We start from the raw sequence: 207,653 nt of genomic DNA, 5'->3' as shown, positions 1-207,653 counted from the left end.
TGACAGAGGTGCCATGACATAGTGCTTGTGTGCTGGCCATACTTGGGTGTCCGGCTGCAGGTAAGTCATGCCCAAAGTGGACCACCCGTTGCCAATGGGATGGGGGAATGTACACCCTATCTGCTGGGCAGGACGGTGGTGGAGCCTCTGTGGTATTGATTTTGGACAACTCAGTCATTACGTCCAACTGTAGAGGTGCCAGGATCAGCAAAGAGGGCATGACAGGTTCTGGTGAGACTGGTCCTTCCGCAGAGGTGCTGTATAGACGTGACAGTGCATCAACGGAAAGGTCGATGCACTGTCACATCTATACAGCACCTCTGCGGAAGGACCAGTCTCACCAGGGCGATATGTGATTTGAAACCGAAAACGTGAAAAGAACGGAGACCAACGTGCCTGTCGTGGGTTCAACCGTTTAGTGGATATGATATACTCAAGGTTCTTGTGGTCGGTTAGGACCAGGAACGGTTGAGCCGACCCTTCAAGCCAATGCCTCCATTCAGTGAAGCTGTTCCTGTCGCCTACGTCATAATTCCATTCCTGGAGAAGTAGGTGCATGGGAAATCTTGGTTGGCTGACCATGGCGATGATGTGTACAGCTTCAACCCCTGTGGGAGAGGTGTTCACATCCAGTATAAATTTCGATGGCTGGATCCCCGTGCTCGAGGATGGGCACCAGGGTAAAGCGCTGGTTCAACGCCCGTAATGCCTCTGTGGCTGCCAGAGTCCATAGAACGTGGCCAGGCTGGCCTCAGTAGAGGCAGAGGTTCTCCTGAAAATGCCTCGCTCTCTCCCCTGGAGAGCAGCTGTTTGACATAAAGCAGCTGCTTTATGGCAACGCGGCAAGACAGGCGGATGTGGTGAACAGAATCTGGTGGTTTTCCAAAATTAAACTTCCTTCTAATTCAGAAAAAAAAAGTGGAAAGATTCAAAGTTAGCGTGTGCATTTTTTCCGGTCTCTAGCCCAGTACCAAGTGGCCGCGGACAGGGGGTTGGGGACTCCTGATTTAATGGGAACAGGCACCACTTCAAAAAACGACGAGTTGGGGACACTCAAAATGTTTGCAGAGAGCCTTAAACATACGTCTTTATATGACGAGTTGAAAGTGAGAAAGTGTTGGTTGCAACTACAACAAGAGCTGTACTATTTAAAATAGAGGCGACGATCGTTTTACTTTTGCATCAAGTTCGGATCTGGGTCCGGGTCTGGGTCTGTATAACTCATCATCTGGCAGGAAGTAGCAGATATTATTAAGGAGGAAGACATTGAAAGTGGAAAACTAGTTGGTCGTGACAACAAAGCGGTGGAGGTATGTAACTGTTTTGGAGAGGTGGACAAGAGTTTTTGACTGGACTGTTCTTGAAGAATGAGAGGATCTCTGAGAAATGAAGTGATCTGGCTCACATTTTTAATAAGAAATGAGACATGCAGAGTTGGGGAAACCACATAGGAATGTAAAGATGAATCATATCGTGAAGTAATGGGAAAAAATAGTGAAAGTCCGGGTGAAGTCAGATCTGAGGATTTGTGAGGAACTGCAGGGTCTATGCCAAAGAACAGAACAATAAATGCAATATTTCCTTTAAGGAGGCTTCTGGAGAACAACAGAGAATGTCAGATGGAGCTGCATTGTGTCTTTGCAGAGCTAGAGAAAATCTATGGCAGTATACAAAGAGAGGAGCTGTGGTTTGTATGAGATAGCCTAGAGTGGTAGAAAGGTATGTTGGAATCGTGCAGTAAATGTATTGGAGTTGTGAGACAGTGGTGAGATTATTGCGCAGTCTATTAGGTACACCTTGCTAGTACCGCGTTGGACCACATTTATGCATAAACATGAATGAACACATTGGGTTGCTTCGATGTGATTTGCTGATTTGAAATTTGTGTTAACGAGCAGTTGGACAGATGTGCCCAATAAAGTGGTCTATGAGTGTATGTCGTAGATGTAACAGAGGAGTTCAAAGTGGAGATGACAAGGATCAGCTTTGAGTTCCCCCTTCCTAGACTGACAGATGAGGTTAGGAAGGAATCTTTGTGGACCATGATGTTTGCATGTGGCAGGAGCAGGTGGAGGAATATCTAAAGAGATGAAAGTTTAATCTAGAAAGGAGAGGAATGAAGGTTAGCTGCAGCAAGACAGAGGATCTGTTTTTAAATGAGAGGAACTTCAGAAGAATTTTTATTTTATTCTATTTCTTGTACTTAAGAAGAATGGTGAGGTTACAGGAAGAAGAGGTGAAAAGGGTCAACAGTCCAGAGGGACAGAGAGTGGGGGAAAGAGGTAAAGAGATGTGTGCAAAGAGAGTTGTAACGGGTGGGGGAAGGTTTTGGGTATCATGTGATTATTTGCTGATGACACAAATATATTCTGTACTACAGGCAATCACAGGGAACTCGACAATGTGATGAACATAGAGTCATAGAATCATGGATGGATTACAACAAATTATCTTTGAACCTAGATAAAACCAAAGTGATGTTTTTGTGGTAACTACAACGCCAGTACTGAGCTCTCAATTAAAATAAATAATGTCTCAATTGAAAGTGTTGCAGAAATCAAATTCTTAGGGCTTGTTATCGATGACAAACTAAGTTGAAAGCTACACATCAGACACAAATAAACTAAAGTTTCAAAAAGTATTTCAGTTATAAATAAATCTAAATATATATTACAATAAAGATATTTATTGTACTGCGCCTTAATATTGCCATTATACAGTACAAGCTCGCTTCTTCCCATTCCTTTTCAGCAATAAATCAAGCTCTACTTGACTTTAGTTAATGATCACTATATTTAATTAAGCATGTTTAATTTACCTATGCATTTCACAATTTTCTGTAATGAGTTTGATAAATCTGTGAGATTTTTTTTATTTTATTGACTACAATCAATGCTTGAAACAAATAGATCAAATCAAATGTGTAAAACGGTCAGCAAGAATGAAAGAAAAGGTGTAGAAGACTGTGATTAGATCAGCTATGTTGCTGGCTTAAAGATAGTGACTCTGAGAAACACAGGAGGCAGAGCTGAAGGTAGCAGAGAGGAAGATGTTACGGTTCTCTTTGGGAATGATGAGGATGGATATCATGAAATCATAAGAGGAACAGCTTATGTTAGATGTTTTGGTAATCAATGCAGGGAAGCAGACTGAGATGGTTTCGATGTGTTCATACAAGGGGCAGTGATTATGTTGGTAAAAGGGTTCTGCAGAAAGAAAGCTACGAGGAAGACCAAACACAAGGTGTAGTATTCTGTTGTGACATTAGTCATGATTTGATTGGAAAATAGAGACACCGACACATATTCATGTGAGTACATTAAACAAAAGGCTAATAATCTGTATATAGTCTATGGTGTCAAATTAAGAGCCTTACTTTTGGTTTACCAGATTTTTTAAAGTTCTCTGTCATGGTCTGGTCAGTCTCCTCCCCCTCCATCTCAGTTCCACTCCGAACCACCTCCAGCTGTTGCCACTCAACCTCATCAGCCCTGCTGTTTAAAAGGAGACTCAACCCCATCATTCAACGCCAGATCGTTGTCCTCTATGGAAAACATCATCACGAGTGACATCAGGTGAACCCTCCACCACCAAACCCCTTGGAATACGGCAGACGTCTCGGTCATCGCTGATCCGCTAACTCCTCTACCCTCGCCACACGCCACAGCCATCTCTGAACCATCGCCATCTCAAGCAGAAACTTCTCGGAGAGGAATCCAATTAAACTCTTCTTACCTGCTACTCGCCGGTCTTGTTTCTGGGTTTCAGCACCTGGGTCCGCCACGTTCCGAGAATCATGACATTCTCTCTGCTTTAATATGACCAGACAGTGGTTATCAGGACCAATTTCTTTCTTCAACTGTTATCAGTGTAGCTGAGTAAGTTGAGGTCAAGTTGTCTGCAGGTCAGAACTCTGTTGCAAATCATGGTCACAGTTGACAATTGAAGAAAGTGATGATCTCAGCTGTCTAAGCAATTTGTTTCAATTAAATTGTACCCTATCACATGACTATATTTCTTTTACTCAGGCTTTTGTGAGAAAGGACTTCTCAAAGTCTTCAATGTTGTTGATTACTATAACCTTGGTCATCTTCGGCAGTGGCGGACTTAGCAGTTTGGAGGCCCCAGGCGAACAATAACATGGGCCATCTGCATCGGTTTCTAAAAATCCTTACCTATAGGGTAAAACGTGAGTTAACTTCTTTACTGGTCAGATTTTAACATTTAAATTTCAAAGAAATGGGTTTCGAATTACGTTTATTTGGAAAAACATTACATTTATTAAATGCACTAATTTGTTAATCCCTCACTTCCTGACAAAAGATGGAGGACATAGATAATCAAGCCTACATGTTCATTTCTGAGTATTTTTTTAATTCAACTTGTTGTGACTTAGGAACAGACGGAAAAAAAAGCGTTTGGAAAAAGCTTGTTGTTGTGATGTAGAAGCTCCAACTTCAAGCCACAAGTTCCCTGCTCCGCTCCATCCACTTGTAGACAAATACATTCAGGTACGTCTTTGTTTTTCCTCTCTGAGCTGGCATCTGGCACCAGACTGTACGGCTATGAGCCGATACAGATAATGCTCGCCATTTTTGATGCACCGGTAATGTTAGGTTGTGTGAGAGGCTGTAAACTACTAGGAAAAAGTGTAAACGGAGAGATCTCAGCAACGGAAAGGCCATCAATCCCGCTCACAACTTAAAGAAAAATTTCCAATAAACTCCTGCTGCTCTGCAGAAATTATATCCTAGAAAACAGCACAGCTTTTTCTGATTTTGGCTATAAACAGCATCATCAGAAATAAAAGAGCATTGGGAATGCTTTCACAGTAGATCAAAAGATGATCAGATTGGGACTTTAAAGAACCTTAACATTTGACCAGCTTTATTTTTGTTTTGAAATGCCTAACTGTTTCTGTCATAGCAAGGAAATAGAACAAGTAAAACATACATTTCATTTTTGACTACGTTTGCTGTTTTGTGGCTTGCTCTGATTTAAGGTGCTTCTAGGTCGGTGTTTGAAATAAAGGGACAGTAAAAGGATCAAATGTTAATGTGTGTGTGTGGATTGATGCTTCAGTGAACACAGTGGTCAGAGATGGAGGCTAAAGACTAACCAGTCTGTGCTCAGGGGGAGCAGAGTTTGACACTACCAAATTTATAGACTGCAACTATGCAAGTTTTCAAAGGAAAACCTTTTTAAGCTTTGTGAAATATTGTTTTAATCTATTGTCTAACTGTCTCCAACAGTCCTCTCGTGAAAGCCTCTATGACTGCATCTGCTGTGGGTGTGACCTAAAGTGAGCTCACAAGGGTTACGTTCAGTCTTGTTTGTGTGGCTTTCTCCTAGACCATCCTCCCACCCTCAAAGGTCACAACATATGGGACAAAGAAAGCACACTGTGGTCACTTTTCCCAAATTTTTTAAACCTGTTTTGCCTTTTACACATCTGAAAAACATGTGAAGGCAAATTATTGCCACATATTATTTGTGTTTCTTTGAACAGTTTGTGGTAATTTAGGGCTTTTAGTAGTGTTATAATGAGCTGGGTGAAAAGATCAGAAAAAGGAATGCAGGGGTCTTGGTGTTAGCCCCACCCACAAGAGCAGAGAGAAAGCCAACACTGCAAATACACCTAGATAAAAGATTACACACGAGTGTTAAAAAAGTTAATATTCCAGTTAAACTAAGCTCATTTTCTAAGCTCATTCTTTTTTAAAGTTTGGCTTAAATTTTTTTTCTCTATCTACTAATTGAACACAACATACAGATATTAAGGGTTTATGGAGGAATTTTGTGATTAGATAACTCACTTGAGACGATGATTAACTAAGCAGTCAAAGTCCCTTCTAAAAGACTATGGGTGTGCCCCAATTCGAGGGCTGCATCCTTCAATAGCCGCAGCCTTCCTAGGCGACGTTGGCAGGGACCTTTGTCGAGCGGGTAGGCCGGATGTTAACGGCTGGGAATTTAGCCGAGCCTTTAGATTATTCCAGCCATTACATCGGTGACTGTCCTGTCGCCTAGCAACTGTGAGTCCCGTACAGAGAGGAGTAGTGAACTAGGTATGGAGCTCAAAATCTTCCTGGCTTATTTGATCCAACTTTTAATCTTGGAAGCGTAATTATAAAAAGGTATAATTATCTCCAACTCTGGGTCTCGCTTCACAGTCTGCTATCGTTGTCAGAAAATCTCCAGGTTTGGCCGCAATGCATCTTGGTATATGGACATCATAAAAGGATATACCAGACCAATCCTTGACATCGAGAAAAAAATGTCCGTATTCGCTGGTCACATTTGAAGAAGTCGTTGAATTTGGACAGCACTTGTCGCGGCGCTATGACGTAAGCAGCCTACAAACGCAGCCCAGGAAGAACGCAGCCCTTAAATTTGGACACAGCCTATAAATAGTGCAGTGGTTCTCAAACTTTTTCTCTTGTACCCCATTTGGAGGAGGAAAAAATGCCACCCGAATAAACTGTGACAAAATAAGGCAAATATGTTCAGCTTTAACACCATATTAAAATCTTAAACAATCCTGCTGCTAGAGACTAGAAAAAATAAAACAAAGGATCATTCACATTGTGAGAACAATAACATTGAACCTATGTGCAAAAAGAAAAGTTGTGTTAACGGCTGCAATGTGACTGCTTTGTGCTGCACATCTTTTCAGAACGAGGTTGTAGGTTTGTTGCTGCAACTCTCAAGTCATGCTCAATATAGAGCCTAACTCTGTTCTCTGTTTTTAAAGTGGCAACAGCAGAAAAGCCTATTTTACAAAGATAGGATGTAGAATGGAAGCAGAATGACCACAGCCTTCTGCCCCGTGAGTGGATGGTCCCTCTCCACACCCAGCCAGAATTCAGTGAGTGTCTATGCTGTAAACCTCATGCTCAGAGTGGAGTCTGGCATGATTTCAATGAACTGATCCTCCTCAGCAGAGCTCAAATCAGCAGGTGCTGCTGCGTTAAATGGATCTCTCAGCCAGTTATATTGAGCGCTGTTGTGTGGGAAATATTTGAGAAAGAATCCATACAAGAAGGACATATACAAAGTGAATGATCCTTTTACAAAGTATATATATGTCGATTGCATAATATTTGACTGCTTTTCTCTGCTGCAGAATATGTCAAAATCATGTATATTGTATAAACGGTTGAGGAGTTATGGCTGTTGAAAGAATGTAAACACTGGAGCTAAAGCTCACCAAAATGTGTTTAAGCATATTTCTCTCCAACTGAATTGCTGACAGATCCTCATTCATTAAAACAGATGAACATTAATATTGCAAGAAAAAGAAAGACGCACAGAAGTGATTCACTTCAGAATCTGTTGAATTAAGCATTTGTAGGGTTTGAAAGTTCTTTGGCACTCCGGATTTAACAGGATGGTAAGCAGGAGCAACAAAGTGATTTCCCAACTAGGGACGTCTGGAAAAGGGAAGAAAACAAAGCCAAAGGTCATCTAGATCACTTAGGGGGATGTGGCTCAGGGGACAGGGCCTGACAGGTGCAATCAGATGTGTCACAGAGCCGTGGCAAAGCGAATGTCAGTGCAGCTGCAGGGGGGCCGTTATAAGCATGTCACAGCCAATCAGGAAGCTTGACACGGAGCTGCGGAGGATGTGAGCAGCGTGAAGGGTTTGTGTCTCTCCACAGTCAGTCCATTACAGCTGACGAGGTCTTGTTGTATTGGCACAGGTGGAGCTGACAGACCTAAAGCAAGCCAGCGGACGTTGTCGATTAGCTGCACACAAAACAGGTTTTTTTTTGAGTCTTCAGCTCAAGAGTAAAAATTTGTTTTGCTGAAGACTGCAGTTGACTTTCTAAAAACTAGTTTATGACTCCAATCCAAGACTCCTATTAATGTAGCGAGCAGACGTTGTGTCACAGATAGCGCTTTGGTCATAAGCAGTGGTTGGTTCAGCGGAGACAGACATGCTGTCTGCCTTTGTGTGGCAGGCAGACGTTTCCTCTGGCCCCCTCTCAGCCTCTCAGCCTGTACAGGATTCCTCTGGAGCTCCTGCTGGTGGTGCTGGTGGGGGGTGGGGGGTATCAACAGACTTCCAGCATCTGCAAAACAATCCTGGAAAAGGGGTTTAAGTCGTGCAAACCACTGCAAACTCTCATGCTACGTTCACACCGGGCTCCAAAACGCACGTTTGAGCAACCACTTTTAATGAAAGCCAGTGTAAATGCAGGTATTATGTTTATTATTACGTTTTAGGCTTCTGAACTCTCACACAACACTGTGCAATTTTTAAAGTCTGTTTTTGGGCCTGAAAACCTGCGGCGTTCTTGAGCGCACCACACAAGCCTGTGGTGTACGTAGCTTTACACTCAAATTTGTTTTTAGGATTTTCTGTTTTTATGTCTGTTGATGGCTCTTTGACAGGTCTCCCTCGATTATCTCAAGGGACTTCTAGGTAAAATAAAGATTAGATAAAGTAAACTAAAGTAATGAAGAAGTAAGTAAATAGATCAATAAATAATTGACTCCTAATTATTTGTTTTTTTATGACGGTTGTATGAAAAGTCATATTTTCTGTTGAAGATGGCACATAAAATAAAAATAATCAAATTTTCAAGTTTCTGAACTTTGTGTGTTGTCACTTGGTTATTTTATGAAGTTTTGATCTTTCATAGTATGAAAAAAACACGTTAAATTTTTTTTATAAACCAAACACAAGTAGTGATATGAACTGATCTGTGTCCCAGATTTTGTATATTTTGAATTATGTAAATTATCTATTTTGACGTGTGTACGTTCCATATATTCCAGTCTGGATGCATACACAGTATGACTACCAAACTTAGTAGATTTTTTGTTAATTTTGGATAATTTTTGAATTTGTGATTTTTTGGTTTTTGTATTTTTACTGAATAAAAGCCTTTGCAGAAATTGTTTAAAAATGTTTAATTTATCAGTGACGCACATTGTGTATTTTCATCAGGAGTTTCAGAGAGTATTACTTTTAGAAAAAAGAAACCTATGAAAAGTTCCCACATTAGTATGTAGCAGTTATGATGAAGGTGCAACCAACCAAGACATTTAGTCTCAGTTTTCATACATTTGTGAAACCTAACTTGAGGTTGTAGTAACTGTAAAACTTCAGTTCAGGAAGCTGCATTGAAACTCTTTTAACCACAGATCCTTTCTGGAAAGGAGCTCTTAACATTGACCAGCAGAGACACTTTAGTAAAGTTATATAAATCAATCCACGATTAATTCATTGATTCTACTAACAAAGGTGAAGGAAAAGGCATAATTCCTCCTGACCCAACATGCATTCCTGAAAGGATTTATCCACTCAAAAACACATTTTGTGGAAAAACTCAAAGTAAACAATCATTTGGAGACACATTTATGAACTCTGATGAAATAATTTGCAGGAGAAAAGCCAAACAAAACAACTGTTAGCTTAGTGGCTTACAGATCGGAGGTTGTTTGATTATGGTTAAGCCCATTTGCTTAGAGATCTTTGCATCTCCCCCCTGTGGTTTATTCCCACCTTCCAAAGTGATCCATGTCAGATGTCTTCTTTTTGAAAACTGAGTACAGGACTGGGGTTGGAATGTGCAGGCCTGAGAGAGTCTGTAACCTTCGCCGCCCTCACCTGTCGACCTTTTCAAGGCTGAACTTCTTTTGTGTTTGAACCCACAGAAGGACAACCTATTGTGGTTTTGATTAAGCATGAGTCTGCAGGTTTCTGTTGGTACTTTTACCATTCAGAGTTGTAGATGTTCTAAGGAGACGTGACAAAAGCTGATCCTCTTTTTCTTGGTCCAGCATGTGAGTATCATTTCTTTGAAGATCCTGGTTTTTAATGTTCTTGGGTGTCTCCGGCAGCCTCAACTATTCCAAAGAATGCCACAAAAATAGTTTGCGTGACTAGAACAGACCCTATTTCCTATTGACCACTAGTTTCTTCTTTAGACAAAATTATCCATTCTTTGAGTTAATAATTTATTTTGGCTGCAGTCCAGGTTTATGTTTTCTTTTTAAATTGTTTTTTTTTTTTTTTTTTTTTTTTAGAAAATGCTTTACAACAAGTTTCAAGAAGAAGATGTAACAAAATCTGTAACAAAGACACAGTAAATACTTTGTTGTTGACCTTTTGTCATATTCCTTCAGGAGTAGCCACAGCGAATCAGCTTGCAATGATTGGTGCTTTGGCATAGATTTTCACACCGGATGCTCTTCCTGATACAACCACGTACTTTATGCGGGCAGGGGACCAGCACAGGGAGACCCACATTTGGACCCTCTTGAGACACAGTACATAAGTAATAAAACAAATTGATTTTTAGGACCTTAAAACATATCATTGAATTAATATTCATGCAGCAAAACAGAAACTGAGGCAAGTAAATGCAGAAAAAAAAAAAAAAAAAAAAATCTAGACAAGACTACCTTACCTGCAAGAAATAAAAATGTGTCCATATGTTAAGATACATGAGTGAAGCTTTAGATGAATTAAAAAAAGGAATACCTCACTTTCAGGTGTGCTGGGTTGTTGGGTCATTTTCACACCATTGTTCATAAGGCCTTCACGTTGAACTAATGGCTAAATTGCCAAATTTTCTTCTCAGCCAATCACACTCATAATTTTGCCTTCAAATTCATGCATGGTTGTCTCTCTGCCTTCTAGACAGCCCTCCTCCACCTAGTTCTCCACCAGGAGTAATGTTTTGGTGTGGTCTGCTACTAATCCAGCATCTGCGTTTAGGCTCTGGGGTTTATTCATCTATGGTCTGAGATTACCTCATGAACGCAAAACATCATCAACCTAGAATCTGATCGCCAAAGATATGATATATTGACACATGTCACACACACATGCACGGACGCACATACACACAAAACCAGTCAATTTGTAGTTTTGTTCCTGTAAGGTGGCAACTCTTTTAAGTTCTAGTTTCTGTATGCAAATTTTGGAAATCCATTATATTGGACTCTTTCTATACTTGGGTTGTTTTTCTTTCCTCCAAGTCTGTCTGGTTGTCTGCGTGTACCTGCTGTAGTGTCAGTTTCTGTTCTGCAGAGTTCTGTGTTTGGATTGTCCAGTCTATCACCTGGCTGTTTATTTTATTTTTTCAGGTGCTTGTGGAAGATGTGTTCGCATTTTAAAATATATCCTTTACTTTTCCTACACATGATTCTCTTTGTTCATTAGTGAGTGAATTTGTCATCTGGTTGCTTCCTACAGCCTCCTGGTTTCAAGGCGCAGTTTCTTCAGCACATAGATCTGCAGCCAATAGATTGGTCTTATTTATCTGTAAGGACAAGGACTGACAAACTAACAAAACCATAGATGAGGAAGTAGTTTTTTTCTCATTCCTCTTAAATTCCCACTCTAATCATCTTTTGATTGATTTTAAAATCATTCCCTGATGTCTTTGATTATAATTATGCATTTTTTAACCAAAATTCAAAAACCTGTGTGGTTTTCTAGGACTAAGCTTCAGCAGAGTGGCAGAAGTTCATTAGAAATTTGCCTCTGAGTTGTGGACAGGACGGTTGGTGCAGAGTAAGCTGCCAAGGCATCTAATTATCTCTTTGTTTACACCAGGGGTGTCAAACTCATTTTGGTTCGGGGGCCACATTCAACCCGTCTGATCTCAAGTGGGCCGGACCAGTAGCGTAAAGGCAAAATAAAGCTTTATTCTTGTTTTTTTACCCAATTGGAAAACATGCCTCAACCAACTTGGTAGCCTAATCATTTTCTTATTACACATTCATTCACAGAGGCCAATGGATCTAAAATATAATTAATTTCACTTTAAAATATGTTGGTTTGTTCAATTTTATACAGACTGAATATTTTAAATCTGACACTGAAGCAATCCTGATAATAAATTCAAGAGGGGCTACAGAAAAAATCGAAACATCTTCCTAAAATGTAAACGTCCAAACGATGACAAAATTACACTAAATTAAACTTGCAAACATTTGTGAACATAAGAGTTTGGAGTTAACCACCTTTCTCTCCTGAGACTTCACCAGACCGTTAATATCAGGATTCAAATCCTGTGCAGAAACACATTTACTGTCATTCAAGTGTGCAAAACACAATGAAATGTCCATTATTATTATTATTCATTATAAGAATCTTTTCCTGGTTTCTGCCTGAATTTTGTGGCAACACCTGCCTTCTTCCTGACCTTTGATGGGGCGCCATCAGTGACCAAAATTACTTAATGTGACCAGTTCACTCCAACATTGTCCAGCACAGTAACTAGAGAGCTGACTATGTCATCAGTTATTGTTCTGTCCATCAACTCCAGAAACTCCACTGTGACATCTCTTCAACACCTCTAATAAATATGCACAGCTGTACATATCTGTGATGTTGGTGCTTTCATCAATAGTGACTGAAAATACAATAAATTACTGGATTCCTTCATATGGCTGCCCATGTTTCCTCAGAGATCTTGTGTCTGGAGTCGTAATTCTTGACAGACTCATGTTTAAGGTTGACTGCTTTTTGGGAACAAGACTTCTGCAGCCTTCAGCATTTTTCAATAAGTTCACCATCAGAAAATGGTTTGGATGTTTGCTCCAACTTGTTTGCAATAAGGTAGCTAGCTTTCACTGCTCCATCACTGACATCACGGCTGCAGTAAATCCAGATGGTTATTTATCGGTCCAGCTAATAGTTGCTAAATCTTTTTTTTTCTTAACTGCAAATGGTGAAACTTTTTTTGTGGAGAGTCTCATAGTGGTGCTGAATGTTATATTTTTGGAGAACCCGTTGATGACATACCAAGCATGCAGGTTTGCATTCAGCTCCGTGAACAAATAAAACACTTTCCATTTTCCTGGAGAGCTCAGGACTTCACTTCAACCTTTTTTTTTTCTTTTTGACAACATTTTGGTCATTAGAGTGAAACTGCTGATCATCCTTCAGTGATGAAGCTCACAGGGAACCAAACCTCTGCCTACCCAGAGACAGAGCTGTTAGGTTTCGTTTTTGGCACAAGCAGAGTTATGTTGTTTCACCTGTTAAGCTTTTCCTTTGCTCCCCCTAGTGGCGGAATTGCGCATTTCGGTTATTTCTTTAAAAAATCATAACTCGCCACAGGAATGGACTAGAAACTTGCTTTCTTTTTTAAACATCCTTATGATTTTTACTCTTCATGTGTGGGCCGGACTAAACCACCTGGCGGGCCAGATACGGCCCGCGGGCCGTATGTTTGACACCCCTGGTTTACACTCTCTCCCTCTACAGCCCTTCACAACCCCAAGCTAACATTAGTGGTGTACTAAAAATGGCAAGCAATATTGGAAGTTTCCAGCCATGCAGTTTTAAGCCAGATGTTAACTCAGACCAGGAAAACAAAGACGTTCATGGATCTACTTGTCTGCAAGTGGGTGCATTGGAATGGAGCGAAGCAGGGAGACTTTGGCCACCCGATTGTTCACGTCTACAAGCTTTTTCCAATGTTTTTTTTTTGTTTGCTCCTGATTTGCAACAATTTGAATAAAGAAATACTAAGATGTCACAATGTGATGTGACTAGAGTGGCCTGGTTTACATAGGAGGCAGATGACTTTTAAGTTCAGCAACAGGTTTTTATTCTCTGATCTCACTCCTTGGCTGCACAGCTCACACATGCTCTCCCTACACACTAAGCTCCTTCTGTTTTATGGGCTCCAGATAATTGGCTGGCCACGCGCAAGAAGGAAATCACTTTAACCAAACCAAATAAAGAAAATATACAACAAAAGATAGAAATGTCTTGTAAATCATACAGTTAAAGTCCTGCAAACAAAGACACACATAAATAAACAAACAACTCAAATCATTTCAACAAAATGTAAACAAAGAAATCTAAATTCTTTCCACTTCCTGTGCCCAACTACTAAACAAGAAGTGAAGGCCTTGGCCACCATTTTGTTCTTTGGGCACCAGGAAGAGAAGGTGAGAAACATGACAATAATCAAACCAGTCTTAAACATTTGGTGGTTGTGCATGATGTGTCTAAAAGTGATGAGCTATGACAGACAGGTGACAAGTAGATACAGCTACTTTGTCACATTAAATTAAATATTAAGATTATTTCTCTATATATGTCCTCAATCAACAGAAAAATCCCACAAGAACATGATAAAAACAGCAAAACATGATATACATTGGAATGGCCTTTAACTGCCTCATGTGTTTCAGGGCGTCTCACTCATGTTCACTTGTGTGGATCTGTATCACATAGATTTGCATGATAGAAAAAAAAGGCTTTTTGAAACGCTTTTGTTTTTGATAGAAAGTGTTGTTAAAAAGAGGCTTTAAATAAAAAGAATCAGTGACGTAGATTGGATATGGGGGGGGGGGGGGTGTCCATCAACCTGTATCTGTCACGTTGATCTTTAAACTGTGTTAATTTCAGTATGTGATCAGTATGGCTTCTGTCCCTCCCTTTGTTCTCCTTTGCTAACTTCCCCATCCATCAAATTTGCAACGTAAATCTCCTGGATGGCAGAGGAGCGTGTCAGTCCCACGCACGTGAGGGGGAGCAGTGTCCGTGATCCGGGACCGCGGCCTCCCCTCTCCCCGTCCCTTTGTCTCTCCCTCCTCTCTCTTCTGTTAACCAGACTCTATCATTTCCTGTTACTTAGTTACCAGTTGCCATGATTTGCTTGGGCCGCATGTGTTTCCATGGCGACCGTGCCCATTCTGTCGTCCCCCCCTGCCTCGCCTCGCCTCGCCTCTCACTGCAGCTCCGTCCCGATGGCTCGCGGCCACCTCGGGGCTTCGACCCCCCGCTCCCTGCCTCCCTTCCCGGCTGTCAGAGCGCGTTCATGTCCGGCTGCAGCTCCCAAACCCTGCCAGGCTGGAGACGCAACTTCAGGCCGTCCTGCGCCACGCAACACAGAGAGGAAGAGGAGGGTGCAGGAAGCTCTCTGTAACAGCCCCACACCACAGTGGGATTTCTATTCTAATATCATTTTTAAGTCTTCAAAAACATAGAAACACACGTTCATTTCCCCCCTTTTTGTGGGATTGTTAATGTTACAAAATGATTAAATATGCTATGTAAAATTACATAAACGAACGCTCAGGAATGATGACTTAAAATAATGTTAAGACTATTTTATTCATATTATGAATATAGACATGTAAATATAATAAAATTGGCTCCGACTTGAGAATAAACATGCAAATATTGTCTTGCATAACACCACTGACATCATTTCCTTAAAACATGACAGAAATAAAAGATGCATTCAAATTAAAATATAGATATTTTTATAATCCGACACAGTGAACAACCTAAATGTTGACTTCTAAGTAAAAATTTCATTTCTGAGGTGTTTTGAGCAATAATAATGACATAATAGATTTTATTGCTTTAAAATATAATGTTTTTGGTAATGCTGAACCCCACAAAAATAGCTAAAATTGTTTTCAAAGCAGGGTTTACAGTTGAACTGGGAACAGGACAGGTCCTGTTCAGGACTACTGCTGTTTCAGACTCTGCCACTAGGGGGCAGCAGGCATCAAATTGTCAATCGGATTTCATTCAGATGAAATACCGGCTAGGCAGGGGTAAACTTGTCACCCTAACAGAGGCTGATTCACCATCACCCCTCTTTAGACTTCCTGCCTCTCATCATACATCCTTCGCAGCACCCCCCCCCCCCCACATACACACACACTGCCTGCATCCCGCTGTCTTCATAGAGGACAAAAATAGTTCATAGCAAATTGAGATTTGTTGGGACCCCCTCAAAGACCTGTTTACATTTATATAGCAGACATGTTGCTATAGGAGATGTAGGAAAAGATAGAGTCAGAGCTTTCCTGCTTATTTCCATCCATCAAGCTTCTTCTGCTCATCCGGAGACGGGCTGCAGGACCAGCAGCCACACCAAAGAAGCTCAGATTTTCCTCTATAGAAACTGTCTCTGGTTCTGCTTGTGGGACTCCAATGAATTTACAGGCCATTAAAAATAACGTGTCACGAGTCGTCTTCTGGGCCTCCCCTTAGTGGGGCTGTTTTTCAGGAAGATGACCTGGAGGCTATTTGAAAGAGATGGCAGCGCCACTTCAACTGGTCTCTTTCAATGTGCAGGGTGACTCCTGCACATTGAAAGAGACCAGTTGAAGGAGTCAACAGGTGAAGATAGAAACATAGATTGACCAGAAATTAGGGAGCATTACTTCTGCTGCTGTACCTAACCATCTGTCAATCTTGTGCTCCATTCTTCCCTTACTGTTAAAAAAAGACTCCAAGACACCAAAAATTCCTCTATGGTGCAGCAGCTCTCCAACTACCCCCCAAAAATGGGAGAATAATCTTTTTCCTGTCAAGAACCATGGTCTCTGACTTGGAGGTGCTGATTCTCACTTCAGTCTCCTCCCACTGCTTTGCATGTTGGACCATCAAAAAATGCTGATCCTGGATCCTGATCCTGGCGAACAGAACAACATAATCTGCAAAAAAGCTGGGATAAAATACCCAAACCAGAGCCCCTCCTGCCTCAAAATTCTGCTCAAAAATGATGAACAGAACCGGAACAAAGAGCATCCCTGCTGGAGTTCAACACTGGAAAGAGATTTAACTTTCTACTAGCAACATAAACCAAACTCCTGCTCTGGTTGAAGGTAAACTTTATGAAGGGCTCCAGACTCTACATTCCTAAAGGGATCAAATCAAACACTTTCTTTCTTCAAATCACCACATTGCTATGTTCGTTTGCAGTAAAAACATCTCCTCAACTCTTCTGAAATGAAATATTGACCTCAGCACCATAAGGAGGCTTAGTTCTGATCATGTCAAGCTATCTACTGGTTCAGGCTCCTGCCCTCTCTTGGTTTTGCTGTTTCTACCTGCATTAGATTCAAAAGCAATGGGGTGGGTTTTGGCCTTAATGCCCAGGGAGTATTTCTTTATTTAAATACATGTGAATATAAAAAGTGTAATTTGAAAAAGTTTGTATTTGTTAAATAGAAAATACGTTGTTCGGGCCACAAACTAGACAAATAGATCCATGTATGTCTTTGTTTTCCTCATCTGAGCTGGCATCTGGCTCCAAACTTTGCGGCTGGATAGCTCCGGTATTGCTCGCCATTTTTGTTGCACTGTAAATGTTAGGTTGGGTGTGTGAGGGGTTGGAGAGACTGCAAACAGAGAGCTCTCAGTTATGGGTGACTTAGAACATGAGTTTATGTTTCTTTAGAATACATCATATTGGCTGGAATTGGACCTGAAGACATGGGTGTATGAACAAATGCCCAAAAATCTTGGAGATCTGAAGCAATGTGAAGAAATATGGAGAAAAATACATTGCCACATTGACATAAGATCATAACTAATTCCTTTAAATCTTCCCTGCCTTTTAAATCTGTTTTTATCTTATATTCAGAAAGTCAACCAGAAGTTCAGCAGAGAAGAAACTACATATCCGCTCACTCCTTTCCTTTTAGACTTGTTTTGATTAAAGTCTTTCTACACTCACCAATTTTTGTTTTCTTTTTAGTTTGATGTATTGTTAAAGTAATGTGAAACTGCATGAAAAACTCACCAAATGTTTCCGATCAGTCTAACCACAATGCAGGAGCAGAAACAGCTTTATTGCTCAACAAAAATGAAAAGCCCTGAGCTCAGCAAAACAGAAGTCTGACAGAGGACAAAAAGCACACATTCCTAAATGAAGAAGAAATCCCTCATGGCATTTGTGTGAGCCAACATATTCTTAATCTAAAATGATTTGAAAATAATGACAGATCAATTTTATTTAAAGACTCAAAAGAATCTTACCTTTTTGTAAACTACCAGAATCAACCAATAATGTGGAAAAGGTAAAAAAACAAACAAATAATTAAAAAAGTAAAGAAAGAAACAATTGAAAAAACAAGGCAACAGACCTGATCCACAAAAGAAACCACCAAGCCACTAAAAGCTTGTTGAAATGAAGAAAAAAAAGCAAATTAAATGATTAAAGTATTGAAAATATCCTGAACTGAAGCAGCAGGAGAATCTGAAGAGCAACCAAACATTTTTGTCGAGTAGGTCGTCCTACTCAAACATTTAATAAAGAAAATCCTCCAATCTTGTATCAACTGGTAGAAATCACACAAAGCAACCGTTTTCCATTTATCAACCATTTTGCAAGAAATGAGGGCTATAAATACATCTGTTCGCTGCTCCTGCCTGTTTCTATGGAAAAGGAACCTGAAGAGGTCGAAACGACGAAATCAAGAACATTTTCTTTCTTCTCCTTTTTTTGTTTTTGAGCACCACTTATCAGCTGGTGGCCTTCTGTCAGAATCACAAAAATACACACTGAATATAAACACAAATCAATTCATAAAACATGAAGGCTTCTAGTGGCAGTCCAAAGGGTTTGTTTCCCCACAGGAGGCCTCAATGACCTGACTGGGAATTGGTAGGTGAGCGGAGTGGTTCCACATCTGCTGACTGAAAAACAGTGGCAGGCTGACAGGAAGCAGATGTGGGACAACCGGCGATAAAAAAGAAAAGAAGACTACTAGTAGGGAAGAAGAAAAAATTGTGGCGCTCTTAAGACTGTGACATTTCTGCTGTCAAACAGGAACTAGTGATCTGTCTGGCTTTCGTCCAGCGATGAAGACTTAAATCCTGTTCGATTCCTTCAGGTACTGCTGGCCCGCTGACACAGATTGGACTTAGCAACAACTGAAAACTGAACATCCGTCATCAATGCAGATGGAAAGGAAAGCAGTGGGACACTTGACATTTATCACAGAGAAAGTTTATTTTTAACCACCACATGAATGATAACACACACTAAATCAAAAGAGCTACAACAATAAGTAAGAATCTTTTTTTCCTTATCTGAAGGACTATCTCTGGCAGAAGGTCAGGGCATATGGCCCGTGGTTCGGGGATGTGATGGTGATCAGCAAAGCTTTGATTACACTCAACTGACTGCAGCGAGGCACATCAAACATCCCCTCACACCTCGTTGCAGAGACACAAATTGGCTTGGACTGAGGTCACCGTGATGTCGCCCCCCTGAACTCGGAAAAGATGGTGTTTGGTGACCCGATGAGCTTTCGAAAAGGGACAGTAGTGCTGCTCAGGAAGTGAGGTGGTGGAGTTCAGCCCCTCAGTCTGTGGGTAATTTTTTCAGTTTGTCCTGACGTTTTTTGGTTTAAAAGTTATAAAAAAGGGTTAATAGTTGTTGGAAGATGAACAGGAGTCGCTGATTGGAGACAGCATCAGATAAGACACGTCTTTTATTTATGTTTGGGAAAGGGGAGGATTTGGAAAGCTTCAGGAGGTAGTTTAACAAAATTAGAAAGACAATAATGTCATCAAAAGCTGATAAAGTGATAAATAATTCCATTCACTGTCTTCAAGTGGGTGGCTGGGGGCTGACAGGTCACAAGTGGGTCCAACTGGACCCAGTTGCTACTTACACAGCATCCCTGTGCAAAGTTACAATCACACCGCTGTCAGCAATGTACATTCAATCGACCGCTTCCGATGAAAAGTCTATGTTGCACGCATAGGAATGTTTCAGGCTAAAGCGTTCAAATCTCACTTTCACCAAAAGCTACGCGAGTTTGCACAATCGTTTTTAGGCTTTAGGTACGAAACGCTCTCAATGAACGTTATTAAAGTTAAACCAGTTGAACTTTGGCAAATCAGGAACTCAGATTTGGTAATTACCTATTGGATGGCATCCCTTTTAATTTACGAAAATTAAAAAACTGTAACGAAAATAGTGGTTTGTGTGCGGACGGAATTACTGTGGGGCAAAAAAGTATTTAGTCCGCCACCAATTGTGCAAGTGCTCCCATTCAAAAAGATGAGAGAGGCTAGTAATTTTTATCATAGGTATACCTCAACTATGAGAGACAAAATGAGAACAAAAAATCCAGAAAAACACATTGTCTGATTTTTAAAGAATTTATTTGTAAATTGTGGTGTAAAAAAGGTATTTGGTCAATAACAAATTAGCAAGATTTCTTGCTTTCACTTGTATTGGACAGATTTTACTGTTACAATGAGTGTTGGAGACCGGCAAAGTGTATATTTGTATAAAAGCTCCAGTTTTGTCTCATCTGTCCAAAGGATATTTTCCCAGAAGCTTCGTGGCTTGTCAACATGCATTTTTGCAAATTCCAGTCTGGCTTTTCTATGATTTCCTTTCAACAGTGGTGTCCTCCTTGGTCATCTCCCATGAAGTCCACTCTGTCTAAAACAACGACGAATGGTGTGATCTGACACTGATGTACCTTGATCTAGGAGTTCACCTTTAATGTCTTTGGAGGTTGTTCTGGGCTCTTTGGATACAGTTCAAACTATCCATCGCCTCCACTTGTCATCAATTTTCCTCTTCCGGCCACATCCAGGGAGGTTGGCTACTGTCCCGTGGGTCTTAAACTTCTGAATAATATGTGCCACTGTTGTCACACGAACTTCAAGCTGCTTAGAGATGGTTTTATAGCCTTTACCTTTACAATGTTTGTCTATAATTTTTTTTGTCTATAATTTTGTTTCAGTTCATGCTCAGTGTGGTAAACACCTTTTCACCAAACAGCAACGTGACTATTTGTCTCCCCTTTAAATAGTCAGACTGACTGATTGTGGATTTGAAAACAGCTGTGATGTCAATTAAAGGACATACCTGAGTTCATCATGACCCCCTGGGCATTTAGTTCTCTGTCTTTTATGGAGGTACCATCATTTTTGTCCAGCCCTATTTCATCAGTTTGTTTTTATAAATAATTCTGTTAATCAACAACTCAAAAGTAATGGCTGATTTAGATTATTTAAATTTTAATACATTTTAATTTATTGTTACTCTTGAGCGTTTCAAGTCATTTCAGTGAGCATTGTGGACTTTCTTTCTTTAACTGAAGGGTACCAACAATTTTGTCCACCACTGGAATAATGTTTGTATGCATTCCTTGTTGGACCGAAACGAAAAAAAAAATAAGAAAGATGGAGAGAGTGGGATGTTAGAAGTGGAGGATGTGGGGTTAAGATGGGGGAGATAGAGAGCGTGGGGGGTGCAGTTGACAGAGTTAAAACAGAAGTGTGTCAAAAGTGTATTGCATGAATTAGTTCTTACATACACACACCAACAAATAGCATGCACACAACCTTTAAGTATATTCATACATAGGGCGCTGTGACAAAGTAGTTTACCTACTTGTCACCGGTCTGTCATAGCTCATAACCTTTAGACACATAAGGCATAATCACCAAATGTTTAAGACTTGTTTGATTTTTGTAATGTTTCTCACCTTCTCTTCCTGTTGCCCAAGGAACAAAATGGTGGCAAAGGCCTTTACTTCCTGTTTAATAGTTGGGCACAGGAAGTGGAAAGAATTTGGATTTCTTTGTATATACTTTTTGTTGTAATGATTTGAATTGTTTGTTTATTTATGTATGTCTTTGTTTGCAGGACTTAAACTTTATTATTTACAAGACATTTCTATCTTTTGTTGTAATTATTTGAAATGTTTGTTTAAATGTGGCTTCCTTCCTGTGCGTGGCCAGCCAATTAACTGGAGCCTATAAAAGAGAAGGAGCTTCAGTGTGAAGGGAGAGCATGCGTGAGCTGTGCAGACAAAGTGTGAGACCAGCAAATAAAAACCTGGACCTGGGCTTAAAAGTCATCTGCCTCCTTTGTAAATCAGGCCACTCTTGTCACATCACATTGTGACAGGCGCACTGACTGAAATTAATTAACGCACACAGATAGGCACACTCAAGATTTACACAACCAATGTTCTTAAGGAGGGGTGTAAAAACAATACCCATGCCCATATTTGTGAAAACGTGATTAAGCAGATGGGTTGAACAAATGTGTGGTTTTTACAGTCTACCTTGATCACACTGAATGCTCCAGCAAAGGCAGGAGGCCCGGCACCCCCCACCCCAGAACCAGCGGCAGACAGCGCAGCAGCCCGGCCAATTCAGGCACCTGAGAGCCCCACCGTCAGACAAAGACCTAGTAACAACCACCCCCACGTGCACCAGACACCCACCACAGAGATGGAACCAGCGACTAGAACCGGCAGCCCCCCTGGCCGAGGAGTAGGAGGAACAACGAGTGCAGAGCCGGGACTCTGCAATTAGATTAACGAGTAAACATAGTCCATAGTCCATATGACCATGTGTAACGCTTTTGACTGTAAAACCAACCTGAATGCATCAATGGAATTCATCAACAAACTTTAAAATGTCAAACTTGCTTGTGATATTTGCTAAGCAGGTGGTGTGTGGTTGTTTTTTCTTCAATTTAAGAACATTAAAGCTTATCTGAACCAATATGACAAATCAACTATTGGAAAGAATACTAAATACGAGGAGGTTCCCTTTTATTTAGCTCATTTTGCATTTTACTTTGGCATCTCCAAATACATTTTAGACGAAAAACCTGAGGTGAGTGTTTGAATATCTAAGTCACCAGTTACTAATTTGTTGCCCCAAATTTTTTTTATGGCTACTTTTTACTTATACTACCACCTAACTATGTAGCCACAAAGGGGCCCAAGTCTGGGTCCCCCTGTGCCGGACTCCAGCCCAGATAAAATACAAGGTTGTGTCGGGAAGGGAATCCGGCATAAAAATCTCTGGTGATTTGCTGTGACGACCCCTAATGGGATATGCAGAAAGGTGAACAACCTCTGTTTATCAGACTGTCTAACGCAGAACAGAGACGTATCAATCCAGGGAACACGTTTTTACTCCTGCACAGTCTGAGGGTAGTGTGCTGAAGAGGTCCAATGTCATTGCTTGGTCTGACCCATGGCACTGGGCCTCTTCACTCTCAGAATTAGCAAGGAGCTGGCAGTTCAGACTATAATCATAATCACTCATTAATCCCCTGTGTGTCTTTAAGTGGTCTCCTATTTCATTGTTAACTTTTTCTTGTTCCTAGAGGCCATCACTTTCCTCGTGATAGTTGCAGTTGATCCCAGAACATCTAGAATTAATACACTTTTAAAAAAATCATCTTATTATAAAGGGTTGATTCATTTTACTGCCTCCTCACACAGTTTTCTAAATGAAAACTGTGTGGTTTGGTGCATATATTTGTCAGGTTTATTTCAGCTGATGAATCACTGTAAATAAAAGATTTACAGGAATTTAAAGAATAATAATTCTTGCTCTGATACCCGTTATTCTTACTAATTCTATTCTCTTTACATAATACTTCATTGTTATTCAAGTTATAAACTGTCCAATGAGATATCTCAATAAAAGCGCACAGTCTCACGTTGAACAATTGAAACGCTTCATTCACGGTTTCAAGTAGAAGGGGTGTGGCCTTCCAACAAGCTCACTTCTGATTGGCGAGAGTGGTCGTCATAGAAACGTTGACTCAGACCGACTCAGACCTATTGCTGCTCACTGACGACATCTGGCTCCAACATTGCAGTGTCCAAAAAGCAAAAAAATGGCAAATTATTTGACTTCATTTGGTTTGGAGCCAGGAGTAAACCATTTTTTATGTGTGATGTCACAATGACTCGCCCCAGTTCTCATAGTCAGTGTTCTAAAAGCTGTTGAAATACCAAAATTAGCAACAAGACATAACATGATGCTAACATTCAAATGAGCAAATTGAACTAGGATGATGCAAACATTAGCAAAATGAGCTAAATTTGTAAGTTCAGTTTCAGTAGTCAGATTGCGAAATGGCTCAGAAATGGTGTTGCTGACAGAATGAGCTTAATTGACTTGCATGACTAACAAATGGATGCTGATAATAAAGATCCAAGAACAATAGCATTTACGTTATTCATCTGAATAGTTTAATTTATTGATTACCATGTTTTCAAAGATTTCTTGGCCTTGGTATGCACAAAAAACTCCCTATATAATTTTCCAGACTATTTTTTCTGAAATAGGATATAGCCTTGTATAGAATGAATCATTTAAGTTTCACTGATGAGCTTGTGTTTTTTTTTTGTTTTTTTTAGCATCATCTCTACTTTAGTTTTAAAACCTCCACAAATCTGTGGAGGAAACAGAGAGCAGAGTTTTAAACAGACATTTGCTCTATGTTATCAGACTTCAACATCCGACCTGCTGAAAAATATGACAAGTCATGCATAAGTATGACTAACAATGAGAGGGCAGACACCTGAGGCCTGGTACTCCTGGAACTTGTTGAAAATAATGTCTGGGCCTTTTTATTTTAAAAAAGCGGATTGGGTTTAAATTTACCTACAGTATTTTTCTAACTATAAGTCGCTCCAGAGTATAAGTTGGGGCAGGAAAAAATAAGTGATTAAATAAAAAGCATAATAAAAAAGAAAAACAATCATATGTAAATACAATGGATTATAAGTTGCACTTTTGGAAAAAATATATTTAACAAAATGAGACCAAGAACAAACATTTTATCCTGAAAGGGAAACAAAATAGCAGAAAAGATAACAACAGACCCAATATCTGCATTACAGCCTATTCGCCATTAAAAAAAACAAACAAAACAAGTAATTAACATGGAGTCCGAATTGCTTTTAGAATGCAGGGTACTACATAATCCTGGAATATATCGTTTTCTAGTAGTTAGGGATTGGGGTGGGAATTCGAGCACAGCTCCTGTGTAAGACTGAGCAGGGCTTCTTCTTCTGCATTAATGTCAGTAGCAAAAAACACAGTTATTTGTTATTTGTTGTTTAAAAAAAAATCACGATTAAGTTGCTCCTGAGCATAAGTCCCAGCCCCGGCCACATTATGCAAAAACGACAGACTTATACTCTGAAAAATATGGAATGTGAAAAATAGGATGAGAAGTTTTCCTAAAGATCTTACACATAAATGATTAAAAACTGCATTAAGATTTTGTCATAAAGGACAGGGTGCAACATATTTCATAGCCCTGTCCAGAAAGAGAAACATTGAAATTAAGGTTTTCCTGTGCAAAATTATTGTTGTGACCCTTTTTTGGGGTGTGTGTGTGTGTAGACAATTTCATTTTTTTTGTCTTTTTTTTCTTTACCATGCAGAACATGTTCAGGGCATTTGATTAATTTAATAGAGATGACACTGTGTGTTGACAGGGGGGTTATTACACGATCCAGTTGATCCAGCACTTATGGAGGTTCAAAGCAGGGTGTAAATAAATGGGTGGGCATTTCTGTCATCCTGCCTGTGTGTTTGAAATGAAGCACGGGGCTTTATTTTTGCGGGTGGGGGTATCTCATTGAAGGATGGTCCCTGCTGTGGTCCTGCAGGACAGGAGCAGGCCACCTCATGTGGAACAGAGAGCACTCAGTGGGAGATTGGGAGCATAATTACAGCAGTTTTGGCTCATTAGGAGTGAGGAGGCATGACCCTGCCTGCTCACAGGTCTGACAGCTGAAGTGCATGGATGGTGGAGCTGAGAGATGATCTCTGCTCAGAGAGAAGCTGCGAGTGCAAGCCGATTCCTGTCTTCTGAAGAGTCTTTGGGAATTTTGCAGTGGCGGAATTACATCTTTTCATATAACTTTAGTAATGCGCAAGCCGCTAAAATATATTAAGGCTGCTGATATGAGCTGTGCATACAAAGTGCAGCTTAAGTATGGATTTAACATCAGGAAACTCAACTTAAAGGAAGGGAACCAGATCTTTTGTTAGAAGTAAATTAGTTCATTGTATAAAAGCACCACTGTCTGAATCCTTATTTAAATTTGTAAATTAGTGTTTTAACTAATGTTTGTTCGAAAAGTAATCTGATGCTGCATTCTTATTATTGCAACCTATATGTTTTAGTAAAAAAACAAAATAATTCTCAAACTTCTCTTAAATTTGTCACTTGTTCAGCGAGACATCACCCACAGGCAGGGAATTTTAAATCACCGTATTTTTCTATACTTTCACCATTTATTTTAAATGTTGAAACATTAAAAGGATAAAGGATGAAGAATAACTGGACATTACAGAACAGAAAATGAAAACAGGAAGTTCATTTGCTGAGAAGGAATGTTGGTGCAGCAAATTGATTTCTACTGAATGATGACAAATGTTTGAAACTCAAATAATTTTTTTTTGTAGTTAAGGCAAAACCTTGTTTCCTACATTACAAGCTCTTTTTGTGATTTCTGCTGAAGGCTTTTTTTCACATATTTCTTCAAATTACAAAAAAAAAATCCACATAAATCCTTCATTGTTCTACAGTGATGCACCGATTAATCAACTAAATCGATTAATCGATTCACATTCCAACAATCTAACCAGATCGATCTGTTTGAGAAGAGTTGTTTATCGAATCAATCTATACCGTTTTAAAATGTTTTAAAAAGGAAATAAATTTTATTATATCAATATTACAAAAATCCCATTTAGATTGAGGCACGGTAGGTTTATTCTACAATATTGTAAAAACAACCAAGTGCATCACAGTGGACAACAGACATGTGATGCAGCAAAAAAGGAATCAAACCATCATTAGAGTGCACTGTGTGGAAACGTGTGACCATACAGTGTGGTAGAATGTTTTTACATAATTCTGTTCTTATTTTTTATTATGTAGAAAAACAATAGTGGACGGAACTTTATGAAACTAAAATGTGAATGGATATGTCATGAAATTCTTGTTTACTTGTTTGTTCACATGTTTAATTTACACTTGATTATCTTGCAAGAAATACAAGGAATCTGGAAAAAGTCGCCTGCACTGTTCAGGATCCAGGTATTTATCTCTGAGTCACACTGTTTGAAGTTTTGGCTATAATATCCTAGATCAATTTCAGGTCAGTGAATTGGATCGTTCAAAATGAACCAATATTGACTGGGAATCGGATCGGCATCCACAAATTATGATCTGAATCGATCTGCTAAAATGAATCGTCACAGCTTTACTGTACTAAGTTTTATCAATGTCAACTTAATGCCACTAAAGAATTATCTTAAATGTAGCTTATTTTAGCCAAGTAAATGTGTGCTAAAGTGTGTTTTAGCAGACGTGAATCAGTTTCCTACTTATTTCTATTTATTGTAAATAAAAAGCAGAGATGATATATTGATAAATGAAAAATATCGCTTTTTATGGTTGACCCTGCATTAAAAAAGACTAAATGGATCTTCAATAAGCAGCTGGTGGTGACCTTGAAGAAAAATAACCGTTCAGAGTCAGACAAAGAATTTTAACATCCGCCTTACAACAGAACCTGCATCAGATCATTTAAAAAGATTAAAACATTTTTCACTATAAAGACAAAAAGAACAGATGAATCACATACATTCCTTTTTATTAGCTGAGTATCTCTAGCTGTTTATCACACAAAAAAGCATGAAATGAATTCTGTCATTTTCCAACGAGCTGGTGTTATTATAGGAGCCATATGCAGAATACTGGAGGTGGGCCCACAGAAAACAAGCAGAAAGGAAGAACCACAAAGCTCAAAAGAGGCAAAACAGAGACTAAAATATACAAGAGAAAAGATTTTCTGTCAAAGAAAAACTCAAACCACGGACTTATATACCGACAGGAATAATCAACAAACAGGACACAGCTGTGGTGATTGCAAACTAAAAATAGGCGTGTACATGACAGGGCAGAGGAGCACAGCATCAACACAGGAGGAACCAAGACTTCAAACAACCACATACAAAACCAAGAAAAAACAAAGCACAACTACAATTCTGGAACCATATGATCAACATAGAAATGAAAAAGAAATGACATGTGATTAAGAGACGACATTAAAACAGCTAAGGATAAAAAGAGCGAAGATAATCGGACAGTAATACATCTGCAGGAATGGATATTTTCAGAATAAAGGGCACAATATCTGCACCTTCAAGGAAAAAAATGTAGAAGATCGTCTCATGTTTTGAATTTTTATAAAAAGGTCTCCTAAAAAAAACATTACTTTGCACTTTGGTAAAACTTTGCCTTCTAAGTACATGACCAATATTTACATATGTGAGCTGAGATGTGAGCTTGATTGAAATATTGACAGCTATTACTGATAACTAGTTAGATTCTGTTTTTGTTAATAAATTAAATGGTTAATGGAATATATTTATATAGCAATTTTCAACCTTACTTTAAGGCCTAAGATGCTTTACAGTCACAGTCCTATTCACACAATCACTCACACACTGATGCCTTAGGCAACATGATGCCAACCTGTAACCACCAGGAGCAATGTGGGGTTCAGTGTCTTGCCCAAGGACACCCTGATACTTATACAGGTAAGGCAGGAACAGAACCTGTGACCTTCTGATCAGAGGTTGACTGTTCTATATTTGCACCACAGCTGATAGCCCACTGATCTGCCCAGCCACCCTACAACTGAACTGCTGCTTGCCAGCATGTAAATAATCAGGATCTTGAGAGAGTTTTTTTGTTACTCTTGTGGCACAAAAACTGCAACAGTTTTTCTAAAAAGTTGTGATAAAAGTTGCTGATATCTTTCTATAATAATTTCCTAGTCAAAGTTATGAAAGTTAAACATTTTTAAAGCATTTGTTGTTTTTTAATGTTTGCGCTGCATTGATAATACTCCACATTAGAATGTTTATTTTTTAAATAAAGCCTTTTTTCTCACTTTTGCAACCAATTGTAAAACTTGAACAGTTACAAAATAGCAGCACACGTAGAAAATGTCACACAAAAATGATCAACATTATATTCATGCTGAAAAGTTAAATTTCAACTACATAAACAAAGTTGGCTTGCCAAGGTTTTCTTAGATTTTCTAATGTTGGAATCCAAAGTGTAACTTTGAATTCATCCATCTTCAGAACTCACTGAATCCCTTTCAGGGATCACGGGGTTGCTGGAGCCTATCCTAGCCACTGTTGGGTGAAGGCGAGGTACACCCTGAACAGGTTGCCAGTCTGTCGCAGGGCCCTCATTCATGTTCATTCTAAAATAACTGCTTTCAGTGGTCCTCAGTGCATTTCAGTCTGTGGTTTTAAGTGTCAGTCTTGTCACCTTTTTAGTTCCTCATATCAAGCTGTGTCATGTGTTAGTGTGTTAGTGTTGATGCCTTTCGGTTTAGGTTTTTCATCAGTTTTTTTAAATACCTTGATGTAGGCTTCTATCACAACGTCTTAGTTTCTTTGGGTTCCTCTTTCTAACTTCTTGGATCAGACCTTGGATCCAGCAGCAGAGTTTTTCTGCTGTGGTTCACCTTCAAGAACCACTGCGGTCCAAATGACTTCATGCTCTGGTCGCCTCACAGAACTCCTCTGTCTGCTCTTAGGGGGGCCCTTCTTTTTTGACCCCACTTGTGCTGATGTTGTCACTGAGACATTCCTCCTTCTTCAGGAGTCTCTGGAATTTGTTCTGGTTCTTCCAAAAGGTTCAGCAGGACACTTCTGCTGGTTTTAAGCAGGTCTGGATGCTTTTTCTTCTATTTTTTAGTATGTTTTCCTGGTGCTCCTTTGTCCCCTCACTTTTTTTAAGGAGATCCGCAGGACACTTCTCTATCCCGCGTGGTGTTGTCTGAAGTAATAATGGATGTGCAAAGACACTTCCACTCTGTTTTCTGAATGGGTCACATTTCCATCACCATGTCTTAGGTTCTCCTGCATTTTGGTCCTCCAACAACCCATTTGTTAGACTCTGTCAGCGTAGGAGCAATGGTGAAGATGCTCTCCTCAGGTGCAGCAGAGTGAAGCTGATCCAGCATGCAGGCCAGTCCTGAGTGAAGACAACATGATGCTGAATGATGAAATGTAATGAAATAGCAGTAAAGGGCCTGGGCCATTTAGCAGGCGGTGCATTCGTGCCCCTGCACTCTCAAAGTCTCATGCACCCACGTTTGAGTTTTCTGCATCTGATGCTGGTGCTGAGGTGCTCACTCATTAGAGGTGGGGCTTTTTCTTCTAACACTTCTACGTTTTTTTTGTTTTGCCCGGCTCATCTGCGTTTGAGTCAGGATGGAGAGATGAGGATGGGGCATCCCACTCACCCTCTGCACGGCCGGAGACACTCTGCTGCTCTGCTGTCATGGCAACAGCAGCAGTCACCGTCGCCAGCATGGGCCCATAACGCACAGGCCAGGAGGAGTCAGACTCACACACGCACGCGCAATGAGAGCACGACACTCACGAAACTAACATGGTTCTCTCCTTGGTCCTCATACATCTGCAGAGAACTCAATCTAACCTGGGACATTTTCAACACTCCATCAAAAATACACTTTAGAATTGTTCATACGAGCTCCATTGGTTTTATGAAGCAAAAGCCTTTAAAAAATACACCATTTAAATATATTTTGTTTTTAAAAAGTGTTGGGATTAAGGTTTTGTTTTAATGGAATTGGTATAACGTCTCAAGGAGAACTTCCATTTTTTTTAATTTATTACTTCAAACCGGACTCTTGAGCTTTATATTCAGCCAAAAATGAGTCAAAGTTGTGCTTATTTCCTGATTTCATCTTTAGTTTGTGTGTTTATGAGGAGATTCAAACAGGTGTGAGGAGCTGAGAGGTCCCAGGTGGCGCATGTTGGTCGGTCGTGGCCATTGCCGATAGGAGTATCTTTTTTTTTTTCAGGGTGAAGCAACGCTCATCCGAAAATAGTGTTGGCTGTTAGAAAGTAGGTCGATAGGAAACGAAAGGCACGCTTGTTTCCCCGCTTTTGTCTGTGTGTTCTTTGTTGTTTTAGGCGAATGTGTGCGTTTTTTTTTTCAGAGCCCACCCTTGTGCGGAGCGTTTTGCGCACAGGTGGGAGAAAGGCGCTCAGCATAGGACAGCCCCCCACCTCCTGATGATGATGTGAGGAAGTGACATTTTTTCCCCCGCCGCGACTCGGGACAGCACGGCTCATCTGCAAACAGGTGTTCCGCTCTCCGGCCCATTCGGAGGCGTGCGCTCCAGAACCCCCCGAACCGAGCCTCGGACGCTTGACAGTAGGGGAGCAGGGAGAAGAGGAGGAGGAGGAGGAGGAAGTCTGCTCTTTATTAGCCTGGGCCGTTTGAACGGGATCAGACGGAGGGAGAGGGAGAGGGGGAGCAATGGCAACGAAAAAGGCGTGCGTGGTGGATGCGGGCAGAAGGAGCCGGAGTCCAGTCGTGCTGGAGGCTGAGATGTTCCGAGAATTTCAGGACTGGTGCCTCCGAACTTACGGAGACTCCGGCAAAACAAAGACGGTCACCCGGAGAAAATACAACAAAATCATGCAGACACTGTTGCAGAACGACGAGTCGGACGGCGTGTACGTCGACAACAGCCACATCAACGCCAAATTCAAATTCTGGGTGAAGTCCAAAGGGTTCCAGGTCGGGACCAACGTCCTGGGGGAGCACAACAAGAAAGGAGCGCCGGGAAAACCCGTTCTCTACGTCCCGGTTAAGTCAACGGTAAAGTGTGTGTTTGTGTGTGTGTACGTGTCACACAGTGAGCGTGCGTGCACACGCGCACGAGGTGTCCCGTTTCCGTCTTTAACTTGTCACCGTTAAATTCTTCACCCACACGCGGACAAATGTCATCCTTTCATGTTCCGTGGTCCGGACGAAGCCCCACTTTTGTCCGGATCCCAGCCAGAGCAAGCCCCGTGTACTCTCATCCCTGCTGCCATAGCAACGCCGGTGCCTCCCGGCGATGGCAATTGTATATAGAAGGTGGGCTGGATCGCGCGCACGCGACCATCTCTCCGCTGAGCCCTAAGTCCTGTCATGGCCATGAGGTTGCGGGGCACGAGTGGATTTGTGTCGGCTCTGTTCTTGGACATACTGAGGCGCATTTGTTTTTTTTTCTGTGTTGGTGTGCGCGCGCACGTGGATGCAGAGGCATGTTGGCGCGCGGGGGGTCGGGTTCTGTTAGGATGATCCCAGTGAGGAACCACGGACTGTCAAAGCCAACTTAAAAGAAAAAAAAATGTCCATCTGTCCATGGAAACGCTTTTTATTTGGCGATCAGTTGTGCGAGCGCGCGCACTGTCCCATCTGAACCAGACCAGCGCATCCTCGGATGATGCCTCAGAAAAAAGCCAAAGATGCTTTAGAAAAGCACCACATTATTCTGTCAGCCGTCTAAGCGTCAGATATCTTGACGTAGCAGACTTTTCATTGTGCTGGGCAGGATGCGTGTCGGCTCGCAGGAAGTCGTTGCTCTGGCAACACCTGTGTAGCCCAGGATAGCCTGCATCTGCCGCATTTATTGTACAGGCTGCACTTGCCCCCCCACACACACACAACAGACAAAAATACGAGTTTCAGAAAAACAGAAACACAACATTTAAAAAAAGCACCAAAAAAAAGACCATGTTCGTGAAAAGGAAAGCGTGGACCACGTGAGGGGCTGTGGCGGAAACAAAAGGGTCTCTGCTCGGGACTGATAGCGACGCACGCCCACAGCTGGTGCTCAGACTTCACTTCTCGGTGCCTCTGGATGGGAGGTGGTGATGCTTCCTCAGTGAAATGGACGTCAGGGCGCATCTGTCTGGCTGGAGTCTAAAGGGTTAAACCACAGACTCTTCAAAAAAAAAAAAAAAAAAAAAAAAGAGGAACTAAAAAGATAAACATGTTCATGATGAACTGTCAGCCCCAAAGCTCAGTCTTTGTCTGGTGTTTTGGCCTACAGAACCACCAAGGAGACTACCACCATTTTAAATGGAGGCCCCTATAATCTCCACCCCTCCACCCTCTCTGCTGGGACAGAGTCTCTTAGGACCCCAAAGAGCAGAGGCACATTTTCTATTAGCAATTTAGTGGAGATATTGGCCTGGATTAGAGCCTGAACCCCCCTCCCCGGTCTGAAACGAATGCTGATCCCTCTACAGGTGTTTTACCTGTGTGAATGAGCAATTTAGATTTGGGCCAGCCGCCGTCACAAAACTCCTCTAATCTCTGCTCAATATTATGTTTCTCTCTGGGGCGGGAAGGCAGGTGTTATGGGTCTCTGCAGGTGCAGATGTCGCCTGAACTGTGCAGCTGATTAGCTCCTCTCTTCTGACATTTCTTGTTCTTCAGTGGCCTCTTGTCCCGGATTCAACGCCACTCTGTCTCTCACATCTAGGCTTGGTGGATTTTTTTTGAGACCATGTGAGACAGACCGGGTCCTGTCAAAATAAAGAGGGGAGGCCCCCTCTGACTCAGCCTTGTTTGGGGGATTTTTTTTAAAACAACAAAACTAATGTCAGCCAACACAAGCCACTTCTGATGAGTCACACTTAAACCAGTTCAGCGATTGAATTAGAAAGCCCGCTGGCCTTGGAAATAGACTGCAAGAGGAATAGTGACACACACGTGCAAAGATGCACACACAATGGCCAGTGGCTGCTCGCAGGGCTGCACGGTTGGGGGCGTGTCTCTGGTGCTCAAGCACTGGAAGGCCCACTGCAGCTGCTCCCAGGGTGTGCCAAGTTTCTGTATGTGGGCAGGCACGGGGCTAAGTGACAGGAGCCTGGGTGGGGGTAGGGATAGATGGAGGCTGATGTGCAGACAGAGAGGGTCTCTTCTGTGCGTCAGTGAAGCATACAAGGCGGCTTCAGTGTGCGGCGGCGGGACACAGCAGCAGCACAGGCTCCAGTGTGGGCGCCTCCTTTCAAGCCGGACACAGAATTATTTTTCTGTGTTTTTCTGTCCGTCTCTGTCCTCCCACTCACGCTGCCTCGCCCCGCCAGTGCTCGGAGAATCCAGTAGCCTTCAGTGAGGAGATGCAACCTCGTTTAGCTCTCATTATGTCCTGATTAGAGGATGCTACAGAGGAGGAGGGGACCAGAGACAGACACAGAGGTGTATCACAGAGCAGAACACAGTGTAAGCACAAGGCTCTTTCCAAGTGCAGCCAATTTCAAAAGAAACACTCTAATGCTTCTGCGCATTTTCCACCGACTTGTTATGAAAACTCTGAAATATGGCGGGCTGTTGCTTTTAGTTGCTATGCCAACTGAGTTCTGAAAATATGGGTTCCTTTCACTTGCAACTGGGCGAACATGCATGTGTTTCAAAGTGCTGCTGTCTTGCTCACAGGACGTGCAGCCCTAGATGATCTGGTTATCACCACGCCAAAACAAAAAGGCCTGTCAGCTGGTGACGAAGGCCTGGAGGAGTCAGTGAAAATGTTCATTTCCTGGTGGTACTTTGTTCACATGTGTTGCTTTGTTCAGGTGAAAGGCTGAGGAGCCTGTCTGCAGAATTTTTGTTTTATCTATATGGAGAATTATCAGTAGGGCTCCACTGAATTGAATAAATCTTCAGTTATGAAAGATATTGATTTCCCTCTTAAAGGCTGACAGTTTTTGCATGTATGTCATCTTTGTTCAGTTTAATACAGTAAATCACATATCTGTTTTTAATATGAAGCAAAACAATTTATTTTAATGGAAATGTTTAAAAAAACATAACCATTAAATAATCATGAATAACAATGATTGTGTGAATCAGAATCAAATCAGTTCTGAATTGTTACACCGATAACCAGCTCCAATGCTTTTTTATGTCTTATTTCATGTTTTATTTTGTATTTTTAAACTAGAAGTAAAACATAACCTTTTGCTTTATTCTCTAATAAGTTAACATCTCTCATTTCTCATTTTAACATCTTTCCATTTTTTGGTTGGAGAAGGACTTTGAAGACACCATCTTGCCCGTTCTGGCTAAATATTCTAGTTTTTAAATTTGGCGTTCCAGTCCAACATCACCCTCAGCTATAACCCGGAAAGATTTCCTATTTCTAATGAAGTTTGTTTCCTGGTAGAAATGAGAAACCGGGATCTCTGGCCTTTGTCTTGAAAAGGGGGCCTTCAGTGTTTGTGTCTCACATCAGATGGGACGAAGAACATCATCATTATCTGATTAATTAGTCTGCATTTCCCCCAAGAGTTCAGTGTTTCAGAAAGGCCCTCAGAGTCAATAGAAACCCGTCTCCATTGTTCGGCATTGTCTGCATTAAAGCTAGTTTTATGGAGCATCTCTTTGTCCAGTTTTCTCTGTGGTAGGGAAGGAGCTCACACTCAGTCGGCTGTTGGTCATTTGGGTCTTCCGTGGTCTGCAGACCACCTCCCTGTGTGGAGATGGAGTCCTCTCTGGAGCACTGAAAGGTGGAGGTGCTGAGGAGGCGGGCCTTCGGGAATCAGCATCCATGCTGGAAGTTTAATTCAGTCTCATTAGGTCCTTTCACGTGTTGCTAAGCTCCTGCGACTTACTGTAAGTGACTGACTGGATCCATAGTGTCCGTATGTGGTGGTTCGTGCATGTATATGTGCTCGTACAAAGAGGGGGTCGCTGATCGCATGCTCTGTGTTTCCTCCCTTCAGCACTGGCTCTGTTGCCATGGAGAGACCGTTCTTTGCTTTCCCATAGGAGGAGAAATTAACACCATTTTTAACTGGCCCGGGGGCCTCCCCCCTGTGTGGGTGATTGTCTGAGTTGTGCTCCACATGCACGCGCTCACCCACTCCTCCAGCTGACAATAATCTTCCAAGCACGCCACCACTATCAATTTCCATACCTTGGCGTGGCTGACGTTGAGCAAAGTGGGACAGCGCCCAGACGACGTGCTCAGAAATGGCGAGGTGGACTCTGGGATGCGGTGATGTACGTGGGTAGTTGCCTCCATCCCACTTTGAATCAGTGACTGGAACGTCAACAGTGGCAGGCTGCAGGGCCGGTGGGACCGTCTGCGTCTGCGGCTCGGTGGGACACGGGGCACGTCACACACTCCATCAAATAATGTTCATCACAGGAGCCGCCGAGGAAGGCGCACACGCAGATGTTCACACGCTGAAGTCGGACAGAGGGCTCGTGCTCGGAGCACCTAATGTGGATTTAATGATGGGGCTTTATGAAGTGGAGAGGAGTGCAGGCAATGAGGGTGGAAAGGGAAGAAAGGAAAGGAGGAAAGAGGGGCAGAGACTTTCAGAAATGAACTGTGGAGGCGATGGTGTCTTTTTATCCCAGGTTTCTGTCATATAAACCTTTATATTGCACTGTGTCCCCATGGCGCACACACACACACACACTCACACACATGGGAGCAGCAGGGCTTGTTGCATTTATGTGTTCATTAGCTACTTGACAGATTTACAGGGGAAGATGGGACTTTAAAAGACGACCTGTTGTCACATCTGCAGTGAGATAATCTGAGTCACGAGTATTGTTGACACAGCCATCTTTACTCTCCTCTCTCTGTGCGCGCACACACCTAAACACACAGCTTCCTCCACTTAAGCTACTTACCGAGCGGCCAACTTAAGGGAATAAAATCTCCATTTATTTTCTGCTTGGCTTTAAAAGTTAGGTTCAAAGCCGCATTTCTGATTTGGGCTTGTCGCACTCGTCCGTTCAGCCACAGAGCTAATTTTGCTTCCCTTATCTTTTGCACTGGCCCATCTTTGTGACCCAGCTGCTTCCCATGAACCTCCCCCCACCACCTCCTCTTCCTCCTCATCCTGACCTGCGTGTGCGCAGGACCGCTCCACTCTGCTACAGCGTGTGTGTGAGACTGCCAGCGGGGGTGGGGGCAGCCGACTCAACCCCTCCAGTCTCCTAGCAACAGAGCGGTTTGGTGTGGGACAGGGGGAGGCGCAGGGGATGGGGGCTGGTTGTACAGTGACTGGGGAGAGCAAAATCCTGCGGGATTAGAAAGCTGGAGAGAAGGAGGAGAGGAGAAGGAGGGCAAGAGTTTTGATGTGTTGTTGGCGATTAGGGATGCTGCCATGTCTCCTTTGCTCTCTAACACGGAACGGTGCTGAGGAGGCCAAACATCCAACAACAGCCCTCAACAGATGTTTTTTCCTCTGCAGGCTCTTCCTTCTACACGTTTAGTCCTTTAAAACACACCCATGCTGCGTTTATGGATGGATGCTAAACTCCCCGTTGACTCATGGGTGCAGGACGGGCCATGGAGAGCCACAGGAAGCTTCCTGTTAAGTCCTCAAAAGTTGAGATGATAGTATTTTCATGACTCTTAGACATAATCCCTTGGCTCTTGAATGCCAAGTTTGTTTTTTTCAGATTTAAAGACCCATTCCATTGAAATTTTTGTTTTTGGTGTTTTTTACATGTTCTTGTGGCATTTTTCTGATAATGGAGGATATTTATAAAGAAAACTAAGCTTAAAATTGAATTTCTGAGTGTTTATTTATTCAAATTGCTGCAAATCAGGAGCAGATGAAAAAATGCTGGGTGAAAAATCTCGTAGCAGTCTAGGAGATGCTACAATCTGCAGGCCACAAGCTTCTTGCTGTGCTCCATTGTGATACATCCACTTGCAGACAAATAGATTTCATGTACGTCTTTGTTTTCCTCGTCTGAGCTGACTTCTGGCTCCAAACTATATGGCTGGATAGCTCCAGTATTGCTCGTCATTTTTGTTGCACCGCTAATGTTAGGTTGGGGTTGCAAAGGGCTGTATGATAGCCTAAGAGTGTGTCAACCAATGGGTGATGGGAAGTGGGGGCAGGCTTACTCCGCACCATCATTCCCACCCACAACTCAGAGACAAATTTCTAATCAATCACTGTGTAGAAACTATGCACTAGAAAAAAAGACAGTTTTTTTTGATTTTGCCCCAAAAAATAATAATAAAAAGGGAAAACTTTTACGATCAAAAGATGATCAAAGTGGTACTTTGACGGACGCATCTCGGGGTCTTGAGGTAGCATCTCAAACTCTCGCAAAATATTTGATGCTGCCCATCTAGCATCCCCTCTGGCCTGAGACTTCTGCAGCGGCGGTAGGAATTTTTTGTATTGATTTAGGTCACAGCAAATGCTCCCAGCTGAATTTCCTGTGTTTATGGCAGATATTTTATTGAGGGATTCAGTGGGTGCAACTGCACACCCCACAGTGGTAGGAGATAATCCAAATCCAGCGTGAATGGACCTGACACCATTGTCCCAAGCTGCAGTCGCAGCAGCAGCAGCAGCAGCTTCAGTGGTGGCAGCGGTGGTGATGTCACCAAGGGGGAAAGGATGCGATACCTCTAAGCACGATAGATTACAGCTGTGATGATGAGGCGGAGGGTCGCCATTATTTCATTTATTATCATCACATGTGGCCCGGGCCGACAGGAGCGGAGAGGCAGAGGGCCGGATTAAAACAAACCCGCTCTGTGAGCTGGTTTTAGTTGCCATGGTAACGATCATTACCTCGCACTTGGGAGAGAAGGAGCAAGGAGCGAGTACAAGAGGGAGGGGAGAGAAAAAGATGGGACAGAGGTGCGGGACTAAAACAGGAGGAGGGATGAAAAGAAAGAAAAATAACCTGGAAGTGTTGTGGGATGTCAGGGAAGGGAGATTCCTTTAGGGCAGGGGGGATAACTTTTTCAACTCTGGATGTTTCCTTAACTCCTACAAGAACAACAATCCCCAAATTGAGACCTAATGTTTGGACAGTGTCAGACTTCCATGTTTGCCTGAAGGGTGGTGGTGGTGCGGTGTACAAAAAGTTGTTTTGTAGGAAAACACCCAAGAAGAAAGGAGCAGAGAACCCCATGTGGTGCAGCGGCTGGAGCCTGTTGTCCTGGCGATCCTACTTTCATGGTGTGTCACATGACCCTTTGCCCAGCACACCTGCTCGAGAGAAATCAGTGGCAGTTTCTATGGCGACTAGGTCAGCAGTACGGGTGGTAGGATGGCTGCCTGAGGTGGTGGTGGTAGGGTTGGGGGGTGGGGGGTGCTGCTGGTCTTGTACAGTGTCAGTGGTGTTATTTTTAAACATGGCAGAGATGAGGTGAGGGTTGCAGGCCCAACCAGGGCTGTAAAATTGCAGGAGCGAAGGCACCTCATGGAGCGCGTTTAACTGTCTGCTACCACACGACCCATGACTCATGTGCCTGAAAGACCGCCTCTTGCATTTTCATCCACATGCACACACGTCCTCTCTGCCAGGCTGACCGTGCGCTGACAGCCTGTTTCTGTTCCAGTGTTCCGACGGGAACTCAGCCCAGGAGAACTGCTCCCTGAAGCGCGTGGCTGTTGTCGAGGACTTCTTTGACATCATCTATGCCATGCATGTGGAGATGGGTGCCGACCCAGGAAGAGCACCCAAGCACGCCGGCCAGAAGAAAACCTACAAAGCAGTGAGTGTGCTAAACAAGCATCTGGAGAACATTTTTACTATCCAGCAAACTATCATCAATCTGAGCTGAACAGCCTGCAGGTATATGGACCATCTCTGCTGTTCCAAAGGTCACAAAACATATTTACTCAAATTTAAAAGCTTTCAAACAATGACTGGAGCGGAATATGGAGTCTTGGTTAAGATGTTTATTGACCAAGCACAGATAACCTCCACAAAATTCGTGCATAGTTTTTATTTTTTTCAATTTGAGCACATTTGATCTTTTTCTCCATTTGTTGCTAAAGTCTCCCTCTGGAGTTTGTTTATTCAGTGGGGTCTCAGTGCTCATCCAACATTGGGTCACAGATTTAAGGTTCAACTGTTTCCCCAAGCGAGCAAAATTCCTGACAATTACATCATGAAATAGCTTGTGGTCATTTCTGCCCAAATGTTTGTTTTGGTTCTCTATGTATTAGAAGTTAGAGGTCTTCAAAGAATATCAAAAAAATCAAATAAAATTAATAAAACCTGTGTTTGCAGAGAAGCACTATCTAGAAAATTCAATTTGAGTTCAATCAAAACGAAGAAATATTGATCCCTGGAGCAAAATTAAGCAATTATTTATGAACAAAAACGTAAATCGTTTGGAGGATGGAGGGATTAATTCTACACACAAAAAGAAAATGCATGCTTCTAAAGGAAAGATAGATGTGTTGTGTACTTTTCCTAAATTGACATGATTTTCTGTCTTTGATGGAAAGTCAAAGCTCCACAAATCCACATTTTCCCTCTCATGTCTCCTCACCTTTACATCATAGAAGGTGGAGTGAGCCACTCAGCTCCAATTCACCCTCTCTGCAGGGTGTGCCTCTTTTCACATCCAAACAGCCTCCCCATTTCCACTTCTATGCAAACAGAAATTTAGACACAAATAACTCCTAATAAGCCTCGAAGAATCTCATTTCCATGTGAAGACGTGTAGCAGGACACCCCAGCGCAGCAGTTACCACTAACCAGATTAATACAAACAAGACTGATACACATCAAATGCACTTGTTAGGGACACCTTTTTTTGTTTATACTTTCACCTGCATTGATAACCACATCAATATAAAGTCACATAACTTTTGTCCGGTGTAAACTCTTTTTGTGAAGAAACAGCTGAAGTGCGACTCTTAGAATTCCTATTTAAAAACAGAAGCACCTAGAATTCCCTTTATAGGATGAAAAAATCCTATTTATCTAATACAATACTCATTTGTAATGTGTCCAAATGTTTCTTTACCTCTGTGGTTAGAAACTATGTCAATGACAACTATACTTAATTATATATTGTGTTTATCTATCTATCTATCTATCTATCTATCTATCTATCTATCTATCTATCTATCTATCTATCTATCTATCTATCTATCTATCTATCTATCTATCTATCTATCTATCTATCTATCTATCTATCTATCTATCTATCTATCTATCTATCTATCTATCTATCTATCTATCTATCTATCTATCTATCTATCTATCTATCTATCTATCTATCTATCTATCTATCTATCTATCTATCTATCTATCTATCTATCTATCTATCTATCTATCTATCTATCTATCTATCTATCTATCTATCTATCTATCTATCTATCTATCTATCTATCTATCTATCTATCTATCTATCTATCTATCTATCTATCTATCTATCTATATACATATAATATAATATAATAATAATAATAATAACAATAATGATAATAATAATAATTATTATTATTATTATTATTATATTATACTTTAATTAACCTGAATGTTTAATTTCAAATTGAGATTATGCTCAAATGAAGATGTGATCTTTTATATATTGATATGTCACAGGCAAAAATGAATTACTGACTTGGTTAAACCCCATTTGTTGACAACATTTCAAACATCTTAATTGTTCTGCCTATTTGGCCACTTTTAGAAAGATTGGGGCGTAGTGAGACTAGGACAGGGACATCCATCCATTTTTAATCCATTTTGGGGTGACAGGGTTGCTGGAGCCTATCCCTGCCATGTGTTGGGCAGCGGCGGGGTACACCCAGTAAGGGTCGCCAGTCCATTACAGGACCAAAAGTGACATCTAAACTTAAAAAACCTCTATAAATCCTCTTAGTGGATTAAAGTTTTTTCATTTGATGCAGTTAACGAGAAGCAGAGAAGATGATTGGGAAATAAAAATTTGAAATGTGTTCATATCTATGTTTCTTGTTAGGAGAATGTTAGTGTTTGATTCTATGATGCATTTAGGAACAAACTTAAAAAAATCGAATGTTCAACTATCCACTGTAAACACACACAGAACTGTTTGATTGCTGATGTCTGCAAAACAAACTGAAATTTTTAAAAGTTGTATTTCAGACTTAAACTAAAGCAGTAATGTTAAAACATGTAGGTTGAATTCACAGATGGGCACAAAGTTTTGAGAATTTTTTTCCTGGTAACATGGCCTTAAACTGTTTTATATTAAATGTTAGCAGGATCTTATGATTTCTTTTTATAGCATTAAAAACATGATTGGCATATTGGACATTGATCACATTTACAGCCAATTTCGTAGTGTTGCTGCTTACAGAGTTTATTAAATACGGCATTAAATTAAATCGACAGGTTCCTTGATTTGCAAAATAAAATGAAATGTTCAGGACAACAGGAGTTGAAGAAAGCATAAAATATCCTTTAAATGGGCAGAAATATTCAATCCTCAGGCTGCCATCACTACCTGGTCAATATATTAAAATATTTTTCTGAAGGTACACTGTAAATGTCGCCATTATTTTGACATTGTTCTTCTTTTAAGTGAAGCTGGAGACGTTGAAGACGATCCTTGGAGAAGTGTTGTTGTGAATGAAGTCAGTGATCTCTCAGGTGTTTCAAAGCTCTTCATGGATAAAGCAGAAACATCCAAGAACAGATCAGCAGAATGTCAGCTTTTTTAGCATCAGGAGTTACCAGGGAAACAACCACATGTTTATAGGAGAAGCAAAGCTCTCGTGGTGCCAGCATCCTGTCATTTAGTGTGCGTACCACATTAACTGCTGATGAGAGCTTTAGGTGTGATCTGCATAGAACAAGGGTCTTTGTTTGCAGGTTAAGGAGTATGGACAGATTGTTTTTTTTTTGGGTTTGCTTTTGAAGCAGGAGTTTTGGGACCCCTCCTTTCCTACCACTCCACCAGGATTTGAAAATCATGGAGCCGAGTCCTCCTGCCCTGTAGAGAGGTCCTGTCACGTCTCATACAGTGTACCCTTTTGAGGAGGCTCCCTCACTAGGGCAGGGCATAATATGGAACTGTCACTGTGGCCTTCTGGGAGGTGCTCGCTCCTCTGGGTGGCCTTTCCCTCTCTGTTGCCCCAAGGGGGCCATGAAGGGCGTGCGTATGTGTGCGTGGTGAGGGGGCATGGCGAACAAACAGGATGTTTGGGTAACCCCACCCCACCGTCTCTCCATGGTCACGTGAAGGTCGCATTTTACAGGGAAACGCCAGAGGAGGTGAAGAAGGGAGGGTGGCATGGCAGTGCAGACAGGCTGAAGAGGAAGGCCGAGCATTAGAGGGGGTGGGCAGTGTGGATGTTAGCCGGCTGCACCTGAGGAGGCAGGAGGGGCACCAATCAGAAAACCCCTCGCAGTGTTTCAGACTCCAAAAACCAGGAGGACTGCAGCTGGAATTAGGCCATCCAGCAGCATTTATCAAGAGAGGACTGTGTCACATCAAGATAACACAAAACTGTAACCCCCCCGACTATAACACATTTAAGATTTAGCTCTGCGCTCAGTGTGAGTTCATCCACAGCCTGAGCCCCGTGTCCTGTGCTTTCTCTCAGATCGCAGAGACCTACGCCTTCCTGCCTAGAGAGGCGGTCACTCGGTTCCTAATGAGCTGTGGAGAGTGTCAGAAGAGGATGCACATTAACCCCAGCGCCGCAGAGTTCAAAGGTAAAGGCACAGATTCACACATCCAACCCCCTCCCTGCAGAAACCATCACCTGATCAGTGTTTTACCTCAACGTTCAGACTCGTTTAACTTTTCACATCCTGACATAGAAAACCGTCATACTCCCATGTTTTTGTAAAATCAATCATCTTTCACAAGTGCTATATTCTTCTGATTCTTATTGCAGTAAAAGGAATTCCTTTAAATATTAGAAACAATTGGAACAAAAAAACCCAGTTAGATCTATCCTATTAAACCGGCTGAATGAAACCATATTTAAAAAAGCACGTGCATTTCCATCACTGACAAGATGTAACAAAGACTCCAGAGGATTGGCTCCCTGAGAGTGTCACATCTCTTAGGTGATTGCAGAGTCCCCCTAGTGGCCATAGAGGGAAACTACAAGCTTGGCTGCCATTGTTTGATTCCAGGTTTTATCTGAATATAGAAAAGGTTTAGATTTCAGTGTCTCACATGCAGATTTAAATTAAAGTAGTTTAGATCTAAAACAAAATAATATAGATAGAATAATAATAGATAGAAGTTTAATTATGATCTATGCCAGCTGTTTTTCTGTTCATGTTGATCTTTTTTGTTGGTTGGTACTCAGAAAAAGTAAATGCAAGGAGTGATTTGTGTTTTTGTGACAGATTTATCTGTTTTGCACGTGTGTCTTTAAGTATCATGCCATTTTTAGTCAATTAAAACTTTTTTATGCTTTTTTTTTACCTTTTTATTTGAAATAGTGCACTGTTAATGTGTTGAATTTTATCTTTTTTACTAGATTGAAGAGGCAAAACATGAAGTTATAAAAGTGAAAAAATGTCAGCTCAGGGTTACCTTTGTTTATTACATTTTTACATTATGATTTTTTTTATAATATTTTAAAAATGTATACATTTATATTTTAAGTTGGTTCAGAACAACCCGCCGCTTTTATGACATATAGTTGTGCTGCTGCAGTGAGTGCATGCTATGTTGTCATCCAGCCAAAGTAAGGCATTAGTCACACCTTCACAGATGTGCGTTCTCTGCGTGCAGTGTGCACTGATGTGCACATGTTCCAGTAAGGTTGCTGACCTGGGACTTTTACAGCAGATTCATAGTCTCTCTTCCATTTTTTTCTAGAACAGTGAATTTTCAATTCTCCCCAAAAACTCCTCTTCTGATGGACAAGGAAGTTTTCCGACCCCTATTATTAAATCAATTTACTCTCAGAAAAGGCAAACTCATGTTTCTAGAGCAGGGGTCTGCAACTCCAGGCTCTGAAGCCACATGCTGATCCCACATTCTCCCACGGAGGCTCTTAGGCTTTAAAGAAAAATGCTGACAATTTAAACAAATAATGGATTTTTTAGTTTTTTGGTTAATTTTTTTCAGGTAATTAAGTTTAATCATTTTTTGCTTAGATTTCTAACATGCCAGATCACTGAACAAAATTATGGTAAAAGTTTTAACCTATGGTGTCAGTAGTTTGTTATTAGAATAAGCTTAAAGCACATATTTTTATCTTCTGCCACACAGTAGTGTCTAGCTGCTGTTCAGAGGTATGCAACCAACGAACTTTTAAAGAAATGCCGATTCTACACAAATGTTTTCATGTTTATATTTGATAATAAAAGACAGAAAAGGACGATGGTGCATCATAATGCCAGAAAAAGCCATGTTTGAGTTTCCTTTCTTGAATTTTTAATTCAAGTATATCTGCTGCAGCAGGAGGATCTTATTTGGGACAGAATGTGTTTTATTTTTTTTAAAGGAACTTGCAAGTGCTGCTGTCAAAATAATGTAATGAAAACACAACACTATGTAAATAAATTATTGCAAATGTTTAAAAGCTACATTTTATAAATAAATGTTTTGATGACCACAAAAACTTAAATAACGTTTTCATTTATTTAATTTGATTTAATTTATTTATTTGAATTAGGGCAGTGCATATTAATCAATGTTTCAGCAGCTGCTTCAATATCAAAATATCAAAGTTAGCACAGCAGCTAAATTTAATCCGTTTTAAATGGTTAACTAGGACTTTGCAGGTCTCACTGGGTTTTGATCAGTTAGTAAAGGTTGGAGACCCCTGTTCTAGATGTTTATTAAAGTGGATAAGATGAGAATTTAGTGTTCACTCATGCAATGAATGTTAAATGTTTTAATTTACAACAATTTATGATATGTATTTTTGATACTTTTTTTTATTAATTTGCATTTGAAACTGCAAATTCTGTTCTGAATTGAAAGAATTACTTTAAAATATACTTGGTGCCATGTCTGAAACATGTATGTAATAAATGCACATTATTTGTCCTGAAATGGTTAAAATAGTTTCCCCTCTTGCATGCAGTGGTGTGATTTTGCTGCTTTTCTTTGTTAGAAAATGACAGACCATCATCTCTGGTCCCGGACCTCATTGATTACAACATGCCTCTCACTGCCACCTACCTGAAGCAAATGAAGCTACAGTGCATGACCACGGCGGAGAGGGTGAGTGTGACTGTGTGTGGTCTCTGCTGAAACCGCCAGTACTAAAAGGAAACACGTCTCCACGTTAGACCGAGGAGAGGTCCTGTGTGCGTTGAGAGGAGGAGGGAGTCCTTCCTTCCAACTTTGAATTCATTATTGAAGAAGCAGAGTTCCTGGTGGGAGGAGGAGGAGCTCAGTATGAAGGAAGGATTAGGAAAGCCTCTGTTGCAGCGACGTCATGCGTGAGACCCCTCCCACGTGTCGCTGTGACAGAGGCGCTCAAGAACTGCAGCCTCCAAAGTGCAGGCAGCAGGACTTGATCATGTAGACCTCACTCACGCATAACTGGGATAATCCGGGACAAAAGCTCCGGCTGGGATCTGCGGGTGAGTACGACCGGGCAAACGCTGGCTTTATGTGGAGACGGATGGCGAGCAGTTTGACAGGTCACCTCTGAGACTTCTGATCTACACTTTAAAGCTGTGTCAAACTTTTAGCAGTGGGGATCAAAGCTCAAAGCTTCTCAGTTATTATGAGCAAACCCTGTTCCTGTGATTGAATTTTGAGTTTAAAGGAGCAAACTTGAAGAGCAGACTACAGAACAACACAAGCGGGACATCCTTTAGCTGACTAAAGTGCATCCTCTTTTGACCATGTCTGTTTTCATTTTATGTTGAGTTCTATATCACAGTTTTTCCATTCAGCAGTTTAATCAGTAACATATTTCCCCAAAGCCTGAACATTAATGTTTCTACATTCTTGAATGGCTGTGATTAGAGGTTTTCTTTAATCCTGCATGGCTCACTTAGTACCTAATAGAGCCTTCACTGAGCATTCTGGTCCTCCATAAAGCTCTCGCAGAAGGACGGATGCATATTCCCAGGAGTTTAGGCCTATTTGTGTGCTCGTGTGAGGGGGAATGAGATGACAACATTCATTTCTACTCCACTCCCGTCACACAGGGGTGGCTCTGCTGTCACACGGCGTTGTGAACGGCAGTTGTTTCTGTCTGAACGCAGCAACAACAACAAAACAACGTTACAGTTATTGTTTTAGGACCAAGATGGGGTCAGCATTGGTGTAGATTGTCACATGATTCAGCTTTGCTTTGCTCATTCCTACCCCAGTGATGCACTGGCGTTTTTGTTACGCTACAACAAGCTCCATCTTCAGGGCCTCCATGCAACAGTTATAAATAGCAGTGCTCCAAGAAATGTATTAGTGACTCCTGCCGCCCCGATTTTTGCTCTGCTCTTTGGCATCAAAATCATATTTAGCATTTTGTTATTTTGCAAAATGGTCAATAAAATGTTATGCATTCAGTTTTAAATTGTATTTTAGGTGATGTTTACATCTGGAAGTGCTGCATGAGTGAGGCTGAGGTGTGTTGTTTACCTTTGGTGCATGTTTTCTGCCATGTCTGAGGGGGAAAAAAAAAGTATTTCAGCTGGTAATAAAAAATAAAATCTGCTCTGAAGGAGTATATATTGTAGCCTCCGGATCGGGATTATCACGAGAGGCGGTGGAGATGCTGTTCCTCTCCAGTCTGAGCCTCTTTTTGTGTCGTTTCCCTTCAGGATGACAGTTCGGTGAGCAGCGAGGACATGAACAACGCTGAGCCCACATGGGTCGCAGCTGATCAGCCCGCAGCGCCAGACCCGAGTCCACCTAACCGGGAGAGGATCAGCAACCCGGCAGCCACCATCAAGGAGGAGAATGGTGAGGCCCCTCCCACTCTCCCTGGACTTACTTGCTTTTTCAGATTGACTTTGTTTACATTTAAGCATTGACAGGGTCCGCCCGCCACAGGCAGAAATGTGCAGATTGCTGTCTGCGCAGGGAAACAGCTTGCATTGCTCTTAGAGCACTAATCCAAATAAATCCACTCTTACAGGGGGTGGGATCACGGCGCACCCCCAATCCAGCCGGCACCCCTCTCTGTCAGGGTGCAGAGCTGACAGTAGGACAAAGGCCGATGTAGACCTTTGCAGAGTAGAAAAGGTTCAGAGCGGGACATTGGGGAGGTTCAGAATGGATGGGGTTGATGGCACAGAGGTGTAAGACATGCGGGAATGGAAGCAGGGAAGACGAGTTTGTGTAACTCAGGGAAAAGCTGGACTTTTCACACAGCAGGAAGATGCTCCTCCCCCATCAGCCCCCATTGACCTCAATCCTCCCTCTATGCTGTGAAGACGCCCCCCCCATTTTGCCTTAACTTTCATTTGTCCTGACAGCTGACCCCGATGCACACTTCCATCCCAATTACATAACAGGGGACATACCCCCCCTCACAAGATTCCTGCTTTTTGTAGTAAACAAAGTTGACTTAATCTTAATTGATTCCATCTTCCTCCTTTTTCCTGACAGACGACGACTTCTCTGAGAGCGGCAGCGCCAACGGGCTGCCAGCTCTGACCTCCCCCGAGGCCCTGGGTGTTGGTAGCACCCCCCAAGATGGTGGCGCCCCCTACGTGGAGGTGGCAGAGAATGGCTTAAGCGCTCCCCTGGACTTCAGCACCACCTCGTCCTCGTCTTCATCCGAAGATCAGCAGCCCATCAACCTGAGCGACAGAGTTTTGCCAGCAGGGAGCTCGCCCCCAAACCCGTACCCTCCGGATCTGAGCAGGAAGCTGCCCCTCAAAACAGAGTTCACCAACAAGGTAAGGAGGAGGCATTGACTCCTGATGGGAAGTGTTTACCTCCCCCCTCGCCTCTGTGCAGCACAATAACGTGTGAATGTCTCCAGTCGCCTCCTTACAGCTCGGGGAGCTACGACTCAGTGAAAACTGACCTGAGCGTGAGCGCCGAGGACCTGACCTCTGCGAGGGCACAGATGATGGATGATGACGACGACGACCACGACGACCACGACGACAGCGACAAAATCAATGATGCCGAGGGCATGGACCCAGAGAGGCTGAAAGCCTTCAATGTCAGTAACAATGACGCTCTCAGAGAATCTGGACTCATGTTGAACAAATAAATTGCTTTTTTTTTTTTAGCAGACATCATTGTTAAAGATGGGAGAAGTTATGAAACCTATTTGTGTTTGTTTAATTGTTTTGTACTGCGACAAAACAAACTGTGAGGTTAGAAAATAAGGGAATTAAAATCCTGGATTACCAGAATCAATAGTAATTATAGTTTTTCTTCTTCCTCTTTAACTCCATCATCTTCCTCTGTCATCCCTTTTTTCTTTTGTTTCACACCCTCACACCCCTCTTTGCCGGCATGCCCCCCCCACTCTTTTTTTTGCTCTACATCCCCCCCGCTCCCCTCCCCCATGCCTATCAGATGTTCGTGCGTCTCTTTGTGGATGAGAATCTGGACCGCATGGTCCCCATCTCCAAACAGCCCAAGGAGAAGATCCAGGCCATCATCGAGTCCTGCAGCCGCCAGTTCCCAGAGTTCCAAGAGCGCTCCCGCAAGCGCATCCGCACCTACCTCAAATCCTGCCGTCGCATGAAGAAAGGCGGCTTTGAGGTACTCCCTCCAGCTCAGATGTACAACATTCAAAAAGAAATACCAAAAAGTTTCGGTTCAAAACTAACAAAAAATGGCCTCCCCTGACAGATTCGACCCACACCTCCCCACCTCACCTCTGCCATGGCCGAGAACATCCTCGCTGCTGCCTGCGAGAGTGAAACCCGGAATGCTGCCAAGAGGATGCGACTGGACATCTACCCAGTGACGGTAAGACCTCAAGATTTTATGGAGCTAGATAAGCACAAACCACAACCTCCTGCTGAGACTTGAGAACCTTTAACTTCTGCAGGAGGAGCCCATTACTGTTGACAAATCCGTCTCAAGGGATGCGGCCCCTGTGGCGCCATCAGGGTTCTCCATCGCCAGCGCAGCTTTTGCCCAAGACCAGCTCTACACCAACGGAGGCCTCAACTACAACCTGCGGGGATACAGCAGCATCAGCAGCAACCAGCAGAACTCTGGTCCTGCACAAACAAACGGTAAGTCCAGCTTTAAGTTAAATGTTCTGAAGAGGAGAAGGTCTGTGATGAGCTATGGTATGTTACAGGCTTTTTTTCTCCTACTTTTGAGTTTACTGCAGAAATGTGTCCTTATTACAATAAAATGATGAAGAATATTACATAAAGGTCAAATGTTGGGGAATTCACAGAGTGAAATCCTTCAAATTATGACTCTCACAGAGTTTTAAAACTTTGTTTAAAGTCCCACTCTGATCATCTGTTGTTCTATTTTTAAAGCGTTTCCAGTGATCTTTTACTTATGATTATGTTGTTTCTAGCCTAATTCAATAAACCCGGTGTCCTTTTCTGGAACATAGTTTCTGCAGAGCGTCATTAGTTCAATAGAAATTTACCAGTGACTTGTGGGCAGGACTGTTGGCGCGGAGCAACCCCGTCCCCTGTTCCCATCACTGAGAGCTCTTCGTTTACACTCTCTCCCACTAGCTTACAGCCCCTCATACCCCCAACCTAACATAATTGGTGTAACAAATTGGCGAGCTACATCAGAGCTATCCAGCCGTATAGTTGTGATCCAGATGTCAGCTCAGACCAGGAAAACAAAGACGTACATGGTTCTATTTGTCTACAAGTGGATGCATCGGAATGGAGCAGAGCAAGGAGCGTGTGGCCCAGTCAACATATTTTCTATAGAACAAATTAGATTTTTTTCAAACAGCATTTTTTCCATCTGCTCTTGATTCACATCACAAAAAATCAGAAAGGACATTTTTAAACATCATGAGAAAAATGCCACAAGAACATGTTAAAAACACCCAAAACATTATTTTTATTGGAGTGGGTCTTTATTTCACAGAATATTCAGAAGTTTGGGAATTTGTTGGTATTTCATGTTTAAGTGAAAATAGATGCAATTTTAGTTTTTTTGTGTGTCAGACTCAATTTTTCTTCTCCTAATTTGATTTCCAAATGAGATGGTGTCACTCCAGTACTTGATTTCCCCCCCACAGGCCCCACAGATTTAAGTATGAAGTCGGTGGGACTGAACTCCTCCTCCAGCTCCAACAGTCACGGTCAGGGAGGCGGAGGCGGTGGAGCGTCGGCCCAGCTCAGCCCTCCGGAGGTGACGGCAGTGAGGCAGCTCATTGCAGGCTACCGGGAGTCCGCGGCCTTCCTGCTCCGCTCCGCAGATGAGCTGGAAAACCTGATTCTGCAGCAGAACTGAGCCAAACTGTGCCAACAACTCCCCCCGCCCCCACTTCCGCCCAGTCAGCCTGTCTGTCTCTGTGCACCACACACATTTGGCAGACTCTCATACGCAAAGACACAGTTGTTGAAGAATGATCCTTCAGCGCACTGGGGGGCCTGTAGGTGTGGTACCCCTACTGGTTCCCACAGGTGTACTGGGTCGGATTGACAGGCTGAAAACCGTTTCTTTATGCATTTGGCTCACTTTGACCTTAGTGCCCTGTTTTGTGTAGCCATTATTCACTTCATTTTTTGCCACCAGAACCTCCATTTGTCTCAGGAAAGCGACTTAGGTGAAAAAAGTGCATTAGTTCACAGTCTAAGATACTGAATTAGCTGAACTAATTTCACCAAACCGTCGTTTGTGCAGACCTGTGGACTAAACGCTTAGTAAGAAAAAAGAAAAAAAAGAAAAAGCGCAGTGGATGAGCACCATTATTTCTTTCTATTTTTACACTCCTGTAAAATATGCTGTACAGTGGCATGATTTGATTGGGTTGACCGAATCAAGTCATTTCTAAATTGCTGCTAAAAGATGTGGCAGCCTGCCACTGACCTGTTAACCTCAATGGCTCCTGCCTGATGTGCTGACTTACTCATGCACAGAGAAAAATGACTCTAAAAAAACTAAATCAAATTAAACATCAAGAGAAAAGCAAAACAGAACAGCATTATTTATCTTTTTATTCTCAGACTTCAACAGGAAGAACAGATCTGTCGAAATTGAAATTGTGCATGGTTGCCGTGGTTTCCAAACACTTCTTTTGTTTACTTTACTCTGATTCTCTCCGCGCTTAGTCATTTCCTAAAAAGGTGGAAGGCCTTTTTATGGGTATGCAAGTGAAGGCACCTGTCAGGGAAACTATGAGTACAATGCTGGAGTTTAGAACCAGTCCTACTGGAGGAAGGGGAAAAAAGGTGCAATATTGATGATAATCAGAAAAGGTTCAGACGAAGGCATCTTCAGAGGGTGATGCTTCACCACAATCCTCCACTGCTGAGACAGTCGAGTTGTAAAAAGAAATATCCCATGCAGCATTGTAGCCAATTTCAATGTTGTTCGTTGTGAATACTAACCTCGTAACTGAGGCACTTTCCTGTATTGGGATTTGTGGTGACAAAAAAAAAGGGACCTGATAGAAGAGTGAGACTCGGTGTTGCACGTCTTTATTCATTTATTCATCGTTTTTATTTTTTAATTTAAGGTGTTAAGTATGTTATTATTGTTATTTTTTTTTTTTTTAAAAAGGCACATGCAGAGGCATGCAGACGGTGAGGGTAGGAGGGAGGCGGCCGTCTGCCTGTCATCTCCCTCAGAGCTCAGCGGCGTACAGCCCCTCAATCCCATCTCCACTTTCCTCTCAAAGTCTGAGCACACTGTTTCCGAAAAATGCAACAGACAATCTTAGAAAACTCGCATCACAGTTTACTCCCCCCAGCTTTCTGCTATGGTGTTTGCATGGGTGTGTGTGTGTGTGTTTGAGGACACACAAAGTGATCTAGAGCACAGTCTCACAACTTTCACGGGTGAGCACAAAACTGTTTGCTTCATGGCTTCGTTGGTGTGCTGGTGTTGTGTTTGTGTGGAACTGGAGTTTGTACGTCAGCGGTTCGTGAGGATTTTAATTCAATGTAACAAACAACGGCTCCTCAAGCGCCTGAACGCACCACATTAAGTTCAGAAAGATGGATCTTTGACTTTTTTAGTTTTTCATTCCTTTAATCCAGATTATTATTACTGTGTGCAGTTTTTTCCATTTCATAATTGAGTATTTTCATCAGTCACATTACACCTCTCCTGTTTATTACAAGTTGGGAGGTACTTTATGGCTCAGGATCAAGGCACAAAAATATTCATCACTTAAACAAAATTATTTAAAAAAAAAGAAGAAAAAGACAAGTTCATCTTTAAAATTACAACAACAAAAAACAACGTTTTAAATTTATCTTAGTTAATCTGAGAGGTGTTTACATGACAGAAGCTCAAAGGAAAGTCTGAACCGGATCACCTGAAAGGTACACAAAATTCATCTGAGGTAGATCTAAGACAAAAGAAAGTCAAACTAGATAAAAAAACAAGAGTTACAGCTCCGACTGTGGAAGTGTTGGTTTTATAAAGGAAATGCACCAGATGGGTTTGAGAAAAGACACAAACTTCTGCCTTCAGGATTGTGTGTTTGATAAAGATTTAACCTCTACGATCCCTTTCTTTCTAGGCAGCATAACTTCTAATCATACATCTAGAAATAATTGCAAAGAAACAGTAAAATAGACATATTTTGTTAACACATCCAAGCGTTTTTCATCTCATTTATTAGGATTCTCCATTACTTTCCCTTCATTTCCTTTTTTCTTAACCAGATTTGAAAGTTTCTAGTAAATAAAAATACTTTCTGAATCTGCCAGTAAGGGTTAATATAGGGTTTTCTGTTGCAAAACATCAAATACTTATGACTTGTTCAGTCAGGGAATACATTTCAAGTTTAATGCTTTTTCAAACGACAATATTCCATTTTTAGAAAATCTGCCCTCGTTAGCTAAGAATGCAGGTTTTACCAAATCAAAATCAATGTTACAAAGACTCTTTCTGCATTTTTTGATCAGCATCTGGTGAAGACCAAAAAAGGTTCTGAAACAGGGTCAGATTTTACTTTCTGGATTAATTTCTGTTTCTTTAAAGTCCACACCAAAGAGATTAATTCACCTTTACAGATTATTGAGGCTCTAAACGTTTTAGTACTTCCTGGTTTTCCATTTTACTCCCCAATCTGTGAAAAGCTATTCGTTAACATGTAGAGCATCAGCCTCCATGTTTTCTGAAGGGGTGCCTTAAGGAGACAGCGACTGAAAGTAGATCCTATCAGATGGTCAGGATGTGCTGCAGCACTGACCACTGGGTTTATCCTTTACAAGAGCCAAACGCTGTCGCTGAAGTAAAGTCATGAGCCCAAAAAGGTTATTCGTGGTTCCCCGAAGTAGAATCTGCCTGAATGAATCCCCCCTGTGGGCTCCAACAGAACAAGTGTGGTGGCGTCCTCCTGTCTTCCTCCAGTCTGGTTGTTTGTTTCTGTAGCCATGGCAGAACCTCTCTGAACCCTCCTCAACATCCACCCCCTCACAACGCTTGCTGATCGATGTTCCGTGTTCGCTGAGCTTACATTGGAGCCGTGTGCTGGAGTTACTGTGACAAATGACAACTTCTGGTTGTCATGAGGTTGTTTTGGGGATTTTTTTTTTCTGTTTTCTAATGACTCCCAATGAATTCTTTCTCTTTCTCTCTCGTTTTTGAGTGGACAGTGTAATCTATTGTTGTTGAAAATGCCCTGGTAGCTTGTGGATTGCTAAAGTGGTCAGATAAATGTACTGTATAGCTGTACAAAGAGTGATAAACCTGTTTTTCTTTTCTCGTTTTTTTTTTTAATGTGGGTACAGCACTGTTAAAAAAAATCAAAGTGGTTCTAGCCCTTTGCCTGTTTTAACTTATCATTTTGTGATGGTCTGTATTACTTCTATTGTTATTTAAATGATTTGACTGGTTGCCTCTCCTGCACCGGTGAGAGACTGTGGCTCTGTGCAGGGGTTCGTACTGTAAACCTGTGTGAAACTTTGTATTTTCCCCTTTGGTTTTGGACTCAGTGAAAGTGTGATGTTTACATGTACAGTTTTTCAGAATACTTTGTGTTGTTTTGTTTTTTTGGCATTATATTCAAAGGATCCCGCCCCCCTGATCTGTGTACATTTACCTAGATATTTTTTGTCGTCGTTTCATCGCATCAGATGCAGATGTGACCTCTTTGACTCCTGCCTCGCATGGTCGGACTGTGCCGTTACAGCTGTCTGTGGTCGGCTCAGGCGTTGTAGTGGCTTTGAGCATTTACAAAAGAAAAAAGGAAAAAAAAGGTAACATTAAGTAAAAAGGGGGCGTCACAACTTCTCAAAGTGGACCAGCGAATACTTACCAAGGTTGAAGATGACGCCAGTCGTCGGATTCAGAATCCTTTAGTGGCCTAAATGGAGAACGACGGCGTGCAGATGCATTTATTAAGCTTTTAAGTGCTAATTATCTCCTGGCGGCGATGTCAGGGGCAGCTCCCATTGACTCAACCGGTACCCCAAAAGGTACACTTTGACCTGTTGTTCCATCTCCTCGGTAACACAAAAGCCATTCCCCTCTCCTGGCCTTTTAAGGGGAACCCATAAACCTCAGGAAATAGTGAATCTCCAAGTTTAGTTTTATCCACTAATTTCTTCTGAAATTAGAATTAAGTCTCTAACAAAAAAACCATTAACATTTATATGAGATGTCTATTGTTTTGTACATTTATCATTGTGACTAAAGTGGAGCTTTTTCCAGTACCTGTGACTTAATATTTTTCCTTTTTTATTTCCTCCTTTTTTTTTTTCTTTTTTTTTTGGAGTGTTTATAAGTATGGATATGTATTATTATATGTGAAACAACAAAAAGACAAAAGAAAAGGTTTGACCTGTTTCATTTGTATGTTTCATGCAAAACTGTCCAGGTGAGATTTTCTCTGCCTCTTACATATCACTATTGAGGGACCTGTGTTTGTTTGGAAATGGCGCTTTTTCAGTGTTGCATCAACGCTATGACAAAAAAGACAAAAAACAGAAAAAATAAATAAAAAGTGGTTTACCAACAGCAGAGTTAAAAAGCTCTCCTCTTCTCCTGAGATGTCAGTAATTGAATAAAATAGTGCGATGAGCTATCAAACTCAGACCAGACGTCTTTGTTTCTTTTCTTTCTCTGTTTTCTTTGTCACATCACAGCAACATTTGAGCTGTTGAAAGTGAAAAAACAGACCTGCAGACGATGCTTTTGAAGGAAACACTTATTCACTCAAAATAATCTTTTATTTTTGCTTTTTACTTCAATCAGCACCACCGATTTGAAGTTTCTAAAATTTCTGGTTGAAATCAGAAAAGAAAAAACAATCATTTGTTGTTGACCTAAATGTTCAAATGTTTTTTGTCCTGTTCAGGACAGAGATGGGGACCAAAAATTTGGGGTTAGGGGACCTGTGATAGTTTTCTTTTTTTTTTGTTTTGGATTTATAGCTCCAAGACGTTGCTGCAAGTCTAAAAATTAAAAATCTCTATATACAGAGCTTTTATGTTTAAAATGTAGAAAAACCAACTTCCTGTTTTTGTTCAGTTTAAAAGTAATTTTTTGAGACTTGACTTGAACTTAAATTCGAAGGCTTTGGGTTTAACTTGGACTTGTAAAAAAGGGATTTTAGAGCATTTCCGTTTCAGAGTCATAAGGATGCTGGAGCTTATCCCAGCTGCTTTAGGATGGAGGCAGGGCCCACCCTGACCCGTTACAGGTCAACACAGATACACGCTCTCACCAACCTTTGATAAAACGACGAATGTAAAATAAATATTTAATAAAACCTATTCACAAAAATCAACATGTCCGCAGACATGCACGGAGCTATAAAAGATACAAAAAAGGTCTAAGGCAAATAATAAAATGAGATTTTTTTATTACAATAATCTTTTTAACCACACGATGGCGCTAGATGAAAACATTTAAATTGATCAGTTTGGCTCAAACAGAGAAAACTGCAAACAATCAACAGCTTTGTAAAATTTTATCAGTAAAAGTGTGATGTAAATAAGCTTTCTGGGGTTTAAAATATTATTTTATCTTATACAATTGTTGCAGTCCTAATAGTAAATTAAATGTGGATTTCAAATTAATTCAAACTAACTTTTTTGTTTAAATTTAATTTTTTGCTTTATTTTTGACAAGAAAGTATATTAGCGTTGAAAAGTCTGAGTCTGTTGTACACAAATTTGGGCTTTTCTGTCAAGTATGACCTGTCCTGCTTAGCTTAGAACCGCACTCTAATAGAAGAGAATTGCTGTTATTATTAGAGTATTTCCACACCCGAGTTTGACTTATTTACTGGAAGTCTGGCACCATTCACGGCTGACTTTACAAACACAGTCTTGTGTGAGAACAGACACGATGTTCCCTCAGACTAGAGTCAACATTGCAGAAAAAAACCGCAAAACAACACTTCCATAGAAATCCACAGCTTTCCAACGGCTTTAGACTTTAGTCAGTTTTAGTCATAGAAAACATTTCTATCCCAAACATGTTTATAAGGAGGTTTTAAAGTCTGCAAAATGTGCCAAATTCAAAAGAAAAAAAAATTGCTGCAGATAATTAAAAATTGGGTTACTTTAAACTAAGTAAGCCATGTTAAATTTTGCAGTAAAATTACATTCTGCCCATATAATACCAGACGTATTATAAGACTTCAAAAGGTCTTCAAAAGGTTATGAATAGGACCTCAGAGTGGACTTTTCCCCTGTTGCCACGCTGTGCATGCTTTTTTTGGGAAACACTGCTTTTTGTGTATTTAGTCACATTTAGAGGAAAGTTAATGAATGACTAAATGGAAACATTGTAGTTGTTTTATGAAAGGCCCTAAATTGATCCGTCCAGGGTGTACTTACCTTTGCCCAACACTGGGGAGGATAGGCTCCAGCAACCCAGTGACCCCAGAAGGGATTAAGAAATTGGATAGATGTTTAAAAGCAGTATATATATATATATATATATATATATATATATATATATATATATATATATATATATATATATATATATATATATATATATATATATATATATATATATATCATCTGCTTTAAGGATGCTGAAATGCCCCGTATTTATCTCTTAAATACGTGTGTACTCTGTGCAGATCTCCAGAGGGGTCACTGGAAACTTCCTGACATGTGCATGGACCAGTTCAGGGGGGTCCACGCACTCAGCTCATGCTGCTGATCAAACACAAGCCTAAAAAAAGGATGACACCACGACTCCTGGACACAGCAAGGGCTGTCTCACCCCTTGAAAGACAAATATCGGAAGTTACCCAATGATCTTTCTGCATTACTGTTGTGTGTGGCATGTTCCCTTTTCTTTTATCTTATCCACACTGAAAAAATTGTGTTTGTTTGGTGTGCATGGAGGGCTGGAAGTTGTTTGGCAGCTCTGCAGCCACAAGTGAAAGGCCTTTGCCCCAGATTCCCTGTTTATACTTGAGGCAGCTGATGTGGAGGAATGCCTTGTGGAGCTGGGATGGCATTTTCCACTGACGGCTCACAAGAGAATTACCTCCACTCCACGCTGATTCATCCAGCAGCACCGGATATCACCAACACACTTTTAATTCAGGAATCTGTCCGGCCTCTTACAGACGACAACACAGAGACACTTTACATTTTAGTAAACGGTTCTGCAATTGCATGGACATTCTGCAAGTGTTTATCTTCTTATATGTGTAAGAAAATATTAAATAGATAGAAAAGATGAATAATTTGGTGAAACTATTTGTATATATTCCGTTTGTTAGCACTCCAAAAAAAGTCGACTGCTTCTTCAGTGACAGTAAATTGGTAAATGACAACTTTAACGAAAGAAAATTAGCTCATTTAAAAGCTTTAGGTTCAAAATACACATTTCTCACATAGATCAAGGAAAAAAGAAAAGAGGTTTGAATATGTTTTGTGGATCAAAACACAGAAGCTGAATGCAAACAACATCCAAATATAAAACATATTAAGTACAGTAAAAAGAAGACATGAAGAAGAAGAAATGGACTAATCATGCACTCTGGTTGTATAGATTCTGACATATTTGGAATAATGCTAGTGGGTTATAGCATATACTTTTTATGTATTGCATGTTAAATATGAATAGATTATTATTTTTGTGTATATATGTGCATAACTATTGCACACATTTTGTTTATTGCAGTATGTTTTAGAATATTGATTACATTCAGTTTTTTCTTTGTATTTAAACAGCAGGGGGCCCTACTGTGATTCTGTTCATTTATTCCTTTAATGAAAAACACCACATTTCATTAATATAGTCATTACACAACACAACTCCATACAGCTTCATAACTGAAAAAGAGCAGTGAAAAGAATGAAACTCTTATTCTATGTCTGCCCTGAGATCATATCTTCAAGGGAAAAAAAGAGCCTGCTACCACACTCAACTCTAACCACCCATGCTCTTCAGGTTTGCTGTTTACAAATTCATTCAATCATCTTCTAATTCGTTTTGTTGCTTTGGGGGTCACGGGGCTGCCGGAGCCCACCCCGGCCACTTTCGGGCGAAGGCAGGGGACATTCTGGACAGGTCGCTGGTCTGTTGCAGGGCCACAATCACACACCCATGCACACTCACATACACACTTGTAGACAATTTAGAGTGACCAATTTACCTATGAAGCATGTTTTTGGATGGTGGGAGGAATGTCACGCCCCTTTTTTGGTCCAGGGGTAGTTTGGTCTAGTTATTGGTTTTGTCACCAAATTTAAATAAACAAAAACACCAAAATAATTTATTTACAAAGGAATAAATAACAACCAACAAGAACTAAAAGTGAAGTAAAGGGACTTCAGGGTGAACCAAGGCCAAAATGACAAACAAAACCCCACCTGACTGAAATCTGTTTTCTTACCTGTACTAAAAGAAAAAAGGAAAACAAAGACAAACACTAACCTCCCTAGACTAAAATAAATGGGAGAAAACAAGTACTAAAGAAAATGGTAGTTCACACCTAGACCTCCCCTTTAATTATGAGTTACCCTAAACAAAACTACACAGAGTGGGCAACAACACGAAACCAGAGAAAACCCACGCATGCACGTGGAGAACATGCAAACTCCACACAGAAAGGTCCCCCTTTAGTATTCTGTTTCAGGACCCCCAGCTGGGACTGGAACCAAGGACCTTCTTGCAAAAGCCTAAACACTGCTCCACCGTTACAATTATTTTCGTAAATAGATGTTTACTTGAACAATTCTACTTTAATTATTTTAAATTTTCTATTTGTTATTTGTGTTTCTTCTTCTGGTGATAACTTTCTTTTTTTGGAGCAACTTTATTATTTTATTTTTATTACAAACATTTGAAACAAATGCTTTTTCTATTTTAACTTTATGTGTTTCAGCAGAATTACAGGATCTCTAACTTTTCGTGTTCTTCTATGAGTTTTTGACATCTGTCAAATGTCATTTTGATGTTGACCTTTGGTCTACTCTGTCAACTTTACCCTAAAATCTCAGAATGCCCTTTGGAATGACAGAAGACATCTACAAACCACAGACACGGAAGTTACAGGTTTTTAGATCACAATTGTGAAGCTTTACAGACCTATAGGAAATTTTATATTTATTTCAAACAAAAAGAATTCTGACTTTAATCTTTCAGATGCAAGAATCCACGCTGGGTTCATGTCTCCATTCAGAAGCGCTATTGTTTGACTTTCCTGTTTGAACAGAGGGACTATCTCAAAACAGCTTGATGTCTGAACTTTGTTCATTCTATTCTTAACTGAACACTTAGTAAAACGTTAACTGCATAACGATTCACAGAAAAGTCCATTCAGAGAATCAGTGCATCTATTGATTTCTTCAAGAAAGTCAAGCTCCAACGTGGTCCGTTACACAATGCAAGATCAGGCAAAGAACAAGACAAAAGCCACCAGAGCGGCAGCATATGGACTGATGCTCTACGTCGGAGGTAAACCTGGCCTCAATAAACTCTGGACTTCTTCCTCCTCAAGCAGCTTTGCGATCCAGCAGTCTAAACTCCTGCTGTTCAGTGTGTCCAGGTGGATCCAAGCCATGTTTGTCATTTAAGCTGCTCCGCTCTGTACTTTGGAGGGTTCCTGTGTTGTGCTTCCCATTATACTGTCACAATATTTCATCTTTTCAAGTGAAAGCACAGCAAATATTCAAAACAAATACCAAAAACACTAAACACTAAATGTAGGGGCTTCTGCTTAAGCTAACATCATTTTAAGTAAAGTGTGTTGGAGTGAAACTCAAATTTTTTGTTTTTCTACTTAAAAATATTGTAAATCAACTGTATTGAAAGCATCAGATGATATTTTGAATTTGCAATATCTTCACTTGCAGTTTCTATTTTATAACGCTACGGTTTTCATGCCGAATCAGTTGAATGATCATTTCTTCCTCAATTATAAAAAAAGTCCAAAAGACCGACCACAAGAGATCTGTGTTTGCTCCATTTAAGATGTTAAAACTAAAAAAAAAGCGTCTCTGTGAGAACTGAAACCTGTTGCATGAGAGAATCCAGTATCAGAGGAGTTTATAAAAAATAGTGAGTTCTTAACAATATTGCATGGACATTTAAATATAAAGAGCATATTATTTGTGTATGTGTATTTGCACAGGAATAATAAGCGTTCATCTGCATATGTATCTGAGTGTGAGCTGTATTTGTGATCTGCATGTGTTGATATGTATGTGTGTGAAGGTTTTCCTTCACAACAGGTATGTTGGTCATATTTTAGTGTTTCAGTCTCTTGATTAACATCTACATTAGACAGTAATAATGATAAAACACTAGCAACTTGTTGCCTCCTCTTATAGTTCTACCCCCTCCGACTCTTTATCTTCATTTTTTATCCTCCAACTTCTTGAACACCCCCCCCCCCTCTTTTTTGTACCCTTTACCGTCCCACTCTGTCCCTCTCTCTTTTTTCCATCTGGTCCCTAAAAAGAAATGTATGCAAATGTAGCTTAGATAAATAAAGTTTAGCCTCAAACACAAAATGTTAAAATAAAGTTAAAATAGAAAATAAAATAAAAAGAGGGATGTAAAAAGAGAAATAAACTTTCAGAAGCTACAATGGTGAAGTCACAGGACCCAAATTATTTTGCTTTGGAGTCCACAAATCTGTACATTATTTGATTATACTTATATATAACTATGTATGTATGTATATTTATGTAAATGTCACTTCCTGCTACATATGTCGCCCCCCAGATCCATTTATAGTTACATTCTGTAAGTGATTGGATGGTCAGGGCCACTTTCTAACCGATGTGCGTTTCGGCAGATGACTCAGATTCCATTCATGTCTGTTAGTGATCATCTGACAAACTCCATCCGGTCCAAGCTGGAACTTTTTCTGTTCAGAACCTAATCGCTCTAACCTCTCGCCCTGCGGGGTCTTCCAGAAGCTGGTGACCCACATTTGTGTGGCGTCATTACATAAACTGTATTAGCACCTGCAGTAATCGTTTCTAATCATATCTAAGGTAAATGGATTAAGTATTAAGCTGCATGTTGTTCTCCTCGGGGTTATAAAACAGCTGCTCTACTGTGACAGTCTAAAAAAAATGCTGCAAAGTCTCCTGTTACAGTCTATCTGTTTTGGCAATTTTTAGATAAAAGTGATCCAGAAATGTGTGGACACAGAAACAAGTCGTGACTAGACACTATTTATTGTTATTTTAAGTAGTAAGAAGTTCATGAAAAAAATACTTTTTACATTTTTTAAAACTTTTGGTCATAATATACAGATAACACACGAAACAAAAATGACATGCGAACTATTCACTATAAGTAACAAAACACCCTCATCATCGCCATCGTCATCTTCATCTCCACTGCTGGACTATGTGATGAATGGCAAGCTGAAAGTGGGGGAAGAAGGTGCAGGAGGGTGGGGGCGATGGAGCCGGGTCTAGGAGGACACGGGTGGTGGAGTAGTTGGTTCAACTTTTCCGCTTTCGCTGCTTTCGCTCAACTGTCTGTTCAAAACCATTTCCTTGGCGATGCAGGACACCTGACCGTTGGCCACGGTGTAGGATCTGGTCCTGCAATACATAGGAGCTTTGGTCAACCACCCCACCAAACCAGAAAATCCAGAAAGAATCCAAGTGACGGCTCCAACTCACTTTTGATTGTCTGATCCATTTGCCGGGTTTTGTTTTGTAAAGAAAAAGGAAGTCCACCAGTGCCCTGAGTCTTGCCGTGGAAGTGCTGAAAGATACAAAAAATATTGTAGAATAAGACGATGCACAAGTATTCTTTTTTTTAAACATAAAAAATAATCAATTTCCAAACCTGGATGGTGTGGAATAACCTCCCCGGTGTACTCAGAACTGCCACAGGAGCTGCTGCTGGAACTGGACCCGAGTCGTCCTGAAGGAAAGACAATTTTGGTTGTGACATATGCCATCAAAAATTAAATTCTGTTAAAAAAAAGCACATTATTCATTCCAGTGGGTTCGACTTACTTCTGTAGTAGTCATGGGTGGCAATGAGTGAGCCACTTGATGGAATTGCAGCCATTTTCTCCGACTTTAGGTGGAAAAACCGCTCAAAGATGGAAGACGGTAGCCTAGAGAAGAACATGGATCTTTTAAGGTTGGACAAAAAAAACAAGCTTCAACTTCATTTTTACTTTATTTTGTGCAGCACTATGCACTGCAGGCATGCTCTGCACAAATATTAATTCATGCTTCCTTGGCAATGCTGCAGCCCTTCATGCCTTTGCTGCAGAATGATAAACTACAAGCAGCTGCATCTGGGAGTCAGGTTTCTCATGATTCAAATAAGCACAATGTGGAACAGTGTCTGCCAGAGTGTCACCTTGCAGTGTGCACGAGCAGACTGCATGTTTGGAAGGGGTTTGCCCCAGATCCCATATTACATCACCAGTAAGACACATACAAATATTAAACTTAAAAGAAAAATGTTTTTTAAAATTTGAAGCTAGTGATTATCAATCTTTTCTTTTCCAATTGAACTCCTCACATGATAGGCTTTGAAGTTTTTCCAGCCTGAACTGTGTCATTATCTGGAAGAAGCAGCAAAAGGCTTTAGAGCTTAAGGCTGGAAACAGCAGATGGCTTTGAGGATTTCAAGAAGACAAATGTGCGTCAGCACTTCATAGCCTAGATAAACAGACCAGATGACATACAAAAACTCAAAACACTAAGTGTATCATTAAAAAAAAAAAGCTCATAGATGGTGCTCAACTTTAATTAAAATTCCATTTTTTTTAAATCAACAATTTTCCATCTTTACGTTTTTATTTGGATTTAAATTTGCAATTTAATTTGAAAGTAAAGATTAAAAAAATGATGTTAAGCTTGATTCATTATTTGGGGTTGAACCATGCAGAAAATAAGAAAACTGAAACTTCTACAATGCAGATTTTTGTACCTTTTATTAAATGATTGGAAAACAAACTAGTCCAGAGGCACAGTATCTAAAAACAGGAGAAATTATGAACTGTGGAATCTTAGAAATTACATTAAAAAAAAACGATATTTCAAGATAAAAGCTTGGTAATTGGTTTACCTTTCACAGATGGAGGGCGACAGGCACCAGATGCGGTTGGCTGGATGCTGATGAAGGGCTAGATGTAACTACTACCCATTGGTGGACAAACTAGCTGTGTGGACCTTTCTTGTTCACTAAGAGTCTGTGGTCGCTGCACAGAGATTACGGCTGGCTTTTATAGCGGCTCTGCTCTCCTCCTCGCGTGCTGCTCTGACACGTGGGCGGGGGCTGCGTGGCAGCTAGAGGACACGGAACGTGCGTCTCGTTCCTGGGTAGGTGACACCGGACTAGGAAGCTGGAAGTCTTAATTTAACCCGCTGGCACAGACCCATTTCATGGACTTTGAATAACTCTGCTGCTCAGGGCAGATGAATGTTACCATAGATAGTGGAGCAGAGTCTGGCCTAGACATTGAGATAATGGGTATATTTGGACCGATGTACAATTTCAGTGGCCCATACAACCGTGATGGATTTTAACTTTATTTGACCATAGTATAGTAGACTTCCCTGGTGGTCTAGTGGTTAGGATTCGGCGCTCTCACCGCCGCGGCCCGGGTTCGATTCCCGGTCAGGGAACGATGTTTTTATCTCTATTTGCACGTTTTTAAAATGTCTAAACGTGTGCAACAGCAAACTTTTCACTTTTTCGTATAGTATTTGTAATTTTTAGACGTCACCCTAATGCATTGTTGGACAATTTTGAGTTAGCTCGTCTTAGTCTTTGAATTCAAAGGTTTTTGCGCCACCTACAGGACAAGAGCTGATCGTGATCTCTGGAAACTGGAACAGAGATCAACTTTTCTCAACAAGAAACAAGTTCCTTCTAAAATATTTAACAATAATCAAGTAGAAGTAAAAGACAAGGCATAAAAAAGTAACAGATTAAGGAATTGTGCTGTATTAAGAAACAGTTTCATCGACATATTTTATTTATTTCCCCAAACCTATAGAATATGACAAAAAATTTATTTGTTTACATTTTTTTCAAACATTTAAATAATAATTTTTAACATATTTTTGTTTACAACCTGATTCATTGAATGTGTTTAATAACAGTAAATATAGTTGTAATTTCCTGGGCAAAAATATATCTTACATTAATGTCAGGAATAAATAGTAGAAAAGTGTAACTAAGTAATCAAGGTCAGGGGTTACTCTAGTAAAAGAAAAAGTGCAGTTTAATTACTTTTAGAGGAAGACCTTTTTTTGGAGTCACTAAAGTAAATGTAATGGAGTTTCTGTTAGTTTACCCCCAACCATTTCTGCATAGAACATCCAACATTTGTTGAATTTATAATAATTCTGTAACCACAAAAGAAAACAGACTAGCTGTTCTATTGTTTTTAATTGAAAAACGTCACATTAAAAAAAATACTTTTCCTTTTTTAGCTGATATCAGAAGATTGAGTTTTAGCATGGATACTCCAAAAAAACAAACAAGCACGACAGGAAACACTGATCTTAAATATGATACAAATTAAAAACATTCTATCCTTGATTTTACATTGAGAATCAGAATAAACAGTGTGCACAATCACACAGAAAAGACATTAAATAATCATTCCATAGCCGCTCAATAGTATAGTGCCAGTTGGGATTTTTTCATCTTATGGGTTGCGTGCGAATCTTCTGTCATACCCAGACGTGTCTCCATTGTTGGACAGACTTCCGGTCATTTTGTCCTATGGATTCAGAAGCAGGTAATCAGTACCCCCAGTAATCAGAGTGACACACTATGTTCATACACTTGCTTTGTTTACGATGCCCACCTTCACATTCACAACAATTTCTTCCAGAGATTTGAATGTAGAGGAATGTCTGTGGAGAGACGTGGAGAAACAACAAAAATCCCTCAAGTGTTTACAGAAATGAGAAATATACTTCAGTATTTTTGAGAGGACGCATGTGCTTTACCTCATAGCTGGGACACTCATGGAGTGATTCAGTGTGCTGGATGACACACAACAACAACAAAAGGTGACAGCTAAACATTACATTAGACAAAAACAACAGAACATCACACCTTACTAAACTATAAAAGTTACTTTGGATAAGAATCTAAAAAATACCAAAATTGTCCAATTTCATGTATAATTGCTCAACACCAAAATCCATGCATACAAAAGGAAAACCAGTCTTCATTTGAAGAAAAATGCACAAAAACTTAGACAATCCAATATAATGTATTATTTGTTTTCTGTGATTTTGAGACAATTCATGAAATAAGAAATCCAATTCAAAAAAGCAAAAGAAAAGACAATTATTTTTTTATGTCTTTATCAAATCAAAAACTGAAGCCTAACAACATGATCCTTGAATTTTGGTGTTGTTGGTCATTAAGGAGCTCTAATCTTACCGTGGTGGGCTTGGAAGAGGCAGGGCTCTGATGGATTTTAGCATAAAACAAAGACAGAAATGCAAATTTAAAAACTGTCACAATTCCTACACAACAAAATAATTTGCTACTGATTATAATGAGGATATCCCCTGTGATCTGATTGGATGAGAGTTGTTTGCTTCAGAAAGAAATAGGTGGTATTGCCGCACAAGCCTTAAACATTAACTCATATTTAAATTAGTTTCAGAGGATGAAAACAGTTTTTAGAAAAACACAATAAGGAGTGAATTTGTCCAACTATCAAAACTTTCTTTATATGCAAGAAACCTAAATAGACATTTATCACCAAAAGTGTTTAATAATACATTTTTAATCAATATCATCATTTACCAGAGTTATAGAAAAAAAGTTATGGTTTTTATCTGAATTTAGATTAAAGTTCAACTCCAATCATCCTTTGATCTGATTTAAATGCATTCCCAGTGGTCTTTTAATTATGACTATGCAGTTTTTAGCCTACATAAAAAAAACCTGTGTCATTTTCTAGGACATAGTTTCTGCAGAGCAGCAGGAGTTCATTAAAAATTCACATCTGAGTTTTGGGCGGGACCGTCAGTGTAGAGTAAGACTGCTCCCACATCCCCTCATCCATCTGTTTACACTCTTTTCCGCTAGCTTACAACCCCTTACAACCCCAACATAAAGGTAACTTTGGAGAAAATGTTTTGTAGTCTGATGAGACGAAACTAAATTCTTTTTGAAGAACAGGGTCCTTTTACAACTCTACGTTCACACCAGGCATGTGTTTCGCATTCAAGAACATGCTATTTGCGGGTTCAAAAGAGTGCTGCTTTTTCTTTTCTTTTTCCATTGTTTACAAGCACCTGTCCATCACCAACAATTAGAAGTGGCTTGGTGCGAAATTTAGAGGCAGTCCAAATCAAATTGGTTTCATAATTTCAGCTGGGCACAAATCGTAATACTTAATTTCTTTTCCATGATCACTTTCAATCGGTCGGGACTTCGGTGTTTTGAAAAGGACACGACTCATACATTGCTACCAAATCTGAGTCCCTGATAAGTCCAAGTTCAGTTGTTTGGCAGTCAAGTAGTCGAAAGTTCAACTGGTAGTAGCCTAATGTTCAGAAGCAACTTTAACCCAGAAACTGGATGATATGCTGTAATAATGAAAGAATAATTTCAACTGTCTAGCGTAAGCATCAAAGAGGAAATGTGACACTTAATGGTTGATAGTTTGAAAATAAAACCCATTTAGGGTTTGCAGCTAAAGACTGAAAACAAACCAGCAGGTCAACCTCTGAGGGCTTGAAAAAATTCAGGTTTTGAAAAGACCTGAGTCCCAGTTTGAGTCTGATCAGCAGCATGACCCCAAAAATTCAGCTCATGCAGGAAACTCATGCCTGGTTCAGGTAAGACAAATATGCAAAGAAAAAAAGAAACAGAACACAATTCCTGTGGACTTATTCCTCATTGGAACATGTCTGCAAACATTTAAATCACATTTGAATCACAAAGGAAAATGTATGGAGAGGTTTTTTGTTTGTTTGTTTGTTTGTATAAACTAAATCATCACTTAAAAGGTGGACCGTCTCCATTAGGTTCTTCAATCCTATTTTTTTCATACAAACATCATATCTTAAGTGAAAAGTTAAAATCTTGATGAAACTTTCATTCTGTCCACCTCTAAACTTAAATTCACTAAAAACCCCTGAAGAAGTTAATTTGTGTTTCATATAATGACAGATTTTGTCATGTTAGTCCTTAAAAACCCAGAAGTTTGTTTTTTATGTTGTATGCAGCTCAAGCTAAGCTCTTCAGCTAAGACAAACAGATGTTTGTGCACTCGGTCATTAAAGTAATTATGGTAATTATTTAGTCATTGGTTAAACATTTCCTTAAACCTTGTTTTGCTACTTATTAAAAATTCAGTTGTGTGCACCTCATCTGAGCCAGCCTCCTGGTGATGACGACACCCACAGAGGACAGAGCGGCAGACGTCACCTGACCGGCATGAGACAGACTGTCCTTTGTCTTCACATACCTGCAGTCAAAAATGAGTCAAAGTACTTCGACAACCAAAAGTAGTAGAACATTTGCCATAAATGAAAAAACAAAACAAAAAATACGTCAGGACTGCTGTATATTACATAACAGATGGGTGTGTATGAAAAACAAGCCGTACTTAACAATAAGCTTGTTGACGTCATGCCTGCTGCCTATCTGGCTGTATGAGGAGCCTCACTTGAGGCAAACACTTTAGTCGGGTAAAGCCATTGCTTCTTGTACTAAGTCAGGCTCCACTGCTATTAACAGAACAGCAATCCTATTTGAAGTGGACAATCCCATCACTCGCTTCTCAGAAATGAAACCCACTTTAACCAAACCTAAGTTAACTTTATTTATAAAGAACTTTTCCAACAAAAGTGCAAGATAAAGACAGCTTCAAAACTCCAGTTCATGAAGAAAACATGATGGACAAAGACTCACACACTGGAGTGGCTGATGTCCTCCAGGGTAGCCGAGGCTGTGAGGTATCTGAAAGCCAGAACTTGCAAAGGTCAACCGTTTATTGTGCTGAGTAAAGAAGACACATTTATGACAGCAGTCCTTTGTGTGGTTATGTAACTGAGCTGCCACAGAGGCATTCTATGCTAAACATCAAGCAACACCTCTGAATGTGCTTCTTTTTTGCATGTGAGGGTCTGGATTTTTCTTACGGGGAAGATGTCTGGACTTCTTGCCAGCCTTTGGACAGGTTCTGCTTCACGTTGCTGAGAGGACCCATTCCCAGCTGGCTCCTGATATCTGCTGCATACTTTTCTTTGGCCAAAAGCACCTGCCTTAAGGTCTGAATCTCATCCTCTGTCTGAGTGAAAGTAAGGGAAAAATACTGTACAAAGTCAGCTGGTGCAGCACTCACGCCTCATCCCTGACTGTTAGGAATTACCTTAGCAAGTTCAAAACGTAGATTGTCCAGGTCATTCTCTCTCAGCTCTGTGTGTGGACATTCATTCCCTGTTAGTCTTGCAGAGAAGTTCAGAGATGAAGAAGCCCCACCGAAACCTTTGGACGAAATAATAGATAAAGTTAATTTTAAATGTAAACAAACATGAAACATAAGAAGAAGATGTGATCAAATTGCAGTAAGCTTTCATATATATAGAATATAATCAAGACCTGAATCAGATTTTCTTTTATTGAATCTTAATCTATTTTATTTTATCATAAATATTAATATTTTGCCAATAATAATAGTGCTTTTAAAAAAAAAAGATATTAAACTAGAGAAGTAATTTAATATATGCACAGGTAACATTCTGAAACCGGAAGTGAGCTGTTTTTTTTTAGAAAGTAAGAGACCGAAAACTTGATTGAAAGCTAAATTAAAAGTTCTTCAAACATCATCACTAGGTTGCACATAACTTCCGGTTCTGTGCAAACACTGAAGTTTTCTCATAAAAATAACAGAATGATTGCAATAATAATAATAAACATGGGTTAAACAACGTGTTACATAAGAAAAAAGCGGATCCATCTGTTTAAAAACATTGTTGACAAACGCACTTTTAAAGGTAATAGGCTGCTAACAGGAGAACTGCTTAGAAGACGTGAAATAGATATCAGAGCGTTCGTGACTGTGAGGGAGCTTTCTGCGGAAGTTGGTAACAGATATTAAATAGGAGCTGTCCGTGGTGCTGAATTCTCGCCTGGAGGCTAACGGGCTAACAGCTAACCTGTTGATGCTAACTACCGTCAGTGGACTGAAAACTACCAACTTTTTCCCCTGTCTGTAGCAGGATACCAGGAGCTGCTCTTACCTTGTCGGTTCATCGCTGCCTCTTCTACTTTAAAAGGTTTTCCCAAACTATTTGCAGCCGTCTGCGTCCATCCGGTCAGCTCAGCTCAGACTAGGAAGAGCGGGGGGCAGTGAGGAGGATCACCGAGGCTATTCTGGGTTCACTATGACTCCCACATACACGGAAACGACTCCAGGAAATACCCTAGACCCTCTATGCCGCTAGAAACGTCTTGGAAAACGCATTTTTGTATAGCACACATTTTATTTTATTCATATATATTTTGGAATTTAATTGGATACGTGTTGGGAATTTTCAAGCATGTTTTGTAATAGTGTATTGTACAATACTTCAATAGGGGTTGAAATGGAATCATGTAAAGTTTGCAAATCAAGTTATAGTCTTCCCCACAGAAGTGGTGTTGCTTGGTAAAGTTTGCTGTTTTCTTGGTTTAAATTTGTTTTTGCCATCAATCAACTCACGTTCCTCCGATTATTGTCTTCGAGGTTCTGTGGAGATAAATAGTGAGAAAGCAGAAATAATTTCTGATAAGTACTTGTGCACTACAAAGTTTACACAACAGTTGGTATGTCATGATTCAGTAAATCTTTATTTATTTATTTTTACTTTTATTTTAATTTAATGTTTTACTTTCTTCAATCAGGAAGAAAATATGAGTTACATATATAATTAAACCAGATTTAAGCTGCTTTTTCATTGCAGAAATGCTGATTTCTCAATGGTGGGAACCAGCGGCAGACAGTGCATTACACACCTGGGCCTTCTGCCCTGGGCTGCTTCTGAACCACTGAAGCAGCACTACTGAAATCTTTTATCAGTACTAAGAAACATTTACCGATCTCCTGCTAAAAGCAGTGAAATAAACTTTACTCTGTCCTTTATCCTCTATACCTTGTTCCCACAACAAAAACTCCAGGACTCATGCTCTACCTCATTACAACTCACCTTTGATCTTCACAAAGACCATGGAAAAGGTGAGCCATTTTAACCAAACAGGTTGTTACATCAGAAAACATGTCAATGAGGTGAAAATAAGTGAATAAAAATGGCTCCTTTAGTTTACGTGTCTGCTGTTCTCTCATGCAGGTGCACACCTACAAGATGTCTTTTCCAAGTGTTTTTTTTTAATAGTAGAAATATTTATTTTTGTTGTGGTATTGTGGTTATTTTTTCAAACGCAAAAAACAAAAACAATGTAAATAACAAAATGTAAAATTAGAGCTTTGAGTGTGTGTGAAATTATACGATATCATAATAGTTTTTATTTAATCAAGCAGTCTTCTTTGTTTTTAGTTTACTTTAGTTGCCTATGTAAACTTAATTAAAAGAATGTTGTTTACGAAGAAACTGAAATAGTAGGATTGTGCTCTTTGGTTTGGTTTGTTTTTGCTCTTGTCATGTTTAATTCTTTAGTAGCCCCCCCCCCCCCCCCCCCCCGAGTTTAAATAACTTATTTTATTTATTAAAAAGGCCCCCCGGATCAGAATTGGTTTTAGAGGTGAAAACAAAGTCGGCCACGTAAACTTAGGATAAACATGGACTGTGTCTGAGTTCCTGAAAAAAACCCACTCATGCTCGCAGAGAAGATAAAATCTCCACACAGAAAGGATTTGTACCAGGACCTACTTGCTATGAGGAGCCCTGACTTCTAACAATGTTCAAAAGATAAAGAAAAAACAACATTATTCTAACTGTACTTTTAGGCATCAACAATATTGCACAGAGCTTTGATGCATAAAAATGATTGTTGGAGTCCTTCCCTTTATACTGAGACTGAGATGTTAAATCTGTGTTTGGCTGTCTGTATTTCCGTGTGTTTTTGTCGGAGAAATGAATCTGCATTGTGAAAGTGAAAGGTCAGTTCCAGCTTTAAATAATCTGTATCCATTTTTTTTCATTTGAACTTGCATCCCCTGGAAATAAGCTAGCATCAAGATGAAGGATGGATCATAATCTTGTGTGCAATAATCAAAGTAAAGGCCTTTAGATGAAAAGGCAGCTCAGATTTGAAAAAAAAAAGAAGAAGAAAAAAGATGATGCACTAAACGTATACATGTATACCAGGGAGGAAAAGCAATGATACAAAAATGCAAAAAAGTAATAATAAAATAGAAAATCTGCTTATCCTTAACCAGTCCACCACACCAAAATATTACCTTTGAGTTTGTATTTGCAGTGGAGGAGATAATGCAAGAAAAAGATGCCAATGAGGCTCTGTACACATGAGAGATGTAAAGACTTTTTCATATTTTTAATAATTAAACAACACAACATGACAAGTACCGGTAATCATGGGTGAACTAGAACATTTTATTTGGGGGAGCAGGAGGGGGGCATAAAACTTTGGAAGGGTAGCAAAACACCAGAGTGAAAGGACCAAAAATACACACTTTTATTGTTGTTATTGCTTTTATATCATTTAAAAAACATTTATTTTGTTCTTTTTGCAATGCTAAAAGAAGCTGGAATTTATGATTTCCTAATCTTTGTCAATATTGATACTAATATTGACTCTAAAATGGGAGGGGAAAGGTACCAGCATGTTCCACCCCTGCAAGTGATACAAAAAAAAAGGAAAACTGTCATAAAAAAAGTGCTCCACAGCTACTGGAGAAGGCTGCATGTGGGAAATTTTTCCTGTTTTCCTGAAACTTCTGTCCAATCAGAAGGTTTGAATACCGTGACATGGCTGAAGCCTGTTAGAAGGCCCTGCTGACACCAACTCAAATTCTGATCGGTTGAAAGAAATGAATGATGACATTGATTTTGCACTACAGGGCCTTCAGAATGGATAGTGAAGGGCTATTTAGCTCTGACCCTGCCTAGCAACAAAGGACAACTAAAATGCAGTTGGTTAAATGCCCCAATATGAAAATACGTCTGTCTGCAAGCAGCATAACCATCATAAACGCAATAAAAGGGAATGGACAGACTATTTGGAATGATTTAATGTGTATGCATGGGGAAAATATAATTAACACATGATTCAGATATTTTTAGGCCTTCAGAGAAAGCCTTGAAGGCCCTGATGGCTCACCACTGGGAAGATGTCTGCAAATACTGAGTTATTACCACCTCTTTAGGTTAGCAAGTATTTATTTTTTTGTTTCACACACCAACAATTCTACATATAAGGATTCTGATACAGTGATTTTTATTAAATTTAAATATGTTTCTCGGGATACATATCATTTAGTTTCCCTGTGTATTTTCCATCTTCTTCACTAACATCACTTAACAAAGGTTAACAAAGGCGGGGTTGATAGTAACGCAACTTTAAATGATTACAACTATTTGCTTTAATTCTTCCCGTTTAAAGAAAAATAACATTTTTGTTTTCAATTTTTTTGTTGCCATAACTTTACTGTACAAGTGTGAGCGAATAGAAAACAATAATTAAAACAACAAATGTCAGTGTCTTACAGTTGTTTAAGCAAACACTATTAAGGAAGAACTAAAAAGAAAGTGGACCAGTTTTTCTGGATGGTTCTGTGATTTTTTATTTGCTGGTTTCTCCTATTTTTATTTTTGGTTTGCTGTTACAAAAAAAGGTATTTCTGTTAGAACTCTCTTTTTTGCTGTCAGTGCTTTAAATTAATAGATTTCTAGAGGGAAACAATAAAGTAACCACTATGTTTATTTAAAACCCCCACTTTTTAACGTCGGTGTTTTATTGCGTTCATCTAGCCACAGGGGTTGCAAGTCAGTAACTTCTGTGCCGGTCCCAAGCCCGGATAAATAGAGAGGGTTGCGTCAGGAAGGGCATCCGGCGTAAAAATTGCCAAAATAACCATGCGAATCATCCACAACACTTTAGACATGAGTTGGATGAGGTCATAGAGAGTTTTCCCAGAGGAGAGAGAGTTGTTATTGGAGCAGACTTCAATGGGCATGTTGGTGAGGGCAACAGAGGTGATGAGGAGGTGATGGGCAGGTTTGGTGTGAAGGAAAGGAATCTGGAGGGACAGATGGTGGTGGACTTTGCGAAGAGGATGGAAATAGCTGTAGTCAACACTTACTTCCAGAAGAGAGAGGAACATAGAGTGACATACAGAAGTGGAGGTAGGAGTACTCAGGTGGACTACATCCTATGTAGACGAGGCCATTTGAGAGAGGTTAATGACTGCAAAGTGGTGGTAGGAGAGAGTGTAGCCAGACAGCACCGCATGGTGGTGTGTAAGATGACTCTGGAGGTCAGGAAGAAGAAGATAGGGAAAACAGAAAAGAAAACCAAGTGGTGGAAGCTACAGAATGAATAAACTTGTGAGGAATTTAGGCAGAAGTTGAGGCAGGTCCTGGGTGGTCAGGATGAGCTTCCAGAGGACTGGGAAACTACAGCAGAGATTATCAGGGAAACAGGTAGGAAGGTGCTAGGTGTGTCATCTGGAAAGAGGAAAGACGGTAAAGAGACTTGGTGGTGGAATGAGGAAGTACAGGAATGCGTCCAGAGGAAGAGGTTGGCTAAAAGGAAGTGGGATGTAGAAAGGACTGAGGAAGGTAGACAGGAGTACAAGGAAGCGCAGCGTAGAGTGAAGAGAGAGGTGGCAAAGGCCAAACAGAAAGCTTACGATGACCTTTATGACAGGTTAGACACAAAGGAAGGAGAGAAGGACTTGTACAGGCTAGCCAGACAGAGAGACAGAGATGGGAAGGACGTGCAACAGATAAGGGTGATTAAGGACAGAGATGGAAAGGTGCTAACAACCCAAGAGAGTGTACAGAAAAGATGGAAGGAGTATTTTGAGGAGCTGATGAACGAGGAAAATGACAGGGAAAGAAGGGAGGAAGATGTGGTTGTTGTGGAGCAGGAAGTAGTAGAGATTGGAAAGGATGAGGTTAGGAAGGCTCTGAAAAGGATGAAGAGCGGAAAGGCCGTTGGTCCTGATGACGTACCTGTGGAGGTATGGAAGTGCCTAGGAGAGACAGCAGTGGAATTTCTAACGAGGTTGTTCAATAGGATTTTAGAGAGTGAGAAGATGCCTGAGGAATGGAGGAGAAGCGTTCTGGTCCCGATCTTTAAAAACAAGGGTGACATGCAGAACTGCAGCAACTATAGAGGAATAAAGTTGATGAGCCACACAATGAAGCTGTGGGAAAGAGTAGTGGAAGCCAGGCTTAGGAAGAAGGTGGAGATTTGTGAGCAGCAGTATGGTTTCATGCCCCGTAAGAGCACCACTGATGCCATTTTTGCTTTGAGAATGTTGATGGAAAAGTACAGAGAAGGTCAGAAGGAGCTGCATTGTGTGTTCGTAGATTTAGAGAAGGCGTATGACAGGGTGCCGAGGGAGGAGCTGTGGTACTGTATGAGGTCGTCTGGAGTGGCAGAGAAGTATGTCAGAGTAGTTCAGGACATGTATGAGAGAAGTATGACGGTGGTGAGATGTGCTGTAGGTCAGACAGAGGAGTTCAAGGTGGAGGTGGGACTACACCAAGGATCAGCTTTGAGTCCTTTTTTGTTTGCTATGCTGATGGACAGGCTGACAGACGAGGTAAGACAGGAATCTCCCTGGACAATGATGTTTGCGGATGACATTGTAATTTGCAGTGAGAGTAGAGAGCAGGTGGAGGAACAGCTAGAGAGGTGGAGGTTTGCTCTGGAAAGAAGAGGTATGAAGGTCAGTCGTAGTAAGACAGAATACATGTGTCTGAACGAGAGGGATCAAGGTAGAAGCGTTAGGTTACAGGGGACTGAGGTGAAGAAGGTGCAGGAGTTTAAGTACTTGGGGTCAACAGTTCAGTGTGATGGGGATTGTGGAAAAGAGGTGAAGAGGCGAGTGCAGGCAGGTTGGAGCGGTTGGAGGAAAGTGTCAGGAGTGTTGTGTGACAGAAGAGTGCCAGCAAGACTCAAAGGAAAGGTGTACAAGACAGTGGTGAGACCAGCTCTGCTCTATGGGTTAGAGACGGTAGCAGTGAGACAGAGACAAGAGGCTGAGATGGAGGTAGCAGAGATGAAGATGTTGAGGTTCTCCTTAGGAGTGACCAGGTTAGACAGGATAAGGAACGAGTACATCAGAGGGACGGCTCATGTTGCCTGTGTTAGCGACAAAGTCAGAGAAGCCAGACTGAGATGGTTTGGACATGTTCAGAGGAGGGATAGTGGATATATTGGTAGAAGGATGTTGGAGATGGAGCTGCCTGGCCGGAGGGCAAGAGGACGGCCAAAGAGGAGATATATGGATGTCTTAACAGAGGACATGAAGTTGGCTAATGTTAGGGTAGAAGATGTTCATGATAGAGTGAGGTGGAAAAGGATGATTCGCTGTGGCGACCCCTGATGGGAAAAGCCGAAAGAGAAAGAAGTTTTATTGCGTTCAAAGAACTAGATATAAAATCCGTCACACATTAACTTCTGATGACAGAAAGATATGCCGCCATCTGCTGGTAAAGATGGTAACTGCATCTTCTCTCAAGAAGACTTGAATACACTATTCTTAGATTACGAAGTAAAGTTTTTGCGTTTAGATTTTTTAAATCTGTGCAGACACAGTTCTCCCAGGAGACACGGTTCTCCTGAGTCCGCGAGCTCGCTCATGCTGGCTCCTCCGGAGCGCACACCGTAACAAAGTAACTTTCTGTAAAAACAAAAATGCTATCCCCTCATTTGAATGAATGAACAGTGTTGAAGAAGACAAAGAAAAATGCAGTTTGGCTGATTGATTTTTCATTTCATTTTTGCGTCAACAAACGCAGCTTCATTTTAAAAATGAAAAAGCAGTTCTGTTATTGATGTTAATTTTTAATTATGAGACACAAATGCTTCCATAATCGGCAAGTCAATTTGAATGTTAGCTAAATATTCAGTTTGGATTTAAACATTTAGCTCAGAAATAAATATTCAGTTTAACAGCTAATTATTTAATTTGGACTTAAACATTTATTTAACATAAAATAATTAGTTGCAAAGTTTAAATGTTTATTTTGGAAAATAAATATTTAAGTACAATATTTAAGAAAGATATTCTCAACTCCTGAAGGCCAAAACCAGTTAGAAACCTATCCCCCGCCTGAGGGCGAAGGGACTCAACATTTTGTAATTTTTGTACAACAGCAAATCATGGAACAAATTACAGAGTCCTGAAACACAACAACAAAAGTGGAGACACTGCTTCTAACAGAAAGGGGCGTAAAATAAAACCCATCGTGTATGATTTTTTTAAAAGTAATTTATTCGTTTTTTCTTTATGTGGACATTATAAATACATGAAACAGTCCAAAAGCATTTTTTAAAATGTTATTACTACAATAAAGATTACAACAAGGTAAAGTTTTTGTGTCACTTCCAGTAGTAACCATTGTGCTATCAGCACTTTAACATTGGGAGTTGGGTCATCTAGACCCACTAGACAGTGCTCTGAACCTTTTTCCTTCAATGATTTGTGATCTTCACTGGTGTCCATGAATTACATGAAATCTTTCCACCTTTATCCACCTTTGTCATGGTAGGGAGAACATTTCAATGGAAGGGTGGGGTCATCTAAGATAGCACAAGGGTTAAGGGTATTTCCTTTCCGTTAAACAGCCGGCCGGCACGAACAAAACATGACAGCAGAAGATGAAGAAAAAATTAACGAAACTTCATGTATATAATGTCCACATAAAGAAAACGGTAATAAATAACTTTAAAAAAAATCATACACGATTGGTTTTCTATTACGTCCCTTTCTGCTAGAAGCCGGGTCTCCACTTTTGTTGTTGTGTTCCTGGATTTGGTCATTTTTAACGGTTTTGCTTTGTGTGATTCGGTATTTGGTAATTTGCACCCGGATTTGTTTTTGTGTTTCCAGGACTCTGTAGTTTGTTCCGTGATTTCCTGTTGTGTTTCAGTATTTGTTCAATTGTACTGGGATTTGTAGTTGTACCTCAAATGTAAGCGTGTCTTGCACCTCTCTGCCACTGTACAAAAGTCCAGAGCAAAAAAGAGCGATGAAAAGAGACTGCTACAAGTAAAAGGTGTCAGGTGTGATGTGTGACAAGAGTGCCAGCAAGTATAACAGGAAAAATGTGGAAGACTGAGCAGACCCCAGCTGAGTTTAGAGACTGTGGCAGGGAGAGAAAATCAGGAAGAAGAGCTAAAAGAAGCAAAGGTGTTGGGATGTTTCAGACGGTGAAGGAGAAAATCTTAAAATGACAAGAATGGACAGTCCATGCTGCATGTTTGGAAGTTGATGATATGGGAGGTGCAAAGGCAGAGGAAGAACCAAAAATGAGCCATATGGAAGTAGTTACATGGCCCATGAAGACAGCTGTAAGGGAAGAAGATGCAGAGATCAGGGAGAATAACTGCAGGAGAATAACTGTGGGGACTCCGTCAAGAACCAATAGAAAGACACAGAAAATGAAACAACACCAAAGTAAACGGGTCATTTACCTCTGCTAGACTGAACTTGATTAAAACTAATTTTAAATGCAATGTTTTTGACAAAATGATTAAAAAGTGCCATTTTATTTACTTTACATTCGTATAGTAAATAAATAAAATCAACTAAATATGTCTTGATAGATTAAGGTTTAATTAATACTGTCGCAGATTTTCAACAAATCTCATCAAAGCTGAAATGTTTGCACAAGAAGTTTAATTTATTTTAATCCTTTTAAAAAAATTTCAATGTAAAATGCCCTTATATGATAAACAACAATTTGTGTTTGTAAAAAGCAAGGCCAAATATGCTTTCATAAAACTTTTTGCACATTATTTGTGATGGTTTATTGGAAAAAGTACCAAGGCTGTTTGGTTAATTATTTTAAAAGTCTTGGAAATATATTTGGAAAAGATATCCTGTTTAGTTGCTCAGGTGATTTTTTTCTTGTTTTTCTTTGTGTTTTTTAAAATAATAAAGTTTACTTTAATAGTACGTTGTTTTATACAGCTGACCCTAAAGAATTTGAATTGAGATTTTTTTGTTAATTTTGGTTTTCCTTTTTAGAGATAACCAATATTCTATTCAATTTAGCCTGGCAAGATTAAAGGCAAACATTAAAGCAAACATGCAAATCAAAAACTAAATTTCCAATATATATATGTAAATATTAGGGAGTGTTTTTTTATTAACAACCTGATGCCTGAATTTATTTCCAGCTATATAAAAATCACTTGTTTGTTGCTTTTTCTTTAAAGTAGATCCTAAATTAAGGTCATTTTAGAGCTGAAATGGTTTGATGGATATTTGCATCGATTAAACTCTAAAATCAGCACTTTTGCTTAAGATCCAGAATTACTCATTTCAAGAGCAAAGAAGGTAAAAAAAAAGATGCTCTTTGACCCAAAATGTTGAGGAACATTTATTCAACAACAGCAAATCAGATCAATGATCCACTTATTTCTTCCAGACACACGGTTACCATGCTACAACAGAAACTGTAGGTTTTTATACTTTATGTGGGCCAAGTGTATGTACAAGCAACCAGAACCATTGAGACATTTCTTTGCAAAATGCCATGGTTATATTACAACACCATACCAGCTAAAATGAAAGGAAATCATCATTTGAGGTATGAAATAAAGTAAAATACAAAAAATGCATCATATAACCATTTCACTGTAGATACGCTATATACTATGTAGTCTTTTTTTATATGGAAACATTTCCTGATCTTAAATCCTTTGTAATTTTTTAAACACACAGTGCATTCAGATTAGAACATTTACAGTAGCATTTCTTCAATATTTCAATGAAAAAAGCCATGACAGGAACATCTATGTTTCATCAGGAGGAGGGTTTACAGAAAACGCCATACAAGGGTCACAGAGGTCAACATCCATACAATTAAGAGGGTGGGCTACAGGGGCTCACCAATTGTAAACCATTAAAATGAGTTATGGGCCGCTACAAAACTGACAAATATGTTCATGGCAATTTATGGCAAAAATCAGCCTATAGCGCTGGCAAACAGATGAGGAATGCCAGGCAAGCTTTTTCTTCAACGTGAAAAAAAGTCATTTCAGAATTTGACAAAACAAAAGATACTAGAAACGAGTAAAACATTTTTCTTTAAGTTAACTTCTGGAAAAAAAAAGTTACCCTCTGCTGCTGCAGCTAAAAGAGATCATGTGGGTCTGTTCTGAGCTCCTTGGCTTTATTTAGCTCTGAAAACAACAGCAACAGAGGCAGCTGTTTCATCTTTGGGTTTGAACACTTTGATTTTCCCGTCATGAGTGAAGAATGTATTTACCATAAATAAAATGTGCAGCGTTGAATTGTGATTTTTGGAAAAGATTGACAAACTGCTCCTAAATCAGATTTTAAATTCAAGATCACATGGATTCCTTTGGAGGTTCCATTAAGAGAACAAAAAAATGACAACTTGCTGCAGCAAAAACACTGGAAGGAGTACAGCAAGTCCTGCAACTGCAAAGCTTCTTCAGGGGGAAATAGTCCAAAATCACGTCTCAACAGCTAAAGAGGAAACATCACATCAGCGGGTGCTTACAGAAAAAATGCCTGCAAATAAAGCTTTGCATCGGAACGACCACATGCTTCTGATCCTTTGAAAAATAAACACTCAGGGGGCCTCATGAAAGACAAACATGTGCAATGCCAAAGACTTCCTCCATGTCTGATGTTTGAGGGTGGCATAGTGATTGTAAATCAGGGGAGGGGGGAGGAGCTAAAATCAATAGTCGACAGTTAAAGGATGGCACTGACATTCTGACCTAACAAATTCATGTCTCCACTCTCCTGATCCACAGTCCTTAGTTCTCTCAGTATCTCAAAAACTTGAAGATATGACTTTATAAATTGAAATCTCTCCAAAAAGTAAAGATCATTTAAGAACAGTGTGCCCTGCATGGTGCATGCAAGAGCATGAAGATGAAGGACTGATCTGTTAACAAAAAGATTATATAAAAAAAGAGAAGTAAAATAAGGACAACTTTTTCATTTCTCTTACCAGGGGAAATACAGGTAGGGTGCGGAGATGTAATTTTTTCATAGGTCATGCTAACTGGTCCCTCTCCTGTACATGGCTCTCTTTCGGGAGTGAAAAGATGGACTGCTTCTTTCTTTCGTTTTGCTGAGGTGGAGCGGGAAAGCGGGCAGGATCCTGAGTCGGGATCACTGGGAGTTAGTTGAAGCCGGTATCGGTGTGGTAGGAGTAGTGCCCATCTGATGTCAACTGGGTGGTCTCTGTTGCTGATGGCTGCAGCACTATGGGTTCGCCCCCGGCTTCTGCTTGGAAAACAACAAAACCCATCTTTCAAAGACTCATCCTTCCATCTAATCTCTGACAGAGCGAGTTTGTCAGCTCACCTCTTTCATCAGATTGCAGTTGAGCTTCTAGGTCCTCCGGAGACACATAGAAGTCTTGCTCCTGGCCCTCCCGAGGCCGGGGTTTACATCGTCCACAGCAACAGTTACAGCAGCAGCACAGGCAGCAACAGAAGTAGCATCCAGTGGCCAAGCCACAGAATATAAACAGAGCCTGCAGGGAGACACGCTCATGTCAGGAAAAGAGAAACGACCATGCCTGAGCAGACGGCACAAGATTTTCTTACCTTTGCCCACCAGCTCGAAAGGACAAAGTAAGTGTTTACATTTTCCTCTCCAAACTGCTCAGCCACATAGAGTCCAAGAGAACCGTATTTATCGTAAATATTGCGCTTTGTTGGGTCATTCAGAATGGCATGAGCGTTGTTTATCTCCTTAAACTTATCTGCAGCCTCAGGATTTTCAGGGTTCTTGTCAGGGTGAAACTTCAGTGCCAGTTTCCTGTACAAAAACACATTTTAAATAAAAGTTTTAAAAAATATGCTAAAAAAGGTATATAAAAACAGCTTCTGAGGTTAGGAACAATTCCCTCACCTGTAAGATCTCTTGATGTCGTCATTTGTAGCCAGCTTGTCCACTCCTAACACCAGGTAGAGGGATTCCCCTGCAGTGGACAGAGAGCGCTGCCTCTGCTGCTCAGTCATGGTGCCTCACGTCCACAGGCTGAGTACAGAAATGAAACAGCTGAAAAGCATGGCTTGCATGTGCACCTCCACCAACCAGGACATGAATGTGTTTTTATGAAAACACCGGAGTGCAGGAAGCAGCTATACCGTAAGCTGTAGGTGTCTCTATGAAAAAAAAAGTAGTTACATGACAGATTTTTAAAACCATTTTCTGTCTCTTCAATCATGAATTTCATGGAGATCACCCTTGTGACTTGAACTGCTTCCGTTAATTGCTGTGATTTTGTGGCCTCTTGGCAGGAGCTCTTTGGTGATGGAGCAAATCAAAGGCTGACATCCCTGCAGGCACTCACCAGGTTTAGCTGGGCAGGGTTGATTAACAGTGAAAACCATAGAATCCCCACTGCTTCCAAACCAGACTCATCTCTGCAGCAAATGAATGGACTCTTTTGGATATTTGAAGCCTCACTCAGCTCAACCGCACATTTATACCAAAAACGTTCAGAGGTTGCATGATTAATATCCTCTCCTTTTTGCCTTTATTTATAAAAAAATGATTAGACATAATGAGCGCGATGCTGGCAGCATAATCTCCGAGCAAGCATCATCATCAGCTGCGCTGCTACAGCGCAGCATCCATGTTGGTTTGCTTCCCGGCCTGCTGCTGATGCAAGGCGGGGATGGGTCATCAGCGGCCGTTTCCCAGCCGCAGACCGCAGGAAAAGAGGTAGATTGGCGCGACGGGCTCGCGGCTGGCTTACCTTTCCGTCGGTGTGTGCGCGCGCTGCAAGGCTAACTATCCTGGCACGTTGTGGTCTTGGACGCTGGAGCGTGACTATGGCTGCATCTCGCACGTATTCTGACTCTTTTCTGGCGCTACTACAGGACCATGGACAGCCGCAGAAGCCCGCTAGCTCCGCCCCTTCAAGCCCAAAGGAGGCCCGACTTGGACTGACGTAGTAGCGGATAAATATCTATGAAGAGTATAAAACGACCAAACTCTGTAGTTTTGGTTGTAATTCCCCTGAAACAGTTATCCATCTTTTTTGGCATTGTCCCAAAGTGAAGGTATTTTGGCAGAAGATATGTGATTTTATTAATGATAAAATTCATTCTTGTTTTGTCTTATCTTGGAAAGATGTTTTGTTGGGTCTAATATCAAACAATATGCAAAAGGACTCTGCTTTTCTTTTAAATCTTTTACTAATTTTGGCTAAATTCCATGTTCATAAATGTAAATTTTCTGGTAGAAAACCTTGTTTCACTGTATTCCTTTCTGAATTAAATCAGTATATCAACAGTATTCGAAATTCAGAGAAGCAAAAAGCAATCAGAACATTGTCTGTATGTGATAGTTTCAGTATTTTCTCGTAGAGTTTAACCCCCTGGCTTATTTCTCTCTATTCTTGTTCTTCTGTTTGTTACAGTTGTGTATTTGATATTTGCAGTTGTGTTTTTATTGCATACCTAAAAGTACATCTTTGTAAATTGACATAATGTGCAATAAAGTTTATTAAAAAAAAAAAAAAAAAAGTATAAAACGACCAAATACAATGAGTTTTTAAGAAAAGTAATTGTTTTTATATTAAACGTATTTTCCCCATATAGGACCAAAAAGGTCTTTTATGTCCCTTTTTTAATATTTTTTTTATACATTTATGAAATGTTTGTGTATCCAGTAGTAAGTTATGTGTGATATGTTGGATGTTTACGTATTCATGTTTTATTTTTTATGAACTCGGTTCCTTTTGGACCTTCAGATTAAAGAATTAATAATAATAATGAAAAATGCCATATCACTACAATAAATTCAATGTAAAAAGGTCTCCATCTTCTCATAGAATGAAACACAATTAATTTAAACAGTTTTAGTATTTTTTATTAAACTTAAATTAAAAACAAGTCTGTGACAGGAGTTTAATGCTTTTATGTCCATTTCTAGAAAAAAAAAAAAAAAAAACTATGTCTTGCAGCCAAAGATTCATTAATGAAAAACTGTCTTCATATCAGTAAATTGGCTGACATTAAGTCACACTTTGTTTGTATTTTTTATAGTGACTTCGCTGTATTAGACGAAAAAAAGTCATTTTTCACTACCCTAAGGCTTTATTCATTTGAATGATTGTATTTTCAAAGTTGTTGTTCAGCTTTCAGCATGTCCCGACAGGGATCGCCACAATGAATTAGCTTTCACCGAGTCACACATTTGGTTTGGGCAGATATTTTTATGCCGGATGCCCTTCCTGACACTACCATGTATTTGTATCCATGCTGGGGACCGGCACAGGGGAACCAAGACTTATTAAATGAATTGATTTAAATTTCTATGATCCAACCAAATCAATCTGTCTGAGGGAAGTTGGTAATACAATGTCAGAAAAATGCATCTAGACAATAAAGAGAAACACAATAAGAAACCACAAACCACAACAGCAAGTAAGTTTCTTGTGCACAAGGGAGAAGAAGCCAGTGTGATGCAGGTCTTCCAGCACCCTTCTCTTTCTCCTCGAAGGACTGCTTCACCCGTGCTCCTTTTATTTAGAATTCAAGTAAGGGGTTACTATTTCCAAACAAAGAAACAAACTGAAAAGTTCATTAGGGGGTGTCGTATAATGAACCATTTGGGAGGGTTTTCAGTTCAAACAGCGTTCCTTATCAGCTAAGGACAGTGTGTCGTAAAACCCCGTCATCCTAGCTGGGGAAGAGAAGCAGATGAAAAAACAAAGAACTGTTTCTGTAAAGGTAAAAAGGTCATTTAAAAATGCTGTACATTCAAATAATGATATTAATAAAAATATGATTTTTTTTCCTTTCATGCAATCAACCTATAGCATTATAAAATCGTTTATAAATAAACCAATAATAATTCATATCAGAAAATACAATTTGAATAGAGGAACAGTAGGTTTATTTTACTATAACATAAAAACAACAAAGAGCATCACAGCAGACAAACACATGTGATATCAGCAAAAAACGATCAAACCATCATAACAGTCTAATGTGTGGAAAAATTTTACATTTAGCAAAGACGTGACCATACAGTGTGCTAGAATGTTCTAAGAATGTTCGCTTTGTATTATTTTGATGTGGAAAAACAACAGCGGGCTGAACTTTAGGGAAAAAAATGTGAATGAATTTGCCATTAATTCTTGTTTACTTGTTTGTTTGTACTCATATTTAATTTAGGATTGATTATCTTACAAAAAAATGCAGGGAATCTGGAAAACTTCAGCTTTGGTCACCAGCACATACTATTATACTTTGTGCATATTTTAGACTTTATGAATTGATTTATTTATTTTTATGTTTGTATTGTATATTAAAATTTTATTTTTATGTCAAATCTCGACTTTTATACTATTTTAAATAATCTGGGATTATTATGTATAATGTAATGTAAGAAATTCCGGTTGAGCTGTTTTTTATGATCAAAATTACTTTTTTTTTTGTTAATTTTATCTTTTTCTGTTTTAGATTTTCATATTATATCAGCCAACTTACATTTTTGTATTTAAGGGGTTAATACTTGGTACTTTTATTGTGTTACCAGCTTTTTTCCTATCAAAGAAAAATAATATAATTTAACAAGTATACATGTGTAGAGCATACACAGCCTCCATGTTTATGTACGGTGAAATGTTAATTTACATGTAAAATCACTCATCCGGTCAACTGACTCTCCCTCGGCAACCGTGACGTCACCCCAAGACCAATCAGTCTACGCGCGTGACGGACGTGCCTATCGCGAGGTGTTCTCGTTAGCCTGGATAGTTAGCTAGCTGCGAAAAGCTTGACGGCGTGCTTACGCTTTTCAGGCTGCTTTTAAATGAAGCTTTAACAACAGGGAGGCTTATTTATACGAATTTGCTATCCACCTATCCACTTGAGAGAAAGGATAACCGGCCGACAAAGGGTTTGCACGGTAAATAGCGAAAACGCTAACTAGCCACAACATCTGCCCGGGTTTGTTTTGGTTGGTAGCTTCGGTGGATTTTCCAATTATTTTCAGAGACGCGTCCAAACGCTTAAATGATTTAAAAGTTGCTGTTAAATATTGTTACCGCTGTTGTATTTTTAAATACACTGTCGCACGTGTAGTTGTTCATATATGTCTTAATATTGGGTTATTATAGTTTTCTGTTCGTGCAGGAACAGACTATAACCGAGCAGTGTCAGTCTTGCTCACACTTTATTCTTAACATTCCAGGATCCCAATGATGAGTTATGCTGAAAAGCCTGAGGACATCACGAAAGAGGAGTGGATGGAGAAACTAAATAATGTTCACATACAGAGAGCGGACATGAACCGTCTTATTATGAATTACCTGGTGACAGGTGAGACCTCCACTTTCACTTTATTCAGTGTGAGTTTCAGGAAATTTTTGTCATTTTCTGTTGCTTGTTTACATAACTTTTTTTTAGAGGGCTTTAAAGAAGCAGCAGAGAAGTTTCGGATGGAGTCCGGGATCGAGCCCAGTGTGGACCTGGACTCATTAGATGAAAGGATAAAAATAAGGGAGATGATCCTCAAGGGCCAGATACAGGAAGCTATCGCACTCATCAACAGTCTGCACCCAGAGTTGCTGGACACCAACCGTTACTTGTACTTTCACCTACAGGTAGGTCGGCTCAGAGGTTTTGCCAGAACCAATACATGATCAGATCTTGCTTTGCCTTATTCTGAAAATAATAGAAAGCAGTGTTTATATAATTAAAACCGTTGACTACTTTCAACATCAGCATTAGCTCTTCTTTTTTTCCTCTCGCAGCAGCAGCATTTGATTGAGTTAATCAGGCTAAGAGAGACTGAGTCAGCGCTGGAGTTCGCTCAAACACAGCTGGCGGAGCAGGGGGAGGAGAGCCGGGAGTGTCTGACAGAGATGGAGAGAACGCTAGCCCTTCTAGCCTTCGACAACCCAGAGGAGTCACCCTTTGGAGATCTGCTCAACATGATGCAGCGACAGAAGGTAAGCCAGCGTGACCTTCTCACTCTGTTTTAAATTACTTCATTTACTGTGTTTTTTTTATTTTTTTATCTCACTTTAAGTGGAAAGAAAGGACACAATTTGAAATGTCAGAAATACTAAATTGTTTTACTTCACAGTTCTAGTTATGTTTTTTTGGATTTGTAAATATCAGAATTACTTTATTGATCCCACACGTGGGAAATTTGTTTGTTACCATAGCAGCTGACAGCAGAGAAATAAGAATAATATAAAAAAACAAGAACAAAAAACTTTAGCATAAATGCAAGCAACAAGTTGGTATAATTTAAAAAGCTATTTACAGAACAGTGCAGGTAAAAAGATGTGCAAAAGAAATGTGCAAAAAAAAGAAAAAATGTGCAAAGGTTATCTGTTGCATTGTGAGTTTTTGTACAGGGTTATTGTATTTGGTATGAAGGATTTCCGGTACCGGGTAGTTTTGGAGCGGAGCTGTCTGAGCCTCTTAGAGAAGGAGCTCCGCTGAACAGGGTGGAGAGGATGGTCTGGGTTGTCCATGATTGAAAGGAGTTTGTTCCATCACTGCTTCAAATGTTTCCTGTTTGCAGCCAATGACAGAACCCGCCTTCCTGATCAGCTTGTTCAGTCTGTTGGTGTCTGTCAGGGTTCTGACTTTTTCCTTAATAAAGAGAAAAACCACACAGGAGATGAGAACTTTTGCTAGACTTCTGCAGAAGGAGAATCGGTCTGTGACAGTGCGAACTGTCACAGAGGAGTTCTGCCTTCCCAGTGTATCCAGTCTGTTTTTATTGGTGGCCAGGTTTGATAACATAAAAGTAGGTCATTCAATCAAGCAGTACAGGAGCATCATATTTATGTATAATCAGAACTTTTCAGGTCATTATTTTCTTACTAAAAGATAGAACTGACACGAACATATCATGGTGATAATAGCGTGTAAGCAAATGATAATGACATAACCCTAACAGTGTCACTCACAGCAATGCTGCTTCCCCAGCAGACCACATAGGAGAACAATAGAGCAACCACAGACCTTTGATTTCAGAGGTTGTGGAGAACCCTTGATGGAAACACAGTCCAGTTCAGTTTAAAAAAAATCTATTTTATTATTTCAATTTTTCAAAAAAAAGAATGTTTGCAAACCATTTGATTTAAACATAGGTTAATTAGAATCAGTTATCTTGTCATAGCTTCACTGTAGTTAGAAGTTTAGCTACTACTGGATTTGCATCTTAAATGACAGGCAGCGTGCATTCGCCCGAATCTCTTCTACATGGTGTGCAAAAAAAGAGAACTACTCAAAGTAATCCAGTGAAATGATATGCATTTCATTTTTTTATGTTTAGCTTCTCCAAATTATACACTTGTGGTCAAAAGTATGGGAACATTCCAGTGTTTTTTTTTTTTTTTTTAATTGAAATATGCTTAGTTTAATGTCTACCCGGTTCTGGAAATCCTTCATACCCTGTACAAATGAAAGGGTGGTACAGAAAAAATAGGGGCTGCAAAAAGACGTCTCAGAATCTATGTACTCTAAACTTTAAAATCATCTGTGTAGCAACTTTTAATACATAGTTTTATCTTGTTTTACTCAACAAATAAATTGACTATTCCGTAGAAAATTATTTTTCAAATTTCCTGCAGACGTTTCCATAAATATTTGGTAGTAGTAGTTTGCTTTGTTTACACTCTTCTGCCTAGTCCATCCCAAACAACTCAGTGAGGTTCAGGTCTGGACACTGCGTAGGCTTTTTCATGCTTTTAAGTGGTGTTATTAATGAGTTCCTACAGAGCTTTAGCTAATGTTTTGGGTCATTATTTTCCTGTAAGATGAGCGCTAAGGAATCACATGGTGCTTCGTGTTGATGTGGAACCTTTTGTCCTAATAGCTGCCACTCATGCATATGGTTACTCTCAGAAAATTCTCCTTTGAGTTGTGACTTTAGGTCTTTCAGACCTCTTCCCATCCGAGTTCTGTTTACATATGTTAATGTGCAGGTATGGAGCGAAGTCAACCAAGCCGTACTGGACTATGAAAACAGGGAGTCAACACCCAAACTGGCTAAACTCCTGAAGTTACTGCTGTGGGCTCAAAATGAGCTGGACCAGAAGAAGGTGAAATACCCCAAAATGACAGATCTCAGCACAGGCACCATCGAGGACCCCAAGTGAACATGACAAACGGCCCCCCTCCACATCTCCCTTATTTATAATCAGTCAGTGACTGTGTGACAGCCAGGTAAATACATGTATAAAAATGTTTTTTTTTTCATACATGAAAACTATTTAAACTTGTTCAAAATGTACATTGCTGTATTTGCAAAGTATCAGGAGTTATTCCGTTTAATTACAGATCCTTAAATTTTAGGTAGATTTCAGTGAATACACAAATTGCTGATTATATTAAGTATTTTCAAAGCCTACACCGTGTATGTTATTTATTGTGGATGTCTTTTTTTTTCCCACAAAGCTTGGTTTTGCCAATGCAGGAATAAGTTGTGTAAATGAACGGTGTTGACGCTCTCTGTACGACAGAAATGGTTTCAAACACGCCGGTGTGCTGAAGACGTGTTTTCTCCTGAGTGGGTGGACGCTTCCAAATCGCAATGTTGGTTATGACCGAATTTACTAACAAAGTATTGCTATTTTTTAGGGTAATGTATAAGTACCTTCACTGTTATAATACAGTTTCATTGTGTTATGATTTTATTCCCCATGCTGTTTGAAAATTTGCTATAAAACCTGCTGCATTCTTTTCCAAGTGTGAGCTTGGTGAATCTTCACGTGTTTAAAGGGAGCTGAATCAAGACGCACAGTTTTACCTGTGAGATGTGTGTCATACGGGATGAGCTTGTTGTTGTTGGGTGGTGTTTCTGACATGCCTGTGACCGTACATGGCTTTATCTAACTTGAATCTTCCTCAAATCCAGGATGTTTGCTCTTGTGTTTAGTATAAACATCTCAACGCTCTTGACATTTTGTATCAGAGGGCTTTCTGTTTCTCCCCTTTTATATTAGTTTATCTATCATCCTTATTTTTTTAGCACAGAAAAAAAGCTGCTAAACAAGAAAAAGACCCCAACCTACTAAAAGTTCATAAATAATTCTCAGTTTAAACACCGTCCAAATAGTTCAGATTTTCTCCGCACATTTTAAACAAACGACTCTTTATTCTATGTAAATAAACCAGACTTTTCTCATTTACAAAATTGAATAATTCTATTTTATTTATAAGTTTGCATTGGTGTAAGTAAATGATGGGGCAGAATTTCAGAGGTATTCCGTCTATGAAACCTGAAACACACTTCTGTCCTTTCAAAAGATGACATGCAAATTGGAAAACCCAATGAAGCCACCAGGAAACTTTAATGCCAGTAATAAAAAACTCCAGATGACGGCTGACTGGCTGCAGTGTTGTTCCAACAAGTTTGAACAGTTTGGCAGGTTTTCCTCATGAAAGCCCTCTGAATGCGGAAGAGCAGCACAGACGGAGACAGGCGCTGGTGTTCTCTGGATGGCTGAATCCCACACAACAGGAGACCAGAAGCAGGATTTGCATGTTTCCTTGTTGGATCTCAGTATCTATGGACTCCAGGAATCAGAGAAAGAAGAACCCAAGAACCAAAACTTGTGGCCAAGGTGAGACTGGGGTTAATAAACCAAAGAGGTGATCATTTTTCTGCATTTTTGCATTTGTGCCAGCCAGAAAAGTCTTCAAAAGAAAGTTCCCTGTTGAGGTGTATTGATCTTTAATGTTTACAATCTATGTCTTTTCAAAATAAATGTCTTAAAATCAAAAGTAATAATAACGTAGATAAAAAAGTACTACAGATCTGTGAAGAAACAGTTCTAATTCAGCTACCACTGCCATGCAGGTGACGCTGTAAATGGTGACCCGCCTTATTTGTGAACGGACTCGAAGCATCTCTGACTCAAAACGACCGCTGTAGCTAAATGCATGTTTAAAAAAAAAACGATGTCACTGTATCGAACGCGCTCATTTAGAATCCGAGAACCTGACAAAACAAAACCAAACATCTCATGACGTCACGTCGCGGGCGGGCTTTTTTGTTTTCTCGCTTCATTTGTCTCTGGGTTTACGCTGCGAACGTTTGTTCCGCTTAAGGACAGCCGACTTTCTACTCCTCTCATTTCTACAGGTATTAAAGGCTGGGTTTCTTTTGTCTGAGCTCTGCTGTTGAGGTTCGCTTATTTATAGCAGGAGTTTGCAACCTAAATAAGCCATTTGATCCAGTTTGTAAGTTATTGACCAAAACCACCAAGTCGCAGAGTTCCAATTCATTGTTTAAAAAATACATTTGACTTACGTTTTGTGGCCATTAAGTCATTTATTTATAAAACGTAGAATGAAATATTTAAAATAAAAGACTGAAAAATGTAGTGTATTTTTCTATCAATACTGTTTTAAACTTTTTTTTAACTGAACACCTTTTTCCTTTCAAAATAAAATACACCCTGTGTCAAATAAGATCCTGCTCTTAAAACAAATGTACTGTTATTAAATATGCAAGAAAGTCAAACATGACATAGTCTGTCATTATGGCTTTGGTGTTCCCTTATATTCTTTTTCCACGTATCAAATATGAAAATGACAAAATTGGTGTAGAATTTTGTTTAGCATATCACTTCACTTTCACTGATTCACACAGGTGGTTTGGCAGATATTTTTACGCCAGATGCCCTTCCTGCACAACCCTGTATTCTGTCCGGGCTGGGGACCAGCACAGGGAGACCTAGACTTGGGCCCATTGTGGTCGGGCAGTAGCTAGGATGAAGTTCATCCATTAGCCTCCAAGCTGCCTGCCAGTGTCATATACAGTACAGACCAAAAGTTTGGACACACCTTCTCATTCAAATGAATGGAAAGGTGTGTCCAAACGTTTAGTCTGTACTGTAGTCAAGGCAAAACATTTCAGTCATAAAGTACAACACTCCTCTCAGAAACTTGTTCCAACTGCAAATGTTGGTTTTTATGCGTTTATGGTTTCTGCTTCCTAGAAAGTAAGAAAAAAGTAAAATAAAAAGGAAGCAAAATCAAAGAGGCCAAAAACTCTTACAGAGTCAAGAAATTTGACTAAATTATTGGAAACACAAAACAAATTGTTTTTTGTATGTGATGGTCCTGTAATTTTTATTGAGACGTCCATGTAGCAGATAGCAGGAATGGGCTGTTTATTTATCATACCTACAACCAGATAAAATTAAGAGAAAGAGAACTCAAACTTTGATGTTGGGTGTCACATAAAGAAAGGAGTAAAGACAGATGAATAAAGACCTGTCTCCAAATTTGAGTAAAAGATGTGGAAAAAACATGGACAATCTTAAGGCCACCAGCCGGTCTCTAGAGATCTTAATGTTGCTGTTTCCACTGAGCACAAAGTCATCAGGAGAAGTTCACAGACCATATCTCTGTAGCTATCCTCCACGGATGGAAGAACAAACAAAAATGATATCAAAGGGTTGTTGGGATGGTGGATAAGGAACCTTATTTAATTGCCAAACAAACTGAAGCTGGTCTGAAAACAAGGTACAATGGTGTCATCTTGCACTGTCACCATCTGAATGAAAAGGGATGCCATGGTAGACAACTCAGGAGGACACAAAGGACACCGTGAAAGTAGTTAAAAAACCCTGACTGACAGACAGACTTATCTCTGACTCTTTTGTCTTGCTTTAATGCACCTTATAGTTCAGTGTGCCTTTTTTATGACACAAGTCCAAAAAACAGACTACCGGTATTCAGTGACGGTGTGCCTGATAATCCGGCATGCCGAACAGTGCAGAAAATATGAAGTCCAGTTTTTGAGTTATGTGTGAATAATTGTCAACCACGACTTTGATCCTCTGTTTTATTGGTTGTTTTTCTTGTCAACCAGAAAAAAAAATAAAAATTAAACATTAAAACATTTGCAATTAGAGCAATTTTTGAGCAAAGTGATGAATTAACTCAGGGGTGTTGATATTTTTGGCCATCACTGTCAGTGACAAGTTACTGTGATGCTCAATATTTCAATTTTTCATGAGTACAATGGTCATTAAATTAAATATATATCTTAATGCAAACAGAGCTCAAACAATAAATAAAATGCAATAATTAAAAAAAGCTGTTATTGATATTGGAGCACCTTGAGGTTTTCTGTCATAAATCTGTGTGTTTGAGAGCCATTTCTAAGGGATCCCTGTTTTACCAACTGCAGGAAACTGAGTCTAGAGAGTAACTGAATAAGAGTTACTGAATAGGTGAATGTGATTCTTTTTCATGCATTTAATACACATGTTTTTTTTCTGCACAGCCCTTTGTCCAACTCAAGTTTTAATCCGAAATTTATATACTAAAACAGGACAAAAGAAAAGAAAGTGAACAGAAAGATGTCAAACAAAATCTTCACTTTGGGGGTGTAAAGTTCCCTGGAGGATCCAGATGATCCCTGGTTTGATCCCCTATGACACAGTCGCTTTCACAACATGAAAGACCTTAAGTTCAAACAAAAACACACTTTAAGACTTTTGGGGTGGGAGTAATCCCAGTTGAGCGTTGACGGCATAAAACAGACAAAAAATGCTCACACAGCCTGTTCATGAGGTGTAACAAACACTTAATGTGCGGTTAATCTGAAGCTGTATATTTGTAGACCCGTTGCTCGAAAATGGCTTGTGGTGCTGTTCATGGGCACATGCCTCCTTTATTGCACGCGGATGACGATGCCGGTGTGTGCGGTCTTCATGGCCGCCAGATTCCACTGGAGCAAAATCGAATCAGGTCTGGTCCTGGGCGGATTCTTCTGGGGTTATTGCTTCACGCAGATCCTGGGAGGACACCTCAGTGACATGTGAGCAAAACACACACACACACACATATGGCTTTACTTCATAGAGGACTGCTGAGAACGGTTTTAGGATTTTCCATTTCTTCTTATTTGTTGTTCTGCAGTGTGGGGGGAGAGCGGGTCCTGCTCATGTCTGCAGCCTCGTGGGCTCTCATCTCAGCAGGTACTCCTCTGCTGGCTCATTTTGGCTCCCACCAGCTTTTTTTCATGACTCTGGCCAGAATCCTGATGGGATTATTGCAAGGTGAGTGTTTTGTTTCATTTTCTCTAAAGAAAAAAAAACTTACAGAAATATTTCTACATCTCTGCTTAAAACCTCTGAAGAGCTTAATGGTTAATGGATCTGACAGAGCGTTTTCAAATTTATTACCTTTGATTTTTAATGCTTGATGGGTAGTTTCACGGATGGTCTGAAGTTTTGTCCATTTTCCACCCCTGTTCCTGTTGTGTACGGCAGTCAGAAATGTAATATTTTTGTTTAATCTACATTATAGCCCAAACGTTTGGACACGCCTTCTCATTCAAATGAATGGGAAGGTGTGTCCAAACTTTTGGTCTGTACTGCATATCCAGTAACTCAAAAGAAGTTGACAGCATCTGTTTATACTTATGAATTTAACAGAGACGTTTGATAAGAATGCTTCAGATTTTCCAGATATTCATACTTTTGCTCTTTTCTGACCCTGATCTGATGTTGCATGAACCTTGTGTGGTTTTCCAGGTGTTTTTTTCCCATCCTTAGCTAGCCTGTGCTCCCAGCGAGTGGTAGAAGGAGAAAGAGGGTTTTTAATGAGCACCATGAACAGTGGCAGTCATCTCGGGTGAGTTGTGCACAATGTGGACATAAATTTGTGGATTCACATACATTGTCAATCAATCAAACTTTATTTATAAAGCACTTTTCATATAAAAGCATAGCACAAAGTGCCTTAAATTAAAACAAAATAATACAAAAACAAGCATGAAAATTTAAATAAACAAGCTCAAAAATAAAAAACAAAAAATAGATCCCCACACCCCGTACCTACACACAGCCCCCTACTCCTTTTTGTGGATTATGATTGAGAAAGTTATTTTTAAAAAAAAAAACATGTTTCAAATATTTTTTTTTCATTTTCTCCTAGAACTTTGCTTGCTGGTGGGATGGCGTCTGTTATGCTTGAGCAGTATGGATGGGAGAGCATATTCTATTGTTCAGGTTTGCTGTCGGGATTCTGGGCTCTCACCGTTTGGCAGTATTTATTAAAAGGTACGGCCGTCGATCATTTTTACCTAAATTAAGATTTGATTTCCCTATGTTTTATTTTGAAACAGAAAGGATGACCATAAAACACAGAAGTAGTTCATTCAATAAGAACAATAACAAAGCAATGTGGGAAAGCTGACAATGTTTAAGGACCATTTCTACTTTTGTTTTAAAGTGTACTTCTTCAAAAAACCCACAGATCCAAAACCCTACAATAATATGTAACACATAATATAAATATAATTATTAATATAAAAATAATTATTATATTTATATTATGTATAAAAAGAAAGAAAAAAATGAAGCAAAAAATATTATTTTGCAAAATATTTATCCAGTAACCCATTCATGCCTGACTTTATTCTCAATTTATTAAAAATATTCCTTCATATTCTTTTTAAATCAAGGTGATGGTAAATTAAGTGGAATCCTGGATTTTATGATACATTGCGAATTAGCAACATTTGGCAAGAAAGAATTGATCTACATAATTTACTTTGTTTTGTTGCGTTAACATGATGAGCCCAAAGTACGTAAATGATAGTTTCCTGCTTTTTAAAAAAAAAATATTGTCATATCTTTGTGCTGACCTGTTTGATCTTGTCTTGATGGTGTGGTACAGGTGAGGTCAGCCTGGTCCAGGTAAAAACACAGAATCGCTTACAGCCAGGACTGTCCAGAAAACATTGGCTGAACCTTTTTAAAAAGCCTCCAGTCTGGTATACTTTTGCATTCTCTCTTTGGATAAGTGATGAGTCACTATGTAGCGGTTTTAACCTCTTCATCTTCTCTCCAGGGCGATGGTGTTTGCCCACATGTGCATATGCAGCACATCTTACACGTTCCTGTCCTGGCTACCAACATACTTCAAAGAATCCTTCCCTGATGCTCAGGTACCTCTATGGGAAACAGGGATGGCAGGCATCAGGACTTGAACCTGCAGCTTCTGCTGAGCCTTTCCGGCCTAGACCACCACCAACTGATCTTCTTAACCCATCATTATATCTCTGTCACTGCAGGCAGGGGTTTATAATGTGGTTCCATGGCTGACTGCGATTCCGTCAGCGCTTAGTGGAGGATTTGTTTCAGACTTGCTCATCATCCGAGGTACAGAAAGAGCATCATCGCTGCCTTCAATCTCTTCATTACATTACAAACTTTAAACCATTTCTTTATTCATTTGTAGGTTATGGTGTCCTGACAGTAAGGAGAATAATGCAGGTAAGTTCAGGGAAACCGTATTGTGATTTCAGATGTGTGCTCACAATTTGTTTGGTTTTGTTGATGGCAGTCAGTTTCTATTCCAAGATGTCTTTTTAAAACATGTTACAACAAAATCAGCCTTTTAAAACCAGACCCATACAGCAGATATAAAATCTAGTTTTTTAATTCTATTGTTAATTCACAAACTTTTATTAGAATGTAAGTAAAACTAAGGATAAATATCTTGAGTATTATTTCTGTTTTCAGACTTAGTTGAGCAGTTATCTGTGCAAACGCAGGAAAGGGGCAGAAGACTCTTCTGAGATCGTCTGTGACAGTTTCTATGCAACTTGCCCTAGAAATGTCTTTTAAATGTAAATACATGCAACATTATAGACACCAACAACATAGGTAATGTAATAAGACACCAACAAATAACAATGTTATTATGCTTTTATTAATTACTAAACCATACATGCAACTGGATAAACACAATTTTAGACTTTTGGTGAAGCAGAATGCACAGATATGTTTCATTTAAGTATCAGCAGAATGAACTTTAGAAGTGTAAACAGGAACACTAAAGCCAAATACTTACAAAAATGGACAGGAAAAAAAGACATTATTCGTGGCAATGTTCTCATTCAGGTCAGTAATGGTTTCACAAAAATGTCTAGCTGTTCTAAAGAAGCATTGGCGAGAAAATCTTTTCCAATAATTCAGAGAATGTTGAGGTCGGTTTTTTTATCAGCTTCAGGAAACAGACAGCAGTGGTAACACTAGATTTACTGATGGCTAAGAAACATCAAACCAAGTCTTTCATTTCTACAGAATCCCCAAAACTGGACTGAGTTTGTGTAACATTCAGACTGCAGTGTCAAAAATTAATGTAAACACCACAAAGGAAAAGATCCATTCTACCTTTTAATAAGAAAAATACCAATTTTAACTCATGGGAATCACTGTTCTTTCTTCATTCCATCCATTCCTTTTCTAAACCCACTTAATTCCTTTTGGGATCATGGGGTTGCTGGGACCTATCCCAGCCACTTTCGGGTGAAGGTGGGATAAACCCTGGACAGGCCACAAATTCATCCCAGAGCTTCCTTTGTTGCAGTTTTGGATTCAAACTTCAGGATAAAATGACCATTCCTTCAGTCTCAAAGTTAGAGTAATCTTTGTATGGAAAAACAACATTTTTATCCTCATGTCCTCATGGTTCAGCAAACTGAGGAATTTCCCTCTTTTTGATTAACTTTTGTCTTTCAGACAAAACTTTGAAAATCTTCAGATCACATCAAATAACTCCTAATAGTTAAGACAGAAATTCTACTGGCAGAGTTATTTTGGAATACATTAAGATATAGGGAAATCCATAATTTGTCTAAATAAATAAATAATACTTTGGCTGTTGCCTGAAAGTATGAGAAGATTCAGAGACACACGCAACTCAATAGATATCAGTGATTTGAGGCCTTGAAAAAAACACTTTTATTTTCAAACTCAGAAAAGGTGCAAAGCTTTTGTAAAATTATTCCATTTTTAAAATGTGACTATTTAGTTACTGCTTAATTAAAAAATAAATATGGGATCTAAACATTTTTCTCATATTGACTAAAACAATCTCAATTGTTAATGTGTTAATACTGTATGTGAAAAACTGTGTTGTTCTAAAAATGAAACAACAACAATGTGATGTGAGTGTTAGAATATGCCATCTGTCCTTCTACCCACATTTCTTCAGTTCTGTGCCATGGGTGCGTCCAGCTTGTTCATCCTGCCGCTGGCTGGAGAGGTCAATTTCCCCTCAGCTATCATCTTCATTTCTGCTTCTGTGGGTTTTTCCACCTTCAGTAGTGGGTAAGATGGATTAGTTGAACTAAATATCTTTACAAATATTCTAGAACTTATGGTTTGTGTATAAAACATCCCTTGTGATAAAATCAGCATCAAATATGATGTAAGGATTTTTGTACTGGTTCCAGAATGATGAAATTATTAACATCGCTGGTGGAAATATATTGTTTAACTTGGTGTTTCCATGATAACACCCATCCTTATAAATCTCCTATAGGTTGTAAGGTTTTTTTTTTTTAAAGTAAAACAAATGCAGTATATAGAATAACAGAGTGAAGGCTTCTCATTTTTGAAACAACTAGTCTGCACGTTTTAAGCAATGCAGATGATTGGGACACATTAAAATGTGAAATCTGTGGGACATCATAAATAAAAGCTTTTTGGAATCTGTAGTTTTTGTTTTTTAACCATAAATGTTCAATCAGAGCACATTGGCATGCATGTGCAGGCTAGTGAAGTTCATGCTAAGTATTCTTGTCATTAACATAATCTTTCATCATCCATCATCTCCTCACATCTCACAAATTGGGAAAGGATTGTTTTGGCCATTGTTGCGATAAAAATGTTTTTTTTTTTTCATTTAAAAATAATGTAGATTCAGTGACAATTCTTATAATAATTTCTAACATGTTTGCATGCAAGAAAATGTTTTTATTCCCAAAAGTGGTCTACAGCTCACCTTTTCTGTTCCTGCAATATTAAAATGTACTCATATTTTGACTACACGGACACATCTGTTCCACTCATTCTTTTTTTTCACGAGTCACCACAACATTCAAAAGAAATGGGGACAGTGAGTAAGACAGAAATATAGGGAAATTGAATGATGACAATTGCATTGGTTTTTCTTGTGTTTCAGTGGTGCATCTGTGAATGTGCAGGACCTCACACCATCATGTGCCGGAGCTCTTTATGGTACATATAAGCCCCCACCCCCCCACTCCCCCATATTGTTATTATTTAGAGTCTTTTTCAAACATCCTGTTTTTTTCACACAGGTTTTATGAATATGATGGGGGCCTTTATGGGTATGTAACCTAAACCTGATCTGAATGTCAGGGATGTGTGAAATACCAGCTCTAACTGCTCGCCTCATGCTCCACAGGTCTGCTGCTGGTGTCCTTTTCAGGCTATCTGATAAAGATCACCCTGTCGTGGGCCACAGTGTTCTCCCTCATCATTTTAGTAAATGCCACAGGTCTTGGGATCTTTCTCATCTTTGGAGATGCTCAGCGCCTTGATCAGACAGCTCACTGCCAGCTCGTTGTGGTTTAAAATACTGTCTTTAAGTTAGACAGAGATCTATGGCTGCTCAACCATTCGATTATTCAGTATCAAATTCAAGACTTCTGGAGACTTGTTTTTCTTAATTTATTTTTTTAATTGTACAAGAAAAGGAGAGTTTATTCAAAAAAAGTAATGAAATTGTTCTGGGAAATTGTGAATATGTCTATATATCTGCATTAATATGAACGGTATGTACATTTATTGGTGCTTTCAAACTGTGTTGCCACTCTTTGCAAGAAAAACCACATCATTTAATTGTATTATTTATTTGCAATGAAAGTCTCAGGAAATCAATGTGCACTATTAGAGATAAATATAAAAGCAGAAAAACTCTAGCGAAGTAAATAAGACTTAAGGAAGTACATCATCTTGGACCTCAGAAGTTTGCATAAAACCAGTAGCTTACAAATGTTCCAGTGCAGTAGTAGGATATTCTCATACATGAACTGCAGTGTCTCATAAAATGATCAGGGAAGATGGGATTATATTTTCTCAATGAAAGCCAAAGCCACAGTTATGTTCTGTATTTCCGTATTATGAAATTTCCCCATTGTGGGATTAATAAAGTCATCATCTACCTATCTATTTGCATTTACCATGTAAGCTGTCCTTTGTTGTTCGGTTTCTTTTAGCTTTTTGCCACTTCAGCAGAATTTATTAAGTCATTTTAGTGGGAACTTAATTTATTTTGTTTTTGTATTTTTTTTTACAAGTTTGGATAATGACATGTGACTATTTGTTTAAACCTTTTTTAAAGAGTTGTATAATATCTATGATTTTATTTAAGTTTGAATGTTTGTGTAATTGCATTGCAGGTATTTTAAATAAAAACAAAAAAAAAACGCAAGAATTTCACTAGTTTTTCTCTTTAATTAGTCTCAATATGTTGTGCCACATATTGTGTTTGATAAAGCTTCAAAATTATTTAGATTTCGTAGCGAATAGAAAGGAACTTCAAACTACAAAGCAAAATCCCCCCCCCCCCAGTGGTCAGGAGCATGCGCATTAAGGTGGACTGCTTTGTTTTGTTTTCATTCACATGAAATGCCAGACTTAAACAGATTTTTAAATATCAATTTACAAGTTAGTGTTCTTTAATAAAAGCATAGCAAACGGCAAAGAATTTCATTGTGTTTACAACTTTTTTCTTTGACTGAGGTGAATATAGTTCCAGGTGTGTAAATATGCAACATTTATTTATTTGTTTGCTTGTTTATTATTCCCACAAGACAATTCACCGGAAGTAGCCTGAAACAAGAGTCTTCAGAGAGCCGCACTCCGGTTTCAGCACTATGGTCAGCGCCCTGCCTGCCCTTCCTCCTTCAGAGGCGGGAACGTTTCCGGTTTATTGATTTATCCCGGTGGAAGTCTGCAGAGAAGGAGAAGCGTCAGAGAGATCTGGATATGTCCCCGCAGTCTGAGCTGAGATGAACGCAGGAGGAGCGGACCGGAACCGGACCGGTACCCTCTATTGGGGGTTTGTCTCCTGGACAGTGACGGAGGACTGAAGCAGGATTGGGACGGATCAGCCTAGAGGCCCGGTCGCTTCCATAAACGGGAGAATCAGCGGGATCTTGGCCGGTTTGCGTCCTTCTCAAAAGGGGGAAAATGGGATTTCTTTCCTACAGGAAAAGCAGCCTCAGTCGTCAGAGAATACAGCAGAGAGAGGAGGACGGTGAGGTTCCGGCTGTTTATGAGCGGCAGATTTCCGCTGTGCGGATGTAAATACAGGCCTGGTTTACAGGAACGCTCTTCGTCCCACTTCCACGACGACAGACTGGATTTCCACTCCTCGTGTTCACAGCGGACTTTAATTGATTAAGCGCACAATTAAGGCACGCGGTGAATGCCAAGAGAGGAATCTGCAGCCGCATTCACCTGTGCGGACTCGTGCACGCGCTCACACACCGACCGACACATACATCCTTAGCGGACACTCATTCAAGCAGCAGGCGGTATAGCTGTGCTTTATGTTTAATATTAGAGTTGATCTGGTTGTGAAATTAGATAATTCATTTGAAATGTGGACATTTTTTCTGTTTTAAAGCATGTTGTGCTGCAGGAAGTCAAAATCCTTAACCGCATTTTAACATCAATTCTGATTTCTTCAAGCATCAATGTGACTGTTCTCTGGTGTCCACCTTTGTCATCATTATGCACACTGAATTTTATATTGGAGTAGGCGACACAAACTGCTTTCATATCTTTTCACGACTTCTGTCTCACAATGGAATTTTTGTAAAATTATAGTAAAAGCAAAACACATTCCATATTTCCTAGATGGTAAAGTGAGAAAAAAGGGCAGGTATATACATTGATTGTGTTACTTTGACTTATTTAAAAAAAATGTTTTAATAATCCAAGCTATAGGTTACCCAATATTAGAAACTTTTCCAGGAAGCTTCAAAAAGAAATTTCATTTTTCAAACTGTCAATATGTTTTCAAGTTGATAAACGGATACACATGAGTTCACACAGTTTCTTTCTTTCTTCATTTTTTTTTTTTTTGACAAACTGTAAATCTTTTCTGGGAAATTATTTTTGTAAATCCAGAACAACTGCTTTATAAAAAAAACGAATCAGTTAATTAATTTAATACTTACACCTTGAATATGCATATTTTAACCAAAATCATTTTTTATATTAGTCCTGTTACATTATATCCTGTTATATTTAGTAAATAACAAAAAATACTTTGTTGCAAACGTATTTTGGTGTTCAATCAAAATGTCAAAGAAAAAGAAGAGCTCAAAAAGAGGCCATACAACATGTGTCTAATAATATGAAGAAAAACTATCAGAAATAAACCTAGATCCACTTTATATATATTTCTACAGAGTATTTCTTGGTTCCTGTTGAACCAGACATCAGATGAATGAGCACTGAAGGGGATCATATTTCCCTCTTACTAACAGCACAAAAAGCTGATGTTCCAGTTTTCCAGAATGGTTTCACATGTTTGACGCACAAAGGCTTTAAAATTAACTCCATGGTCAGCAGTCTCTGTCCAATTCTTCTAAAATTAATTTTTAATCTAAAAAAGAATGTGAACTGCGATAGAAATAAAAATATTAGTTGAAATAAGGACAGGTGTGGTCACCAACTTGATTAAAACAGCAGCAACATGATCTGCATCTGTAAATTCATTCAGTAAAGAATTTAGTGGATTTAACTGAAAGTATCAAATTCAAAGCCTGTAAAGAAGATCCTCTGGACTTTGAGCACATTTGCAGGTGAGAAACAGACGGGTGATAATTTTATTTTTGTGAGACGGTTGTTTTGTCTTCGAGAACTGCACATATTGGTAAAGAGTCTTCAGAAGGAGACTGATTAAGACCTCAAATGATAAATTCACACAGGATTTGAAATGAAGGGACGATTTTTTTAAAATAAAACCACGTTTTAATTTTCAAAAGAAATACATGTTTTTGAGATTTTTCATTGAGTTGTTGAAATGTCTTGAAATGACTAATCAGCTGTTTATTCGGGAATTCTCTCTCAGCAATTTTTACCTCATAAATGAAGTTAGTTTGATGTAATGAATCTGTGTTTTTTAACTAAAATCCCCTTGTCAATGAGATTAACAAATATGCAAAAGCCTTATAAGGTTCATGTTTTATGTACAGTAACCCTTTCTATGACAATTGTTTTTATTTTTAATGTTTTGATATTTTGCAACAACAATGATGTGGCTTAAGAAGAGCAAGACTAAACCAGGAAGGTTTTTTTTTATAACTTTTTATTTAATAGTAATAAGCATCTCTTATAGGACTGACACAAACAATAAACATTGCAAACTTTAATTTTGGAATAATGAACAATAAAGAGATGGAAATAAGGTAAACTCCTGTTTGTTTCTTCTTTCTGTCTCTTTTTCTGTTTTTCCATCTTCAGCATTTTTTCGCCCTTTTCCACATGAGGTGCTAAACATCCATCTCGCTCTGGATCTGTAGAATGTACCTATCAAAGTAAAAGGCTGCAGGAGGAGGAGCTTTAGAAAAATAGCATTTTCCTTTGTAACAATTCACGTGAGTTTTAGCATGAGATTATTACTTGAATTTCCTATTTATATTTTTCCTAATAGGCCACATAATATCAGCGTACTGGAAATTTAAAGAAAACTGTCGACTCCACTGGTGAACGTCAGTGTTTTTGTGGGTAACATCAAACATGGATTTCTGATTGTGTATTATGCTTAATTGTAATTTCTTTTATTTAATCATCAAAACTGTAACTTTAACTTTATAGAAATCACCTTTTGTGAAAAAAATGTCTTACTCTCAGACAATATGCAGATGTGATGTGAAATATCCCGTGATGGATTCTAGCATTCTAATAAATCTTTAATCATTGGATGACTGCGAGAATAAAAAAAAAAAAGCTTAAGACCTGTCGAAGTACAACCTAATGAAGCCAAAGCTGCAGATTTACTGCAGTGGCTGTAAAAAGAGACATATTTATAAAAACTATTTCTCTTCTCAGTCTTCTGAGCTTGGTATGATCTAAGCATGCGTTTCTGCAACAAAGAAATCTGAAATTGTCCATTTCATGGTCTTGTCAGAGCTGTGGTGAGTAACAATGAAATGTTTCAATGACATTAAAAATAAAAGGATCAATTGCAGGGGCGGCTGTAGGATTTTTTTCTCTGCAGTAGCTCAGGGGTTGGTAAGACTGTAAGGAGTTGCTTATCCATTGTGCTATCCTATGGGGTCCAGATGACCCGATCCTTTCATTTACGTGTTATTCCTACCATGACACAGGTGGATAAAGGTGAAGAGGATTTCATGTAATCCATGGACACCAGTAATGATCACAAATCATTGAAGAAAAAAGGTTTAGCGCACTGACTTGTGGGGTCTAGATGACCCCACTCCCAATGTTAAAGTGCCTAGAATAGCACAAGGGTAATTCATTTCCTCTTAAAATTACATTTCCAAGAACAAAAGTAACAGGAACGCATATTGATACGATGATAATTAATACCAGATTTACATTTATAGTCTTGCCCATAGATTGCACTTTCAAAATGTGTCACCTGTCAAAGTCCTAATAAAGAGAAGGAGATGTTGAAGTGTGGTAGGAAAACAAATTTATTGAAGAGGACCTATTGAGAGTCTATGGGGTCCCGGGGTCAACCGCCTCTTCTTTGCCGTGTGGCAAATTTGCTGCTTGTGCATAAAAACTGGGATTATTGATGGCCAAACTGCCATTCTTTATGCCACATTTCCTGGCGATTTATGACCCTTCCCGCTTACCATAGATTGACACCTGTCCAAAAATGTGTTCATAAGCTGGACGCCCCAGCTGCTTGTGGGAGGAGCTACCACCAAATTTTTTCAGCCTGATCGCTACATGGAGTGGTTTCTGTGTGTATCTCATTACAATGCATGGAAGACATGGAGGATGCTTGGAGCAGTGGTGTGCGGCGAAGGTTGGGGCTGGTAAGGCACTGACTCTTTCAGAGCCACGTTTACAAACAAATGAGAGCCTATTCATTTTAGAATTGGAGGACATTTTATTTACAACCCATCCTATTTCAAATTATCCACAAACAAAATACTAAAACTTGGTTCTGAATAAACTGACATGTCTTGAGACGAAATCTAGAGAAACTAAGAAAAAGAATGCTTGAAGATAGTTTTGAAAATGACAAATCAGTCTGGATTGCCCCCTAAAATGCAATTTTCCCTTGTCCCCTCCTAATGTCCAAATCGAATTTTAAATAAAAGTTGAAGTTAAACTTAATTTTTTTTGTCTTGTTTTATTGAAGCTACGGAGCCCGTGTCCTGACATTAAGATATAAAAATATATCTTGTTCCCACAGATTAATATCTTGTTCCCACAGGTTATTATGTCGTTCGCACGAAATACTATTCCGTTCCCACAAGATACTATTGCGTTCCCTCAAAATACTATTCCGTTCCCTCGAAATGATTAACTCGTGCGAACGCAATAATTATGTCGTTCGAACGCAATAATGAATCCGTTCGAACGCAATAATTATTCACGTCATAAGTCATTCACGCGGATATGCTCTCTGTACGCCGGCAAAAGCCGCTTTCAGCGGTAACTTCCGTGTCTCTGTGACCCATATTCGTTCAAAAAAGGAACATGAAAAACAAAAATGATCACTTTATTACCGTCTCAATGAATATAAGAAAAATATCAAAAGATTTATGATAACTAGGCTGCTTTGTCATACGATAGCTCCTGCTAGGCTACTACTAGCTCCGCCGCAGAGCTCTCTGATCATATATGCCGGCATTTGGGCAACTGGCTGGTCTTGTCAGACAGCTGATATTGTAGTTTAGGGTCGAATAGGAATAATAATATTCAGGACTTGTCTTTTATTAACTTTAGCAGTCAGTATCTTTACATTCGAAGGCTATTAGGCTACATGCTAACTGACTAGCCGATCATTTCCTGTTATTAATTTACGTCATAGATTTACAGCAGATACCTTCACATTCCTGTCTGTGTGTGTCTCATTACATTGCATTGAAGACACGGAGGATGTTTAGAGAACAGATTTATTTATTTTAAAAAGCACAGAAGCATCCATCGTATTCACGTTCACATCATCTGGTACGCCCTCAGTCATCTTGCTGCAAAAGCCGCTTCCTGCCGCTACTTCCGTGTCTCTGTGAGCATTCAATAGGGGTAAAAATAAAAGCAAGAATGGTCGATCTGTTATTTTCTCGATGAAAATCTGAAAAATATCATATTAAGCTGGATGCTTCGCCTAAAGCACTTACCTTTAGCTTGTAGCATAACAACAATAGCAGTACGTCCCGTTTCCCAGAGTGCTTTGCTGCCAATCACTAGCCAATCACCGTGTCCCTGTGACCAAGGTCTAACAACAAGACCAATAATTGGCCAGTGATTGGCAGCAAAGCACTCTGGGAAACGGGACGTACTGCTATTGTTGTTATGCTACAAGCTAAAGGTAAGTGCTTTAGGCGAAGCATCCAGCTTAATATGATATTTTTCAGATTTTCATCGAGAAAATAACAGATCGACTATTCTTGCTTTTATTTTTACCCCTATTGAATGCTCACAGAGACACGGAAGTAGCGGCAGGAAGCGGTTTTTGCAGCAAGATGACTGAGGGCGTACCAGATGATCATGTGAACGTGAATACGATGGATGCTTCTGTGCTTTTTAAAATAAATAAATCTGTTCTCTAAACATCCTCCGTGTCTTCAATGCAATGTAATGAGACACACACAGACAGAAATGTGAAGGTATCTGCTGTAAATCTATGACGTAAATTAATAACAGGAAATGATCGGCTAGTCAGTTAGCATGTAGCCTAATAGCCTTCGAATGTAAAGATACTGACTGCTAAAGTTAATAAAAGACAAGTCCTGAATATTATTATTCCTATTCGACCCTAAACTACAAAATCAGCTGTCTGACAACAGACCAGCCAGTTGCCCAAATGCCGGCATATATGATCAGAGAGCTCTGCGGCGGAGCTAGTAGTAGCCTAGCAGGAGCTATCGTATGACAAAGCAGCCTAGTTATCATAAATCTTTTGATATTTTTCTTATATTCATTGAGACTGTAATAAAGTGATCATTTTTGTTTTTCATGTTCCTTTTTTGAACGAATATGGGTCACAGAGACACGGAAGTTACCGCTGAAAGCGGCTTTTGCCGGCGTACAGAGAGCATATCTGCCTGAATGACTTATGACGTGAATAATTATTGCGTTCGAACGGATTAATTATTGCGTTCGAACGACATAATTATTGCGTTCGCACGAGTTAATCATTTCGAGGGAACGGAATAGTATTTTGAGGGAACGCAATAGTATCTTGTGGGAACGGAATAGTATCTTGTGGGAACGGAATAGTATTTCGTGCGAACGACATAATAACCTGTGGGAACAAGATATTAATCTGTGGGAACTAGATATATTTTTATATCTTAATGTCAGGACACGGGCTCCGTATGAAGCCCCTAACTGTGGGAACATTTGTTTTAGTACATACAAGTTTCCAGAATAATTATCCATGGAACATGTGTCCCACAACATGAACCTGGCCCTGTCTTTTAGCGGGACATTAATCCTATTAATGATGAATATGTAGAAGAAAATATGAAAAGTGAAAGTTTACTTTTAATGAATTTTTAAGACCATAAAAACACGACAAGGTGAATTCTACAACAGATAATGATGTGGAGGATGCTCTGGCACACACACATGCACACACACACTGGTCAAACCTTTACCTGTATTTGAAGTCCATTCATCTCTCCGTCTAGAGAAAAATTCAATGACTTTAATGTTAAAAAGTCCCCCATATCTTTTTTTAGTTATAGAAAGTAACAATAAAGACATGTTGTTCAGCTTTGGTAATCTGTTCATTTTTACTTCATGTTTTGAATCAAAAACCACCTTTGAATCATTTTTTCATGATATTACATTTGCTATTTTTGTAGTCAGTCAAAGAAAATCAGAATCTCTTATTAAATTAACTTTTTAGTAACTAATGACGACCAAACGCGAGCGCCTTCTCTGTTGAGACGGTGCTACTGCGTACCTCACTAGCTAAATGTGGGGTTGCTTTACCTTGCAGTTTCTCCAGCAACCACTAGCCACCACTGATACAGTGTTAAGAAATTGGAACTACGTGATTATGACAAAAGACAGACAGCAGGCTGGAATCTCTTTACACGTGGCAATCAGATGTGTGTTGATCAGAGATTAAACCATCAGCACACTGAAGACAACAAAACCACATTTAAATGCCTTTGAGAGTCCTATCAGAAACATGTTGTGCAGTCGACATTTTAATAAATCCTCCAAAAATTACAATTCCCAGCTCTTCACACTTAGCATTGAAAAACCCAAAAAATCTTTGGTAGATACCATCCAGCCATCTTCTGAACCCGCTCAATGCCTTTTAGGGTTACAGGGCTGCTGGAGCCAACCCAGCTATGTTGTGTGAAGGCAGGGTTTCTGTCAGTTGCAGCACTACACACTCACACCTGCAGGGACAACTTAGAATCATCAACTAATCTATATTTTTGGATTTTGGGAGGAAGCCAGGGTACCTGGAAACAACCCACACATGAACAGGGAGAACATGTAAACTTCACACAGAAAGGACTCAGTCAGGATTTGAACTAGGGACTTTTCACTGTAAGAGCACAAAGTAAGCACTGCCATGGGAGTCCTCTGTAGATACCCAGAAGTTTACAAATGTCCTTTACAGAACACAAAATTGCATTGAGGAGATCCTATCAGTGCTGTTGAAAAATGGCCTAATTAAAATTTACTATTAAGAAAACTGCCATGAATATTTAACTTTTGTCACACAAACACTCAAAGCAGCCGAGTTGCTTTTAAATTTATTGCTGGTCTCGTTTCTTGACGGGATCACAGCCAGTGTGAAAACTGCAACTTTTACAAATAATGCAACAATAAAAGCATGATTTAAGAACTTGTGCATAGTTCCCCATATATTCTAATTTAAAATCTTCCTATTGAGCAACAGTCTGAAATACAATGCCCTTGAGCAGTGGTTTGACTATAATCTAGATGCAGTCAAAAACACTTATAGCTAATATACACTAAAATCAAACTGAAGACCTTTTCAGAAGAAGTGAGACGGGAAACAGATGAGTATATCTTTAATAATGGACATGATCAAATCTAAGAATGTGATAGTGACCTCTGATACAATAGATATTTAATTCAAGGGTGACTTAAAACTTTTTTTTTCATCTTTTTTTTTTGCATAAATTTTATAAACTCCAATAACTGTAGTACAACTCTGATTGCGCCACAGTCGCACTCCCTCCTCTGTCACTCCTGTATACACACACAATACAGCAAGCAGTTAAAAAAAAAGTCACAAACATACAGTTTACCATATAGTCTATTCTCTGGGTTTTCATATGCTTGACAATCAGTTTAGTATTATGCTACAGTTTAACATTTTGAGGCGATCTCAGTTAGAAATGTGGTTACATTAAAGCTTACAATTTTACGATGAAGTGGACTTGTTATAGCAATGAAAACTATGAATTCACCAAGATTATGATAGAATAAAAGCAACAAAAAAGGCAAGAAAAGAAAATATGTGGCAAGCCTGGCTTCATTTTTTTAAGCAGCACATGCTACATAGTCTTCAGACTCTGCAGGAAACAGCAAATGACAAATTAAAACCTTAAATCATACAGCAGATTTGAACTTTTTTTTTTCTCCTATAGATAAGAAAGGAACCACTTTAAAGAGTGTTTTGATTTATGGACACTATTCCCTGAATTTCTTACAGATCTTGTGAGGTACAGTACTGCCAAAAAAAAAAATTCTTATACAACCCTGCTGCTAATATTAGGGTTATCCCAAAAAATAAAATATTCAACATGTTTCTTGTTGTTGTTCGACTGATTAGCCAAGTTTTCTACATACCTTTGAACATTTATAGACCCTAAAGCCACAACCTGCACAGAAACGTCTGTGCACACAGAAACTTTCAGACCTTCAAAATAAAATTCCCCTAAACGCAAAAAGAAAACGTTTTTCTTTTTTCTTATGAAAATGATAGGAAAACACTTGCCAACGCACATGTAGCAGACAGTTCTCAGTACAGTGTTGTTCACTCATTACAATGCACCATTACAAGCACTTGACATTCTTTCAACACACAAACCACAGAGTGATCAGTCACTTCAAATCAGCAGCATGAGCGTGCAGATATTTATACCGAACTGAAAATGTAGGGCAGCAGGTAACACAAGGCGTAAAAACTGAAGAGGAGAAAAGAAAGAAAGAAAGAGAGAAAAAAAATGATGTCACTGAAGCTATTCAACAGGTAGAACTAGCTCCATCCCTGCACGTACGTTAAAATCTGGGACACCCGGATGTGACTTAGCAGTTGCACATGGGGGGGGGAATTCAACTTAAATAGAAAATAATATCAGTTATTTATTTATTTTCTTAAATGTCTGTGTTTTCAGTTTTTATCTAAATATTGGTATGTCCATCCAAAGACAATAACAGATCTTTCAGGGTTCCTCTGCAACAGATTACTTCTGACGATCCTGAAATAGACGAGAGGAAGAACAAGATTAGACAGTTCAGCAAATACCAGTGACTTTTAGCAAATATTTTCAATTTCATAGATAATTATAATAAAAAGATGAAGAAAAAAAACTACAAAAAATTTAAACGAAAACAAGAACACAAAAGAAGCAGAAACGAACATCTATGGAAAATCTAGTAGCGACTCAGGTTAAAAAATAAATGTTTGATTATCTGTTGAACCACATTTTATGTTTTTTTATTGTTCTTAAATACTTCAATCCAAGACTAATTGTTCTTCTCAAAGACATGCTGTAAGGATAAAAGGTTTTACCTGATCAATTCTGGGTCGACTCTGCAGTGGAGCGGGCTCATAGCTCTGATAGGAAAACACAATATGTCAGAACACGTGGAAAAATCTCATCAAAAGTCATATCTTTACAGTAAATATCACTAACACTGAGTAGATGCTACTGGAAGAGTAAATAAGAAATGCTAAATACTATTTGGAGAAAAAAGAAAAAGAAAATGTTGGATTGGAGAAACCCTGACCCAAACCCTCTGAGGAGCGCCTAGCTCCAGATACAGCCGTACTCCACCATTTGGTGATTTCACCAATTGACTGTTAAAACAATGGACGACTCAACCCCTCTGTTCTCCTGTTCCCAAATCGAAAGTACCATTGGTGATACGAGCGCAGCCATGTTGAGGCCAGTTGACAGTGATTGGTCCGAGTATTTCTGAGTCATTGTATGTATGGCAACTACAGTGGGCCATTGCCATAGATGCGACGACTCAGAGCGACTCGGACTGATCAATGTTGACTGGTTTCAACATGGTGGTACCTGTATGAGAAAACAAAGGTGATGGATTTTGGCTCATTTTGCGAGAGCTGCAGATAAGGCATTTTCTATGGGTGACGTCACAGCACGATTCGTCCATTGTACTTCCAGCTTATGGTTTGACCACCCCAATGCAACCCCTTAATGCTAAATGTCAGACAGAGAGGGATTGGATCCCATTTTTAGAGTCTTTGGTATGACTAGGCCCTGGATTTGAACTCACAACCTTCCAGTCTCAGGGTGGACACTCTACCACAAGGCCAGAGAGTTGGTACTCATACATGTTTTTGATTTTAGCGATTGTCTTTGAATGTCAACAGAAGCACGATGCAGGCAAAAATAAAAAGGGTGCATCCAGTTGGGACATCAACTGTCAAACACAGAGGAGGGAGTATGGTGGTTTGAGGATGTTTTGCTGCAACCAGGGTCCTGACTTGTTAATGAGGCAGCCTGAAGAAACACAAACATGACAACACAAAACTTCTCCTGGTGTACACCTTATGGGCTCATCTTCGAGCCAGATAATGACCCCTAACATAGATCTACGCTCTGCCAGAACTACCTGAAGACGCAAGATATTCAACGTAAAAAAAAAAAAAAAAACAATAGCCAGCACAGCCCCCAGACCTACTCCTAATGAGCTGTTTGGGAGAATTTTGACAGCAACGCAAACTACTAGTGTCAAATATTTATGGAGCCTACCGAAGGAGATTTGGAATAAACTTTCCGAGAAATAATTCATTTCTTTGTAGAAAGAACAAAGACATAAATGTGACCAGCTGTTATATTCGTAAAAAAAAGTATCTAAACCTTATATTCATAAAGTGTAGAGTACATTTAGATGATTACACTTCTTTCTAGAGTATTTTTGGCTTGCAGTACTTTAAAAATTCCTCAGCCTGTGTGTAGATTGATTAGAAAAGAAACTAAACTGGACTACTCTGAATTGATGGATGGATGGATGTTGTTGTGAAATTTGGCTCATTGAAACTTTGTAGAATGGTGTAAACAAGTTGCACTAACGATTCCAAAGCAAAATTAAATAATCACCAAATAATACATAGAAAATACGGTCATGCAGACACAAACACCTGTTAAAGCTAAGATGAAGAAGGCTCAAGAGGATAACAACCTCCACTGAAACATGAAACTATGAAATGAAGGTAGGGGGAGGAAAAAAAGGGCTTTTTGAACCTTTATATTATTTGTTACTTAAATTTCAATTGAAATAAAAAATATAATAACCTGCATTTTGGTAATATTAAATGTTTCCTTATTTGTCACAATATTTTTATAAACCTCTCCAATGAAATCATGACATACAATGAAATAACACTTTGTCTCCATATATTATTTGTAAAACAAAAGAATAAATGATTTTTTTTCAAAAGTTTCTCAAACATCAGCCTGTCAAATAGATCCCAGCTGAACTATTCAAAGGTGTTCTACCTGCAATGAGGATCTTTGATCAAACATTTTGTTCCACCAGCTGTTTTTTTAAAGCCCACCACAAATCCTGAAACATTAGCTTAACTTTTATTCTGAATTTCCTTTTGAATGTCCGTTTTAATGTGAATAATGCATAATTCAAGCATGTGTCTAAAGTTGTCCAACAGTATGGACAAGTATGGATTAAAATTTTTCATTAGAACTTCAAAACCAACCAAAAAATATTTACATATGAACCTTGTGAATGTCGTGATTTGCAAATCTTCTGTCCAAAAGAACTCAAAGTAGTAGAATAAATGATCCGTAAATGGTTTTACATACAACCCCTTAGCGCTGAATAGAAAAACTCCTCTGTCTCTCAGCCTGTGGTGGTCTACAGGTGGACAGTTTGAATTAAAGAGTATCTGAATTATAGAAATTAAAAGGGAAAAAAAATGGATGGAATTATTCTGTATTTTACTGATATGTCAAAATGTTGCAAACCACAAATACAAATGTGACATGTCTACAGTAAAGTCATTAGATCCTGAGGGGGGAACTAATGTGATGAAAATTAATATCAACCAACAATCACATTGTGGCTGAGACGTTTTTTTCCTTAAGAGAGAAAAAAAAACAATTCTAACACCGGAATCTAATAAGGGAAAAGTTTCCCTGTTTCCTGCTTAAATTATTGAGTTTCAGCTGAAAACCAGTTATCCAACCCAACTGATGCAATGAGCAGATTCTCCATCTTGGAAAAAGCTCTTCAGTAGTGTAGGAAAAGACAAATTACAAACACAAGGTTCCTAAAAGATCTGAAATCCTAATGCTAAAATGACAATAATGGCTGTACATTTTTTATTAAAACTGGAACGATTAGGAAGTAAAAAGGTCAGGAAAAAAATCTTAAGTGATTGGGACTGACAGAATTTTAAAAGAAATCATACCAATAAGAAATAGCTATAAATGAATGGATATGAAAAAAAATCTCAAGGGATTGTAACCTTTCAAAAGTTAAACATGTTTTACAAAAAATGCAAAAATGAGATGAGGACATGAGGTCACGGACACACTTCCGTATTTTTTAAGAGTACAGGTCTAATCTTTTCTACATAGTTTGGCCAGGGGAGGGACTTACATGTAAATTAAAAAAAATCTAAACAGTCAAAACCACTAGAGGGCAGTGAAGGTGTGTTTATTAGTATTTCTACTGACAGCATTGCTGCAGAAGCAGTGCTGCTCAGACTTCAGCCGGACGACGAAGTTGTTCCGAAGCGACACAGAGGATGAAGAATTCAATGGATTTAGTGATTTGAAGTGATATAAAGAGTTGAGTTAACTTGTGTGTTTTTTTATGCTATGGTCTTCTGAATAATTGTTCATATGTTGTGCTATTATACTACCTTCCGCTCATGTTTCATGAAGCTAAATAAGCATCAGTGTGTTACGGTAGTGAAGAGTGCAGATATTCAGTCTGTAATTGTTATCGATTCCATTATTATGATTTGCCTTTCAGGATGAAATGTCCGTCCCAGGTCCTATTTTTTGTTCATTTTTTCAGAAGAGAGACTTATATATGATTTTTTCTTCTTCATTATGCTTAGTCTTTGCTGCTGCGACTTACACTCCAGAGTTGTGCTGTCATGAAAGTAACAAAAGTGTCTATTCAGAAGTGTCTATATACTTTTTCCCTGGGTTAAGGTTGGGATTACGGTTAGGGTTGAAACACCAAACAGTTCCTCAGCGCGGCTGTTTCTGCAGCTCACCGCTGGATCAAATGTGGAGAACACTTTTCACACACCTAGTTATGTGACAGATAATGGGACTTTAACTTTAAGTTTAACTCTAAATACGTGCGACCAACAGCACCACCCCCTAAAAATACTTGTGGCCAAATTAATCTCTATCACTTTTTGTGCTGGTAACAGCCAAAACTAAAACAAGTTTCTTTTATTGCCAGGATTTTAGGAAATACGTACTTTTTTCACCACCTCCTCCTCCTCCTGCTTCTTCTCATAGTGGGAGAAGTCATCAAAGATGGAGGTGGTGTGTTTGTACTGGGCGATGATCTTCAGCACCTGCTTGGCCTTTTCCAGGGGAACCTCTTGAGTGTCCCGTGAGTTGGTGACTGGCTTGTTGTCGTTGTTCTCCAGGCGGATGTGGCGCAGTTGGCTGTTGGGAACATCTTTAACAAATAACCAGTTCACATCAAACTTGCCCTTCCACTTGTCCTGCGCCCACACCCCGGCGCTGGTGCTGTAGTCCACGGGCGAGCGCATCTCAGCCACGCCGCAGAAATGCCCGCTGCCGTTGACACTGAACAACAAGTAGACAGGACCTTTGGAGTTCATGGCTCTGAAGGCTGTGTCCAAACGCTTATTGCCGTGCTCCGTGCTGCACCAGATGGAGTACTTGATGGAGCGGTGGATGTCGTCCTCAGAGTAGCTCTTGATGATGAACACGCGGCCATTTTTCAGGTTCCAGTCAAAGTCCTTGGGGTTGTAGCTGTGGGCCGCTCGCAGCTTCTCCAGCACGGGGTGAGACTCCAATCCCACCTCTGGGGGCCCGCCTCCGACCCCTGCACCCCCGTTCCCCAAGCCGCCACAGTTGGAGGAGCCGCTGCTGTCCAAGCTGCCACCACCGTAGCACATATTGCGATTGCGTGGTGCTACCCAGCGGGTTTGAATGGATGGGACAGAGTTCTGATAGGATTGCGGATGAGGTGGAGGAGCTTGCATGGTCATCTGTTGCACGAGGGACTGAGCGGACTGCAAGGACTGCTGAAGGGGGGGTATGAGACTGGGAGCGTGAGAGTGTAGCTGCGGCGGATGCTGCTGATGGTGGGGCAAAGGGGGCCCTATCTTGGTGATAGTCCCCTTATTCTCCCATGTATCAATGTCTATGCTGTGTTTAATGGGAGGAGGGGGCAAGGCTCCTCCAATTATCTGAGTCCCAGGCTTGTTCTTGGTCTTCTGTTGCTGCATCTTGGCAGGTTTGCTGGCGATGGCAGCCCACGATGCAGGTTTCTGGGGGGGCAATCCGACTGGTGTACCACCATTGCCCGTGGCAACGGGTGCCGCCACACCAGCACCGCCTATCACTGAGCCTGCACTCTTCACACCTGAGCCACTTCCTGTCACATCCCCACCTATTTTTAAGCCAAGCATACCCTGCTCCAGGCTGTTCATGCCTGGAGCCTTACTTAGGGTGTCACTGTGGAAACCTGTCTGTCCGTCAGGGACCAGTGTGCCTCCTAAAGAGCTTGGCGGGTAGCTGTAGCTGCTCCCGTAGGCTGAATTCTGAGTCTGCTGGCCCTGGGAGCCACTAGTGCCCCAAGCTGAAAAGGCCGGATTCTCTGGGAAAAAGTTAAACCTGTGGGGGTAGATGCTGCTGCTGAGTCCGCCCGGCTGCCCGAATACCGTGTCGGGTATGAAGTGATGGTCGCCATTACTGAGCGGGGCATAGGGTGTCAGATATGGAATAGGTGGGTCACCCCCCGTAGACCAGGGAGCATCATTGAGAGGATAAGGAAATCCTATAGAGGGTGCATAGTAGCTGGACAGGTAAGGGTCTGTCATGGACTGATAGCTGTTGTTCTACAAAAAAAAAAAAAAAAAAAAAAAACACAATTTACATCAGATATCAAGCCAAAAAGTCTAAGTGATTATTCTGAAGGAAGAGATGCAATTAATTGAAGTTTTTTTTTTTTATGTTTTCACCTGATTAGACGGGCTGGTCAGATACGGTTCAAAGTCATTGTCATGCACTGTATCCTTCTGGTGGAGCGAGCCGTTCTGCACAGACACCGGAAAACCTGCAAAAAATATATATACATGTGCAACTCTTGTTAAAGCTGCATTTTAAAATCTCTCTTTGAATTCTTTCTTTTAACCTAGAAAATAAAGCAACAATCAGTAAAAGAAAAGAAAAAAAATCAAGGTTTCATCTATTTTAGAATTCAGTTCAAGGGTTCAGTTCAGTGTCAATTAGGGGGAAAGAAAACATCATAAATGTTCACTGACCAAAAGAAAAACAAGCTCCCTGCTCCGCTCCATTATGATGCATTCATTTGTAGACAAATAGATCTATGTTCGTCTTTTTTCTGCGCCTAACTGTTTTTTTTCTTTTAATAATTGAACGTTTTATTTGGATTTACAATACAGTGTTCCCTCGCTAGATCACAGTTCACCTTTGTCAGTCTCGTTTATTTCACTTGAATTTTGCATGTTTTTTTGTGTGTGGAGACCTTGTCAATCAATCTTTGTGTAGTGTCTCTTCAACAGAATGCTTCACTTTATTCAAGTCCCATAAATCTCAGATCCTGAGCAGATTTTATTGTTCATTCTATAAGACTGAACTTATTTTTCTATGAAGGTTTGACTTTTTTGGTATTTGAATGAGACAAAAGTGTGAAGATTTTAATGACTGTCTGATAAGTGTATCCAGTGCCTAGTGAAAGATTTTACCACCTTAAATCATCTGTAATCCTACTTTGCTGATTTCCCCTATGCAAGTTATTTTTAGAACAGAACAAGGGAACACTTGTACCTGAAAATGACATGCAAGACGGTGGCGATTTAAATATAATGTTCCACATACTACTGTTCTGATCAGCTGGGAGCAGGATAACAATATTGACCAGGCTTGAATCCATCCTGATTAAAGCCTGAGGCTCTACTGAGCCAGAGGAGTCCTTTGTACATTTAAAATGATCAAAGGCTCAAAGAGGGGGTCACATTATCTAAAATGACTTCTAAAGTCAGTGGTTTATTTCAGCAAAGGCCATTCACCTGCTTTGATCAACTTGTGCGCTGTAAATATGTTTGTTTTCACGTGTGCAGGTGAAATGAGTTCTAGTTTTTTCCTTCCATGTCATTTTTGGGGCTCCAAACAGTGGTTGCTTAGCTTCAGTTAAACAAAAAAAAAATACACACGCATACAAAAAAAGAAAGAAAAAAAAAAGAAAAAGTACAACTTCCATTTTGGAGAACACCAACTTCCACGTCCAGCATGAGACGGAGCACCATCCAACGTGCTGTCTGCAGCTATGTACTTTTGGGTTACGTGTGTGAGGGGCTGTAAACTAGCAAAAGAGCTTGTAGAAAGATGGGTTACGGGAAGTTGGGGCAGGCTTACTCCATGCCAACAGTCCCGCCCACAACTCGGAGGAGAATTTCTAATGAACTCCTGTTGCTCTGTCAAAACTGTGACCTAGAAAATTACAGATTTTTTTATTTTGGATTTAAAAAAAGCAATCATAATTAAAAGACAACTGGGAGCACTTTTAGAATGGATCAAAAGATGACCGGAATGGGTGTTTAAAAGTCCATTTACATGTTTTTACAACCCTTTTTTATGTGGGTCCTTAATCCATGTTTATGCTAAAAAATAATAGTTCCTAAATCAGTACTAATGTTAAAAAGGCCCAAAATCCACAAAGTTCATAGAAACAGCATAATTTATATTAAACATTTTAAACGTATACATACGAAAAAGGTCTGTTTGAGTATGAAATGTTGCAAAAATATGTTACAAATGCATTGATCCATGAAGAGGCTAAATCAAAGCAGGATTTAGGGTTTTAACACAGGATTTTTTTTAGATGCATGGTTTTAGAAAGCACTAAATGACATGTGGATGTCAAAATGACTCTTTTCAGTCATCTCTGGTGAGAGGAAGTTGTACATTTGATATGGCTCCAAATTGGTTCTAGCACCCTTAATAGACACAAGGCCGTCATAAAAGGTAAATATGGAACAATTGGAGGGAGTATAAAATGTCTCTGTACAATCCTAATACAGCTATGAATGAAGAACTACACAAGGATTGTGTAAAAAATTAAAATAAACTGTTGTATGTGTTCTTATTAGATATTCGGATGGCTTCCAAAATGCACAAAGATACAGATTAAGTGTCTCACTCGCACACGCACACCCACACATACATAAAACACAAACAAAGCCAAACGTGTTAAAATACTAGGTTATTTTCCAGGTGTGCATGTCAGGTGACTTTATCTGACCTTTTTTATGCAGGATGCTAAACAGGTTTGTGTGTGACATCTAGACACATGTAGCAGGAATGTCTTACCTTTGCTTGCATCTTGTCCTTTATTCGAGGTCTTCACAGTCCCAATAAAGACAGAAAACAAAGACAGCTTGTTTGGGTCATGGGGGATCACAGCATCACACAAATTATGTGTTCCAATCTGGGATAAATACGCAACTGTTTGATAGACAAACCCCACATTCTGTTCAATTGCCACTGAAAGTAGTGGTGCAGGCCTAACTCTCTAGCTAACCTCTCTTCCCTTTTGGCTAACTAGCTGGCTGGCATCGCTGTCACAGTTTTGCTTTCGCACCTGTATGCTAACGTCAGTGAACCCCCGTCGCTGCTTACCTGAGGGTCAATACTGGCGGCAGACATCATTCATCCACCGGGTGTTGTATCGGACGGGACCGGACAAGACGTGCACCGACCGAGCGAGCTACAAACTCCGCTGTGTGTGGAGAGGCTAGCAGGCTCTGCTCTGCTACAAATTACCCACAGTTCGCAGCAGCTGCCTCTGTTTGGCGTGTTCGGCGCGGCCCCGCTGGCACTGCTGGGAGTCCTGTCCACATGAATCCAGCTGGGCTTCAATCCGCTCCGACCCCTCAACGCCAAATAAAAACCCAAACAGCTTCAGTCGCCCCGCTGCTTCCTTACCCCCAAAGGCAGATTCATCCGGGTCCTGCAAAGCGGAACTGACGTTGGTGACGTATTCCGCGTTTCCATGGCTACCCGTAAGCAGCAGTTAGGTATTTTATTTTATTTTTATTTTTTACAGTATTTAAATGTAGAAAACAATACAAAAACGAAGCATATCATTTTTGGTTTTATTAATAAGACGAAATAAGAACAAAAAAGTATACAACTATTTTCCCTCAAAGGAGAAACCTTCTAACGAGACTAAAACAAGCAGGATATATTCATTTAAACATAAATACAATAGCAATTAAAATGGTAAAATCATTCAAATTGCAGATATTTTAAAACATGCTCCAAATATCTAATCAAAATGCAAACATAATAATAGTAATATATTGTTATAATAATAATAATTATATTATTATAATATTATTATTATTGTTGTTGTTGTTGTCTGAAACACATTAATGATGAAAATCCAGCAAATAAATAATAACAAAAACAAGAAAAGAATAATAACGTGCATATATTTAAATAGATTTAACTAAATTGGATCAGCATTTTTTCGACCAACACTAAGTAGATATAGTTTGTTCCAAAAATGATGTCACTCCAAAGCTGTTGGCATGGCACTTTTTTGTGGGATGAGGCATGTCTATTGTACTGTAAGTACACTCTGCAAAGCAAAGCAAAAAAAGCTGCAGCTGATTAACATATATAAAAAGATACAGGTGCTTCATAAACAGTCATTCATTCAAATATAGATCCATATTCAGGTTTTTTACTAAAGCCATAAAATACTGTAAGTCTTTTCATATACTATTATTTAGAGATGGTGACTTAAAGGCGATTTCTAAAAAGGGATGTTTCAAATCGACAAAAATCCCTTTCCAGCTTCCCAGCTCCTCTTGAAAATCTTCTTTTTGTGTCTATTTATAATCTAAGAAAAAAACAAGAATACATCAGTAAGTCAGGACATAGGATTCCTTTGTGACTCAGATGGAAAAAATGAAAATAAATGTTTTAATAAAACATGGTTATAGTTTTTAATTAACCAAAGAAATCCACAGACAAAAAAAACAAAACCCTTTTTTTTTTAATTCATATTAAAAAAAATTAGATTTTATCAAAGGATTTCAGTGATTGAGAATAAACTTACAACTCTCCTCCTCACTGGCAAATGAGCTGGCAACAAAAAAGGCATAAATTACTCCAAGGAGCTAAAAAGAATAGAAAAAAGAAAATAAATGTTAATTTTATAACCAATTTACTTTTATTGACACTTTATTTAATAAGTAGACAAGTTAAAGTCTCATTTTCTGTCACACTATGTGAAATTTGTTCTCCGCATTTGACCCATCCCCAGGGAGATGGGGATGGGTCATTTGGTGGTTTAATCCTCCAATCAACCCCTTGATGCTGAGTGTCAAGCAGGGAGGCATTGGGTCCCATTTTTAGAGTCTTTGCTATGACTTGGTATGACTCACGACCATCTAGTCACAGGGCGGCATAAAAGCAATTGACTTGAAGAGTTTCAATGATTTGTGTTTAATGTAGAATTGTGCTATCACTCATTCATCTTCTAAACCCATTTTTGTCCCTTTTGGGGTCACGGGGCTGCTGGAGCCAATCATTGGCTAAAGCAGGGAACATCCTGGACAGGTCGCCAGTCTGTCGCAGGGCCACAATCACACACCCATTCACACTTGCATTCGCACTTAGGGACAATTTAGAGTAACAAATTAACCTATGAAGCATGTTTTTGGACAGTGGGAGGAAGCCGGAGTCCTCGTAAAAACCGATGCATGCACGGGGGGAACATGTAAAGAAAGACGATTTTGCTTCAGGCTCCCCAGCCGGGACTTGAACTGCCTTCTTACTGTGAGGCAACCACTGTGCCACTGTGCAACCCCAGAGAATTGTGCTTATTGCATGTAAATTATACAACAAATAAAATACTTTTTACTTTCCATTTTTATTTCCTGAATTAAAAACTAAATCTACATTAAGTTTAAACTATAAACAAAAGTTTTGACAATAAAACAGCCTCTGCACATGATGCAGGAAATTATGCCATAAACTGAGGACTTACTGATATGAGGAGCTGCACACCACAGTGCAGTATTTCTATGTACTGATATTCCAGCCAGCAGCTCTGCACTGTGGTGAGCTCTGGGTTTTGTTGGTTCTGCCAGGCGGGAGATGGAAGGTTCTCGCTCCGACACCCAGGCCCATTGTCTTTCCACCAGGAGTGATGTGAAGACAGTCCCAGGGAGAGAACATCGCTGTCCTACATGTCAAAAAAAGGGACGTTCAAAGGAAACTTTTTAGGACAATCTTTAGTCAATGAAACAAACAAAAAATAACTTAAACATAAACAAGAGTTAGCGCAAACAAATATTCTAAAAGTTTTAAGAAAAAAATGTTAGCTAACCTGAATCTTTGACCCTACTGATGCCAATGTGCTTGGAGCCAGCGTGGCTCCAAAATTACCTTAATGCAGCATCAACTTGAAAGCAAAAACCTGAGTGATCTTTTATTCATAGCTGAAATATTACTTTAGTATGACTGAAGTATGGCTTTACACAATATTAGCAAAAGGGATTTTTAACTGTAAAGTTAGAATTGTTATCCTAGTCTGGGGTGCAAAGGTCTGCCTCCTTTAAGAATAGCTCACACATGTTTTAGATAATGGGATGCCATCTTTGGAGTTATTAGGTGAGTTGATTTGACACAAATGTTGTTTTAGTAAAAAAGAGAAGATTGATCTAAAACTATGCATACAATTAGTTTTATCACATTTGTTTTAACAAAAGAGAATAAAGTGGTTGAAGTGACAGATCTTCTGTGTAGGACTGGATGTTATCATCCCTAAGTAAATACTAAGGCAACGATGAGACACGGTGGCAGGCAAATGAATGATGACATCTTTTGGGTTCAACTTGGCGCCCTCCTTTTTCATGTTTCGCTGATAGGCCCAAGACACCTCCAGAGGGTTCAGCAGTGAATGTCAGCTTCCCAGGTTCAGCTCCATCAGCCACCAGACATTTGGAGGCCCAGGTCAGGTCCTTCCTCTTGATCCACAGCCACTGAATACCCTTGCCTGCCTTTGAACCTTCCCTCACACTCCCATCTCCCTGAGTAGTCTGGGGGTTGAGGTGGCCACAAACCCCCTGCAGCCTACTTCCACTGGGCATACCTTCACACTCCAGCCTTGATCTATGGCATCTGCTGCAAGTTCGGCGTACCTCAGCATCTTCCTTTCATAGGCCTCCTCTACCTCACCCTCCCTAGGTACCATGAGCTCTATGATGTATGCAAGCTTGTGCAAGGATGACCACAGTACAAGGTCTGGTCACAGATTGGTGGATGCAATCTCCTGTGGAAAGCAACGTTTTTTTGTCTAGGTCCGCCTGCGTTTTCCAGTCCCGTGCTCTAACCAGCTGTCCAATGTCAGCTACACGGGTGGTGTTGAAGGTGGCTTGGCCCTCACGGACAAAAGGTGTTAGGTGCTGATGAGATGATGAATGAGGAAGGGCGTTCATGCTTGTTCTCTTTCTTTCCAGCACTGTTGCAGGACACCTTAGCACCAGGTTGTGTCGCCAGATGTAACGGCCTTGACTGAGGCTGATCTTGCAACCCACCAAGATGTGCTTTAATGTTGCTGGGCTTTGACATGGAGAGCATGAGGGTCTTCCCCACACCAATGGCTTAAGTTTGCAGGAGAATGTAAGACATCATAGATAGCCCTGATTATAAAGCTTGCCCTGAACGCCTCCATCTCCCACAGGTCTTTCCAGGAGAGCTTCCTCTTCTCCACTCGTTCGCACACAATTCGAAACTTCATTTTACGTTTTCAAATTGGACAGTAAATTTGCACAATGTAAACAAATTCCTATAGAAATGTGGAAAACTTCTTACAGTTGTGCTCTTTGTTTAAATAGTACAGTTAAAAGCTGGAACCCACAGTCTTTTTCTGTTTTTTTTAGAGGGAATTTTGTTGCAGGGAATAGGTAAAAAGGGGCAGACTTTAGAGAAAAACTTTTTAAATATTGCTTCAGATTTAAGTTTATTCAGAATGTGCTGAGGCAGCGAACATAAGTGTAGAGAGAAAACAGGTTTGACTGAATTTTTTTAAGATTAAAAAAACTGAGGATTGAAAGAAACATTACATCAAAAGTTACATCTCTTTAGACTCATCAACTTTGATCTGTTGATGAATTTTCTTTTTCTGAAAAGTTCAAGCACTGATTTCAACATAAAAAAAACATTTTGTTAAAAAAAACAATAATTGGAAATAATTTATAAAAAAATTCTAAGTCAGCATGCAACAACCAAAAATTAAACACAAATATATGGCTTTTAGAAATGGTCTAAATTATGTTTTGAAAACTGTACCTGTTAAAGGGATACAAACTTAAAAATATGGGCATTTCTAATTCAAGAAACAGCTTCAAAATGCAAAAACAGTGAAAAATAAACTTATTTTATCATTACTTTGTGCATGTTTTTGGTTACAAACAGGAAATATAACCACCTTCAACATCCTGCTGCCTTACAGACAGACAAACTTTAAAGGTTTACTAGCGTGTTTGTAATTGTTGGTGGGTCCAGAGGGAAGCTGTGCATCACTTCCGACAGCACTATATTTAGGGGTGTGTGGCAGCACCACTCTCTAATTATCTGATGCTCCTGAGATCACAAGTCTTACCTTTGAAAGACCGCCCAAATCCAGGTAAAGACAGCTCACAAAGACGTTCCAGCCAATCCACAACAAAGTCCACAGTAGGTACTGAGAAAACAAAAGACAATTCTTCTGACATCCCTGTGAGAATGTGTTCATGGGAATATAAAAGACATCTGTTTAGTTCTGGAGAGAACTGTTTCCATCAAAGAACGCTCCGATGAAAATGGTGTTTTGGGTGTTTTTAACATGTTCCTTAAGAATTGTTCTCATAATAGGGGACATGTATAAAAAAATTAAGCTTAAAATTGCATTTCTGCGTTCTTCTTTATTCGTGTTGAATCAGGAACAGACAAAAAAGACTCCGTTTGAACAAGCGTTTTTAGATCTAAGTACGTCTTCGTTTTCTTCATCTGAGCTGGAATCTGGCTCAAAACTGTACAGCTGGATAGCTCCAACATTGCTCAACATTTTTTTTTTGTATTAGTATTATTAGGTTGGGGGGGTGTGAGGGGCTGTAATCTAGTGGGAGAGAGTGAAAATAGAGAGCTCTCAGTAAGCGGGAGGGGAAGGGTGGGCGAGGTTTCTCCACATCAACGATCCCGCTCACAACTCAGAGGGGAATTTTCAGTAAACTCCTGCTGCTGCGCAGAAGAAACTATGTCCTAGTAAACAACACGGGTTTTTAGACTTTGGCTAAAAATGGCATGTGTAATTAAAAGACCACTGGGAACGCTTTAAAATAAATGAAAAGATTATCTGAGTGAGACTATAATAACTTTTCTTTTTGTTTTAAAACAATAGAACATGCTGCATTGTAAAGTCTGAAACATCACAGTCCAATGCCTTGTTCATCATTCATTTACTCAAACTTTACATTCAGGTATTTGGTTTCATTTCTGCTTGCCATGATAACATTGTGCGAAATACGGGTTCAATAGAATCCCAATCTACAAGTATGAATCATGCAATAATCTATTCTGTATCTATAAATATGGCTCTGTCCAGGAAGTTATGCAGCCGCTGAACGGTAATCCAGGTTTGGAGAAATGTCATTCCTGGAAATATGAGCAAACTGGATCTTTAAAGAAAGTCCAGTGAGAATGAATTTCTTTACCATGATGACGTAGCGTGATCTGTACTGGATCGCACCAAACAAACCCAAGATGACCACGATGATGTGAAAGAAGTTGATCATGATGGGAGCCCACTGGAAGCCCAGGAAGTCAAAAGCCTGCCGCTCCACTGCAGATATCTGAAACACCAGCAGAAGTACACAGACCAACAAGTCAGTGTCAGCTGTGTGAGTGTGTGCATGCTTCTTTTTAACAAGTTGTCAAGGCAACTGAGTCGTGAAAACAAAGTGTGCTTGGGTGATGGCGTTGTGTCCTCAGGGGTTAGTCATGAAAGGGATTGGCTGGAAGGAGGACAAAGCCAGCACAGCCCCTCGTTGTCGTGGCAGTCACTCCTTTTCATTAGCACTTCTAATTAAAGCCTTTTGGCATGTGTCACAAAAACTGCAGTGATCGCCTGTTCATTACTCCTTCTGCAAACTCACAGTGTGATGAAAAATGAGTCTTGAGATAAACACAGTGCCTTTAAACAGCGTAAAAAAAGAGACAACAAAAAACTGCAGATGTTTTTCTTTTTTCTTTTTAAATTATTTGAGCATTTAACCCCTTAATGAAACCAAAAGTAAGTGTTTTTTATTTTAATAAAGTCAATTATTTGCCATACAAGGGGGTAATTATTACTAATGAATCCATAATAAACTTCTTTAAATGTTTAAATCAGTGCAAAATTAATACTGATTTAAATGGTTAAGAGGGTGAGAAAATAATAAAAACTTGTGAAGTATCATTCATTAAAACAGTTAATTCATCTGGCGTAACTTTTTTTTCTGGTCGGGTGCTACAAAGAGAGGGGCTAACATGTAAGCAGAAGAGTTCATACAGAAAAAAACATCTTACCAGCTGCACACAGCAAAGGAAGATCAGCACACAGCGTCCAGAGCAGCAGCCCATCTTCCTCTCTTCTGTGATTTATTTTTTTTTTTATAATAGACTCTGAGGCTTTTAAAATGTAAAGCTTTCCTCAAAATCAAAGACTGAATCTCTGCTGCTTTGCATCCATGGCCAGAGGTGTGAGCAGAGCCTTCTGCACTTTACCTCTGGAGGAAAATACTGTGTATGCATGATGACTACAAAGCAAGGGGGAGGGGAGGCTGGGTATGAGGGGTGATTCATGCCACAAGCAAAAATCTGAAATCAAAAGCATAAATCAGAAGAGTTTTTTCTTCATCAGTGTAACATCCTGCCTATAAGGTGTGTATTTTTTATTTATTTCTTTAATTTTTTTCTCTATGTTTGGACTACATTTAGTTCTATTCTGTGAAAACATCAGCATTTCAGAGAGAATCACCAAAAACCTACTTTGAAGTCGGATGGTATACACGAAATCTCTATTGAAGGAAAGTAAAACATTTTAATCTATTTAACTGTAAAAATTGAATTATTTAAACAAAACGTAAAATTAACAATCCCAGCTAAAGGATGGACACAAAAAAAAACCAGACAGGGACAACATATGTGATGACTGAGAAAATACAAACCAAAGAATAAGTCAAATAATTTAAAAAAGGACAGAACTCTTTCAAGTCCCAAACAACAACACACACCCAAATCAAAGTCTGTCCATGACAATGTTGAGGTAGAATTCAGGACAGACAGCATCAAAGCAGAGCAAAACAGCCTCAGAAGCCGCATATATTTATGGGGTTCATGGAATATGTGGATGTCGTCAGAGAGGTTTCTCGAGGAGCTGTCAGGCCAGAATTTGTTTTCTCTAATAAGTTGCATTTTAGCAAGTGTATTTGTTTACATGCTGTGACCAAACCACTGAACCCCAGCCTGGCAGCGGTTCTGGAGCCCTGGTAACAAGGCTGAGTATCGCCTCTGAGGAGAGGAAGGAGCGCTGTCATTGTTTTGCACTTTAAGGGGGAGGTTGCCTTTCTAGGATGTTAGAGCAGTCGATAGCTGGGACAGATATAACTCATTGTGCTTCCACCTCAAAGTGATTCTCCTAGCTTCCAGGTCAGTGAAGCTTCAGTGGACTTCCCATAAAGAACTTTGCTGAGTACAGTAAGATTTCTCAGCCAGGACGGACCTTCTGGCTTATCAAAAAAGCTCACACCCAGACCATAGAGAAGAGGCCCTGTGGTGTATTATATACATTTTAAAATATACATAATATAATAGTATTTTGTAGGTACCCCTCAAGTTTAAAGACTGCATTTTGTGCATGAACAGCCCATATTTTTGAGACTGGGGCAAACAGACATAAAATATTTCCTGAAAGGTCATGAGACTTTCCTGTATTTAGGGTTAGGTTAAGATCCGAGGGTCAATAAACTCATGAATGATGGGGTGGATACACAAGCTAAGCAGGTGATGAGACAGTGTCAACTGTTGTCTAGAGATGAACAGACACCCCATGGCCATGATAATGTGATGCTCCAGGATGGTGATGCCTTTGCTTCCCTAATAGCTTCAATTATGCTGCAGCTATGCCTCAAATAGTCTCCAGTGGTGGTGTGAAGGATCAAAGAGAGGCAAAGAGAGAAGGTAAACCAAAAAAATGAGGTAAACACTATGAAGAATACAAATAAACTCCAAAAAAACAAAGAAAAAATCATCCACACATCATAAACAAGGAAAAACAAACAGAGAGACAGTTTGAAAATGTCATAGAGCGCCCTGGTGCCCCTGCATAAATACCAATAAAAACGGCCTGGTTAGGTTAGCAACTGAAATGATGGATTCCTGATACGCCCTTTATTAATCTGTCAACATTTTTTTGTGCATTGCAGGAGAATAGCCATAGTAATGATCTTTACTTAAAAAATTGATTTTCTTTCCAGTAGCAGTGAATGGTTTACATTACTTTTGGTGATTACGTTTCATGGCTGCCACAATTTCCAAGCTTTGAAGGAGCTTTGCTAATAAAAATTGCATTTTTTTTTTGCTTAAGATAACTCTTACTGAGTCTTCACCCAACCACGTTTTCCCATTTACTGGTTCAATATAATCTTTCTCCATAATTTATTCAACTTTTTTCAACAATGTGAAAGCATCTGAAGTGACTCATGGCTGAAACCAAAACGTATATGTTGTTAAAACCATTATATTTGTAGTATTTCAGTTGTTCTTAATGGGTGTACTCTTCCAGTTGGTGGTATTCTGACTGTGGCATGGATTGGCCCTCATACAGCAACACCGTCCTTTGCAATGATAGGTGGGTGTTCTTCTAGTGCTGTGAAAGATCCAGTAGGTGGCAGTAGTGGTAGAGGTAAATATTCTAAAGGTGTGTGAAGGTAGACGAAACAAAAACAATCAGAAGAAATACATATTTAGGAAAAATGTTTCACATTATTTTACCAGGTGAAAATGTATGTTTTTTTTGTATCAAGAGTCAGTCTTTTTGTTTTTGTTGCCCTCACATACCACTTGGACATTTTGTGCAGATTTTATCTCTCACAGTTTGCAGAGTTTATTGCCTCCCTCTCCGAAAAAGGATCATTCAATTTGTCTGATAGTGTTCGTCAAAAAGCAGAAGTTGGTCTATTCACCAGCCTCCTGCGTGCACTTCCTCGTACCACCGAGCCATGGCGCCATAATCAAAAAGACGGGTTCACATTTGGGGGGGTTCCACCTCTGCCTGTGTCACATGGAAGCGCAGTCGCTGAGCCGAGGGGATGCAAGGAGAGATGGAGGGGGCTTGAGGGACCGTGGAGGAGAAATCTGGCACTCGGAGGTAACACTGGAGAAAGCTCGGCGGCAGCGGGGAAGCAGACGGACTGCGTAAAGGCTCTCCCCCTCCTGGCTGGGGAGCGCGCGGACAGGGGGCGACGACAGGGGTCAGCTGGCATTTAGAGAGCACCACATGCAATATGCAGCATCCCTGTTTTGTGAAGCCCACGAGAGACAAGTTTTTTGCCTTTGGTTGATTATGTTTGCGTGGAGCGCCGGATCCGCAGGGAAGAGAAAACTGACAGAAGCGGATGCTGCGCCTCATATCTGTGAGCTGAGTGAGTACAGGGAAGCTATAGCGCAATGCCTGTATGACAGGCATAAGAGGGACGGGGGGGGGGGGGGGGGTGTTAAGGGGGGGTCATTCGTATGTGTCTTATAGATTCCACTCGATACGCGCATCCTTTACCGCACAAGCAAAGGCGCCTTGTTGTTCCTCTCTGCCTTGCTTCATTTTCTCATTATCATACACACACGTGCGCACAAACCTCCCTGCATCGCTCCCCCCCCTCCCCATACACTCATGTATGTTGGATTTAAGCTCCATAGAAACCATCTGAGAACCTTCCTCTAATTTGCGGGCAGAAACGCGCAGGAAGCGTCAAATCCTCCTGCTGCGGCCAGAAAAGATCATCAGCGTCGGACTTTCCTTTTAAAAGGTGCAGTCCCCACCAACAGCCATCCTCCTCTCCCTCCTCCTTTGCTCGCACATAAATACGGAGTGTTATTGGTTGGGCGGGTGGAGGGTGGAGGGGGGGGGGGGTCGCGCGTAATAAGTTGCCAGCTGACCTCGGGGACGCAGCATCCTTCCACATCCCCACTTTGATTCGGAAACGCTTTGATGATGGGAGATGAACACGGAGAGAGACATCTCTGACGCTGAGGGCAGCCAGACAAAACCCTGATAAAAAGCCTTCCCCCTGCATGTTAGTCCTTCTTTCTGTCAGGGCCTACAGCCAGCTTCTTTTATGATTATTATTTTCTGTCTGTATGCTTTAACCCTTACTCAACCTTTAAATCCTTGCCCGGTCAGATCGTCCGCCTCATCCCCTGAGCGGCAGTTTAACCTGTTGTCAGATGCATTACAGCACTTGGAGGTGTCAGAGCCCAGAGGCAGCCAGCAGCAGCCGAACCGTCAGCCCATGTGTGATTGATGCCTGCTGAGTGGGTGCCATCATGAGCCACACAAATCCACTACAGACACACCAACCCTCATCAAAACGTACACACTGGATGCTGATTTCGGCATCTCTTCTCAAGACCTTCCCTTTGCTCTGTTTTTTTTTTTTCTGGATGGGTGTCACACATGCATGAGTCAGCTCGGCACAGACAAACACGGAGCCTCTTCCACACCGCTGTCTTCCTCACAGTGCCGTGCTTAATCGTTGTTGCAAGCAAACATTTGACCTAATTCACATTCACAATAGCAGCCTCTCTCCCTCCCCACCCCGACTCACACGTTGCTGTTATTTGTGTCACAGAGGGTGAGGATTTTGCTCGACATCAAGTCCCAGGTGGTTCTCTTTGAACCTGAGCAGATTGGTGGAGAGTTGGCCATGGATGGACCGGCCGCATGGGCCGTCTCAAAAGAGATCCGGTGTTAATAATTATGAAAACTCATGTTAATGTGGCGCATGTTCCCAGAAAATGAAATGCTTCCTTGTATAAAGTTTACAGTGTTCCTCAAAACCCATTTTTTGTTAGAAACAGTCCCTTCATGGTTCAATGTACTATTGTGTGAATAAATCATGAATGGTCCTTAAAAGCAGCCTTTGAATATAATCTCACATGTTCAAATGTTGTCATTGCAAGACTCATTCATATGATGAAACTATGTTGAACTCAACAAATGATCTGGAAGAAGCAGCTGATGTGAACAGAACAAGCTTTTTTCCAGTTTGGTGGCAAAAAAATCAAATGAGCGTAAAGTTGAAATGATGTCAAACAAGCTGGATAGCTTCAGACTTTTGCCTTGAAAGGATTAAATGACAGTTATGGCCGTGCAGTTGCACACTTGCTAGTTGGTTGAACATATCGGATTCAAAGGTAGATATTTTCCTATGTTTCTGGGCATTTAGAGCTTGTTTGGCACGTTAGTTTCCCCATCACACACAAATGGAGATTAGATATCACAGAAGCCAAGACAGAGCTCCTGAAGATGGGATTCTTCATCTTAGCCATATGATGCCCGTTTGGTGGAGTTGGTTATTAACATAATTGCGCATTTTGTGGTACAAGCACCAAATTTGGCATGGATGTACTGTACCTTAGGATTCACTCTTTCAGAAAAGCATATTAACCATGAGAATATCCAAGATTTTAAAATATACATTATATAATAGTATTCCGTAGGTACCCCTCGAGTTTAAAGACTGCATTTTGTGCATGGACAGCCAATATTTTTGAGACTGGGGCAAATAGACATTAAATATTTTTGTAACAATCGAATGCTCGCCAACTGTACAAATTGCCATCATTTTGGACTTTTCCTGTGGCTAATGGGCTTTTCTGAAAGACGGGATCCAAATTTGCCACATTCTGTACCTGTCCCACAAAATGCACGATTTGTCTGAAATATCAATGTAACCGGCTACACTAATTGATAGAAATATGAACCAAATCAGTTCAGCTCCAATGGTACCTTAATTTATCTACTTGAAAGCAGAAAAAGGGTTAAACCTTTCTTTTTTATACTTGAAAATAACCTCAGGCAACAAGGGGTTAACAAAACCTATAAAAATGGATTCCAATTGATAATTTAAACAATAGAAGTGTCAAATCTATAGATGGATTTTCCTTTTCTGGTTTTTATTTTATCTAAAAAACAGATTTAATATTTTTTTTTAATTCCCTCTTAAATTCTAACTTTGCTTACTCGAACCTACTTTTAAAAAAATGTTTTTTTAATAGACATTCAAACATCTTTTGGATGTAAATTTGAAGCAAATTGAACTGAAATTGAATTCAAGCAGAAATCAAATCCTGAACTTGTGAATCAAAATGGCATTCATTCAATAATGTCGTCCAGGCAAGTCTTCAGTAAAACACCTGCAATGGTGAACCTGCATGCATGCAGGGGGGAATGGTAGTCTGCCAAGCACGCTGAAGAGGGGGTTCTCAGTGATAGGGGGAGCAAAGGCTTTGTTTGCCAGAGAGGATGTCGGTGGAAGGCAGTTTCTTCCCTTTTGCTCAGAGTGCTCGGTCCGATTGGTCGGCTCAGACGAAGCAGCTCGAGGGCCAGAAATTACACTGCAGTGCTGAAGCGTCACTCTGGCTTAACACTGCAGGCAGAGGCATAGGGGGACAGGAGGAGGGAGAAACGCCCGAGGAGGTGTGGACATGTAAGGGGAAAAAAGGAGAAAGGCCGGGGATTTCTTTGGGAAATGTGACAAGCCCTTCTCATCATCTTCTTCAAACACCTGCCACAAGACTCCTACGCATGTCCTCCCTCCTCCTCTTTCCTTTCCTGTTCTCCACACCTACTCTTTCCCTCCTTTTCTTCTGTCTCATTACCCTTTCTGTCGCCACTGCTGAGCTCTGCCATCAAAACCAGCACAAACACGGTTATCCTGACAATGCTGGAGCTTTGGATGAAATGATCGTAACCTGGGAGATTCACATTGTGCTTCAAATCCAACCCGATATTCCAGACTTCTCCCTCAGGAAGTGCTTTTGTTCAGATGTTTCAGCAGCATTGAAAGCAGGTCACAGATGGAAACTGCTGTAGAAACAGTTTTAAAAAGCCCTACTAGCTAAAATACGCTGCAGCCACTTTTCTGAGGCGTCTTCAAAGAAGGAACTGTATTAAACCGCATGCAGAAAATGTGAGTTATTCGCGGATCAGGCCAATAATAATGACATGGATTTAAATGTGTAAACAAAGCAGCTGTTCTCTTGCAGGGTACCACATCCTGAACTTAAAAGACGAATGTGAAATCAGTGTGCAAAGAATCACTAACAGGCTCGTGTTTGGAATTTGGCACAAATTGGATTTCATGCTGAGAACAGTCGGGTTCATCTACGCTGGATGTCTACAGAGAGAAATGCAAATTACCAACAAGTCTGGGAGACTGCTGATCAGAGCTATCTTGCTCACTCATGAACAGAGATTAACATTGTTTTTAGTTTTTGATGTTGGCTGCTGTTTGGGAGCCTCTAACTCAGCGTCATTTTTTCTCTTGTTGTCAGGCATCAAATCAGTCAACAACATCATGGAGGAGAAATTCATTCTTGTACTTCCTGGTCTTGTATACTTTTCTGTTGAAAGACACGTCAAGCTCATAAATCAAAATTTGTCCATTTTATTTTCACTTCAAGCTATTTAGGAAATAGTTTTTTTTTAAATCTTGATGCTTTTATCTGTCTTAAACTAGGCATGTCCAAAGTCCGGCCATGGACCAAAAACAGCCCACATTCAAACTTCTAACGGCCTTCAGGCCAGTAGAAGATTTCTTGGTTGTGATTGGCCAAATGACGTTATAAGCCGTTGTAAAGCTGAGGCTGCTAAACCTTCAGGGCCTCAAGGGTCAAACGAAACGAACTGATCTAATTGTTTTTCTGATCAAAACCACAGTGGTTTGTATTTTTAGAAAAGATAACGATTTGTTTTATTTTTTCCTGTTCACATGATTAAAATATCTAAGTTTACGGCGAGTATTTTATATGAACCCAGATTTAATGTTGACAAAAGGTTTTTTTCCAGGCAAACTTATTATTCTTAAAAAAATCTGAAATGAACAGTAATTTTGGTAAAATTGAAGTACGAATTCATTTCTGTTCTATGTGAAGAAATTAAAAGTCTTGCACCCCCCTCCAAAATTGTTATATACTTCATGTAATGTTATTATGAGGGTTCCAAGAATGCAGGCTGAATGGTTGGCCCTCAAACACTTTCACCTCACCAATTCTGTCCTCTTTTTAATAAGTTTGGAAAACCCTGTCTCGGACATTTTTGGGGGATCCTATTTCTCTTTATTTTTACTATTTTTTACCTGCTTATATCTCTTATTTTATGTAAATCTTTGGATTTTTTTACATTTTAAATGAGATTATATTAGATTTTAGCTAAAGCTTCTCTTTTTCATGATATGTGCTTTTACATTTCCTTATTATGGCAACTTTTAAACTTTTTAAACTGTTGAAGCATACTTAACAGTCAATTCAGAGCAGATCTGGGTCAGCTGCAGAGCATTTACATAAATAAGCATATTAAGCCATCAGTTTCTTCTTTCAGCATTCATACTTACAATATTTTAGGTGTTACAATTTTCCTAATTTGGTTTCAATTCCTTTATTGCCAATAAAAAATAACCCCCCTGGGTAGTTTGAATTAGCTTTGTAGATAATTCCCATCAGGTGGAGTCAGTGGTATTGTCGCGTAAATCCTTGTGTCCACCAGGGACATCAAACCAAAAAGTAAAATAAGCAAATATTTTGTAAGTTTTTGCTGAAATTATATCTTCTACCCAGAGTTGGCTGAGAAGTGACAGATGCTTATGTCAGCTGAAGCTGAAAAATGCCATTTAGGTTTCTATTATCATTTGTTCATAAAGTTCATGGCTGTAGTAAACCGGTCTATTTCACTGCTGTCGGGTCTCTCTCTTTGTAGCAGTTTTGGGTGTCGCCCGACCCACATTGACCCAAGCAGTCAACTCTGTATAAATTACAAAAGGATACAACTTTGCTCTGGTTTTCTTTGAATTTGATGCCTGTTTTTAGTCTCTCTTGTTTTACAGACGAACCAAATGTTGCACTTCCTCAAATGATCACTGAAGACTGTTTTTGATCTAATGGCCTTTTAATTCTGTGTTAAAAACTCTAATTTATTATCAAAAACAACATTTTGTTGAACCTCGTTCCAAATATTGCGAGATTTTTTGTCATTTTTCTCTCTTAATGCCAATTAAGTGTGTGGTAATGAGATGAGATTACATGATTATTAAGAATCCTGATAAATACAGGAAGTAATGGTGGAACTCTAAGCAGCACAGAATACACACTTAATAATTCTATCTGGCAAGAACCAGTCATGCAGCATGCGCTACAACCCCTCTGTTGCTTGTGTTTGAGATTTCCTTTGACTGAAATTTTTGAAGAAAGACCTCAGAAATTCTTGTGATTGGTTCGCTCTTTTTCTCTTAATAATGATAAACTAAACCTGTTGAAGTTTGTCAGAATATTTCAACCTTTTTTTTGTCGAGTTGCAGTTTGTACATATTAGATTAGGATTCTCTAAGCTCAGTTTGTGAATTTTTTACATTGTCGTACTGATAAATTAGATAATTTTTCTTGTGCAATGAAGACAATATCCCTAAAATGCAACTGGACCCATAAATGGGTCACAGCAACTATAATTAATGTCCACTTGCATCTCTTTCTGACTTTAGGCTCATTTATTATCCATTTAGGTGACAGCAGGCAAGAAAAACAGGTAACATTTGAACAACTCTGTCTATGAGTAAGTTGCTCAGTAATTAGATTGAATGGAATATGTGTGCAAAAAACAGACAGCTCTTTAAAAGCCTGTCTGCTGTTGATGTATTTTGTTTAAATTAACTTTCAATCATGTTTGAGTTATTTCTATGATAATGCAAAAGTCAAAAATGGATAAAGTGGCCTCAAATAAAGACGTTTGCCCCAAAAGAACATCAGAAAAGTTAACAGCTCTGAAGGGTGCAAAGCTTTTAAAGAGAAGAACAAATTTATGGACATTTTAAGAATTAAAACGAACACATTCCTATTTTAACGCAGATATGCTGAAAGAAAAGATCAAAATTCAATATACTATGTGGTTTGGGAACAAAAAATAAACAAGCAGCTAGAATTGGAACAAAACAGTTTGGCAGAACACAGGTTTGTTGATGCTGACGGACAAGTGACAAGCGCACATCGACACACATGAAAAACACTGTCACAGCTGACAGATGGCATGATTTGACAGAGATTAGGCTTGTTTGTTTGGTCTTCTGGTGTAGCTCGTTGTTTTTATTGTTTGTTTGAAACATACTGCCAAATAAGAAACAGTCTGGCAATCATAGGACTTGAAGAAGAAGAAGAAAAAAATAACAAGATGAAGACGAGATGTTTCTGTCTGTTGTGACTGCGGACGTGTTGATCTGTGCTCTGACTCATCGAGTGTTGCCCATAGTTGCCTGTTCTTGTGCACAGTTGGCTTTGTTTGTATTTAGACGTACAAAGGAATATTTATGTCAAAGCGAATGAGGTTTTTAGCAAAATTTGAGATGTGTTTTGTGTTTTATTGAACAAGAATACTAAAGAGAATGAATGTAGAATCAAACCAGAGAGACCTGGAATTCTGGGCTGTTGGGCAAGTGGGCTTTGGAGGCTTGCTGTGACACACATGTCTGAATAATTCCTCAACATCCCGAATCATCTTTTTCTAGGGATGTGCGGTCCCTTCACTTGCCCCTGTGTTGGGTGGGAATTAAAAGCCACTGCTTTAGGTTTTTTTCAAATAACACCAACTCAATGTAAAAACTTGTTATAGATCACAACGACAATTAGGAAAGCAAAACAAATAATAATAAACATCAACGTTTAGAAATAACAATAAAATTCCAGGAACCAAAAAAAAAAGATTGGATGACGACATTTGTCCATCATTTCAACAAAGGTTGTTTGACATGAAGCCATACTAAATATGCTCCGCAATAATCATGAAACTTTCATTCAGACATTGAAAACCCATTTGAAAAAATTCCAAACCTCAAAACTCAATCACCACTTTAAATTCAGTGATGTTCCATGGTAACTACCTTTTCTGGTTTCTTATTGCTAAAATTAAACGTTTTTATCATTTGTTTTGCTTTTTGAATAGTTGTGATTTTTATTATGTGTTTAACGATAAGTGTGTAACGATAAGTCCATAAATTGATTTATCCAACCAGATCAATCTGTCTGAGGCAAGCTGTTAAATTAATTCAAAATGAATCGACCTACACAATTAAAAAAATTTTGAAAAATGAAATAAATCCATTGTAATCAATCTTGGAAAATACTATTATTACAGTCCAATGTGTGGAAACACTTTAAATTTTGCAAAGAGATTTAACCATAAAGTTTGGTAGAATGTTCTAATAATGTTCCCTTTGTGTTATTTTGAGGTGGAAAAACAACAGTGGGTGGAACCTGGTGAAGCTAAAATGTAAATGGATTTGCCATTACTTTATGTTTACTTGTTTGTTTGTACACATATTTAATTCATACTTGATTGTCTGGAAAGAAATACAAGGAATCTGGAAAACTTTACCCGAACCTTTCAGTATCCAGGTATTTCTCTCTGAGTCACACTGGCTGAATTTTTGGCTAAAGATGTATTGCATCGATCTTAGGTCAGTAAATAAGAGTGAATTGTATTGTTCAAAAAGAACCAATGAATCGTATCTTCCACCAGAAATGATGATATGAATTGAATTGTTGTTAAAATCAATTGTTACACCCCAGTTGTAAAGTTTTGTCAATGTATAACTGAAGCAACCCTCTGTGTCCACAGAACACAGTGAGACCGTGACACCTCTCTGCGTGCATGAGCGTGAGGGTGTGAGTGTGTGTGCGTGCGTGAGAGCGAGCGAGCGTTAGCGCTCCCACATGGCCTCCATGCAGGACGGGCTGAACTTCACGGCTCCTCCCTACGGCAAGGTCCTGCTGCTGGGCGCTATCGCTGCTGCTTCGGCCTTCGTTGTTACCATTCTCATTGTGGTGCTCTGCGTGGGCTGCCAGAGGTGAGAGCAACACCATGCACGCATGTTTTTGCATTTCACACCAACACCTCACTGCAGCTGAATTCATCACAGGTTGAAACCCTGGAACAGTTTCAAGAATACAAGACTAATAAAGGGATTAAAATTGGGTTGCTGGAACATATAGAGAAAATAAAGAAATTACACATTTTATGTGTAAGATAGCCATCAGAAAAACATTTAACTATCAGGTATATGAATAGCAAATGTAGAAATTTTGGCCTTTAGGTAAGCTGAAGGTGTAAAAATCTGTACAGTTTCTTCTTTTATGCTGTTTCATTTGAACAATCAATTGTACTGAAAATTAATCTCCGTACAATTAATCTTCTTCCGTTTTGTCCCTTTTGGGGCCACGGGGCTGCCGGAGCCTATCAGGGGACATCAGGGGACATCCTGGACAGGTCGCCAGTCTGTCGCAGGGTCACATATCACACACTCATAGGGACAATTTAGAGTTTCCAATGAACCTATGAAGCATGTTTTTGGACGGTGGGAGGAAGCTGGAGTCCCTGGAGAAAACCCACGCATGCACGGGGAGAACATGCAAACTCCATACAGAAATCCATACATTTGGGTGTCTGTTATCGCCGTGATTTTTAGTTTTAAGTTTAAATTTAGTTTGTGCATACATTGTATTTTTTCTTGTATTTTGTAAGGTATTGATATTGGCGCACACACAGTTACCCATGGAATGTATTGTATGAATTACAAATCAAGAATTACACAAACACAAATCAAGTAAGTCTATTTTCTCTCCATAATTTAGCATTTACTGTCATGCAGGTCATGCAGCCTTTTCCCCTGCATTGACGCATAAAACAACTTAAACCACTGAATCTCTGGCAAAGATTTTCATACATTTTTCTTTAATCGTGAACATTGTTATCTCCTTCTGGGGGATGTATTTAGGGCTGTTTGGTCTGTTTGGTCCAGATGAGATTAGTCTTCTCAGATAGTCCCCCTTTTTTGGCCAGGTTTGAAGGTTCATCTGAATTCTGACTAATCAATTAAGTAAATTGTTGTCCACCCGAAAATGAAAGTTGGGATTTGCTTCCAAGTAAACCATGACAAGCTATCAAAGTGAATTATATAGGTGCAGCGGTTGGGCAGTTGAGTTCTGATTGGAAGATTGCAGGTTCAATTCTGGCATTGTCTGCCCATGTGTCGAAGTGTCCTTGGGCAAGACACTGAACCCCATGTTGCCTCTGTCTAGCTTGCTTGGAAAGTATGAACAAAGAGGACATTTCAGCAAACCCTGGTCTCAGCCCATTTGTAAACAGAGCGTGATGCAGTTCACTTTAGAGTGAATGCATACAGACTTTTAGTGAGCCATAGAGTGGAAGCAAACAAAAAAGGTGTAAATGACATAAGTGCTGTGCATTACAAAAAGCAGAGAGAACAGCCCAAACTGGGTATCTGCATAAGTGTGAATCATGGAAAAGTTTTAAATATCTGGGGGGTGAAGTGTGTTGTTCTGAAGAGGTGCAGGCACCTCTTTATACATGAAAAAAGAGGACTATAAACTAGCTGGTTTTCTCATCCTGGGTTCCTAATTACAGGTCAAAATGTGTTTTATTGGCTCCATGTGCCGCTAGATTTTTTTTAGCCTTTGTTCCTTAGTTTAGGACATGCAAAGAAACCCAAATTACATTAGTGCTGTGCATTTCCACAAGAAAAAAGAGGAATAGGGTTTCATAGTACTTTTACATTGGGAATTGGGTCATCTAGACCCACTAGACAGTGCGCTGAACTTTTTTCTTCAATGATTTGTGATCTTCACTGGTTTCCATTGAGTACATGAAATCCTCTCCACCTTTATCCATCTTTGTCATGGTAAGGAGAACACGTCAATGGTCATCTTGACCCCATAGGATAGCACAAGGGTTAAAGGGAAGTAATTAAGTGCAATAAGTCATTTGGATTTTATTAGAATTCAAATTTCACAGCTATTAGAGATTCAATTTTCAATTGGTAGGTGGGTGGAGCCATGATTTGGGTGAAAAAAAGCTCTGCCTTTACTCTTTTCTGCCTGTTTGCTTAGTTTTGACATAAGTTTGGTGGAGCAAACTCAACGTGCTCGCCACACTTCTGGCTCCATTTTGCTGTCCTGAATCCAATGGGCAAAGTCAGGGATTATCCCTCCAGTGGATTTATGTCAATGGTTCCACCAAGTTATCTGGGTCTCTGGGTCTACATGTTCTTCTCCTAAATATGGTTATTTCATAAACTGCATTAGTTTTTGCCATCACTGTAGTTCCATTCAGCATTGATTAAAGTACTACAGCTTGTAAGTTTTTTCTTCTTCCTACTGCTGCTGAGTACTTGCCAAAAGGAAAAGGTAAGGCCTTCCAACAGTCGGTTCGGGGTGTACTTTGCCGTCACCCGACAGTAGCCGGGACAGGCTCTGGCAGCCCCATGACCCCAAAAGGAATACAGCGGGTTAACAAAATAGATGGATACTTTTTTAAATCTGAGTAAAAATATCCAGATAGTCTTGACCTTTCCTGTTTTTTGTGTTTTTCAAAGGAAGGGGAAGGCACACAATGTTCCTGGTGAAAGTGGAAAACACCGTCTCATGGACATGGTAAGCATCTTTACAGATCACCTTTGTAATAAAACAATATCAAACAACAGAACACCAGTTTAGTCCCAACCAACACTTCAATGGTCCGGTGTATGTCTTTTGTCTTAGCAGGGTATACTCAAGCAGTCCAAACTGCGGTCAATCAGTAAATCAGACACTGAGATGAACAAGATGAACTGCAATGGCAAAAGTGAGTCCATGTTTCACATTCCAACCCTGACCTGTGCTCTGTTAACTGTACCTCTGTGTCACCCAAATGTCAACTTTTCAGGAGTGTTGTTTTCGTTGCATGCCAAGATTGAGTATGCCATCGTTCAAGAGGATTTTTGCAATCTGAGATGGAGAGGTTGAAAACTATTCTCAAAAGCATCGGGCACAAGTATTCAGACATTTCACTTGAAAGCATGAAAATCGGCAGAGCTGGAGACTGAAGGTTTTCACTCTACACCTTTCACATTCCCTGCACACTTCAGTATCTGATCTGGCCTTAAATTGACTCAAAAGTAAGTCATTTATTGCAGGACGAACTGATAAAAATCATAAAACTGAACTCACATCATGTCAACCATGTCCTACTTCTATGTGCAGTCTTCATCTGTGAATGTGAATCTATCTAAAAACACAAGTTCAGAGTGCCAAATCCAATCATGGAGCTCCGTTCCTGGCAGTCACCAGGGATCTGCGTTTGTGGGCGCAGTGACAGTGGCCTAAGAGGTTTTCAAGAGATCTAAACATATGCTCTGCTTCACACTTGCTTCCACTGCAGTGCTCTGAAGCCAATTTGGATGCAAATTCTTAAGCATCAATGTCAGTTCTCACCTTCCTGTCAATCTCAGACGTTTTTGACTTTTTGCAGTGAGAGATTCATTCATGTTCACAAATGTTGGAACCATTGTTTACCACAAAAGAAGCAGGAGGATGTGAATTCTGTTTTATGAAGGGTGTCGGCTGTTGAGGCCGTAGGACAGCGGGCTGTATGCTCCTCGCAGTGGAATCTAAAAAGGAACGTCCAGCCAGCATGGACCTTCTGCTGCTGCCCAGCTGCCGGTCTAACTCTGACCTTCGTTCTCAAGGCAGGCAGCTTCCCCAGATCCCCTCTGGGACTGGAGAGGACGGCGAGCACACTTACTCTGAAGTGGGCCAACGCTCCTCCACTACACGTACTGACGATACCCTGTACGCCATGGTAGGCAGGGCCGGGCAGACGGACACTCCAGCCCCTCCAGCGGTGCCTGCCAACACCCCAGCACCTCCAGACCCAGACGGGGACGTGGAAGAAGGACTGCCTGAAGCCGAGGCCCCGGTCATGACACCCCCTCAACCTCCAGAGACTGCAGAGTACGCCTGCGTCAGGAAGCTGAGGAAGGCAGAAAAGGCGCCACAGAAGAGGGACAGCGGGACGGATATGGGCGATCCGCCGGCGCCTCCTCCACGACACGCTCCACCTTCACATCCAGCACCTCCTCCACCACACCCCCACAGCACAAAGTTGCCCCGACGAAACATTGAGGCCTTTAATGTCCCATCATTCCCAAAGGTTGGTAAAGTCAAACAATCTGCAACCCTTTGCTGCCACTCATATATAACACTGTTAATTATCATTCAGGTGTGTCTTAATTTTGACAGAGAAATGTCATAAACCTCCAGTATTGGCATTCAATTACTGATTAATTTTAGTGCAAGCCTAAAACAGCAAAAAGCCAGAAGTAATGGAAGCATGCAATCATATTAAATGACATGGCTCTTCTAGGAAAAGAGTCTGATTTATTAAGATCACTTGCAAAGATTCCAAAATTGGCTATGGAAACTACTGTGCAGTTAATAATAGGCTCAAAAAACAGTTGTCAAATGACGATTTGAGTGAAAAGAACATCTGATGGATCATAGTAGTAGGTTTAGGGGCTGTCATCTGGACTTAGGTTTTAAAGTTAGAAGACGTTTCACCTCTTATCCAAAAGGCTTTGTCAATTCTAAAATAGCTGGTAAAAAGCTGGTATATATGCGCTCATGGGGGAGGAGTCAGACCTGAAACTGGATGGTGTTGTCAACTTAGCCTACATGGTTTCGGGTCATTAAGAGTCCTTTGTCCTCAGCTGGGGGTTGGGGAGCCAGTGACTCCCTCCCCAAACTGGTCATTTCTTTCAGCTGTTAACGACCCAGGTGGAACTGGTTGGTTTGTTTGGGTTTCAGAACACCACCGTAGATGGATGGAAGAATAAACCTGAGACCACCATTCTTATTAAGAGAAGGTTTATCCTTCTTGACAAAGATGGCATCTTTCACTCCTCGCTCAAACCAGGTCTGACTCCTCCCCCATGAGCGCATATATACCAACACTTATACCAGCTAATTCAGAATTGACTAAGCCTTTTGGATAAGAGGTGAAACGTCTTCTAACTTTAAAAACTAAGTCCATGTGACAGACCCTAAACCTACTACTATGATGGAATCAACATGGATGCATGAGAGTCTTCATCGAAACACCTGATGGTAAATATAGATATAAAAACAGTCATTGTAATCTGATTCATCGCTGATAAACAACATTGTTGATCTATCTACTCTTCTTGTTCTACCAGAAACACATATCATATCTGATTATCCAATGAAAAAAAAAGCCAAATGGAGTAAATGTGTGGTTTATTTTGCTTGTTTAATCAAAGCGAAATGTTTTTCTATGTGCCATCAAGTTTGCATACACTTCAGCTCAGACAAACCCATTGTAAATTAGGTGTAAGGGTTCAATTTCTGTGATCTGTGAAGAATGAAAGTTCTTTGGGGTTGTGTCCAGAGTGTTGTCATGTTCCCCTATATTTTGATAGTGAGAAAAACAGCCGATGAACTTGTACAAATAGTGAAAGATACATGGCTGAAATCTTAGAACACCAAGCTGTTCTGAGGTTTAAACACAATTTTCCTCTTGGTTCCTCAACCCTTGTAAAACAAGTTGTGATAATGGTAGGTTTTAGCTCACAGTAACTGGATGTTACACTGAAAACTTGACTTAGTCTGCTTTTTTTTAGTTTTATATTGAAAAAACTTTACTTGTTGAAGGTTTATGATGTGCCCAAAATTTGCAATCAGACTATTGTCGTCCTTTTATAGATGCGTTTGGAAGAACACATGCAGTTGAGAGTAGTGCTGGTTTTTGCAGTTTCTTGCTTTTTGCACCTGGTTTGTAATTTCTGCTTTGTGAAATTTGTGAGGATGTTCATGTTTAAAGTCGACTCACTGCAGAATATTGATACATAACTCATGTATAAACAAACACAGAACACATGGAGGCCTGCCAATCCCATGCATTGTGTTTAAAAAAAACCTGTATCCATTGATGTGATATCCTTTAAGAAAGAGAAAATTTACTGCCAGAGGCATTTCTGATTGGTAGATTTATAGACATGAATAAACTGCTTCCCAACAGCCACACTTGTGAATTTCACCTGGTGACCACAGAGACAATCACCCATGCTGTCTGCTGTACTGCTTCCTGAGGCGTAGTCGACCTATTACAGCCTGAGATTTTCTGATATTGGGGGTTCAGCATGCCCTCTAAAAGAGAAGGAAACAATTCAAATAAGGAAAGAAAATGTTGCAAAGTTACTTTCAGGAATCTAGGAATGTGATCTATTGACCAAGTTTACTGTCGATAAATAACATTTTAACAAACGTAATCGCTCTAAACATGCAAACATCGTGTCCCCTTTGAGTGAGTAGCTTCTCTCTGAAGTATAAGCAGGGATGATCTAGTTGGTGAACAGTGATGTTCTTGTTGTTTGAAACCTGTTGTGCTTTAGAATTAAAGACCTTCATTTTGTCCTTCCTCGGATCAGTGTTTTGATTAGATTTATCAACTGTAGCTTCATACTGTGTAAGAATCAAAATCTTGGAAATGAATGACTGAAGAAAACTTAAAAACTCATTTGTTAGTGTTCCAGTTAATGCTAAGGACACAAATGCAACTGCCACCACGTGACGGAAAAGCATAAGCAAAATCTTCAAGATTAGCTGCTGGCATCCCATTTTTACCAAAACATCGTTGGTTTGGTAATGATTGTAAACAGCAGCAGTCAGGCAGCCGTCAATCAGGCGGGGATGACGTCATTAATAAATCAGACAGCTACAGGGGGTTGGCATCCAGATCACCGGCAGGCAGCAGCCCTGAATGGACGATGTGTACATGTGTCCGGGCAGCAGCCATCCATGTCAAGTGCAGCTGCCCAACACTCTGTGCTGCAACCACGGCCTCGCACAATAACTTCTCCTTTTTCACCCTTCTTGTTAGTGTTGCTCTTCTTCTTTGAGTACTGCAGCAAGCACAGTGTTCTGTCTTCTTCATATTCTTCTTAGCATCTACCACAATTTGTCAAAAGGCAGTTCTCTGACTCGCTGTGGTGTTATTAACACCACGATGAGCTTTGTGCAGCATTAATGTGGTCTCCCAATTTATATATAAGAAGACATAATAATGGATTGGATTTTTCTGGGCTTTTGCAGACGCTCACAGCGTTAACAATGTGTAGTCATTATTCGTTTACTCCTCATTTATACTTGGTGATGGTAACTACTGACGTTGCCACCGCTGCACTGGGGCAGCGGTGGCACATGAGTTATGTATCAATATTCTGCAGTGAGTCGAGCAAACATGTATTCTGGATGCTGTCACACTTTGAAATGTTGTATCTAAAGTGGACCATTGGGAGCAAACAGCAATGTTAGCAAAACAATTAGCGGTGCACGCTGAGGAGCGTTCACTCACCGCAGCAGCAGACGTTTGCTGCCAGTACGCGCCTACAACCCCTCTGACCCTCACCGGGACATTCATGAGAATTTTTTAACAGCCCTCATTGAGTGCCTGGGCTGCCGCCGTCCGATTTCTAATTAAACGGTGGGACGGCAGCATGGGGACAGGGGGGTAGCAGTCTGAAATTGGCCGGTCATCAGACAATTTTGGGGACCTTGAAGACCCTCCCATCAGTTAATTATCACGCTGCTGCCTTCCTACATCCCACCTGTCACTGGACTACCAACCCACAACCTTGAAATGTGTCTGGGAGAACACTGGCCGATGTCATAAAATCGTCTGGTCGTTGTTTAATTTTCATGTTTTCTCAAAACCTCCTCGACCACACCGGGGTGTGTAAAATGGCGACTGCTGCCTCTTGATTACCAATGCCAACACGTGGCCACCTGCCGATTTTGCTGAAAAACCTGCATTTAGGTCGCTGCGCTGTTGCATTTGGGGATATATGACCTAGGTTCAAGGGTTGAACACATATCTAAATATTATTATAATTCACTTTATTTCAGACTTGCATGCGGCCCATAAAAGAAGACAGATACAACATACATATTGATTTGGTTCGATTGTTTTGCTTTGCATTTTTGGACTATTTCAATCCAAGCTTAAGAGAGAAATGTGGCAAGAAAACTTTTTTTAAGACAAAACAAGAAAAAGCTGCATTTCATTTCTGCTCAGTCACTTTTTTTTTCTTGCAACAGGACAGCCTGACTTTGATATTGTTTTGTGAATTTGTGGAAGTCGTAAACGTTGAGGGAGAACTTACAGCTTCTGGATTGTTAGTGGTCCTCCAGAGGTCTGAGTGCAACAATAGACCAATTCATCCAGAACAGAGCAGGAGTGATGAGTTGTGCACTAGACTAAGTAACAGCCATGAGGAATACCAGTTTCAGGTTGAATCCATACAGATTTCTGACTGATAAATAATTGATTTTGTTTTTTGTCATGGCGGCGTTACAGGTTTGAAAGACATGCTTTTAGTGGTGTGAGTGCAGGGATCAGGATCAGGAGAGTATTCCTGTGGTTCTGTGTTGACACTGCAGCGGATCTGCATGGCTATAAGTGTGCCAGTGTTGCATTTTCTTCTGCTCTCTGCTTCCTTAGGCGTTGTGAGATGCTGGCACTCCTGCAGAAATCCCTTTGAAGTCTGGGGAGTGAGCTGTTTGTTTTGTGGAAGTGTTATTGGTGATTATAGGGAGTTTGAGCTCTCTGCAGTCTGTCCCTCCTCCATGTGTTCACAGCAGCAGACATGCAAGCCGGCTGTTCGTGGCTCCCAGCTCCCCTCCAGGTGTCAGTGGGAGACTATTTGCTGCCCTGCATGAGGTCAGCAAGGTCGCTCCATCAGCTGTGACCTGGGTTCAGGAACATGCACAGTTCACAGGTGTACACGTGTAAGCGGTCTGCTCGCACATTTGTTTACCATCCCTTTCCGAGTGGCTGATGCAACACATTGAAACCGAGTCATTGAAAAGGCTACATCTTTTAGAGGAAGCTGCTTCACACAGAACAAATCCGTTTTGCATGTTTGCAACAATACAGCTCTTCTCGAAGAGGTTCATCTATTGTCCATTTCCGGTCTATTCTCTCAGATGTCGCTCTGTTTTTATGATTCAGTCTGCACAAACATTTGATTAGTTGTGATTTGTTGTTCTGTTGACAGGAAGTGATGTTTATGGGCAATGGAGAGCAGTACATCTGGAAGCCTCCAGAGGATGAAGACGTGTTCGTGCTCCAGAATAAAGCTGCGGGCCCGCTGGGCGCGCACACCGTGGAGAATATTCAACCGTCTGCTGCTGCTGTGAGTGAACGCTCCTCAGCGTGCGCCGCTAATTGTTTTGCTAACGTTGCTGTTTGCTCCCAATGGTCCCCTTTAGATACAATATTTCAGAGTGGGACAGCATCCAGAATACATGTTTGCTCGACACAGTTCTTCTCTGAAGTTTCAACAAAGTTGCATCAATTTTCTTGAAACACAGGCTCTAAACGTTTTGCATTCATTTTTAAATGTCAATGTTAAAAATAGAGGATATTTTTGGCTAAATGACCCTTGACTGCTTCTTTGCCTTGTCCAAAACCAATAAAACATGGTTCTTATTTAGCTTCATATTAATCGTTGAATATTTGTTCATCTTCACCTTTTTTTTGCAGGATTGAAGCAAATGAAATTGGAAAATTCTGCAAACTTACAGATGCAAATAACAAACTGAAGTATGCTGTTAGACATATCAGAAAAAATTAGCACGATTCACCAAATACTTTACAAAAATATAGGTGTAAGTCTTTATTTTATTTTTAAATCAAGCGTACTACTAAAAGCACTAGAATTGGAAGGTCTTTTTCTGCCTCTTTTTAAAAGATAAAACTTCTCTCTAGAATCCAGGAAAATCTTAGAACGCTGAGTAATCTTTCAGCAAAAAGCTCTGGTTACATTTTTATATTTGGAGTTGTACAAAATGGACCGTTGCAATTAAAAGCTTTTCAGATCTGGAGTTATCAAAAAAAAGGAAACATGGCAAAGGTGGTTAGTTGTTTGTATTTGACATTTAAATTCACTAAAAGATTAGTAGTAACTTGTTTGGACAATCAGTTAAAGTCACACTGATCCTCTTTTGATCTTTTTTTAAAACGTTCCCAGTGGTCGTTTAATTATGAGTGTGCCGGTTTTAGCTCAAATCAAAAAACGTGTCGTTTTCTAAGACAGTTTTTTGGCGAGCAGCAGGAATTCATTAGAAAGTTGCCTCTAAGTTGTTCATTTAGTGATGTAAGGTTTGTGTGTCTACAGTTCTCTGCTCTCTCTCACATGGTGGGAGACAATGATTTTCAAAAAATTGTGCAGCGGCATGAAATCCTAAAGTTTCTGCGGTTGCCTCCCCATCGTAGGGTGGCAGTTTGTATTTTTGATCGTAGCATAAGAGGCATCTTGCAAGCTTTTCATGTTGACATTAAAGTAGTTTTATACAGAATGACAAAACTGCTTGAGTTTGTGTTCACAATGGCCTGACACTTATGCCCAACCTAAGTCTGCATGGTACCAATAAACTCAAACACACATGAAAATAAATTCAGGTTGAGCACCAAGAGGTCAGCCCCCAGGACTTCCTTTGGATTTCTCTATATTCTGCTTTTACCCTTTCTCTCAAGTGGCCACGGTAAACTTCTTACTGTGAGGTCATAACAACCACACCTCCATGAGGGTCTCACACAAAAGTTATTACTGCTAATTAGTTCATTTAGGAAAATTTATTTTTAAGACATCTCGGAATGAAGGCTAAGATATAAGTATCTCACTGAAAACACATGAAGGCAGGACTTTATGGGCAATGGTTTAGTGACAGTTGAATGTCTGTGGTACTTAGCCAGTGATCAGATCTAGTACTAAAATGTCAATGCAGAGGTAGAAGATACCTGTCTGTAAAGTTGGGCTGGAGTCAAACACACGTTGATGTTTAAGAAGCTTTGGTGTCAGAAACTCAGATCAAAGCTTGGAAAAAGAGCTTAAAGAGCTTTGTAAGTCCTATTTTAGATTAAAGCCATAACATTAACTATAAGTATTTCTTTTGCGGCAATGGAATGTGAAAGATATTTTTTTTTATTTCCACCAACAAACAGTAGCAACAGAAAGCTTTGGTTTTGCCTGTTTATTTTTTCTTTTTAATTTTTTAGAAGTAAGTGGTGTGCAGGTTGATCAATCAGTTTCATTCATCATTCATTTTCTAAACTGTTTTATCCCTTTTGGGGTCACGGGGCTGCCGGAGCCTATCCCAGCCACTTGTGGGCAAAGGCAGGGGACATTCTGGACAGGTTGCCAGTTTGTCACTACAATCACACACCCACACTCATTCACACCTAGGGAAAATTCACAGTTTGAAGCATGAAGCATATGTATATAAAGCATGTTTTTGGTGGGAGGAAGCCGGAGTCCCCGGGGAAAACCCACACATGCACGGGAGAACATGCAAACTCCACAAAGGTGTTCTGTTTCAGCTCCCTCAGCTGGGACTTGAACCGGGGGGGCCTTCTTGTTGTGCGCTACCGTGCAGCCATCCACATCATATAAGCGTTTTCAAACTTCATGTTTTGTCTGCTCCTGAATCATAATGATTTGAAGAAAAGAAATACCGTAGTCAGAAATGCTATTTAAAGCTTAATTTTCTTAATATATGTCCTTCATCATGAGAACAATGCCACAAGAAAATGTAAAAAAAACCCACAAAAAGTACCTTTTTCATTTAAGTGGGTCTTTTAACATTGAATACACTTAGATAAATGATACTGTCGGCTGTTTCTTTGTCTTACTCAAAACAAAAAATCATGGTTCTTATCCTGCTCTATGTTAACCTGTGTTCATCTTCAATTTTTTGTTTTTTTGCAAAAATGAAGCAAACAAACTCAGAAATTTTCTAAAAACTTACAGATGCAAATAACAAACATATATATGCCAATACATTAGTAAAATAAATAAATAGCATCATTTGCATTAAAGAAATGTCACAAAAACATGTAATAAACACAAAAAACACAATTTTGAGCGGGTCTTTAAAGAGTCAGGCGATTCCTAAATCAATCAAATTTGGCACATTGCATAACTTTTAATATTTGAAGCTTCTTATATATAATGACATTTATTATTTATTTATTTATAATTTATAACCCTCCAAAATGCTGCTTTAAAGATATTACATCTGTCATCTATTTGTGACACTTCCAAATTCTTGTAGACACACCCATTGGTTTGTATTTAAAGTTGCACAATAAAAGGGAAACTTATTAGCAGAAATCTTTAGATTGACTTTTGAAGTTATTTGTCAATAATTTGTTTTCAGTGTTTTCAACTAAAATCAGTATGATACTCCTTTGTTACTGAGTAAAGTCCTGGTTGTTCATCTCAACCAGCTTTTCTAGAAAACCTCATAATTTAAAATCCTTCCAATGTTTCTATTGGACTTCAGGTGGCTGAGATGTACTCTAAAGTCTGCAAACCTGGAAAGAAGAAGAGAGCAGTGCCGGGCTCTCCCCCAGCCAACCTTGGCTTCCGGACCTTAGGTCGAGGTGAGCGGGACCGAGACCGAGACGGTGGCTTTAGTGTTGTGGTCAAACCCCAGACATGGGCCCCTCAGGAGGGAAAAGCGGTCGGAGGGCCGCTGGACGACCATTGCTACGAGTCCATAGGAGCAGAGGAGTGTGACCTGGCCTATGAAAACGTAGAGGTCGGCGGTGTTTGGAAGCGAGAGAGGCCCCCCAACACCTGTGCCACCTTGCGGCCGAGGAGGAAGAAAGCCCAGCAGCCCTTGCAGCAGCAGCATCCCCCTCCACCGCCGCCCACACAGCAGACCCCCAAGTTACAACACCTGCCCGCAAAAGCGCTCCTGCTGCCAGGGGAAAATCTGTACGAGAGCATAGGCGACCTAAAGCAGGGCTCGGCCACTTCCAGCACGACCACCATCTTCACCTTCAATGATGGCATGGAGATGTACGTAACAGGGCTCTGAGACAGCGGCTGCACTGTGAACCCCTTTTCCTTCCAACACAGCCGAGCCACAGAGAGTGACGGCTGGGCCCCTGTCATGCTCATCCACACATACTGTTTACATTCAAGTCATAACATCAAGCTTTTCACGGCTCCAGAGGCCTTGGGGTAGTAAAGTTGATCTGTTATGACCTGGGCTGAATACAAAGTCCTGAAAAAACGTCCAAAGGTAGTGAAAAAAAAATGAGCACAAGACTATTGCAGAGTAAAATCTGTAGGTAAAAGTAGCACTTCCGTCGTACTGATATGTGCAAAGCACAATAACGTTAAAAAAAACCTAAATTCCTCAATTCTGGTGGGTTAAAAATGGGTGTATGTGGTCCAAGGTGGACCTCTTTGTGTAAAACATTACGGTAGCAAAGCTTGTGAACAGGCCTTCCCGGTTTTTGATGAGATGTGAACCCGGATGTAGTTAAATGATTAAAAAAATATATATATCAAAATACTTGAAAGCTCAGGGACCAAGAAAAGTGACAAGAGTAGTATTAAAGAAAAAAGAAAAAAAACTTTGCACACATTTCGCATTCCTCCTAAAAGATTCAGATCATGTTCATACTCAGAGAGCCGATCAGATACTTCCCTCCATCTTTCACTCCTCATGGACTGAACACTGTCTCCCCTGCCTGTAAATGATGTTTTTACTTTGTTAATCCTGTTTCTGCACTTTGCCTGCTACAAGTTGCATGCCTATAAAAGCAAGAAAAAAGAAAAAAAAAAGTCAAGCACTGTCATGTGGTACTTCTATATGAATGTTTTTTTTTTCTTTTTTTTGTTTTTGTCGTTGGTCTTTTAATTTATTTAATTTTTAGCGTGTTGCTTTATTTTTTTGTAGAGTTCAGAGCCTGTTAGATTAAGGATGTCCTCGGCTTGGCAGGGCTCCCCTGGAGCTGGGAGGATTCTTGGTTTCCTCTCCCGTGCACAGATGAAACAAAGAACTGTTCGAGTCCCAAAGGGGGAGACAGTCCACTACACCCCTCTCCCAATCACCCCCCTCCCCCCCCTTGTCTGCTCAGACCTCATATCTGTGGAGCGTTCATCTCCATAGTCCCTTGCCTTGTGGTCATCACAAATCTGCTTTGGTTTCATCATAGTGCAGCGTGGAAAGCTACAGTAGAACTGATGTGTGTTAGCAAAATGTCACGTCTCATCATCCTGCCACTGACAAACACTCTGTTATCTGTGTTGAAAATATCGCAGAAACGACTACAGAAAGAAAAAAAAAGATAAATGAAACAAGCAGTTCGCTAAGCAGCAGAGCATCACCCCGAGGATCAACACACTGAAATTGTATCCAAAAATCCTGGACAGTAACTTCACTCAACCAAATATCCCCAGCGAACAATGTGATTACTCTGTATGTTGATGCAATGTGTATGTACATGACAAAAAAAAGAGAAAGAACAATAAATATATCATCAGTGTCAAGAAAAATCTATCTTTTCCTATTATTTTCAACTGTGTTTTGGAATGACTTCTGTTGTGACACAAAATGCAAAACAGCTGCAATGTAAATTTCGGTGTATTCTGTTCGTTGTTTTTCAAAGCCATGAAGCTACGGTGTGTTCTTGGAAAGCCCTGCTAAGTTTATTGTGGCAGCTAATGTTGTGTGTTTGCTATTAAGACGACAGGGTCTTGTACTCAAAAGCGTGTAATTAAGTGCTAAAGTGCAAAAGATTGTAATGTTTTATATCAAGATTACTATTCATGAAATGTCAGTCAAGTTTATACTTTTGTAATAAAGTGGCACTTTAAAAAAATATCGTTTATCTCACAGTCTCACTTATTAAAGTGGACAGGAAGTAAATTTTATGGGAGCTTTTATTTTATTTTTTATTTTTTTTGCTTTAGTAAAAATAAACATCTGTGTTTTTAGGACAAAAAAACACTAATGGTTTTACTCTTGAGGTCTTTGTATTTCCCCCTTTCACATTCTTGTGTGTTCTTGAGGGAGGTGGCCCCTCTCTTTTTATTTCCCTATGAGTGCGCACGTGCCAGAGTAGTGGGGTTTGCGTCTGAGTGGCTGTTGGGGGAGAAATGGGGTGGTGGGAAGGAGGGGGGCGGTAAAAAAAAATAGGTCACCCCTTAAAACAAAAAGCTTGCAGTCAACATCGCAGCCATCTGCTGCATTTTAATTGGCGGGCCTGTCTCCATGGTAACAAGTTAACCTTGAGGCAGCGGTCACGTGGTGCTGCTGTCTTGGGGAATACGGCGTACGTGGCGTGACATCCCTGATCAAAGTGTCAGCGAGTCGTCGAGAAGCCGGCACGCGGGGTCGGAGCAGCGGATGGATGGAAGGACTGGAAGTCGGCTCGACAGCCACGGCGCACGTGAGGAGGCATCGCGGTGGATGAATGAGAGAGGTCGCCCCATGTGGGAGGAAAACACGCGGTGATGAGGAGGCACCGCTCTGAGCGTGAGGTCGTAAAGCTGCGAAATTGGGCCATAATAGGGAGTCACTGTTCGAGAGGAGCGAGCTCAACACAGAGGAAATTTATATTTTCCTCTATTTCTAAAGCATTTTTTAAATGTATGCTTTGCATTAATCTGTTTATTTTTATTGCAAGGGGAAAAAACGGAGAAAAATCACATTTCATGTGAGATATACTGACACCTGCCGGCCAAAAAGGGCATAACACAAGAGTCAGTTATAAAACCTGAGTGTCCTGACTACATGCCAAACTGACTGTATGAACATATAAATATTTAAAAAAACAATAAAATTTTTTTTTAATCAAACCAGCATAAAATTAAAGCCAAAAGTTGCTTCAGCTTCATAATTCCACTCAGAAATCTCCCCTTTTCCAGCATTAAAGACATCAAGCATATGCTTTTATTCTCAAGAGGGAAAAAAATATTTATTAAGCTTAATAAAGCTTCACTTGTAGAGACAACTTGGAATTTAGCAGATATAAGTATACAGAAAAAGGACATTTGTTGCATATTTACCCATTTGTCCAAACGTTTCTCATAGTGGTAAACAAAAAGTTTTGGGGAAAAAAAGTAATTAAACAAAATAACGTACCTAAATATCCATAAATATAAATATTAAAACTTGTATATGTCCATTAAAATGAGAGGAGGCTTAATATGTGCTTTAAAGTCATTTCACTCAGCAATTTTACATAAATCTTTACAAAGTCCGTTTTATTTGAATCTATTAAGTAGAACAAATGATCAAAAGTACATTTTTAAATACCAGTAACAAACCCTTTTATGTTCCTAAAAATGAGACTTTTCCACACTAAATTTGAAGTACTGATCTCCATATATTCGGATAAGATTTAACATACAGTCCTGCACTAAAGAACATTTAGTCCAGGCAAGCCCTGGGTATTTATTACAAAATATTGTTGTGAAAGTAAGTGTTGTACCTGAAAGAGAGAACCACATTTACAGCCCTTCTGTACAAAAGTATTATTTTAGTACTGCAAAAAAGACTTAAAAGTTTCCAAAACTAGACTGTGACTCTGGCTGCATTAAGAAAACAACGCTTCATCCACAGCAGACAAAAGGAAATTAAAAAAGGTTTCGGCTCATAAGTTTTTAGGTCATTTGGTTGCAGAGGTTTGCAAATGTTAGCTTGATAGCTGCTGCTCCTCTTCATCACTCCAGTCGATCTCCTGCCCGTCTGTCCCAAAATACCGGTCCCCAAAATCCCCTAAAACGCCCAAAAATGGAGGAGACACATCAGAAGGATAAACGATATACTTTCAACAACAACAAAGTGTAAAGTAACGTCATTGCTTACAACCTAAGTCCCCCCAAAAAAATGGTTTTCTAACTTTAAAATGTAAATCCCTTACATCCGATTTTTATTTTTGTAAGTAAGGACAAACCAGGATAAAATCCTGCGTTGCCTAACCGGTCATGATGCCAAGCTTCACACCTGAAAAGTCCACCATTGTACCACTCTGCAGTATAAGGCTGGATGTTCATACGACTGTCTACTTTAAAGCAGACTTTAAAAGTCTTTGTTTTTAATCCTCAGAATTCTAAGCATTTAAAATCTCTGTTAAGGCAAAGCAATACAAAATACTGCAACATGGATTCCTGCAGTCAACACTGTTACTATACAGTCAATTTTGGTTCTAGTATCAGATTCATTTGGGTGCACATACCCACTAAATGGCCAAGAATGTTTGTTTCTATTTATTAGCTTAGAGATTTATTACAGTTTTGGAATCGGTGTACATTTTCCAAAGTATGAGATAATTTCTCTGACCGTCATAAAAGTTGCACTAGTTACTTGAAGCGCTGCTACATTTTTTGTTCTGACCGTGGAGTTTTTGAGCAGATTTATAGATAATAAATAAAAAATCAAATGTAAAACAGGTTTAAGTATGTATGCCTAATGCCAATAAAGCCAAATCAAATAATACAAGTTAAAAAAAAAGTCTTTAAAACCCTGAAAACTACTGAATGGTGAAGTTGGTTTATTGGGAATAAAAGAATATTTATTAACAAAAAACTGAAGGAAATGATTCTAAACAGGAATATGTCCATCCTCCTTTATCCAGGTGATATTCAAGTGGAGTCATTATGAACAGGATTTCATAAATTATCTATTAGTTGTTAAACATCAGACTCATTTTCATAACAAAACATTGAGAAGTTTCATGGTAAAGCTAAGAAAAGAAAAACGTTGACAATTTTAAAAAGTTCATAATGTTCATAGCACACTGCTACAACAGGCCACTAAGAAATAGGTCTTACCCCACTGGCAGATTTTCTTTAAATGAGCAAAGAAAAATCTCCCGGTGGGGTTGGAAAAATGGTCTTACCAAGCATTTGTATTTAAAGTAAAAGATTCCAGTCAGTTTTCTCAAACTAAGACTGAATCTGAATTACTGTACCTCCCTACCCCTCTGGCTCTTCCCTATTGCTCCAACTGCAGGGGCATGTGAAGCTGTAGTGGTGTCTGAAATGTTTTTTTTTTTAAGGAGGAACCGTAGCGACTTAGGAGTGGGTATCCCTACCCTGGTAGGGTGATCCATGTCACGCTCGTGGTGGGGAGGAGAAATGCATTTGTTCATGTGGGTGTGATCTGAAGCACTTAAAAGGAAGGATTGCATTTTTGTTTTTGCATGACTTTTTAAATTTATAAAACCAATGTTGCTACGTATTTTCTGAGACCTGGCAGCTACTCGATGACTGTTGATGGCAACTATTGATGACATCATCAAGCGGAAGTCATGTGCAAATTTGAAGACACTTTTTTTTTCCCCATGTCTCCTCTTGGAGGGACAAATGTAGGGATATGGAGAAGCCATAGGGGTAGAGAAGCAATTCAGATTCAGCCTAAGATTATTTTGGTACTAAAAACCTTCTTGATGTGACTATTTTTCTAGTAGGACATTTATTTCTTGAAAAAAGGGTAATTTAACTTTTTTAAGATTTGGTTTTTACAGTGCAGTTTACTTTTTAACATATTTTTAATGACTAAAAGACACTTTTGATTGAGACTTTTGATTTTAAGGAAAAATAATGATACAACATTAAAGTCTCCAACTAAATTTACACAACAGCTTTCAATGGAAAAAGAACAATATTTTTTTACATCTTTTATCAGCTTATTTTATTTATGCTTTTATTTTCTCCACAATGACTTTGATTAAATTAGATTAATAGGAACATACAGCTGATCCCACAATTAAGAAATGTGTTCAAACTGCGGGACCCAAAAGAGACATTCAACTCCTATTTCTTACCGATTCCTGGAATCACATGTAAGCAATCATCCAGGTTTTTGTCCACCGCAGTGGTAATAATTTTCACCTTGGGGAAGGCGTAGGCCACAGAGTGCACCCCAAGTTCTGCCATCAGCAAAGACACCAGCATAATTTTATCCTCTTGAACCTCGTGATCCTGCTCAGACACATCAGAACAACTATCAGACAATGAACAATAAAGGCTAAAAAAAAAAAAAAATAAAAAAAAAAAAAGGCAACAAACAATAACTTCTACACTGCATCTACAGACTTGGGGGGTGAGTACAGAGCTGGTCACCGAGGCTCCCGTTGCTGTTTTCCTAAACAAAGACGTACAACCCACCAGCAAGACTCTGACAGCCATCATGGCGGCAGCACCGGTGGAGACTGTGCTGTCCATTAGAATGACGTGATCTTCACTGATGTCTTTGGGCAAACGAAGGTAATGCAGCTGGCAAGGCCGGAGAAGAGGAGACCAGTTACCATGGTTACAGGAGCAGGACAGGTAGTTACCACGGAGACAAGCATCATGTGGATAAAATAAAAAATGTCCATCTGTGGCTAGTCAGAATTCTGAAACCTTGTGTTACATAGTGAATATCATTTATGCTCCTCATGGTTTTTTTTTTGGTACCTCCGGCTCGCCCGAGTCGAGGTTGGTCTGGATGAGGATCTTGCCAATGCGGACATCCTTGCACACAGCCCTCAGGGCGGGCTCCATGGTCTCCCCTGCCCGGAGGATCGACACGCCGGTGATCTGCGGAGACAAGGAGGCTGAGTGAGAGTGATGACTGGAACCCCGAGGAGAGACTCGAATGGAAGTCAACGAGACATCACTCACCCCTTTTCCACTGTGCCTGCGGCCCTCATACTCATGACCCTGTGGAGTCTGAACCGCACACGGCTGACAGAAAACACACAAGAGGGGCCACTCGGTTAGGTAATACACATAGAATATTTGGCTTGCTGTATGCCCACCTTTACTGTTTTGTGTCAGTGTTTGAGTTCTAAAATCAGTGGAAAGGCGCTTTAAGAATGTTTAGTTTGTTTTGACAAGGCGATAAAAATAGCTAACAGGTTTTTTCAGTTATCTACCTGACAAAAGCTGATTATGGTTGTTTTAAAAAAAAAAAAAAGTGGCACACAGTTACTTTAATGTGAAAACGTGATATATCAATTTTGGTAGATATAACTATATCTGCCCTCAGATTTTATATAAAAAAATCCAAAAAGTGAACAACTTATGTAAATGATCCCAGATATGGCCATTTGATTTCTGGTCTTAACCCTTTCACATTTTCAACTGATGTTGAAAACAAAAAAAAGGATGAAAATTCCTTTTATGGGGATTGAAATATGAAATTATAAAAGGGAAGGGAAGTTCAGTGAAGGTGGACTAATGTTTCAAAATTTCCCCCAATAAAAAAATAGCAATTCAATAGAGTATTTCATAATTTTGTAAACGTCTTTCTTTCTAGCTATAGAAGTGTTGAGAAACATTTCAAACTAACCTAAGAAGTTTATTATAAGACGCAACGCTCTGTGCTGTAAATAACTGCAGCTTAACATTCGCCTGCAGTGTTTATCAGTGTGCTGCATCAGTGATGCGAATTTCAGTCCTCTCCGGGTGTGGAACTGCCTCTGCTGGGATGTTGGTGGGTTTTCTTATGTTATCTGCCCACTTCAGATCCTTCCACAAAATTTCTGCTGGATTAGGGTCAAGGCTTTTGAAAGATTTGCTCCACTCTTCTTTTACTCCGTCTTTGGATAATACACCTGCTATTTTGCTGCATGACCCACTTTCAACACTCATAACATAGAAAAATGTTGGGCCAATCCCCTGAAAATACATTTTTGTGTCTCATAAATAAGGCCAGTCCTACTTAATACTTTACAAACTAAAGTGAATAGAACAAGTCAATTGAATGAATACAAATCTGCTTTATTAGTTATTATTTAGACTGTTTGGCTGATTTTGTTCCACCTGCAAACTGTCAGCCCAGAAGAGTTTGGAAAGCAAAAGTCCGTTCTAAAAACTGCTCAACTCAAAAATGTAAATACGCCTACCTTAATGGCGTGAATGGCATATACTTATATAGCGCTTTTCTACCTACAAGGCCGAAAGCGCTTTACAGTCACAGACCCATTCACCCAGTCACACACACATTCACACACCTTAGACATTTGTTGCAAATAGACACTAAAGGGATCCCACCAGCAGCATTCATCGTGAACGTTGATTAAGGCCTGTAAACCCACCTGAGAGGGCAGGAACGTGAGTGCATGTTCTATAAGGAGGCGCATTAATCTTTTGGAGTAGAAGATAAACTCGTCTCGGCTGGTTTCTTTGTTCCTGAAGACAGCCAGAAACAGAGCAGCTCTCAAGACCACAGGGGCTTTCGAACAGACACTGAAGCTGCACACGAGTCGGTACCTGATGATGGTGTGCAGGCCTCTGACCTGCGGCGTACTCTCCAGCACGCTGAGCGTCTGAGGCAGCTGCTGCATCTGCTGCGCAGAGGCCAGGAGCGCCCTGCGGAAGAGGAGAGCGTGCTCAGGTCAAAAGGTTTCACCATGCCATTCTGAAGCAATATTAGAGATGAATGAAGCATCCCAGAGACACTTAATGCAGACAGACAGACAGACAGACAGACAGACAGACAGACAGACAGACAGACAGACAGACAGACAGACAGACAGACAGGACAGGGCACATGGCTGCATGTAAAATACACCATCCCCACATGCGAAGCCAGAGAAGTCAAAACAGATATCAGTGTACCTGACGCTGAGCTCACGCTGCATGAAGAGAGGATAAAAGCAATGACATGAGAAAAAAAAAAAAACAGCAGAAGACCACTTCTTTACAAGAATAAAGCATTTTCCTTACTGTCAGAACAAATGTTAGTCATGTGTTGCATACTTGAAGATTTTACAAATGTTTTGCTTATATTTATACATATATAGGGATTTTAGGGGGACCAGGTGTCATGCCAGTTATAAACAGAAGCAGGCAGGAATAAAAGTAAGATTGTTTCCAACCCGCTTGGGGTCATGTGGTTGCTGGAGCCTATCCCAGCTACTGTTGGGTGAAGGCAGATAGACCCCGAACAGGTCACCGGTCTGTCACACACTCACACACACTCACATGTGCACTTAGAAACAATTTAAAATCATCAATTAAACCCTGAAACAGGTTTTTGAACTGTAGGAGGAAGCCGGAACGCCCGGAGAAAACCCATGCATACACGAGGAGAACATGCAACCTCCCCACAGAAAGAACCCAGCCAAGAAGTGTTGAATCAATTAGTTCATAAATTTAGTTTCCTTGGAGATTAGCGGTTAGAAAGGATATAATGCACATGAAGAAAAACAGCATGATTAGTGGGGGGGAATTTTTCTGGCCTGAGTCTCAAATCTCAAAGACAAAAAAAATAATGAATAAAAAATTTACAGTTAAGAATCTGGATCACTTTAAAAAAAAAAAGTTGAAATTCATTCATTAATAGAAAGAATGATTATTTAGTCTTCTTGAAAGTAGATTTTAACAAAATCATTCCATTAATGTGTTCTTCCAGACGTTTGTTGTGTCTTAACTGAGACTACTTTATCAGATAATAAATAGACAGATATTGAACAAATTACAAACATAAACATACTTAATTAAAACAAGTTTAAAAGGAGTTGTCTGGTCGCATGTCCAATGCCAAGTTTGAATAAAATCAGCCAAAACAAACTCTTTACAATCACTGTATAGCACAGAGGTGGAGAGGTGATGATTTGGTTCTGTGTTGCAGACACAGGATCTATAATTTTCCTGGCTGTTTCTTTGTTAACCATTAATTAATAGGAACAGGCAGGAAAAGCGTTGTGTAACTATGAAAGCAGATCAGACCCTTCTTAACAATGAGTCTGACCCCACACACTGAAACTGGGTCTGAAAATACAGATGTGGCACAAATATTTGATCTGTGTGAATTCCTAGAAGGAGACGAGTCATTTTTATAAGAGAGTCTCTTTTGCACCATTGTGACTGGACTCCATTATGGAAAGATTCACACTGCAGTAGGCTGCCATGAGAACAGCTTGAATAAATAGTCAGATTTGTATCCAGTTAAAGAGATGGAGACATAAGAACTGAGCATTAAAACACAGTCAATCAAGAATGACCCACTGTAACCTACAAAGATAAATGAGTGAGGAAACACACCAGAATATCCACTTTGTTGATCTAAAAAGAGAAAAGAAATAAATGCATTTGAAAGTGTTTTGAACAACTGACCAGAAAATTGGATGTATTTAGTATTTCATTAAACTTTTCTACACTGTGTCAAATTTCTTTTATTTTACCTGTAACAGTGTAATCTAATGCATTTGGTTTCATCACATGTTTAATTTCCATTAGAAATAATTTTTTTTTTTACTTATCAATATTCAAAACTTTTACATTTAACTTTCTGGTTCGGCTGTTGGCAAATAATAAATGAAAAAATAAATCCCTATTAATTCTATGTGCCACTTTTAAACACATGGTGGCGCCAGCCTCTAACATACAGTGACTCACCTCCTCCAGTTGGCTGTGGACGTGCTGTACGATCAGATCAATGGCCACCATGTTCCCCCCACCTTGGAAGAAAAACAAGCACAGCTGAAGGTGCAGTCTGTAATTCCTTTTTAAGGAAATCAAGCTTGAACTTTTTACAAAATGATCTGCAGCAGCTGTTTTACCTCTTGGGACAACAATATCAGCCAGCCTCATGGTTGGCTCGATGTACTGCTCGAAGGCGGGCTTCACAAACTTGTTGTACTGCTTGATGACGCCTTCAATGTCCCGCCCGCGCTCTGTGATGTCCCTGCGAAGCCGTCGGACGAGCCGGATATCTGAGTCCGTGTCCACAAAGATTTTCATATCCAGCAGCTGCAGGCGGGGAGGACACTGGTGAAAAGCTCCATCACTCTGTGACGACTTTGACTGAAAATGTCTTCAAAAAAGGAACAATGAAAGGCCCGCGCCTCACCTGAAGAAGCTCTTTGTCGGCAAAAGACATAATTCCTTCAAAGATGATAACGCTGGCGCCATACAGGTTCTTCTGCAAAAGCATTACACAGGGGTCTCAGAAGAAGAAAGCTACTTCACTTGTTAGAAAATGAGGGAAAATTTCCTATGAAAATGACAATTTTAATTAAGGCTCATTAGTTTTTTTTATCCTTGAATATATAAATGCCTAGCAACGAAGAGCTTGATTAGTTTATGCCTTATTTTGTTCTTCCCTGAATTTATTGTAGCATTGTGGAAAAAAATTGTGTTTATTCAAACAATAAAGATCAATGCACCCAGTCTTTTTGCCTTCTGTGCGTGGTGAAATCATACACCGGGATCTTCACACTCCTGCCCTGCTTCAGTTTCCTCAGGGTGGCAACCAGCAGTTCAAAGTCAAAAGCCCCGGGGTGGTCAAAGTTGTAGTCGTTCTGTGCTGCCAGGACCTGTTCCTCAGGAGATAAGACCTGGAAAGCACCACAGTGGGCAGAAAAAGGAGTGTCACCTCAGTAAGGTGTTATATTATCAGAACTGTGTTATCCCAAATAAGTATGGTAAAAAATTGCTTAACTTTTAGCTAAAAAAGTTTGTTTCTCTACATAAACATGACTTCTAACCCAAAACCTCGATATTCAACAAGTTCCTAAAAGTTTATGAACTCTGGCAAAACCTGAGCATTAAGCACACCTTCCTATAGAGTTAAAGGTCACCAAAATAAACTTTTTAGGGATTTTAAGTGTGTTATATTGTTCATTTCTCATGAAAGAAAACACACAAAAGCTGTATTTTTGATCCATTCAAGCCTCTCTGACCAACATCGCCTTCCAATCCACAAAAACAAGTGGTTCCTCACAAAGAGTCTGCGCTGCCATCACTGCCCCCAGGCTAACACACAAGCACACTTTCTCCATTGAGCTAGCGGTGATTGGCTAAACATTTTCCTTTTATATGCACACTATGCACATCCATCTTTGCAAAAGTTTCGGATGGTGTCTGTTTTCGTGGGCAAAGCGCAGACACGCTGCCGATGCTGGATCTAGTGTGACGTCATAAAATGGTGACACCCACAAAGACTGAAAGGCGGTGCCTCAGGGATCGAGTCGTTCTACTTCCGGGGAATAAATTTAACTTAAAAATGGATTATTTAGCATGCAGGCTTAAGAAAAGCATGATATAGGCCCTTCAACTGGTTTGTTTGCTTTTTTTGGAGAAACAGACAGGGTGTAATCTAATCATCACGGCAAACTCTAATTTTGTCAATGTAGTTAGAGTGAGAATAGAAGAAATACCAATGTGATGGATAGAAAAAATCTATTCCCTTTCAAAAATCCGATAACAGCAAAATAAAAACTTTTTTATAAAGTCCAATATCCTCCTCACCTTATAGAACGAATCCATAGACAGAAGCACCACCCACGGCACGTCCAGTGCCTCGATGATCTTATTGGCCACGGTGGTCTTCCCTGAAGCGCTGCCCCCACATAACCCTGCAGACCCACCATGCATTTCAATGAGCCATTATGTTTTCTCACTTTTTCTGGTATGCATGTGTGATGCACACTAAAGCATTTATGTTTATCATGAAAGGAGAGGTAAAGGACAGGTACTGCAGCTCAAAGCATTTCCCTCATATGACACGATCATACCGATGACAAAGGCCTCCTTAGACTGAGCGCCGTGCTCGTCATACCAGGGAGGGCGGCCGGCCGTGTAGATGGTGCGTTTTCCAGTGCGGAGCAGAGGAGGCTCTGTTTTGCTCAGAGAGGTGGCGCTCTTCTTGCGCGGGGCCCCAGCAGGAGGCAGCAGCCGGTCCAAAGAGTCCTCCCCGCTCCCACTACCACGCAGCAAAAGGTCAGAGGTTAGAAGCTGGGCACACACACTTGGATGTGTATTTGTGTTGGGGTTTTTTCAGCCATATTTTATAATCACTTATTTAAAATGGGAAACATATCATTATTGTGTCAAACTCAGAAATGTAAGTCCAAGAGCATTTTTTAACAATCAATCATAAGCTTACTTCTAATGACAGAACTGCTGCCACGCCCTTTATCTCAGTTGACTGAAAAGAAATGACTCTTCATCATAGAAATACAGAATAGATATCAGTTTTAGTCAAGACATATCTCCCAATAAAAAAAAGGTTCCCAGTCAGACAAAACACAGGGTTGTCGCAGGAAGGGCATCCAGCGTAAAAATCTCTGGTAAACAACCTGTGAAAGCTGATTCGCTAAAAAGATAAATAAATAAATGAATAAAAACGTTTTTGTGTGTTTTCACAATGACGTAAATGTATTTAAATTAAATTCACTACAACCATAAATTTTAAATCTCCTTATAAACTTTTAAAACTGTTTTTTTTGTTTGAAATACAAAAAGAAAATTGTATTGATGTTGCAAGAGCTTTAAGATTTTTGCGTCTCTAGAGATTAAAGAATGTGATTAATCATTTGATTTCTTTCAGTTTACTGTAGTAATCTTTGTAATTTTTAAGATTTTAACTAAACCATTTTATTTTGTAAAACAACAGAAAAAATAAATGTATATAAGAAACAGCTTACTAGACAAATGAGCTGGTCTGATTAAACCAATTTCATGTGATGATTGCATAATTATACACAAATATTTATATTTTAAAATAAGACTTGCTGATCAACTAAGATTCCCATTTGTCTTTTCTAAAACAATAAAACTCTAATTCTGGATTTTATAGAAAATCTTGCACAAAGATAATGTAGAAAAATGAGAAATAGAATCAGCTATCGGGACAATTTGTTTTCATTTACTAAAGAGGAAATGGTCCGTCTCATGTTAGACGTCTAGGAATGTTGGTTTTAAACTCCTGACTCTTTGCATGTCTCCAAATCTATTTAAACCTAACAGCTCAGTGAACTGTTGTTGCAGACCTTGACAATAAATGATGACCACTGTTTACCTCTTTTTTTTTTAATTTCAGCTCAATAACACAAAGTTCAAACCCCCTAAATCGATGTCTTGACCCCAGCAATAAAGTCTTCTGACTGAAATGGTCAGCAGAAGTCAAACTAAGTTGTCTGGATTTAACAGAAATGAACATAAATGGTAAAGTTGAAATAAACGAAACTAAAGACTTTGTTTATTCCTGTTTAATTTACCCAACTGTCACAAAAACATTCTCTAACTGAAGCAATGGGTTTAAAAGTTTATATGAGGTCAAATATTTACAAAAGCTTCCTGATCATCTTAAAGGTTTGAAAATGAACTATTTCCTGCAATTATGAGTAAGTTACAACCACACCTACACTGAGTGAAGTTTTTCTGCACCTTAACTTTAGCTTGTTTTACAGCTTTTAGAAAGTCAACTCAGCTGCTGCATCTCCTGCTGACATGGGCTCCAATTAGAAAATGAATGAGAATTCTTCCAGCTCTGCAGCCGCCTCTGTGTTGATGTAAACATTTATCATTTATGAAAATGTGGCCAATGATAGTTTTGCATCTCCAACTGCAAAAGTTTAGAATGAACCCAGAGCAGGTGACCCTGACTGCAGCTTTCACTGAAATCCATGTAAACAATTCCAGATCCTGCACTTCCTCTGGCCTCTGCACAAATCCTGCATACTGACTATTTATAGTCCGTGGAGTGGAGAGAAAGCAGCAGCGGTGGGTTGCATCTTACCTGCTGTCACCCCTCAGCGACCAACACCCGGATATTCTGGCTCCAGCACAGTCCAGCAGAGTCATGTCTGCCTCACAGGACAGCCTGCTACCCTCCAGCTTATCCAAACACCTCCCAGAAACAACTACAAGCAGGCCTGAAGAGTCCCTGACAAAGTCACTGAGTGTAATTGACAGAGCTGTTCTCTATAGTGCGTCCAGTGATCTGCATGTATGCAGTCTGATCCTTTGCTCCTTGTGGCTGCCGGAGCGTCGTCCTCGCTGTTCCAGCATGTGAGGGACACTAAGAGGATCAACCCAACACTGACATTGACAGCAAAGAGCTGCTTGGCTGGTATAAATAGAGGCAGGACAGACTTCTCCTGTTGATCCGCTTTTATTCACTGACCTGACACACCGAGAAAAAACACAGCAAAACCAGCTGTTTGTTCACAAAGTACTTGAAAACTCATCTCTATTCTATCAATGACGAAGCAGTGCCGACTAAAGCAAAATAAAGCCCTGGCTTTAAAAGATGGTACTCAACTTTTTTTTAAAATTATTATTGTTATTATTATTGTTATTATTATTAGTGGTAGTATTTAATATTTATTTATTTATCTATTTATTATGAATCTCATTTTCGACAATAATTTCAATGATAATTGTAATTATAATTTTTAATAATTTAATATTCTTAATAATTTAATATGAATGTCATTTTTTATGTCATTTTTTGATGTTATTTAGATTATTTCTGAATGTCGTTTTTTGCTGCCACAGATATATGAAATTTCCCCATTGTGGGATTAATAAAGTCATCATCATCTATCATCATCATCATCAACTGTTTTGGGGGGGAAAAATTTTTTTCCAAAGTGAAATAAATCCAAAAATCAGCTTTCACTTTCTCTAAATTTGTACAAACCATCATTGGTCTTAGAAATGGCAAAAATACTTTTTAAAAAATGTAACTGCCAGCAGAATTTAGCCATGTAAGTGAGATGAATTTAAAAAATGATTAAAAAGAAGTAAACATGTTAAAATAAGAAAATTAAACACCTTTATTGTTCATACTCAATGGCTAGGAAAGAGAAGGGGTCTTGTTGTTTCAACTTGAAATTGACAGGAATTTGTCTACGGTATAAAAAAATCTGAGAAAAAAAGTGAAAGAAATACTAACTTCAATCTAAATACAATTCCGCTGTAATATAGCATATGTGTTAACGAGTGTTCATTTTGCCCCCTTCCAGGTGTAACTATTTTTTTTTTCCAGGTGTAACTATTATGGCTTCTCCTCCAGCCTTGTGACGCCTCAAGTGACGTCATGCTGTTCACCTACTTTTGAACTGTTTATATCAAACACAGTGCGTGTAAATTACTATCTAAATCCAACGTTTCTACCAATTTACATAAATTACATGTACTTTATTTACGCCATAAAATCGCAGCAATCATATGTTTAGATCGTTGCAATGAGCAGCTGAGTTCATGGGAATCGTTACATCATAGTATGAGGGACGCCGCAGCGGTCGCGGATCATAAAAACACGATTTCCTCGCCGGAAGTAGAAAACTGAAGGCAGCCTGTCATGTACCTGTCAGAGCGGGACGACATACTTTTCTCCCTCTCCACATCCATCGGGATCATAACAGCTCGTACCCGTCATGAGTTGGTACACGGCGAATGGATTCTGAATTAGGTGAGCTGATGCATTATGGGTAGTGTAGTTAATTACGATTCCTGCCCTCACAGTCATGTGACACTTTCACATTTAAAAACACCACAAAACTCAACTGTCATCTAAACATTTTTTTTATTAATCAATGTTTTTTGACATTCAAAGACAGAGAACAAAAATAAAAAGAAGTGAAACTTGAAAGTTGACCATGAATAAGCACTGATTAGCAGTAAGTAAACATACTGTCATGATGCTTTTTCATCACAGTTTTCAGTCTGTATCGTCTAGGGATGTATGTAATGTAGTCTATGGTCAGGAAGCAGCCAAAATCCCTGCTGCTGACCACATTCATTTATTCCACTGATTTTTCATAAATATATATTTAGAAATTCCAACTCTTCCACTTTTAAGCTAGGATATATTTCCAAAAGAACCTGAAACAGAGATAAAAAGGTAGGTTAGGTTTTGCTCATTTAAATAAAAATAATACATAAGGTGGAGCAGATAAAATACGTTTAATGGATCAAGTTTACTGTAAAGATTCATAACTGTCCACTTTGTCAATGGTACAGGTAGTTGTTTATTTTTACAATAATAAACAAAACATACCAGAGACTAAATCAATCAATTTTACTAAAAACCTCTTTAAAATCAAAATAACCCAAGTATTATGGTATATTGGGAATTTATCAAAGAAACTTCCTGGTTACAGAGTGAAGCCGTTTAGTGTACACACCCCACCCCCACCCCCCCTGCAACAGCAAATTATGTTTATCTTAATGAATCAAAAGTCAGATGAATCCACACAAAACAATCGCTGGTTATATTTCTGACTGTATTTTAGGTAGGGGTGTGAAAATTTGACAATTCATCAACTGTTAGAAAAACAACAGAGAGGTGAACTTTATTAAACTAAAATAAGAATGGATTTGCCATTAATTATTGTTTACTTGCTTGTTCATACACATATTTAATTTACATTTGATTATCTTGCAAGATTCTGGAAAACTTCACCTGTACTGTTCAGTACCCAGGTATTTATCTCTAAGTCTCACTGGTTAAAGTTTTGGCTAAAGATGTCCTGGATCGATCTCAGGTCAGTGAATTAGATCAAAATGATTTGTTTAAAATGAACTTCAAATCATATCGGCAACCACAAATTATGACATGAATCAAATTGTTGTTGAAATGATTCATTACACCCATAGTTTCAGGGCAAATTGATTAAATAAATCCAACAATTAAACAAATAATCACAAATACATAAAGATTTGTGTCATTTTACGTGTAAATACTTAAAGCATTTTAGAGTTGAAGTGGATGTAGTCCTCACCTCTGCTGAGCAGCTGTAAGTTGCGCCCTTCTTCTTGAACCTGCAGTTGCAGCACCTGCTGCAGCAGCTCCTGTCGAAGGGTTTCCTGCACTAACCCCATCCTTTCCAGCTTTTCATTGTTGAGTCGTAACAATGCACGACCTGTACCAAGAAAATAGAGTTCAGACCTGCTTTCAAAACGTTGTAATTGTGGGCCTCTATTCAATTTGCTGGACAACCTGTGATGGCGTGATGAGAGAATGCCTCGACATAGGTCAGGTAATTGTGTGGACAGTGTTTCTTCAGCCATTTACAAACATCTTGCTGTGACCAGAGTACCACAGGGCGGATCAGGCTGGGCTGAGTCGGACTTGTGTGATATATCCCATAACGGTCACTGGAGCAATACTGAAAGAGAAACGAAGAAAAGAAAAAGCATAGATACAAAGAAGACCCATATCTATTCATGAAAGAGCATGATTTTCACATGTTCATTTACTTTCTTTCAAAAGGACACAAGAATTGGAAAAACATGGCACCAATTTTCTTTTTATATGACATGGTTCCCCAACACAAACTTCACATAGATAGGATCCAGATGGGATTCGAACCAGGGCTAACCACTACCCCACCATGTAGCTCAGTTCTTGCAATGGTGCAACGAATAACAAATACTACAAGAAATGAAAAATAGGGCATGCACCCAAAAAAGCAGTCAGAAAAAAATCTTAATAGCTGTGTAGAAAAGCTTGAATCCAGCAGATCCTCTTAAAAAACTGAAATATATTTCAAAAAGCTTAATAGTGAAGTCACTTTCTCTCTTTGATCTTATTACACCTTTTATTTAGCTGACAAGTTTTTTTGCGTGGGATTTTCTGTGTTGATCAATCACTTCAGGATTGTAACCAAACCAATATAGTTGTTTTCAGGTTAAGTTTAGGTGAACTACCACACCTGCCAAATGAAGAAAACTTTAGAGGAAACACAATATTAGAGAATATAGCTCTGTGTGAGCCCTGGCTGAAATTTGGAAAAGTTAAATTATGATTCATTCTGTTTTGGTTAAGCCGTTTCCTGTTTGGGCTGCAAACAAATGACAAAGACCATCTCATCATCATCAAATAACCCCTCTTGTTAAAGCAAAATATGTCCAACACAAGAGGCCCTCAGCTCTCATCTGTCTGCCCAGCTGTTGGACAGGACAAGTTAAAAAAAAAAAAAATGACAAAGACCATCATATGTATCACTGAATTAACAAATGGTTGTTACACGAAATGGAAACTTTCTTGTTAAAATGTTTGAAGTATCTGCTAACTGTAACAAATAGCACATCAAATTTATTTTCTTCCCAGTACCCCTCCGGCTTCTTCCTACCCCTCCAGTTGTAGGGGTATTTGGAGTTGTAGTGGTATCTGAACTTGTTTTTCAAGTGGAAGCTGTAGGGACTTAGAACTGGATATTCCTCCTCCGGGAGGGTGATCAGCGGCACAGAAGAGAAACGTGTTTCTTCATGTGGATGTGCTCTGAAGCACAGAAGTTTTATCTATCGTCCGAGTACTGGCAGCCACGCACTAAGGTATAGCTCACCAGCGACTACACATCGTCATCAAGAGGTAGTGTCATCCAAATTTGAAGATAAACTCCATTTGGAGGGCTAAATGTAGGGGTAGGGAAGAATTTGAATTCAGCCCATGAAATCCAAGCAGAGCACAAATTAGCTAAACCCTAAAATACAATGTATATGGTTTGTAACTAAGATGACAATACCTTCATTCAAAATAGTTATTATCAGTGGTAACTAAAACCAAAAGCAAACATTAACAGTTTTTTTCTGTAATAAAGGACACATTAAAAAGTCTAACTTGAAGCTTCTTTTAAGTCAAGGAACGCAAATTGAATAACTTTGTTTAAAAAATCTTGTTTAGCATTTTTTGAACTGTTCATGATGTAAGAGATTTGCAAACACAGTGAATGAGGGAAAGATCTGCAGGAAGACCATAGACTCAATACTTTGTGTTAGTGTCTTACACTGACTTAATTTTAGTATGCATAAGTCGACTAAGCTACTCCTTTGAGAGGACAGGGATAGAGCACAGATCTATTAAAGTGCTCATGAGCAATCATGGCCACATGTACACGCAGATCAAACACAGTAGTTTTGAGTCTCCAACCTCTCTGAGGGATCAGTGAACACACAGTACCTCTTGCAAGAGCAGTGGGTTAACAAGAACAGTATGTAGACCTGTGTGATCTCAGAAACTAGCTCTTTAATCTTAAAAACATTCAGGATGTGAAACAGAGCAGGAATCAAACAGTGCCTTTGATCAGCCAATCAGCGTTAAAAATTTAGCAGGGACAGCATCTCTCCATATCAAGATTATCTGATGCAATTTAAAAAAGCTTGGCTCACATTTAAAAGTCAGGGAAACATTCCTGCCAGATTTGTTACTTACATACTGGAGTGTGATCTTTTAGCGCCACACACACTCAAAGCACTTTAATCTTCATACAAGCTTTTCAATTTAAAATACGTATACAGTATTTTTCCAAGTAGAAGTTGCAGTTTTTTGCATGGTTCGGCCAGGGGTGCCACTTATACTCCAGAGTGACTTATATGGGATTTTGAAAATAAAAAATGGGCTCATATATTTGTTATTTTCCCATTAACAACCAGTTGCCCTTTTACAGTTGTTCTCTACTTACAACCAATAGAGTGCAATGTAGGTGTTTGCATCGGTTTTTGCAACTGACAGAAGAAGTGCCGCTCAGTCTGATCAGCGGGTGGAGTCCAAAACAAACATGGAGGACAATCTGATTGTTCTCCGTTCTGAACTTTATATTTTTTCTAATTTGCCTCCAGACTTTATTAATCTTAATTTTATTTTTTCCTTTCTCAGACTAATGCGGGACAACAAGTCATCAAACCGGGTTACAGAGACACAGAAGTACCGCTGAAAGTGCCATCATTCAGATGCAGCTCCTGCCGTAGAAAATAAACCTCAGCGGGAAAATAAGACTTAATAATCTCATGAACCCAGAAATGAAGACATGTTTGCCGAGGCTTTTGTAGAGCTCCTCAAAATAAATTAACTTGATCTCTCAATGTCATCCATGTCTTTCATGCATTGTAAATGAGACACACAGACAAAAAAACTTTAAACATCAGCTTCTCCCATATTCAGAGCAATAGACTGTACTGTCGCATACTTTATAGCGCACATTAGGAGTGTCACTCTGCGCCTTAAAACCAGGAGTCCGTGCTTCCTTCGTCATCAGTTCGGTTTCATCCATAATAAACACCCGCTCCGGATGATAATTATTCTCCGTGATTATCTTCTTCAGCGTTTCCGAATATTTTCCAGCCACTTCTGAGTCAGCTGATGCCATTTCTCCGTGCAGGGGCACAGATTTCAGTTAGAGCGATTCAGGAACCAGTGGAAATAGCTGTAAAATATTCCTTAGCAGCCGGCCGTCAAGGAAGCCGACAGGGCCGCCATGCTCTTCATCTCCGCACCGCCTTCAGACGCAATAGTCTCACACAAGCATCTTCAGCCGAGGTTTTGTGATGAACTTGAATGAAACAAAACCTGCGAACGCGTGAAACCACAAATAGTGAAACACGAGGGAACACTGTACATGTTTCATACATGTAAATTATGCAGGACATTGGGTTTTTAGATATTCAATTTTTTATTGCTTTATAACACACAATAGCCTTGATGCTTATGATGTGGGTAACTGTGGTACTTTAGTGCCACTTGTGGAATGCAAATGAAGAAGGACTCAAAAAGTTATTAATAAACTATAATACTGTCTGCTTTTCTTTGAAATCTATCTAAGATCGATGACCTTAAATGCTGAAGACACCTTATTAGAGAGAATCTATGGATCATAAATATAGTGCAAAAATGCAAATCCCCAAAAACATCTTCTGAGGCCTTTTTGATGACTGGTTCTCACCTAGCCATTTTTTTCTAGATTTTTTAGAATAAATTATGCTTTGTTTACAGCTTCTGTTTCTGTTAGATTTTGTGTTTTACCAATCACAGTCAGACCAGGTTTCAGTTTTAATTATCACAATTGTTTCTGTTTCAGATAATTAACTATTTAGGACCACAGCTTTTTTTAAAGTCATTTCTGTTATGTTCCTCTTGTCTTCATCTAAAGTAAGTCCATATTCTAAGATTTATTCCAGTTGAAAATACTTCTAACCTGTATTTAAATCCACAAACCGCAGTTCATAAGAATCCTTATTGTAACTATATTTTCCAAAATGTCCATCACATGCTGCTGTACCCATGAAATTTCTGTTCTGTCCTTTCATTGTTTTATTTGTGCTTTGAGGGCAACTATAAAGAGCCATAATGGGAAAAAAACATTAGTAGCTGTTAATTTATTGTTTGAAAGATAAGCATGATGAAAACACACTCAAGTTGGGTTTCACAGTTTGTGAAACCACAACTAAATACAGCATTCCCCAAATTTTCACGGCTTTCATTGTGTTAGTGATTCAGTCACACAAACTGAAGTATTTCTTTTATTGTTCTCTGATGTTGATCTTATTTGGAAGACTTACGTGTTGTTTTAGGGCTTTTACTGCTTGGCAGTGTTCAGTAACTCTTCTGTCCCTCTGAGGTCTAAAATCATTCTGGATTGTCATGTAAGTACGCCTGTGATTACTGTGTTCAATCAATATTGTTGGATCACACCAAGTTTCTGTTCTGTTGCTCAGAACAGAAAGAAAAATACTTCATTTAATGTTTTAATAATTTGGTATGAATAGGGTGTTTTTGTTTAATTTGGTAATTATATTTTAATATGAAAACAAGTTCAAGAATTTTCAGTGGTTGTAAATGTAAAGGTGTTGTCAAATTTCCTTTTTGGAGTAATGGTTTAGCCCAAGGGTTTATTAACCAGCAGAGCTGTAATTTATCCTGGTTTTATTGTTTTAATCCTTGCCTACTGTAAACTTTAAACCATAGAAAAAAGGTAAATAAAAAAATCCTTCTGAGGTTTCCTGGTGTTTGTGCACTTATTTGTGTCATCCAATCTAAAAGTAAGGACTTTTCTTATATAAACCCTAATGCTTTATTCTAAGATATTTAACACTTTCATGGGTTAAAAACACAATTTAACATGTTTATGAAAACAACAAGATTTTCATACTAATGATCACAGGGTGCAAAGACATTTCACTCTTTGCACATATGTTCTTTGTTGGTATCAATTCATGGGGCAAGGTTCCAACAAATGGTTTCAAAGATTGTAAATGTGTGACATTTAAAGATACTTTAACTTAACTGGAAGTTCCTTTTATGAATTGCTTTGCTGGTTTTTAGAACAAACTAAGCAATGAGTTTCGTTTGAATAAGTCAAAAGTATGGCTTCTCCTTCACCCATCTGTCTGCTAAACATGTGATCCTGACCACAAACGATACATCAAATTTGCCCCTGAAAAGACGCTGGTCTTCTTGCTCATTGAGCTCTTGTAGAAAATTTTAGGCGCCTCATCAATGTGTTTTTTCCAAATCCATCACTTCTTGACTGCATTGACTGCAGATTGTTAATATGCTCTGGTTTTTCCGGTCGGGATTACTAAGAAAAGAAGCAACAATAATTATTTTCTAAATTATGAAAGGTGACAATCAATTCAACAAAAAATTAATAAAAAGCACTTTCTATTATACAAATTTCAAAAGTAGTGTATTGGATTTTGTTCTGATGTAAAATGTGTTTAGTGCTTTCAATTTTCAAACAGCCTGCTCCAACAGTTCAACCTTCTTCCTTGAAGATTCAAGCTGAAAGCTTCTATTTGCACTAATAAAGTGCCTCGTGAACTTTCTTTGAAATCCGGAAAACGTTTAAATAAATTTTCTCTCAGAGCTTTTAGATCTAAACATGAACAAGACTTCAGGAACAACAGTTAGTCACCAGATAAGATCATTTTGCAACTAGGAAATATATACGGCAGGGGATCCAACTAAACCTAAGCAGTAAGGAAAAATTGATGGGACTCCAAGAGTTGTGTGGCCTAATGATTATGTTTAAGTTAATATGGCTCCCAGGAAAAGGGATTTCACCCACAGCTGCTTTTCAGACTTTACTGGCCCCTAAGGCGTTGTTGATTTCAACAGAGCAGGTCTTATAATAAGGAAACAAAACAGCAGGCACACACAGAAACACACCCGTATTTTAACATCTGTTCACCTACATGCAGTCTTTTAGTTTGTAGTTTTACATTTCCATAGTAACAAAGTAATTGGCACATTATTGTCAACAGTGTGGGCAGGTGGCAGCAGTGGATCAAACACCAGCTCTTTAACCCTTGTGCTATCTTAGATGACCCCACCCTTACATTGACGTGTTCTCCCTACCATGACAAAGGTGGATAAAGGTGGAAAGATTTCATGTAATCCATGGACACCAGTGAAGATCACAAATCATTGAAGAAAAAAGGTTCAGTGCACTGTCTAGTGGGTCTAGATGACCCAACTCCCAACGTTAAAGTGCCTTGGATAGCACAAGGGTTAAAGGTGGGGACAAATTCTGTTTTATGTTGGACTTAAAAACCTTCACGGATTGATGGACAACAAAACAGATTCTCAACAGATTAATAAACACGAGCAAAGGCAACTACCCATCATCCTGAACTGTTTCTTTTATAAGGGTTAACACACTTCAGTCCATTTTATCCAGCACATTTTCAGGTCATATTTACCTTATTTTAGGAGATACAGAGCAGATACTTTAAATCATAACAGCCCTGAAAGAGGGTGCAATCTTATTTTGAATGATTGTATGCTGTTACCCTAGCTGCACCTAAACTGTACTGTCTTTTCAAACTAGTGAAGCAGAGGTAATATTCATTCTGCTTTGCTGACTGTTTCTGCACTGATTACTGCTTAGCCTGGGGGCTTGTAACTAGTACAGATGAGCCTTATTGTGACCAGGGTCAAGCATCATGTTGAGGGAAGCACTGCAGCAAGTGTGCAATAGCATAGAATGTTACTTTGGAAATAGTTGCTTAAAAATAAATTCCTTAACCCCCTTTTGATCTCTAACTCACCACAGACGTGTGTATTTTGTTGGCCGTATTATATCAGTTTGGTGAAATAAAATTCGTGCAATGTGAAAGGGCTGATGCAGTGGAGCGAAATAGATTCAAGGACAATACATAAAATCAAAGACAAACTGAGCCAGTCATGAGAAATAAGGGCCGCACACATGTTCTAGAGTCGCTCAAACATGTTCCTTAAAGACAAAAATAAACCAGGCTCCACATTATGTGCATCAAAGAGGATTGAAGCAAACAAGCAAGTCAGTGAAAACAACTCTGTTATCAGCACAGGCCAGTTCTGTGTGTGCCGCTTTGGCTTCAGCTCCTATACCAGCCTTTTAAAGAGCCTTTTAGGGGTGAAGACAAAAGCATGGACTCTCTGACTTGTAACCACAAGCTTTAAATGAGGCCAGTCTGACTGTGCACCATACATGGACCCCTTCTGTTGTTAATACTGACTGCCTGAGCCGACAAGGCTGCATCAGATAATAGGGAACTTTAATTTAAACTGGAACCGAACAGCTCCTGGACATCAAAAATGACAATAGTTCAAATGCAAAGATGAAAATGAAAAAAAGACAGAAAATGACATGCTATTATCCTGTAACAACAATCACAGACTAGATCCCATCTGGAAGTGAATATTAAAATACATTCTGTTTCTTCTGCTCTCGGTAAACACACAGCGGTGCTGCGGCACAGTGTGAGCGTCAGAAGACCTGGGCTATTTAAAGCAGAGCTAAAAGGCAGTCGGAGCCCGCTGACCCGCTGGGGAAAGAGCAACTTCCATTTTAACAAAGTGTCCATTGACAACAAAGGATGTGACCGTTTGCATTCGCCAGACCCAGATTCTGTTCCATCAGACTGTCTACCAAAGAATTTTTAATGAAAAGTGTTTGAACATAAGTGAGGAGTGTGTGGGTTCAAGGATACCAGCAGAACAATAAAAAAAAAATTTTTAACAGTCTGCATAAATCAAATAACTAATTTTCATTTATGAAACATTTTTCTAACAAATGTATAGATTCATTTAATCTCAGGACTTGAACTTTCTGAATAAATTGATAAAAGTCGACACATATATTTGAAAACTACCAATGTTAGTGTTCTGCTGCAGATTTTTCATCTTTTTTAATTGTGCAAGCTGAGACTGGCCTAAACTCAAGTGATGCACAAATTAATTAAAAAGCTGTTTTACTACATCCCTATTTTACAGCACTGTTCACAAGTCTAAGGCAAAACCAATGTAGTTTTACTTTGCCAACATGAAGCCAGAATTTTTCATAATTATAGAGTAATATTGTTTTACCAAACATATCTGTTAATAGAATAAATGTGACAAACACAGACATCAGTGGCTGTGCAGCAGTTTTCTCCTTTTGATCAAAAGTGCACAATATGAGGCATGCATTCACATGATAGTTTTATAGAAAGCCCCATCTGATCAAACACAGCAGGGCATATATGAGAAAAATTGCATTTCTGAGTATTTCTTTATTCAAATTGTTGTAAATCAAGAGCAGATAAAAACAAGGAGGGGAAGGGGGCGGGGTTACTCCTTGCCAACGATCCCGCCCGCAGCTCAGAGGCAAATTTCTAACAAACAACTGTTACTCTGCAGAAACTATGTCCTAAAATATGGTATTGCTTTTTTTTTCATTATTATTTTGGCTAAAATCTGCATAATCATACTTTAAAAAACCACTAGGAACCCTTTTGCAAAAAATCTAAAGAGGATCGGAGTGGGTCTTTAAAAAGTAGCTAGGTAATTTACTTTAAGACTGTTGAATCCCACGACAGCTGTTAATGTTAAGAAAAAAGAAAAGTTTGTTTGTAATGGAGTCACAAGGGATTCACAGCACCCACCAGCACAAAACCAACATTTGTATATGTATGTATGCAATGTTAAAGATGAAAAACACACAGCGTGCAGCTTTTTTTTTCCAGCTAGAATTCAGTATAAAATGATTACTGTTAATACAGCAGGCAGAAACATATCCAACACATCTCATAACTGGAGAGGGGTGAAAAAGAAAGCCTAAGGCAGTAATCAAACCATGGACTAGTTGTGTTGTTTGGCATGTGGAGGTCATGGAGGTGTTAGGTACCTGCAGGGCCTCCGTCCCCGGCTGCTGCAGAAGCTTCACTGTTCTGCCTCCTGCTGTTTTCTGTCCGCGCCCGTCATGCCAGGTTAGGTTTCCGCCAGTCCGTCGACTCAATTGGTGCTTGAAGTCCTCAGGGAGAGCCCTGTACTCCACAGCTGGACGGCAGAAACTGAAGCTGGACGCGGCTGGGGTAAATAAAACAGTCTGACAGTCACAAAAATAATATTCATAATACTAGAGAAGATATGTTCTGCAAAAAAAAGAAAAAAACGCTAAACACCGTGCGCCACAGATATGAACCAATGTCATTCCTGATCAATTTCAATGTGAAATGCCTGCTCAGATCCGCTCCATTAACTCAGGTAACACAGTCGCCCCTTGAAAAAGCTTGTGGGCAAATGTCAGCAGTGTAACAAGCTATTTTCTCATCATTATGAGCAGGCCTGCAGGCACACATCCAAGTCCTCTCAACAGCAGGTGGCTCCCCCACATCCAGTAATTAAAGAGTGTTGAACCACAGTAAACATGCTGTTATTGGCACAGATTCTGGCACAAAGCCACAGGTCATTATGGATTCATGAGCCTCAATGAAGGGATTTTCTAGCCATGAAGAAACGTGCAAGCCTCAGCCTCAGTGTATTGGTTGTCCAAGTTGACTAAGAGAATGTAAAAAGAAGACAGAAGGAATGCAACTGTCGGGGGGGGGGGAGGTTCTAGAGATGAAAGACTCCTCTTTGCATTTCAAGCTGCATCTTTTCTGTCTTTCAGCATCTCCAGCAGAGGGACGCAGACAAAGTGAGTCCTACAGTCATCGGGGAACGCCTGCATCATTGAGTTCTGTCGGTTCCTCTGAGCTTAAACTCAAAAATGGAATTCCTAAGATCGCTGATGTGTTTTTTGTTTTAATAAACACACAATAAAGAATGATGCAAAGCAGGAATCAGCCTAAAATGCACCTCAACTTTTCTTGACAGGCTGTGGATAACAGTTAAGTGTGCTCTACTCTAACTGATTTAAAGTGCATAATTAAAAGCATTTGTATCTTCTTGTTTTTTGTCCCTCTTTTGATTTCCCCTTGTTCTTCTTTTTATGGGAGGAATAAGTTCCTCGTTAGCTAAGTGGCGGCACTGGAACGGAAAACACTTTCATGAATCAAAGCCTAATTTAAGAGCGCTGCCTGGCTGCCATGTTTAATGTGGTGTTTTTGTCGGGCAGATTAAAGCTCTTCACAGATGGGTTTAGGGAATGTCTAAACTTAAGTATGAAAAAGCTTTACCTCCATAAAAATATGAAAAAATAACTTTAAAAAAAAAAAGACGCCGCTGGGATTAAGTTTCAATTTGATTGTGAAGGTGTGCGGTTCAACTATAAACAAAACTGATTCCTATGACACCTCAGGGACTTCATGGACACTCACTGCCATCCTATAATTATAAACAAGTTGGCTTTTATTATCCTGAGATCCATTCATGCATGTCCTCTGCACTAGATATAGATCTTTGTGATGCATCTTTGACTTTGTAGTAGCTTCCCATCTCATTTCCAAAACGCTCCACTGAGGATGTTCTGGTCTTTTCGACATCTCACTTGTTTGATGATGGGAACATCATCTTCATGATGTGTCAAAAATCAAAACCAAGTAAAAATGTCTTTGTTCACTTGGTATCTCTGAGTGATGAATGACTTTGATGAACACAGTATTTTACATTGTCATTGTCCCCAGCTGGCCTGGATTTAGCCAGCCCCACTAAGGGGTGCAGGTAGAATATCGGGAGGGGGGGGTCCGATTATGCTGAAAGTTTGGGGTGTCAGAAAACCATACTATGATCACATCAGTTCGTCCATCCATAAATCCAACTTCTCCTTTGATCTATTTGAGATTTATTCTAGGTTTATTTGTTAGATGCTCTTCCTGGCTTTACCCTCTGCATTTACCAAGCTTGGGACATGCTCATGCAGGACACTAGTTTGTGGCCTGTTGAGACATTTTTCTATTCTCCCTTTTTTCTATCTATTTGTCTGCTTGTCTGTTCATCCTTACATTTTTTTGTCTTTTATTTTATTTTATTTTGGGATTTTGGTTTTTTTTACGGAAGCCGAAAACAGCCTGCCCTACTTTTTTACCATTTTCTCTTGATAACAAGATCCACTATCTCGTTATCAGAAAAAAAATAACAAGTTTGTTTTCTCATGACATTAGAGGACCCAAACAGTCCAACTCAGTCCGATACAATATACTTTTGTCATTTTTTCTATAATCTGCAGCAAAACAAAGCAGTTTGTCAGAGAAAATGTTGATCACAATTGCATTAAATCAATTATAAATTGATAAGTTCTTCTGATGTTCGGCAGGCACAGACGCTCGTCGGCTCTGGGTTCTGCCATTCAACCTGTTGTCGGGGGTTTTAGGCAAATAAAGGGAGGTGCATGAGACAGAATTAAGGTGTTTGAGGATCGTACATCCACTAATACATGAAATATAGACTAAAAAAAACTTTTGGGGAGTGTTTTCTTCTTCTGGCTTTGTTGTTTACCACAAAATAAAGAAACTTATCCCTTGTGCTATCTTAGATGACCCCACCCTTACATTGACGTGTTCTCCCTACCATGACAAAGGTGGATAAAGGTGGAAAGATTTCATGTAATCCATGGACACCAGTGAAGATCACAAATCATTGAAGAAAAAAGGTTCAGAGCACTGTCTAGTGGGTCTAGATGACCCCACTCCCAATGTTAACGTGCCTAGGATAGCACAAGGGTTACAACAGGTAAAGTCTCTACGTCTCTGAGTGAGTATCTTCTTCATTATCTAATTATCACAAGGAAGCTAAATTTGTTTTTTTAGTGATAAGGAGGTAGTGGATCTCCTTATCACAAGAACACAAAAAAACAAAAAAAAAAGTCAAGCAGGCGGTTTTCAAGATTTTTTTGTTAATTTAATTTTAGTTTTTGTGGGGGGTGGTTGTTTTTTTGTTTGTTGTTTTCTTTAGTTAATTGTGGATTTTTGCAGGCCATCCCATTTAAAGGGGGTTGTCACTGCATTTGTCGGGGGGCATTGCCCCCCTTTTCCCATGCCTAAACCTGGCCTTGCTCTCCAGTATTATTAATTACTAAACAGCATGGCTGAAATAAATATTGAATCCACAATGACTTCATATTAACTATATTTTTTAAGTTTTCTTACAAAATATCTTTTTGTGAAATAAACAAACTGTTTTATTACAGTAGTGATGGTAACAGAGCATAGTTGCTAGTTTGTTAAGTAAATGTACATTAAAACTAACAGAAAAACTATTTCTTGCCCCAAAACAACTTTAAATTGATTCATTGATTTATGAGTTGATAATCCATTATTCAATGACAACTGGTTACATTTAAAACAGCCAAACGAAGGGAATGTGACGTCACACCAAGAATTTAAAACTAGTTCAACTAGTATTACATCAATACTGGCGCCTGCAGTTTCAGTGGAGTGTAGACTAAACACCAAAACAAGAATATTTCTGTCTGACAGGAAAGTAAAGCTTCCCACCGTCCACAGCCATGGAGGAGCTTCCGAGCCGAAGTGTGTCTGTCTAAAACAGAAAACCTCTCATCGTCTCCGGGGAGCGACGCTCCGGGCGGTTCTCCGGTAAAAGTTTCACAGATGTCCGGCAGCAGCAGCAGCGCTCCTCATCCTCTGCTGCTGAGAGGGTTTAGGAGTCAGCCGCGGTTCCCGGTGCGCCGGAGTGCGAGCAGCAGCTCAGAGTGCTCTGAAGTCGAGCAGGAATGTGCGCTTCAGCCGCTGGATGACGAGCAAAGCTGGCGCGAGCGAGCCAGAGTAAAGCGCGTGCGCGGCGCGTGCATCTCGTGAGAATCAGCCGCGCGGCTTTTTCTCAAGAGCATACATGAGCGCAGTCAAAGTGCAGCCGCGGGCCCTATAATTACCGAGTCCAGGCTCTGATAGAGGAAGAAAAGAGTCCTATCATCACTGCAGCTCCCATCCTGAAGAACCTCCCCTCTCTGGAAGACAGAAAATGATAAAAAATATCACTGACCCCATCGGCCACGAAAATAAAAACCCTGTTAAATATCAGGGAGCCTGACGATTTCTTAAACAAAAAAAACGTGCCTGAACATTTTTTTTTTTTACTTGAGATCAATAAAATTTGTTGAGATGTCGAATATGTATGACCTTATTTATAATAAATGTACTTAAAAAGCTTCTAAGAATAATAATAACTCAAGTAACAGAAATGTGCTCCTTTAAACAGAGTAAAAATAGTATTTGAAACAATCGATTAAGATTTGAGTTACAGCTTAAATAAGCTTTCACTTCGGCAAAGTGTTCTATTGAGTAGCATTCAGAATGCCATGTCCAAAGTCCGGCCAGTCAGCCAAATGTACAAATGTCCACCAGTCCCTGTCATAAAATCAATAAAAGGCTGCCCCCAACACTTTCTTGATTGGTTAAATTATGTTATAAGCTTTTGTAATCTAGCCACAGGGGTTGCAAGCCAGTAACTTCTGTGCCGGTCCCAAGCCCGGATAAATAGAGAGGGTTGCGTCAGGAAGGGCATCCGGCGTAAAAATTGCCAAAATAACCATGCGAATCATCCACAACACTTTAGACATACCGGATCGGTCGAGGCCCGGGTTAACAACGACCGCCACCGATGCTGTTAACCTACAGGGTGTCGGTGGAAATTTGACTACTGTTGGTGGAAGAAAGAGGGGAGGCAGAAGGGTCCGTGGCCAGAGAGAGAAGGGAAAAGGCAGGAACATAGGTTTGAGAATAGGGACTCTTAACGTTGGCACAATGACAGGGAAAGGCAGAGAGCTGGCAGACATGATGGAGAGAAGGAAGGTAGATGTACTGTGTGTGCAGGAGACAAGGTGGAAGGGCAGCAAGGCACGTAGTATTGGAGGAGGATACAAACTGTTCTATCATGGTGTTGATAGGAAGAGAAACGGGGTAGGAGTGATTCTGAAGGGGGAGTTTGTAAACAGTGTTCTAGAAGTGAAAAGAGTCTCAGACAGGATGATGAGCTTAAAGTTAGAAATCGAAGGGGTGATGGTGAATGTAGTCAGTGGGTATGCGCCACAGGTTGGCTGTGACTTAGAAGTAAAGGAGAGATTCTGGAGTGAGTTGGATGAGGTCATAGAGAGTTTTCCCAGAGGAGAGAGAGTTGTTATTGGAGCAGACTTTAATGGGCATGTTGGTGAGGGCAACAGAGGTGATGAGGAGGTGATGGGCAGGTTTGGTGTGAAGGAAAGGAATCTGGAGGGACAGATGGTGGTGGACTTTGCGAAGAGGATGGAAATGGCTGTAGTCAACACTTACTTCCAGAAGAGAGAGGAACATAGAGTGACATACAGAAGTGGAGGTAGGAGTACTCAGGTGGACTACATCCTATGTAGACGAGGTCATTTGAGAGAGGTTAATGACTGCAAAGTGGTGGTAGGAGAGAGTGTAGCCAGACAGCACCGCATGGTGGTGTGTAAAATGACTCTGGAGGTCAGGAAGAAGAAGAGAGGGAAAACAGAAAAGAAGACCAAGTGGTGGAAGCTACAGAATGAAGAAACTTGTGAGGAATTTAGGCAGAAGTTGAGGCAGGTCCTGGGTGGTCAGGATGAGCTTCCAGAGGACTGGGAAACTACAGCAGAGATTATCAGGGAAACAGGTAGGAAGGTGCTAGGTGTGTCATCTGGAAAGAGGAAAGACGGTAAAGAGACTTGGTGGTGGAATGAGGAAGTACAGGAATGCGTCCAGAGGAAGAGGTTGGCTAAAAGGAAGTGGGATGTAGAAAGGACTGAGGAAGGTAGACAGGAGTACAAGGAAGCGCAGCGTAGAGTGAAGAGAGAGGTGGCAAAGGCCAAACAGAAAGCTTACGATGAGCTATATGACAGGTTAGACACAAAGGAAGGAGAAAAGGACTTGTACAGGCTAGCCAGACAGAGAGACAGAGATGGGAAGGACGTGCAACAGATAAGGGTGATTAAGGACAGAGATGGAAAGGTGCTAACAACCCAAGAGAGTGTACAGAAAAGATGGAAGGAGTATTTTGAGGAGCTGATGAACGAGGAAAATGACAGGGAAAGAAGGGAGGAAGATGTGGTTGTTGTGGAGCAGGAAGTAGCAGAGATTGGAAAGGATGAGGTTAGGAAGGCTCTGAAAAGGATGAAGAGCGGAAAGGCCGTTGGTCCTGATGACGTACCTGTGGAGGTATGGAAGTGCCTAGGAGAGACAGCAGTGGAATTTCTAACAAGGTTGTTCAATAGGATTCTAGAGAGTGAGAAGATGCCTGAGGAATGGAGGAGAAGCGTTCTGGTCCCGATCTTTAAGAACAAGGGTGACACGCAGAACTGCAGCAACTATAGAGGAATAAAGTTGATGAGCCACACAATGAAGCTGTGGGAAAGAGTAGTGGAAGCCAGGCTTAGGAAGAAGGTGGAGATCTGTGAGCAGCAGTATGGTTTCATGCCCCGTAAGAGCACCACTGATGCCATTTTTGCTTTGAGAATGTTGATGGAAAAGTACAGAGAAGGTCAGAAGGAGCTGCATTGTGTGTTCGTAGATTTAGAGAAGGCGTATGACAGGGTGCCGAGGGAGGAGCTGTGGTACTGTATGAGGTCGTCTGGAGTGGCAGAGAAGTATGTCAGAGTAGTTCAGGACATGTATGAGAGAAGTATGACGGTGGTGAGATGTGCTGTAGGTCAGACAGAGGAGTTCAAGGTGGAGGTGGGACTGCACCAAGGATCAGCTTTGAGTCCTTTTTTGTTTGCTATGCTGATGGACAGGCTGACAGACAAGGTAAGACAGGAATCTCCCTGGACAATGATGTTTGCGGATGACATTGTAATTTGCAGTGAGAGTAGAGAGCAGGTGGAGGAACAGCTAGAGAGGTGGAGGTTTGCTCTGGAAAGAAGAGGTATGAAGGTCAGTCGTAGTAAGACAGAATACATGTGTCTGAACGAGAGGGATCAAGGTAGAAGCGTTAGGTTACAGGGGACTGAGGTGAAGAAGGTGCAGGAGTTTAAGTACTTGGGGTCAACAGTTCAGTGTGATGGGGATTGTGGAAAAGAGGTGAAGAGGCGAGTGCAAGCAGGTTGGAGCGGTTGGAGGAAAGTGTCAGGAGTGTTGTGTGACAGAAGAGTGTCAGCAAGACTCAAAGGAAAGGTGTACAAGACAGTGGTGAGACCAGCTCTGCTCTATGGGTTAGAGACGGTAGCAGTGAGACAGAGACAAGAGGCTGAGATGGAGGTAGCAGAGATGAAGATGTTGAGGTTCTCCTTAGGAGTGACCAGGTTAGACAGGATAAGGAACGAGTACATCAGAGGGACGGCTCATGTTGCCTGTGTTAGCGACAAAGTCAGAGAAGCCAGACTGAGATGGTTTGGACATGTTCAGAGGAGGGATAGTGGATATATTGGTAGAAGGATGTTGGAGATGGAGCTGCCTGGCCGGAGGGCAAGAGGACGACCAAAGAGGAGATATTTGGATGTCTTAACAGAGGACATGAAGTTGGCTAATGTTAGGGTAGAAGATGTCCATGATAGAGTGAGGTGGAAAAGGATGATTCGCTGTGGCGACCCCTGATGGGAAAAGCCGAAAGAGAAAGAAGAAAGATGTTATAAGCTTTTGTAAACCTGTGAATACTTGACCTTCAGAGCCTTAACGGCCAAAGAAGAACAGATTTATTTGTTTCTGTGATCAAAACAGCAATGGCTTGTACTTCTGAACAAGATAACTATAAATGTTTTTGTCCTGTTGACATGTTTTATATTTAGAAGTTTACACAAGGACTAAACAGTGGTGCGGTGGTTGCACTCTTGCCTCACAACGAGAAAGCCCTGGTTTGAATCTCGGCTGGGACCTTTCCGTGAGGAGTTTGCATGTTCTCCTCGTGCACATGTACTTTCTTCATAGGTTCACAGGTTACTCAGTGGGAGTGATTGTGGGTTCTGCAACAGATTGCAGAAAAGCCTTCACCCAACAGTGGCCTGGATAGGCTCCAGCAACCTTGTGACCCCAAAAGTGATATAGCAGGTTAAGAAAAGTGATAGATGTAAGTAACATTTTAAATTAAATCAGAGTCAATGCTCACAAAAGTTTTTTTTCTTCCAGGCAGACTTTTTCTTCTCAAAAAGGTCTTGATTAATTTGACTGTTTTGACAGTGTCACACACACAAAAACATGAATTTAATGAGACAATGATGTGATGTGTCTTGAATGTTTCAAACTCTTAAGTTAGCACTGGCTGCCCAGGCACTCACACTGTGCATGCAGCAGATATTACTGAGGCTTACATAATGTCTCCTCTTTCATATTAAATGAAAACAACAGAGAACGGTGTGATGCCAAAAAAAACAACACATTTCTACAAAGCTGGATTGTCTTCCTTTGCTCTTCCTCTGACTTTTTATCAACAGCTTGAACATTGGAGCCCGAATGCTTTTTAGCACGTTGCTGCCCCAACAGGTGAAGACGGGAACGGCAATTTCCAATGTCAGTTGAAAATAGTGGAAAAGTGAATTTTTAATGTTTTTCTGTGGGTTTCCTTGTGTCTTTGATTGAAGAGAACTGCATGACTTAAACAGGGATTATCACTGAGATACATTCACTTTTTTGGGATGCATGTATGGGTAGTGATCATTCCCTTAATCACTGAGAATCTGCTGAAGGAGAAGATGAAATTGGAAAAGTCAATAATACAAGTAATATCTGCTTTCCTTAGTTTGTTCACTGAATGGCAGCCAGCTACAGAACTAAAAGATGTCCAAAATACTTGAAGAATATAGTGTTACATGTTTTTTTTCTAAGATATACATTTTTACATTTAGTTGAATTAAAAAGGACGTTGAAAGGGATTGCCCTCTGGTGAAGCATAGTGAGTAACAAACAAAAAAAGTTGTTGTCAAATTTTTCCTTTTGCAAAATGCACAGTGACACTATGATTAAAAATCAGTTTCTTTTACCAGAAAAATGCAAACTTCAATCATATAATAAACTGCTTAAACAAAAGCCCAAATTTAGTATTTAGATGTTTCCATCAAAGACTGAGGCTACTATAGATGAACACAAAGAAACCAGAATACCTAAGGTTTAAAAACAACATAAATTGCACATTAATTAACTTAATGTTTCTTGCTTGATAGCTTCATCTGTCAGATTTCCTTATTTATTTCCAGTAAATTCACAGAGAACTAAATATTTTAAATTTTCGATTCAAATACCGGTATGTTTAATTCGTGGTATTTTAACAGTAAAATAAAACATAGCAATCCCTTTGAAATTCAACGAGTTATACTTTTTTTTACTTTAAAATTTCAGAAAACGTATCTATAAAAAGGTTTATTAAATTTTAAAATCTTTATTTTTAAAAATGTCAAAAAAATGTAACTTTTTGTTTCAAACAGCTTAAGGTTTAATTTGCACTAGTGAGCATATAATATAAAGAGACAGAGAGGTAAAATCACTCAGAGATTAACAGGAAATGAAAGAACAATCTTTCTCGTGAATAATTCCAGACATCCTCCTTCAACCAATAATAGTATGTAACAACTTCCTAATTCCCTGGTAGAGCTGACCAAACTATTATGACTGGATAAACATTCTGTTCCCTGCGGCTGTGAGTGCAGAGATGCTTTTCTGAGTGATTTCGGTTATACCTGAAGCTGCTTCTGTTGTAACAGACAGGTTGTGAGCTTTAGCAGCTTCTGCACATTTGGCCTAGTTAGAGAGCAAAAAGATGAAAGAGACTCCTTAAATTAATAGTTTCCACAGGAGAAAACATCAAAGAGACTAAAATAGCCATTGCAGGCATGTGAGGTCCCTCGTGAGCTGCTGCTGCCTTTTGTTTAAAAATTTAAGAAAGTAATTTTTTATATTGTTTTTATGGTCAGTTCAAGAATGGTCCTGATGTGGCTCTGCTCACTTGAAGCTAATTACTAAAATAAATGTAGAGATAGAAACCAGTTTTCTTTCATCTATAATAAACAATGTCTAATATGTGATTTCTAGTTTTAATTAAACATTTAAAACAGGATTCTGTTTCAGGAGGTTATGTAACACTAGGGGGCGGTCATGTTCTGGACATTGCTCTTCATCTTGTTATTGAGGCAGGTGTTACATAGCAAACCTGATTCTGAAGATGCACATATTCATGGTTAATAGGAACTTCAAAAGTTTTGATTGAGAAATAGATTTCAGTTTTGCTTTATGGCAAAGCAAAGACAACTATGATCTGTCTTTATTGTTGGATTAAATACATTTAAATCATTTTAAAAATGACTGTAAGTCATGCCTCCTGGTTGGCCAAGGTCACCACAGTCATCTCGGATTTTTCATTTTGAACAACTGTGTGTGGATGGTGGCAAACCTGTGAGTTGAAGCAGCAGCACTGGCTGAAACCTAGCGATGACAACACAGACCAGTGGACCTGTTGAAGTAAACTCACCGGCCCACATTTGGGACTATGGGTAAAAAAAGGAGTAAAGCCCCTAACACAATACAATGTAATGAAAATAAAAGTAATCTGCTTTAGCATGGGGTGATATGGTGAAGTAGTGGTTTGCATTTATCCTCATGGCAAGAAGGCCCTGGTTCAAAAGCAGCAGGGATATTTGTGTGTGGAGTTTGCATGTTCCCGGTTTCCTCCCACAGTCCAGAAACAGGCATCATAGGTCTATTGGTGATTCTAAATTGGCCCTAGGTGTCCATGTCATGGAAGTGTGTGAGTGTGTGGCCCGGCAATAGACTGGGAACGTTTTAAGGGTGTACCCCATCTTCATCCAACAGTAGCTGCGATAGCCTTCAGCAGCCCTGCGACCCCAAAAGGGACACCACGGGTCCAGAAAACAGATGGATGGATGTATAAAACAGGTATAAAGGTAAATGTGCCAAATAATGCACTTTTTTACCAATTTTATGTATTATTTATTATTTTTACTCAGAGGTTTTTACCATAGGTTTTTTAATGTATGAGTGTTGCACAGATTAGGGAAGCAATTTTTGAAATTCATTGTACTTGTGACAGTGACAATAAAGATCTACTTAAAAATCTAATCAAATTTTCACTGATGCTGGGGAAATGAGTTTCCTGCTGTCTAGAGCATCCTGATACACACATGTGTGCGTGCTGACTCTGTCCAGATGTGTACACATGAATGTGGCAACAGCAAACACACTTCACCCCCTAGCTAAAGTGTGAAGTGTTTCAACCACAGCATGAGATTTGTCTACACAAACTAGGGAATTCCACAGATGGGAATCATTCGTGAAAGTGAACAAAAAGAAGAGAAAAGAAAGTGTGTTTCTTTTTTTTTCTTACACAAATCGAAACAAGCAATTAAACAAGCAGATACTTAATCCAACCTCTGCACAGTCGGATGCTTGATCATACATTCATGATGTAGTGAAATCATTCTTTTCCTCTCGTTCCTTTTCGTCTTGTAAAACATTCACTGTACATAAAATAACCACAAAAGCAACGGAAATGAATAATTACATGGGATAGCTCTAAAATATCATATTATTAGCAACTTATCTTAGCGAAATACACCTCAGCCTCTTTGAATGTACTATAGACACTAAGAGTGGTGATTTTCAAGGTAGCTCCGAATTTAGACCATTGGTGCTAAAATCAAACAGGAACAAAAGACCAAAGGGTGGATAAACAAAAACATGGCCTCCCATCTGCAGCACAGACTGCTGTTCACTTCCTCTTGGGCATGAAGACAAACATGGCCTCACTCTGTTCATTATATCCAAAAAACAGCTTGTCTAACTAGAAGTTAAAACAGCTGCAGGGCGAAGCCAGGGTGGAGTCCGCTCCACTCAGAAAGAAAGCGCTGCTTGTTTTCAGGGGAGCAGAGCCTCAGCCCAGGCTCAGACATTATGTGTTCTGCAGCATGCTCCTCGTGCTACAATGACACCCTGTTTGGAAAGTCAAGGAGGCTCAAGAGTTCATTGAGAAGATGTAATAAATGTGCCCTCTCACTCATGGCTGTATGCGCCAATCAGGTTGTTTCTTGGTGAAAGAGGTGCGATCTAGAAACAGGAAGCAGGAAATGGGCCTGCTTCTAAAACGGGTCAGTCAAGTGATCCCTACAACACACAAACTGCTCTTGTTCAAAGCAGGGGGTGGTTGGAGGTAGAGAACTTTTTATGTTTCACCACGTCCAAGTGGTTTGGGTGGAGGGAGAGTTCAGATCTTCCACTACAACTGCATATGAGTCTGTTAGTGACTAAGCTGCATAGAGGTGTGGTAGTTCTGTTTGCCAAATGTCTTTGAACTAAAAAGTTTGAGGGAAATTTTCCAACCAGACTTGAGTCATAAATATAGACCATGATAAGAATTTCTTATGTTTAAAATACGACGTCTGACCTGGAAAAATTATTGTCTTCCAGATGAAAAACGCTTCAACTTGTCTTTACTAATAACTAAAAAATCTATTAGTGGCACCCATACTTAGTGAAGTATGAGTGAGAACAGAAGATGCAGAGTGGACCTGCCTTAAATCTCATGGCTTAGTGGGTCTACCTGTAATGTTCTAACGCCTGGATGAAGGTGCTTGATAGATTAAAGTCTAATTAATAGACCAATCAGTTGTTCATTGTTTAAGAATAAATGTGAGAATTATGATGTATCTGAATTAATTTTTGGTTTCAGCTCTTCAGCTTAGTAATGCATGCTTAATGCAAGGGAGTTTGCAACCTTCAACACTTTAAGAGCCAACTGGGTCAATTTCTCACTGATCAGTAGAAGCCATTATGTCTTGCTTCACCCTTTAGAAAAATAAGAGACTAATTTGTATTTATGCTGTTGTTACTACTATGATAATAAATAAAATGCTTGTTTCGGTGCAAATAAAACATAAACATAAATAGAACATGTGTTTTTAAAGTATGAATTGGATTACACCTTTTAACAGAGGTTCATACGACTTCCTTTCAAACTAAAAAAAACACCTTGTATCACGAAGCACAGGGATGTCCAGATTTTTTGCATAGAGGCTAGATTTGGTGAGGTGAAAATATGTAAGGGCCAACCTATTGGCCTGCCTTCTTTAAACCCTTATAATAACATTAAATGCAAATAATTATTTTGGAACACTTTTCATTTCTTCACATAGACCAGAAATAAATGTGAAAACATTTTAAACAAAATTATTGTTAATTTTTCTGAATTTTTGAAGAAAAATCCTCAATGCAGTAAATTTAGTAGTAGGGAATTTCATGTTAGCAGTGATTATATAAATAAAAAGACAAATAAACATCGTTAATTTTATTGTTGGTGGTGCATCTCAGCCAGAAATTTTTAAATCTAAGTAACCAAAATTAAATCAGAGCTAATTAAGGGACCCTTACCATGTTTCTTGGACCTTAAGGTGCACTTGAATGTGTTCAAAAATAGAAATCGGGAATATGATCCAGTGCGCCTTATTGTTGGTTGTGCTTATTGACCTTCAACAGATTTTCTTTGGTACAAACAGTGGGATGACTTTTATCATAGATTAGATTATCAGCATCACATTTAAATCACATTTAAACTTGTTGGTTTGAGTTTAACATTTCAGCTTAACTCTGTTTTGAATGTGTTTTAACTTTAATCCCTTAGGGTGCTTTCTGGTGGTGTTTTTGGTTTTGATGACTTTTTAGCAATCAGATTTGCTGCTTTTTGGTAAATACAATTCATAACTTGGAAAAAAATGTAAATGAAAAAAAAATCTCTTCAGATTTAAAGAACATTTCTTTACAATTCCTGACAGAATGTTTCATCTTAACAGAAACTTAAAGTTTTAAGAATAGAAATTTTGATAAATTGACATTTTCAGATTTTTTAAAAAAAGAGAACATTTTCCTGGTAAATGGCATATACTCATAGTGTTTTTCTACCTTCTTCAAGGCCCAAAGCGCTTTACAGTCACAGACCCATTCACCCAGTCACACACTGGCGGTGGCACCGCTGCTGAACACTAGCACCAACCTACCACCAGAGATGGGGTTCAGTGTCTTGCCCATCAACTCATGGGCGTGCAAGGCAGGAATTGACCTGCAATCTTACGATCAGGGGTCGAGCGCCCTACTGCTGCACCACAGCCGCCCATCATTTCATGTGAAAAAGACATGAGTGCTGAGAGATTGGTCAAAGTTGTAGACTTTAACTTTAACTTCTATTGTTTAATGAACACCGACATGTCAGAGTCTCAATGGGAACACTGTTTAAACATCTTACCACTCAATTTAATGTTTTCTGAAGTATTTACATCTTGGGAAATCTTAACAAAAATATGCAAAAAGTTGAGTGAAATATTTCTTCTTTTTGATCTGTGTTGTTGGTCCATTTTGCACATTTTCTGCAGACGTCCTCGTGTCTGTTGCTGAGTAGATGAGTCCGTGTTCATTTCTCTTCTCCAGGATCATGAAATAATGAGCAGCAGATGGCGTGAAATATATTTGCTCAATGACAATTATAACAAAAGGGCGTTTAACTGGCCAAGCGGATAAACCACTTTATGACGGCTTGTAAATGAATTATGCATTTTCATGAAGCTCTGCCCCCCCCCCCCCCCCTCTCCCTTTCATTGAATTGAAGGACAAATGAGAAATAAGAAGCTAAATGGAGGGTCAGGTTTTATGAGAGGGCTTTTATTTTATTCAAATGTGTTCAGGGTGGCAAAGCTGGTATTGCATAATTAATCTGCTGTTTAATATTTCAACAATGTTGAAAAGTGTGATGACTGAATGTCACTGAAATCTGGTTTAAGGGGAGAGAGGACCCTCTGTGGAGCATTTGGGGTGCATGTTTCTGCACCAAGGTTGCGGGGGGCTCATTAAACGTGCACAAAGACTTTTGTTGTGCATGAATGTGTGGGTTTGTGTGCATGCAGCATTTGAGCATGGGTGTGCACTGTCACAGTTTTTTCACACAGGGAGTAGGGTTGTTGTTGTTTGCTCCCGTTTCTAAAAGTTTGTTGTTAGGTTGGTTTTTGAGTGTGTGGGTGTAGACGTGTGAAGTTAAGAACATGTTTCACAGATTCCGCTTCACAGTCTGCCAAGTTTGCACCGAGCTTCAACAATGGAATCACAGTTCAGTCAAAATAGCATTACAAATGTGTGTATGACATCTAACACACATTTTCCTAAAGCTTTCTGGTGCAAAAAAGGTTTTTGCCTTTCACATATCTTTTCTTCCCTTTACGATTTATAACATTTTTGTTACGTTTCATTTTTTGCTGCTATACAAAATTGGCAAAGTCATGGTCTTGATTTAAAAAAAATGCTACAGTATATATAAAGCATAAAAGTCGAAGTAAGTCATCTTCCATCAACATTTCTCGCTATTTTATGATTTTTTTTAAAAAAATAACCGTCTTGAAATTGACAATCATTCCATTTTTGGTTTTTGTTTTAACCTTTTAAGTAGAGAATTTCATGTTTTAATGACAATGTTTAATACAGAAAAGAGGGAGCCGGTTTAGCTCGTGCTGGTTTGCGGCGCCTTCCGTCCGTGAAACCAGGGCTCGACTCCGGGCTGCTCCCTGTTCCCTTCTCTACCTCTGTACCGGTCCCAAGCCCGGTTTGAGAAGGTTGCGTCAGGAAGGGCATCCGGCGTAAAACATTGCCAAGTTTACCATGCGACTTATTCGCTGTGGCGACCCCTGATGGGAGAAGCCGAAAGAGGAAGAAAGTTTAATACAGAAAAGAAAAACTGTAAGTAAGATATTTAGAAATATGTTATAGCAGAGCTGGTTAGATTGATATTTCAGACAAATTGTGCATTTGGTGCTATCAGCACCAAATTTGACATCAATGTACCTTAAGATCCCTTCATTCAGAGAAGCACGTTAGTCACGAAGATGTTCCTGTTCTTTTGTGAAAGAGAAGATCTTAAGGTACATCCATGCCAACCTTGGTGCTTGTACTACAAAATCCACAATTTTTCTTAATAGGCCTAAAGCTACGTTCACCCTGGGCATGTGACGTTTGTTCAAGAATGCCCTAAAACCACCAAACATTTGGATGCCGGCTAAAATAGAAAAAACACGTGATTTTTCTGCTGTGATATGAACATTAAAAATGACAACGGTAATTGTGTATGTTATCGGAAAATGCATCATTGTGGTGTAAAACATGTCATCACCAAGAATGAATGAGGAGTGAAGGAATAATGGACATATTGGAAGCACTTTGAGCATCTGAAAAAGCGCAGATAAATCCATTATTATTATTATTATTATTTTTGTTTAAAAACACATGCAGGAGTCAAGAATATATGTTTAAAAATGTAACTAGCAATGGTTTTTTTTTCCTGCAAAAAATGATGGACCGATTAAAGCTGGGATTAATAAACATTATTTGCTTTGTGTTCACTGTTTCACATATATGAATAGTACTCCCACAATTTACAGTTTAAGCTCATGGAAAGCCCAAAGTAAGTTTTCCTTACACTTAAAAAACAGCTGATCTTCAAACCACCTTTTTTGGGACAAGGCCTGCTGTTGTGCTCTGTGAAGGTGATGTGTGATTTTCCGTGAGGTTTGTCGAGACATCACCTTAAGAAAACAGGTTTCACCCACAACTCTCACTGGCAGAAATAATGCACAGAAAGACAGATTCCTAGTAGTTTATCATTTGTAATACTTTGGGACAACAGAGAGGGCACGAAAAGTCATATTACTGTTCTTCCCTGGTTGTATAGTGTCACTTTGGTGTCACTTTGTGTAGATTGAGTGGGAGGGGATATGCAGATAGTGGCAGTGGGGCCCTTTTAGTGTTGTCTGGGGTTCCTTCAAACTCACAGTGGACCGTTGTCATTGGAATAGGGTCCACCACACCCATGGGCAGCCTCAAGCTTAGTGTTAAAGTGTTGCCAAAAATATTGCACAGTAGAGACCAGGGCCTTTTTCTGACAGGGCTTTCTCTGCCTTGTCCTGTCTTGCTTTGTCTTTTTTTTCTTTTTGCAATTGAGAGGAATTTCTATTGAACTAATAGAATGGATTATTAAGACTAAAATTTACCTTTGTTGGAGAAATACTTTGCTATGAGTGTTTTTTTAATGATTTATTGTTTGCTTCTCAAAAAGTTTTTTACTTTTCTTAGCTTTGCTGCCTTTTTTCAAGAATTTTATTGAGTCCTCTCTTATTTTTATTTTCATTTCTTGTGATCCGGCATCCTACAACAGCTATGAGTCCTTTAATGCTCCTGGTTTTGTTTTTGTATATGACTGATGCTAAATTCTACAGACCCTTTCAGTTTCATCCATACAAGACCGAATTTAATCCAAATTATAATCAACAGAAACCTACCAGTAGACACAAGTAAGTATTTTTAATTTATTTGTCTCTGAATATCAATTAATATTCATATTATTGCAAAAGTAGCTTTATTTTTTTTTACAATCTTTTACTGTTATCAAGTAATGTATTTTACTTTTACAAAATTGTATTACATTTTTTGTGTGAAGGATTGCAGATGGAATTAGCTCAAAGAGTTTTAATCTGGTTCAGAGCAAATATTCCCTTGTGATTAACGCTACTGCTTGTGCTTCCTGTTAAATTAACTTTATTAGACACAATGGAAATGTGGAATTAGTCTGTTGTTTTCTGTAAAATGATTGTTTTAGGAAGCTGTTGAACTTGTGTGTGAGTTTTCACCTTGTATGTGCGCTCTGACAGGAACCACTGTGCCTACGTCACAGAGAAGACAGTGTCCTTCACCATGCAGGACGGGGCGGCACCCTATGTGAAAGCCGAGTACAACAAGTGCTCCTGGGGCCACAAATGTCCATCTCTCCTGTTAGTTTTTAAACCCACTTTTAGAATTTTTCTTAATTTTATTTAAGGAAAACTTTAAAAGAGCATCTTTTTTTCTCTCAGATATCGACTGATGTACAAACCAATTTACAAGGTGGCACATAGAACAGTCACAGAGCTGGAGTGGCGCTGCTGTCCTGGGTTCTCTGGTTACGACTGTATGGAGGGACACCCAATGTTCCAGCATTCGATGAGAATGATGCCACCTTTCAGGGAGCCAACAATGAAAGGTCTGCAGTTTCAGGGGACACAGCAGAAAGGGCCGATGTCGAAAAGTCCAGTGTACAAAGGTCTGCCCATCAATGCAGGAGTACAAGTTCATCCTTGGAGCCAGCCAAAAGGACCTCCCACTAGTAGTTTCAACTCCTACCCAATGTCTCATTTTGGAGGTCCAAATGCACATTCACACCCTTCTTTTGAGTCCGATCCATCCGAGGCTGAGTCCGTACCAGAAGATCATGAGCCAGATATCCTAGAGACCAACCAAGAGCATGAACATGAGCTCCACCAAGGACCTGAGGAACTCATCCCAGAGGAAATCCCAGCTCCTCCCTCTGGAGAAGACCAGCCTGACGAGGGAGTCACAGGTATTCATCCTCTCATTAGATTCATTCTGCAGTTTCATGTTTACTTTGCCTCCATTGTGAACAGTTTTCTACAATTTCTTTTCAGGGCAAGTTCTGGACAATGAGACAAAAGAGCGAATACATCGCATGGAGGAGGATGTTCAGCGTCTAAACCAGGGTCTGGAAACACTGCGAGGAATTGTGACTGGACTGGAAGACAGCCTGAGAGCCTCTCTGAGAGAAGATGCCAACAGGATGCTATCTGCTCTTCTTTCCGCTGGCCTTGGTCCTATTCCAGCACCAGCTATATCCTCTAATCCTTCCACTATAGGGTTTGCTGAAATTCCAGGGGGACACCCTGACAGAGAGGGTTTGGATGGCAGCCACATCTTTTCAGGCCTCCCAGACCTGAATGGAAGAGTAGAGGAGGTCAGGACAGAGCTGCAACAACACACAGCAGAGCTGCGGGAGCTTAAAACAACTGTGATGGGGCACGACAGAATAGTAAGGAAAATTTCAAATGGGGCAGCAGTGCTTTCTGATTTCAGCGGAAATCTTGGACAGCCCGTGGAGGACTTTATGGAGTCCAAACTGAGTGAATACAAAGCTGACATCCTTGATGGCTTAAAGAAGCACATGGGGGGCGCACAAAGCCCGTGTGAGGAAAAAACCGGAGATGAGGGCCGACAATGCCAGAAGGAGTGGCGCGAGCTGCAGGAGACCATTAGACCCGCTGTGGAGGAGAGCGCTGCAAAGCTGAGGAGTGAGCTTGGAAGCCTCCAGGCACAGATCCATGGATTCACATCCACAGGGAGCTGCTGTGAGGACATGAATGAACTGGTAGAAAGAGTGCAGCGGCTTGACACGTCTGTAGCAAGGCTCAACCAAACTCAGGGTCGATTAAGAGTGGAGCTAGGTAGTCATAGGGATCACATTGAGGGAATTTTGGAGGGACGTCTAGGATATGTGGAGGCCAAGCTCAACTTGACAGGGAAACTGAAAAGTGATGACTCTGGCAAGATGATGCAACAGGACCTGGAGATTCGAATGGAGGGTAAGTTGAGAGCCGTTGAGGACCGCTTACAAGCAGCACTGGAAGAGCTGGGTAATGCCACCGCACTGCTGGAGGGTCATGCTCTCCCACCTCTAGAGACGGAGGTGGAGTCCCTGCGAGCGAGACTCGAGCTCGACGTGGACAGGGTGCAGAAACAGCTCAATGGCCTCGAGATTCTCTGCTCCTCTCCTTGCTCTCCCCTTCAGACATCTGGCACTCAGGGAGACTCGGCAGGGCCAGATGAAGTCCAGGTGGAGGAGCAGAGTGTGAAGGAGGTGCTGCACATGCAGGGAGAACGTTTGAACAGCCTTAATACGACACTTCAGGAAATACTAACAATGCTCACTGCTAGGGACCAACAGGTTCAACAAATAAAAGACACGCCCATTCAAGCTGAGCTGACTTTCCTTAAGTTCAATGTTTACAGGGTCAACCGGAGCCTGACAGGTCTCCATGACTCTCTCGGCACGGTGGCACACCAGATGGGTCAAGTAAACAGCTCCTGGCATGAGAGAGAGCTTCGTCTGGCCCATCAAATAAAAGGGGTGGTCCAGCTGGTTGGACATCAGGCCTCCATGCTGGGTGCAGGTGAACGAAAACTGACCCGACTTAAAGGAGAGCTTCAGGACGTGAAGAGGCGACTGGCAGAGGAAGTCCGAGCATGCCGAAGTACAGCGACTGTGGTCAAAAAAGAAGTAAGTGAGGTTGGCGGGCGCGTGGCTTCCGTGGAGGATCAGTGTAGGGGCCTGAACAACATGGCAGAAGATCTGGAGAGGATCAGGGATGAGCTGGAAAGACAGTCCAGCGGTCTTCTCCTGCAGGTCAACGGGACTCTCTCCAGCCATGCTCAACAGCTGTCAGAGCTGAAAGGGGAACTCAAAAACTGCACCTCAAATGCAAAGCCAGCAAATGCATCACAGATGACAGATGACGTGAACCGCGGAGACACCTTCACCATGAATTAACTCGGTTTTTAGGGAGGCCAACACCTTCAGGTGTGGTGGAGTTATTTATGTGTTCTTCATCAGGATTATGGGATAAATATGTCTTAAACCGGCACTGAAATGCAATAGTTTTAATGAGCTATCAAAGTTGTGACTGCAGCCAAAGAAGAATCTTGAAAATGAATTGTGATGGTGCTACAGTTAACCCTAAACTGCTGTCTTGGTTTAGTGCGCATTTGATTGAATGCGTCTGTGTGACTATACTGTTTCTGTGAAGCTTACACAAGCAGACAATTAAGGATATTTATGTTTTTGTATTGAAATTTTTTAAATCTAGGCTAGAAGTATGAAAAGCATTTGGATGTTTTTTTTATAATTTTTGATTTTGATTGTTTGTCTTAAACTATAATCCCAAATAAAGAAAATATTCTGGAGTTTTTTTTCTGAAAACACAATAAAGACGTCTCTTTGGAATCACATGTTTTTCATGATGGAAGTGCAGGAAATGTAAAAACAAGAATTTGACTCAAGTTTCATCATTTGACTCATGTTTTCAATACACAGAAAAACCACAAGAGGGCAGTGGAGCAGCATTCATTAAGTTGGCTGTTGCAGACAGAAAGAAGGGGGGGGGGGGTGTCAAATGAGCTAAATGTAAAGACACTCTTTCAAAAATGAACACAACCCTTGCCAGCCAGTAAAAAATAAAAATGTGTTTTATTGCTAAGGTGATAGTGAAAGACAACTGAAGGACACCTGAGTGAGCCGTCTCTCTGCCGGCTGCAAATCTCACACTTTTCTGAACGCAGTTCACATTGAACACCAAGTTACGGCGAGGGGTGACCTTGCTAACAACCCTCCCCTGTTAGTTTTTGCTCTCACTTTAGATGCAAACCATTAGAATGACAGCTATCTGTGAAATGAATCCACTGCTGTGTGAAAACCCTTTAGCCCGAGACATGGGGGGAATAATAACTGAGGGTGAGAAGGGTAGCAGACAGAAAAGATAGACACCACGTTTTTCTTGGTTGAGGAACTGAAAAGCGAAGCAATCTAGAGACACAATAACCTTTGTACTGATGGAGGTTAACCAAAAAATGACATTCCTCCATTGCTTTAAGTAAGCTCTAAACATCAATTAAACTAAAGTCGATAAATATAAAACAAAGTGTGATGGCATTTCTTGATTCCCACATTTCTTCCGGAATCCGTAATCTTTCATTACCTGCAGATTTTTCTCTTTGCATCCCAGCGACAAGTCAGTTCACGCTAACACAGGCTGCTGAGACAACAGCCTATTAATCTTTTCCATTTCCGACACAGCACTTAAGACAGAAAGGGCAGACAAGGCTCTGGTGAATTTGACACCTCTGACTATCTTCACCGGTCGCTCATGGATCTGAATCGGAGTTTCGCTCCCTGCACCACTTGCAGGCTGTCACCGGCCGTGGCACGCACACAAATCACAAAAGGCAAAGCTGGCACATGGACAGAGGACAAAGCATACTTGAGTAAACAGGGAGCAGTAGCTCAAAAATGTGAATCATACTATATGATATCCTCTGCTGAAGCTTAAGGTCAAAGCAAAGCTTTTGTCCTCATCGTGGTGATGGCCAGAGAACGGACAGAGGTAATTGCACTTGGCTCGCACACAAGGGAGCACGCCAGACGGCGGTTACCTTAGAGCAAGGACTCGTGGATGCATTCCGATAAGAGATAGGACGTTTTCCAAGAAGCAGCTACCCGGTACTTGTTAAACTGGGCTGGGGTTTTGTCTTAATTAAAGAAAACCATACGATGAAAGTCACATCTGTGAAACATCATATCTGTTTTACAACTGTGTCTAAACACCACAATGAAATAATTAGGTGCTAATATGAGTTAGATGAGCAATCGATCAGTACGATGGAGCAGGCAAGCTGTGTCATTTCAGTCCATGTCAATAACATGGACTGAAATGCCACCATAAAGCACATCATCAACCTCACCAAAAGGACAGTCAGAAAGACTTTCCACAAACCCTATTTTACCTGTTCATCATCACTAATCAGCTTCAACCAATCAATAGCTAATCGTGTTTAAGCCGTCAAGTGTTAAAATATTGTCTCTCCCTTCACCTTCCGTCTGTCATGAGCTGTCCTTGCAAATTCTTGAGGCAACCCCCTTCTTCTCCTGTTCACTTGCAACAGGATCTTCAACTATCTCAGATCCTGAGGATGACTCATCCTTAATCCTCTTCATTACCACCAGCCTGGACTCTGGGGGATCTCCTGGCTCACTCAAAGCAGTCTTCGTACTTTCTTCATACTGCTTTCTGTATTATTTCCCAGGCATCAAAGCAGTCAACGTCACAAAAAACATAGTTTTACCCTTTTTAAATTCTTGTCTGCTCTCTCCTAATTAAAACAGCACATTTAAAAGCCAGCAACACACTCATGATTTACAAGATTACTGTCTTATCAACTGTGTAAATAGACAGACAAACAGAGAACACTGAACATTTAGGCTTTTTTTATTTAAGACCTAGTCTGATAAAAAAAATGTGTTGTGGGATTTTTCTGACGATGGAGGACAAATATAAACAAAATTAAGCTCAAAATTGCATTTCTGAGTACTGCTTTATTTACATCGCTGTAAATAGGGAGCAGACGAAAAAGCACTGTTTAAAATGGGATGGTGTTTGTTGCGTAGGGTTACACTGGGCGGGCCACAAGCTCCCTGACCCCACCCAACCACCCCCACCCCCCAGCCAACTCACTCTCAGGTACGCGAGAGGACGAGCAAGATGATGTAACATAAACACGTGTGCTGTAATGGATTGTAATTGAAGAAGAGATATACAGATTTTAGTTTTTGACCCAAAAACCGATTTTTTTCCAACACCCCTAGTAATAACTGTTTATCCTTAATAGAAGTCTGTGGGATTTTAGCTACTTGAAGCCAGCGGGTTCTTTGGAACACAAGGGGGGAGGGATCACTCAGTTCGCCTTTCAGGAAGGCAGACTCTGCAGTATTTTGCTTCGGTCCCCCCCCTAGGGCGGTTAGTTAATTAACTCACCTGTTCAGCGTCCTATTTAAGTCCAGGTGTGCAGCCGTTCATTCTTTTCCTTACTGCAGCGCTGCATTCGTCGCCCCACCCTCCTCCCGGGCTTCCACCTGTAGGCTCCGTTCGGGGTTATTTCCCAAAAGTTTTATGGAAAAATTATCTCATGGAAATGTATGGAGCCTTATTCCAAACCAAAAGATTGTGAATGCCAACTAATAATGTGAAAATTAAGTATGTGAAAATAAATATTTTACTGCATGAGTTTGTCTTACTGAAATAAGGTTGCTGTGAATACATGCATCTCCGACTCACTTGTCTCGCTCAATGCGTTTTATAGTTCAGTGCGTCTCATTGATTATTTATATCAATTTTGTCAAAAAAAAATTGGTTTGATACTGATAATTATTTTTTCAAAAGCCAGACCCAATGACAAGGGGACATGCTGTACCTGACAACCTATGACATGTTCACTGTTTCAGTGCTCTTGCTCGGTTGTGCAACAAATGTTTGTGTCCTCCAGTGAATAAGTACAAAATAATTTATCGCTAAGTGTCCATAATGACTGTGGACTTCTTTGAGAGCAGCACTGCCTTTGTACTGCTGTAAAAGACTCAACAAAAGGGAGTTTTTTGTGGTTACATTTATACCTAAAATGAGTGACATTCAATGAGATCTTTGTGCTTTTAAAGAAAATCGAATTCATGCACTCAAAACCATTCAGAACACCAGAACAAAGGGTCTGAGCAGAAATCTACAAAAAAAATCCCTTTTTTAAATAATCAGAACAGTGAACCAGTTTACCTGGACACCAATGTTCTGATCATTATCTGATTTATTTGGTTATTGAATTCTTTAGTGTTGAGAGTACAATTCAGTGTCCTTTGAACACCTTTATTCTATGTATTCTAAAAGTTTCCATCTTTTTCCAAGAAAAGCTGAATACAAGACCGTAGAGTAGAGTGTATCACAGACAGCTACTTCTTTATAAAGTCTAGACAGAGAACATCAGCGATGTGTCATTTATTTGAACAGTTTCTACATAAGCAGTGCTACAACTGTTGGTGTCACAATGTTTATGAAGACAGAGGAGGCTTTGAAAGTCATAGCACTTATGCCGTTATGTGCGCACATCCTTTCAATAAAAGCAAATATTTATTTGTGATACAGGAAGATGTGTATGAAAGAGGTCCAGAAATCATTGGTGGTCATACTCTGGTCAAATGACGTCTTGTGTGCGTGGGATAACCTAAGACAATAGATGAATGGACCCAAGAGCCTAGATGCTGATGGTGGTTAAGGGCCAGACCACCACAAATTATCATTTCTGCTATAGGCGGGGCAGCAAAACTTTCTAAAATTCAAGGAGACAAACATTCATGAAAGGTAAAAGGTAAAAAAAACTGTATTTGGCTAAGAAAAGGCAGCAATTTAGCTATTGGTTTAGAGTGAAAGTCTAACTGATGATGGTGTATAGAGCAACATGACAACCCAGCGAGGTGAGGTCCCTCTGCCTTGCTGAAATTGCGCCAAAGCTTCACTCTTCAAAATAAATCAGAATATGGACTTCCAGGTAATTGTCAATTGTTTGTCAACATCTAAACAAGCTTGGTGAGGTACTTTAGTACCATTAAGGAAATTTAATCAGCCACCAAGTCCCAAGTCACCCAGCCTGATGGTGTCTGACCATCACTTCTCCATAACCAGGGTAGGTGTCAGACTCCAACCTTTGAGAAACAATGTCTAATGCCTTTGTTACATGCACCCATACAAGGTTTGACCCTTACAGTTTGTGGGTAGTCCCATGGCCCATTATAGAGAGGTACGGCAGCATCTTAAAGGGAGCAAAGATGTGTCCCTTGAGGCTCATGCGGCCACCAGAAGGGATGAAAATGGAATGTTCCATTGTCGTGGGTGTGGTAACTGTATTTATTTATTTTTTGCATTTACTTTTATTTATCCCAAAATGGGGAAATTGTTCCCCGCACTTTAACCCATCCCCTAGGGGGAGCGGTGAGTTGCAGACTAGCCCCGCTCGGGGGGCGACAGCTGGCTGGGGAGAGCGGGGATCGATCTGCCAACCCTTCAGTTGTAAGACGACCTGCTCTAACGCCTGTTGAGCTAAACTACCGCCCTTTTTTAAGATTTTTTTGTTTTTCCCAGCTCTGAGTAGGGTGGCAGGGGCAGAATGGACATCTGTAGCCGCTCAGCCAATGAGGCCAGATCAGGAAAGGGCGGTGAAGGCGAGGGTGGGGTTGCGTCTGCTGGCCATACAAAGCCACATGCATATGTTTTTTAATTTGCCTTTTGTTCATTTTTTTTTAATTCTTGAAGTATTTGTAAGAATAATATAAGTTGCATGCATTTATGGTGTACGGGTGATGCTGTTGTACAGTTCTCTTTATGCAGCACTTCAGTTGTTAGTAAAATGCGTGTGCAGGTGATACATAAGTGCTCGTGAGACATTCAAACAAACTTCGCTCTGATTGTCTAATTTTCTCATTTCCAACAGCCAGGCTGCGCACAAGGGATGCACAAGAGGCGCTCAAGGAACACATCAACAGCTCTGTGATATTAAACATTGCTAATAAAAATGTTGTTACACAGTGGATTTGAGTTATTATATTTAGAATATACAGTTTTTTTATGCATGTCCTGTGAATTAATTTAGTTGTATTCATCTGCCATCTCTTAAAGTCCAGTCCATGATGAAAATATTGTCTGACATGTGAAACAGCTCATTAGCATAGCATCATAGCATAATAGCATCAGTGTCTAATGACCCCACTATCTCCAAATCAACAATTTTATCAAACCTTCTGTTGCTGTGTTGCTGCTGTGAGTCCAGCAGGTTTATCCCCCAGTTCTGTCCAGATCCTGTGAAAAAAAAGTGCAAACATTTACTCGCCATGCTCTCAATTGGTGAGTGTTGTTTCACACCCTGCATACATGGATTATTTGCGGCAAGGTACTAAATGAAACTTTTGTTTGTCATCAAAAAGTAGGCGGTGAATGCTTCCCTCAAGGGCGGTAAACTTGAAGGCAAAGTATGAACTTTTTTCCAAATTAAAAACTAACGATCTGTTTTGTTCTTTACATATTTTGCCAAATGTCAATTTCTTTTTCTGCTTTCATGTTGTTTAATAAATCTATAAATGGTTTTCTGTGTAATTTTCAATATTAAAGGGGTGTGACTACTATTTAATCAGGCAAATATAATTGTTTCAAGTATCAGACTCAAAGCTTCAATGCAGAAAAAAGATGATTGAATCTGCAGAGGATGACTCTGCCATTAAAATTATTCATCATTAAGACACAGACCGAAGTTGACAACGGCTCAACTTAATCATTATGCGGAGAGTAATCACATTAATTCTTCTCATCTGGAAAATTTTGTAATCCAATCTCTGAGGAGGGATAGCCTTTGCACTCGGTCAAGTTGAGATGCTATAAGAAAAATGAGGAGAAAATAATTGTTAAGTGTGTAGCGATTCATTTTGACATAGATTCTATATCTGTGATTGCCAATTCGATTCAATTTTGGTTTATTTTGAACAATCTAATTCACTGACCAAAGATCAATCCAGGACATCTTTAGCCAGATTTAACCAGTGTGACTCAGAGATAAATACCTGGGTACTGAACAGTTTTCCAGATTCTTTTTGTTTCTTGCAGGATAATCAAATGTAAATTAAATATGTGTACAGACAACCAAGGAAACAAGAATTCATGGCAAATCCTTTCACAATTTAGTTCATTAAGTTCAGCATACTGTTGTTTTTCCACATCAACATAATGGAAAGCAAACAGTATTAGAACATTCTGCCACACTGTATGGTCACTTGTTTCCGCATATTGGACCGTAATGATGGTTTGATTCCTTTTTGCTGCCATCACATGTGTGTTGTCCGCTGTGATACACTTGATATTTTATATGTTATAGTAAAATTATCCTACCGTGACACAATCCAATTGAAAGATTGCTTTGATTATTGATTTATCTCATTTCAAATCAATTGTTTAACAGGTCAATTTGATTCTGTCTCAGACAGATCGATCTGGTTGGAGCATAGGAATAGACATTTATTAAGTGATTTATCGATTCATTACACCCCAAATAATTATAAAAGTGTGTTTAAAATCAACCAAATATCCCAAAAACAAATACAATTTTCATGTGTGTACAATCACCTAATTAAAGCCAGACGTAAATTAAGTGCCTTCAAACAATGCCCTGATGCAATTTTAAGCATTTAAAAAGGATTGTCACAAATGTTGGTGGAGTTTTCATCTTAGAGGCTCAAGGCAAGTGAATGCATAGAACTCTTAGATGATTTGAAATTATATTTTTAGGCATTTCACCATTTAAAGAAGCTAAAGGAATTAGTGCAGCATTTAGTGCAAAGAGCTGCTTATGCTGTTAAACTGGGATAATTATGCTTGATTCTCTCACTAACACTCCAGACTATTTATTTACTGTCCCACTTAATAATTTTTGGTGATGACTAAATATAAAAAAATTGTCCATTAAAGGCTGGGGCTTCCTGACATTTAAATTATTCATACAATCAATTTAGGGTTTGATTACAAGGTGTTATCAACTGATAGCAATAACATGGGTTCTACAGAAAGGATTAAAAGTAAATTAGTTATTACCTGACTTCCTTTGTGGTTAAGTGCACTTCTAGAAGATGGATGGCATAGCGAACCAGCAAGGACAAACCAAAAAGATAGTCTGCCTTAAGGCTTTATCTGCAGTTTGCATCACCAGACGTTATCACTTTGTGTGGTGTGGTCTTAAAAATCTGTTTAAATAAAAAATATTTCTTTGAAAAAACATTTTAAATTTAAAAAAAAGAAACTAAACTTTTGATGATTTTTTAAAAATCAAATTTAAAAAGTCCTTACTATTCAAAAGAGCAAATGAAACAGCCTTTTGCTCCAATTACTTTCTATTTATTCATTTTCAATTATTCATCTTCTAATCTGTTTTATGTTTGCGGGGTCACGGGGCTGCCGGAGCCTATCCCGGCCACTTGTGGGCGAAGGCAGGGGACATCCTGGACAGGTCGCCAGTCTGTCGCAGGGCCATGATCACACACCCATGCACTCTCACATTCACACCTATGGACAATTTAGAGTAACCAATTAACCTTATGAAGCATGTTTTTGCATGGTGTGGGAGGAAGCCTGAGTCCCCGGAGAAAACTCACACATTTCTTTGTAGTAACTTCAAAGCATAAGTTCATAATCAGTGAGTAAAACCTATGAGTTCAGAACCAAGGTTAGATCGCAGAATTGCCAAGGTTAGTACAACCCAGAAACAGGCTGAAAGGTTTGGTTTTGACATGTTCATGTTGAAATTCACCACTAAACATCGCAAAACAGTTGGACTTTTCTATAAAAGGGTTTCCTGGAGAAAAACATGGTGAAACATGGTGTAGCTTTCCAAACATAACCTGAACAGACAACAAGGCTTCTGTCACAAACGTCTTTAGTTTTTTTGCGTAAATTAAATTAGTTTTGCAATAACTCTTCCATCCATCCAACCTGACGTTAAATTATAAGATAGAGTGGCAGGTATCCATACATAGCTAAGCCTTAAAACCACGATGCTTGATCGATTGAGTTGCCATTTATTTGTTGAAATTGCCCAGAGAGAAAGCGACTACACTCATGTTGGAGATAATCTCCAATAATTTCTTCTCGTTCCAAAAGCTGCCTGCATCACTAATAAGTCAGTGACGGGGCTTCTTGTAATGGCTGCCTGTAAAACCCAAGTTCATCCTACATACCTTAACAAGTGGTCTGAGAAGGACCAACTCCCAGTGCTGAGGTATTAATTTGACAACACTGCTTTTTACAGCTTTGACAGGGCTGCAGTCACGGCATAGCTTAGCAAGCAAGCCAACACTCTCTTAAGCAGCTTTCCGTGACTGTCAGTCTAGGAGCTGTGCTGCTCCAAGCAAACTTCACGGATGGGTCTGATAAAGCTGGATGACACAGCGCTATAGGTGAAGTTCAAACTCACTCCAGTCAGAATTTTCTGTTTGAGCGCAGATGAAACTTTATTTTGAAGTTAATTCAGCTTTGCCACCAAGGAAATCTACCTAAAGTCATAAATTGTACATCAAAGCCAAGTTGAAATGTACCAAAGGGCCTTCCGTGATCAATAACTGCTAGTAAAACGTCATTAAATTAATGGACCGCGTCTATATTGTGCGCTTTCTGTCTTCCCTTCTGTGCAGCACTTTTAATTTTATACCATGGTGATGTGTGTTCTCTATAAAACCTATAATCCTCAAACTGGTGTACTCGCTGGGAGAAATGAAGGCTAATGGTCAGTTCCTCAGCAAGACACTGAATTTTTCCAATTAGTGAAGGACCCCTCTACTTCCTAAATCACTTTCAGCCCTCTCTTCATTTGAACATTTGATAACACAATGACAGGTGGTCATTCACTGCTTAATATCCCTTTTGCTGAATCAAACTTCTTTTTTTTCTTTGGTTCCCTGACAATTAGATTGGATAAAAACTCTTGCTAAACGTCCATCCATCTTCGGTTCTTGCTATGTCCTCTTCAGGGTTACATGGATGCTGGAGCCTATTCTCTACTATAGGGTCACACACTTAAGGCCTGTTCACACCGAATATCGCACAATATTCGCCGACGTTTAACGCCTCGTGACTAAACAAAGGGCACCAATGTGAGTGTGCACACCGACGCGAAAATCGGCACGCGTAAGAGCGTCATTTTTTTTAAAAACACCTCGGGTTCGTTTTTTGGGTTTGACGCACTGCGTCAAAAACTATACGACCAATGACAATGGCGCTTTTGCACACGTGTCTGGAGCTTCTGAAGTTGCAGTAGAACACAACTTGGGGGCGCTCAAACACAAAACTGTCTTGCTGAGCATACATACGTAACGGGGAAGAAGATATACGCCAAGTAGCGTCTTTTCCGGTGTCTTTCATCATTCAAGAGAACAATAATTTCTTCATCTCTGGAACTGGAGCTGGAGCTACTGGTGCTTGAAATATTCATGTTTTCTTTGTATGATTCTGACAAGCGTGTAAATACTTGCTCTCTTCTTCTGAGTGAAAAGCGAGTATAAGAAGCATAAAGTTGGGCAGCGCCACCTTGTGTACAGAAGTATTTCTGTTTTATATTAAGAGCCATCTAAAGTCAGGGAATGAATTTGCATGTTCTCTGGGCTCATCGTCAGCAAAAATCGCTTGGGTGTGAACACAAAAAACGTGTTGAAAAACGCTGGCGAATAACGTGCGCCAATATTCGTCCCGGTGTGTACGGCCCTTTAGAAGCACCAATCAACCTATGAAGAATGGTTTTGGGCTCCGGAGTGCCTGAAAATCGCACACATGTGCAAGGAGAAC

At 39.8% G+C, this 207,653-nt stretch overlaps 12 protein-coding genes and 2 non-coding genes across 23 annotated transcripts; 7 read left to right on the top strand and 7 right to left on the bottom strand.

The window, feature by feature from the left end:
* The first annotated feature begins 30,279 nt into the window (after positions 1–30,279).
* LOC101174833 (nucleolar protein 4-like) lies at positions 30,280–55,266 on the top strand. The gene is made up of 11 exons (XM_004070961.4): positions 30,280–31,259; positions 38,770–38,925; positions 42,764–42,875; positions 45,248–45,357; positions 46,914–47,055; positions 47,704–47,996; positions 48,083–48,268; positions 48,631–48,819; positions 48,910–49,029; positions 49,112–49,301; positions 50,291–55,266. The coding sequence occupies exons 1-11, from the start codon at positions 30,915–30,917 to the stop codon at positions 50,503–50,505; spliced, it is 2,058 nt and encodes a 685-aa protein (XP_004071009.2). The 5' UTR covers positions 30,280–30,914; the 3' UTR covers positions 50,506–55,266.
* Positions 55,267–61,815: 6,549 nt separating this feature from the next.
* Positions 61,816–63,847, bottom strand: LOC101170094 (pancreatic progenitor cell differentiation and proliferation factor). Of its 2 annotated transcripts, XM_004070860.4 has the most exons (6): positions 63,706–63,847; positions 63,568–63,613; positions 62,637–62,740; positions 62,464–62,541; positions 62,295–62,379; positions 61,816–62,213 (listed from the first exon to the last, which is right to left on the bottom strand). In XM_004070860.4, the coding sequence occupies exons 3-6, from the start codon at positions 62,689–62,691 to the stop codon at positions 62,081–62,083; spliced, it is 351 nt and encodes a 116-aa protein (XP_004070908.1). In that variant the 5' UTR covers positions 62,692–62,740; positions 63,568–63,613; positions 63,706–63,847; the 3' UTR covers positions 61,816–62,080. The 2 variants fall into 2 exon arrangements, with proteins under 2 accessions (XP_004070908.1, XP_004070907.1); XM_004070859.4 differs by lacking the exon at positions 63,568–63,613 and having other exon boundaries at positions 61,822–62,213.
* A 346-nt stretch (positions 63,848–64,193) lies between these two features.
* Positions 64,194–64,265, top strand: trnae-cuc. Its single transcript has one exon. It is a non-coding gene; the product is annotated as a tRNA-Glu (tRNA).
* Positions 64,266–65,015: 750 nt separating this feature from the next.
* Positions 65,016–70,085, bottom strand: LOC101174594 (tumor protein D54-like). The gene is made up of 9 exons (XM_004070960.4): positions 69,867–70,085; positions 68,996–69,111; positions 68,766–68,914; positions 68,536–68,583; positions 67,988–68,089; positions 66,046–66,072; positions 65,604–65,639; positions 65,459–65,507; positions 65,016–65,371 (listed from the first exon to the last, which is right to left on the bottom strand). The coding sequence occupies exons 1-9, from the start codon at positions 69,877–69,879 to the stop codon at positions 65,297–65,299; spliced, it is 615 nt and encodes a 204-aa protein (XP_004071008.2). The 5' UTR covers positions 69,880–70,085; the 3' UTR covers positions 65,016–65,296.
* A 9,047-nt stretch (positions 70,086–79,132) lies between these two features.
* On the bottom strand, positions 79,133–82,678 carry LOC101169856 (dnaJ homolog subfamily C member 5). Of its 2 annotated transcripts, none has more exons than XM_011477501.3 (5): positions 82,518–82,678; positions 81,665–81,793; positions 81,358–81,571; positions 81,113–81,284; positions 79,133–81,034 (listed from the first exon to the last, which is right to left on the bottom strand). In XM_011477501.3, the coding sequence occupies exons 2-5, from the start codon at positions 81,772–81,774 to the stop codon at positions 80,928–80,930; spliced, it is 603 nt and encodes a 200-aa protein (XP_011475803.1). In that variant the 5' UTR covers positions 81,775–81,793; positions 82,518–82,678; the 3' UTR covers positions 79,133–80,927. The 2 variants fall into 2 exon arrangements, with proteins under 2 accessions (XP_011475803.1, XP_004070906.1); XM_004070858.4 differs by having other exon boundaries at positions 79,133–81,031; positions 82,518–82,673.
* A 2,794-nt stretch (positions 82,679–85,472) lies between these two features.
* Positions 85,473–89,484, top strand: LOC101169608 (glucose-induced degradation protein 8 homolog). Its single transcript, XM_004070857.4, has 5 exons — positions 85,473–85,681; positions 85,967–86,094; positions 86,182–86,378; positions 86,529–86,726; positions 88,722–89,484. Exons 2-5 carry the CDS (start codon positions 85,974–85,976, stop codon positions 88,893–88,895), a joined length of 690 nt encoding a protein of 229 aa, XP_004070905.1. The 5' UTR covers positions 85,473–85,681; positions 85,967–85,973; the 3' UTR covers positions 88,896–89,484.
* Positions 89,485–89,606: 122 nt separating this feature from the next.
* Positions 89,607–100,014, top strand: LOC101174349 (solute carrier family 17 member 9). Its single transcript, XM_023956811.1, has 13 exons — positions 89,607–90,362; positions 93,377–93,574; positions 93,676–93,815; positions 94,293–94,392; positions 94,696–94,820; positions 95,440–95,536; positions 95,614–95,710; positions 95,837–95,924; positions 96,004–96,038; positions 97,765–97,880; positions 98,737–98,792; positions 98,876–98,905; positions 98,983–100,014. The coding sequence occupies exons 1-13, from the start codon at positions 90,238–90,240 to the stop codon at positions 99,150–99,152; spliced, it is 1,377 nt and encodes a 458-aa protein (XP_023812579.1). The 5' UTR covers positions 89,607–90,237; the 3' UTR covers positions 99,153–100,014.
* A 921-nt stretch (positions 100,015–100,935) lies between these two features.
* Positions 100,936–101,039, top strand: mir124-2 (microRNA 124-2). The gene has a single exon (NR_107116.1). It is a non-coding gene; the product is annotated as a microRNA 124-2 (primary transcript).
* A 7,749-nt stretch (positions 101,040–108,788) lies between these two features.
* Positions 108,789–119,214, bottom strand: LOC101169361 (YTH domain-containing family protein 1). The gene is made up of 6 exons (XM_004070856.3): positions 118,874–119,214; positions 118,565–118,595; positions 116,194–116,288; positions 114,454–116,070; positions 110,536–110,580; positions 108,789–110,221 (listed from the first exon to the last, which is right to left on the bottom strand). The coding sequence occupies exons 1-6, from the start codon at positions 118,901–118,903 to the stop codon at positions 110,207–110,209; spliced, it is 1,833 nt and encodes a 610-aa protein (XP_004070904.1). The 5' UTR covers positions 118,904–119,214; the 3' UTR covers positions 108,789–110,206.
* An 867-nt stretch (positions 119,215–120,081) lies between these two features.
* LOC101169111 (sodium/potassium-transporting ATPase subunit beta-1-interacting protein 3) lies at positions 120,082–126,588 on the bottom strand. Its single transcript, XM_004070855.4, has 6 exons — positions 125,816–126,588; positions 124,963–125,100; positions 123,873–123,953; positions 121,254–121,451; positions 120,321–120,381; positions 120,082–120,101 (listed from the first exon to the last, which is right to left on the bottom strand). Exons 1-6 carry the CDS (start codon positions 125,867–125,869, stop codon positions 120,091–120,093), a joined length of 543 nt encoding a protein of 180 aa, XP_004070903.1. The 5' UTR covers positions 125,870–126,588; the 3' UTR covers positions 120,082–120,090.
* A 1,718-nt stretch (positions 126,589–128,306) lies between these two features.
* LOC101174103 (translation initiation factor IF-2) lies at positions 128,307–151,713 on the top strand. Of its 5 annotated transcripts, XM_023956806.1 has the most exons (8): positions 128,308–128,931; positions 136,777–136,817; positions 137,166–137,394; positions 139,939–139,996; positions 140,105–140,186; positions 141,070–141,533; positions 146,455–146,592; positions 149,744–151,713. In XM_023956806.1, the coding sequence occupies exons 3-8, from the start codon at positions 137,261–137,263 to the stop codon at positions 150,281–150,283; spliced, it is 1,416 nt and encodes a 471-aa protein (XP_023812574.1). In that variant the 5' UTR covers positions 128,308–128,931; positions 136,777–136,817; positions 137,166–137,260; the 3' UTR covers positions 150,284–151,713. The 5 variants fall into 5 exon arrangements, with proteins under 5 accessions (XP_023812575.1, XP_023812574.1, XP_023812573.1 ...); XM_023956807.1 differs by lacking the exon at positions 136,777–136,817 and having other exon boundaries at positions 128,307–128,931; positions 140,108–140,186; XM_023956805.1 differs by lacking the exon at positions 136,777–136,817.
* Positions 151,714–153,149: 1,436 nt separating this feature from the next.
* LOC101173865 (uridine-cytidine kinase-like 1) lies at positions 153,150–166,422 on the bottom strand. 4 transcript variants are annotated; one of them, XM_020704841.2, is made up of 17 exons: positions 166,295–166,405; positions 164,720–165,106; positions 162,714–162,901; positions 162,448–162,554; positions 161,364–161,534; positions 161,048–161,119; positions 160,758–160,947; positions 160,594–160,655; positions 160,240–160,260; positions 158,812–158,828; positions 158,464–158,562; positions 158,289–158,382; positions 156,871–156,933; positions 156,664–156,786; positions 156,373–156,480; positions 156,030–156,186; positions 153,150–153,979 (listed from the first exon to the last, which is right to left on the bottom strand). In XM_020704841.2, exons 2-17 carry the CDS (start codon positions 164,782–164,784, stop codon positions 153,897–153,899), a joined length of 1,620 nt encoding a protein of 539 aa, XP_020560500.1. In that variant the 5' UTR covers positions 164,785–165,106; positions 166,295–166,405; the 3' UTR covers positions 153,150–153,896. The 4 variants fall into 4 exon arrangements, with proteins under 4 accessions (XP_020560500.1, XP_023812572.1, XP_011475796.1 ...); XM_023956804.1 differs by lacking the exon at positions 164,720–165,106 and having other exon boundaries at positions 166,295–166,422; XM_011477494.3 differs by lacking the exon at positions 160,240–160,260 and having other exon boundaries at positions 166,295–166,404.
* A 72-nt stretch (positions 166,423–166,494) lies between these two features.
* LOC101168867 (sterile alpha motif domain-containing protein 10) lies at positions 166,495–180,793 on the bottom strand. Its single transcript, XM_004070854.4, has 5 exons — positions 180,385–180,793; positions 176,856–177,037; positions 167,930–168,098; positions 167,712–167,852; positions 166,495–166,812 (listed from the first exon to the last, which is right to left on the bottom strand). Exons 1-5 carry the CDS (start codon positions 180,395–180,397, stop codon positions 166,790–166,792), a joined length of 528 nt encoding a protein of 175 aa, XP_004070902.1. The 5' UTR covers positions 180,398–180,793; the 3' UTR covers positions 166,495–166,789.
* Positions 180,794–193,674: 12,881 nt separating this feature from the next.
* On the top strand, positions 193,675–197,668 carry LOC101173631 (EMILIN-2). Its single transcript, XM_004070956.3, has 4 exons — positions 193,675–194,156; positions 194,514–194,633; positions 194,715–195,238; positions 195,324–197,668. Exons 1-4 carry the CDS (start codon positions 194,023–194,025, stop codon positions 197,234–197,236), a joined length of 2,691 nt encoding a protein of 896 aa, XP_004071004.1. The 5' UTR covers positions 193,675–194,022; the 3' UTR covers positions 197,237–197,668.
* The last annotated feature ends 9,985 nt before the right edge of the window (positions 197,669–207,653 follow it).

The sequence above is a fragment of the Oryzias latipes genome, chromosome 7, assembly GCF_002234675.1.
Source record: "Oryzias latipes chromosome 7, ASM223467v1".
In the NCBI taxonomy this organism is placed as follows: Eukaryota; Metazoa; Chordata; class Actinopteri; order Beloniformes; family Adrianichthyidae; genus Oryzias; species Oryzias latipes.
The sequence above is the reverse complement of the archived record's forward strand: the minus strand, read 5'-3'. Positions and strand labels throughout refer to the sequence as shown.

Coding starts and splice junctions, on each gene's coding strand:
- LOC101169361 (XM_004070856.3), bottom strand. CDS start 118,903: ATGATGTCTGCCGCCAGTATTGACCCTCAG. Junction 116,071..116,193: donor TGACCAGCCCGTCTAATCAG/GTGAAAACATAA, acceptor TTTTTTTTGTAG/AACAACAGCTATCAGTCCAT. Junction 110,581..114,453: donor AGGAGGAGGTGGTGAAAAAA/GTACGTATTTCC, acceptor TTTTCCTATCAG/AGCTATGAGCCCGCTCCACT.
- LOC101170094 (XM_004070860.4), bottom strand. CDS start 62,691: ATGGCTGCAATTCCATCAAGTGGCTCACTCATTGCCACCCATGACTAC. Junction 62,380..62,463: donor GGTTATTCCACACCATCCAG/GTTTGGAAATTG, acceptor TGTATCTTTCAG/CACTTCCACGGCAAGACTCA. Junction 62,214..62,294: donor AATGGATCAGACAATCAAAA/GTGAGTTGGAGC, acceptor TATGTATTGCAG/GACCAGATCCTACACCGTGG.
- LOC101173631 (XM_004070956.3), top strand. CDS start 194,023: ATGAGTCCTTTAATGCTCCTGGTTTTGTTTTTGTATATGACTGATGCT. Junction 194,157..194,513: donor AAACCTACCAGTAGACACAA/GTAAGTATTTTT, acceptor GCGCTCTGACAG/GAACCACTGTGCCTACGTCA. Junction 194,634..194,714: donor CACAAATGTCCATCTCTCCT/GTTAGTTTTTAA, acceptor TTTTTCTCTCAG/ATATCGACTGATGTACAAAC.
- LOC101168867 (XM_004070854.4), bottom strand. Junction 167,853..167,929: donor CTCTCATCACGCCATCACAG/GTTGTCCAGCAA, acceptor TTCTTGGTACAG/GTCGTGCATTGTTACGACTC. Junction 166,813..167,711: donor CTTACAGCTGCTCAGCAGAG/GTGAGGACTACA, acceptor TCTCTGTTTCAG/GTTCTTTTGGAAATATATCC.
- LOC101174833 (XM_004070961.4), top strand. CDS start 30,915: ATGGCAACGAAAAAGGCGTGCGTGGTGGATGCGGGCAGAAGGAGCCGG. Junction 31,260..38,769: donor ACGTCCCGGTTAAGTCAACG/GTAAAGTGTGTG, acceptor TTTCTGTTCCAG/TGTTCCGACGGGAACTCAGC. Junction 47,997..48,082: donor AAACAGAGTTCACCAACAAG/GTAAGGAGGAGG, acceptor GAATGTCTCCAG/TCGCCTCCTTACAGCTCGGG.
- LOC101174594 (XM_004070960.4), bottom strand. Junction 66,073..67,987: donor AGGAGGCTGGCTCAGATGAG/GTGCACACAACT, acceptor AAAATCCATCAG/AGCCCTGCCTCTTCCAAGCC. Junction 65,640..66,045: donor CCTCTTCCAAGCCCACCACG/GTAAGATTAGAG, acceptor TGTGTCATCCAG/CACACTGAATCACTCCATGA.
- LOC101174103 (XM_023956805.1), top strand. CDS start 137,261: ATGGCCTCCATGCAGGACGGGCTGAACTTCACGGCTCCTCCCTACGGC. Junction 137,395..139,938: donor CTCTGCGTGGGCTGCCAGAG/GTGAGAGCAACA, acceptor TGTTTTTCAAAG/GAAGGGGAAGGCACACAATG. Junction 139,997..140,104: donor AACACCGTCTCATGGACATG/GTAAGCATCTTT, acceptor CTTTTGTCTTAG/CAGGGTATACTCAAGCAGTC.
- LOC101169856 (XM_011477501.3), bottom strand. CDS start 81,774: ATGACTGAGCAGCAGAGGCAGCGCTCTCTGTCCACTGCAGGGGAATCC. Junction 81,572..81,664: donor GACATCAAGAGATCTTACAG/GTGAGGGAATTG, acceptor GTTTTTGTACAG/GAAACTGGCACTGAAGTTTC. Junction 81,035..81,112: donor ACTGCAATCTGATGAAAGAG/GTGAGCTGACAA, acceptor TTGTTTTCCAAG/CAGAAGCCGGGGGCGAACCC.
- LOC101173865 (XM_020704841.2), bottom strand. CDS start 164,784: ATGACTCTGCTGGACTGTGCTGGAGCCAGAATATCCGGGTGTTGGTCG. Junction 162,555..162,713: donor TAAGGAGGCCTTTGTCATCG/GTATGATCGTGT, acceptor GTGGGTCTGCAG/GGTTATGTGGGGGCAGCGCT. Junction 156,934..158,288: donor TCACGTTCCTGCCCTCTCAG/GTGGGTTTACAG, acceptor GTTTTCTGTCAG/CCGTGTGCGGTTCAGACTCC.
- LOC101169111 (XM_004070855.4), bottom strand. CDS start 125,869: ATGGGCTGCTGCTCTGGACGCTGTGTGCTGATCTTCCTTTGCTGTGTG. Junction 125,101..125,815: donor TCCTTTGCTGTGTGCAGCTG/GTAAGATGTTTT, acceptor CTGGTGTTTCAG/ATATCTGCAGTGGAGCGGCA. Junction 120,382..121,253: donor GTGTGCAGCTCCTCATATCA/GTAAGTCCTCAG, acceptor TATTCTTTTTAG/CTCCTTGGAGTAATTTATGC.
- LOC101174349 (XM_023956811.1), top strand. CDS start 90,238: ATGGCTGAATCCCACACAACAGGAGACCAGAAGCAGGATTTGCATGTT. Junction 90,363..93,376: donor AACCAAAACTTGTGGCCAAG/GTGAGACTGGGG, acceptor GTATATTTGTAG/ACCCGTTGCTCGAAAATGGC. Junction 96,039..97,764: donor CAGTAAGGAGAATAATGCAG/GTAAGTTCAGGG, acceptor ACATTTCTTCAG/TTCTGTGCCATGGGTGCGTC.
- LOC101169608 (XM_004070857.4), top strand. CDS start 85,974: ATGATGAGTTATGCTGAAAAGCCTGAGGACATCACGAAAGAGGAGTGG. Junction 86,095..86,181: donor TATGAATTACCTGGTGACAG/GTGAGACCTCCA, acceptor ACTTTTTTTTAG/AGGGCTTTAAAGAAGCAGCA. Junction 86,379..86,528: donor ACTTGTACTTTCACCTACAG/GTAGGTCGGCTC, acceptor TTCCTCTCGCAG/CAGCAGCATTTGATTGAGTT.